Raw genomic sequence first — 288,358 nt, forward strand, 5'->3', positions numbered from 1 at the left:
ACATTTGGCAGGCACCAAGTTTACGTTCGCTACCATAGTAATAAAAAGCCAGTGCATGTGCTTAAATCTCCCCCATTGAAACCAACAGACCTTAAGAGTGCCTGACTTTGGTAATTTTGCATAAAACTTGGGCGACATGATTCAGCCAAACAGTTATTTGTGAACTTTACCATGGTAGGAGCATATGGTGTGCAGCTTAAAAAAAAATAAAATGTATGCATTCTCTGCTGTTGGCTATGATGTGAAGGATACAGATGGCCACATGGAGCACTTGAGATCTAATTTGAGGTCTTTGTGCAATCTAGAACCCTGGAAAAACTGGCGCTCCAAAATTCACAGCCTTCAAGAGCAGAAAAGGCTCTCTGCTTCAGAAGTTACCCAACTCATGGAGGACGATGGGCAGGGCAACATGGTGTAGAGCTAACACACACAACGTCATTGTCTCCCACCCCACTCCCCAAGGATGGGAGACTATACAAAATCCTATAGGTGCGGCTCTGAACTGAGACCTGTGGGTGAAGGGAGGTATATAAATTCAATAAAATAAAAACTTCAGAGGAATATTCGACATCTCCATTAAAAACCAAACAAAAAATGATCAGGTAGTAGGAATTGGAAAAGAATCCTCTCTGCCTGAGACCCTGTACAGCAACTGTGACTGAGGGAAGCCAATACTGGCCTAGAGAGACAAACAGTCTGATTTGATAAGCAGTTTGCTGTGCTCCTCAGAATGGGTGTGTGAGTACAATGACATGAGCATCAACTACGCTTTCAAGGATGCTGAACTCCGAAGGCTGAGCAGCGCAACAGAACCAGAGGGAGGATTGTGTGGGAGATGCAAGCTCCCAAAGGAGAACACAGAGAACCTGATAAAGCTGCCATCCCTCTGAGCTTCCCAGTGGCAATGCCATACGGCCATGTGGCTTGGGACACTTCTGCACGGCACTTGGGCAAAGCACATGTTGCCAAGGTGACTGTGCAACTGCTGCGGAAAAGCCCTTGAGAAAAACATAGGGAATATCTCTGACCAGATTAACAAGCAGTGCCAGCACGGATAATACCCAACACTCATTTTGTGTGCGTGTGCTGAATCCCGGCACTGCTCCATCCCAACAGATGATGTTGTCTCTAAAGTGGACAGCCGACCATTGTCTGGCTGGCAGGGTCAGCGCCATGCAGGCAGCAGCATGTGAGTAGGAGAGAAAAGCGCTGGATTTGCGTAGGTCTTCTTAAAGTGCTCCCTGTGCCTGCGACAACATCCTTTATTTGCATCCTTATTAAAGAACGCGTTGGATCAAGTGAGCAGAGCCCATACGGCATTCTCCTCGACTGCAGACCAGGTCTCTCAGCCTGCTATTTGACACCAATACTAAACTGCCAATAGTAAACTGAATCGTTTACTGATCATTCACATTCTCCAGGGTGGCCATGTGTTAAAAGAGCATGTGGCACATGTGCCAGCAGCGCTCTTTGCAGGCCTGACTGGCCCAGGACCCACCAATGTGTGTGGGGGAGCACATGAGCACATCTGTGCACACCAGCATGCACCAGGCTCCCTTCTCCATCTTACTGACTGTGTAGCTAGTGGGGGGGGGGCTGAGGTCTCCACAAATGCATGGGGCAGGGTGAAGCATGGTCACCAGGCACCGTGCTACTCCCCTCTCAATGCCTGCTGGGTGGGTTTTTTTCCTGAACATCCCTGGCATAAAGTCTTTCAGCTCCTGTGCCAGAATCCCCAGTATGAGTCCCTCATTCCATCTTACCCAGAAGGATGTAAGAGATGCTTGATGAAGAAGGTTTTTCAAACAAGTAGTCTGCCACTCAGCTGAGAGGTGCAATATTTAACTCCCCACCCCACAAGCACATAGGTTTAAATGAGGATGGCCGTGTGCCCTATTACATAGAGGACAGTCCTCTATTTTGAAGGCTGCCCAGTACATGTCTGTGGCTTAAAGACAACCATAAAAGGGGGAGGAAGGAGCTCTGAATCTGCCCCTCAGGCACACATGGCATCTGCTATCACCTCCACTATGGTGAGATGGATTGTATTTCTATTTAATGTATAAATGATTACTTCAAAATCCCCATCAATACGTATTATCGCATGCAAATTTTATAATAATAATAATAATAATAAATTTTATTTATATCCCGCCCTCCCCAGCCGAAGCCGGGCTCAGGGCGGCTAACAACACTAAAATAGTGCAACATTATAAAACATCATAAGAATTAATTAAAATCAAAATTGATGGCAACCATAAACTAAAGTATTGTAAAGATTGCCAAAGGAGGGAGTCAGGCTGTGCCCTAACCAAAGGCCTGGTGGAACAGCTCTGTCTTGCAGGCCCTGCGGAAAGATGTCAAGTCCTGCAGGGCCCTTGTCTCTTGTGACAGAGCGTTCCACCAGGTTGGAGCCGCAGCCGAAAAAGCCCTGGCTCTAGTTGAGGCCAGCCTAACCTCTCTGTGGCCTGGGACCTTCAAGATGTTTTTATTTGAGGACCGTAAGTTCCTCTGTGGGGCATACCAGGAGAGGCGGTCCCGTAGATACGAGGGTCCTAGGCCGTGTAGGGCTTTGAAGGTTAAAACCAGCACCTTAAACCTGATCCTGTACTCCACCGGGAGCCAGTGCAGCTGGTATAGCACCGGATGAATGTGATCCCGCAGCGAAGACCCCGTAAGGAGTCTCGCTGCGGCATTCTGCACCCGCTGGAGTTTCTGGGTCAGTCTCAAGGGCAGCCCCACGTAGAGCGAGTTACAATAATCCAGTCTGGAGGTGACCGTCGCGTGGATCACAGTGGCTAGGTCAGGGCGAGAGAGGTAAGGAGCCAACTGCTTAGCTTGGCGGAGATGAAAGAATGCCGCCTTTGTTATAGCTGCAATCTGCGCCTCCATGGAGAGGGAGGTATCGAAGATTACACCCAAACTCTTAACGGACGGTGCTGGCACTAATTGCACCCCCGCAAGAGATGGGAGTTGCCCCCTCAATCCCATATCGTCCCGTCCCAGCCAGAGGACCTCTGTCTTCGAAGGATTTAACTTCAACCGGCTCCCACGTAACCATCCAGCCACAGCTTCCAAGCATCTGATCAGTGTGTCTGGGGCCGAGTCAGGATGGCCATCCATCAACAGATAGAGTTGGGTGTCATCAGCATACTGATGGCAACCCAGCCCAAAACTCCGGACAAGCTGGGCGAGGGGGCGCATAAAGATGTTAAAAAGCATCGGGGAGAGAATCGCACCCTGAGGCACTCCACACACCAAGGAGTGGCGGGATGACAGTTCCCCCCCAAGCGCCACCCTCTGTCCCCGACCAGAGAGAAACGAGCGCAGCCATTGAAGGACTGTGCCCTGGATCCCCACGTCGGCGAGGCGGTGGTCCAGAAGTTCGTGATCAACCATGTCGAAAGCTGCTGACAGATCTAGAAGAATCAGCAGCCCCGACCCGCCTCGATCCAGCTGTCTACGAAGGTCATCTGTTAGGGCGACCAGAGCCGTCTCGGTCCCATGACCAGCGCGGAAGCCGGACTGGAATGGATCCAGAGCCGATGTTTCATCCAGAAACCTACCAAGCTGTTCAGCAACCGCTCTCTCAATCACCTTACCCAGGAATGGAAGATTCGAAACTGGGCGGTAATTGGATAGGTCTAAGGGGTCTAATGATGTTTTCTTTAAGAGCGGACGCACCACTGCCTCCTTCAGTTCCCCTGGGAATGTCCCGGTGCCAAGGGACAAATTGATGATATCCCCCAGGGGGGCCCGCACCTCGTCTGGACACGCTCTAATCAGCCAAGACGGGCACGGGTCGAGAGGACAAGTGGTGGGCTTTCCAGCTCGGAGGAGTCTGTCCACATCGGCTGGGGATATCCGGTCAAAGTGGTCCAATACTGGACCCGAGGACAGTCGAGGGGCCTCCAGTTCCTTTATTGTATCCAAATTGGCAGGGAGGTCATGGCGGAGCGACAGGACCTTCTCCGCAAAAAAGCTCGCAAATGCCTCACAGCTGTGTGTCGAATTGTTATTTAAATTTGGCTGTCCTTCGAGGGACGTTAAAGACCGAATTATACTAAATAATTGTGCCGGGCGAGAGCTAGCGGATGCAATGGAGGCCGAGAAGTAGGACTTCTTAGCGGCCTTCACTGCCATCTCGTAGGTTTTCATAAAAACCCTATAAGATGTTCTTGAGGCTCCGTCACGGGCACCCCGCCATACTCGCTCTAGCCGTCTGAGGTCCCGCTTCATTTTCCGGAGCTCCTCAGTAAACCAGGGAGCCCGGTTTCTGCGGGGTCGCAGAGGGCGCTTAGGTGCGATCTCATTGATGGCTGCCAGGAGCTGGGTATTCCAGCCCTCAACAAGCTCAGTCAATGAGTCGCCAGGGGGAGAAAGGTCCCGCAAGGCTTGACGGAATCTATCAGGGTCCATCAGCCTCCGCGGGCGAGCCCAAATCGGCTCACCACCTAAGCAGGGTGGGGGTGGAACGTCAATCCTGGCTTTCAGAGCGTAGTGATCAGACCATGGCACCTTCATCGAAGGAAACATGATCACATCTATACCGACGCCAAAGATCAGATCCAGCGTGTGGCCTGCTTGATGTGTGGCGCCCGAAACAAACTGGGAGAGCCCTAGTGTCGCCATGGAAGACACCAGGTCCAGAGCCTGTGAGGAGGGAGTGGCATCGGCATGGATGTTGAAGTCCCCCAATACCAATAGGTTAGGGAACTCCAAGGCCCAGCCGGCCACCGCCTCCAGCAGGCCTGACAGGGTGGCTGCTGGTGCGCTAGGTGGCCGGTACACCAGCCAGACAGCCAAGCTCACCTCGGAGCCCCACACTAGGCCAACACATTCAATGCCAGGGATCGATGGCGGTGGTAGAGCCCTGAAAGAACAATCTTATACTAAGCAGTGTCCTCTCTTTGGGGCAGGAGATGTTAATCCTCTTTTTCGGCAACACAAAACTATCCTGCCTCATTACAGTGGTACCTCAGGTTAAGAACACGATTTCTGTTCTCATCCTGAAGCAAAGTTCTTAACCCGAGGCACTATTTCTGGGTTAGCAGAGTCTGTAACCTGAAGTGTATGGAACCCGAGGTACCGCTGTATTTATATCCACCTTTTTACTCCCAAGGGCTGCTTGCAAATAAACAATGATGCCAAGGAAAAGGGTTCTGCAAGTATTGTCAAGCGATCAAAATCAGCAACGAATGGCTGCTTTAAGGTGAAAAAATAAACTGCCCACATTCTCACTGCAGACCCTTCTTGTCTTGTGCCATTAGGCATTTGCTTGCCATATAGAGAGGTTCCTATTCTGCTTTGATTGCCTGGCAAAACCACAAGACGTTTACTTTAGACATCTTACTTTTTCATACATTGGGGGAGAGGTGGTTCTGTAATGACTTCATTCCCCCTCAGATGAGTTGAGAGCTCAGTCTGATGCCTTGGCAGCCCCCTGAAATATGTGTCGTTTAAAGATTAGTTTTCTTTCCCCTTCCTCTGAAATGTTAGTAAGAGAGAGAGGGGGGTTATTGAGAAATACCAAAGCATTTTCTAGCCAAAGGGTTCTGAGGGCTTTATTTTTATGAACGGATCTATTTTAAGACAAAGCTCAAACAGAGCACATTGTCTGTCCTATTACTTTCCCATGTGCTGGCACGTGGGGGGGGGTTCAGCAGGGAAGCAAAGGATGTTGTTAGGTTAAAAAGCTCACCTTGGCAGACATGTGCAGAGCTTTTCTTCCACAACATCATCCTGTTTAACCCCCCCCCCCCCGAAGGGACTTAGGAGCCATTTGGCATGACAGCAAGGAGTCAGCGCAGTGTTTATCATTGTATTGTGATGTGCAGGCACCACTAATTCTGTGTCACTCTGCATTAGTGTCATATCTAGCAGGTTTTTATTCTCAGCTTAAATCAGAGTAGAAATCAGAGTGCACTTGATCCACGTGCCTTGGCCATATATGAATGAAGCACGAAAGTGGAACAATGTGATGTGCAAGCTGAATGAGCCCAGGAATTCTGCCTCCTGCCTCTTTCCCAACATGCTGCCCTCCCATTTAAGTGAATGGCATAAGTCTCAATGAGTTAGCAAGGCTCTCTGCATTTTACAAGGGATTAAACACGTGCCAATTTTTATGAAAGAGCTGCTCTGGATTTGTGGATGTTTTATGAATGGAAGTCTAGGATCGTCTCAAATGCAGCCATGGGCATATTCTCTTTTGTCCCTGAACTGTGAAGAGCAAGTCAATTTTATGAATAAACAGAAGGATATTCCTTTCCTTCTGATACATTGGCTAACGGACCTGACTTTGAGGGACTTGCCAATGTTTGTCTGAAGATCTGCCATGGATGTCTGTAAGGGTTAGGGTTAGGGTTAGGACTCATGTTTGCGATGCATAGTTTTGCTGGAAACTCATAGACTTCCTACAACAAAACTTAGTTCATGTCTTATGGGAGCAATGTCCGTCCACAGTAAAGTCTGGAATAGTCCATGCTGCATTTGTGGGTTTTCTCAAAGCACTCGCTGTTCCTGTGAATGTAATATGCTTGAACTGTTTTTAATTCTGAACTTCAAAACTGTGGTAACTCACCTTTTGACCTGCTGGTGAATACATTTAATAAAAATAATAAAAATAATACTTTGCACAGAGGCACTTGGAGGGACTTTCACAGATCTCCCCCATCAGTGGAAGATGCAAGGACAGCAGAGAGAGCTTTGCTTGGGGGATCAGGCTTAGGAGCTAGAAGGAACTGAGTGGCTTGCACACACGTTGTGTGGGTGGAGAGGAATGGGCATAGGAATCGTCAGCCTGCACCACCACATTAAAAAGTGGGAGGCTGGGATGGAGACAGAATGCTTTGCGCATTTGTGCCATGCAGAGGGAAAGGAAACCAGACCGCTGGGCTGGGCTGATCAGATGTAAGCGGCGCAGGAACAAGTGAATCACTGCTAACCTCTAGTTTCAAACATTCTGATAATGAAAGGGTTGGGGCTTTTGTGACTGCCATTTAATTCATACATAAACATGAAACTGAAAGAGATCTAATAATAGTAATGAAGGGATGCTACCAGCAGCAGTTTTCGTGGCATAATTGCCCCACTGGCAGAGCAAAAGGCAGCATCTCTCCGGCTTTTTCTTAACTGCATAAAAGGCCCAGTGGAACGGGGATCGGCTATTGCTAACCTAACAGAGAGAGCAGCTGTGGCTTTAGAATCCTGCCATTAAGATACCCGTTTGTAGTATGGAATTGCTTACAGCCATTGCACGTTACTGTAGTTGTCCATTGGCACCAAAAGTGGCGACGGCAGGATTCAGGGGGAAACATTTTAGAACATTTGCAGAGCTTTGAAACTGCCAGCAGGACAAAGTCAGCCTCACAGATTTGAGTCTTTAGTAGGCTTATTATACAGGTACAGGATAAAATTGCACATCCCTGCTACGATGAGGGCTGTGAGCTCTCTATTGAAGACAGGCACCAGCCCTTCAATGTGAGAAGAGGAGGCTGCACGAGATGGGCCTTTGGCCTAATCCAGCACAGCTCTTCTTAAGACACTATACATTTCAAGCAGATGGCTTCCTCCATAATCCTGGGAGCTGTAGTTTGCTACAGGTGCTGGAAACTGCCATTCTGGTAGCAAACTACAGTTCCCAAAATTCTTTCTGGGAAGCCATGAGCTTGAAATTTATGGCATGGATGTGACCAGTGCTGGCAAATGGTACAATTTAGTTTTCAGCCAGGGTCAGGGCCATCCCAGCTCTGCTGACTTCTTTGTTGCTGTGCTTTACTAGATTATCATTTAATCTGTTGCTTGCTACCCAAAAGATCCCCAGCCATTTTACAACCTCTTTGAAACTTGAAAATAAATTTAAAAGTGCATGATGTTATACAAGCACCATCTCACAAAAAGTCATGCATGCAGTTCATGAAACACACACACACACACACACACACACACACACACACACACACACACACACACACACAGCAGCAGAATACTAAACTTCAGCAGTGCACCAACAACAGACAATATCATTGCAGCCCATCAAGAGTCAACATAGTCCATAAATTCATAGAATTGGAAGGGACCCCAAGGGCCATCTGGCCAGCTCCTTGCGATGCAGGAATCACGGCTAAAGAATCCCTGACAGATGGCCAACCAACCTCTGTTTAAAAAGCCTCCAAAGAAGGAGAGTCCCTTCCGCTGTTGAACAGTTCTTGCCATCACTAGGGAGAGCATTCCACAAATGGGGAGCCGCAGCTGAAAAGGGATGGTGCTCAGTTATATAAGGAAAGCTGCAGAGTTGCAGATGTTCTGCAAGAAGTTGTTTATGACAAAAGGCACACCCTGAATAAAAGCATTTACATGAAAAATGGAACGGAGAAAACTGCAAAATGCAGCTGAGAACAACCAGGTGGTGTTTGTTTGTTTCCTTCTTTCTGTCTATCATATTTAAAGCACACATGTGCCCCCAAAGATGCATGGAAACTGTAGTTTACCCCCACAGAGCTACAACTCCCAGCACCCTCCACAAACTAGAGTTCCCAGGATGAGTGCACTTTATATGCGCTTTAAATGTGTGGTGCGTGCACAGCTGAAACAGCCAGCAGAGCTTTGCTTTGACCTTGTTATGTGGTCCAGAAATCTATTTCTTCTTCTCTCACACTCTCCATAAAATCTGCATTATGCGCCTGACTTTGAAAAGGTCAGTTTGATCAAAGGTAATAATGGCAGGTGCCCATGTTGGTACACAGATGCCAAAAGCGATTACTGCCTTCTGCAAGATAATAGGGAGCAGTTTTCCCCCCATCATATGTAGCAGGTTCTTTTAAATTACTGGCTTCTTGTATCTTGTCTCAGCTGGCCTTAAACCCCAAGAGTCTGACTGTGTGGAACTACTTTTTCTCCCCTTGCTTCTGTTCTTGGGCTTCTGCCAGCCTTGTACTTGGAGCTGCTGGGTCACTGAGCAGTTTCCCTGTGGGACAATTGCTGGTAGGTTTCCCAATCATCATTTTGCCCAGATGGGCTGCTGGCAGAGGTTCCCATAGCAGGTCTCCAAGCCTGGGTTTCTCCCCGGTGTGTCATGCTTTGCCAGCTGGTAAAAAGTACAAGCTCGTTATGACTTAGACCCCCTCCAACCTGACCCTTTGCTGGTTTGTTTGAAAGTAAGATGAGTTCCGGACTGCCACTGTTTTGCAGGAATGATTGCAAGCACGTGCCAGAAATTTAGGTGTGTTCAATTCAAGCGGAATATGACAAACCTAGACAGCATCTTAAAAAGCAGAGACATCACCTTGCCAACAAAGGTCCGTATAGTTAAAGCTATGGTTTTCCCAGCAGTGATGTATGGAAGTGAGAGCTGGACCATAAAGAAGGCTGATCGCCGAATATTTGATGCTTTTGAATTATGGTGCTGGAGGAGACTCTTGAGAGTCCCATGGACTGCAAGAAGATCAAACCTCTCCATTCTTAAGGAAATCAGCCCTGAGTGCTCACTGGAAGGACAGGTCCTGAAGCTGAGACTCCAATATTTTGGCCACCTCATGAGAAGAGAAGACTCCCTGGAAAAGACCCTGATGTTGGGAAAGATGGAGGGCACAAGGAGAAAGGGACGACAGAGGTTGGATAGTGTTCTCGAAGCTACCAGCATGAGTTTGACCAAACTGCGGGAGGCAGTGGAAGACAGGAGTGCCTGGAGTGCTCTGGTCCATGGGGTCACGAAGAGTTGGGCACGACTAAATGACGAAGTGCAACAAATCCACTTGAAAAAAAGATAAAAGCATGGATTTTTGCAGTTAGGGAAGTGACAGAGAAATGCATTGAAAAGTGTGGGATTAATGGGAAGACATATAAACATCCCACAAGAAATTCATTGATATATTGCAAACAGATCAGAATGAATATTCATTAAAGGCTGGAGATGATCTAAACTCTGCATAAGCTTTGTGCAAGTAAATCAAGACGAATGCTCAATAAACAGGCTGTCTGGAGGAGCCCATCGTCTCACCAAGTTCACTCCCATTTAAGCAAACGCAATAGGGCTGCAGCCTGCAACGAATTTTCCTTCCCAATATAATAGCACGAACGTAATGTTCTGATGGGAGAAGCACCTTCTGATGGGAGAAGTGCTGTAGCCTTGACTACAGTGATCAAATGCAAAAGGGGCGAAGAATCCTGCATCTTTAATAATGACACAGAATCATGCATAGCTTTCCTCACTTGCGTATGGTCAAAATTCCAAAGAAGATGCAACAAATGCATTCTCAACATGCTCAGATGCAAGTGCTCTTTCAGATCTATATGCTAACCACATTAGGTCATGGAACTCAAGGCCAAACCATAATGTGGCCAAACCATATTTTTTAGGCTGAAAACACCTCCATTTCCTAGCTGCCTTTGTGAACTGAAATCTGTCTCCCTGCCGCCTCCTTTCACCCTGCTGGCATGTTTTCTTCCTTAGCAAATTCTGCTGGTTAAAAGGCATCTGTGGTGCAGTTAAGTCATTTAAGGCTCTGGTCTGAAGGAGGCGAGGGTGGGGGCTCCTTGGACGGCCTTGTGTGTTGCTTCAGCACGGGAGGCCAACCCTGTTGCATCAGGGCGTCCCTTTGGACCTTGTCCTGAATGCAGCCTCAGATTTCTGCCCCAAACTTGCTCCTTGACAGCACCACTCCAACACTCCCAACTACAGTACAATAACTGCACTGGCCAGGGATGCCAACTTGAATTGGGGGGCCCCAGGTAAGCCCTGCCATACATAATCACTCACAAGATATGCCCCCCATTTGAATGGCAATGCCCATCAACTTTGGGGGAGGGCAGCCCCTCACATATTTTATGGAGGGGCACAAAGGGACCTCAGTCACTTTGAGTTTGCTACTATGACACAGGCTATTGTGTTGTTGTAAACCACAGAGCCTAGGACTTGCTGATCAGAAGGTCGGCGGTTCGAATCCCCGCGACGGGGTGAGCTCCTGTTGCCCGGTCCCTGCTCCTGCCAACCTAGCAGTTCAAAAGCGTGTCAAAGTGCAAGTAGATAAATAGGTACTGCTCCGGCGGGAAGGTAAACAGTGTTTCCATGTGCTGCTCTGGTTCGCCAGAAACGGCTTAGTCATGCTGGCCACATGACCCAGAATCTCTACGCCGGCTCTCAGAGTCCCTTTACCTTTTTACTCTTAAAATACATCACACACCCCAAGCCCTTTGGCACTGAAGGTTTACAAATTAAAGGGAATCAAGGAATGGAGAGGGGAGGGGAGGAAACACAGGCACTGATGTAAGAGCCCCCAAACCCACTTCATCAGACTTGCACCCAGTCCATCCATCCCTCGCACAAATGAGCCTGCTTCGATCGCCCTTCAGATTCTTGCCCGCCACTCCACATGCAAATTGTTGTATTTCTAAATCCCCTAAGTACAGGGCAAGGCCTCATGCCTACTTCAAACAAATCACTGGGTTTAAAAGCAGGAATGGGGGTGGGGGTGGGGTTCATTGTAAATATAGCCAATCAATCCGAAAGTGTGAACTGCCTGTCACAATGCCTGCACAATAACGGTGGTGAATCAGTCTCTCTCTCTCTCTCCCCCCCCCTCCTTCATGCGCATCTTCAAGCTGAAGGGGGGGGGGGGATTGTGTGATCTTCCAGCTTTGTCTTTGATGACAAAGGCAGAGCAAAGGATGCTTTTTAGATCTTCGCAACCTACGCTGCACTGGGGATTCTTGAAAAGGAGATGAGATCTTTGGGGAGATGAAAATAAAATTTAAAAGAAGGAGGAGGAGGAGGAGGAGGAGAGCCCCTCCTTCCTCCCCCCCCCCATGATTATTTGGAACAGCTAAACTAGGCAGAGCGTGCCAAGAATCAAGGGGAAATGGAGAAGAGGCTTTTTTGCCCTAAAATTCAGGGCCAGAGGAGAAACATCTTCATTAAACAAGGATGAGGATTAAGGGATCAGGGAGCAAGGTATCTGAGCTGCCCCACTGGTGCCAGTCACCGTGGACTTTCCACAGACCACTGTGCTGAACCACATTCACCCCCAATCTGGGCCAGGTATAATGCTACTTCTAACTTGATTGCAACCTAATACATGTATAATCTCACTTTCCCGCCATTTCTGGAAGTTTACAACCTGTTGAACTGAGCTAAACCTCAAGGTTTCAGCTGCCATGGGGCCGCCTACAGGCCCACAAAATAAGCTGGAATTACCGGTATGTTAATTGCTACCAGTATAACTTTGCCAAGAAATTGGAAATCAGTCCCTCCTGATACCTAGTATCAGTGACTGGCGGAACAAAACCCAGAACATTCTGTTACATGAATAAAGTGACTAATTAGAGACAAATCTTGTCCAAAGGTAAAATGAGGCTGCTGGAAAACTACTTCCCAGATGCTGGGATTTAATGTGCATGGAATACAAGACTGCAATCCTGTGCACACCGCTACAGGAGTAAGCCCCTGTTGAACACCATAGGACTTCTCTAATGCATATAATTCCACCCCAGGGTACTTGAGATTGTGTTGTCCTTGTGGTGCACTGCAAATACATTCATAATATCACAGCTTCAACATCATATATACCAGGGGTTGCCAACCTTTTCCAGCCGCTGGGCATATTTCTTGTGGGCACCGCATACTTCACAGCCAAGCACACACCACAACCTATTCTATTGACTACAATAGAATGCTTATTCTGAGCCTGATTCCAGCAAGGGAGACCACTGAGGGTCAGGGAAGGCCTCTCTGCACACATGTGTGCCCATGGGCACCAGGTTGCCGATCCTGGCATATACTAATAACAAATTCTAGTGGCCAAGTGCCCAAGTGAAGAGTTCCTTTGAAACACACTAAAAACTATATCGACCTTTGCACCCGTCTTTTGGATGTCCTAGGAATGCAGAAGAATAGGTAAAGGTAAAGCGACCCCTGACCATTAGGTCCAGTCGTGACCAACTCTGGGGTTGCGGTGCTCATCTCACTTTATTGGCCGAGGGAGCTGCCGTTTGTCCGCAGACAGCTTCCGGGTCATGTGGCCAGCATGACTAAGCTGCTTCTGGCAAAAACAGAGCAGTGCATGGAAACGTCATTTACCTTCCCGCCAGAGCAGTACCTATTTATCTACTTGCACTTTGACGTGCTTTCGAACTGCTAGGTTGGCAGGAGCAGGGACCGAGCAACGGGAGCTCACCCCATCATGGGGATTCGAACTGCCGACCTTCTGATTGGCAAGTCCTAGGCTCTGTGGTTTAACCCACAGCGCCACCCGCGTCCCTCATGCAGAAGAACATGAGTCTGTAAATTAAAACGAAAAGGAAAACCAAACTGACAAGGACCCGAGAGCTTCCACGATGTGAAATATTGAGAGAGATGGAAGGAAGGAGGCTCCCTTTTCAACACAGCTATTGAAGGGGCTGGAACCCATTCCTCTTTTTGACCACCTTATCCGAAACAAAGATGAACTTCTTTGGGCAGGAAACCCTGCAGAAGTGGAGCCATCTGGTTCCACTTCTTGTTTCCACGGAACTCAGCCAGCCCAGCTATCTGTAGCAAAGCCCACATCCCTTCTCCCATCACTCAGGCCAACATTTGAAGAGGTCTTGCTGCATCATCCAGACACCAAATCCTGCCTTTCTCATCTTCATAGTGCTGCCTGAACCGGTCAGCTGCTGCTCCCTTCTACAGATGAAACAGTGAAGAATCCCAGAGACAGACTTGGAGAAAAGCCATACAGAATGGCAATGCTCTACAGCAATTTTTTCTACGGGTCACATTCTCCTCACCGCTGTCTTCAAGCACCTCTGTCAAAATAACTCATTCATTCCAATCATGGTTTTCCAGCAACAAAGGGGGAAATACAGTGGTACCTCAGGTTACATACGCTTCAGGTTACAGACTCCGCTAACCCAGAAATAGTGCTTCAGGTTAAGAACTTTGCTTCAGGATAAGAACAAAAATTGGGCTCTGGTGGCACGGCGGCAGCAGGAGGCCCCATTAGCTAAAGTGGTGCTTCAGGTTAAGAACAGTTTCAGGTTAAGAACGGACGTCCGGAACGAATTAAGTACTTAACCCGAGGTACCACTGTACCCTTTGTTTTTCCTAACTGAACCACTGAACCAGAGCCTGAGACAGGGGCAAGCTTAAGTGGTACATTAATCAAAGCTAGATTGATCGGCCCCAGATGGATGAGAATGGGTGCCCCTGGCTGCACCCAATGCATGTGTCCACATACACAAAAGCGCAAGCGCAAGCGCAAGCGCACACACACACACACACACACACACTCCATACAGCAGAAGACAAGAGTGCTCAATAAACTAGTACACTCAAAACCCTTTCACTGAGGCTGTATAAAAAGAGTAAGAAGAGCTGTGCCAGGTTGCTTTCTGCCCAAAATATTGCAGACATCAGCTGCCATCACTCCTAATGCAATCACCTTTCCAGTGACATTCTCATTGCCACCTTCTGCGTTTTCTGTTCAGGTGCAATTCTAACAAGAAGCAGAACCAATAGCTCCTCTCTAGGTGAGCTGCACAGATGACCTTTGAAGAGATAATGAGGAAGATCCCCGGTTTCCACAGAACTATAAAAACAAATTTTGTTCTTCTGCTGAAGGCTATAATCCCTTAAGGACTTATTTGGTCATGGATTGAAATTTGTGAGCTGTGACAGTTCTCTGCTTGCACAGCTCATCAAACTTCAGCAAACTTCTGGCTGACACAGTACTTATGAGAAGTGTAAGTACTGAGTCAACAAGATATATGTATGTAGGCCTGATCTCCTTTATTGGTTTTGAGGCCTTCATAGTGGTTTCTCATCTTTTCTCATATCTTGTGGGATTTGCATTCATACTGTAACTGATGAAGTATTGAAAGAAATGGAGACGATTTATTTTATTCATTACTAGTAAAGAAACAAATGCCAGAGACAGAACATGAGATCATCGTAAGAGCCTGATGGATCTGATGGGGACCTAGTTTGGCATCTTGTTCTCGCAGTGGACAGACAGATGCCTGTGGAAGACCTGCAAGCAGGATTTCAGCACAATATCATTCTTCACTTCCTATGGTTTCCAGCAACTGGTATTCAGAAGCTTTATTGCTTCTGACCATAGAGGCAGAGCATAGCCATCACGGCTAGCAGCCACTGATAAAACTTATCCTCCATGAATTTGTTCAATCCTCTTTTCATGCCATCTAATCTGGCGGCCATCGCTGCCTCTTGTGGGAGTGAGTTCCATAGCTTAACTATGTGCTGTGCGAACTTACAATCCACAACATCTGGCAAGCACCACATTGTCTACCTGTGGATGCATCAGTTCAGCTAATCAGCAAAACAATGGAGCCCTACAAAGGAATCAAAAGCTTGTGCAGTCAAATACCCCTATGCGTTAAAAACAAAAAAGCTGGGGTAGGGGAAGCCTGCGAAAAATATGAGAGCACACTTTGCGACATGTGAATTTTACCTCATAAAAATGATATAAAAAGAAAAGGAGGAGTTGGGGGGGGGGATGTAAAATGAAAGAATCCGTGTTTTTATCAATAATTGCTCAATTGTGGCTCTGGCAATAGTGGGCTGAGTTATCATTCCCAGAAACACGCCGTTAGTAAAATGTTTTGATTGAATCCAAGTCACAGTTTGGGGTTCTAAGAATCCACAGCGGTTCCAACATGCAGGAATAGAATCCAGGGGGAAATGATTCAGAAGGTTTCTTTGGGACCTTGTCAAGGGTTTGTTGTTTTTTTTTTACATGCCGTGGAAAGTGCTTTGCTGAGCAGCAGGTGAATCATAAGTGCCTGTTTTAAATGTAAGTTCTTGCTAGCCTGTCACATATAAATGAGAAAGTGTGAATTAAGAGGTGAGAGGAAGGGAATGGCAAGGAGAGATGGAGGGATCAACACTCTTGAAAAAACAACAGATGACTTGTTGGAGCAGAGAGAGGGAGAGCAAGAGAAAAGGGGGCTTGGAGGGAAATGCTTCAAGAGCTCAGTATTGTTCAGAGTTTGGGGAAGTAGTCTGTATGCAAGATCTAATCCCCGGATCCAGCAAGTGTTAACATATTAGTCAGGTTAGTTTCCTGACGAGGTGATCGCCTAGGTGATGGGTCATTAAGAGAACGAAGGAAATGGGCTCTGTGTGAGACGACAAATGGCTGGTGGTCCTCCCTCAGCTTATGGTTGGTTAGAAGGAAAAGCCAGAGTTGAGTTGCAGTGATGTGGGTCTGAAGAAAAGCAGCAAGCTGGAGAGAGACAGAGCTACGTTTCATTTCTGTTTGAATCAAAGGCCATGAGAGAAACAAGACCCTTTCGGGGTGTTAATGCTGTGAACCCCTCCATCATAGGCTCAGGTTGTATGTGTAAATAAACCATGTACAGTCATACCTCGGGTTACAGATGCTTTGGGTTGTGCGATTTCAGGTTGCGCACCGCGCCGAACCCGGAAGTACCAGAACGGGCTACTTCTGGGTTTCGGAGCATGCGCAGAAGTGCCGATTGCGACCCACGCATGTGCAGACACGGCACTGCGGGTTGCAAACGTGCTTCCCGCACGGATCACGTTCTCAACCCGAGCATCCACTATATCATGAAGATACCACAGTCTCTGCTGTATCTCATTCCAACAGGAAACACGAACTCTAGGTAACAGCCTGGAATTCTGGAATCTTGCACCATTGGGGCGGAAAGCAATAGTATTCAGAAGCGTCCCTAAAATCCCCAAAGCTGGTAGTTGGACAGCCAATGGCCTGCATACAGGTGCAAGGGCTGTGACTTAGGGGCAAAACATCTGCTTTGCACACAGAGAAGGTCCCAGATTCAATCCCAGTCCTCTCCAGATAGACACGGAAGAGATCCCAGTCTGAAACCCTGGAGAGGCATGTGACCAACCCAAAGTCAGGTGAGCAGCACAGTTCTGCCAAACCATCTGCTACTACCAGGTTCAATGCCTTGTAGCTTTAGCTAAAAGGTCTGGTAGCATATGGTAGAGGAAATTCTGGTGTAATGCTACCTGTTAAAGAGGGGCGGCGGTGGCGGCAGCAGCAAACAGTCTGACCTGGTATATTGCAGCTTTGAGAACATAAGAAGAGCCCTGCTGGAACAAGGCAAAAGCCTGGAGACCAGATGCCTACAAGAGGCCTGCAGACAGGACCCGGGTGCAACACCACTCTCCCCACCTGCGATTCCCAGCAAAAGGCGTTCAAAGGCATACTGCCTCCAACAGTGGAGACAGAATATGACCATTGTGGCTGGTAGCTGTTGGTGGCCTGACCTTTTCTATGCTCCTAAGACATGTGGGCAAACCATAGGCATATGGGGAAGGACGGCGACATGATTCATGAGGGATCAGACTCACTGCTTCCTGGATGAGCTCATCCTTTTTTCATCTTGTGCTAAATAACTCCCAACAGCTTGTTCTCTACACCTCTATTTATACACATCATATTCTTTTCCCTGCTTCGGATCCTTTGCCTTTATCTGCCCAACATCTTACAGGAGCTAATAATATTCTGCATTGTTCCTTCAGTTCATTTCTGCTCTTAAAAAAGGGCAAAACAATAGCTGCATTTAAAAATAAAAAACTTACAGAACGCCAACATGGTTTGTACTTTTTCTCTTTCTTTTCTTTTGTCAATAAACGATTTTAACAAGAACATTTCAATGGAAATGTCATTCTAAAACCCTTTTAAAAAATATTGGGAATTTACTAGACTTACAGTGCAATCCTATACATGTCTACTCAGAAGCAAATATTAAGAAGACATATATCTATCTACTTGGAAGTAAGTTGTTTTCAGTGGGGCTAACTTCCAAGAGACCAGCTTCCACATACACATTTAAGCCTCGTTTAATTCAATGGGGCTTACATCCAAATGTGGAGGTACAAGATTGTGCTCTTATAGAATCTAAAGTTAGAAGAATGCTATTGCCCATCAAGCCCAGAATTGCTTTCTGCCCCCAACAACTGTGACCTGGAAGAAGCCGTTGAATCAGAGGGAGGGGGTGAGTTCTACTCTATTGGCTCAACTGAAAGACCTGAACCGTTTGGCTCCTCCTCTTTTTTAACCATTTCCATTCCAGGGGTTAATTATAAGAACTTTGCAAATAAAAACTTAAGTGCTTGAGTCTGCTTCACCCCCTCCTGCTTCCTATCTCTTTAAGAAATTTTAAAATATTCCTGTTTACCCAGGCATTTCGACACTGTTCCTGGCAAACCTGAGTTCACTGGTTGAGAATTTTTTTAACCATTATTTTTAAAGGCTGTCTAAAAACTGGTTTTAGTTGTTGCTGCTGTTTTACCATTGCTGTATCTGCTGCCCTGGGCTCCTTCAGGAGGAAGGACAGGATATAAATCAAATAAACAAAAATAAAATGAATACATGCTGCCTCTACAGTCTCCTAATCCACAGCACTGTAGCTTCTGAGCTGCTCTTAAGACCCAACCCGTCTCCCAAATTCATCTATAATAGCTCAGAGTTAGATGCAGCAGAGCTCCAGGCCCCTCATAGCCTGGCACTGATGACGGGGCTTATTTTTGGCTTCTACGAGATGAAGAGTTCCACAGCTCCTAAGCTTTTAGCAGGAAATAGTTCCAATTGCCCAAACAACACCTCCCATTTTCTGAAATAATACTTCTACGAGGAACAAGGGAGCATTCTTGACAGCTCTGGAAGAACAATGTTCTCCAATTTCTCCCTCATCGTTTCTCAATTACACTTTATTGGCGGTATGTGTAGCATAATCGTGACAGGTAGCATCTCTAGGAGAGGTCAGGCTCTGAGCAAAAGAAATTGGATGGGCCCTGGAAACTGTGTACAATTATCCACTTCAGCTTTTCCTCCTTTTTTGACACTTAGAACTGAGTGGCTGCAAACTTTCACATCCTGCTCTGTACCTGACACTTTCTGCTTCTCACACACCTCTCCCTCACCAGGAGTGCTGGGTAAGCGAAGCTGTCTGCTGACTACTCCCTTCGGACACTTCGATGAAGGTCGGGGGTTTCTCTGAGTATTTGGTCTCAGCCTTTCTGGCAAGGCCTCTCAGTCTGGGTGCACTTGCCCCCCAAATCCTGACATCCTCTGGACAGGCAAAGGATTGCCTCTAGAATCACAGAATTCAAAGATAAAGTGCGAGACTGGCTTCACTATTATCAGATAATGGAGGCATATAACTTGGATAAGAAAATTGGCTTCCAGGTGGAAAAATCAAAATTAGAAACAGAACTGTTAGAACCTAAAACTAAGACTTTGTCAAAGATGTATAACTTGCTGTTGAAATGGAATACTCAGGATGAAACGGTGAAATTTGCTATGATTAAATGGGCACAAGATGTTGGACATAACATTATGTTTGCTGACTGGGAACAGTTGTGGACCACAGGTATGAAGTTCACGGCATGTAATGCCCTAAGAGAGAATATTATGAAAATGATATACAGGTGGTACATGACACCAGTCAAGCTTGCAAAAATCTATCCTTTTCCCCATAACAAATGTTGGAAATGTAAAGAAACTGAAGGTACATTCTTTCACCTCTGGTGGACGTGCCCAAGGATTAAGGCTTTCTGGGAGATGATTTATAATGAAATGAAAAAGGTATTTAAATATACCTTCCTGAAGAAACCAGAGGCCTTTCTCCTGGGCATGGTCAGCCAATTGGTGCCAAAGAACTTTCTTTATGTATGCCACAACAGCAGCAAGAATACTCGTCGCAAAGTACTGGAAGACACAAGATTTACCCACCCTGGAAGAGTGGCAGATGAAGGTGATGGAGTATATGGAATTAGCAGAAATGACTGGCAGTATCCGAGTACAGGGAGAAGAATCGGTGGAAGAAGATTGGAAAAAGTTTAAAGATCATTTACAGAAACACTGTAAAATTAATGAATGTTAGAATGATGTTGGATAGAAACTAAGTGGTCTTTTGCTGTAATGCTATAAGGGAATATGAGAAAATGGTTATAAATAGGTAAAAAAATTAATGTTATAATATTTAAAAATTGAAGATTAAGATGAATGAAGAGGGGAGGGATTTTCTGAATTAACAATGGGAACTGGAATACAGAAAAGGAAGGCGTGAGGAGGTCTGGGAAATAAGCAAATGAAAAATATGTGATAGAAAGATTGAACTGGTTTTTTTAACTATTTTTATTTTTGTATTTTCCTTTTTTCTTTTCTCTTTTCTTTTTATTCTGGAATTTTTTTTGAAAATCTTAATAAATATCTTATAAAAATAGAATCACAGAATTCTAAAATTGGAAAGGCTCCCAAGGGCATCTAGTCGAACCCCCTGCAATGCAAGAATCACAGCTAAATCATTCCCTGGAGGTGGCCACCCAACCTCTCCAATGAAGGAGAATCTACCACCTTCAGAAGCAGTCTGTTCCACTGTTGAACAGCTATTACTGGCAGAAAACTTTTCCTAAGCTGGAATCTCCTTTCTTGTAATTGGAATCCATTGGTTTGGGTGAGGCACCCCCAAACTCCAGATATTTTGGGACTACAATTCCCGTTACAGTGGTGCCTCGCAAGACGAAATTAATTCGTTCTGTGAATTTTTTCGTCTAGCGAATTTTTCATCTTGCGAAGCACGGTTTCCCATAGGAATGCATTGAAAATCAATTAATGCATTCCTATGGTCAAAAAAAGTCCAAACAAAGCCAAATTTGGTACAACAAGAGTTTATTAAGTGCTCTTTAAAGTCACTCATACTGTAAAGAGCATTTCAAAATTCAAACCCAGATTTTTTTAAAAAAAACAGCAGAGTGGCCCAATGGTCACAGAAAATCATAAAAATGCAGAGAGAAAAAACAAGCTTCCAGATTCTTGCAAACCCCTCCCCAACTGTTCCCCCAGCCACCCAGCACACAGAAATTCAAATCCAGATTTTTTTTTTTAAAAAAACAGCAGAGTGGCCCAATGGTCACAGAAAATCATAAAAATGCAGGGGGGGGGGGAAACAAGCTTCCAGATTCTTGCAAACCCCTTCCCAACACCAAGTCCTTGAATTCCAAACACCCCAACCCAAAATCCAAACCCCCCCAAAAAAGTTTTAAAAGCTTAACTTACCAAATGGCTGCAAAAGAAGTTTTGGAAAAGCTTCAAAAATCACCAAAGTCTTTAAAAACCTCAAAAAAGGCTACTATGTGCACTGCGTTCTATGAGTTGCTCCTCGAAGTCAAGTCGCAACTGTATTAACGGTGTTAAGAAAAAGGAAACAAACTTGCAAGACGTTTTCGTCTTGCGAAGCAAGCCCATAGGGAAAATTGTCATGCGAAGCAGCTCAAAAACGGAAAACTCTTTCGTCTAGCGAGTTTTCCGTCTTGCGGGGCACCACTGTATCTCTGACCATTGGTCCTGTTATCTAGGGATGGTGGGAGTTGTAGTCCCAAAACATCTGGAGGGCCAAGTTTGGGGGTGCCTGGTTTGAGTCCTACCCTCTGGAGCAGCAGAAAACAAGCTTGCTCCATCTTTCATGTGACAGCCCTTTGGCTGTGGCTATCCTATCTCCTCTCAGTCTCCTCTTTACAAGGCTAAACATACCCAATTCCCTCAATTGTTCCTCATAAGGCTTGGTTTCCAGACCTTTGATCATCTTAGTTGCCCTCCATCTGCACATCTTCCAGCTTGTCAATATCTTTCTTAAATTGTGGCACCCAGAAGTGGACACAGTACTCCATGTGTGTTCTGAGCAAGGCAGAATAGAAGAGTACTACAGACTCAGTGTTTTTTTCTGTTGGTACTCACCAGTACATACTACCAGCACCTTCCCCCCGCCCCTTTCCCTCAGAGATGCTTCCTGAGGCCTTCGGAGGCTTCGGAACCTGACTTCCGATGCCACCAGAAGTAGGTTCCGAGGTGGGGGGGGGGAGGCGTGTGACATCATGACATCATGCTGCATGTGACATCACACGCACTGGGCATCCATAACCTGGGGCCCAAGTTGGCTCCCCTGATAGGAACTCAGGTGTGGCTGGTGAGAGCCATGTGGTTGAGCTGGAGCATTGAGGGGAAACAATGGGCTTGATTGCCAATTTCCTCTCAAGGTAAGGGGAAGTGACATAGCTAAGCCTGGCAGGGCAGCTTGCTCTATGGTTTTAAATTAGGCTTAAGGACGTCGGTTATATGAGGCTGGTTATCCTACAAATGGTAAGGAATATTAGTTGCCTGTGTGGCCTCGTTCACCCAGGAAATATAAATGCTCTGTATGAGTGCATAGGCGCCGACTCCATGGGGCCTGAGGGGGCCCGAGCCCCCTCAAAAATTCGTTTGGGGGGGCTCTGCCCCCCCAATAATCTCGGGCGCCCCTCCAGCAGAGCGCCACCGCCGCCCCTCCCCCAGCCCAAAATGCACAGGGTCGGGCTGCATGCCTCCTGCCCTCCCTCCCGAGCAAAAGCTCCACCCAATTTCCTTCGGAGCTGATTAATAGGCGCAGCACGCTCTCCCCTATTCGCTCACGAGGAGGCGGCGCCACTTTATCTGCATATTCATGAGCTTATTTATTATTCATGAGCTTTCCCGGGCCCCCCCAATATTTTTTATAAGTCCGCGCCCCTGTATGAGTGCTTGCCACTAAGCAAGGTGGGATGATTACGTACACTGGAGCCCTTCTCCGCTTAAAAGCCCTGGGGGAGGTGGAATCACATGTTGTTCCAGCAAGTCTGGAATAGCATAAAATCAGGCATTCTGCAACATATTAGCCTTTAAAAATGAGATCTTTTAATTTAAACCACAGTGAGTCTTCTACCATGCGTATATCATTTCTGAGAAATACTTTTACACGTTTGGGGCGGGGGAGGGAGGTTAAAAAGGGACAAAATAAACTCCTGCGTCAACAGATTAGATTAGATTTCCCCCAGGGAGCCATCTGGTGGTGATCCTTAGCCAATGCTTAGTATATGTTTCTCTCAATGGAAAAGGTGTTTTTTTTTAAGGCAATCATATTCATGATGCCTCTCTATAAGCATTTAGACTATGCTGCCTGTACAGTGTCAAGTCAACAGGAAGATGTAAATTAAGCTTCTCTTGTACTAATGTGTGATATAGTTATTAGCCAGGTAGTGCAGAAAGCATAATACCTAAGCGATGAAGGGATTTATTTTTGTTGCTGCTGCTTCTGCTGGCTGGCTCAGTTTTTCATCTCCTGCTGTGATCTGACTCAGGGTCTCTCTATGGTTTGCTTTAATGGACACACAATGTACTCCGGCAAATAGCTCAGAGCAAGGTCATCTACAAAAATAGGAGCCCGATTCCTGGGATGTAGGGAAACTAAATTGCAGCAGTTCAATTCCCATTGGAGCGCTGCTTTTAGGAACAAAACTGAACACTAGTTTTTTAGGGTTTGAAGAGAAATTCTGCTATGATTCTGAACACTAACTTATTCAATTAATTATGCAATTATTATTTTTTATTAAAAGTTTTAAAATGTATTAGTTGCTTTTTTCTGCCACAGCGACTCAAAGCAACTTGCAATATTTTAAGCAAAACAAAAACATACATACAAACCATTGTAAAAAAATATATCTAAAATATAATTCCATTCAAAGGGAAATATAGAGAGCTCCAGGTGAAAAGTGAGGCTGTATGTAATGCATTTCATGAGTGGATTTCTTTTGTAAGCTACATTCTGGGCAAGCAGAACAACAGTTTCTGAAGGAGTAGCTAATTTGGTGCCCTCCAGAATGTGTTGGACTCCAGTGCCCATCAGGCCCAGTGAGCAGGGCTAGTGGTCAAAACTGGCAGGAGCTGGAGTCTGGCAACACCTGGAGATTATCACACTGGCTATTCCTGCTGTAGAGTGTTCCCTGTGATCCATGTACATTGCTTTATTTATTTATCTAGGCATTTTTTAAATACCACCCAGGAAACTGCGTCCACTGAGCAGTTCACAATTGTAAATCAATGAAGTTCAAATACAAATAGTACCAAAAAATACCAGGCAACGTACAAAAGCAACAGTAACACAGAATTCACAAAGTGCAGCCTAGAACCATACATCAGCATAACATCAGTAAAGGAGGTAAAGGAGATATATACCCCACCCCATCGCTCTGCAAATGTAGGATGCTTATAAGTCTTGGCCTTAATTTGCAAGCAGGCAGGTCATTGAGATATCACAGGTGAGTCATTGGGAACAGGTTGGTTGGTTTTTAAAACAGCTTTTCAGATTTCCCTCCAGTGTAAATCTGGATTCCAGATGGTGGGGGGGGGGGGGTATGGACTGTGATTTTGGGTCAGAAGAAACCAATCTCATCAATCCCACTATAAACACCCTGTCTGGAAATATCTCCCCCCCTGCACATGTTGTTCTGGGGGTACTTTCCCACCCCCCAGCCAATGGGGAGGGGCATAGAAGGAAGAAGGGGGAAGCCCCTTTGCGCTCACAGAAGTATTTTAATAGACTTCCATTAGTGGGACTGGTTAGTTGAATCTGGCCCCTAGTGAACAGTAATGTGGGGTTTTATTTCTGGTGTTGCCAATTGACTTTTGTTTGTACTTTTAAAATCTGACTGTACTTTAAAAATATGTGTACTTTTATAATTTGATGCTATGATGCTTTCGTCTATTTTTATATTTCTTGTGCAATGAACTGTTTCAAAGACTTACACCTTTTATTTTTACAAAATGAAAAATAGCAACGACAATTTGCCCACACCCACCCCTTCCTTTGCTAAACAAAGAATGTGAAACTCCCAACCTAACACTGTAGCTACTGGCCATTATTCCCACCCCTCATCCAGCAAACTTTTTATGCTTGATGGACAATATCACACATTACATAAAGGCTAAACCAGGTTTGCCACAGAAGGTGGACTTGCCTGCAACACTTAGCATGGTTGGTCCATAGCTTACAGTTTGTTCTTGGGCTGTGTACACACTATCAGCTGAAAACACCACTATTTTTCTCAATTCAGACAAACTGGTTGGGGCGGGGGGGGGGGGTGTGTGCATCAAAACACAGCATGCCATTGGGAAAGACAGGGTAGATACAGGATAGATCTGTGGCTAGTGTCATGGGTATACTGCTTCTGAAATCAGCAGTGGGAGCATTCTGGATGCAGTACACATCTATTGTCTGGAAGAACTAAAGCAGAGGCTAAACCACCAGGTTCAGACAAGAGACTAGGCCAAGGCATAAGCTCAGCTCAGTGCAACAGCAGAATGACCGGTGAGGAGGAAAGCCATGATTTCCTGCCCAGAAGCCCACTCATTTGCACTAAGCCAATGGTTTCACTTAGCGTTAAATGTGAAACAAGGAGAAAGTGTACATTCAACAGGATGCAGCAGCCAGTCACATAGGAATTCCTCCTTCCCCATACTGAGACACGGTCAAACATACACCAGTTTCCAGATGCAAAGATAGTCTTGACCTAGTTAGCTTGTGCTGGCAGCTGTATCAGCCAACTGCATTGTCTTCAGCGAAAGGGTAAATCTATTCCTGACAAATCTCAGTAAGATGTATGAAAGCCAAATTTGTTTCTTTCCCTGGAAACAAACCACCAGCAATGTTTTTGCACAACAGATGTTTCTTAGCAAGTATGTTAAAATAACTTCCCACCCCTCAATAAAGAATATATTGACATCCTGCGTCAGCAACCTCCAAAAAAACAACAAAAAAACCCACAGCATTGCCAAAATCAGACAATACTTAGTGAGGTGAACCAAGGATCCTAGTATATGGCTGCTTCCTATGATGGTGAGTGGGGTGTGTGTGTCCTTCTAGGTAGCTTTTTCCAAAGTCAATGTGCAGGTGGCAGGGACATGGCTAGGAGATGTGGTGGCAGTAGGGCTTGCTCAGGGGGTCGTGTGTCACAAACTGGCAGAACAACGAGGAAGGGGAGGCCCATGATTGATATGCACTGGGGCAAACTGAAGATGGGGAAGGGAAGGTTGGGGGCTTAGAAGGTACTCACAGGATATTGGAGGACATCAGGAGGGCAGCAGACAGTTCACAGGCGCCAGGGGAAGGAGACACAGAACCAGAGGTGCCCCCATCTCTGCAGACATGGTAGGATGTGAGGCATCGGAAACAGCAGGAAGTGCACTGCAGGAGACTGAGGGAGGCAAGGAAACACAGCCCAGCTTGCTAATGGTCCAGGTGGAGATCATGGAACTCATTAGATCTGGGAGGAGGCTGTGGTCATGCAGCTGAATTAGGCTCAGGGCAGGTGAGGGTCATCTGCCTCATCAAGTGGAGAAGACAGTTGCTCAACTGGAGCAAACTCAGGTGCAGGAATCAAAATTGTAAAGGATAGAAGGGAAGCAGGGCAGAGACTCTGTGTCTGCTCAGCTTTCTCTGTTGATAGACCATGGCTTGGCTGTTTTGGGAATGCCACTGGACTATGACTTTGGGGCTGACCCTGTGTGTTTCAACCCTGGATCTTCTGCAGAGGCAGAAACCTGACCTTGCAGATTGACTTTGGACCTTGCTTGTTTTATTGGACCATTTGGACTGTCTGACTGCTCTCTAATGTTACACTTGGGACTGTGTGCACAGTCAGGACTTAGCTCCAGGCACACTGGGGTTCAGGATCTCCTGTAACACACCCTTGAACATGTGTGTGTGTGGGGGGGAGAGGGTTATTTAACTAGAGGGTCCTTTCATGCATCCTTTTTATTGTGCATCATGATAATTTTGCTCATGATGGTATTGGGGTGGTTATACACAATCCCACTATCTATGCTGTTTGCCCCTGAAATGTTGGACATACTGCTTTGTTTCCAGTTTGCGCTTGTCCAGGGCTATAATTTCCCCTTCATGCAGTCAATTACTCAGTTGTCGCATGCCAAGGCCCTGTGACCCTGTTGCTCCCTAAGAGATGAATACCGAACCAGAAAGCAACATATAAGTTGGGTTCAAATAGGCCTCAACTTTATTGATTACAGATGTGAATGGTTTGGCATAGGAATCAGGTAAAGCCATTTATTCCACTCCAGCCTGTCTGCTTGGGAGTGTATATAAGGGTACACCACAAGGGGGGCCCCAATGACTTACATCAAATAGGGGTACCTCCCAAGGGGACCCCGTTGGAGAAGTGCTATGGCCCTAGCCCCTGCCTGGGCATCTGGACAGAAGCAGTTCCTTGTGGATCCCTTTAACGGGATACCCTTATCAAGGAGGGGCAGGCAGGGGCTACAACCTCCCCTCCAGCCAAGACCCTATGCTTACCCTATGCCTAACCAAAACAAAGTTGTGATGATTGCTATGAGGTAGGTGAAAACCAAATGGCTGGTGCCAATTTGCTAAGTGAGAATATGGCAGCCAACAAAGTCCAGAACAAGGTCCTAAAAGGTAAAGGTAAAATGACCCTGACCATTAGGTCTAGTCATGGCTAACTCTGGGGTTGCGGCGCTCATCTCGCTTTATTGGCCGAGGGAGCCGGCGTACAGCTTCTAGGTCATGTGGTCAGCATGACTAAGCCACTTCTGGCGAACCAGAGCAGCGCACGGAAACGCCGTTTACCTTCCCACTGGAGAGGTACCTATTTATCTACTTGCACTTTGCTAGGTTGGCAGGAGCAGGGACCGAGCAACGGGAGCTCACCCCGTCGCGGGGATTCAAACTGACGACCTTCTGATCAGCAAGTCCTAGGCTCTGTGGTTTAGCCCACAGTGCCACCCGCATCCCTTGAAAATATGGCAGCCAACAAAGTCCAGAACAAGGTCCTAGTATGATAGTAAAACACAGGGAAAAGGGAGGCATCTGAAGGCAGCCCTGTTTAGGGAAACTTTTAATATTTCATAGAATAGAATCATAGAATCATAGAGTTGGAATAGACCACAAGGGCCATCGAGTCCAACCCCCTGCCAAGCAGGAATAGACTATTGTATTCTGTTGGAAGTATTCTGTTGGAAGCCGCCCAGAGTGGCTGGGGAAACCCAGCCAGTTGGGCGCATAGTCAACCTTCCCCTTTTTTGTGGGAAATTCCCTTATTCCAGCACTGTTTCCCACTGCTTCTCGCTGCTATCCCAGATTGTTAGATATCCAGTAGAGTGTCCCCAGGACAGGTGAGGCTGCTGATCCCTTATTTTCAAATCTGAAAGTCTACAGCTATGGATGGGCGGGATAATAATAATAATAATAATAATAATAATAATAATAATAATAATAATATATTGGCAGGGTGGGAGGTCCGGCAACGATCTGGGGAGGAGGGCTGAGCAGGCTGCAATTAATTCCCCTGTGAGCTAACCCAAGCTACAGTCAGGGGCAGGCCCAACCGGCCAGTCCTCCCCAGCTGGCTGCCAGTTTGTGGGCAAGGCCATGGCCAGGCTGCAACACCTCCTGACTGCTAAAGGTAAGTGGACTTAGGAAGATAGTCCAACACAAGACACTAGAATGACAGAACGGCTTGGAAACTAACTACACCTGCAAGAACTGTTGGCATAAAACTCCCCCTGGGTACATAAGACAGCGATGATGGATTAACTCATCAGCTACGCACTTCGTTGATTGAATTCCCCTTTGCTTGTGTGTGTCTCTAAACTGAAGCAGCAGTCCTGAAGTATTACCCAAAGGCACCCTCTGGCGTTCACTTAAAGCAATTACCATCAAACAACTTGCCAGGTACACTATATATCCTGAACAATAGGGCTTGCTTCAAAAATATTCCCTGACATATGCTGCTCCTTGTTTATGATGATATTTAGAGAGTTATGCTTTAACAGTATTGTCTTCTGCCTATCCATTCGGCTGCCTTTCTTGAGACTTTTTTTCATGCACAGCTATTGTTGTCCACATTGTTTGGGCGTCGAAGGCTTGGAATACTATACAGCTATCTTCCCCAACCTGGTGCCTGTTGGATGTTTCAGACTGCAGTTCCCATCAGCCACAGACAGTGTGCCCAATGGTCATGGAAGATGAGAATTGTAGTCCAAACCACCTGGAGAGGCGTGGGGTTTTATAAGAGGATTAGAGGCTGAGGGAACATTTCAGCCTTAGCACTGATGAGAAGAAGGGCCATTAGGATAGCGGAGTTGTTCTTCGATGAAAAGGAACGTGCTGGGTGATCATACCTTTCTGTGCAATTAAGGATTTAATGCTACCCGGGAACAATGTGTATAGGTATCCTCCCACTTACTGTACATATGATTGAATCATGAGTGACTGCATATACGTGTGGTGCCAGTAGATCAATTCAAGCCTGGAAATGGTGGGAGAGAGCTGGAAAGTCCTTGTGGCTCATGAGAAGACCCCCCACAGACCCCCAAAGAGATTTTAAAGGTGTTATGCACTGAAGTTCTCACCCTGGGCCAGCAGGGGGATACTGTAGATAGTTATGCAAATAAGGGATCAAAAGTGACGTTCAGTGATTGGATAGTTTTAGAAAATTGTTACAGTTACATTGTACTGGAGCTCTATATAAGCAGGCTGGCTGAACCCTTCAGTTCAGTTCTGTTCTGGCCTGTGAATAAACAAGAGCTGTTTGAAGAATTGCTGTGTCGTCTGATATGTTCATCCACAACTTAACAAAAGGCTTAAAAAAAAAGAATTTATGGACTCCAAAATGGCACACAGGAGCTCTCATCCCCCACTCAACAGCTGTTGGGCAGGAAGCTGCATTGCAGTGGGCTTGGACATGCTGCTCCCTGCCCTTTCTGGCAATCTGGAAACAAAGGTACTGTTTAAAAGAAAAGAAAAAACAGGTGTTTAGAAGCTTTTGAGAGGGTGCCCTGCACTTTACACCATTTAACTCATGCGTGCAGGAGCCTAGAACGTAACCCCCACATAAACGGGGAGTTGCCTGTACTTTCCCTAGCATTTAGTACTTTCAATAAAACAGAGAGAGAGCTAGCAAAGCCGATTCTGGAATTAGGTTGGGAAAGTTGACTCCAGAAGCCCCAGCAACACCTCTAATACTTGTCTCCGAATCAAGATGGACAGATTATTTGTAAACATCCTGAATTCAGCAGAAGTGTTTGCGGGGAGACGGTGGTTGCAGGATTAGACTTCATGGGCACAAACTCTGGCAGTTATGCTGGTGCAAAATACTGTGCCATATTGAAATAAGCTGCAATTGCTACGGATGTGCATTAGAGGGCAGCCTACTGCAAATACAGAAAGTCCACTACCGTACTTCACTGAAAACACACAGCTTATTTTGCTATTCCTTTTTTTTTAAAAAAAAATCATATTTATTAAGGTTTCAAAGAAAAGAATTACATGAATTAAAAAGAAGAAGAAAAAGAAAGACAAAAGTAAAAATAAAAGAAAAAATAGAAAATACAAAAAAGATAAAAAACACTTTAAAAAATACACCAGTCTTTCCATACCTTACATTCATTTCCTTGTTTCCCTGACCTCCTCACACCTCCCTTTTTTGTATTCCAATTCAGTTAGTTAATTCAGTTAGTTATTTTGCTATTCCACTTAGTAGCTTAAATGAAGAGTGATGCGGAAGCCCATCTCCCCTTGCTGAACAATCCCAAATCAAGACAGGGTTTCCAAGAAAAGTTGTGCAGTTTTCTGCACTTAAGAAAAGTGCAATGGAGACGATTGGGAGAGTTAAATGGCTCAGGAAAGACAATGTAATTTTGCCCAATACCAGCTGAATGAATATGAATGTTGATCTGCCAACACACTTCATTTTCAACTCTCTACAAAAGGAGCAGCAGGGAAACAACTTGACCTGCGTGGAGGTGTGTACAAAACATCAATGCCCTTTTTGCGCAGGAACCTATAAATGGGTCTGAATTGTATATTGAATGCCCCTTATAGCAGCAGGAAAATAAAAATATGAGTTAGGACAGGGGTCAGCAGACTCTTTCAGCAGGGGGCCGGTCCACTGTCCCTCAGACCTTGTGGGGGGCCGGACTATATGTTGCCATGATTATGACCCACATTTTTGGCAAAAACACTTATTGGTACCAACCCCAACGTTGCCCAAATGTGATTTTTTTTTGTGGGGGAGGGTGTTCCGTCACACACCCATGCTGCTTCCATTGCGTTTTACACATTGACAATTATTATTTCTCTCATAAGGCGGGGTGGGGTGCTGAGGTAAGTGTGCCATTCCTGTCAGCCCTGGAGAGCGTGTACGCATGTGTGGGTGAAGGGAAAAGCCGCTGGCCACACTAAGTCAGGCCGGCGCTGCTCAAGCAAAAACATTATTTTCCCCATTTGACGGAAGAGGAGGCAGCAGCGGCCATTTACCTCTACATGGCTCACACTGTGTAGCTAATGAGCGGACTCCCCAGCAGAGCACAGAACTGCTTTGGAGTGCAGCCACCCAGGCGCTCCCCGCTTCCTCTGGTGGGGAGCACTGCCGCCACAGACACCGGTAGGCATCACTCCCGAGGCGCCTCTGAGCCCCTGCCACTGCAACTGCCCTTCCTGAGGTCAGTCACTGGCAGCTCCACAGTGGAAATCCAAACTGTGGCTCCTTTTCCCTCTTCCCTAACCCCCACCCTGGCAGAAAGGATTGCTGTGCGCGCACGACGGACGGAGAAGGGGCTTGTCTCCAGCAGTCGGCCGCCTCACTTTTGACCCCCAAGCCTGGCTGAGTCGCCAAAACCATCGCATGCGCACACGCACACACTATGGCAGCTGCCTGGATTCCCGGACCATCCACCAGCCAGACCTTGAAGGCAATTGGGCCTGATCCAGCCCACGGGCCTTAGTTTGCTAACCCATGAGTTAGGACCTGCTCATTAAGTGTCATGGCTTTTTGCAGTTTTATTTGATTTGATTTTCATATATGGGAACATCCTCTTATTATTGTTGCTGGATTAGGAGCATTGCACAGGGCACGTGCCTCTTTGTAGATCTTTGCTACTACAGAGCCTGCGGTCACCTGCAGCTAGGTGATCACAGAATTCTGTGCCTCCCAGGGCACCATAGTAATCCATCGTACGTGCATTTGATGTGCAGGATTTCAGCCATATGTGGTTGAAGGCGGACTGCTTGAAAGTGTGCACGTCCCAAGCAAGGCAGAGAACTTAACAGCTCTTTTCATGCCAGGTAACCCAAGTGGAAGCAGCACGAAAAGAGCCTTGAAGCTCTGCGCCTTGCTTGTGGCGGCAAGGACTGCTCAGTGCAGAGGCTCTGGAAGCTCTGAGGACGCTCCCTCTACCCCCTTCTAACCATGGGGCTGCTCCAAGCATTTGATATACAATATTTTCACATATAAGACGTAACCCTAGAAGCCAAACCCCCATGTAAGTGGATGGGTTACTGTACCATTATCATTGGTGCCTTTGGGCAGCTGCCTCAGACTCATACCTTGTTTTTAAGGAAGTCTATGGCCCTCCTAGAAAGAAAGTTATGGGGCAAAATGTGTAGGTGTCTTCTAAGCAACTTCTGTGAAATTAAGAGTAAATGTGATGTGTCCACCTTGTTTATATTTCCTGGTAGGGTTGTTCTTACACAGCAACAGCATCTCTCTCTCTGTGTGTAATCAATGTGGTGCAATCTCCTCAAATGGGAGCAGCAGGACTATAGTTGACTTCCCATGGTAACAATAAAGTTGCCAGGGCTTGTTGTCTCTTCAATTATATGTCCTGTGGCACTCCCCATGGCAGCCATTTTATGTTATACCAAGCCCTGTAGCAGCCATTTTGTGCTATGCCACCACCACCACCACCACCACCCGCCCTCTGGCAGCCATTTTGTGCTATGCGACCCCCACTGCCCTGTGGCAGCCATTTTGTGCCTGGCACCCCCCAGCGCTCTCTCAGAATTTGAAATGTGCCTGCTGGTTCCAAAAAATTGGTACCCCTTAGTGTAGCAGTTATGCTGAACAATGCTAAAAATGAGCAGCAAGCTTTTAGGCAACCTAAATGAACCTGGAAAACATTTAAGTGCTTTGTTTTGTCTTTTAGAAACTTAAAAACACAAGGTGGGGCGTAAACCAAAGGCGATTAGCCCCTTTCTGAAGTAGGGAAAAAACAAACACTTCTTGCCTTTAACAAAGAACAGACACATGTTAACAGAACCAGAAGAAACTTTTCGTGATGGAGAGGCAGCCAAATGGATGCCTGATCTTTAAATTCCACTGGGGATCTATGGTGGGGGGTGAATTGGTTGCAGATGGGCAGTTTTCTGTAACAGAAGTAAACAGGCTTTGAGTAAATGCAGATTTTATTGGGTGTGCATGCATATATCATAAGCCCTTATTGTGCTTTTTTCCCCTTTCCTTTTTTTTTTTACATTAAAAACCTAGGTAAGCATACCAGTGAGGAATGTTGATTAAGATTTCCATTTAGCAATATTAAAGCCTCAATGATTTTTTTTTAAAAAAACACCTCATAAATACCAAACCAAATCCCCTTGTCAGAATGAAGAAAATAAAGGTTTCTTTCTTTTGCCCAGCCCTCCCCAATCTCATGCCCTCCAGGTGTTTTGGACTATAATTCCCATCATCCCTAAACTTTGGTCATGCTGGCTGTGGCTGATGGAATTATAGTCCAAAACACCTGGAAAGTACCAGGTTGGGGGAAGGCTGCTTTAGCCAGAGTGGATAGGAAGCAAAAATCATAAGGACTGACACTTTGGTGGTGGTGGGTAGTTTTCATAAGCATTTAACCGGTGCAATTTTTCTAGAAAAAGAGGTGTCAGAACTCACAGTGAATGCCTCATAATGGCAATTGCACCCACCTGAGAGGTGCCAGAACTGAGTTCTGGCAGAAAAAGCCCTGCATTTACCAGTTTCATGGTGGGCAGAAATGCAGCCGGTGTTTCTGCCCCTCACAGTAAACCTGCATGCCTGCTGAATTTCCCGAGAAACAGTTGTGCAGCCAAGCGCACACCACAACCTACTCTGTTGCCTACAACTTAATGTTTCTTTCAAGGGTAATTTCAGTGGGGAGGGACCCTGTGAGCAACAGGGAAGACGTCTGAGGGAGCTTATGTGCCTGAGAGCGGCACATTGGTCACCCCTGGAATAATCAGAAATGAAGTTAAGGAAGGACAGGGGGTGTTTTACCTGGCATGTTGACATGCAGCCTGCAAGGAAAGACATGGAACTTTCCCAAATATAATTGAATGTTAGGAAGTCATGGCTTTTTTTTCTCAGACAGAAATTTCCAGAACTCAGTTCCGTCACTTCTCAGGTGGGCGCCATTGCTACTCTAAGAGAGCGAGGGAGGTGTTTATGGCGAGTTCCAGCACCTCTTCCTCTGGAAAAATAGCACTGGAGGAAGTTATGATTTGTAGGCTCTTGGGTGCATTCAGAACATCACAGCTTGACAGAAAATGTTGCTGTTGTTTTACAACCACAGTTGTGTGCTCCTTATTTTTGGATGTTTGATAAGCTGACATCTTTTGAGAATATAACTTGTTTGCAGGGAGAAAAGGCATCTTAAAAGAAGAAGCTGTTAACTGCTCGTTTCGACTTGAGGGCAGCACCTTCCTATTTGCTGCGGGAGTTGCATGGCCTAGCCACAAACAGGCCAGCTGTTCCCTTGACCCACAGGGTGACATGATGGTCCAGGTGAACTTCAGATGTGTTAAGAAAAATACGTAAAGCATGCACCAGCAATGCTGTTTGCTGACCTAGCTGTCCCAGGATTGGAGGAGCACCTCAAAACACACTGGCATGCATCAGTCTGCACACTCTTTCCTCTCCTCATTGGGTTGCAGTGTGTCAGTTTGCTTGCAGTGTTTCATTGCTTGCAGGGATTAGTAGAAAATTACCTCAATGCGTCTTTAATTCATGAGTAAAGTCTCTGAAATATTTATTATGTTTACAGATTTGACAAAATAAGACAAGTGCACTCGTTATACAGAACGTGCATCAATGAAAATGTCCAATGGCTGACATGTAGGGTTTACTTCCACATAGAATTAAGAAGTCTGCACATGGGTAATACTGGCACATCACACACCTGAACACGAAGTCCTGTGGGCATAATAAAGGAGATTTGCCACAACACAGATCACCCAGCAGCACAAGAAACTTTTTTTTAAGAAGTGCAATCAATACAGGGTGAGATGAATGGGCTTCCAGCAATTTCCCTGGATGTTTGCTAAGTTTATCCAGGATCAGCCCATCTAGTTCAATAAAGTTACCCTAACTGGCATTTGTTCTCCAGGCAGGAGTCTTTTTCTGGAATCATAGAATTGTAGAGTTGGAAGGGACCACGGGGGTCATCTAGTCCAACCCCCTGCAAGCCCAACATAGGGCTTGAACTCACAACCCTGAGATGAAGAGTCTGTTGCTTTACCAACTGAGCTATGGAGATGCCAGGGATCTCCTTTTGCGCGCAAAGCATGAGCTCTGCCACTGAGCGACATACCTACTGTTCAGTTTACAAGTTGACTGAGGAAAAGTCACGCATTCGTTTTTGGTATTTGACTAACATTTTATGTGCCTCTCTGTAAGTGTTGAAGGACTGCAGCCTTAAATTATGCACGGCTTATTCATTGGTTTCAATGGGATTCATGTCCAAAGTAACTGTAGCATGGCATGGGGAAGTCCTCGGATTACTTTGATGATAGCCATATTTGGGTGTTTGTTTTATGGATTTGTAAAACCTTGATTTAAAAGGGTTCATCACTCAGTGCCCCACTCCTCAATGTTTTGGACCCCATTTTCCAGCAGCGCCTGCTGGCACAGCCCTGTCCCCCCCCCCCACCATGTGACTGTGTAGAAGTGAACACTTGAAGAGTCAACACAAGTTTCATATCTCTTTAGTAAAGCAGGGTTTATAAGGGGAGTTCCACAGCATTTAAAGCACATGACTTCCCCCCAAAGTATCCTGGGAACTGTAGTTACTCCACAGAGACTTAATAATTCCTAATACCCATATCACACTACAGGTCCCAGGGTTATTTGGGGGAAGTCATGTGCTTTAAATGTGAGTTGGATATGCTTTAGTATGGTACAAATCTGCCCATAGACCCTCTTCTCTCCTTTCTAGTGTAGTTCATTCTCCTGTGATTCCTAACAATTTAGTACAATGGGCCTGTGTCTTCTAGGTTATGACGAGATACTTCCGCCACCCTATTCCAGACAAGTGTGTGTGTTAGGAAAGGTGAAAACAATGGGGGAAAACTCCCTGTATCATTCAGTTTTCTAGTAACCATGCCCTACTTTTTCCAAACATCAGAAGTGCCAAATCATTTTCTGGACTGGACCACCTGATAGTGCAGTCTGTTTCCCCTAAATCCCCACATATGGAAAACTAGATTCCACACAGAATGGTTCTCATTTAGATTTCTTCTTGACAATCTACTTTGCAATTTGCAGGGAATTTGCATGTGTGTGGAGGTGCATTCTGTCATGAAAAACCTGCTATCTAAAGGTCCAGAAACAGGGTTGCAAAGTCTCCGAGTCAAACTAGATGTTAAGTGGGAGATCCATGACTGAGTTGGCTGATGTTTTCTGTTCTTTGGGAGGTAGGGAACAAACCCCCACATTTAAAATAGGTGCAGGCAGTTGCATGTTTGTATGCAGCATGGGTGTGCTGGAGGGGGAGGTGTTGAACTGTTTTCACCCTGTGCAATTTTCCCAATCTGAATAGCTCTTCTAACTAACTCTATTCACCCTCAGGAGAGGGAATACTGTCACCAGCTGCTGGATCAATGTTCTCCCCACTCCTAGAACTAACAGCAGCTGTGCAGGGAGGGGCAATTTAGAGCTGGGAAACAGCAGTGGAGAAAGTGTTAAACATCCCCTCCCCTGGGTGGAATTTTCTGATCAAATTCAGACCCCCCCATCTGTTTTAAAATGAATTAAATAGAACCACCCTCCCACAACCAGTGATTTGTTCCCCAGTCTGTGAAATGCCTCTACATAGATCCTTCTAATCAGTGTTCTATAGCCTACCTGAATCCAAAGGAATCCCTTGCCCCTAGGCTAGACAGTGAACAATCTCCTATCGGTGTTGTTGTTTTTTTTGTAACACATGAACCAGACCTCAAACTACTGGAAAATGACTGCATTTTTAGATACTTCCCTGCAGTTGCTTAGAAGCTGGTATCATGGCCATTAGCAGGACACAATGAGGCAGCAAATATTGTGGGTCGGGGGGGGGTATGGGGTCATATGGCTTGCTCAAGTTCCCCACCCTCAGGTGTGGAGGGCGATGCTGCCCTGCTAACTGTCAGTCTGGTTTGCTTTTGTCTCTAGCACCAAAATGTATTGGGCCAGCCCTGTAAACAAGTAGATTAGGCAGCAATCCTATGCAAACTTACTGGGGACTAAGTCCCCTTAAGTACCATGGGAATCACTTCTGAGGAAACATGCACAGGCTCACACTGTGGGGCTCTCATAAAAATGCAGGTTTACTAGGGAGTAAATCCTATGGAGCTCAGTGCCACTTATTTCTGAGGAAGGCATGCTTAGGCTCCCATTGCTAAACCTCTGTGTGCTTTCCAGAGGCTCACATTTCATGTGCAAGACCACCCTTCCAATAGGGTGACGCAGTTAAGCATTGCTAAAAATGAGGCTTTGTGTCACCAAAGAAAAAAAAGGGGTGGTGGGAAGAGGGCACCTTTGCATTTAAAAAGTGCATGTGGTATATGTATATATGTAAATTTAGAAATAATGACTATAATTTAGAAATACAGTACAGTGGTGCCCCGCAAGACGAATGCCTCGCAAGACGGAAAACTCACTAGACGAAAGAGTTTTCCGTTTTGGAGGTGCTTCGCAAAACGAATCTCCTATGGGCTTGCTTCGCAAGACGACAATGTCTTGCGAGTTCCTGCGGGTTTCCCCCCCCTTTTTCTAAGCCGCTAAGCCGCTTATCAGCTGATCCGATAAGCTGATAAGCCGCTAAAAGCCGCTAATAGCGCTAATCCGCTAATCTGTCAATGGGCTTGCTTCGCAAGACGAAAAAACCGCTAGACGAAGAGAATCACAGAACGGATTCTTTTTGTCTTGCGAGGCACCACTGTACTGTACATCACACTATAGTGGAGAAGACACCCTGTGAATTGTGTATTTGCTGCAGTATTAGCAGTTGAAGGACAACTTCATGGCTCCTGCTCTCCCTCCTCTGTGGTTCTTTATCTTTAAACTAGATCTGGACCTCTAAGAGATGACAGCGTCAAACAGAAGACTGTTTTTGGACAGCCCTCCAGAACAGAGAACCAAAGGAGGCGCAACGTACTTTCCTATACCCACCGATGAACGTTGTCATGTTTGAGGGGGGAGATGTATTTGCACACATGTGTAAAGCATGTGCCAGGAGCCCACAAGGACCTATGTTCCCAACTGCATATCCTTGTAGATTTACAAACAATTATCTGTCTCGTGAAAGAGCCATCAGATGTACCGGCCCTCTTTTCTGCAGTGGTCTTGTATAGCTGCCCAATTTAGGCCCCCAATGCAGGAGGTTGCACCCTTCTCTGCCCCCCACCCCAGCACACACTGATGTTGAAGCAAGGGAAACATTGCCATGTGTCTCCTTAGCATTAAAGTTATTACTGTGGTCTGAGCTATGATGCCTGTATTCTAGAATGTAGAGATATCTAGAACATACATTCCATTATGGTGACCTAACCTGGCAGAGTCTACAACTAATGACCACTGAGAAGACATGGGAGTCAGTCTACTACATGATGCATTTTTATAGAACATGCCTCTGAAATGTGCACAAACTGAGAAACACCTAAGATCTTTTGACTGAAAATAAGTTTCTTCATTGTTTTATTTATAGCATAATCTTTTGGTGTTTTTGTTTTTTTTTAAAGACACAGTTCTAGAAGTAAAATTGACATGCACTTGCAAGGAAACATATGGATATGTTGTTTTTTTATAATCATCTCATATAGGAAAAATAATTAATTTAACAGAATCAGGAATAGAATATTCTTGTACGACACTGTTAAAAGCATTTATACGATATAAACGTGACTATCGGACACTTAAAACAGCTACTAGAAATTGTTTAAATAAGCCACACAGTCTTCAACTAGCAGCAGGAATTTCACACATCCACAACACTTCTCTCTTCCACACAAGTTTATATACACTGAATAAGTCGTTAAATATTGCACTTATTGGCCCATGATCCCTCCGGTTAGAGGTGTTCAAAAATAGAAAACAAATCTATTTTTTTAAATAACATTTTCATGCCACATTTAAGACACTTCAGTTCCACAAACACTATTAAATAGTATACACATTCTGACAGTTCCAACTGAATCACAACACAGTGGACATTTACCAACAATATATTGAACAGGAATTACAGCACGGTTTCCATTTAACACTAGTTTGCAAGGTACATGTCAGAATTACCCATTTCTGTCAATTTAATCCTGGTAAGTCCTAGTATCTCTTTCCTATGTTCAGGGAGGGATGTAGGATAGCTGGGAGGTCTGGGTGTGTTCTCTCCCCCTTAAAATGCCAGGGGGCTGTGTCCATCTGTTCCACTGCAAAACTAAATATGAGCTCTATAGCTTGTGAAATTACCACAGGCACTTCCTAGCGATAAGGTGAATTTCTTGGCAAATCCCACAAAGTGGGGTATGAGGATGGGGGGAGAGATATAAGGAAAAGGATTGTAAATGATTTAGATTTTGTCGTGGCTAAACCAGTGTATGGAATGAGTTGGCATGAGACGTGCAAGATATATTTGGTCAAGTAAGGCGAAAGATTTACACGATCTGAAGAGAAACCAGAGTATTGATTGATTGATTGATTGATTGATTTGGTCAAGTGACTTATTAAGAAGTTTGATAGAATAAGTGTTAACAGAGACTTTAAAAACAAACAAACGACAACACCACCACCACACTATATACCTGACTTGTGAAGAAAAATAATTTATAAATATTAAAGCTGACTTGTATTTTGAACTCAACAGAACCAAGTTCTAGTTGGGTATGCAAGAAACAGAAAATCCTGCAATTGACCTAATTATCTGACAGGCGTAAATTAGCAAGGATTGGTCTGCGGTAGTTATGGGGATTCTGCTATGAATCCAGCTCTGTCATAACTTTTCTGATTCCCAGAAGAGTTAGTCCAAAGGTACTTGGTCCACTCTAATCTGTGTATTGATGTAGACCAACTGGTAGTTTGTTAAAGAAAACGATCTATACTTTGAATGATGCCTCAAAGCTACCTGAGATACGCTTTTTGGACTTTCTAACATAAAAAAAAACATGTATGACAATCTGCCCGTATCTCAGGGAATCACTTCCCTTAAGAAGACCCTTCATTTCCTGTCACTCATAACTGTACTGGCTTGACAAAATGAATAAGGATGGCACAGGCTTCTGTGGAAAACAAACAAACAAACAAACAAACAAAAAACAAGCATCTTCATAATCCAGTATTAACTGCAGATTTCTCCAACATAATCTGGGTGGAATATATGCAAACTTTGCCATGGAAGGAACAGTTACAGTGTTTTGATTCAGGAAAAGTGGATGTGCATCAGTACCCTCAGGAAAAAGGACCCCCTATTCAACAAGAACCCCATTTACACGGTGTCATCACAAAACATGCTCATTGAAAACTAGCTCTAGCAACTGTCTGTGACTGACAAAACTGCTATCAACAGACATAAATCTTGCACCACTGTTAAGTCTCCTAGAAAACACAACATTCCGACAATTCCACACATTAGGATCAAACTCCAATGAACATAGTGCACCATTAAATAGCACTTCATTCTTAAAATAAATAAGGTGCAGGCAGTACAGCTGGACATAGCAGAGCTGAGCTGACTGGGAAGAAACTCTATAATCCTTCAGACTCAAGCTCTGGAAAGGCCACACAGATTGAGCTGCTCAGGTCGTTTCTCTATGCAATATACTAAGGGCTTATTCCAGTTCACCAGCAATAGTGCAATGACCAATACGTATAGAATGGAGGAGAATAAATATGGACAGTTCAGGGTTATGGTTTTTTGTTTTTTGTTTAATGACGGGATGATATACTCCAGCACAAACTGGAGAGGAATGCTCAAACTGCAAAGAGGGTCTATCAAGAAGAGATGAAACTGATTTGTTGCACAGGCCAAAGAATTCCCTAGTCAATTAAGCTTGTCAATGACCCCCATGAGTCTCAAAGCAAATTCTGAATGGGAGAGTGGGAGAGTTTGAGCTTAAGACAGCTATACTTCCTCTCTCAAAGTTGAGCATTCATGTCAGGGTGACCAAATGGGGCAACAGGACAACGCTGTTGCTGTCATTTGTGGCGTCACATTCTCTAGCCCAGGCATAGGCAAACTCGGCCCTCCAGATGTTTTTGGGACTACAACTCCCATCATCCCTAGCTAACAGGACCAGTGGTCAGGGATGATGGGAATTGTAGTCCCCAAAAATGTCTTGAGGGCCAAGTTTGCCTATGCCTGCTCTAGCCAATTGGAGTTGGTGACACTCAAACAGAAGAACTCCAAAAGGAAACAGTCTTTCTAGATGGGGGAGGCATCTTTTATTTCACCAGCAACAATATATTGCTCTGAGCGCTGGGAAAATACAATATCGGAAACGCTTTCATGAGTAAAAATGTTTGCATCTTGCACAAGACATTGAACAACTGTACCTCCGTTGCATTATCAGCTGATCGCTTGGGAAAGCCCTGAGTATAAGCACAAAGGAACAAATGGTTCCAGTTAACAGTCACATATATTTGCAGCTGAGAGAGAAGGGGAAAAAGCCATTTCGACAGAAAGGACAGGCCAGCTATTTCATATCTCAGACACCAAACAACCAGATTTGAAAATAAGCGAGGGTGGGGAATGCCATTTTGAATTAATGGCATAAAAGGGATAGGCACATTTGCTGCTATTGTAGAGCAGGTTGTTATACACAAATTGAAACACAAGCTTGCTGCTCCACTGCTTGTATGCGCTTGCAGGCATTGTAACACTCAGCTCATGCCTCTGCGTTCCAGTTGCCAATATGCAAAACTTCATTAGAAATATTTTGCCCATGTGCAAAGGAAAGAACTGCTTGAGCAAGAAGGCAATTCACCCATGCAAGGAGTTGTTCAACTAGCAGCCCGGCTATTTTTGTATATGGTGTGATGTAGTGGTTAAAGTGTCAGACTAGGACCTGGGAGACCAGGGTTCAAGTCTCCACTCGGCCATGAAGCTCACTGAGTGACCTTGGGTCTGTCACTGCCTCTCAGCCTAACCTACCTCAGAGGGTTGTCATGGGGAATCAGTGAGGATGGGGAGACCCATGTATGCCACCTTCAGAAGGTGGGCTATAAAGGAAAAAAATAAAATAAATTCAAAAATATCCCTGTGTGGTTACAGTTCAGCTGGGCTCTCAGGAATCAGGCTAGCCTCTAGAAAGTATTTTTATTCATTCAAGAATAGCAGAGAATAAAGCTTACATTGGTAACAGGCAATAACCCAGAATAATAAAACAGTGCAATAAATTAGGATTGCCTAATTTGAGGGGGAGTTTTTAGGCTTTTACAAGGATTTTTGAAGCATTTTTTTAACGCCCTATTTGCCATATGTCCAGATTTTCCTGGACATTTTGCCAATTCGGCAAAAACCCACCCGGAAGCCATTTGCAGAGTCTGATTTCCAGATATGTCTGGGAAAACCCGGACATATGGCAGCCCTACAATAAACAAACCTCTCTTATTTGAACATGTGCATTAATTGAACTTGCACACTACAGGGATGCTAGAATTTCTTCAGTATTTTTCTTCTATGTTTTTTGCATCAAAATGCTCCCCCCCCCACCTAAGAGGGGCAGTTATAGCCAGTGAAGTTGTCAAGTTAGCAGAAGGACTTCCACCTGTGCAATGGGAATTCATTTCCCTCTCCTTGTGCACCTCTGCACCCCCCTCATCGGCTCTAGAGGGTTGGGGAACCCCCCAAAATATTCTTGTGGGTGAGGAGCAGGAAGACAAGAGAACAGGGAGTCCCACTGCACAAACAGAAGTCATTGAGCTGATGGGACGTCGTTAAGATACAACCCAGAATTTCCTTGATCGGATTTCTATCAAATTCTTTTTGCCTGGCGGTATATATTGACTTCAACCCTTTTCTTTTTTTGCTGTTCCCCACCTCTGCCCTGCTTTTTTGGGGTTAGTGACAAGAAAAGACTGACTGCCTCATATCCTCCTCTGCAAATTGGCAACTTTTATTGGGGGGGGGGTGTTAATTCAGCAAAAATAAAGGAACAAAATTAAACCTTTGTGTGTGCGCGCTGCTAGCTCATTTATATTGTGAGGCATTTGGGTGTGGGGAGATGAGTGCCACAAAAGCTCTTAAAATATGTCCCGTTTTGTGCATTATACCCAGGCCTCCCCCCCCCCCAGCTGGAGCTCACTAGAGCTCAGCTCCAGCACCTCTCAGTGGGAGCCATTGCCATTCTAAGAGAACATGGGAGGCGTTCATGGTGAACTCTGGCACCCCAATTTTATCCAAGCGTAGGTTTTAGCTTATTTTTGCTCTCCTCAGCTCCCACACATCTGAAAAGGTGTCTTAGGAGTACATTTCAACACCTATCTAAAACATTTTTCTTTAGGTGAGCCTATCTAGACACGCAGGTGTTATTATCTTTTAGCTTCTTTCACTATTAATTTTAATTGTTTCTATAATGTTTTAAACTGCTTTTTACTGATAACTTTAATATTTCTTTCAGCTGCTTAGAGGTTTTACCAGTCAAGCGGTATATAAATTTTGTGAAGGAAAATAAAATAATTATGGCTCACAGTTGGAGTGAGGCCTTAGCTTCCCTATGTGGTAATTACAGTGAAACGCAGTAACCCTGTGGTCAGGGGTGCCTTTTAACAATTCTCTAGACACCCACCTTTCACCCTTCTTCCTTCCATCATTTCTGCCGCAACCCTGCTGCAAAACATCTACCTGGTATTAAAAGATGATGCAAATAAGAGCTATGAACATTTTATACTTCTCTGTTAATTAGAAGAACTTCGTTGCTGGGACCCAGCTAGAGCAGTCGAGATGGAATACTGCAGGGTGAAGAGGTGAGAAATTGCCTCCAATTATCAGAGAGGGAATTTACTGAGAAACAAATATCTCTATGTGGGGAAATACAGTGGCTAAAACACTTGACATGCTGCTTCCTTATTTTTCACAGTCTTTCTGAGAGTTTATAATCAATTTGCATGGTTTGTTTCCTGAAACCGTAGAAGTTCTTCTTTTAAAAATTAATGTAGCTATATTTTCCTGTGGGGCTTCCAGAAACACCATCAAATTCTGACTTTTTTGTGAAAAGCTATAAGAAGGTCATCATCAGTTAGAAAGTCTGGGGCAAGATGTCTTTCAGAAGTAATGACCCAGATCTGTCCTCACGGGCAATTCTCCCTGTTATTAATGAGAGTGGCACTGGAGAGGAGAAATAAAAGTTTCATAGCAAAGAAAGAAGAAAAAATTATCTGATGGTATATAACAGGGGTGGGGAACCCTTCATTCTGCCAAGGTGAATTTGTTAAGGGTCACATGCTGGAAGTGGGTGGGGCTAAAATAAGTGTGGGTGGGGCCAGAGCTAAAATAGGTGGAGTCACACCTTTTCTCTTTCTACCACTCCTTTCTCTCCCCCTTCTGACACTCTCTTCTCTCTGTCTCTCTCCCACTCAATCTAGCAAGCTGCTTGTGGACAGAAAGATTGCTCTTCTTGCCAGAGGACGGAACTGATCACTCTAAGAAGACTTATGAAATTTCAGTCAAGGGTTGCTGTATGAAATTGCACCAAAAGACCACATGAGAACACGTGTGGCCCATGCCAGGTATAGAATAACATTCACACTTAACCATCCTTTGTAGGTATCAGAGGTTCAATTCTTCAAAAACGGAGTTTCTAGAATAACCTGGCACTTAAAAAGAACAAACCGAAATGTGTTTCATAAAACGGTAAGGCTGGTTCATATATGCATGCAGATCAGTTGATTTCTTGATCTTGATCTGCAGGTGTATGCTGCTTCCGTTGAAAAATATTCTACTTGAGTTGATGAAGGGATAAATCTGCAATGTCCCATTCATTCATGCAAGTCATCGCCTGGTCCGACCGTCAGCCAGTGTAGAGTACACCTGTATAAACTAGCCTCAGTGATTTCAGAGAGCTGCTGTTCCATGCAAAGGGTACCTACAAAGCTATGCAGATCTTCACGGCATCATACAGACACCCATGGGTGAAAGGGCACCCTTTTCATGTATATATGTAGTAGAATGCCTGGCACATGTAATGGGAAGCTTCACTGAGCACCTACAGGGTTCCCATTCTGTCCAGGAGGAGGAGGAAACTCCTGTGAAGATAGAGCTATGCATATGCAACTGAAGCACTGGAAGTCAACCTTTTGGGGGTGCTGCAGTGGGACTCCTGCACCACTGGGGGGTGGGCCAGATGACCTTTGAGGTCTCTTCCAACCTGTCTATATTGAGGATCAGGGTGCCACTAAATTTTGGCTAAGAATAACTTGATCAAAATTTATATATTTTCACTGGTGTTACTATCAGGAGTTTAGTACATCCGATAAGGACAGCAAGAGTAATGCACTTTGGATATCAGCGTCCCCATGCATGTAGAACTGAGAACAGGCCTGCAACCCAATTACTCTTGTTATATTTCTTACTGTTTCATGTTGCCTCTCTTTGTCCTTCTTCATTATGTAACGTTTCTTCACTCATTTCTTGTACATGCTTTTGACAATTAGAGAAGAATAAATTTCTTTCCATTGGCCTCCAATGACTTCACTAATGTATCTATCTATATTCAGAGCTCTGAATCCTTGGAACTTCCATCTGTGTCCGTATCAAAAGTGTGTTAGTTGTAGTGGGAGTTATTTTTGGCTCTACTTTCTGTAGTGCAAGTAACTGTATTGTCTGTGGTGCACTGAGATATCCTGGGAAGGACAAATCCTACACCTTGGCTGCTTACACCATAAACAATTGAAGTGTGTTGCTCCACTTTAAAAAAACAGCCAGTCCCTTCCTCATTTTTAACTGCCCACTGAGTATGACCGATAGTGAAACTGTTAAGAATTTACAGTGGTTTTATTATTATTATTATTATTAAACTGAAATTAAAGTTTGCGTGAATATGGTCTGAAGTTTGGACAAGTATCCCTCAAGATAAGCAATGCTCGAGTGAAGGAAAACCAAAAACCCAGAAATATTTGGTAAACAATCTGACTCTGCAAGGCCTATGGCTGAAAGCCAGGGAACTGTTGTGTCTTGGTTTTGAATGTAAGACGCCCTTCCCAATGAAGGCTGTCTGAGAGGCAGGTAGCCCTGATCTGGGAGATCTAAATTCTCCATACCTGTCGCTGGTTAGCAGGACACCTGCGGTTTTGCTAATGGGCCCCAGCCACCTTGAAGCATGGACCTCTCTGGAGAATGCAGACTGGCAAGTTACCTGGAAGGTACAGCTGTGCTGGCGTGATTAGATTGCTACCTTTCTGCAGTGCTAGTATTGATTTGGAGTGCCAAGGAGCGGGAGTCCTATTTCTGACTTGCTGGATCATCAACCTAGAAGAGTCAATAGCATTAACCGGAAATGGGATGAAGGAAGAGAAAAATCCAGACAAAATGTGGACCTGAGGTCACAGCACCAGCTAAAGGTGGAACGGGCATAAAGGTGAACATAAAGAGCGCAGACGAACAGTCATCTACGTGCAGAGGCCAAATGCTGAGAAATCGGAGGGCCCTGTCCTTACACACTTGCGATCTGTTTCGCAAAGCAACTCTATGCACATACTGTACCAGCAGTGGGCGTTAAAGAAGATATATTTTCCCCAAAATGAACCGGTAAGACATTATAAATAAAGGCATATAGACCCTATGTAAATACTCTATTGGCAAAAGAACACGCTGGAGCCGCCTCTGTCGACAATGACTCTATTAACAGCCACAGTTGGGTTGCTGTGGAGGAGGGCTGTCCTTTAGTCTTGTGTTCTGTTTACCGGCAGCAATGGCAGGATCTGCCTCCAGGCTTTCTGACATTTTGTCGCAGATGATATCCACAAGCCGTTCAAAGGTCTGCTTGACGTTGACGTTGTCCTTGGCACTTGTTTCAAAGAATTCAAAACCTGGTAGAAACAGACAGACTTGCAATCATTCAGAAACAGCACTTGCAACCATTCAACATTATATTTACCTTCTTCAGGCACTGACTAGACGACGCTTTGGGGTAGATGCAAAGACAAGCAAAGGAGCAACTGGGCTCAGGAACCTTCAGCCCTTCAGATGTTGTAGGACCCCCCCCCCCAACTCCCATCATCCTTGGCAAGTGGCCATGCTCTCTGGGGCCAATGGGAGTTGGGAGTCCAAGAACATCTTGATGGGTGAAAGATTGCTGGCCTTGCTTTAGGGGATAGAGTGATAGCTCAGCGATAGAGTACATGCTTAGCATACAAAAAGGTGTCTTCGTGTAGGACTGGGAAAGACTCTTGCCTGAAACCCTGGAGAGCCGCAGCCAATCAGTTTCAATGGTACTGAGTTAGATGGCCCAAAGGCCTGACTTGGTATAAGGCAGCTTCTTATCTTCTCATGACTCTAACGCCCATTAGCCCATGATGGGAGCTGTAGTCTAACAAGATTTGGTTAACCACAGATTCTCCATGGCTGCAGTATGAATTTAGGGCTTAAGTTTAAACTGGACTAATCCTAGTGCAAATGCTTCTGCGCCACCATTGCACAGGAAAGAGAGAAGAGTGACTGTTCTAGGAGCGATGAACCAGATGGCCAAAGGTATTCATCTCCATCTGTTAGGGACGTTAGCCTGTTTGTGCCTTTTGTTAAAACAGATTACTGCCTAATGGAGGGATCAGCAAGGTTTACCTTGCCTGGGCCGGTTCACTCCAGTGGAGATCCCTCTGTGGGCTGGATCGCCCGCCAGCAAGGTTTACCTTGCCTGGGCCGGTTCACTCCAGTGGAGATCCCTCTGTGGGCTGGATCGCCCGCCCGCTGTTTTCAGCGTCTGTGCAGACGCAATTTCTGGCGCCATGGAAGTGAGTCCCTGTGCTGCGCCGGTTTAGCGCAGCGTGCGGGGACTCGCTGAGCGGGCAGCTCAATTCAGGGGCAGCTTGTGGGCTGGCTAAATGACCCCCGTGGGCCGCTTGTGGCCCACAGGCCTTAGGTTGCTGACCCCTGGCCTAATGGCTCAGGGCCAGACAAATGTCTCTTAATGGGAGCCAACAGCCATGACATGGCAGGCATTTCCCAGAAATTTGAAGCCCACCAGAACTGGGGTGGGAAGGGATAGGTAGCATATCTTTTCCCTTCCTAGCTAAGGGTGATGATTAGGTGTAATCTTTTTCTAAAGGAAAAACAGGACAGGAAGTGCTGTTTGAGCAAGACAGAGAAAGAAACGTAGAGGAGGGAGTTCTGGAAAGCTAAAAGTGCGGACTTATGTAACAATATGCTAGTATTATTTTGGACATATAGATTGTGTATTGCGTGTATGCAATAAGTAAGTTTAATTTAACAAAAACAAAACAAGGAAGCTGGAGGCAAGGTGCTGTGTTTTTGCACTGTAGCTAAGAGGGACGATGTCTGCTTATTAAGAACAGAAGACTTGTAAATGCTAACTCAGACCACAGAGCTCATCTGGTCCTCATTCTGTCTCTAATAGTGGCCAGCAGAGGACAGGTATGCAGAAGTTCCTTTAGATGTTGCTGGACTGCTGCTCCCATCATCCTTGACCACTGGGCCATGCTAGTCAGGGATGAAAGTTGGACTCCAACATCATCTGGAGGGTACCAGTGCCCCATCCTAGTGCTAAGGACATCTGACAAGACAAGTTGGGCCATTGGCCTGATCCAACAGGCACTTATTATGTTCTTATGACACTATTAGAGAACAGAGAACTGATATTCCTTCCCAAGGAGACTCAAAAGCTGAATATGATGAAAACAGCACCCCACTGTTGTTTGTGACATTTTGGTCTTCCTAACAAAGGTATTGCCTTAATAAGCTTTTTGGGATGTTTTTACATAGTGGAAACAGAAATATTTCAATAATCATCATCATAACAAAATCATCAGACTTCTGGCCTATTTTCTTTCCAGCCATGTTAACTGGATATCTTTGAAGGCTAGACAGGAAGCCTGGATAAGTCTATATGCATCAATTTCCCCCCAGATAGCCACTTAATGGAAATGTGTCTAAACTACTAGAAACAGAATCCTTTGGGGGCTGTGATTATACTGGCTATTAACACAGGTGTTTGGGAGTGCTTGCTCCACTGGGAAAGGGGCTCAAACATTTGGTGTAAAAAAATAATAATTACAGTATGGATTTTCCAAGCTTTGAAGATTATTATATGAGGTTCTGTTTGACACAGAGTAAACAGCTACTGTCTGTGAAGCTACACCAGCCAAAATTTGCAACTGATTTGATTTGGGCATAAGAAGTAACTGTGCTGATAATGGTGAGCATGGTTTCTATGTAAACTCAGGGCATTTTTACACCTGTGGCTTCAACTGCCTTTTTGTATATTCTATAATGCAAACGTACAATATATTTTATTGGCTTAAATTAATCTTCTATTTTAAAATGGATCCCTTCCATGTTTTGTCCTGCATTCCCAGTTTCGCACAAAGCTGATGAGAGAGAGAGAGAGAGAGAGAGAGAGAGAGAGAGAGAGAAAGAAGGAAGGAAGCTAAAAGGCACTGATGCCACATATGAAAATGGTCTTTGTGGGTTATGATCCACTCCAATTGACTTACAAAGGCCCTAAGTGTAAATTATAAAACACACAGCAACCTGGACATTTTTTAAGAGGCAGGGAGAGAGGATCCAAACACATCTGTGCCTATTCAGTTCTCAAAAAATTAAAACTCTGCATGCAGACAATCAAAGTGTGCCTGCATATAAGTTTTTAAACACAAATTTGTTGCATTGGCACATTTATTATTTTTTAAAAAAACTTCATAGGGGCATGCAAAAAAAAGAAAAGAAGGAAAAATGCAGTGTGAATCCCAAGATGCAAGAGGATTTATTTAAGCTGCAGGCTTTTTGATGAATGGAACAGGCTCTCTCTGCCCCGTTCTATAACTACCATTTGGCTAGAGCTACCGTAGATTCGCAACAGGGACACCTCTTAATATGTTGTTAAAGTACTGTTGATAGCTCTGATAAAAAAGAAAGAGCCACTTATAGAAAGCAGAACCTGCAAATGCTCTGAACAGATTTCCAACCCAACTTCTTTAATGAGTTATTTCGCAGAGCTGTCTTTCCCAGCTACGCGGCGTTTTTTTTTCCAGGTTGCCCAAGAGATTTTGCCGTCTCGTTTTCTAATCCTCTGCTCATGCTTGTTTCCTTGGTTTACTGGAGAAGAAAAGGGCTCGGCATCCATGCCCACTCCCCTAGTCCTGCTCACAAAAATAGCAAAGACTCAGGAAACAGTCACTTCTGATGTTCTTTTAGGGCTTAACAAGATGCTGTGCGCATACGTGTGTGTATTAAAATGCTGAGGGCTGCTTCTAATAAGGAAACACAGCTTCAGGAAAAGGGCAGTTTTCAAGGGTGCTTAACCATTTCTTCACCTGCTCTTTCTATCTCCTCTTTAGGTCCATGATGGAGGAAGAGAGAGGAGGGGGGAAAATGGATGATCCCAAGGCTCGTCATTTAACATTATGTCTTAAGCCACTCAATGTGCAATTAAGCTCTTAGAGGAAGAGATGCAGAGCACAGAATCATAAAACTCCCTAATCAAACTAAGATTAGTGGGTGTGAAGGAGTTGAGACAGCAGCTGGCGATATGAAAAGTAGGTAGAAACCCTAGTTAGCCTTTTTCTCCAGTTATGTTTTATTTCCTGTGTTTATCAGAAGCTACATTCCCACTGTAGGTTCGTTAAGAAATAAAGGTGGAATCTCCCTGCCTGCTACTAGGAATCGGGGAAGAAATTCAGTTTGGTTTGCATTTTTATGTGACTCTACCTAATTTGCACTCCCTGAAACAATATGCGAATCCAAACACTTTTTTAAAAAAAACCACACTCCTTCAAATTTTGCGATGCAATTCTCCAAGCAAAACATGTGTTCAAAAATGTGTACGTTAGGCAAAAGTGTGCATAAAAATACATATATTCCTGAAAATAACAGCCCCCAAAATGGATTATATTAGGGGGAATTGCATTCAAACATGACTATATTAGGAGAACTGTGTGCCAGGATGCCGATGAATTTCTGAGAGGATTGGGCAAATTCATGGAGGATAAGACTATCATTGGGTCCTAAGCCACAATAGTCTCTGGAAACTGCTGGAGGGGAGAGTCCTCTTGTGTTTGGCCCTGTTTGCATCTGGTTGGTCTCCGTACAAAGAGGATGCTGGACAACATGGGCCGTCAGTCTGGTCCAGCAGGCTCTTCTTGTGTTCTTATGGGACAACTCAAAAAAACAGAAGCAACAACTTTGCAAACAGATGCAGAATTGTTGCAAACTGAATTTGAAATGGGGAAAGAAATTCGAAACTGAGAAAAAGCAAAACTGATAGATTCGCTCATCCCTACTGGCCACTAACTGCATTTGCTGGAGAAACCACTTGAGAAAGGAGAATCTGCCTTGCCAGTTGAGCATGTTTCTCATTTCACACTATGCATTGGTACCTCGGGTTAAGAACTTAATTCGTTCTGGAGGTCTGTTCTTAACCTGAAGCACCACTTTAGCTAATGGGGCCTCCTGCTGCTGCTTCACGATTTCTATTCTCATCCTGAAGCAAAGTTCTTAACCCGAGGTACTATTTCTGGGTTAGGGGAGTCTGTAACCTGAAGTGTATGTAACCTGAAGCATATATAACCCGAGATACCACTATACTCCTTTTGTGCTGAGCAACTGGGAGAGTGATGGGCAGTCAATATGCGCAAGCCCCTGTCAGAAGTTCCTGTGGCATGCAAACAGATGGAATGGACCACAACAAACAACAAAGGCCCCTTCTGCACTCTACATTTAAATAAGTCCCATGCCACTTTAAACCATCATAGCTTCCTCCAAGGAATTCTGGGAAGTTCACTTTGTTAAGGGTGCTGAGAGTTGTTAGGAAAGCCCTGCTCCCCTCAAAGAGCTGTAATTCCCACAGTGGCTTAATAACCAGTCCCTCTCTGCAGCTCTGTGAGATGAATGGTGGTCTCTCAAGATCTCTCAGCATCCTTAACAAACCACAGCTCCCTGGATTCTTTAAGGGAAACCATGACGATTTCAAGTGGTCGGACAACTGCTTTAAATGTACAGGGCAGATGGAGCTCAAATTATTTTTTTTGTATATAAATTCTCTTCTTACCAAGTTGTTCTGCTAAATGTTTCCCTCTGTCGGTGGAGATTACCCGTTCTTCTTCCATGTCACATTTATTACCGACCAAAATAACCTGGGCATTATCCCAGGAATAAGTTTTTATTTGGGTTGACCTTAGGAGAGAGAGAGAGAAAGAAAGAAAGAGAGAGAGATCAGTCAAAAGAACAAGGTAATTAGACTGGCACTACCTGTAGGCAGTATGAGCTGGCTTGCCTCAAGAGAGCAGGTTTTTGCATATAATTAAACAGCAGTGTTGGGTTGGGTGTTTGTTCTTTTAATTCAGTCAAGGGATTTCTATTACAGCAACCAATTTATACAGTAATGTGGATCATGAAGGAATATTTTTGGCTTCGCATTGCTATTTGTGCATTCAACCGGATATCAGATTGCACTCCCCATTTTTCTTCTTTACAAAAGCAGCCGCTAAAATGTCTGCTTCACGCAGGTTGCCCTCCAGCACGGTGACATAACTAAAGGCTTATCCACACGTACCTTTCCTCTGCTCTTTCCAGGGACGCTCCACAATTTAAAGCTTCAAGTCTGTTGCTCTGGAGCTTTCTCCATGAAAACCTGCTCTTTTGAGCTCAATCAGAGCAAACACTAATCCACGGGAAACCCGAATTGACATTTGCTCCGATTCAGCTTTAAAGAGCAGGGAAAGCTCAGGGCAAAATAAAAAAAAATTAAAAGTGCTCGGACATGGAGCATTAAAGTGCAGGCCTCTGCCTGGAAAAAGCAGAGCAAAAGGTAAGTGTGGCTAAGCCCTAAGATAAGACACAGAGACTGGAATTTCATTAATATTAAAGGGAAGGGAAGAAAGTGCCAGTGCTTTTGAAGTCCAGGGTCACAGAGATGTGGGTTTTTTTTTGCGGGGAGGGGAGCAGAGGGAAGCATGCTGAGTTCTTTAGGAATGTGTAGTTTATCAGAATATGATAAACGGCTTTCATAAAAGATGCGCCAGTTACCATGGCAACCTTGCAAATGGCAGTAACTCAGACTTCTTACCGTGCCAACCCATTAGCGACTCAAAAAGATTTCATTTTTTGATCAGCTGTTAGTCAGGGCCCATTGACATAACTATATTTCATTAACAAATGGAAGCTGTTTTAAAACCTGTAAAACAGCTAGAGGAAGAAGTATGATTTTTCTACCTAATAGCCATACACATAGGGAAATGGTTACTTTGCAATAAGAAAAATGCTTCTGTTATCAAAGTTCTTATGTGTCTCACATATAGCCTTAGGGAGATGCATGCATTCTAATTCCCCTTCCCAACTTTTTAAAAATTACAATTTTATAAAAGTAATATTACTACAATGTTAGCCAAAATCATTATACATCAAATATCTTTGCTTCTCATCCCCAGCTTTTAAGAAGGGGTTGTTGAGAAATTAAATCTTTGCAAATTCCAGTAAGAATGACCTGATCTGTATCTTCGGGACTAATGTGTGGATTGAAATGTAAGATGCAATCCTATACACACTCATCAGGGAATAAACCTTAAAGGATGCAATGGGACTTTCTTCCAAGAACTAGAACTGATCTGTTAGTTACCCAATGGCTTTTGCTCTTCCTGAATGTTCCGACACAGTTCTTGGTGAAAAAATAAAATGAAAATTTAAAAATGACCAAAATACATTTTAACACACATATTTTGAGGAGAAATGACGTTTGTATTTCAATAAGATTTGTGGTGCTGATTGTGGTATTTGCAGATTAACGCAGAAAACGGCAGAAAAAGTGACATGGCGCAATGAGTCGGCACACCAATCTCTTCTCAGTTGTAAACTGCCTTGTGATCCTTGGAAGGATGAGTACAGAAAAATAACAAGCAAACAAACAAACATCTCCAGAAATGATATACAATGATATAGCTTTTTATAAAAACAACAACCCCAGAAGCTTTTCTTTTGGGAATTATAGGGACAGAACTACCTAAATGACCGCTCCCCACATCAAATGGGGGGCGCCTTTTGTGGGGTTGCACGCAGCCCCCTCGGATCCCTGTGTGACTCCTGGTAGTTTGGGCTGGCTTCATCCTCCCCAGGCTGGATACCTTTAGGTCTCCGCCTACCTCAGCCAATCACCCAATCCCGCCTGGGGAGGTGTTCTCATGGGATCGGCCAGGTAAGGGGAGGGACGGCCCTGCCCGCATAACAGAAGGTGAATCTTACCTGCAAAGCGTCAGTTGGTTTCAGAGCTTCTCCCACCCTGCCCTCCCTCAGTTAAGTCTTCTTTTGCAAGTTAACCTCTTCTCCACAGGTACGTAGGCGCTGCTACGTCAGGATCGCTGTTGAAGAGCTGGAAAGGAATTTTCCTGCATTGGCAGGTTTTGCCTTTCCCGTAGCAAAACATCACAACTTTGGTGGTTTCAGGCCTTAGGCGGAATCCTTTAGTCTATCTTCCTAAATGGGGGGGGGGGTGAAGCGGTGACCCACGCCCCCCCTTGCGGCAGTGAGCCCAGGGTTCCGCATTAAAGGGGTTTTGAGGGGAGAGGCATTGGCCATACACCGAGAGGTTGTCATTGCTTTCCCCTGCGATGGCGGTGAAATGGGGGGCAGGCTCTCTGCTTGAACATACCATATTTCTTCTCTATAAGACTCACTTTTCCCCTCCTAAAAAGTAAGGGGAAATGTGTGTGCGTCTTATGGAGTGAATGCAGGCTGCACAGCTATCCCAGAAGCCAGAACAGCAAGAGGGATTGCTGCTTTCACTGCGCAGCGATCCCTCTTGCTGTTCTGGCTTCTGAGATTCAGAATATTTTTTTTCTTGTTTTCCTCCTCCAAAAACTAGGTGCGTCTTGTGGTCTGGTGCGTCTTATAGAGCAAAAAATATGGTTCTCTAGAGCCAGCCCGATCCCCACACATTCTGGATAACCCTGATGTCTCCCAGATCCCCAGCTGGGGACTGGGAAGGATAAATGCCCAGTGCCTGAGCCAAGGTCTTCCTACATCTGAAACTTAATAAAGTTGTGGCCAATTTTAATCCCATAACACGTTGTCATGAGTCATTATTCTGCTCGGGGGTCGCCTGGAGTTGGGGGGACTCAGCCTGTCCACGCAATTGTATAGAAATTTATTTATGTATGCTACGGAATGCCAGACGGAATGGTTACTGCCAGGTGTAGGAGAGAAACCTGAAGCGAGTTGGCTTCTCAGTACAACTGTGGGTGACTTTGCCTGCTTCTCCCCTTGAGACTTCAGCAATTTCTCTGTAACAGCCAGCTTTCACACAGGTTTTTTCTTCTCAGCTTAAAACCATGGGGTGAGGGACACAAATGAATAGGGCTTAACACTGAGAGAAAAGCTTGCAGATCAACTTTCTCTGTGTAAATCGGAGGAAGAGCATTTGAACGGATGTTTCCCCAATGACAAAGATGTGTTTCACTTACTCGATAAATTTGAGTTAGCTTGTAATATATAGCATAGGAAAGCTTCCTTCCCTGTGGGTTGATGACGTCTTCAGGCAAGTCTCAAATTCCTTATGTGACAACTGTCGTCAGTGAGGATGAGTTGGGAATTCTCAAATATCCTCCCATCTTTGCAGGAGGCATTGGTGTTTCGATGCAGGTGCCATTGATCAAATCACCCTAATTCTTTCCCAAGAAATGTTTGTTTGTTTCAAATTCCATTGCCCCCCCTACCTTCTCTCTGCCAGCGAGAAAGAGAGACTCTCAACCGAAGTATTAAAGCATTTTATCCTGGAAAGGGCATCCCTGGCTTCCGCACAATTGAACCACAAAGACTTAAACAGGAGGCTGAGGCTGTCTGAAAATTATATTGCTGCAGATATAGCCGGTACTAACTGGAGTGCAGAATGCAGGAGCTGAACAATATTACTGCAGTAGTTGGTGCAGAGAAGGTGTTCCACAGCCCTCCAAGATGGCTGCCGAGAAGGGAAATGGAAGCCTGCATTGTTCTGTGCTTCCACCTTCTGCAAGATTTACAGGGCAGGATTCTATTGACCCAGGGCAGGTCAGGCAGAGTGCTGTCATCAATCTGCTGAGAACAACAGCTCTGCCTTTGCAAAGCTTTCGTCTAAGGTTGATCCCCCTTGCAGGAAAAAAGGAAAACTCAGGCACCATTTCTTAGTTACACAGTCTTTCTGAATGACCACCTGGAATGGTCTAAAAATTGTATGTCAGAACATAATCAGACCACCAACAGGGGGCAAGTGAAGCCCTTTACCCTTCTCGGCTTGCTCTGGCAAGAGAGAAGTTGTTTCTAGACAGACTCATAATTCAGCTGTTGATCTGCCAAAGATCACACTAGACCAGTCTTTCCCAAACTTGGGTCCAGCTGTTTCTGACCTACAACTCCCATCATCCCTAGTTAGCAGGACCAGCGGTCAGGGATAATGGGAACTGTAGTTCGAAAACAGCTGGAGACCCAAGCTTGGAAAACACTGGACTAGACCAAAGGGGATTGCGTTGTCAAAAAAACAGATACTACTTTAAAACTTTAAACATTTAATTTTTATTTTTACAATTAGTAGCCTGAATGATGATCTGAATCTTTATTTTTTAAGATGGTGCTCTGTGTTTTCACATTGTACACTGCCCTGATTTTCTATGATATGATGGTATAGAAATACTTTCATAAGTAAGTAAGTAAGTAAGTAAGTAAGTAAGTAAGTGAAGCAGGGCCACTTCATTGGCTTTTCCTCTCCCTTACCAGTCAGCAGCCATTCCATTTGAGCGCAGCAGAGGGTGAGAAGGGAATCAAGGCTGCTCTATCAACTGAGACGCCAGCAACTTTCTTCTTTTCCTCTCCTTAAACTGTTTCTATTCCATGTGGTCATGTAACTAAGTGCCTGAGTTTTCTTTTTCCTGCCTTCACTCCCATTCTTCCCACCTTTCTCATGCCACCTTTTCTAGATTACAAACCTGAGGGCAGAGACTGTCTTACTACTGAAAAAAAGGTAAAGGACCCTGGAAGGATAAGTCCAGTCAAAGGCGACTATGGGGTTGTGGCGCTCATCTCGCTTTCAGGCCAAGGGAGCTGGCGTTTGTCCACAGACAGCTTTCCGGGTCATGTGGCCAACATGACTAAACCGCTTCTGGCACAATGGGACACCGTGACGGAAACCAGAGCAGTGCACGGAAACACCGTTTACCTTCCTGCCCCAGCGATACCAATTTATCTACTTGCACTGGCATGCTTTTGAACTGCTAGGTTGGCAGAAGTTGAGACAGAGCAATGGGAGCTCACTCCGTCGTGGGGATTCGAACCACTGACCTTCCAATCGGTAAGCCCAAGAGGCTCAGTGGTTTAGACTACAGCGCCACCCATGTCTCATCATCTTGTAAAACATGTTTGGCTGGAGTGTGAGGTAAAAATGCTTCAACTAAAGAAAAAACCATCAAGATTCGGATTTCTCATCCCACCCCACCCCCAATAGGAAAATGTTAAAAGAGAAGTGGCGGTTCCAAATGAAAAACATGGGGAACTGCCTTCTTTCAAATCACAGCCCACTGGCCCATCTAGCTCAGTGCTGTCTATACTGATTGGCAGCAGCTTTCCATGGCTTCAGGCTAGGGAGATGCCAGGGCTTGAACCTGGGACCTTCTGCCCCCAAAACAGTTGCTCTACCACGGAGGTGTGGCACTTCCCCAAAGGAATGCAGCTGGCTTTCCCAGGATGTAGCCAAGAAGAATGGTGCAAGAGTTACATGAAAAATAATGACCAAAACACTTTATTTAGAACAAACACAAACACACATTAGTCATGACAAAAGCCCACCGAACATCTACAGTCCTCAGCTGCTTCAGGGCCTAGTCCCCTGAGCTTTGTGTAAAACCAGGACTGGAACAGCTGCAGACTGTGGTGCACTGGAACCCATCAAACCCAAACCGGATCTCCTTAACATTAAAATTGGCCGTTTGTCAAGTAGAGAAGCCCAGAAAGTTCCATCTGAATCTATGAACGTCATCCTAAAATGGGGAAAGCATTCCCAGAAGTGAAGTTTTTGGCTGCTGGAAGCTGTATTCCTATGAGCTCACAAAACCCATTACTACAATGCTCTCAACTAGCTGCAAACGTCCTCCAAGATAATGGCAAACGTCCTCCAAGATAATGGCAAAATTAAACCCAACACTAACCTCACAATATCTTTCTGTTCTCTCTGTATCAACAATGTCTGTGTACACACCATGCATTTAAAGCACACTGCTTCCTCCAAAGGGGGTGGGTGGCTTATTGGGTTTTTATTTTGATTATGCATTTTCTGGTTTTATGTTTTGATTTTATTCTGTGGAACCGCCCTGAGACCTGTGGGTATAGGGCGGCATATAAATTCTATAAATAAAATAAATCCAGGGAGTTTACTCACACAGAGCAAATATTCCCAGCACCCTTTACATACTACAGTTACTGGGATTATTGGGCGGGGGAAGCGTGTGCTTTAAATGTATGGTGTGTACACACCTGATACCTCTATATCCTCAGAACTGTTTATTTCTCCCTGCCTTCCTTATGACTCTAAAGTGCAAATGCTCTACACTAAGAGGAGAACATCTAAAATCAAAATCAATCTCCATTGCTGTTGTGGTAAACTTGAGCCCATGTCTTTCCCTTTTCTCTTTCCCTTTGGAAACTGCCAATTTCTGTCTGTCTGTGCTCCCCCCCCCCCCGCCCCCAGCATGATGTTCCAAGGAAATTAAATCAAGGCTGCTCCTGTTTCAGATTAGTCATGTTTATACTAAGTCAGATACAGAACTCTTGCCAGATGAACACACTCTCCCATTAACAGATCTGTTGAGAATCTGAGAGTACATTTTATGGAGAACAGATCTGTGTGCGTGTGTGAGTTTGTGTATAGATATATCTATAGGCCAATATATTCTAAAAGCATCTGGATTTTGCTGTTTAAGAGATGAACTATCTCGCAAATCACATGCACTCTAGCTAAAGTCCCCCTACAGACCATGTTCTTGTGGGTGGCGGTAGGTTCATGCTTCCTCGTCTACTCCACACATTTCTGGGAACATGCTGTACTCTCGGTGTGCTAGATCAAGGCAGGAGCAGGCAATTAACTAGAGTGCCGTTTCCTGCCATTGCTGCTAACTCCTAATGATTCACCCTATTCCATTCTAAAATGCCATCCTTTAAGTGGGACTTCTAGCCACTTCCCAGTCCCATGAATCATGCAAGACATGTCAAGTTGTTTCTCATGTGAACTGTGGAGTGAGGATGGACGCTGTAGAAACAGCTACAAATTTGCAGGTAGTAAGCCATCTGATCACTCTTTCCTTAGATAAAGGCAGGTGTGGGGAAGAAGAACAACAGGAAATGAAAAAAGAGGTAGCTGCTGGCAAGGACAGATTACAAGTTGTTTTTCCCCCCTGGAAAACCCAAGTACATCCATTTTTTGGGTTAAAAGGGGAGGGCTTTTTTTTATTTGTGGCAATCAACACTTTTCACTGCAGAGGCAATGTCAAGCTCTACAAACAACCCTGCCACACACAATTGCCTCCTTAAGCAGGTATAAACTTTGAAATGCAGCAAGCAAGTGACCACCCCAATTTTGGATTATGCTCCTAGACAGAAGAAAAAATGGTTTTAACTGTTACCGCAACCAATTAGCATGCATACAGTGGTACCTCGGCTTAAGAACTTAATTCGTTCTGGAGGTCCATTCTTAACCTGAAACTGTTCTTAACCTGAAGCACCACTTTAGCTAATGGGGCCTCCCACTGCTGCTACGCCGCTGCTGCGCGATTTCTGTTCTCATCCTGAAGCCAAGTTCTTAACCCAAGGTACTATTTCTGGGTTAGTGGAGTCTGTAACCTGAAGTGTCTGTAACCTGAGGTACCACTGTACTTGCCTGGCGGCAATGTGGCCTTGACCTCCAATAACGCCTTTTGCTTCCTTGGAAGGTGGGTGGAGGGGTGTGTCCATATGGAGAAAGGTCACATGGTTGGCATGTAACCTACTGTACATGGGTACAATTCACATCCATTGCTCTGGCCACTTTTGCACCCGTCCCTACCCACAACTGGCGCACAATTTGGACCCTGGAAGGATGCACATGGGAGAATGCAGCCACTGGGCTACAAAATATTCCCCACACCTGGGTGGAAAGAATAATTGGGGGGGTGCAAATGACTGTGTGTCACAACTGCTTTGAATCTGAAAAATCTGGGATGAAATGGAGGTAAGAATTTCCTCATCATGGGACGGCAGTCAGCTAGCTGACTAAGCTCCCATTTCCTGGTTTCAAGAACACATTATCATGAGAACGTGAACCTAGCTGCTAACCTCTCATTTCACAGAGATTTTAATTTAGTGCCTCGAAAAGCAGTTAAAAAGGTTTAAAGGGAAAGAATGTCATCGTCGTGGAGGTTTCATGACAAATTAACGCACTTCTGTGCGATAATTGCACTCCATTATCACAATAAAATGTGTGCTCATGCTAGTGTGGTAGAGCTGACTATTACTGTTGGGAGTGTTCAATTAATGTAGCACACTGAGAACAGGTATTGGCACAGCACTATGCTTTAAGTACACAGATCCTGTTGCTATAGTTATCAAGCACCCTCAAAATCTTTGTAACAGTCATTTCCTCCCTCTTCTAGCTCATTCTCATCAACCTATAAATACAGTTGTGTGTGTGTGTGTGTGTGTAGCCATGTATCCTTAGCCTAAGCCCCACATTTACCATATGGGATATCATCACTAGTTTACCTTGGGGGGGTGATATGAATGCTACTGAGAGCCAAACTACACATTGCATGAAGTGTGTGATTCCACTGAATGTGGCTTCTTTTTCTTTTAAACAGCAGTCCTATGGGAGATAAACGTCACATCCACACTATACATTTAAAGCACTATGGTCAGGGTGGTTTAGCAATCAATCTCTCTTTCCAGAGAACACTGCCCACTTCTAGGAACATAAGAAGAGCCTGATGGATCAAGGCCAATGCGCCATCTAGTCCAGCATCCTGTCCAGCACACTGGTCCTGAAAGATCTTCATTGGCTTCCAGTACGTTTCTGAGCACAATTCAAAGTGTTGGTGCTGACCTTTAAAGCCCTAAACGGCCTCGGTCCTGTATACATGAAGGAGCGTCTCCATCCCCATCATCTAGCCCGGACACTGAGGTCCAGCGCCGAGGGCCTTCTGGCAGTTCCCTTGCTGCGAGAAGTGAGGTTACAAGGAACCAGGCAGAGGGCCTTCTCGGTAGTGGCGCCCGCCCTGTGGAATGCCCTCCCAGCAGATGTCAAGGCAATAAACAACTATTTTACTTTTAAAAGACAACTGAAAGCGGCTCTGTTTAGGGATGTTTTTAATGTCTGATGCTGATGTTTTTAATATTCAGTTGGAAGCTGCCCAGAGTGGCTGGGGAAACCCAGTCAGATGGGCGGGGTATAGATTAATAATAATAATAATAATAATAATAATAATAATAATAATAATTACAGTGGCCAACCAGACGCCTGTGGAAAACCTGCAAGCAGGACCTGAGCACAAGAGCCCTCTTCCCTCCAGATGTTTCCAGCATCTGGAATTCAGAAGCATCACTGCCTCCAACCATAGAGGCAGAGAATCATGGCTAGAAGCTACTGATAGCCTTTAACCTCTACTGATCCTCTTTTAAAGCCATCCAAATTGGTGGCCATCCCTGCCTCCTGTGGGTGCGAATTCTGCAGTTTAACTATATGCTGCATGAAGAATTACTTCTTAAAGATTCTGTCCTGAATCTTCCATCACTGAGCTTCATCAGATATACGCAAGTTCTATTGTTATGAGACAAAAAACTTTTCTTTATCCACTTTCTTCGTTCCATAATTGTGACAGACTGTACAAAACACAAGAAAGCCCTCACATCCCTGCTGGATTCAACCTGCATGGTGGTTTTTGTAGTTAAAGTTACTTTATTCAGAATTTAAGTTTTTATTTAGCTCAAGGAGAGTAAGGACAGCGTGTTGTGCCCTGGGCCTCCTGTCCTTGCTGCCAAGCTTGCATGTCTGTTTTCTCTCTGGAACAACTTGGGAGAGTTTCTCATTTTTCCAGTCTTAAATTCAGTTCTTCACATTAGGTTGCATTAAAAAGGAAGAGGTCCTTGTGAGGATTTATCAGTGAATTTCTCCCAATATGCACAACTGTATGCATTTTCCCTAATATACATATTTTTGCAAAGCAGTTTCCCCATACCTAACAGACTGTTAACGTTATTTTCACTAACATATGCATTTTATGCATCCTTTATCACGGTATATGAATTTTTGTTCAAATTACTTGGCTGGAGAACCACATTGCAAAATTCGGACAAGTGCAAATTTCAAATGACGGTTGTGATTTTTGCTCATGTATTGTTCCAGAAAGGATGAATTAGGCAGATTCACCTTTAAAAGCGAACTGAATTTCTCCCCCTTCCTTATTCCACACCCACCCACACCCACCAGCTCCATTGAAGTCAACAGGACTTTCCTACCATGTAACTAATTGCAACTTTACACCTCTAGGTTATGCTGCCTGGGAGCATAAGGGCCAAAGGAGGGTGACATATGAATAGCCTCATTTAAACACATTTGCCACCATGGGGTATAACAAAAATGCATGTTAATTGAGAGTTCATATGTCACACACAATGCTGCTTGCTATGCCCAACTGTGAAAAGTGATTTAATGGCTCGTGGTTAGAAGAAGTCTGTACACTTTAATCTTCTCCCTGTAGAGATACCTGCCATTAAATTATGAGCCTTCAAGGTTTCCAGTACAAAAGCACAGCATGACCCATCACCAAAGATTAGGGTTTTAAAGGAGAAAATAGGTATTGGGGGGCAGGGGAAACCTACCATAATGTTCAAGAAGGACCATTTGCAACTAAACAATAATTTCTTGTTGTGCTGTTTGATTACCTTGTTTCTTACGCTTTCAGTTCAGTCTTTATTGATCTGCGTATAAACAAAACTCCCTTAATTTCACATTTCCAGGTGTGCTCCCAAAAGCTAAGAATGAATTGTAGGTTGTCCCTCTAACATCCTTCCCAGTGCAACTGGAAACACTGCATTTTTAAAGCCGTAGTTCGATCACATATCTGCAAATTCAGGTTGCGCAATGAACTCACTTCCCCAAAAGATCAATCTTTTTTTGTGACTGGGGAAGTGATGGGAAAATGCAGGGGAAAGTGTGAGTTAATACTCACTTTGGGCTCAACATCATCTAACCTCCCCACAAACAGAGTGAATGCTCAGTAAATCTGGATGCACCCTTGATGTGAAAAGGTAGCAGAGAAATGACTTTGAAAAATAATAAAGTAAAAATACTCATTTGCCACCTCTGCAAGTAGAGAATCCCGGAGAGCTGCTGCCAGTTGGTGCAAACATTATTGAACTATAATGGACCAATGGTCTGACTCAGTTTAATGCAGCTTCCCAAGTTCCTATGATCTTTCCTGTATTCCTTCAGGAACTGCTGTCTTCTCTTGGGGCCAAATCAAGACCCATGTGTACACTAAACATGCATGTGCTTAATCATTTCTCCAGGTGTCTTTCCCCTTTTCCAATTGAATCCCAAGCAACTTTCCTCACCCTGCCCGCCCACTCAAAGTTGGCCCACACATGGCTGAGGAGCTAAGGATGTGGACCACTAGCTAAATCCAGTTCCCTGCTCTAACCACTACACCATGCTGCTTTCTTTGCTATCATGATCCTGGGCATCAGTTGCTCTCCTGGTGCACAGTGTTAAAACACAAGAAAGAGGAGATAAACAAATGTCTGAAATGCCCCAATCTCACAGCACCACTGACATGCGGTGAGGGGGGCAATTGGGAAAGGGGTGGGGGATACATACTCGCTGATGCTCTTCCAGTCGGCACTGAGCTGGGAGGCCCAGCCTTTTCCAAACGCCCTTTAGAATGACACTTCACATCACAGTGCAGCATTATTCCAGAGCTCTTTCTTTTGGGGAGATGGGGGGGGTAATACAGTGGAATCATAGATGAATGCAGTCCAAGGAAGAGTCAGTGCACGTCACTCCATCCCTCAAATTCATCCTCCAGCCTTCTGAAAATGTGAAAGAAGGGAAGGAGTTCTGCCCTATGCCACCCCAACCCTCAATTTCAACACTAGATTTTATGCTCTTTGACACTTGGCAGATTAGAACAGGAACATTCTGATGTAATTATTATACCTATACACCAAGAGGACCAGAAAGTCACAACTATCTCTGGTAAACAGGGACAACTGGTGACTCTGCAATGTAAATAATAATAATAATAATAGTATTTATTAAAGTTTTTTGTGTTACACAAAATGCGTTGCACACAGTGGCGTAGCGTGGGGGTGCAGGGGGGCCCGGCCGCACCGGGCGCAACATCTGGGAGTTAGGGTTAGGGGGCGCAAATCCATGGGTTAGGGGGCGCAAATCCACGGGTTAGGGGGCGCAAATTACTTGCCTTGCCCCGGGTGCTGACAACCCACGCTACGCCACTGGTTGCACAAAAACAAACAGCTAAAGAGGGAAAAGTACACCTATCTTATGCAATGTCTGCAAGAAGAGGAGATCATCATTATTTGATTTACAGCACAATCCTATCTGCATTTTTTACTCAGAAGTAAATTTCCCTAAATCCAACAGGACTCTTTCACTAGTTAGTGGTAAGAGTGCTGGATTTGGACCTGGGAGAGAGCTGGGTTCAAATCCCTGCTGAGCCATGAAACTCACTGGGTGACCTTGGGCCGATCACTGTCTCTCAGCCTAACCTACCTCGCAGGGTTGTGGTTTGGGAGACCCATGAAGGCCACCTTGAGCTCCTTGGTGGAAAAGACGAATATAAATGCAACAAATACATAAATACATAGTGTATTTAGGACTGCAGCCCGAGAGAGCTAAAAACAATACAAAATATTTGATTCAAAGACAGAACTGCTGCATTGCGCACTTCCTTTCTGTGATTCCAGCTTACACTTGTTTGTTTGTGAGGATTTCTTCTCCTTGGCCTTATTTTTTTCAATATAAAGATAAACACTGCTGTACCAGGCTTCACTGGGAACCAGGCAGCCATTTTTTAAAGAGAAACCCTCCCTCACCAAATGCTGCCTTGTCTGTTTAATTGGCAGTCCTGATTGTGAAGTCTGATAATGACAAATGAAGTCCAAAAGGCTGAATGACTGACCCCTCACACTGTGCCATTATTTGTCAGGAGCCCGTAATGAGATTTGCCAAACCGTAATTACATTAACTGCACTTGTGATATTGATGAGTCAGTGTGGCACTCAAAAGACAGGGGGAGTGAAACAATGAAAAATAACAATATATTCCCCCCAAAAGTGTTTGCTTGATCTCAAAGGCCATTTTGCTTTGATAACTGCATGAATAGGCAAACTTCAAAAGCAGGGGTGGCAGATTATTAATTAATAATAGGAAACAAGATGGTTCTATTGCATTTACATATCAATCCATGTATGTACTCTGCAGGAAGTTGCATCAAGGGCCTCTTTGTAAATGGCACATAGCGGTTTAGTGCAGTGTGTGTGTGTGTGTAGAAATCAGTAGGAGCTGCAACTAAATGTTGCAGTACTGTACTCCTGTTTCAGCCCTTCAGCTCTCTTCAAAGATACCCTTTCCTCCAATAGGATTTCTTTTTTCCTGATTTTTTTTTGTTCTGCTACACATCTTGGAGTTAGTAGTGGCATCTAGGCCAGAGTGTAGGGCACAGGTTAGGGGCTTAAATCCCAGGGCCCCCCTCCCAGAGGCAGGAGCAAGCAGCACTGGCCCACACTAGAACAGCAACGCTGTGCTGACATATGAGGCAACAGTGAAGTGCCTACCTTTTAAATTTCAATCCTTTTCCTATGGGTAGAGTCTGGTAGGGAGCTCAGCCAATCAGATGCTGCCTTTGAGGTCGTGGGGCACCAGAGCAGTAGAGGGCTGAGCTGAGCCCCTCTGCTGCCCCGTCTGTCCTCTCCCTCCCCATCTCTAAACCAAAGAGGGTCCCACTCTGTGCTCTGCAGTTTATGAGCAACCTTAAACCTTTCAACTGCACGCTCCACCCTGAGCGGCGTGAATCGTTGTCCACAAGCATCCGCAGCAAAAACCTCTCACCCTCTTTTGACAACAGCAACAGAGTATAAAACATACCAAAAAGAAAAAAGAAAGAGATGGGGGGACACCCCTCCCCTGCTGGAGACTCCAAAGGAGTGACCTCAAAGAAGCAACACCTTCCCTCTCCCTCTGGAAGCCCATCATACTGGGGCAGTGCTCCTTAAATATTATAGCTCCCTCTCAATCACCAAATAACTAGGCCAATTAAAAAAGGAAAGATCTTTACAGAGCTCAAGAGGAAGGGAGCTGCTTTAGTTAGTATTGTTAATATAACTTGCTAACACAAGGTGAACATATAACGGAAATATTTTTTTGAAATTCAGTGCAATTACCTGACCTAAAGTAAAGCGTTTTGAACCAGAGTAGTAGTAGTAGTAATCCTACTACTAGTAATAATAATAATAATAATAATAATAATAATAATAATAATAATAATAGTAATTTATACCCTGCACATCTGGTTGGGTTTCTTCAGCCACTCTGGGTGGCTCCCAACAGAATCAAAAGCACAATAAAACATCAAACATTAAAAACTTCCCTAAACAGAGTATGTTAGGTTTTATGAGGACTTTTCTCTCAATGAATTTGATTCGTATTTAATGTCCATATAATGCTTGTCAGGACCCAAATGTTACTTTCTTTAAGGGTAATATCACACAGTTTGGTAAACACAAGCAGCATGTAGTTTGCTTAGCCACTAGAGTGTGAGAACTCTGTAAGAAGCAAACGGCAACATTATGGCATGTTATGGTTTTAAAGTTGTTATTGATTTTACACTGTGGATTCCTAAGTTGGGGGCTACCTTGGAAGGCTTTGACTCTAGAATGCGGCCTATAATTTAACAGCGAAGAAACAATAGAAGGCATTTCCATTAAGAGCATGCAATTATTTGGGTAGGTTTTAAGGTTGTGGATAGAACTATAGAATTGTATAGTTGGAAGAGACGCTGAGGTTCATCTAGTCTAACCTCCTGCAATGGTGGAATCTCAAGGGCCAGAAATGAATAGCAGAGGCCCCAGGAAGAAAGCAGATAAGCTGTCCACATGGAACACATCCAGACTGTTAAAGATTTAGGATGGTATCCAACGAATAGGGTTTGATAATGGTTGTATCATCAACCCTTCTTCTCAAGAATTCTGGGAATTGTAGCTCTGTGAGAGGAGAAAAAGGGGTCTCCTAAGAACTCTCAGCACCCTGAACAAACTACAGTTCCCAATAGTCTTTGGGAGAAGTCATGACTGTTTAAAATGGTATGATGCTGCTTTAAACGTATAATGTAGATGCACCGCTCCCCCTGTCAAAGACATATGCACAACAAATGAACTTTGCAATAAGGAGAGACTTGGAATCTCCTCCCCCTCTTGTTTTTAAAGGCATGGGTGAAGCCAGGAAGCCCAGCCCCCTGTTTCTCCCTTGCTTGCCTAGGCTCTGTCCTGCCCTGCCCTGCCTCCCCGCCTCCACCCCAATTTTGGGTGTTTGAAACTTAGCAGGCTTGGCAACCTTAAAGCAGAGCCAATGAGGCAATCCTGGGCTATCTCCACACCGCATAAGCTGGGGGGTGTGGTGGGGAGGGAAAGCAGTATTCTGTGCTCCTGTTATTAACATGAGCATGAGCAGCACAGCTTCCCAAATAGCCTCTCTTCAAGCATCTAGCTGTATTTGTTTCCATTCATACAAATACAGCTCTAGTCCATGGCCATTTTGAACGGATAAGGTGAAGGCATAAAAACACAGAGGAATAGCATGCTCGGGTGAAAGTAACACAAAAGGTGCCATTGAAAGATTGCACATTATGCCGTCTATCTGCACACAATGCACAAGCATGCATGAACCCACACACTGAGCCCTCCACAGCAGAAATGCTCATGAAAACTGCAACAAAGGTAGAGATCTCCTTTTACACTGCAAATGCCGGGCAAAGCATAGTTTCTATATTCCCACAAATTCACATAATCCTGAGTGTTAGCATAGAAGTCTGAAAAACCACACCAAGAATTCACCTTAGGATTCACCTACGATGCATGCTGAAGCAGAAATTCAAGCAGCATTTTCTCTCTCTCTCTCTCTCTCTCTCTCTCTCTCTCTCTCTCTCACACACACACACACACACTTTTAAGGAAAAGACATTTGTCCCTGTTATATATCTATCCATATTTTAAAATAGCCAAGCAAAGCAGAACTCCACTGATTGACTTCCTCCCTTCACCTAGGGAGGGGAAACCCAGCCCACCCCCTCCATCAGTAACCACAGGCACATTAAATAAAGAGAATCCTCCGGAGATATGCAGAGAGAACCTGAATATAACTTACCTGAAGGGAGATGCACATGAAGGGAAGCAGCTGGCAAGCTGCAAGCCGGGAAGGAGTGAGGCCTACAGCACAGAGATGGAATATGCAACAAAGCCATCTTTGGCTGTTTTCAGAGGAGGCTGCGGGAAGATGCCACAGAATCCTTATATGGCAAGGAGAGGATAGCGTGGAGCAGCATGCAAAGCAGGGTGAATTAAGTGTGCAGATTAAAACGAACAGCTTGTTTTTTGCACCTCGGTGAAGTCTGAAGCCTCTCAGCCAGCTACTCTCTGGACAGACCAGGTACTACTGGAAATAAAACAATGACTTTCGCTACAAAGCTGTCATGCAGCGAAAGGAAATGGTGTTTAATATAACATTAATCTTTTTATTCGCATTGCTCTTCTTTTGTTATGGCCCAGAGAGAGAGAGAGAGAGAGAGAGGAGGAATCGATATTATCTGCACATGCTACCAATGTGGAAAATCAGTTTAAGGGCATCATCGTGTGTTGCTACTGGCTTGTTGCTTTTTAAGAAGTGATGCTCAGTGCCAAAAAATGCAACAAGGCAAGGCTTGCTAACATAAAGCATTAGAGAGAAAATTTAGCACTTAACCACTAATCAGCTCCCCTTTTATATTAATCCGCTTGGACAGCAGGTTGTCTGCTCCCAAACGTGTGTAAAAATACATTAGCCTTGTGATATGGTCACTTCTAAACCTTTACTATGTTACAGGGATGGGGGATTTTTTTCCATGCCAATGGATGCATTCCCCTATGGGGAACCTTCTGGAGACCACACGGCAGTGGTGGGCGGGGCCAGAGACAAAAGTGGGTGGGGCAACAGATATGATTTTTTTTAGAGTGGGCTACATTGCAGCCATGCAGTAGTCTGTAGGCTACATTCTAGCCCATCACACACACAACTCTGCCTTTCTCTATCCAGGCAAGCAAGGGGGCATTAAAGTGGTGCCTCGCAAGATGAAAAGAATCCGTTCTGTGATTCTCTTCGTCTAGTGGTTTTTTCATCTTGCGAAGCAAGCCCATTGACGGATTAGCGGATTAGCGCTATTAGTGGCTTTTAGCGGCTTATCTGCTGATCGGATCAGCTGATAAGCGGCTTAGCGGCTTAGAAAAAGGGGGGGAAGGAAAAAAAACCCGCAGGAACTCGCAAGGCATTGTCGTCTTGCGAAGCAAGCCCATAGGAGATTCGTTTTGCGAAGCACCTCCAAAACGGAAAACTCTTTCGTCTAGCGAGTTTTCCGTCTTGCGAGGCATTCGTCTTGCGGGGCACCACTGTACTGCCTTTGAAGGACACATTTCAGCCAGGCAAAAACAGTCAAGGAGCTTGTGGAACATGGTTAATGAGGGGAGCTCCTGAGGATTGGACAGAGAGGTCTGGAGAGCTACAATTGTCTCTGGACCTGAAGTTCCCACCCACAGCTATATAACCACAGGAAGCCTCTTTAAATACTATTCAGACTTCTGGGGTGCCTGATGCCCTGACCCAGAGGTCAGCAACCTAAGGCCCATGGGCCAGAAGCAGCCCACGGAGGTCGTTTGACCGGCCCACAAGCCGCCCCCGAACTGAGCCACTCACTCGCTCGCTGCGCTAAACTGGCACAGCGCAGCACAGGGACTTACTTCCACGGTGCCGAAAATCACGTCTGTGCAGATGCCCACGGAGGGATCTCTGTGGAACCTGTTAAGTCGTGGGTTGACATAGCAGCCGGCACAGCGATTTCTTCAAGTAGCTCTTTATTATGGTAAGCTGGAATAGAACTAACCGCGAACAGCTCAGCCGGCCTGTATTTATAGGCAGCCGGCTGTCAACATTGTAACCACAACAGCCCAGAGTTCCCGCCTAAAATAACTGCCGCGGACCTGAGTGAAAACTATCTACAGACCTGAGTGAAAACTATATACAGTATCCCCCTGTTGGCCCAGGGTGAAACTACACTACATAACACCCCTCCCCACCGAGATAAGGCGTTAGTTACAATCGTAATGGTTTCCTTATATACAGCACTACGCGTAATGGTTCAATTAAGCACAAAAGCATATCGGTTACATTTCCCATACTTAGACCAACAGTGATACCTGTCCAACAACATAGTCCTTTAAATAAGTTGGGCGCTTGGAAACTCTGCCAGACCGCCGGGGACTGGTAGCCAAGTCCGGAGGGCCACACAGTTCTCGCTGAGGCTGTGGTGCGACCCTAGGTGGCGTTGGATCCGCTGCTGTGGGTGGAGCCTCCGCAAGTGGAGTGGTCTGAGTCTGTTCTGAAACGGCTTGGTTTGGCTCCACGCTGGCAGTTTGCGAGGGAGGTGTAGGTGGGGCCTCGCCATCTGTACGTGTCTCTTCTGGAGCCGCAAGCGCAGTTGGGGGCACCTCGGTAGTGTCCAAATCCCCAACCCTGCGCCTAAGCTGGTCTATGTGCCGTCGCCACAAGCGTCCGTCTTCGAGTGCCACCTGGTACGAGCGAGGTCCAGTGACTCCCACTACTGTGGCTGGCACCCAAGGGATGTCCCCCACATATTTCCGGGCAAAGACCTGGTTTCCTGGGACAAATGACCGTGGTGCGTTGGCACAGCCTGGGGGTTCAGCCACGGCAAAGTCTGGGTGTAGCCGGTCGAGCGGTGACCTGAGGCGGCGGCCCATAAGCAGTTCAGCAGGACTCCTCCCTGTGGCCGCATGAGGGGTGATGTGTTGCACGAACAAGTATTCGGCGACCCGCTCATGCCAGTCTCCCCGGTCCAGGCGCGCCAGTGCCTCTTTTGTCGAGCGCACCATTCTTTCCGCTTGCCCGTTGCTGGATGGATGAAAGGGTGCCGTTAAGGCATGGCGGATGCCCAGTCCCAAAAGATACCGCTCAAACGTGCCTGACATGAACTGCGGTCCGTTGTCAGAGACAAGGACATCAGGACACCCATGCGTTGCAAACAGGCCTCGCAGCACCCGGATGACAGCTTCGGTAGTGGTGGAGGGCATCAGGGCGACCTCCAGCCATTTGGAATAGGCGTCCACCACTACCATAAAGGTCCGGCCGTGAAAGGGGCCAGCCAGATCGATGTGCACCCTCGACCAGGGTGTCTTTGGCGTCTCCCAGGTGTGTCCCTTAGCTGCCGGTGGTGCAGGCCTCGACTCCTGGCACGCTTGACAGGCGGACACCCAGGCAGTGATGGCATCGTCCATATTAGGCCACCAGACGTAACACCGAGCCAACGCCTTCATTTTGACAATTCCCGGGTGGCCAACGTGCAGAGCCTCCAGGACACGCTGACGGAGTCCCTGGGGAATCACGACGCGGTCTCCCCACAGCAGGCAGCCGCGATGAGCTGAGAGTTCATGTTGTCTGGTTGCGAAGGGCTGGAACTCCGATGCAAAAGGCCCTTGTGGCCACCCCCTCCACACCCAGTTGAGCACCCGGCTGATGGTGCGATCCTGGGCAGATGCGGAGGCCACAGTGGCAGCCGATACAGGCGCTGCCGGAAGATCCTCAATCAGAAGGAGCGATGAAGCTGGAGCCGGGTCTTCCACAAATGCTGGAAGAGGGCAACGGCTGAGGGCGTCGGCATGGCCCATCGATTTCCCCGGGCGATGGATGAGCTGGTAGTGGTAGGCAGCCAGGAAAACAGTCCATCGCAGCATGCGTGGTGTGAGGACCGGTGGAGTTGGACGATCACCGGCGAGGAGGCCCAGGAGTGGCTTGTGGTCAGTGATGAGGTCAAAAGTCCTGCCATAGAGGTATTCATGGAACCTCTTCACTCCAGCCACAAGTGCCAATGCCTCCTTGTTGAGCTGGCTGTAATTCCGTTCCGTCGGAGATAGTGTCCTGGAAAAGTAGGCGAGCGGTGCTTCTCTTCCATCTGGAAAACGGTGACTAAGGACAGCACCGATGCCAAAAGGTGAGGCGTCGCAGGCAAGGACCAGCGGCCTGGATTCACTGTACTGTACCAGCACACTGTCTGAAGAAAGGAGAGCCTTGACCGCGTTGAAGGCCGCCGTCTCCCGATGACCCCAGGCCCAAGGCGTCTTAGTGCTAAGGAGTCGGTGAAGAGGCTCAGCCACTGTGGCTTTGTGGGGCAGGAACATGTTATAAAAGTTCAGCAGCCCCAGGAATGCCTGCAACTCCGTTTTGTTCTTTGGGGTGGGGGCCTGCTGGATAGCGCGGATCTTGGATGTGGTTGGATGAAGACCGGAGGCATCGATAAGATAGCCCAGGAACTCTACCTGTGGAACAGCGATCTGGCACTTCTCCCTCTTTACCTTGAGCCCGGCCTCCTGGAACCTGGTCAGCACGGCACGGAGGCGCTCGAACAGCTGCTGGTGTGAGTCTGCAGACACCAAGACGTCATCAAAATATGGTACCACGCCCGGAAGCCCTTGCAGGAGACGCTCCATAAGGCTTTGGAAGATGCCAGGAGCCACACTCACCCCGAACTGCAACTGGCGGCAACGGAATGCCCCCCGGTGGGTGACGATCGTCTGGGCTTCAGCAGTGGCATCATCGACTGGCAGTTGTTGATAGGCTTGGGCAAGGTCCAGCTTAGCGAAGACCTTACCCTCACCCAGGGAATGCAGCAGGTGTTGGACAACAGGAACCGGATAAGCGTGCTGCTGAAGTGCCTTGTTGATCGTGCACTTGTAGTCAGCGCAGATTCTCACCGACCCATCTGGCTTGACAGGCGTGACGATGGGGGTTTCCCACTTTGCGTGGTCAACCGGCTCCAAAACTCCTTGGGCGATCAGTTTGTCCAGTTGTTCGTCCACCTTAGCCTTGAGAGCAAAGGGAACCCGGCGTGGCTTTAGCTTGATGGGGGCGACTTGTGGATCAAGGCTAAAGGAGATGGGCGTACCTGTATATTGGCCCAAGGTGCCGTCAAAAACCTCGGCAAAGTCTTTGACCAGACCCTCAGTCTCTGCGTTAGAGATGCAGTTGATGCCGGTGACTTCCAGGCCGAGGGCATCAAACCAGTCTAGCCCTAGGAGGCTTGGCCGCTGACCTTCGACCACCACCAACCGGAGCAGGCCCGAAAAATCCTTGAAGGCGATCCGGAACCGGCCAACGCCTACCACGGGAATGTCGTTTCCCTGGTAGTCTCTCAGGTGTACGCGGTGAGAGTCGAGTTGCCTTTTGGACACTCTGGGTACCAGTCTTTTGATGGTGCTCCATGACACGATGGACAGGGCAGACCCGGTGTCGATCTCCATGTCACATGGAGCTCCTTCAATGAGCACCGTAACGTTCAGCTTGCGTCGCGTAGGCGAGTCGGTTTGGCCAATCGTGGTTCCAGACGGGCAGCGGCAGTTGGTGAGAGCGAAACAACTTTCCTTGGCAGACTGGAGTGAAGACTTGGACTTGCGAGTCGATGAAGGGGGGGTGTCAGACGGAGCCGATCGGCAGACCTTAGCGATGTGGCCCCTTCTGGAACACTTCCTACAGATGGTGTCTCTGAATCGACACTTGGCATGGGAATGGTTGCCTCCGCAGCCAGCACATTCCGGTTGGCCCTTGGACTTCTGTTGGAACTTCCTGCGCTCCCGCTTTGTCTGGTGCATGTCATCGTCTTCACTGGAGGATGCCTCCTCACTGCTGGCCTCTTCATGATGCACCGGAACTGGCTCCCTAGCAAGACGCGGGCTGCTGGACTTGCGGATCTCCTGGGCGGAGCGTTCAGCAGCTTCTGAGGCCACAGCCTCCTCAATGGCTTTCTGTAGCGTGAGGTCTGGCTTGGCTAGGAGGCGCCGTTGCAGATGGATGTCCCGGACCCCGCAGACGATTCGATCCATCAGGGCATCGTCTAAGTCTCGGAACTCACAGTGCATTGCAGCCTGTCGCAGGGCGGTGGTGTAGTTGTTGATTGACTCCCCCTCTGCCTGGTTCCGGTGGTAGAACGCATGGCGGGCAGCAATCTTGGATGGCTTTGGTGCGTAGTGGTTGCGGAGCTTCTCTTGGATCGTGTCCCATGGTGTTGCCTGGACTGCTTCAGGCGCAACCAACGCTCGGGCCGTCTCAAACACCTCAGGCCCACAGAGGCTGAGGAATAGGCCCCGCTTCCGCTCCTGTGATACTTCTGTCAGCTCGTTGGCTTGGAGGTAGCAGTCGAACCGAGCGAGGTAGGAGTCCCATGATTCAGAGGCTGGCGCAAACGGCGGTAGAGGCACAAGTGAAGCCATGATTCCGATGCCGGCGTGAAGGGCGATGGATGGAACACAGTGCTCTAGCCAGAACAGTCAGCTCTGAATTGGTTCTGCCCAGTGATTTCGCTCAGTGATTTCGCTCTGTGATTCAGCTCAGTGATTCAGCTCAGTTCAGAGGCTGGCCGCATCTGGCTGTGCTCTGATGTCCATCAATCCCACCTTCGTCGCCAGTGTTAAGTCGTGGGTTGACATAGCAGCCGGCACAGCGATTTCTTCAAGTAGCTCTTTATTATGGTAAGCTGGAATAGAACTAACCGCGAACAGCTCAGCCGGCCTGTATTTATAGGCAGCCGGCTGTCAACATTGTAACCACAACAGCCCAGAGTTCCCGCCTAAAATAACTGCCGCGGACCTGAGTGAAAACTATCTACAGACCTGAGTGAAAACTATATACAGTATCCCCCTGTTGGCCCAGGGTGAAACTACACTACATAACAGAACCGATCCGCCCAGGCAAGATAAACCTTGCTGATCCCTGCCTGACCTATGGAGACTGATACTCTGAGCACTGTTTTCTTCAACAGTGCCCTTCCCTATGGCCAAGATAATTCTATAATGTTTAGCCATAAACTGACCCCATTCAAAACAGTCTTTTCAATGTTAAAAGTTTTCTGCCTGTTTATCCTGGTGGTGAATTTATTTATTACATTTATATCCTGCTTTTCCTGGAAGGAGTTCAATTCTCCTGCTTCAATTTTATACCGACAATGTTCCTGTTAGGTAGATTAGGCTAAGAGCCCAAAAATCACCCAGAAAGATGATTCAAGGCTCAGTGAGGAATCTGGGTCTTCCTAATTTTAGCAACCCTCTAGCAGCAGCAAGACTGATGAATGGCTCCTTAACTGTCCCTTGAATTAGTTCTCTCAATTGCTTCACCATCTGTTTCCCTTTCTTTTAATCTGTATTGTGAAAGAGTACTGCTTCACTATTAAAAGGTGAAAAGGGAAATAAAAATAAAAATTAGAAGGAAACTGTAAATTAAATAGCGGAACTGCCATTAAGGCAATAATACCCAGCCTCAATCAACCAGAAGCAATAAAACAGTAAGGAACTGCTAGCAGGAAACTTTTAATTAAAGGTACAGGAGCCCTGAATAGCTTTAACAGATTTTGCCCTTTGACACTTGGTAGGCTGCATTTTATTTTATTTGCATTTTATTGCTGGGGTGTGTGTGTACAGAAATCAGGTCTGAAAAAACACAGGATGACAACCCAGAAAACACTGGATAAAGACTATTTCTTAACGAGGATGTTTGGATTTTCTGTAAACAGAGAGTGAACAAAGGGTGGCAGTTCTAGAGAAAAGAGTGTGTTTGGGAGCAACCTCTGTTGTTTACAATGTTTGAAATTATTTTTGCCATACACAGAGATATTCCTCCCCCCCCCCCAACTCTGCCCTTTTCAGTTGATCCCCAGGAGCCTCAATCTCTGCTAATTTCTCTATAAACCATTCGTATGGCTGGTCATGGTGGCTGTTTCTGACTCCCAAACACTGCCCCTGTTGCTCTGGGGCAATCACATTGCCCAGCTTGCAAAACCAGCAAATATGGTACTGTCAAGGTGGGAGTCAGACGCAGGTCAGCTCAAAGAGGCAGAGGCGGTTGTCAGTGAAACTAACACTTTATTCAAGGAAACAGCATGCAACTCAGCAACACTTCCCAGTAGAACAGTTGCCAGGACTGAAGGTCCCTGCCTTTAACCCCTTCTAAGGCTCCTCCTCTTCTATATGTTTCTCAAGCAGGCTCTAACTGCGTTTGCACACCTCTGGTCTCTGTTCTGCTCTCTTCATTATTCTGTGCATTCTTGTAGATTGGGGAGCGAGGGAGGAGAGGGGCTTGTCTCAGCAGGAGAGGGAGACTCCCTGGATTCTTCAGCAGTCTCTTGACTCCCTTCTTTTGCTTTATCCTTGGAGTCTGAACTGCTCCCTGTCACAGGTTCCTCCTGCTCACTAAACCCTGTTGTCCTTTCAGTATCTAGCATCTCTTCCCAAGCTCCCCCCTCTGACTTCTCCTTAGTGTCCTACCACCAATCCCTGGGCCTTGAACCTTCTACCTCTGGGATCTCCCTTGGGCAGGCATAGGCAAACTCGGACCTCCAGGTGTTTTGGGACTACAACTCCCATCATCCCTAGCTAACAGGACCAGTGGTCAGGGATGATGGGAGTTGTAGTCCCAAAACATCTGGAGGGCTGAGTTTACCTATGTCTGCCCTTGGGGGTTCCCCGGCTGGCTTTCATCATCCAGGTAGCCAGTCCCTGACAGGGAAGCATGGTAGTGATTGAAAGCACAAAGTACAAATAAATACATGGTTAGGATGGGGCAGAGCAGGCTGTGATGGTTGTTTTTTTTATAAAAAGCTGTGCTTACACTGAATGTACACGTACCATTTGAGCATTATTTGAGCAATATTTGAGCATTATTTTCCCTTCCCCAAACCAAACTGGGTTAGCAATGCCCCACTAGGGGTCTGGATATAGTTGCATCGACATTAGTTAATTTTTATGTGCAAAAAATAAAATAAAAATTCTTGTTTGGAATAATGAGACAGATTATGCCTTAGGAGTTCATGACATGTTTGAGGCAAAATAAAACCACGAGAGCCAGACTCCCAAGGAGATGAAAGGCTTAATGTCCTTGGTTTTGAAAAGGAAACACGAAATGAAAGAAAGGATGGTTAATCTCGGTCTTTTATGTTCATGCTTGCTATGTTCTAAAGCAGGTGGCATTATGCTACATCTTCAGGGGGAGGAAAACAGAAACACTGTGCATATAATAATAACAAGAGCCGAGATCTCAAATTAGATTGTTTTCTGAAAAACACAACCTTGAAAAAGTCAAGTTTACTTTCCATTTCTAAAAAAATCAGATGGGTAACATAATTCACATAAGAAGCAGTAATTAAAGGTTTTTTAAAATCTATGTTGTTGTGAGGTGAGAGGCAAAGTGTCACAGAAAGATGCCAAATGTAGCAAAACCACATCAATATTTACAGTTGCTAAGCAGTAATGAATTAAGGCAATAAATGTTCCCAGTGGTGCAGATCACTGTTGGGAGTGTGAACTGACTTGTTCTTATCTCATAAACAGCTGTATTGTGGTGGCCATGCTTCTCCTGCTCTGGGTCCTAGAGGTCACCAAGTGTAGCAGGTGAAAGGTATGGCTGTAATGACAAAAGACCGGGGTGCCGCAAGAAGGAAATTCCATGTGGTAGCCTACTCCCAACACCATCCTGGGGCCAATCCTTTCAAAAGGGTCACTACACTTCCTTCAGATTTCATTCACTGATTATCTTCTATCTCATAGAATTTATCCACAATTTATAAAAGAAAACACCTCAAAGCTCTGGGTTGGATTACAACAATGCGTTATACTTGGGGCTGCCTCAGAAGACAGTTTGGGAAACTTCAGCTGGGGCAGAATTCAGTGGCCAGGTTGCTCATGGGGGTACGATGGTTTGAGCTATAGTGCCAGTCTTGCCCTGGCCCAATTCAGGTGCTGGTTTTGACCTAGAAAGCCTTAAGCGGCTCAGGACCACAATACCTAATGACATCATAGAAATAATGATTGGAAGAGAGGAAAATAACAAGAATACCAAACACCTCATTTACATCAAAAACAAGGGTCCACGGGCCCTACCAGTTTGCCAAGACTTCCCTACCCACAGCTGATGTGGTCCCAGGCTCCAACAGTTTTGGAGGTGGGGAGATAACGTTTGGTGGGTGGGACCCGACTGGTGGACCACATATTGCCTCACCTTACTTTAAAGCTGGGATGGGAGAAGCTGTGGCCTTCCAGATGTTGGTGGCCCACAAAGAGAGCCAGTGTGGTGTAGGGTTTAGAGTACTGGGCTAGGACCTGGGAGACCCACGTTCAAATCCCCACTCAGCCGTGAAGCTTCCTGGGTGACCTTGGGCCGGTCACTATCTCTCAGCCTAACCTACCTCACAAAGCTGTTGTGAGGATAAAATCATAGAATCACAGATTTGGTTTTTTAAAGCGTTTATTAATTTTCCAATAAAAACATCCAATTAACATATCAAATCCAATCCAATAAAAATAAAAAAATTAAATAAAAAAGGTCCAATTGTCTTCCAAATTGTAATAATTTTGTTTTGACTTCCCACGGTCTGAATTTCGAAGCACATTCAACATCATAGTCCTGCCTCTCATCATCCTCAATGTTATTCATAATTCCATGTCCGATTTTCCCCTTCCACATTTTGACTCTGGTTCTACGTTCCTCATTCATGTCAGAAAACAGATACTTTTTTCCCCTATGGAGTGCAGATTTGTCCGTATATTGTACTCCTTCAGCTGTTTTTTCATCGCACCGCTTCATTTAATTGCATCCAATTTCAAAGTTCTGTCCAGCTCTTTGAGAGTTGTTATTTTGGCAGCTCCCAGATCGTTAATCTTTCCCGTCCAGGTGTTATCAAAGAAACAGAGAGAAATTTCATTCTGTAACCTCCTTGTTGATTTCTCTTAAACAGACTGTTTGCAGTGTAGCCATATATCAGACAATTAGCAATTGGCCTTTGGAATCCTCCCAGTCCCCCCTCCGGGCCCTAGAGGGGGCTGCCAGACATCCATTTAGCCCTCTCTCTTGCTCGTAATAAAAAAAACATCTTTTTGCAAACAGTTGTATATGTAATATTGTTTCCAGTCTTTATAACCAACCATCCGTTAGCTCCTATTTCTCTTAATCAGGGAAGTATTTCAGATATTCAATAACGACATGGTGGGTAGAAGCCATTTTGTCCTTTGCCCTTTGTTTTCATCTTTAACAGACATTTCCGGTCTTAGAAGAGAAGTGGCTGCAAGTAGATCCCAATTATATATGAAAGTCCATCTGAACTCACTTTTTGAAGAGCAATTTAAGTTCTTAATGAGGCTTGGCATGCATTACGGATTGTTGATGTTAAGGATAAAAGAATGTTTTTTTACATACCAAGCCCCTCCACATTCCAAACGTCATGATGAGGATCTCTTTGAAGTTCAATCTTTTGCACCAGGGACTGTACATAGTGCAGGTTTTCCCCAGCTTCTTCAATTCAGAGCGTGTCTGTTTGTTTTCCAAATCTTTATATTTCCCAAACAGATGCGTCCGGCTATGGGGTGGCGTCGCAGGAGTGTCAGCCGTCCCTAGCTCCGTGACCTAGTGCCCCTGCCGTCTGCCACATCGGCAATCTGGGGCAGACCGCGGGTCATTGAGACAGTCCTCCCCTGCCCTGGGGAGGCTGCCAGGGCTAATTACCCCCATATCAGCCCTGAATTATCAGAACGGCTGAGGTCCAATTGTGTGGGATCAGCCATTTTCCACCGCCGGAAACAGGAAGTGATAGAATCATAGACTTGGAAAGGGATTCTTGAGAAAGGGATTCTTGAGTCCTCTAGTCCAACAGCCTTCAATGCAGGAACCTCAGCCAAAGCATCCATGACAGATGACCATCCAACTTCTGCTTAAAAAATCTCCAAGGAAGGAGTGTCCACAGCCTCCTGAGGGAGACCATTCCACTGTCAAACAAATGGGGATGGGAAGAATAATAGATGCCACATTGAGCTTCTTGGAGGAAAAGAGGTGTATAAATGTAATAATAAATAAATGAGCACCCATTATCCCTGACGATTGGTCATGTTGGCTGGGGCTGTTGGAGTTCAATGTCTGGAGGTCCACAGATTCTCCATCTGTTATTGGAGTCACAGAAAACTAACTTCAATGTTTGGGGTGGGGAGGAAGCTTAAATATGTACCACTAACCTGTGGTATTGAATGCCATTCATTCTTTATTGATAGAACCTCATTATTCCTCCTGAAATGCTACTGCTTTCTCCTCCAGCCACAGAAAAGCAGAACAAAGGAAGCCATTGTAAGCCAGAGAGTAGACAGGAATACAGCCAGCATTAATCTACCTTTCCTAGAAGAGCAATTTGTTTAAGTGCTAGTCATCATCGCCAACAATGGCCTGTGAGAACGCTGCACTGTGGCGGCTGCATTTAACCGTTTAAATATTAACTACCTCATGTTTACTTTTGTCTTGGAACAGGACAAGCAAAGTTAGAAATGTAAATTGTTTTATTTCTTTCTCTTTTTTAACGGTGAAACGTTTCCAAGAGGTCGGGAAAGGAGGCCTTAAGTGAAAACAGGTGGAACCAAGGCAGGGGTTTCTAAAAGATGAGATTGGTTACCTTGGAAACAGGCTTGGAATCTTTCATCAAATAACAATATGCAGGATGTAGGCCTATTTCAAACCCCCACACGCATGCTGTAGTCTTACAAAGATTTAAGGCGGCACTTTTGCAGGGCGGAGGGACTTTGTGTGAAAAGCTTTTGCATTTATTTTTCCTTCCATCCCCTTACTGTCTTAATTACTCAGATTGCTTTGGAGTGAGAAATGCATGCTGCCAAAAGTGTGGAAGTTCGCTATCTTGTTCTCTGCAAATAACCAGTTACAAATATGCAAATATTAAAGATCCAAGACCCTGAGTCCCAGAAATAACCTAGATCTAGATCCAGAGGGCAAGCAGACAGTGGTGCGGACTGAGGAGACCCTGAACCCCAGGCCAACTGCCCTGAGCAATGGCCTCAGCAATACAGGGCTCTCACCCAAGGCAGGAGTTCAGGTTTGGGCAAACAAAGTGAGGTATTATGCTACAAAGTAGGGTGAGGTCAAGGTAAAGCAAAGATTTCAGGAACCAGAGACACCCTGGACAGCTGCATTTCGGAGCTCAGGCTGGAAGTTTTGCATGGATATCTTTCTTCAAGAGCAGGACTGGATCATGACCTGAAACTGGGGTATGCCCAGATCTGATTGGTTCAATGCACCAGCACCATTTTCTTTTTTATTTTAGATTCTGGTTGAATCTCTATGACCTGGGCCTGTTCATATTTGCTCAAAAGAAGGAGAGAGACTGAAGGGAGAGTAGGAAACAGGGAAAAACCCAAAGAAAGATAAAGTGTCCATGCAAAGGAGGTGTCGTCTGCCCCAAGTAGAGAGGCACAGCATGAGTTAGGAAGCAGCCAGCAGCAGGAAAGCTTTCATTTCTCTCAGGCAGCTAGGAGCAGTCAGCTGTCTACTTCCCCTCCCCCTGACACTGAAAGGAATGCAGATAAGACGCTAGTAGAGGGCGGGATGGAGACAAGAGGAGGCAATTCATCCTATGAGCCCAAGGAGTAGACGTATGGGAAAGGTATTAGACAGGAAACAAAACCAGAAATGTAAGGGTCATAGGTTCAGGATCTTCTGCAGAAGCAGGAAGAACTCCTCAGAAGGGTCAACTAAATTGTAAGGTACGGAAGCTCCGATAGAGCGTCCGAGGCCAACTGTTTTGCAATACATCTTCAATTATGACTTGTGTGCTGTGTTGTCAAGACGGCAGCCTGGGCTCCTGATAGGAGGACATGTGATTAAAGAGAGAGATGTGTCCCATACTCTAAGCTAAAGTCTAAAGGTCTGGAGTCTTAAGGAGGATGAGGATTATGGGTCTCAGAGATACCAGTATGCGTTTTTATATTTTTCTAACCCATCAATCATTCCTAACAAACCAACAAACACCATTTAGATACACGGGAAAATAAGAATACCACAATCAAGAAAGGAATAGACTTGATTTGGGTCTGCTAAGAATACCTATTTTTACACAAACATTTGACCCGTCCATATAAAAGCCATCGTTTTCCCTCCCCTTTCCTTTGGGAAGTCACAGTTTTCTCCTTCTAACGATGTTCTTGCCAGGCTATTCTTCCAGACCTGGCAGTGACTCACCCGGATTGTGTGACTGGGTTTGCTGCATCCGGAGGGCAGCTTCGCACAATCTAAGTCACACTTTGTGATATTTGATGAGATCTAAGTCGGAAATGAACAGCTGGAGTTGAAGGCGGGATGGATGATATATCCATCAGTAGCCATGATATACTGACATGGTTTTTGTCCCACTGTCATCTCCAGGCAAAATGGTTTTGCAGTGCTTCAAAAACCTGCCAACTCTGTCTTATTAGAGACAATTGTGGAATAAAAGAAATGTCTGTACATACTATGGGCAACGCCAATGGTTCTTTCAAGCCCTTTCATCTCTCTTACAAATTATTGTCTGTCTAAAGCTAAAGAATTCCTCATTTCCCAAAGTTCTCCCTTTTTACTCACCTTTCCTTACTGTTTTTTTCCTTTAAAAAATAAGAGTTAAACACTGCTGTAAAGCAGGAAATGCTCGTCAGCAACGTGTTAGAAAATGCTGCTAATTGGAAAATGCTCGATAAGCTTCCTCCAAAACATGTAGAGCTTTTTCAGCTGCTTAATTGGAAGCCATTTTCTGAAATCATCTATGATGAACATCAACCCATTATGTAGCCAAAAAAAGAAGAGGAGGAGGAAGCCAAAGCTATGGAAGCTATATTTTACGAGACACTTATTCAAGACACTCAACATGGATTTGCATCCATAGATGCCTGGTTTGCATCTCATAGGGGCTACAGGCACAAAACCAGAATTTATACTTTTAAACTAAAGTTCCCTCAGGAAAACTAAGCATCCTGGCCAATGCAGAATTTACATTTCCACAACGGAATGAACATAATGATGATAATGGTAATGATGATGAGGAAGTGGTTTAAAGCTCATATGTAAAAACATTCTCACTGTTCAATCCAGAGTCCTGTGTTATGAGGCAGCCGTTAGAAATTCCAGTTATCAACAGAAACAATAACATCAGAAACAGCAGTAATGCATGTCTGCTCAAAAGTAAGTTCCATTGAATTCAGTGGGCTTACTCTGAAGTAAAAGACTGTGGCCTTAATATCTCTGTCTGTATACATCGGAAAAGGAAAGAAAGCAAAAGTCTTATACTACCCTTCACACATTCAGTGTCCATGTCCGTTCCAGAAATGAAACCTGTGAAATGGCCTTCATACCTTTCCTTTGTCTTTAAGGTGCAGTTATGTGGTTCAATTATTTTCTCCAGGTTTACCCTGATCCCTTTCAGCAAACCGCTCTGACTACAGACCAGTCCTTTAAAATCCCCATTTAAATTTGTCTTTTAACGCTGTTCCTAGGATAACCTTGACTGTCGGGGGGAAAATCGCTCCGAGCAGCCGTTTATGCTTGTGGTCACAACTGCTGTTTATGATGACAGCTTTATGTGGGTCTGAAAATCTTCTCAGAGACCCATGAAATATTTCAAAACATAGCTCCTGTTTCATCTAACAGTTTCCAGAAGTGCACCACTTTTATTGGGAAGCGATTTTGGAAGAATGTAAAAAAATGCTCTGATTTCAAAAACCTCTTCAGTAACACAGGCTTAGCACTAATCTCAAAATCACGCTTGGCCACTCCCTACAGGGTTCTCCAACACCACAGCATTGGAGTTTGCAAGGACTGGAGGGCCACATTTGGTTCCTGGGTCTGAGGAATACCAAATAAGGGGAGGAGCAACATTTTGGTGATGTTAATGTATGACTGCAGCCCCCAATCTTTTAATGGTTCTTGGGACATCACCATACTGCTTTAACAGCACCTACTTGACATGCCGCACCATCAACCGACCTAGCCCCAGGGCCTGGACAGAACTGCCTGTTCCATGCAGCTTTATTCAAGACATTCAGTGGTAGAGCACAATATGGAGCAGGACAGAGAACCTATCTCCAACTCCGATCAGCCCCAGCCAACGTGGCCAATGGCCAGAGAGGATAGTCTAACAATATCTGGTATGCTATAGGTTCCCCATCCCTGATATAAATAATATAAAGTGTCATAAGACTTGTGTCATAACTGGACCTGAAAAGAAATCCAGCTAAAGGTTTTTTGCTCTGTAGGTCAATGGACATATATTTAAAATTAGAGAGCAACAGATGGCACATCTGTGCCAGCCCAACTTTCAGGGGTCTTAAATAATGTTTAATATTAAATTTCTTCTTCCTCTGAGGTCTGATCCTTTTACGTTGCTGAATTTGCTGTCTTCCCTTCTCTTTGTTAGGTTGACTATTAAAGTTAAAACCTTAAAGACACCTGCCATTTTCCAACACTCCATTTTCTGCCTCCCCCCCCAAATATTTTTGTACTTCCACAAATCTTGGGGTTTCCTGAGCACACCAATACCACTCATTTGGCCATGTGGCTACATAAGGACTGACACTCAGAGAACAGAGACCATTGTTTATGTGTAGCAGGGATAACCAATGTCCTTCCTTCCAGGTGTGGTTAAGACTACAGTTCCCATTGCCCCTATTGACCACACTGGCTGTGGCTGATGGGAATTGTAGTCTACAATATCTGGAAAGTGTCATGTTGAGTAGTTCTATGATAAGCCCTGAGCATTAGACCTTTGAGTGCTAGCAACTCATAGAGGGTCCTTGAGGAAAGACAGGAGACTTAAATGAATTAAACTAATAAAAATAAGCTGCCCCTGTTATGTACTGAAGTTTTCGCCCTGGGCCAGCAGGGGGATACTGTAGATAGTTTTCACTCAGGTCCACATATGCAAATAAGGGATTGAAAGTGACATTCAGTGATTGGATAGTTACAGAAAATGGTTACTGTTGCGTTGTAGTGGAGCTCTATATAAGCAGGCTGGCTGAACCCTTCAGTTCAGTTCTGTTCTGGCCTGTGAATAAACAAGAGCTGTTTGAAGAATCGCTGTGTCGTCTGATACCCACAACTTAACAGCCCCTCCCCGTGTTCTCTTTAGTTCTGCTATAGCCCACAGGGTACCTACCTACTCTTCAGACATTCAGCAGCCAAATGTGTAGAAAGCAGATAAAGCACATTCTTACCCTCTTTTATATGTTTTGAGATAAACTCCGTGGTGTTTTTTTTTAAAATAAAAAATGGTAACTTTATTGTGAAATAATACAGTTGAAATGTTCCCTGGAGACACACTGTAATCTGTAACGAGAAAGATGTGTGGTACGGAAGGGAGAGGAAATGTGTGGTGAGGGGATCACCTAAACAAAACTGCACAACCCAAATATACTGCACAACTTCTCATGTTTATATTTAGACTAACTGCAGTGGCAGCCTGACAGAAAGGGTCTCCATGGTGACCAAAGAGCCATTTTAAGGATTTCTGAGTGACAGCCTCCTGAAAATGTACAGTTCTGTGAGAAAAGCTGTAGGTGTATGCTGTGCTCATTCTTTGCTAATATTTATTATAGTACGTTACTCACTTTACGTTACTCACTTCCATCATACTAATGAATCGAGACTATACACCAGTCACTGTATAATTAGGAAAAATTTAACCCGGGGGAATTATCCTATTTTTCATTGAAATACAGGGTTTAAAAGAAGATACAAGATTTTCCTGTGTTCCAGCTATGCCAAACTGGGGAGCTTTAGGATTCTGATTAAATCCCCTGCCCTTGCGGGTTATGGAGGTGAACTTCTGCCAGGGCTCCACACCAGCTAATTGCCAGGGATTCATTTGGCTCAGGGGTAGAAACAGTCTGGGTCAGGTTAGGGGAGAAGTCAGTATAGAGCCAAAACCCACTGACTCCACTTCCTCCTTTCTCTGCAAAATCACGATGAGGCATGGGATTCTAACTAACTCTGCAGCCAAAGGTGATGATAGGTGGGCAGAGCTGTCTACCTGCCAGGTCACCTGGCATAGGTATGATAGGCAAATGCTTCCCTTTGAAGCCCTGATGCATGGAACTTCACTGTGAACCACAGGGCTTTCAAACAGGTTTGATATTGAAAGCTGTCCACAGAGATAAGGCTAGTGCTTTTTTCTGGGGTGGGGGTGGGACGCAGGGGTACACATACCCCCAAAAACTTGTGAATCTAGGTTTGGCCTCAGTGAGGGGCAGTATTTCAATAGGAAATATTGAATACTGAGTAGGAAAATGAGAATACCCTTAAACATTTTTTAAGAAAAAAAGAGCACTGGATTAGGCTATCAATGTCAAATACTCTTGACATTGCACGTTCCAAGCGAGGATAGAGGTATGGCATTCAGGTCCTGTTTGCAGGCGGATTCCCAAAGGCATCTAGTTGGCCACTATTGTCAGGTCGCAGAGGAATCAACCCCCACAGCAGGTTGCCAGGAACGGATAAGACAAGGAAAAGTTCTTACCATCTGCTTTTTATGCAATATTTACAGAGAGAGGCTTGAGAATGCAGCTTCTTGGAATAATGGTGTTGTCCCGAGTAAATCTCCACCCTGCTTTTCTCCCACTACCTCATTTGTCAGCAGCAGCACCCTCTTTACAGTTGCTGCTTCTGGCTATCTGCCTCCAGGCTCTTTGCTCTCCTACTTTTAAGGCTCGCCGGGTTCTGGGAGATGGTGGGTCTGGAATGCTTTCTAGTGATAACGTGTCAGCCAGCTGCTCCAGCTCTGCCTCCTCTCCCTCTCCCATTATTTCCCAACTTTCTCCCTCACCTTGCTCAGAAATGTGACTTCTCTCAAACCCCTGTTGTAATTCTGAACTTTCTTCTTCTCTGGAAGAGTCAGGCTGGGGAATAATTCTCCACCATTCATCCTCTGCCCAGTCCCTGACATCTATGATAACAGGATGTTGGGTGGCCCTTTGGCCTGATCTATCAGGGCTTGTCTTATGCTCCTATGTTCTCACAGAGACAAGAAAAAGTGTAAACAATTTAAATAATTCCATTAAAAGTAACCCCCGTTCTCTGAAAAGAATAGGCCAACTAGTAAAGAGTTACAGGCGATTCAGTGGTTCATGGGGAAATCCAGTATGGTTAAACTGATTTCAGACCCCTTTCGAACTGATTTAAATAAAGACGTACCCTTGAATCCAAGGAACAACCACTGGTAGCCAGATTACATCCACTGCATTATTAACTTTTCATTTCAAAACAATGTATTTAATTATCATATGTTACAGTGCTCTGTTATATTAACTCATTTTCTGTGCTGCAAAGGCTTCCTCTTCTATATTTATAGAGTCTAAGGAGCAAAAGTGATTTTTAGCTGTAAAATGACCTACGAGCCATTATCGTAGCATTTCCATCATTTAAGTGTACTAGTTATTAATATAATTCAGTCAGTAGCAAAGCTGCATTCAATTTCCTGAAGGCGGAGGTTTCATTCAGGAATGCCTAATGATAATGTTACCTTTGTCATCACACAAAGACAGCAGAATATGAAGAGAAAGCCCTGGCCACTGCTCACCCCCCCCCATGTCATTTGGCAATATTGCTATTGATAGCAACGTTTTGTGGCTGGGTAATAAAACAACACCTTTGAATACGCCAGCCATTATCTGTACCCTATGGCAAATAACAGGGAGAGTTAAAACCCACACATTTTGTACATTTGCTTCATAGGAGGGGGTATCACATAGGGATGGGTGAATCTAATGGTTTTGGTTTTTCACAATTTCTTATCTGTGCAATTGTAAGTGGAGTTTTCTACATTTCCATACAAGTTTAAAAAAGAAAATATTCCTCATGAAAATCCACCAGCATTTTAGTGTTGATTTTTTAGAATATACACATTCTTAAATGCAATTTTGCCTAATATACATATTTTTGGAAATATTATTTCCCATAATATAAATGCATTTCTGTAGGCTATTTTCACTGTTATATGCAATTTTATGCACATGTCGTCCTGGCACATGCAGGAGAACTTTACTGCAAAATTCAAAGAAGTGCAATTTCCAAAGAGCAGATGTGCTTTGATTTGCATATTGTTTCCAAAAGTGTGGGTGTGGCAGGTTCATCTTTAAACATGAACTGAATCAAAGTTTGTACTCATCCCTAGTCAGGAAGCACAGCTCATTCATTCATTAGCCACTAACTGCATTCTATCAAAGAGCCTTTACCCATAGGCATAGCTGGGGCCAGTTGCGCCCCACCTAAATACAGTGGTACCTCTGGTTGCAAACGGGATCCATTCTGGAGGCCCATTCACAACATGAAAGGAAAGCAACCCATGTCTGCGCACGCGCGGGTTGCAATTCACCGCTTTTGCGCATGCGTGTGCCGTTATTTTGCGTGTCTGCGCATGCGGCAAAACCCGGAAATAATGCTTTCCTGTACTTCCGGGTCGCCACAGGACGCAACCTGAAAAAATGTAAGGTGAAGCAAACATAACAAGAGGTATGACTGCAAAGTAAATAAATAAAAATACTTAGCTAAAAGTAGAAATTGTAGAAAGATTTTGAAAGCTTTTCCTGAGCACTTGGGGTCAAAAGAAAGTCCTGCCTCTCTCCCCCCTCCCCCAACACAACATAAAGCCTGGCTACACCCATGTTTATACCCCATACATGTGAATGCCTAACTCACTGACAGATGCCAGTGTTGCTATGATGAGACCGTCTGAAAACAAACCAGATTGTTCCTGCCCAGATTATGGCATCTCCTGGGAATACAAAAGCTGGTCGCCTCTGATGAATGTAGGCTTTTTCTGTTAGCATTAGTGTACAGCTGAAAATCCCAATCACTACTGTCACCTTTGTTGTACCATATTTTGTGTGTGTACCTTCTGCCACTTTGGAGAGAGGGAGGGAAATTCAGCACATTTTCAAGGGCAAATGCAGTGGAAACAGTTCCTTTAAGGTGAAGGGGGGGGGGACCGTCCCACCAACCTAAGTCTGGCCTAAGCCAGCCCTCGCCCACTGGCCTCCTTAATTAAAACACTGCCTGTCAGCTTCCTCCGCCTTAGTCTCCATGTTGCCACCAGGAAGGAGGATGGGGAGAAAACTAGAGTTAGTCGGCTTTGGCTGTCACGGGCTCCGGCTCCACCTGCTTAAGGCTTCCCTGCTTTCTGAACCCACCAGGCTCAATGGCCACCAGCCACTCCTGGGCAAATGGGCTTACCTATAATGATACAAGACAGTTTCCTTAAGGCATTATTCCTTTTAGACAACCGCACAAGAAACATTAGCCACTGCTTGAGCCTTTTATCCTACAAAAAGCCCCAATTGTAATGATGCTATGTCCAGACACAGTCTTGTTTCTAGGGAGACTGGTGTTTTCGTTTTTTTAAAAAGAAGATTCTTCCCTCTGCCTCCATTGGCACAATGGCTGTTTCTACCAGTACTGCAAATGGCCAGTGCCAGCCTAAGGCATGCTGCTGTCTGTAATGAACCAGACGCCATCCATTTCACATTCTACTTGTGGAATCTAACTGAACTGACAATTGAATCTTACTTCAACACTGTTGATGGGATGGCACCCTCCAATGTACCAGAATCAGGGGACCTAGGACAGGCTGTGTGGCAACAATGGTGAACGGCTCAGGAGGAACAGCTGAGGGCTGGTACAGCTGCCCCAACCTCAGAGGCTTGAGGCAGTTGCCTCACTTTGTCTAACGGTTGGACTGGCCCTGAAGATTACTGATTGGCCTTCCTGTGACAAACCTTTTTTGCCGTTAAGGAAGAAAAACTTATGGATTAACCTCTGCTTCCTAGTACAGTGGTACCTTAATTCATTCTGGAGGTTTGTTCTTAACCTGAAACTGTTCTTAACCTGAGGTACTACTTTAGCTAATGGGGCCTCCCACTGCCGTGCAATTTCTGTTCTCATCCTGAAGCAAAGTTCTTAACCCGAAGTACTATTTCTGGGTTAGCGGAGTCTGTAACCTGAAGCATCTGTAACCTGAAGCGTCTGTAACCCGAGGTACCACTGTATCATACTGACTAAGCTTTGACTAGTCTGAAAATGATCTGAATTGCCTCCTCATCCAGAAACTACAACAACAAGGCTTTAGATACATTTCCCTCCCCCTGCATTGCAAAAAAAAAACCACCACCCTGATCTGGATACTTCTAGTTTGTGAATGGAACTGTACAAGTGGTACACTCCCCCCTCCTACTCACCCTCCTCAATATTGCAGTCAATTCCCTCTACAATTGATCTGTGATATTTCCTAATATGAAATCATAAATATCAAGGCACAGAAGCTTTCAGTGCACTGTGCTGAGCATACAAATCAAGCCTACATGCTGCTGTGCACAACGGCTCGATAAATAAAAGGATCACATTCAATATCCACAACTTGGAACAGATACGCATTAGCCAAGAGTCAAAGCACACAGCCATTCCTGCAAAGTGGCATTTTCCCTTCTGGCATAGTTGTGGTTGTACGAACTTCCATAAATTGTCATTTTGTGGGGAATAGCAAGAGTTAAGTTAGAGGTGAAGAAAGGGATGCGGGTGGCGCTGTGGGTTAAACAACTGAGCCTAGGGCTTGCCGATCAGAAGGTCGGCGGTTCGAATCCCTGCAACGGGGTGAGCTCCCGTTGCTCGGTCCCTGCTCCTGCCAACCTAGCAGTTTGAAAGCACGTCAAAGTGCAAGTAGATAAATAGGTACCACTCCGGCGGGAAGGTAAACGGTGTTTCCGTGCACTGCTCTGGTTCGCCAGAAGTGGCTTAGTCATGCTGGCCACTTGACCCGGAAGTTGTACGCCGGCTCCCTTGGCCAGTAAAGCGAGATGAGCGCCGCAACCCCAGAGTCGGTCATGACTGGACCTAATGGTCAGGGGTCCCTTTACCTTTAAGTTAGAGGTGAAAGCAAATGGACGAGAGCTTTCAAGGTTAGAACGTAAGCAGGCTTTTAAATAACTGTGTAGCAGTGTGCAAAACCTTGAATGGATCAGGACCCAAGCACTTAAAGAAGGACCTCTCCTAATGGCAACTGTTCCATGCTCTGAGACTGGCTGGGGAGTCATGGCTTGTGATCATGCCAATAGACATGGCCCAGGGGTGTGGTGACATGAGACAGGGTCTTCTCAGTGGCGGCACCCTGGCAATGGAACTCCTTTTTGGGTAAAGTGGGATCATGAGGAAATAGGATGAGCCTGCTGGATCAGACCAATGGCCCACCTAGTCTAGCATCCTATTTTTACAGGGAACACCCAGATGTCTGTGGGAAACACTCAAGCAGGACAAGAGCACATGATCATTCTCGCCCTCTGTGCTTTTCAGCGACTGGATCATCCTCTATATTGCTGCATTTCAGTTGTCAACTAAAAAACAGGTTTTGTTTGCCTGGTCTTATGGAACATGATTTTTGCCATGCAAAGCTATTATTTTAGCTGTACTTCTTTGAAAATATACTTAATTAGTCAATACAATTCCTGTTCTTGTTAATATATACCACCCTGGACCTCATCAAGAGGGAAAGAAGTCTATACATATAATAAGTAACAGCAAGTCACAGAGAAGTATATAAGTCTGGGGTTGCACTGTCAAAGATGTGAAAGGTTTGTACTACTCTACAGTGGTGCCCCGCAAGACGAATGCCTCGCAAGATGGAAAACTCGCTGGACAAAAGAGTTTTCTGTTTTGGAGGTGCTTCGCAAAACGAATCTCCTATGGGCTTGCTTCGCAAGATGAAAATGTCTTGCGAGTCCCTGCGGGTTTGTCCCCCTCCCCCCCCTTTTTCTAAGCCGCTAAGCTGCTTATCAGCTGATCCGATAAGCTGATAAGACACTAAAAGCCGCTAATAGCGCTAATCCGCTAATCCGTCAATGGGCTTGCTTCGCAAGACGAAAAAACCGCTAGACGAAGAGAATCACAGAACGGGTTCTTTTCGTCTTGCGAGGCACCACTGTATTTGGACAGAGGCAGCCTAACATTTGTTGTCTATGCACTGGCAACTTCTAGGTTAGATTATTGCAATCAGTTGTATGCCGGGCTTCCTCTGGAGATGGTTCAGAAACTTCAGCTGCTGCAGAATTTGGTGGCTAGGTTGCTCACCAGGGCAAGAAGGTTTGAACATATAATGCCAATCCTGGCCTGACTGCACTGCGGGCCAATTAGCTTTTGGGCCCAATTTAAAGTGCTGGTTTTGACCTATAAAGCCTTAAAATGGCTCAAGATCCAGCCTTTGGCTCTTCATTACCTCTGACCTTCTTGAGTGGGTAGGCCTTTGAAAGAGTGGATTGTCTTTTAAATTTTTATTTTATGCTAGCTTTAAGGTATACATTTGTTTGTTTGTATATTGTAAGTTTCTCTGGGTTACTTTGGTTTTTAAGAAAAGCAACCAATAAATTTAATAAATAATAAATAGTAAATAGTAAATTATTATTTATTATTAATAAATAAATAATAAATAATAAAATTTGCAGGAACCAGCTTCTGATGTGCCACTTCACAATTCTCTTTTGGAGATTTTGCATTAGTACCCTAAAAGCAGAATCCTGCACACTGCAATAAATAACACACAGCTGGGTTGTTACAGGCTGAGAACCAGCACTGGTATATTTTCTCCCCTTGGCTATCACATGTTCAACGGTTTATTTTTTTATTCATTTATTCCCTTATATTTATATTCCACATTTATTCCATCAGAGAACCCGAGGCACCATACACAGCTGATGACCCATCCAGGAACTGACCAGACCCTGTCCTGCTTTAACAAGGTGCTGGCTTCATATGCCTTGAGGCCAAGCCCTGGGGCAGGCCCATGACTCAGAGTTGCTACTTCAAATATGCTGAGTTGCCCTGTTTTCCCACAAAAGCCATAGGCTAGATTTTCTTCAAGATGGCACAAATGGCAGGCAAGTACACACAGCACTGGGGCCATATAATAGAAGAGTGAACAGCGACCACTGTAATCTTTTTCAGAACTAATTCAATAACATGCACAAAAGCAGCATGAAACGGCTCTTGGCATTCATTTATTTCTTGTTTGAATTTGGTAAAGGTAATTAGTTACAATAAATTAAATCCAGCAGCCTCAATTATATGGTTCTCGTAGATGCTGCGTGCAGGATCTAGCGGTATGACACTCTGCAGTTTGAATTGTGAGCTGAGCCACAGTCTGCAAGAAGTCTGTTAAGCCATTCTCATTCTCCACAGTCACTCGAGTGACAAATAAATAAATAAAGGGAGGAAGGGATGGATGGATGGAAAATATTCCTCTTTCAACATGCCTTCCAAAACCTTTATCCCAGTTGCTATGCATCTTGGATTTGAATTGATTTCAAATAGCTATGTTGTTTGAAACTGTTCTTATATTTACAGCTTTTTTTAAAAAATAGATCTTATATATGTAATAGTTTTAACTGTTTTATATATGTAACTATTTTTGCACTCCAAAACATGCATTTTGGGGTGCCGTGCCCGAAAGAAGTTTTTCGAAGGGAGAAAACACGTTGTGAATTCATGTGAGACCATGGCAACCAAAATGGCTGCCATGCTCTCATGGTTAAAAAACGGGAAGATGGCGTCTAGGAAGACGGTGTGTCAGATTTTGGCTTCAAAGTGTTGGAGGAGATGGTTACAGTTCCCAGAGTGGTTTAACCACCAGTTAATTCCTCTTCTAATGGAGCTCTGGAAATTGCAGCTCTGTGAGGGGACTAGGGGCCTCCTAACAACCCTCAGCACACATAACAAACTACAGTTCCCAGGATTCTTTGGGGGAAGTCGTGACTGCTAAAGTGGTATCACAGTGCTTTGGACATAAGGTGCAGATTTGGCCTGATGTAAACCAGTATAATAGCAATTCCTTCCTCCAAAGGAATCCTGGAAAACATACTTTTGTGAGAGAGGTTGGGGATCTCTAAAAGAACTCAGCAGATCATCAGCATATTACAATCCTCGGGATTCTTTGGAGGGAACCATGATTGTTAAACCGCTATATAACTGGTATATAAGTCTGCAGTGTGGCTATGATCTATGAGGGCAGAATGGGGAAGAAGTTCAGTGTCTTCAAGGGATACATCTGATAATCAGCCCTGCAAATCTCTCCCGGAACCTTGGAGCCTAGTTGTGATTTATATTACGGCAAGCTCTGCTGTGACTGTTCTCAGATTGGCTCTGTTTAACTTCACTTGGGAAAAGAACATGGGGAAATAAATATTTTATTGCAAGAAGTTCTGCTCTGCCTGAATTCTGTCAATGTTAGGAGGTTTGAAAGCAGGCAAGTTCCAATAAGCTCTGCTGAAGCACTGGAGGGCATTGCTGTCATGTGCTTTGGTAAACAAGATTTTGGAAGTCATATCAGCTGTGAAGAGAAGTCTCTCTGTAAAGCAATGCGGTTAGATCTCTTTGGAATTGTGTTGTCATTTATTTATTTATTTTTGCAGAATGGTTATGTACTAAGAAGAAGAGTTTTCGAGAGAGATTTCATTTAGAGAGAGGTTGAGGCAGGGGGAGAAGTAGTTTGTTTTCCTGAACTGAAATAACCTTAGTAGTAATAGGGAACTGGTCTTGTATCATTTCCACATCTACCGTACTTCTCCGCCTACAAGACGCCCCCTTGTATAAGACACCCCCCCCATTTTGGGGGGCTCAATTTTAAGAAAATGAGGGGAGATGGCCCAAAGTTGTTGAGCCTCTCCCTCCACACAACTGTGGGCTAGAAACACTGCCTAGATCATTTGTGGCACGCAGCGGCATCGGGTGAATTTGCGCTCCCACCAGCCATTTGGTTTGAGGGAGCGCAACCTCCCCTGGAAGGACAGATCCTAAAGCTGAGACTCCAATACTTTGGCCACCTTATGAGAAGAGAAGATTCCCTGGAAAAGACCCTGATGTTGGGAAAGATGGAGGGCACAAGGAGAAGGGGACGACAGAGGACGAGATGGTTGGACAGTGTTCTCGAAGCTACCAGCATGAGTTTGACCAAACTGCAGGAGGCAGTGGAAGACAGGAGTGCCTGGCGTGCTCTGGTCCATGGGGTCACGAAGAGTCGGACACGACTAAACAACAACCTCCCCTGATGCTACCGCGTGCAGGAAATGATCCAGGGAGCACTTCCTGCGTGCAGTGGCATCCGGGGAAGCTGTGCTCCCACCACACGAATGGCTGGCGCCACGCCGCTTAACCCCCCACGCCACTATTCATGTATTGGACGACCCCAGTTTTTTGACGTGATTTTTGAGTCAAAAAACCTCGTCCAATACACGGAAAAATACAGTATTTGGCTTGTATTTGTTGATATTAAAGCCTATGTGGCTTTTTGACATGGCTGCCCAAAATCTGACCTAGGAATATATGAACCTTTCTCAAACCAGTCTGACATTCATTTGCACTTTCATCTGGTATTTTCTTTTCCTCTGTGACTGGTTCATCTTGCACCAGTCTTTTCTTTGTTTCATCAGCCTAACTGATAAATTGAGGGCTCTAAACTGGCCTCCCCAACTTTAAACAGAGCATTTTTCACAAATAGCTACGTAATTGCAACAATCGACGGACATAATCCAGCCAAATTTACATCAAAAGGGCTTAACTACGGGCGGATCGTCCCCATTTTCTTCTTCCTGCACATAGCGGCACAGGGTGAACAGGCATGTGTGGTGCACATGTTGGATGTGATCCACTGGGTACACAGAGGAAGTGGCAAAATAATCCCTCTGCGCTTTGGATGAATGCATTTTAAAGCTCTGGCAGAGATTTATTTGCACTTTCTGCACTTCGGCAGTGCAGCGTTGCCATTGGGAGGCTTCGTTAACTTTAAAGATTGTCAGAGATATCAGCAGCAGTTGTACGTCTTCCAGTGTGGGAGCCTCGGCTCATTGAAAACAATTACTGGCAGTGAAATGGAAGCAATAAAGTGAAGAAGCACAGAAGCAGTGTGCGTATGTGTGTGTGTAATTAACTTCTCCTGACATGTGGCATCAAGCCAGCTACGTTATCACTCAGAGTATTGATCAGTTCCATATTTGCCCCATGTGTCCACTAAACCATCCTCTATCATTTCCAAAAGTGAGCCCAGACATGGCAGTAATGGCCAGTTCTGATGTAACCAACTAAGCTTACAATGATTCCTGTTATGAATTCTGGGCTGTGCCATTTAAACTGGTGCAGAATGCAGCTGGGGGTGGGATGACAGTGATCATATTTTTAATGGTTCTTGCACGTGTAGCAAATTAGAAGAAGTACTTCCTTTTGCCTATCTTCCAGCATTCAGTTTCATTAGATAACCCTTGGTTCTAGTCAGTGCTTTTTTCTGGGGGGAACAGGGGTACGCATACCCCTAAACATTTTGTGAATCTAAGTTTGGCCTAATTGAGGGGCAGTATTTCAATATGAGTAGGAAAATAAGAATACCCCTAAACATATTTTAAGAAAAAAAGCACTGGTTCTAGTAATATGACAGAGGGAGCAAAGCCTCTACTACTTTCTCCACAACTTGCATCTCTATCATGTATGCCCCTTATTTATCTTTTTTTCTAAATTAAGAAATCCAAATTAAAATATGAAATCCAATTAGAATTATTATTTTGCTTGCTTGACCTGGATTTACAATATTTGTTTTGAGGTGCAGCAACAAGAGCTGAGCACAATATCCTGTGTGTGCTTGAACCACAGATTTCTGTACTTTGATATTATGATACTGACCGCTTTTAAAAACCTAAGTGCACAGCATGAAATGGATCTACCATAGCCACATGCTTATTGACACTCTCAAATGAGAAGTGGAGCCTCTCTACGTGTGATACGTCTCCCTTCTGAGAGGGGAAAAGGTGGTGGTTTAAAACAAGCAGGAAAGGTTTGGTAAAGCAGGAATGGAAAGATACTGAGAGGAAGATCCCTATTTTAAACAATGACAGAGGTTTGAAGAAAGCAGGAGCGGAAGGACACTGAGGTTTTTAAACAAGCAAGCAAGCAAGGAAACAAACAAACAAACTCCAGTTTTAACAATGAGAAATAGCAGAGACAGCTGCAACACAAAAGCTAATACAGTGGTACCTCTGGTTAAGAACTTAATTCATTCTGCAGGTTTGATCTTAACCTGAAACTGTTCTTAACCTGAGGTACCACTTTAGCTAATGGGGCCTCCCACTGCCACTGTGCTGCCGTGGCGCGGTTTCTGTTCTCATCCTGAAGCAAAGTTCTTAACCTGAGGTACTATTTCTGGGTTAGCGGAGTCTGTAACCTGAAGCGTCTGTAACCTGAGGTACCACTGTACCAGAAAGCTAACAACAGAGCTCTTCCCAACCCCCTTCCTTTTGTACTCAAACCTTGCTTTAAACCACCACTTTCCCTCAGTGCTCCTCTGCTAGCTCTATTCAAACTTCTGCAACTATTTACACTGCCATTTCCTCTCAGTGTTTCTTCATTCCTGCTTAATTCAAACTTTTGCATTGTTTAAAACCAGCACAAGCAAAAGCGCGCTCTCCTCTCCTATGGTTACAGCAACTGATATTCAGAGGTATTACTGCCTCAACCATGAAAGAAGACCATAGCCATCATGGATTGTTATTAGCCACTGATAGCCTTATTCTCTGTGTATTTGCCCAATCCTCTTTTCAATTCATCCAAGTTGGTGGCCATCTCTGCTACCTATGGGAGCAAGTTCCGAATTTGTAAAATGGCTGCAAAATCCATTCTGCAGGGCAGCTTTTGAGCAAACTACAGTGGTGCCTCGCAAGATGAAATTAATCCGTTCCACGAGTCTCTTCGTCTTGCGGTTTTTTCGTCTTGCGAAGCACAGCTATTAGCGGCTATTAGCGGCTTAGCGGCTATTAACGGCTTAGCAGCTTTAAGAAAAAGGAAACAAACTCGCAAGAACTCGCAAGACGTTTCGTCTTGCGAAGCAAGGCCATAGGGAAACTCGTCTTGCAGAACGACTCAAAAAACGGAAAACTCTTTCGTCTAGCGAGTTTTTCGTTTTGCGAGGCATTCGTCTTGCGAGGTACCACTGTACACACATGAAATGTCCATGAAACTATATCATGTATTTTGCTGAAATGCTTTCACAGGTTTTCACATTCACAGGAAAAAGTGGCTAAAGCTAGCCCACAAACTAATACAACTGGGCTCTCAAAACAACAGGAAAAGTGTATTGCAACTGGTTCTCTCAATGCTTTGCAAATTATGTATTTTTCATCTTTACTCTGCAAGGTTCTCTCTCACAGCAGGTAGCACAGATATTGTTAAGTGGGGCATGCAAAACTGACAAACGTACCAGGGAAAAGCAATTGGGCAAGGAAGCATAAACAATAAAACAATAATATTGTTATAGTTTTGCACCTAACTGTTAAAATGCCTTTCGTGCAAAGAAGTTGAGCACTGCAGAACGGGAAATGGCTTGCATCTGATACCACCCTTGGGGACAGACAATTACCATTTCCATTTTATAAACATGGGCAATTTGTTGCGTTTGCATTCCTTTGTAAATGTTCAAATATCCAGGTATGCACCAGACATTTTCCTACAAAGAAATATAAAAAAAGGGTCTTTGACCTCATAATTACGTCCCTGCACTGAATCTTTGTGTTGGTGTTGTATTTTTAACGGCTAGTTAGTGGGTGGAAGTACTCCTCCGCTTATTGTTTATGTGCATTTAATGTTTTCTATCACTGTTATGGGGGAGAGTGTTTTGTTTTTGGCCATCACTCATCTGAAGTCAGAGGTGGTACAGGCTAGAATTAACGTAAGAGACATAAGAAGAGCCTGCTGGATCAGGCCAATGGACCATCTTGTCTAACATGCTGTCCTCACAGCAGTTAACCAGATGCCTATGAGAATCCCACCAGAAGGACCAGAGAGGATCAGAGAGCCGGAAGTCAAGAAGCCAGGGGTCCGAGGGTCAAGAAGTAAGGAGTCACAAAGCCAAGGGTCTGAGGATCAAGAAGCAAGGAGTCACAAAGTCAGGGGTCCGAGGATCACGAAGCAGGGAGTCAAGAAGTCAGGGGTCCAAGGATCACGAAGCAGGGAGTCAAGAAGCCGAGGTTCAAGGATCAGGAAGCAAGAAGCCAAACGCAGCAACGCAGGAAGCGTGTTGCTGTGGCAAAGAGCCGAAGGGCAATGCTGACCTTATATCCCTTCCCAGCTCTTGCCACCAGGTGCTGTGAGTTACCAATCGGCCTCAACTGTGAGGCCGCGCCTTGCCTCTTCAAAACAAACTTAGGAAGGCCCCAGCCCTGCAAAGTCCTATTGGTCACAGGGCCTGGCTCCTGCACGCACACCTGACACTGGTATTCAGAGGCATACTGCCTTCGGCCGTGATGCAGAGTACAGCCATCACAGTTAGTAGCCTCCATTAATTTGTATAATCCTCTTTTAAAATCATTCATGTCGGTAGCCATCACTACCTCTCATGGGAGTGAATTCCATAGCTTAACTATAGTTTAACGAAGGTGAAGTGGAACTATCTCCTTTTTCAGCCAGGCTCATCCTGTCAGAACAAGCTCGCTGAAAGTCTTCAGGCAGTGGACACTGAACAGCCACCTGTTGCTCTAGCTATGGAACTTCAGCATTGACTAGAGCATTGGGCTAGATAACCTACAAGGCTTCCTCCAACTCTTAGGTGATGTGTGATTGTGCAAAACATGCAAAACTGAGAAAGAAGCCCATGCTCAGAACGGACAGGGTAGTTTTAATCAGAGCTTCCGCATCGCAACAAGCTTTGGTGTAGGAGTCATGGATAGGCAAACTAAGGCCCAGGGGCCAGATCCAGCCCAATTGCCTTCTAAATCCGGCCCGCGGATGGTCCGGGAATCAGCGTGTTTTTACATGAGTAGAATGTGTGCTTTTATTTAAAATGCATCTCTGGGTTATTTGTGGGGCATAGAAATTCATTCATCCCCCCCCCCAAAATAATATAGTCCGGCCCCCCACAAGGTCTGAGGGACAGTGGACCGGCCCCCTGCTGGAAAAGTTTGCTGACCCCTGGTGTAGCTCCTCTCAGCCTTTGCTCTGTGCTAGCAGAGAACTGGATTTAATTCTATAAATAATCGATGGGAAGCAAAAGTGCAAACGTTGAAACATTAATGAGACAGAGTGCCCAATGAATGATAGGTAGCAGAGCTGAAAAGCACATCTTTTCCCAGCATTGGAATGATGCCACTGGGGACACAGGAGGATGTGATAAAATGGGAGGAGAAGCCTTCATTGAATCAAGGCACAATGCCCCCAGCGCAGCTCGCCTGCAATTGACCAAGGTTGCTTGGGTAGCCAAGCGGGCAAGAGTGAGCTGCGACTGAAGAGGTTCCTGGTTCAAATTCTGCCTTTGCCACAAGCTCTCTGAATGGCAATTGTTAAGCCATTTATAGGTGAGCCTGGTGACCATCTGTGGTGCCTGTCACAAGCGGTCACCTGTCACGGGTTTTTCTACTCAGCTATCCACACAATAGCTGAAGCAAATAATGCAAGCCATTCATATTGAATGAAAGTACAGATTAAGGAACCTAGCACTTATTAGGCTATACGACGTGGATAAAATGTACATGCAAAACATACACCGAAGTCTGATAATGCAGGGTTCCTGATCACGCAGAGACTTCTAGCTGATTTCAGGTGATCATGATTAGAAGGACTCTTCAGACCTTCAGACTAAACTAGTGAAGGTCTGAGGAGGAGGGAACATAGCTGGCACACAGGAGGTATTGTGGCAGAACCAGCATACACACTGGGCTGTCTACACTCGCATTTAATCCTCCATGATAAAGCTGAATGTCTGAAGAGGCTAGAGAGACAACCCCTCTCCATAATTGTTCAAGCATCTGTTTAACTAAGTTTTGAGATTCTTGACTTGATTTATTTTCTTGCCCACTCTGAATCCCTAATTCTAGAGAATTCCAGGAAATGGTTTTGCCATGATAAACTTAAGTCTGACATAGGCTGCATTTATTCTGTTCTCCCAATGTTTCTCTAACTGCTAATTGCCACATTATACATTATACCGCGTACAGAAATATAACGGAATATAGTGTACGTTTAGCATTCTTTTCTGCGTTGTTTGCTTCTGGAAAGGTATCTGTTTGCAAATAACATGGAAAGGAATGCTCCACAATACCCAGCTATATTTCTGGAATGGACTTTTACAAATTAACAGAGAAACATCAGGAAAATGCAACAAACTGCCATGAGAATACAGCCTTAGACTGGAATCCTTGCTTTGAGCACTCTTTTTCTTCATTCTGACTCTCACTGGACTCCACCTTAATAAAGCCTTCCTTTCTATTTATCTTTTTTGTTGGATTTATATTGACAGTAAGGATCTCCATGCCTACCTCTGATATTTGGACAAAGCATAAAGAAGGAAATGTATAAATCTTCATTCTGTCTTCTCTCCCTCACACACACACCACCTTTTTAATTACACCTACAATTCCCACACCTCTGCCCTTCTCAGAGTCTGAAGTCTCTCCCTCGTCTCTAGAGCTGCCTTTGCAATCATCCACTAATTTTCCATTTGTTATATTTTCTTAAGAAATATAAATTTCTGGGAAAGCGCTGACTGTGTCTCTGTTGCCCCAAGAACAAATTATACCGTATTTTGTGCCCCATAGGACGCTCCGGCCCATAGGACGCACCTAGTTTTTTGGGGGGGAAATAAAGAAAAAAATTTTTATTTCCCCCCCAGGTGCGGGGCTGGAAGAACCAGGTCGGGGAACAGTGGGAAGGCACGCTCTGCCTCCCCGCTGTCCCCCGAGCTTGTGGGGCTGGCGATGGGACTTTGCGCCCCGCTCCGGAGCAGAGCTGCGCTGGTCCCAGGACTGCAGGCAGCTCTGCACGGCCACCGGGAGCGGGGCGGAGCTTCGCCCCCGGCTCCTGGTGGCCGCGCAGAGCTGCGCTGATCCCGGGATGGCAGGCAGCTCTGCGCGGCCACCGGGAGTGGGGCGGAGCTTAGCGCCCCGCTCCGGGTGGCGGCGCAGAGCTGCGCTGGTCCCAGGACTGCAGGCAGCTCTGCGCGGTCACCGGGAGCGGGGCGGAGCTTCGCCCCGGCTCCTGGTGGCCGCGCAGAGCTGCGCTGATCCCGGGAGGGCAGGCAGCTCTGCGTGGCCACCGGGAGCGGGGCGGAGCTTAGCACCCCGCTCCGGATGGCGGCGCAGAGCTGCGCTGATCCCAGGACGGCAGGCAGCTCTGCGCGGCCACCGGGAGCGGGGCGGAGCTTCGCCCCCGGCTCCCGGTGGCCGCGCAGAGCTGCGCTGGTCCCAGGACTGCAGGCAGCTCTGCGCCGCCATCCGGAGCGGGGCGGGACTTAGCTCCGCGCTCCGGATGGTGGCGCAGAGCTGCGCTGATCCCGGGACTGCAGGCAGCTCTGCGCAACCCTCGGAGCCGGTCTCCCGAGGGTTGCGCAGAGCTTCCTGAAGCCTGGAGAGCGAGAGGGGTCGGTGCGCACCGACCCCTCTCGCTCTCCAGGCTTCAGCGAAAGCCTGCATTCGCCCCATAGGATGCAGGCACATTTCCCCTTCATTTTTGGAGGGGAAAAAGTGTGTCCTATGGGGCGAAAAATACGGTAAGAGCACTCGGCTACCTAGATTAAACAACCTGAAGTTAAATCGTGTCATTCTGTTTTGTATTTGGAAAACATGCTTTTTTAACGGGCAACCTCTACTAGACTGACAGCAGTCTGTCCTGTGCTGCCAACTAACAGAATAGAGCTAAGATTACATTGGGAAATGGTTCTCATAGCTAGCACATTTCAGCAAAATTCTCCAATCTCCTTTGTGTTTCAGAAGGCCTTATTCCCTGACGATGGAGAAGAGACAGTGTTCAGATGTGCACAGTCCCAAACAAACCCCATCCGTTGCTCAAAGAAGATGCATCTACTGGGAGCTTGTTTCCCCCTTTCCTACCAGAAAGAGTATTCAACTTCCAGTTGCCCTGGAACTGCAGAAGCAAGGGGAAAGGGGACTCTCTGGCCTCATCCATCAGCCAAGAGCCACCAATTGTGATCCAAGCAAGAATACCAACAAGGGAAGACCAGCCTGGCCTGAACTTGATTAAATTGCTTGTAGCTCATCACTTTGTTTTGGCCCTGAAGACTTGATCCTTCATTCCCTTTTGTGTCATTTCATTTTAGCTTGTAAGTCTGCTGGCAGGGCCTGTCTCTCTCTCTAATTGATGTGAGTCACTTAGGGAGACCATAACTGTCTGAAGTGCATGAGAGAAATATAGAAAATAAAAAAGATAAATAAAAATCTGCACAAGAGGGATATTAAATCACACTGCTTTGTCATACAATGGCATTGCAAGAAATTGAGAACATGTAATGAGGAGCCTTCTCAAATCAGAGTGCAATGGAAATTTCCCCTGATGAAGAGTCGGATTTTGCTTGAAAAGTGTTTGGCATTAAAACAGCACTTTCTAGAATAAATATGCTCTGTGAACTCTGCTTCTGACTGCTGGTATTCTGCCCTGCGTTGATTGAGTGTGACAACTGCATCACTGACAAGTAAAATCCTTCCTTGTTTCACACTTTTCATGATAATTTCAGAAATGCAAGATTGTGGCAACTATCCTCATTTAGGAATGATGCATTACCCAGAGTGCAATGTCCTGTACAGAACATAAAATTGTTCCATCCCTACCCAGAAGACTTATAAACTGGCATTAGACAGGGATGAAAGGAGAGGAAGAGATTAGGGAGAATCCGATAGGAGGGGAGCATCAGCAAGCAAGGGGAGACAGGAGAGGTTGAGATCAAAACTTTGCTGAAGAAATCAATTTTGGGAAGGTCAGTGAAGCAGAAGGGGGGGGGTGTCCTACAATTTGTATAAAATCAGTGGCCATTCCAGATATAGGAAGAAGCAGAACCATCAGACTAGAGAGGAGATTGGGAAAGGTACAAAGGTCCCTTCTGAAAATTCAGCTTTTCCAGGAAGCTTTTCAATCATCTCTCTAGTGCCTGTTGTACTAAGCAGAAACACTGTGATTGAATCCACCACATGTTCTTCCCTTGGCTACCCAGGTCTCCATTTCACTCCTCCTTCTGTTGTTTCTGAATTTCGATTTTAGATTTCAAGTCCCTTGGTGCTGCTTTCTACCTGCTCTTTGTGCATAGGTGGTGCCCTCTAAATAAATAATAACAATGACACAAGTTTTCTGTGTGGCACGCAGAAGAAAGGCAGCAATTAAAATGCAGTATAGAACAATAAAATTATTAAAACTTTAAAAATATGATTCAAACACTGGCTATTTTTTGCTGCTACCAAAATATTCTTAACACAGTCTCTGTTCTGAATACGAATTACACCATCAAGGTATCTCAGTAAACCAACCTTAGAATTACACAACATTCAATGCCTGGTTATCTCAAATATAGTCAGAAGTCAAGTACTTCTTGCCAACTTCATTTGTACCCCACAGGAATTACGAAATAATATACTGACACATTCCCAAACATTCTTAAGCTTAATCACATCAAACCTGGCAATTTATAACGGATTCATTATGTGACCACAGCACAGAGACGGTCACTCAAGTTGGACTGTAGTGAGTGGGGTTGAAGCTTTTAATGTGAGAACTAGAAACCTGACACTGATGTCAACAGAAAAATGCAAAATTTCTCAAAATCAAATTCATGATGGCAAGACAGAATTTGTTAGGAAAGCTGCATCTGTTCCTACAGACCAAGTCTCTGAGATATTTCATAATCACAACAGGAATCTGGTTGCCAAATTCACTATCCATATTTCCCATTTGTTTCTATCCCAAATTTGACTTACCAGTCTTGCACAGCGTTGAAGGATTCCTCATTGGTGATGTCATACATTAAAATGAAGCCCATTGCACCCCGATAGTAGGCTGTCGTAATTGTCCTATATCTCTCTTGACCGGCTGTGTCCTAAAACAATTAAATATAGACAGTTGTGGCTACAAGTTGTCAAAAGTCTTGTGTTTTGTTTTGTTTTTTAAAAAACAGCAATCATACTTCCCGCTTAGAAGCACCATTTTGGCAAGTAAGCAGTATAGAAATTATATTTTATATAAATCAGGCACCTGATTTCATAATGACAGTGAAAATTGGAGATTCAAAGAGTGGTGTGGGCCTATTTAAAAAGGGCTTTCAAACAGCCCCACCACTGCTGTTTGAACTTCTGGTTTTCAGCACTTCAAAGAGCCACAATGGGAAGGAGACATGGTTTCTACTGAATGGAAACCGCCTCATTGAGCACGTGGGAGCTCACTTTAAGCTTCCAAATGTTCTTTTGAAGTCCCACTTACCTGCCCCATGTATGACCTCAGTTGTAGGGCAGTGGGTGTGGCTCCCCCAAAATGGCCTCCCTGGGCAAATGAGGAGGTTTGGCCCACAAGTTCAAGGTCTCTGCACCTCATGTCAGTTTACATATACTGTGAACAAACAGCTTTGTGAACCATATGCCTTTATATCAAACCCATTCTCCCTCCCTCCATTACTTGTGTTCACTCTCAGAAATTGTTACATGGGTATAATCAAGGAAGGAAATTCTCAGCATTACCCATAGTTCTGCAGCTCACATCAAAAAGAAAATTTTCTTTCATTTCAGTTGGTTGTTGGCACAGGAAATCTTCCTGGTGGATTTTACCCATATGCAGTGATCCAGAGAATGTTAACAGGGTGCTTAAGCTTCATTTATTGTGACAGTTGTTGAATAAACCTCAATTCTCTTTGGATTGTTTCCAAACACATTCAAACTCTATAATATTTTGTTTCAGGAAGGTTCGCCATGTTAGTCTGTTGCTGCAAATACCACAGTCTTGTGGCAGCTTAAAAACTAATTTAAGCACAAATTTTATAAGCGAGAGCTACTGTGGCTTTAGTCTTTATGGTGCCACAAGACTCTCTAAAGTATTTAATATCACTAAAGATGACTTCAGTTAATAATGTGCTAATATTTCCCTGAACCATCTTTCTGCACAGTTTTTATCCCTTCTGTTGCTTTCATTATGCCTGACTTTTATGCAAATGAAAAGCATGGGATAATCCATTTCCATATTTCATTTACATTTCTTGCTGTAAAACAATGCTGGCGTTCCTCATTAAACTGCAATTTGAGCCTCTATGTAAAAACCAGTTCGTTTATCAATTCAATCTTGCTTGCTCACTGGTCCTAATTTACCCACTGATCAGATTAGCTTTAAATCCAAAATGTAATGGTCTGTCTTTTAGCCCAGAGTCACTTTCTAAGCAAAATCTAACAGAACAAGCCTGACGAATATTGATAAAAACTTGACCTATTGTTCCATGATGGTGTTACCATGGCAATCCATCTTCTTCCTGGATGAACAGGGGGAAATACATAAAGATTTTCGATGGAGCCTTTTCATTTGCTCTAGTACCAGCTAGAAATATATGAAATAGTTTCAAATATGCTTGCACTATGGTGGCTGTTTGACAGATATCCTTTAGTAATGATCCATGCACATACAGGGTAGTAACAAACACATATTTATAGTCAGACATAATAGTGTTTACTCAAAAGCAAGTCCCACTGTGTTCGGTGGTGATCACTTCCTTCTACAGTGGACGTTCGGGTTGCGATCGTGATCCGTGCAGGAGGCACGTTCACAACCCACAGCGCTGCGTCTGCGCATGTGTGGGTTGCGATTCGGCGCTTCTGCACATGCGCAAAGGGTGATTTAGTGCTTCTGCACATGCACGAGCATCAAAAACCGGAAGTAACCTGTTCTGGTACTTCCGGGTTCAGCACGGTGTGCAACCCGAAAACGCGCAACCTGAAGGGTCTGTAACCCGAGGTATGACTGTATATGTGCATTGGATTACGGTCCGGAAAGCCGATCCCATGAATGCTTACTTAGGAGCAAGTTGTCCAAGTTTAATAAACATCACAACCCACCTACGGTACTTTCAGCAAACAGAAACAGCACAACCAGACACTGGAGAGACCTGTCAGGAGTAAGCATGGACCAATGGTACCAAATAGTATGGGAAACAGCCTCACTAGAAAAATTAACCAATAAACTGAAACTGACACAGGGACAAATAGAAGATGCCTTCACCCAAGTATGGCTCCCCTTTATCACATACACAGCCCAACAAGAATCCACCAACAGTATATGAATCAATACGGCTAACCTGATTCAAAAACACCCACCCACGCCACTCACACATGTTAGTCTGTTGCTGCAAATACCACAGTCTTGTGGCAGCTTAAAGACTAATTTAAGCACAAGTTTTATAAGCGAGAGCTATTGTGGCTTTAGTCTTTATGTGCCTGGAGGCGGTTGGAGGATGGATGGCGGCTAACAGATTGAGGTTGAATCCTGACAAGACAGAATTACTGTTTTGGGGGGACAGGGAGCGGGTTGGTGTGGGGGATTCCCTGGTCTTGAATGGGGTAACTGTGCCCCTGAAGGACCAGGTGCGCAGCCTGGGAGTCATTTTGGACTCACAGCTGTCTATGGAGGCACAGGTTAACTCTGTGTCCAGGGCAGCTGTCTACGCAGGCTAAGACCCTACCTGCCCGCGGACTGTCTCGCCAGAGTGGTGCATGCTCTAGTTATCTCACGCTTGGACTACTGCAACGCGCTCTACGTGGGGCTACCTTTGAAGATGACCCGGAAACTGCAATTAATCCAGAATGCGGCAGCTAGACTGGTGACTGGGAGTGGCCGCCGGGACCACATAACATTGGTTCTGAGAGATCTGCATTGGCTCCCAGTACGTTTCCGAGCACGATTCAAAGTGTTGGTGCTGACCTTTAAAACCCTAAACGGCCTCGGTCCTGTATATCTGAAGGAGCGTCTCCACCCCCATTGTTCAGCCCGGACACTGAGATCCAGCACCGAGGGCCTTCTGGCGGTTCCCTCATTGCGAGAAGTGAGGCTACAGGTGAGGCATCAGGCATAAGCCTGCATTTTATTAATGTTTGATCAGGGCTTGTATATTAAAGAGGGCTTAGATTTTTAAAAGTTTCATGCCAGGCAAGAAGGCTAGCTGCTTAAGAAAACACTGACAGTGTTTTCTTCCTAGACAAGGGGCCCCTTGATTGATAGCAGAAAACAATTCTCAAAGTCGTAAAAGCTGAAAATACAGACTGAGTAAGGACATTGACCCTACATGTTACAGAAGATAACAAAGGCAGAGATAAATATAATTAGGAATGGGCAAATAGTAAAATGATACCATGGGCCTCTCTTAAACCTTGAGCTGTATTTTCTAAGGCCAGAGGCAAATGGGGAGAAGCATCTAGCTGACAGAAAAAGAAAGCATTTTTAGGAAATCTTCTAAAAACTGTTTCTTTCTTAAACTGAGAGAGTTTGAGGAAGAGCTAATGGAAACAAAGCAGCTGGCTGAAGCAGCTGGCTGAAGGGGGGGGGATGTAAACTAAAGAGGTTTCTTCTGAAACTGTTTTTTACTGAGTTCCCTTTTCTACTTCTACTTTACAAAGGCCTTATTCCTTTTAAAAAAGGCTACCTATGTTATGTATTGTCTTAAATGTAATTATGCAAAGGATTTAACAAATGCTAGAAGAGTTGTATTTATCTTGAAATTAAGTCAGCCACCAGCCCAGCCCTCTTGCCAGACAAGAAGACGCCATCCAGGCAGTCTTGATATATGGCTGTCAGACATTTGTTTAGAAACCTTCAAATGAAGTAGATCTTTCAATGTTGATGTGAAACTCAAGATCCTTGACATATGTTTAAGATAAAAATTTAAGATTAACCATTTGTTTTAGAAGGCAATAGGGCAAGGAGGGTAAGAGGTGAGCTGGTAATTAAGATTCCATGTAAGATATATTACTACTTATTTGTCATTTATAGATGTAACAATATATAGCTCTTTGTCCTCCATATAAGGACAGGAGGATATGGGTGTATCTTTTTGTGATTGGTTCTAGCAATCAGCCAATAGGAAATCCAACCAGGCTGATTGGACAGAGGCAGCCCAAGGAGGAGCAAAGGGGGCTGGATTAAGGGAATATAAGGGCTGGCCATAATGGCAGGAGGCCGGGCCAGAGCTTGGTAACCATATACCACTGTGCCTCTCATTTATTTGTCTGACAAATAAATAATTATTTTAAATTCTCTATTGCTGCGTTGAATATTTCATTCCAGCTAAGCGTTAACCACAAGCAGGGTGCTACACAGGGAACCAGACAGAGGGCCTTCTTGGTAGTGGCGCCCGCCCTGTGGAACGCCCTCCCATCAGATGTCAAAGAGATAAATAATTACCTGACATTCAGAAGACATCTTAAGGCAGCCCTGTTCAGGGAAGTTTTTAATATGTAACGCTGTACTGTTTTTAACACTGACTGGGAGCCGCACAGAGTGGCTGCGGAAAATCAGCCAGATGGGGGGTATAAATAAATTATTATTATTATTATTATTATTATTATTATTATTATTATTATTATTATTATTATGACACATGAAAACAAAGTTCACCACAGCCAATCACAAACGAACAACCACACCCTAGGCCACCCCAACCTCTCTCACCACCAAAGGAACACAAGTGAATAGCACAGAACCTGCACAAGCAACGCTGACACAAAACCCCACATATATTAAGTATAATAGAAACATCGCCACCCAACTCCACCCCACCCCCCTCTTCCCCCCTTTCCTTCCTAATGTAACACTAATGTCTCAACAAATGAAGCTGATCTGCAGAAAATGTAACTTGAAAAAAGAGACATTGCACATTTCTGTAAACCAAGAAATCTTTAATAAAAAATACTTTTTTTAAAAAAAGAGTGTAAACTAGATGACCCTTGGGTCCCTTCAAACTCTATGATTCCATGAAATGTGCACAGGACTGTTGCCTTGGTGGGGCTGTAAATTCACCTGATTTGCACAGGCTGCCAGATTTGAATCAGCCTGCAATTTCCATGTTTTCTCATGACATTCTCCTAAAATCAGAGCTGGAGGGGGCTGCATTCACATGGCAGTTTATTCTGTTTCCCTGACATTTCCCCATTGATTTCCATATTGTATTTGAGTGATCATGTGACATAAATGGATTTCTCAAGAAACAAGAGGATAGATGTGTATTGTGGCTAGTGTTGTGTGTACATGCCGGTGGTGGGAATGTACTGGATACAGAGTGAAGGGGTGCGTGTACAGATGGGGATTCCTGTGCCAATGTTCCTACATGCTAAAAGAAAGATCCACAGAGAACTAGCTTGTCCATAAGAAGGGCATCCTAAATCCCTTCTCCTGGATAAAGTACTTTCACCTGTTTTGTATGGAGGAATAGCCAATCGTGTGAACCCCCAGCAGTTGGTAGTAGTACATGTAAAATACAGTGGTGCCTCGCAAGACGAAAAGAATCCATTCTGAGAGTCTCTTCGTCTAGTGGTTTTTTCGTCTTGCGAAGCAAGCCCATTGACGGATTAGCGGATTAGCGCTATTAGCAGCTTTTAGCGGCTTATCGGATCAGCTGATAAGCGGTTTAGCGGCTTAGAAAAAGGGGGGGGGGACCCGCAGGAGCTCGCAAGACATTTTCATCTTGCGAAGCAAGCCCATAGGAGATTCATTTTGCGAAGCACCTCCAAAACGGAAAACTCTTTCGTCTAGCGAGTTTTCCATCTTGCGAGGCATTCGTCTTGCGGGGCACCACTGTACAGGTTCATTTACTGTACTAGCCTTTAGCACCATGGTGCATCTGCTCCATGAAGTGCCTGCAAAATAAAAATAAATGAGTAGTCTTTCTTCTCTGCTCCTCCGATCATGCCAGCAACAGCACAAATCCAGCAAAAAACCCAAAGACCACAAAATCCCATTATTTCAACACACAGCATGTTTTGAAGTGAAAAGCATAAGGAAAAAAATGGGTTTAATAAAGGAAACAAGATTAGCAAACGCTAGAACTGGCAGTTCTGTATTTTATATTGTTGGGTGCCAGCCCCACTCTCTGCCAAGCAATAGCGATATTCCAGGGGGTTCCAGGCACTCACCCAGAGTCTGTGCTCCTTGGGAGCACTGAAGTTGCAGTGGAGGCTGTCGTAGCTTTAAGAAATATGCTATTTACACCTTCAGCCTGCATGAAGGGAATCCAGATCTTACAGCAGGCTTCCTCAACCTCGGTTTGAGACTACAATTCCCACCATCCCTGACCACTGGTCCTGCTAGCTAGGCATCATGGGATTTGTAGGCCAAAAAATCCGGAGGGCCGAGGTTGAGGAAGCCGGTCTTACAGCATGGTCACCTCAAGTTGGGCTTGTTCCCCATAGCAATGCAGAACTGGAGCCGAAGGCATCTCTCCCAGCCAGCCTGCTCAATATGAATCTCTCTCTCTTTTTTTACTCCCTTCTTCTTCCCTGCACACCTTGCTAAAGACTCTCTTCTCCTGCCACTTCACACACAGTTACCATGGCAACCTTCTGTCTGCTTGGCCCTAGGCCCAAGATTCCTCTCGGATGAGCCATCAACACTGTTGGTCATGTCAATGCCTCTACCCTAGACAGGCCCTCCGGCTTGCCCTCAGGGCTGTGGGTGTCTGAGTCTGTGTTTGCTGGCGTGTATGCCTGACATCACATGCGCTTGTCAGTGGGTGTGCAGTGGCCCCAGGCACATTTTTGAGAGGGGGGCGCAACCAGGTGCCTCCCTCCCACAGGCTCCCTCATTGGAGCCTGGCTCCTCGTTCCTGCAGCAGCTGCGCTCTCGGATCAGGCCTGACCTGGGGTCGGAGTGGAGGAGAGGCGTCAACAGCAGGGTTGCCACCCCTCTCCTGCACTGGGCTACGCACCCAAGGGAGCAGCCAGCTCCCTCACACGCAGCCTCAGCTCTGCTCAGATGGAGAGGAGAGTCGGGGCGGCAGCAGAGAGGAGGAGGAGGAGAGGCAGAGCCAGCTGCATTGCCACAGTGCCGCCTCACTCCTTTACAGTGGTTCCCCGCAAGACGAATGCCTCGCAAGACAGAAAACCCGCTAGACGAGAGGGTTTTCTGTTTTTCAATGCGCTTCACAGGACGAATTTCCCTATGGGCTTGCTTCACAAGACGAAAATGTCTTGCGAGTCTTGAGATTTTTTCCCGCTCCCCCCCTTTTCTAAGCCGCTAAGCCTTTAATAGCCTTTTAGCAGCTAAGCCGCTAAGCCTTTAATAGCCGTTAAACCGCTAATAGCGCTAATCCGCTAATAGGGTTGCTTTGCAAGACGAAAAAACCGCTAGACAAAGATACTCGTGGAACGGATTCATTTCGTCTTGCGAGGCACCACTGTACAGGGCTGTGTGCGCAAGGAAGCTGCCAGCTCCCTTGTTCCCAGCTGCAGCTCCACTCCCGGGTCAGGTCTGACCTGGGAGGGGGAGAGGAGGAGAGCCACAGTAGCATGTGTGCACAGCCCCGGCACAAAAATCTTTGGGTGCCTGGCCCCTCCATGGGGAATGTTGTGGGGGCTGGAGCACCCATGGGCCTCCGTACCAGCACCTATAATCCCAGGTGAGGCCCTGGCTTGGAAAGGAAGCATAGCTTGTCCTTTGCCATGGGGCTGCAATCTTCCCTTCACTACTCTAAATAATCAAAATCCTACCGTTTGTTAATTTCTAGGGTTTAGCTCCCGTCCCTCAATATATAATGGCTTCAAGTCATTGGTTCACCTTGCTTCAGTGATGCCAACTCTGGGACTATGCTGTTTTAAGTCTCAATGCCATGGGTAGGAAAAGGAGGTTGCAATTATTTTGCATACTTGACTAGTATTGCCTGTCCTTTTTGCATTCCAATGCTATTTAATCCCACTCTTTATAACACTTGTAATTTCTTCCTCTATACCAAATTATATATAAAGCTGCCAACTGGGGAATAGTCTTTCAAGCATCTTGTGAAGTGTACACTAGTCCATGAAAGCTTTTGCCATAAAAAAAACCAATGCAATTATTATTACAGAAATTCATAACCCCTTTTTAACTTGCAGTGTATTTAAAAACTCTAGAAGGACAATAGCTGCATCTTAACTCAGATATTCTCAATAATCTCCAGAATGATAACTATGGTAGGTCACATCCACACCGTGGATAAGGGGCACTCTTAGACTATTTACTGCCATGCCCCCCACAAAACATCCTGGGAACTGTATCTAAGGGTGCTGGGAATTATAGCTCTGTGATGGGGTCTCGTAACAGGCCTCACAGCACCTTTCACAAACTAGTTTCCAGGATTCTTTGTGGGAAGCCAGGACTGCTCAAGTGGCATAAGAGTGCTTTATAATGCATAATGTGGATGTGTGACCCTATTGTAGGAAAAATATTTAAAAGTTTAATGGCATTTTAAAGACGGATGAGTTTATTCCAGAATGGAATAAGAACTCATAGTTTCAAAAGTATATACCCTGTGGCTCATTGGCTCATTCCACAATAAATTTATTAATCTTTAGGATCACAGAATCAGAGAATTGTAGAGTTGGAAGGGACCATCTAGTCCACGGGTGTCAAACACAAGGCCCGCGGGCCGAATCCTGCCTGCCAGACCTCGTCATGTGGCCCGTGTAACCGCCGGCCGCCAGCCTTCACCTTTTATTCTCGCTTTTTTTCCCCCCACAAGAAAGCCGCCTCTTCAGCGCATGCGCGGCAGCCTACAAGCCAGAGAACATCTGCCCTCTAGCGGCGCCGGCCGTTCTACACAGGAAACCTCCACTTTACATGTCCTTTACATAGTCCTACAGATATAACCGGCCCTTTGAGGGTGACCAAACTGCGGATGCGGCCCCCAATGAATTTGAGTTTGACACCCCTGATCTAGTTTATGGGTTGGCAAACTAAGGTCCGGGGGCCAAATCTGGCCCAATCGCCTTTTAAATCCGGCCCATGAATGGTCCGGGAATCAGCATGTTTTTACATGAGTAGAATGTGTCCTTTTATTTAAAACGTGTCTCTGGGTTATTTGTGGGGCATAGGAATTCATTGATTTTTTTAAAAAAAAATATAGTCCAGCCCCCCACAAGGTCTGAGGGACAGTGGACTGGCCCCCTGCTGAAAAAGTTTGCTGACCCCTGATTCTAGTCCAACCCCCTTGCAATGCAGAAATCTTTTTGTCTACCATGGGGCTTGGACCCACAACCCTGAGGTCCTTATTAGACTTGAGAATAAAAATGTTATCATCTGTGAAATGTGAAGTTGGTCCTGGAAGGTCATGCTTAAAATGTTGCTTTGCTCAGTTTTAACTGTAGAACTCTCTCTCTCTCCCTCCCTCCCTCCCTTCTTTTTTACCTCCTCCCCGCAAAGGTTATTATGTCCTATAAGAGAGCCAACATCCAATGAGCGCACTGCTCTTGTTGTTTGGCTTTGGTGACCTCAAAAGGTTCTTGCAATTTGATGGGAGCTTCTAATATTGGCTCTTCCGCCCGCAGAACACTTGATAACCCAAAAATAGATGTGTTCCTGCCATACAGGAGGGCTGGGGTTTTATTTTCCTTCACAGATGTGCTGAATGCCTTTGGTTTTCTCGCCTGATCTCTCACCTTCTCCTCAAAGTAAGTCTGGCAGGGGCTCAGCTTCCCTTCCGTGAGGCAATTTTAGCAGCTGCTCCAGACTTTGTGTTAAGAAAATAAAATAAAAGAGGATGGGCATAATTAATGATATAATTGCATGGGGGCACCAGGAAGCAATATAATGAGGATGGCCAGGGGTATTCAGGCACAATGGTCAAGGGTGCTGATACTGTTACCTTCTCTCCCTCTGCCTAATGATACAGCCAAACCAGAATGTTGTCTAGAAATTCTTGATTTACAAAGGTCAATGGAAAGGATCAAAGTGGATCCAAGAGACAGTCTTAACTAGGTATTATCCAATTGCTGGATCTCTCTGAAGTCAATGCCACAGCTTCTGTTAATTTCTAAAGAACTGGCATTCGGAGTGTGTGAAAATTGAGAAAGGATGAAAATTCATAATGTGACTCGACCGAATACTGAATGGGGTAAGTGGCCATGATAGCAGTCCTAAAATATCTGAAGGACTGTCATGGGGAAGATGGATCAGACTTGTTCTCTGTTGATCCAGAGGGCAGGAGGCCAGGACTGAAACAAATGGGCAGAAATTCCAATGGAGGTGCTTTGGGCTAATCATTTTGCAACACTTCCTATTCAACATGGTAAGAGCGATTAAATCATTGTTTCTCAAACTCAGGTCTCCAGCTGTTGTTGGACTACAACTCCCATCCTCCCTGACCACTGGTCCTGCTAGCTAGGAATGATGGGAATTGTAGTCCAACAGCAGCTAGAGACCCAAGTTTGAGAAACACTGTATTGAACAAACTGCCTCAGAATACAGGATGGGGAGAAAGTATCTCAGTTTTCTTTTTAATATGAACTTCCTTAATTCCCACTTCAAAACTGTACATGGTAACATGAGCACAAAATGTCTACTGATCTATTTATTTTAAGCTACAAATGAATGAGGAAATGGGGCAAACTGAATTTAAGAATGGATAAATGAGGAAATGGAGAAAAACTGAAATTGATAGATTCATCTATCCCAAGAGAGAAGGTGGTTGGCTGTCCTTCTCAGGAGGAACTTAACCAGAATTTGAGTGGCCATCTGTCAGGGATGTTGAGTTTGAATCCTGAACTGGTTTGGACTAGATAACCTCCAAGATCTCTTCCAATTTAACCCCCCTCCCTGATACTAGGTTATTTGGAGAAGCTACAAGCTCTGAAAGTATTTTTATCCAAGCCAGAAATGACACAAACGTTTGATTATATTTTTTCAGATAATTGCTAGTATTATTTGAATTTTGATGAAAGGTTAGCTATGGACATGCCGACATTTTTGTCACATGCATTATATTTCAGTTATCTTAGCTGTAATGTTCCTATTTTCTGCCTCATTTTGTGAGTCAGAAAAGCAGAAAACCTCACTGAATCATTCCCTTAAAATTTTTCCGACACTGCAGCAAATACATGGAATATTGAAGAAGTTGTTAGTGTATAGTAAGTTATAAATCATTCAATCATTGGTTATTATGATTCATCCAATAATGATGCTCTGGTGGTTTAAGCAACGTGTTTTGAGAAACGAACTTGGTTTGTCAGGTACAGATATTAACTTTGGCAGGGACACCTCTTCCTCCTTAAGTCTAAGTCCTTACTAATAATCAAATGATGTAGATATGACTCCTGGTGTGTCGCTGTGTCAAGAAGACAATCCATTCGTCCAGATTTGCCTTACCGATCTATTCTCAAAAGATTCATTGGCCTGTATGCATGTGTAATCTGTGCATCTTCCATTACTCTTCTGGCCTCAAATATTTCACACCATGTCACCTTCAGGATCAATGAAGATGTGTGCCATCATTAATGGCTGGGTAGGCTGGTGTTGTGGTTTTGGCTTGTAACATAGGAACACTCTTGCGGTGCAGAAAAACAGAAATGGCATCCATGTATAGCAGCTAGTTCTGTCCTTATACTCGTACACAAGAACAGGATGGAGCGCAAGTCGCTGGAGGCTCCATTTATGTCTGAGAATGGATATGGAAGGAGGTCCAGGCAGGGTGTCAGATGAAAGCAGCATTCAAAGATGGATCTCCTTTATCTGCCTCCAACCCACTGCTACCTACTGTTGCCTTCAGTAAACTATCACTTCCAATCTGTTTCCAGGCCCAACTGAAAATGCTAGTCTCGGGTCATTTATAAAAAGGTAAAGGGACCCCTGACCATCAGGTCCAGTCGTGGCCGACTCTGGGGTTGCGGCGCTCATCTCGCTTTATTGGCCGAGGGAGCCAGAGTACAGCTTCTGGGTCATGTGGCCAGCATGACTAAGCCGCTTCTGGCGAACCAGAGCTAGGTTGGCAGGAGCAGGGACCAAGCAACGGGAGCTCACCCCATTGTGGGGATTCGAACCGCCAACCTTCTGATCGGCAAGTCCTAGGCTCTGTGGTTTAACCCACAGTGCCACCCGCGTCCCACGGGTCATTAATAGTCCTAAATTAAACAATTTCCTCTTCCTAATGTACCTATCTAGACCAAGTTAATATTGTCAGAGGCTCTTCTCTGGGAGCTCCCACCAAAGGAGATGCAATGGGTGGCTATCTTCTTTCTTAGTGGTTGTTCTCAGTTATGGAAAATCATCTTCAGACAGGTTCACCTGACTTTTGGTCACCTGATTTGTAGTCTTTTGGGTGGCAGTTTTTTTTAAATTAAAAAAAAAAGGATTCCAGGCTTTTGAATTATGAATGTTCAAATCCACTGAAGTTTTAGATTTGTGGCATAATTTTATTCCTGCAGCATATTTAAAATAAATGTAATTTCTGAAATAAATATTTCTCTGTTCCTTTCTACTCCCTGCTACTTGCTACTGAAATTTTTATGCTGAAATGTAATGTTGAACTTCGTTTACTGATTTTTATTTTGCTTTGCAGCAATTATTGTATTATACGGTATTGTGATGCTTTATTGTTTATAAGTCTCCCAGACAACAGTGTCATCAGACAGCATAATAAATGCTGTTAAATAATGAACTAATTAAAATAAAGATCCTCCTCACTGGAGGAAGCACCGTTACAATTTTCAGAAGGGAGGAAGCAGCTAAATTCACCACACAATTCATTCAGAAATCTACTTTTAGATTATGCAAAGCTAAATCTTCATCATCCAGCAAAAGACGTATTTTAAAAGCAGATATTGTGGTTACATATAATAGCAATATTCCAATTTCTTTCTTACCTTTCATTATAAGGTCCTAAGGTAAAGGTAAAGGGACCCCTGACCATTAGGTCCAGTGGCGGGCGACTCTGGGGTTGTGGCGCTCATCTCACTTTAGTGGCCGAGGGAGCTTTTGGGTCATGTGGCCAGCATGACGAAGCCACTTCTGGCAAAGCAGAGCAGCACACGGAAACACCGTTTACCTTCCCGCCAGAGCAGTACCTATTTATCTACTTGCACTTTGACGTGCTTTCGAACTGCTAGGTTGGCAGGAGCTAGGACCGAGCAATAGGAGCTCACCCGGTCACGGGGATTTGAACTGCCAACCTTCTGATTAGGAAGCCCTAGGCTCAGTGATTTAACCTAGGGCAGGTTAAAACCACTTAAAGTTACAATATTCACAGTTTAAAAGAAATCAGTTGCAAGATTATGGTGGGTCCTAAAAACATGTATTTTAGATGTCAAAGGCCAGGGTACAGAGACATGTCTTCAGTATAAAGCCATACAATGAAGATGCCAGAAGCATCTCTATGGGGAGGGAATCCTGCTACTCAGAGGCTGCTAGAGATAATTCCTTCTCCCGGGCTGCCACTCTCCCCTCCCAAAGTGAGGGTGGTAGAATTACCAACAGGTAGTTTGTACGGCTTAATAACAAAACCATAGGCTGCTACCAACCCCAGAAAAATAGTCACATGCGGATTGAGATCACAGATCCCATTCTAACCTCCCTAAATATCACAACTGAATGTGGGTTTTGGCACACACAGTAAGGGGAGACGCCTCCAGTGTGTCAATCGCCTTTCCTGCTCAAGTAGGAGGGTGTCTCCCCCCACCATTTTCTCATGTTCATTTGCTCACTGAAATCTCGGCGTTGACACTTCTGTATGAATGAATGTGGAACTGACAGAAACCACCATTTCATGAATGAGTAGCAGACTTCTCCAAGGCCCAAATATTTCTTTTCAGAGGGCACCGTAACTGGCGAGGTGACAAATTTTCTCTCAGGAATTCAGGTGTGCCGAGTTGGCACACGGGTCTGCCAAACTGGCATGACACCAAACAGATGTGTTTTATTGAAATACGTTGATAACATTTCCCCTTGTCTGACTACAAACATGCTTCTTTTGACAGCAAGCAGGCATATTTCTCAAGCCTAGTTTTCTCTGATAAGAGAAAAGGTTGTGCATTTACAGTACTGATGTTCTTCTTATCAGTCTAAAGCAGCAGGTGCAGCAATGGATTGTGGGATATGAATTATAAGTTTGCTATTTTTAAAAAAGGAAGCAGAAGCCTGTTAAAGGGATATTTTATGGTTCTCTTGCTCAGGTAATTGCATTATAACCAAACCTGTTCCTTCCGACTTTTTTTTGCACAGAAATGAGTTCTCTGGATTGTCTCCCCATTGTGAATTGTGAGGCAGATATACTTTGTGCAGTAGTTAATTCTGAAACATGTAAAGAAAATTGTGCATGGAATTGAAAAATAGGAAAATGTGGGGGAGGGGACTAATAATGGAGAACGTTGTGCTTACATTTGGTACTGATATTAAAGACCAAGCTAGGCATTTGATGGGATGGAAGGTCTAGATCACAAATGAAAATCTGAAAAGTGGTGAGAAGAGGGTGTGATTTAGAGCAGGGCTGGCTAATCTGTGACCCTAGATGTTGTTGGATGACAATTTACATCACTCTGACCATTGGCCATGCTGGCTAGGGCAGAAGGGATATAGTTAAGGATGGGTTAACCTCACGTTCTCTCCTTTTATCATTTTTACAATCTTAAATTCAATTCTCCACATCAGATTGGGATTTAAAAAGCACACACACAACAAAACATCATTAAAAATATCAGCATTTTAGTTCACATTCCTCCTAACGTACACAGCTTTGTTCGCAATTCTGCCCAATAGGCATTTTGCAAAGCAATTTGCTCTAACTTAATGCAATTGTCCCTAGTATGTGCATTTTTGTACACATTGCTTAGCTGGAGAACGGTATCGCAAAATTTGGAGAATGTGAAATCTTGAAGGGCGGCTATGTGTTAGCTCAGATAGAGTTTTTAAAAATGCAATTTAAGTAGCCTCTCTTTTAAATGTGAACTGAATTGATTTCACCCTATCTGTTGTAGTTCAGCAGCATCTGAAGGGCCACAGGGTAGAGTCACCCCTGCTTTAGAAGGTAAGTGAACAGGCTAGGAGAGCTCAGCCCTTCCTCACCTGCCGCTTCTTAATTACTGTATTTTTCGCTCTATAAGACGCACCAGACCACAAGGCGCACCTAGTTTTTGGAGGAGGAAAACAAGAAAAAAAATATTCTGAATCTCAGAAGCCAGAACAGCAAGAGGGATCGCTGTGCAGTAAAAGCAGCAATCCCTCTTGCTGTTCTGGCATCTGTGATAGCTGCGCAGCCTGCATTCGCTCCATAAGATGCACACACATTTCCCCTTACTTTTTAGGAGGGAAAAAGTGAGTCTTATAGAGCAAAAAATACGGCAATTCCCTTTTCCTAAGCATGTTTGCAGCAGCTGGGAGAAGAATGGGTAAGGAGAAGCAGAGGAGGATTAAGAATCCCTTCCTATCTTCATTGCTCTCAAAATCGTGACAGTGGAGACTTGGGTTCCCAGACATCAGTCTATGGTTGCAGGGAATGGCGCTGGAAATGGCATGAGGTGAAAACTGCACAAAGTATGAGTAGGATATACCAGAAAGAGAAACATGGAGATGGTTCTATGAGGACATATGTTTAGAAATGGAGCTTGGAATTCAAAGCTGACACTCTTCTCACGACAGTTTTCGAAGACACCAGGCCTTGATGAGTTGAACATTTGTCTGCAGTCAACTTGTGGGTGAAATTCATCTATCTAAGGTTAGCCGTAAGCATATGCTTGTGTGTTTGGCTACAGCTTCATCCCCGAACTGGGCTTCTGTTTCCTACAAAGCTGTCCAGATGTTGTTTCTTTGGATATAATGCGTTATCTAGAAACACATTGAAGTAAAATTGCATTATCACTCCTTTGGTCTTAGGGTTTTATTTTTTATTGTGTTGTGTGTTTTTTAAAGGAAGGATCATTTTGTTCATGATCTGATTGTGGCATATGTTCTCTTGCTCAGGAAATTAATGTGAATTATGGACCTACTAGTCAGATTTATGAGGTAGGTCAGTTGGTTATTCAGCTTATCTCTTTGATTTAGTTTAAGGGTGAGTTACGGGACAAAGTCCTGTGTTCACAGAACGTTCAGACACATGACTGGTGGTGGGAATGCTGTGCATGTGAGGAAACTCAAATGGAGGGCTTTGCATGCAACCAGCTGGACTTTCATCTCTCCTTCCCTCTCCCTCCTGCAGCCCACTTCTAAAAGTTCCTCATATTTAAGGAACATGTATGATGGATGTGGGGTGGAGTGTTTGTCAGCACACGATTCCTATTGAGAAGAGATGACTTAAAACAAAGGCAGATGGAGAGTGATCTGTAGCTAGCAAGGGCTAGCAAGAGCCGATTCTCCTAGTTTTTCAGACCATTGTGGAGGTCTAACATAGAAGCCTTTACAAGTATCAGGTACTAGCTCCTCAGACCTATTGGTGCAATACAGGGCTCAACCAAATTGATCATTTGTCAGCCTTTTCACCCACTTCAGAATCAACTGTTCTGTTTCAGCTGACAGTAAGAGCTGTTCGACAGTGGAATTTGCTGCCAAGGAGTGTGGTGGAGTCTCCTTCTTTGGAGATCTTTAAGCAGAGGCTTGACAACCATATGTCAGGAGTGCTCTGATGGTGTTTCCTGCTTGGCAGGGGGTTGGACTCGATGGCCCTTGTGGTCTCTTCCAACTCTATGATTCTATGATTCAGCTATATTTCAGGGCTTAGGTGAAATTCTTATAGGGAAAGGGTATTGGAATGACCACCATTTTGTTTTTCTTAGAAAGCCCTGTTCTAAGTTGCCTTTTGAATCTTGGGAAATTCAGTTTAAAAAAGGGGCTGCCTCTTTGCCATTCACCAGCGACTGCCATTATACTGGATGGCAGCTGAATATATAAAGAGTGTGAACAATATTTCTCACGTAGCTCATTTTATCAGTGAAGACTTAAATCCCCCCTCCAAATAGAGGGCAGTGATTGAAAGGGGTTTCTGAAACGCACAGTCACAGCAGAACATTCTAGGCAACCTTATTTTTAAATGTGGTGAACGAGGTAAGATTCCTTTTCACATTTGGATTTCCTTTCTTTTTAAAATGAGAATGTCTTGCAAAAACCTAAAGGAGATGCTTTATTTGAAAGCAGGCTCAAAGGTTTAAAAGGCGGGCCATGGCATCTTTATTGGTGGTGGAGGAGGAAATCAGATGTTAAACGTGGAGTCCTGTAATCAGGAGAAAGAAGTACTGAGTCTAATGGGCCTTCATCTTAAGTAAACTTGGTGATGATTCAGCAAAAGAGGGAAGTGAGGAACAATTTTATGAAAAGGTATCTCCTCGAATTACTGGGTGTGCTTCAAGAACTGTTTGCCAAATAAGCTGTTTCTCACCAACTCTAGTACAACGAAGCTTTATTGATGGCTGGACTCCTGGTAGTTCCCTTCTTTGGCCAGGGCTGGGTGGCAGTTCAGGGGCAGAATCCCCATTTGAAATCCCACAGGGTTTTCTCTTTATGACCTAATGAAGGCTCAAGTCCATTAAGGAATGGGCAACATCTTCTCCCAACTGGTGGAGCTGGTTACATGATTCTCTTGACTGTGATCAGAAGCCAGGATGAAAGGAATTGTTAGTTTTGATTCTATCAGTTCCTCATTTTTCCAATCTTAAATTCAGCTCCCCACATTTCCAATGCAATTTGAGAATCCTTTTTTAAAAAAAATGATCCTCATGGAAATTCAGCAGCATTTTAGTGCAAATTTTCCCTGATAAACAAGTTTTTGTATGCAATTTTTCACTAAGGTGCATAATTTTGCCCACAATTTCTTCAACTAGAATACATTTTTGTATGTTTGTTTTTACGAGTACATTAATGTTTATGCAAACTTTCACTTGATATATGCTTTTTTTGGGGGGGGGGAAGAGCATTTAGTTAGAGAAGTGAATCACAAAATTCAGCTAATTGCAAATTTCAAAGGGTAGCTGTGCTTTGATTCTCATATAATTTCAGAAAGTGCAGATTTGAAAGATTTGGTTTTAAGTGCATACTGAATTGGATTTCTCTCCCACTACTAACCAGGAGGCTTCCCAAATCCAGAATACAGGGAACATTATGGAACAACCTGGCGAAGGGTAGATAAGAAAGGGAAATAACGACAGCTGCAGCCATTAAACCTAAGCTTCCAATTGCCCATCAACATTTGCTGTCATTTTATATGGCACCATCAGCAAGGGAGACTCACAATGATGGACCATATGCAGCCAGTGAATGAAAACATGCCCTCGCAAAATATAGGCAAATTATTAATGGATTGCTTTATGCTTTGCAAATGAATATAATAAACAGCTCTTTCCCTTCAAAGTCCTTTTAATGTATGCAGGCAATTTCGCCTCCTAATAAAATGGAACAGAAAATTATTCTAGCTACAGTCTTTATCAAAGCAACACTTTCATTGCCATCGAAAAGAATTTATCTGACGTTAAGAACGGTAATCAATTCAATAGTCCGTTTCAGTGATGATGAAGACAATTGTATTCTCTCTTCTTGCATTCAGTCTTTTTAAATTTACATTTTTTTTCAAATTAATTCCACTAGAAAGCTACCATTCAATAAATTCCATGTTAAAGATACCTAAGCTCTCAGGGACGCGGGTGGCGCTGTGAGTTAAACCACAGAATCTAGGACTTGCTGATCAGAAGGTTGGCGGTTCGAATCCCCGTGATGGGGTGAGCTCCTGTTGCTCGGTCCCTGCTCCTGCCAACCTAGCAGTTTGAAAGCACATCAAAGTGCAAGTAGATAAATAGGTACCGCTCCGGCGGGAAGGTAAACGGCATTTCCATGCGCTGCTCTGGTTCGCTAGAAGCGGCTTAGTCATGCTGGTCACATGACCCGGAAGCTGTACTCTGGCTCCCTCGGCCAATAAAGCGAGATGAGCGCCGCAACCCGAAAGTCGGCCACAACTGGACCTAATGGTCAGGGATCCCTTTACCCTTTACCTTTAAGCTCTCAGGAGCCTCCTCAGGCAGGTGGATAAGGGCAACAATCACAATTTTAGCGAAAGACTGTAGTGGCAGAGTACATGCTTTGTATACAAAACTCCCCTGCTTAAATCCCTAACATCTACAGGTGCCACATAATACCTGCTCAACACTTGTAAGAACTCAGTTGTTAAGTGCGGCAGAGCTTGCCCTTTGGAACTCTCTGCCTATTGAGATCAAGCAGGTCCCTTCACTGTACTCTTTTCGGCACCTGTTAAAAACGTTCTTGTTTAGACAAGGCTATCCAGGTGCTTATAGAGACGAGGCAGTTTAAATCTGTTTTAGTATTTTAACTTTTGTATGTTTTAAAGTATAGCTGTGATCTAAGAGATATGAAAAAAAAGGTTTACAAACGGGTAAAAGCTTGATGGTAAGGATTTGCTGAACTAACAATTTGAACTGGAATACAAAAAAGGGAGGTATGAGGAGGTCTGGGGAAATAAGCGTATGGAAGTTATGTAATGAAAATTAATGTGTTTTTAACTGTTTTTATTTTGTATGTTTCTTTTTATTTTTCATTTTTCCTGTTATATTTAAAAAAAACTTTAATAAAATATCTTAAAAAAATAAAAAATAAAGTATAGCTGTGATCTCCCCCTCCCAATTTTTTTTTACTGTTGTATCTTTTTTTTATAAATCGCTTTGAGCTTGTTGGTTTCATTTTCACAATAAATCAGTGCATACATTACATGAAATAATTAATTAAAATACATAAATAACACCTGCGAGTAGGGACTTGGGAAAATACTTCTATCTGAAACTCTGGGGACCTGCTGCCAAGTTAGTAGACTGCAGATTGGGCTAAAAGAATGAATGGTCTAAGGCAGCCTCCCCTGGTGCACCCATAATTACTGTAAGTACAAGAAAGCATGGGTAATTCGCAGCCTACGTGCATTTAACGTTTGCGGATTCAGCTTTACATGCTCAGCAACTTTTTTAAAAAATGAAAAGGAAGTGGGAAGGCGGCAGTAAACCAAGAAAAAAGACTTTGGGAATCCCATCCCCCCCTTGAATCCAATGTCTTTTGACTATATGTGATTTTGGCTTTACACACCCTGGAACGAAAACCCGACATAAGTTGAGAGTCGCCTGTATCCATACCCCACAAGTACGCCGGAAAAAGGGGCATCCCATTTTCTTGTACAAGAGCACGGTGGCCCTTTTGGGTGCCATGATCTTGCATCATTTTGCACTGAGATCTCACCTTGCGGGGGGGGAGCATTTGTGGGGAGGTCGCAACCCCCCCCCCAAAAGCGCATCTTTTGGGCTCCATGATCTTGCACAGGTCATGTGACTCACACAGGAGGATGGGCAGGAAGACACATATCCCAGATTTGGGACTCCAGATGTTGGTGTGCCTGCTGTTATCTGCATCAATCAGGATCTCAGTCACCTCCTCCATTTCAGTGCTGTTTACACTCTAGGATAGGGTTACCAGACATCCCTGGATTTGCAAATCTGTCCCTGGGAAATGTGGCAGTGGCAGCCTCAGCAGCCCAGAGCCAGCTTGGTAGCGTAGTTGGCTCTGGCTGGCTTCAGGAGCTGCTTGCGGCCATGGCGCCCGTCATTTTTCCTTGCTGGAAGTCCCCATATGATGTGTCTTGTGCGATCTCCTGCCCCCTTCCCCCTTTGTTTTGACTGATCAGGGGAGGCTTGGGAGTCATGCCCAGCTAGCCGTTGCCCAGTTTTTTAAAAACTCTGTGCATTTATGTCTCACAGGGTGCGAAAGAAGGGCTTTGCGCCTTTATGCAATATGCATGGATGCTTGGGCCCAGGGTCTTTTGCCTCACCATCTCCACTACTAACTCCCTGTTGCTACTCAGCTTTAAAAAAAAAGTGTCCCCGGATTCACTCAAAAAACAACAACTGGTAACTATACTCTAGTATGAGAAGTACATAAATGATGCTTTGGTGATAATTCTAATGGAAGAAGCCCATGGCTTCCCGCCTTTGCAAAACACCTCCAGGATCCACCTTGCAAATCACATTAGCATGGAGGAGGTCATTTAAATGGCACTGATAACAAGCTGCATTCTATTTAGATTCAAGCTGGTCCATGATGTAGCCAGCTCCGTTCAGTCAACCCTGACTAACAGCAGCTTGCTGAGATCTTTGGCAGATGTTGGACCCTGAAGGCCTGTTTGCACTTGCAGAAAGGGCCAGCAAGCAGATGCTTAAGTTGCTCGCATCCCCACTTCTGGGGCACTTGGGGGTGATGTGCGAAAACGGAATTTACACTTTTGCTCTATGGCGAGAGACTTGTGATTAGGGATGGGGAGAAATTTGTTGACTTCCCGTTTTAATGCAAAAGTATCGATTTCACACTTTGACTGGAGCAAACCGAAGTACAATTTTTTTGTGATGCAGTGAAAATAACGTACAAAACTACATTATATTAGAAAACATTTCTTGCAAAAATACATATATTATTATTATTACAGTGGTACCTTGGTTTACAGGCACTTCAGGTTACAGACTCCACTAACCCAGAAACAGTACCTCGGGTTAAGAACTTCGCTTCAGGATGAGAACAGAAATTGTGCTCCGGCAGCAACGGGAGGCCCCATTAGCTAAAGTGGTGCTTCAGGTTAAGAACAGTTTCCAGTTAAGAACAGACCTCCAGAACGAACTAAGTTCTTAACCCAAGGTACCACTGTATTTGATTTCTTATCCACCCAGAAAATCAAGGCTACCTTAAGCTTAAGAATCTGAGTCATGTAAAGCTTACCGTATTTTTCGCTCTATAACACGCACCAGACCATAACACGCACGTAGTTTTTAGAGGAGGAAAACAAGAAAAAAAATATTCTAAACAAAATAGTGGATATATGATTTTTGTGGTTCATGCTGTGGCCACAGACATGTGATCTGACAGTGAGTTTGGAGTAGCCCAATGCAAAAATCCTGAGGATCCATGTGGATCCATGCTTTGTAACCACGGAGGAGGGAAGGAAGGGGAACCATGGATCCTCTGCTCACGACTGCAGCAGATCCCCCCCCCCACCCGCAGGCATTCGCTCCATAACACGCAGAGACATTTCCCCTTACTTTCTAGGAGGAAAAAAGTGAGTGTTATGGTGCAAAAAATACGGTATATCCTACCAGCGTGCTCTTAATAAAACCATGCAAATGGGTTGTGTAGTGTTGTCAGCTGCATCTAGCTCCAGATAAGATGGATGGAGATGCAACTGCTGCCTCATGTGGCTAACCCCGATGGCTATGAGGAAGCATGCTTCTGAACACCAGTTGTTGGCCACCATAGGAAGGTGGAATGCTGTTGCACTCAGGCCTGGTTTACAGGCTTCCCACTGCCATCCAGCTGGCCGCTGTGAGAACAGGATGCCGAACTAGATGGGCACTGATCCAGCAGCCTCATCTTATGTTCTTATGTGCTTGTTTCTTCCATTTTAGTTCACCTGTCTCTAGCCCTGGGGAAAAGGAATGCTGCTGTCTCCAAACTATCCCTCTTCCATTTGCCTTTCTTTAATTCAAGAAGTCTTGAGAAATGTCACTCCATTCCCCATGCCACTCAATTTGGCCAAGCTCAAATAGCTGCTTTCCTCTTTAGTTCAAAACATTGCATCCAATTTGTTGGTGCATTTTTTTGCACCTAATTTAAAAACTCGTGGATGTGAAAACGACTCAATCAATCAAAGCCTTAAAAATAAGCAGCGTTTTGATTAAGAACACGAAAATACTTTCAGCATAATCCACAAAACCAGAATGAGTAATTGAACTGGGGACTTTCCTTTGACCTTGTTTAAGCAGAGACTAATGTTGTCATTTGCCGCGGAGAATGTCAGGACTGCAAAATTCAGAGAGTGCTGCTCAAAATATTCCGGATGTTGGTTCAGAGTGATCATGCTGCCTTTCTTTTGATGATCTAGTCATTTCAATGCTCTTGGATTGTAAAGTAAATTAGAAAGGGTAATTCCCTGGTGAAATACTCCCCCCCACCCCGTCTTGAGCAAATAATAATAATAATAATAATAATAATAATAATAATAATAATAATAAATTTTATTTATATCCCGCCCTCCCCAGCTGAAGCCGGGCTCAGGGCGGCTAACAACAATAAAACAGTACAAAAGTACAACACAAACAACACTCTAAAATCATTCATTATAAAATTAATTCAAATCAAGCCACTGGCAACCATTGGGCCAGAGCTCCGCGAAGATTGCCGAGGGAGGGAGTCAGGCTGTGCCCTGGCCAAAGGCCTGGTGGAACAGCTCTGTCTTGCAGGCCCTGCAGAAAGATGTCAAGTCCCGCAGGGCCCTAGTCTCTTGTGACAGAGTGTTCCACCAGATTGGAGCCGCAGCCGAAAAAGCCCTGGCTCTAGTTGAGGCCAGCCTAACCTCTCTGTGGCCTGGGACCTTCAAGATGTTTTTATTTGAAGACTGTAAGTTTCTCTGTGGGACATACCAGGAGAGGCAGTCCTGTAGGTACGAGGGTCCTAGGCCGTATAGGGCTTTAAAGGTTAAAACCAGCACTTGGCTTTCCTTCCATACTACTTTGATGAGAGTTCTGCTTGTTTGCCAGCTCGGACGAAAATCTTTTAAGAAAATATTTGAACCAAACTCTGAAAGAAATGCAAAACTGCCAAGCTCCACCTCGTCCTGAAACAATCTTTCTTGAGGTATTTTCCAGTGGGGAAATTTCCAATTGATGACTGTAAGCTAGAAAGCTAACTCATACGTGACCTGGATTTTACCATTCCATTCACACAACTGACCCAGCTTTCTATGGCCCTTGGAATGTGGAAGAAATATTGGGAGAGGAACTCTCAGAAGAAGATGATCATTTCCCCTGTGTTTCTTCAGGACAGATATCCCTGTCATAATGTGTGTATCTGGGTCTGAAAAGACAGTCAAAAGATCTACTACTGTGGAACCTTTGGAAAACTTACAAAGTTTCCCCCTGAATTGTTGCTAGAAGCTGGGGAAGAACAGCCCCCCCCCCACTTCAGAGCTCCAATTCCTCTAAAAAGCAATAGTTAGGAAGCTGCTTGTTCCACATCAGACCACTGGTCCAATTAGCTCAGGACTGTCAAAAGCAGGATGTGGTGCCCACGGTCTCAGTGGCTCCATTGAGGTCTTTTTCTGGTGTTCATGATTCTTCCAAGGCACACTCACTGACCCCTTAGTCTTGAGGGTGGAGTTATCTTTTCTCTCAAGATGTACAGAGGGCTTATGGGGGAAGCAGGAAGTTTCTCTGTTCTAAGCCCACTCATACCCCAGCAGATTTCTAAGAATGGTTTAGGGTCTGAGATCATTTTAAGTGGAGATGCCCAGCCGAGCTTTGATCTTCTCCACGCCAAGCATGAACTCTACGCACTCCCATTTATTCTGCATCCAGTGTGTTCCCATGGATGGTTTGGAAAGTGGTGTGCACATGGCATTTGCCACAATCCACATCTAGCCTGTCATTTCTTAGGACATGCTGCGCTTCCCCCTAAACCAGCTTCGATCCAAGATTAGAAACAGAATGACCTAGTTGTGTTCTAAACTGGGAATGTGTCAGTCTTCATCATCATTTAGTCTTGGGAAGTATTCACATTTAACTTAAGACAAAAACATTGCTATTATTTATTGATGCTATCTTTAAATGCTCAAGAATGAATCTGTCAAAAATCCCTTTCCAAAGCTTTCTTCAAAAAGAAGCACACATCATTGCTCGGGATGGGAAGCCTCGCCACAAAATGGGATTACTATTAGATTTCGCCACCAAGGAAATTTAGCCATCTGCAGGTAAGACTAGGAGAGTGCCTGGCCTGGAGAGCTGCTGGCAGACAATGTTGACAATTCTCAGCTGGACAGGCCAGCGCCGGTCTGACTCTGTATAAGCCAGCTTCCTATTCTGTTCTTATGTACAGAATAGTGGGAGTTTCTGAGAGGGAAGGCGGGGAGCAAGAAGGCTGTGACTATTGTCATAAGCAATACTAAAATTCAATAAAATGTCAGCATGAATATTTTTCCTTTATAAAGCCACCTTCGTATATGGTCAATTAACCGATGGCATCGTTTGTAGGACACTGCACTGCTTGGGACCAGCTGCAACAATTATTTTCAAGGGTAAGCAGGGTAAACAATTGATTTCGCGATGGTGTGACACAGTAAGTAGTTTCATGTTTTCCACGGGTAGAGTGGAAACTGTGTCCTAGATTACTCACTATTGAACACTTGCAGATCTACCCAAATCCAGCATGTTTGCAATAACTCTTAATTAGAAAGAAAGAAACTCTGAATCAACCAATGCAGCTTTCCTTGTGAGAGTCAAAGCTACGGTATTAAAAGCAGGAATTGTTTCTTAGGTTTCTAGGGCCCTTGAGCGCTGAATCTGTTCCGTCTACTTGTGTGCCCTGATCATCAAGAAATGCTGAACGCAATGGGACTTACTTCTGAGTAAGCATGCCTAGGATTGCACAGTTAGCTGCCGACGCGTATGTCATTATTTGCACAGCAGAAGTTTCAAAGGACCAAGGTGGAAAGCGTCCAAGTCTCAAAGCTATAAAAGGCAAGCATGTAGCAACTCACAATATCTATCCTGTTCACTAAAAAGAACAAACCCTAAAACTGTGGTGTTGTGATGGGCTGACATCTCCCATTGGCGTGCTACCCAGATCGGGGGGAAAGCTTGGAAGGAAATGATCCAGAGAAGACCTGCATAATTTATCAGTGTTTAATCTGAAATGGGGTTTCTCCTGCAGACTTGCTCCAGTTTCAGCTTGTTCCGTTTGTAGTTCTTTTAGCTTCCTTTGATTTCCAAAATCTACCCCTTAGAGACAGCAGGGATTTCCTAATGCTAACTAAGCAGCAGCATTGCAGAGTGCATTACTGATAGGGCAAACTAGCACAGCATGCCAGCTGCCAATTCAAATGGAGAAAAACAACACGGCTGATTGAAAAAGTAGCTGGCTGAGGATACAACACACTCTGGCCTTTTTCTTGATTTCCCCAACTTTTAAGTAGGGGGGGGACCCACAGATTTCCAATGCAAGAGTCAAATGTCCTTGATACATACTACATCAGCCTTTCCCAACCTGAGGTGCATCCAGACATGAGCAGCGCTGGCCTGCCCATGAGGTGGACTGCAGTGGTGGCAGAATCCCACCTGGAGGTGCTGCCATGGGGGCCCTGCCTGCCCCTGCTGCCGCCTCAGTCACATGATGACAATGGCTTCTGGCAAAGTGGCGATCACACAGGGTCCCCGGATGTCTGTTGATCCCTGAGCCACCACTTTATTTCTCGCTGCCAACACCCAGGCCCTATGTGGTACAATACTGAGTCCAGTCAGGGTTAAATTCGAACATAAACTTCTGTTTATTTATTGCAGTTTAACAAGTGTGTGGTTTCATAAACGGTATCGGTCAATTACAATCATGGGCTACCTATCCAGACCTATAACTTCCGCTACCTGCTCTCACTCACTAAACCACCTCTCAGATATTTACTTGTCTTCCTAGCCCCTAACTGCTCCTGACTCAGCTTATTTCGCTACACTAACTTAACCTACCCACAGACTCTATCCCAGTTCACTCCCACTCCAACCAACCACCCAACTCCCAATGAACTCTTCCAACTCTTCCCAGAGCTGGTTTTATAGTCCCTCTGACTCCACCCCCGAGTTCTGATTGGGTAACTTGTTTAACTATTTCACCTCCAGCACTCTCATATGTTAATGTCACACCTTGTAAGTGAGTCTTTGGCCTGGGGGTGAAAAGCGACACGTTCACATTTCGCCTTGGGTGGCAAAACAGAATGGGCCACCCCTGAATGTGGGAAATATTTCATTAGCTTTACATATTACCTGTACCGTTGTTTTGTGGAACAGATGCTTTTGGAGTGATATACCAGCATGCCACCACACCAGTGGCTGCAGTAGGACGCAATGACTGTCACTGGACAATATTACTACTCCTGCCACCCCTGACCGTTGGCCATGTTGGCTAGGACTGGTGAGAGTTGGACTCCCAACAACACCTGGACCTTTTGTCAGCCTGTGCATGGTCACCAGTGGGCTGACAACCCAGGGGGTTTGTGTGTGTCTTCTCCCATCTGTATGAATGGGTGCATCATACTTGGCACAGGCTGTTGGTCCCACAGCTGTTACACTTTATGAAATCACAGCAGCTTCAAAAATAGCTGCCTTTATATAGATAGATAGATAGATATAATGTTTTTAAAAATCCTATTTCATTTATAAATGTACTTGCACTTTGTTCTACAGGAAAGACATCCCACTTAAGTCTGATATCCAAGCATTATTGTGAATTCTCCTGTCACTATTTTAACATACAGAATTTAGACGGAATGCATTTACCGCTAAGGAAATGCCATACCATTGGGTCAAAATCACGCTGGTGAGATGCCATCCATATTGTTATTACTTGTATTTGTTCTGAACTCATGGTGGGGTCATCCTCTGTTGCAGAATATTTCATTATTCCCTCATTCACCTGCTTATCTATGAGGGATTCAACTCTATGCATTCACATGGCTTCATAGGGGAAATTCCAAGAGCCCTGCTTCTCTGAAACCCTGAAGAGCTCCTGCCTGCCAGTTCAAAACATACTGACCTAGACAGATTAATGCTCTGACTTGATATAAGCAACTATCTGTGATGTTTCTGCTGCAGCCACAGTCCTGAGTGCCCTCCTCCAGCCTGAAGCTCCTCCTCTCCAGCCTGCAGATCACACCCTCTCCATCCCAGTCTGCCCAGAAAAGCAGTGGCTGGGCTTCGGAGATGGGAAGTTCAGGCAGTTTTCTTTCTCCTCTAGAATCAAAGGGTGCAATTTGTGCACGTGAGAACACACACACATCGAAAGTCGGCACCCAACAACATTTTGGGAACAGCCGCTCCTCACTAGAATAGGATTTCATCACTTCCTCTCAAATGGAATTAGCAATTTTTAGCAGAGTCAGTCACTTGCTGTGGATAAGCCTAGCAGCCGTGCTCCATCAAGAAAATAAAAGTAATTATTCCCATTGCAGCAAGTGGGCAGAACAAAGAGAGAACAGCGGATATTGGAAGCTGCCAGCTAAAGGCCTGAGTCATATCCGTGCATTGTCATCTGTCTCAAATGCACTTGTGTGAGGAGTGACTAAGCGAATACTGGAAGGGTAACTGCTCTAGTGATTCTGGCAAGGGCCGGCCCTATCATAAGGCAGGGTGAGGAAACCGATTCTGGAGAGTGTGAGCCTCCTTGGGCATTTCTCCTGAGCCTCTCTGGTCGTTCACTTCAGCTGTCCCAGCTATTCCCAACCTCCTGAGCTGGCACATGAACAGTAGTAGTAGAAGAAGAAGAATTTGATATCCCGCTTTCTCACTACCCGAAGGAGTCTCAAAGCGGCTAACATTCTCCTTTCCCTTCCTCCCCCCACAACAAACACTCTGTGAGGTGAGTGGGGCTGAGAGACTTCAAAGAAGTGTGACTAGCCCAAGGTCACCCAGCAGCTGCATGTGGAGGAGCGGAGACACGAACCCGGTTCACCAGATTACGAGTCTACCGCTCTTAACCACTACACCACACTGACTTGCTTGCTGCTGGTCTGGCTTGGCTTACTATCTCACCAAGACACATTCTCCCAAACTAGCACAGTGCCATTAGGAAAGGCGCCTGATAGAGCAAGCAGGCAAAAGAGACAGCCAGCTCAAGCCATGTACTACAGTGGGCGCCATACCTGTGGATGTGTTAGTCGTGTGATGCATGCTGGCAGTGTCAATGCTGCATTGAAGGACTTTGGAGTGGCATGAGCAGGTGCCTGGCAGAGGAGTGAGGTTAAGAACAGAGTTGTGGGTGTCATGTAGGCTGCCCTGCACCTCCTAAGTCAGGCTGCTGCCCTCAGGCGTAGTAGAGATAGTGTTGCACCAAAATCTGCCCTCCAATTTCATGAAGCTTTCTCTCCCTGAGAAAACAGGCTGCAAATAACATACATGGAATGTATTGCATTGCCATTGACAATGCAAGCCTATACATGTCTACTCAAAAGCAAGCCCAATTGAGTTCAATGAGATTTACTCTCAGGTAAATGTGTACAGGATTGCAGCCTCAAACAGTCTTATGGGGCAGCCACTTTTAGAATGCTCTGTCCTGTTCTCAGTAGGGCTGGGCAATATCTGGTTTTCAACATTGTGATTTATCACCAGCTAAACATCACAATATACTGATATATCACAATGTCTGAAATAAGGATGGAGCTATGTAGAAGCATAGGTTGGCTTCATGGTTTCCCCTACATTGTGATTTTTGCATAGCACACACACATCGTGATTCACAATATATTGTCAGGTCAAAAATTATGAAATCAATATCACAATTGAACTTCAAACCAGTTTTGATATATCACCCAGCTCTACTTCTCTGCAGGCTTTGTAGAGTTGGAAACATACAGGTGGTTGACACTAATTCTGGGAACTGGATCATTTTCCCGACACCTAGTTCTCTTTTGGGATTGTAGTTCCATTTGTGTTTCATAAGCTGATCTCCGACCGTAAAAAATAAATTCAATTCAATAATATGAAAAATCCTAAGGAGTGGGGGCATAAGAAGCTTATAACACTACAATATTGGGAAAATGGAGAAAACCTGACTTGAAACTTTTTTTTAATGAGGTGAGAAGGCTAGTTCCTGTTTCCAAAAAACCCTGTCAAGATCGTGAAGCTTTCTCGCTTGCCTTTTTACAAAGTCTCCATAAAGCATCCTTTTGAGCTCCTGTAATTCTTTGGCATCTGCAATAGATCTTAATTAGCTCTCCAAACTGCTGACAGTGACTTAACTGTTGGTTTTATTTTTCTTCCACAATATTTATATCTAAAGTAGCAAGTGGTTAATTTGAAACCTTTACACATTGCTAAGCCAAGATGGATGTACTTGCTATAGAAAAGATTTATGACTGCCGGAACACAGCATGGATGCATTGCCATCTAGACTCGTGTCACAGAAGGGAACGTTGAACATTGCCTTGAACCAGGTGAAGGCCTTTGCTGACAGATACTGACCTGGCGGGAAAATACTCCCCCCCCCCCCACAACAGTAAAATTAAAAAGAAAGAAATGTCAGACTCCTCTCATACTCTTTGCTCACAGGGATGGGGACTTCCCTTCCCATGAGACCCAGTCGGGAATTTGTAACCCAGCAATACCTGCAGGGCCACAGGTATCACCATCCCATCTTTGTTGGAAAGGCAGACATCCGGGGAGCTGCAGGTAGGGTGATCTCCAACTAAGCCATACTCATTGTGCATAAAGGTAAAGGGACCCCTGACCATTAGGTTCAGTTGTGGCTGACTTTGGGGTTGTGGCGCTCATCTCGCTTTATTGGCTGAGGGAGCCAGAGTACAGCTTCCGGGTCATGTGGCCAGCATGACTAAGCCGCTTCTGGCGAACCAGAGCAGCGCACGGAAATGCCATTTACCTTGCTGCCGGAGTGGTACCTACCGTATTTTTCGCTCTATAAGACGCACCAGACCACAAGACACACCTTGTTTTTGGAGGAGGAAAACAAGAAAAAAAATATTCTGAATCTCAGAAGCCAGAACAGCAAGAGGGATCACTGCGCAGCGAAAGCAGCAATCCCTCTTCCTGTTCTGGCTTCTGGGATAGCTGCACAGCCTGCATTCGCTCCATAAGACGCACACACATTTCCCCTTACTTTTTAGGAGGGAAAAAGTGAGTCTTATAGAGCAAAAAATACGGTATTAATCTACTTAAACTTTGACGTGCTTTCGAACTGCTAGGTTGGCAGGAGCAGGGACCGAGCAACAGGAGCTCACCCCGTTGTGGGGATTCAAACCGCCGACCTTCTGATCAGCAAGTCCTAGGCTCTGTGGTTTAACCCACAGCGCCACCCGTGTCCCACTCATCGTGCATACACCCACTGAAATCTGTGGCCTTAAGTAACAAATCCCTTGATTTCAGGGGGTCTGCTCTGAGTATAACTAACACTGGATATCAGCCATAATAAGTAGAGCAGCAAGTTTAAATCACTGTATTCTTTTCAGCCTCAGCCCTTTTTATTGCACTGTATTGCGGTGGGTTGGTCTACATGGCCTTTGGGGGACCCTTCCGACTCTAGAAGTCTACAATTCAGTTTGTCCAGGTGTTTTAGATTGGTTTTATTGCTCTTAATTTTATTGTATGGTTGGCTGCATTAACGTGTGTGGGGTTTGTTTGCAATTTAAAACTTATCTTTGTATAAAGCGCTGAATAAAGGGATTATTATACAAATGCTGGGATAGGTCTGTCGGTAGAATACGAGTCTCTTAATCTCAGGGTCTTGGGTTCGAGACCCATGCCGGGCAAAAAATTTGCAGGGGGTCAGACTAGATGACCGGCGTGGTCCTTTCCTAAACCACTCTCTTTCACTCCTTCACCCCGCACCTTAAGAGATTAGCTTACAAGGCAAGGTCAGGCCTTTTCCTCCTGCCTTTCTGTTGGAGGCAGACTGGACTCGTTCCACTTCAGAGCCATGATTGTTCTGAACCTAGAGCCAGCCAAAGACTGTCCTGTGAACCTGCAGCCTTTCTAGCCTCAACCAAGCATTGCCCATTTGCACTCTAGACCATGTAATCATTATGATACAATATGATAATTATTGTCATTGTCCCATACATAACAACGAAATTGAAAAAATCTACATCAGACATTCAAAAACCCACAAGCCTGCTATCCTAGCTATCCCAGCCTGGTTAGCCCCTAAAAACTCTGATACCCGATAACTGAATACAATATACTCAAATAAAGACTACCTTACACTGCATTTAAAACCAAAATCGCATTTGGATAGAAACTGTTTCTCAGGCGGCTAGTCCTAGTCTTTATAACCCTGTACCTTCTTCCAGAAGGCAGAAGCTGAAAGAGATCATTTCCGGGGTGCACACTATCTCTGCAACTTTCTTATGGCACCTGGAAGCATAGATTTGATCCAAGGTGGGAAGAGTGCACCCAATTATTCTCTCCGCAGTCTTTACAACCCTGGACAGAATTATTTCCCCCCCTGACCTAATCGTACTCCATCAGAAACAACTGGCAAAACTCCGGTCAATATTAATGCAGCAGTTTTATTATGTCTTTCCAAACTGTGTATGAACAGACTTGACATGGTATAATTTGTTCCCCTTTTTCCCTTCCTAGGAAACGGCCAGTGTGAATGCCACCCACAGTTTGTAGTGGGCAAGGTCCGGTTCTAAACGTTTTGTTTTCTGATCTGTATTTGTCCCTCCCTCTCCCCACCCCCACCCTGCCATGGAAACCAACTTCTGAATCTCATAATGAGTCATTGCGGCTCCAGACAATCGCAGCTTCCAAAGGCCAGGCTCTCTGAGGTTCATTAGAAATTTCCTAATGAATGCGGCAGATCTTAATGAGTCAGCGTGCACTAAGAGTGTTAGGATACTGGCAAGTCAGTGATAGGCAGCACTTCCAATATTAATCTGCCTGCTCATGACTTGCATCACTGGATTCTCCATGGGACTCTGTCAGGTTCATATGCATCTTCTGAAAGACCCAAAGGCATTATGGGATGCAGCACATTGGAGCAGGCAGAGTTAAGCATACAGCATGCGGGCCAGAGATAACAATCCTCAGCTCCTCTGAACAGACAACTAAAAATGTTGACAATCTATTTTTAGGTTGCTTAATACTTCCAGCCTAAAGGCAGCACGTGGTAAAGTTTTTTTAAGTCACCCAAGAGACATAAAACCCTTTGTTATGGTAGACAATAAACAGTACAGTGGTACCTCGGGTTAATAACTTAATTCGTTCTGGAGGTCTGTTCTTAACCTGAAACTGTTCTTAACCTGAAGCACCACTTTAGCTAATGGGGCCTCCCACCGCCGCTGCGTGATTTCTGTTCTCATCCTGAAGCAAAGTTCTTAACCCAAGGTCCTATTTCTGGGTTAGCGGAGTCTGTAACCTGAAGCGTATGTAACTCGAGGTACCACTGTACTATCAGAATATGAATGTCAGTCATCTCTGGCTTAATCACATTCCTGAACATGATTTGAACTGTGTAATTACTACTTACACTAGGTGGAAGAATGGATAAATTTGTCACTTTCTAGGTTTTCCAGGTTCTTGGTTTTCCAACATTAAGCTGAGTTCACCCCATTTCTGTATCAGTTCATGAACACATGTTTATGTGTCTTCATGAAAAAATTCAGTCCTGCTTCTGTGCCTTCCTAACATACAGATCTATGAAGGCAATTTCCTCTTCTAGAATGCATTTCAGTACACTATTTCCACCAATATGCACATTTGCATAGACACATTTTCCTAATATTAGGGTTGCCATACATCTGGGAAATCCCGGACATATCCGTAATACTGCAGTCAGCATGTATGGCAGCCCATGTTGGCAGTGGCGTTTTTGCCAATTTGCCATAAAAATAGCTCAAAAATGGCATATTTTTTTGCGATTTTGCAAAAAAAAATAGTTTAACAACTTTGGGCAGAACTAAAAAAACCCTCTCAACAATTTTTCTGTTGAAATTTGGCAACCCTGCCTAATATACCTATTTATTTAGCTTGGAGAACTATATCCCAAAATTTGGAGAGGTCTGAATTTCAAAGAAAAGCTGCTTTTTGGTTCATTCAGGAGTTGTGAATTAGGCCAGTTCATGTTAAAATTTACAAAAAGAGCAAACTTCTCCATTCCTGGGTTTGTCGGTTTCTCCTTGCTTTAGAACCTGCTATGCCACCTGGAACACAGAGAGTTAGTTGTCTTAGAAGAGGCCAGACAAATACCGTATTTTTTGCTCTATAAGACTCACTTTTTCCCTCCTAAAAAGTAAGGGGAAATGTGTGTGCGTCTTATGGAGCGAATGCAGGCTGTGCAGCTATCCCAGAAGCCAGAACAGCAAGAGGGATTGCTGCTTTCGCTGCGCAGTGATCCCTCTTGCTGTTCTGGCTTCTGAGATTCAGAATATTTTTTTTCTTGTTTTCCTCCTCCAAAAACTAGGTGTGTCTTGTGGTCTGGTGTGTCTTATAGAGTGAAAAATACGGTAATCTCGCTAGAGCAATATTGCCTATTCTGACTGGCAGCAGCTCTTCAGCAACTCTGCAAAATATGTTTCCCATCACCTGGTCCTTTTTTTAAATGCCAAGGCTTGAACCTGGGATCATCTGCATGTAAAGCATGTTTGTTACTATGACACTATGGTCTCTCCCCAATGCAAACACAGTCTTGTCAATGTGCAACTGTTGTGATGCTACAAAGAGTAACTTTGTGCCAACACAAGGAATTCACCTTTTGCAAAGCTCTGGAGATAGGTTTGCCCTGCAATACAGTTAGTTAGCTTTTGGCTGCAATGCCATCAGAAGAAACGTTAAATGTATCAAGTCTGTGGGCCTACTGTCAGGATTCAAGCCTGCCTTCAGGAGAAACTGGCCACTCTCCAGGCACCCGGCTTGATCTCCCGGTTGACCTCCCTGTCTGCATTCCCGGCAAGATCCAGGCAAGGTCGCGATCGGCGATCCTCCTCAGCGTGAAGAGGTCACACCACTCTTTCCTGCCCCCCGCCCCGGGGCAGGGGAAAGAGATAGACAGAAACGTATTTACATGCCTTTATTTCTGTCTTTGCAGCGTTACAGAAAAACATGTCTGCTCTCTTCAAACTCCAACAGCAGAGAAACAAACTCCTCCTGTACTTCCTGTACAGCTCATATTACACTCTGAGCTAATTCTGGTGCTTCGCACTGTGAATAGACTGTCCCTTTGTTTCCCACGGGAACAGTCCCAACATTCCCATTATGTTTTGCTTCCAAGCTGCCAGCTCGCGGTTGCATTGCTTCTATATCGTAACACCTACAACGGAGGAGGCAATCAGGAGACTGAAAGACTTTTGAGGATGGAGCATGGAAAATTAACTCCAGGCTTCCACATGCCCCAATCCTACTACAAGAGCTTTTTTCCAGTTGCTTACTAACTTTGGGCATGTTGTGGGTGTACACACACACACACACACACACACACACACCCCGTAGACACATCTGTTTTACATCCGTTCAGTGGTGATGGCTTCTTGCAAAGAAGCATGGGAAGTGTAGTTTCATGAAGATGATGATAATTACCTGATACGGACACCACCTCCAGAACTGTTGTTCCCAGTATAATTAGTCTGTGGCACGAAACGCCCTCAGAGGCCTACCCTCAGGAGCCTTCAGAGGGGAGTGGAAACAGTTCCTAGCTGGTTCTACATACTGTTCATTAGGCAGCTCAAAACCACAGCTGGCAGAGAAGGTAATTGGAGAGCAATCTGGTGACTGGGGAATGCTTCTAACACAGGGAAGATTTATGGTTGTGTACAGGAGCCGGGCAGTCATCCCCACTGCTTCTTCCCAGCTGGCAAGAAGAACTTACTCCCACATGAGTGAGTGTAGCAACGGAGCTTGAATCGTCCTTTGCAAGAGACTTGACAGAATCATAGAGGTGGCGACAGCAGCGCAGATACTTTTGGCCCAGAGATGGAACGAAGATAAAGTCCCAACCAGAGAAGAGTGGTTGACAAAGATGGACTACGGCGAAATAGCGAAAATGACCGGGAAGATTAGAAACCAAGAAGATAGAAAATTTAATGGGGGAAAAATTATAAGTTACTGTCAGGGAACTGCCATCAGAGGCAAGGGAGAAGGAGAGGGTCTCTGATTCTGCAGGGGAAGGTCCAAGCGCCAGAGGGAGACTCAGCCGGGAAGAAGGGGAAGAGAATGAGTGTAACACCAGGGATCCAGGAGAGGAACGGGACAGGGAGGTGCAGGGGCTCCAGGACTCTTCGTTGGAAGTTAGCGAGGAGAGCCCAAGCACCCCGCTGCCCACGCCCACCCTGCGCAGGAGACTCCCGCGCAGTGAGAGGCGGAAACGATTGGGCGTCAAACAACTATTATGTTGGCAACGCTTTAAGAAACACCCACAGACAGATTCTACGAGTGACTAAGAGCAGCCACGCTAAGATGGGCTGCGCAGTCCGGAGGGTTTAACCAGGCAATCCGATGCTCAAACGGAGCAGGATTACGCACGAGTAACTCCCAACCACTACAGTTACCTTGGAGAACACTGCAAACAACTGAATACTTTGGCAGGAACGTAGAAACACTTGTAATGTAACAGGAACTATGGTTAAAAAAAAGGGAATTTTAAGAAAGAATGGAGAATATTATAAGATGCAGGTGAAAACAGATTAGTAACAGAAGCCATGGAATCCTATATGTGTAAGGTTATGATTACTAATTGAATACAAATGTAAATTGTAAAGCTGGAAAAAAAGTATCATAGAGGTGGAAGGGACACCATGAATCATGAATCCTGCAATGCAGGAATATGCATCAATGCAGGGATCAAACCCATGACATTGGCATTGTCAGCACCACACTCTAACCAACTGAGCTAACCAGCAAGGCTGACCTGCTCTTCTCCTACTGCACACTTTCAACAACATGAAATTGCTACAGTGTGAAATCCAGCCCAGAACCAGCGGTCAGCCAGGCCAGGCACTGGTCAGGGGCCTCTGGGACTTAGAAGGGCCCCTCACTAGCTTGACCCGGCCGTGATACCACTCTTCACCCCCCCCCCGCTGAACACCCCAGCAGCATCTTGGCAATGGGTGGGTGCTGCTGTCAGTGGTGTAGGAAGGGGGGCAGCAGAGGTGGACCGCCCTGGGTGCCCTCACTGAAGGGGGTGACATTCAGCGTGCCGTCCGCCCACGACTCCCAAGCCTACCCCAAGCTGTCGGGGGTAAGGGGAGAGCTGAGCAGCTTTGTAGGTGGCATTCCCCCCTTCCTCTTTTGTTTTGACACCTTGGGGGAGGCTTGAAAGTTGCAGGCGGGCCGTGCACCAAATGTCCACCATGGGCAGCTTGCTCCGACCCCGGCGACGGGGCGCACGCACCACTCTGGGCACCCGAGCGGCTATCCCACGCCTGGGAGGGCACCCTCTGGGCCATGCCCCCCTTGAGAGAGCGCCCGTCCTGGGCAGTGCAGCATATGTTCCACTGCTGGCCATTGATGCTTTGAATGGGCCCTAAAGCTCTCTTATATTGCTCTATAGAAATCTATAGATTCCTCAGATCTGTTGTATTGGGGTAAACTAAGATGCTGAGAGCCAAGGCTCAGGGCTAGATTAACCATTAAGCAAAATAAGCATATGTTTAGGGCAGGGGTCTGCAACCCGCGGCTCCGGAGCCGCATGTGGCTCTTTTACATCTTTGCTGCGGCTCCGGGGCAGATACTAGCGAGGGGAGGAGGCGCATTGTGCGCCCCGACACTCCTCACTGTGGCGGGCGCTGTACTGGCTGTGACGTCGCATGGGGGCGGTGTGTGCGTTAGTCACGCACCGTCTCGACGTCACCTTCCCGCCCGCTGTCAGATCGTGGCTCCGGAGATATATTTGTTTTAAATGTCACAATGGTTTTGCGGCTCCCAGTTGTTTTTTCTTCGGAAACGGGTCCAAGTGGCTCTTTTTGTCTTAAAGGTTGCAGACCCCTGGTTTAGGGTATCAAGGGAAGGGGGGCACCACAGAAATTTTCCATTGCTGGATTTTTAACATTAATGGTCGCAAACTGCTCAAGCTGAGAATTCATTTTCTCAGTTGAAGTATATTAAAAATCCCAAGAGAACAACTATTCAACATGGCAGGCTGGATTGCCTTATCTCTACTAAGTATAGAGGCAGATGTCTCATGAAAGATTAGTTTCAAGGATCTGATCAAAGACTCTGCAATTAGAAAAAAAGCAGGAGAACTTATTTCAAATATAAATAAAATGGGACTTTACAAAAATAAGCATTCTTTTCCATCTTACTGTAGTTTTTGTTTCATTTCGAAAAATATAATTTTAACTTACGGTTTATTATTCTTTATATATTGAAGTACGGGACGCGGGTGGCGCTGTGGGTTAAACCACAGAGCCTAGGACTTGCCGATCAGAAGGTCGGTGGTTCGAATCCCCGCGACAGGGTGAGCTCCCGTTGCTCGGTCCCAGCTCCTGCCAACCTAGCAGTTCGAAAGCACCTCAAAGTGCAAGTAGATAAATAGGTACCACTCCGGTGGGAAGGTAAACGGCGTTTCCGTGTGCTGCTCTGGTTCGCCAGAAGCGGCTCAGTCATGCTGGCCTGAAGCTGTACGCCGGTTCCCTCGGCCAATAAAGCAAGATGAGCGCCGCAACCCCAGAGTTGGCCACGACTGGACCTAATGGTCAGGGGTCCCTTTACCTTTACCTATATATTGAAGTAGATATATATGGGGACACTAAAATCATTTAAGTGCTTGGGGCCTCTAAAGGTCTTAATCTAGCCCTGCCAAGTCTGGCTCCTACACAGAAGTGGCACTACCCCACCTGGATGGCAGGTAATGATCGCGGTAAGAGGGGGTTGCCTTTTACCCATGCTGAGTGGTTGCATGCAGGAGATGGGTGTTGGGTGGGCATCAGTGCCACTATACCAGGAGCCCCCTGAGGTCCAGCACCGGCCATGCATTAGATGCACCAATTCTGTTGCTGCTGTTTCTGTGTTGACTCTCTCCAGAACTGATAAGAATGTGATAAAAGACCCAAGAAAATTTGTTCCAAGAATATCCTGTGGATACTGAATTTGTGTTGAGTCATTTGGCCCTCTATGAAGACTTGTGGGGGAAAATGGCAATTGGACGACGCCTCGGATAATTAACAAGAGAAAAACAACAGCAGGTATTGCACAAGCTACTTTGAAAATTAACACAAATTGGACAGAAAGGAAACCAGAGAAGACCAGGAAAGAGAATTCGCCACAGGGGAATTAACTACCAGACCCTTTGCTCTTAATCTGCAGTTATGAAATTCCATTTTGGGTTTGTGCTTTACTTGTGGAGAAAAAGAGAGAGAGGAAAAACAGGAAGTTACTGTCAGTTCTTTCCCCCACTTTCACTCCCCTAGTAATTGATTCTGGGTACCTATCTAGCAGGTAAGATTTAAGTGATCCAATGCTTCATGACCAGGTGAGGGGATAAGGAACACCTGAATGAAGAACCCAAAGAGTTTAAAGGACACCCCTGCTATAGCGGTTATCTTTTTTAAAAAGAATTAAAAAAACAGCAACCCGAAATATAATTAAATTTCACTCAATATAATGTTGAAATATAATTAACTCACAACCAAACCAGTTGTGATGGTGCAGGAAATCTGCCATTGGGATCTCCTGCTGTTTTTGTTTTGCTAATTAGAAGGCCTTCTGGGTTGGTTTGAAGACCAGGAAATGGTGCAGGTTAACCCTCTCCTTCCACCGCCAAACTATTAATTCTGCAGTATTTGTGTGGGGGAGGAAGGGAGTCAAAAACACAGTACCTATCTTTTCATCCACACACCCTGCCAATGCTATTATTAGCATGGGGGGGGGGGGAAGTTACATTGGAGAAAAGACATGTGATGAAAGACCACCCCCTTCTCCCCACTCATCAAAGCAGTCCCACAAGGCTGCCGGTTACCAAAGCAATACCTAAGGGCTATGTATGGGCAGTTCTGTCCATTGCAGTTTCCCACAGCTTCTCATTTTCCCAATCATGGGTTCAGTTTCCCACTTTTCCCACATCATTTTTTTTTTAAATATAAAAGTAATCATACAAAAACTGAATTTCTCCAATCCACACATTTTATGCAGTTCTATATGAAGCAATTTCTTCTTATATAATGCATTCTTAAAATGTTGTTTTCATTAATATATGCAATTTAGTGCACAGCTTTAGTGCATAACGTTTATACAGACTTCCTGGCTGGATAACTGCATTGCACAATTTGGAGGTGTGCAAGTTTTGATTGACATTAGTTCACTTGGCCACTTGCCAGCTCAGAGGGGGTTGGGGGGCAAGCAAGTGGGAAATAAAATGCCCCTTCCCCGTCTTACATTATGTATTTACTTACTACCCTTCAACGCCACCTTTTTGCCAAAGAACTCAAGGCAGTTCAAGTTAATGGCTTATCATCGAAGCCATGATACAAATGTGGAGGGAGAGGAATGAGTCTGAGACAACAAGAGGAAAATAAGCAAAGCCAGGTATCAACTCTAGGGGGCTTCCAGATGCAGATGATTTAGCAGCACTCAAACAGTGCTGTTCTACTTAAAGCTGGAAGTGGAAGAGCAACTCTGGTTGCTTCCAGATGACCTGTTTATTGAGCATTTTGTTTGCAGAGCGGTTTAAGATGGTGATTGCTATTTATTGAGCATTTGTTCCAAGCTGTTTAGGTAACATTTAGAGGGCGCACTCATTACACTATAGTACCCCTCCAGACAGCAATAATGCCATAACATTAGGGGAACATTGTAGAACAACTAACAAAGCAGGATGCTACATGGATAAAAAAGTAAAGGGACCCCTGACCATTAGGTCCACTTGTTGACGACTCTGGGGTTGCGGTGCTCATCTCGCTTTATTGGCCGTACAGCTTCCGGGCCAGCATGACTAAGCCACTTCTGGCGAACCAGAGCAACGCACGGAAATGCCATTTACCTTCCCACTGGAGCAGTACCTATTTATCTACTTGCACTTTGACATGCTTTCGAACTGCTAGGTTGGCAGGAGCTGGGACCGAGCAACGGGAGCTCACCCCGTCACGGGAATTCGAACCACCGACCTTCTGACCGGCAAGTCCTAGGCTCTGTGGTTTAACCCACAGCGCCACCCGCGTCCCTTGCTACGTGGATAGTGAAGTATAAATCCACCACCACACTATTATTGCATCAATGAAAAGTTGCATAATACACCTCCCCAAAAAACCCCCTCTAGTCTGGAAGAGCCCCAATGCAGCTCAGTGAGCTCAGATTGTTGATTTACTCTTGGAGCAGGGAATGGCATAGCCTGGGAAAGAATATGGCTGGCTGGCCACACGTTGTTACACATGCTATAAAGAAATAATGTCTATGCTTTCCAGAGTGCAAAGATTGTCAAGTGTGACATTCATCTTGCTACACCATGCAAGGCACCTATCACCTCTCATCAGTCTCTGCCCGCACTGTCTGAAGGAATTCTTTCTTCCCTCCTCAAAAAAGTTTGGGCTTTCTTAACCAAATCAAAAGCTGAGGAATCCTCTGGCAAAGGATGTTGAGAAAGGACTCCAGTGGCAACTGGCCTTTATCCACTCCTGTTTTTTAAAGAAACAATTTTGTATTGGTGCTTTATTTTCCATTTCTCTCTATTATAAGGCATGCAAAGAGCCATGCTGATATTTAAATGTCATTACTGGCTTAAATAGGAATGCTCAATTATCAAAGCTGAGAGTCTCCGCAGAGTTATTTCAAAGTAGCAAGCATAGCACTGCTTGCAAAAGAGTCTTCCATATCTTCAAATTAAGACCCAGAAACTGAGAGCTGTGTGTCAACTCAATTCCTGGGTTAACTCATTCCAAAATGGCTCACCCAAGTGATCAAAGAGAGTCCACCCCAGAGCCTTTGATCATTTTTTTAAACTCCCTCCTGAGAAGTTGATGAGTTTTATGCCAGGGATTAGAGGGGCCAATGCAAATCAAGGAGCAGAGGCAATTGTAACATGTTTCCCACTGCAATGGAAAATGAGTAAGGACGTCTGCAGGAGTTACAAAACACTGTAAACCCCAATGTATGGTGTTTTCTGGTGGAGTTGCTTAACAGTGCATTTGTACCAGGGGTGGGGGACAGGATGCAGCCAAATAACTAGACCCAAAACCCTCTGCAAGTGGACCACCTGCCAATCACCTGGTGTCATAGGTAATCAGGTTATTCAAATTGCAAACCATATTTATTTATTTATACAAACCCTGGCCATCTGGCTGGGTTTCCCCAGCCACTCTGGGTGGCTCCCAACAGAATTAAAAGCGCAATAGAACATCAAACATTAAAAACTTCCCTAAACAGGGCTGCATGCTAAGTGCACTTCCAGTTCATCCTTTCACAGAGAGCGGTCCCACACCAATACAGACCATTGATCCATCTACCTCAGTACTGCCTGCACTGACTAGCTGTCAGGGATTGGGCAGAGGAGGAATGGTGGAGACCGCCTCCCCATCCTGACCCTTCCAGGGAGAAGGAAGAGGAAGACAGTATAGATTTACAACAGGGGGTTGAGGGAGGTAGCAGCTCAGAGGCAGATGAGGGGGAAAGCTGGGAAATCATGGGACAGCCGGAACAACACCCAGCTGACAAGCATCCCAGACCCTCCATCTCCTGGTACCCGGCAAGACTTAAAAGTCGGAGAGCAAAGAGCTCAAAGACAAAGAACACGTAGCAGCACCCGTAGAGGAGACTGACGAATGAGGAAGTGGGAGAGACAGGGAGTGGAGATTCACTCAGGGCGACACCATTATCCAAGAGGCTGGGTTCTATAGCCTCGCTTTGTAAAGATTGAAATAAAAAAAGGACAGTAAGAAACTTTTCCTTGTTTTTATACTTTCCAGGGCAATCAGCCGCTGACAGCATCCTGACCCTAGCAGCAGGGAACTTTCCCATGCCTACCTGGCTAGGGTTGAATCTGGAACCTTCTGCATGCACAACTGATGCTCCATGCCTGAGCTACCACCCTTTCGAGACAGGGAACTTTCCCATGCCTACCTGGCTAGGGTTGAATCTGGAACCTTCTGCATGCACAACTGATGCTCCATGCCTGAGCTACCACCCTTTCCTCCTTTGCAGCCCTGGTTTGAATTCAAGCCGCAGCTGCAAAGGAACACCCTCTCATTACATTCCCAACCCTTCATTTCCAGCTTGAATACAGCGCTTTCAAAACTGGGTGCATTTTCCTGTCACCATGCAGAGTGAGGGAAAAGGTGTCTATTTCCAAATCTCCCCCCACCAGCTGTGCGTCAAGGTAAATAAGTACCTTAGGTCAACTCAGTTATTTGGCACCTGGAGCAGAAAAACAACACCAGAACCTCTCCTCCTTGCTGGCATTAAAAACACAAGAATATATTTTTTAATAATCTAACAGTTTACTGCCCTTTCATGGCATACAGAATCCTTGAGATGGCCACCTCACTAAGTAGCTGGTAGGCCTTGCCCTTCAGAGCTAGGAGAGCTAAGAGATGAAATTTCACTGTGAATGTACCATCATTTCTGATAAAGAAGATAACAGGGAAGCCTCTGCTCAGGTAGAGCTCATGGATGTGTCCCTAGGCTAGGCCTTAAGAGTGTAACAACCGATGTATTGGATCACATCTGCAGTACTTCTGACCAGGGCCAACCTCAGACATTTTGCTGCCTGAGGCAAAGGACAAACTGATGCATCTTTTCCATCCAACAGCCAAATGCTAATAAGAATTGCAGTTGAATTTACACCAGCGATGGCAGCAGGCTAGTTTAGGGAGCCCAGGAATTCACAGGTCTCCCAACAGACAGGAAAGGAAAGGGATGTTAAGTGGAACTGCTTGGTAGGTAAACTGCTGCTGTCCCTTCAGCTTCTGCTGCCAGAGGTGGTTGCCTGCTCAATGGTAGGGCTGGCCCTGAGTCCACCAGATACGCCAGCCAGAAGCTCACAACCAGAAAATCAGGGAGAGAGTCTTCCCCGTTGGTTTGCTCCTAGCATCTGGCAGTCCAGGCCATGCTTGTCTCTAAGTTGGCCACTTACGCATCACCACAAAAGGGGAAATGAATGCATTGTCAAAACAGAGGCTATGGGTTTGCATAAAAGCTGCAGATTTAGAAATAATGACTGTAATTTAAACAGAAAAGCAACACATCTCACCATAGCAGGGAAAATTATGTCCAGCTGAGCTGTGTGCCAGCTACAGCTTGCTGCTCAGGTGCTGCTGATGGGCAATGCTAAAAATCCTTGCTCTCTCCCTCCTATGCTTCTTTATCTTTACACTGAACTAGATAGTCCTCCCAACAGAGGACACCTTTCAACAGAGGATGCCTGATAGCCTTTCAAAGAGCCTGAATAGTAGAACGGATGGCCACCAAAGCTGTCTCTGTTCCAACTTCACCTTCTCCCATAAATACAGTGGAACCTCGGTTGTCAAACCTAATCCATTCCGGAAGACTCTTTGACTTCCGAAACATTTGACAACTGAGGTGGAATGGGCTGTCAGCAATTTCAATCGACAAAATAGAGAAACGCACCTCAGAAGCCGTTTGATTTCCGAGGCACATTCAAAAATGGAAGCATTCATTTCTGTGTTTTCGGCGTTCGGGTTCTGAATCGTTCAGCTTCCAAGACAATTGAAAAGAGAGGTTCCACTGTACATCCTAAAGCATCTCTATACCCCCTGTATGCTTGCAATTATTTAAACCTAGGAACACAGAAGAACAGGGAAAGCTGCCTTCCTCTAAGTTGGACCACTGGTGCAACCATCTCAGGACACACTCTGGCAGTGGTTCTCTGAGGTGCAAGGCAGGGGTCTCTCATAGCCCTATCTGGAGATGCCAGGGATTGAACCTGGGACCTTTGGGATACAAAGCATATGCTCTCTCACTGTATTATGGCCCTTCTCCTATACAGCTGTGATGGATGGATGGATGAATGAATGAATGAATGAATGAAAAGAAGGTATGTCCCTCCTTATAGTGGGCTATCACATGATCACATCCAACAATTCTGCAAATCTTAATTTCAGCATTAACTTGTACAAATAGTGGGGAACGGGAACATATACTGTACTTTGAATAAACACACTTGCATGGTATGCCAAGGAAATTACAGACCCTGAATTGTATCCAGTGCTACTCAGAGTAAACCCACCAAAAGGAATGAAGTTGTTAGTCATGTCCATTAATTTCAGTGGATCTACTCTGGGTAGGACAAAACATTGGATACAGTCCCCTTTCACTTACTAGTCCACACTTAGAACACAATTGCAAAATCATCACCATCATCATCAAACATCCAAAACAGTTGGATGAAAGCAATACAATGGAAGGATACTATGATCTTGCAGACATGGGGCCTACCCACATAATAATGCAGCTGTCACTGCAAGTTATGCAATGAGGGGAACACGTTCAATTGATTTAAAATCAATTCACAGAGCAACTTCCCCAAGATTCATATCTTATTTCATTAGCAGCCCTGGGGGTACTGCAGTCATATCATTTTACTTTAGCCTTAAGTGCAGCACAAAGTACGGAATGCAAAAACACTAAATCAAATGCAGCAGTCAGAAGGGAAATTCATTTTGCAATGGCAAGACTTCTTGGGGAGGCAGTCATGAAAGCATTCACCAAGCCTTGTCCCCAAAGACGGTGAGGTTTAGCATGTATAGGAGGACACTGGGGATCAGTTGACCTTCACTCACCACTAGTGCAAAGTTGACCCTCACTAGTTGTGCAAAGATTCATCTGTGCAAAGTCTCTTACCTCCCTCCCTCCCCCTCACTTGCTCCCAATGGCCATTGTTAGGAAGCTTTTCTGGTGGCTTGCATGTTTCCCTTGGGAAGAGTGGTTTACTACTGGTGCCTTACCTTGCAGGTGCACAAAATTGCATAACAGCACTTTGGCGGGTGCAGAGAATAAGCCCTCCCTTTTCCTGGGTCTGGGGCCTTTCAAGGGCCACTCCTCCCATTAGATGAGGTGAGGCAGTCAATTTTAGAGAGCCATTAGAACGTAAGAAACACCCTGCTGGATCAGATCAAAGTTCTACCTAGTCCAGCCTCCGGTTTCCCACAGTGGCCAGGGACCCACACAGGTGATAAAGTTAGTTTGGCTTTGCTTGGCTCAATGCTGTCTTTTTGTCCTCTTGTCACCCATCTGCATCCCTGGCTGCTGTACCAAAATGTTTGGCAGCTTCTGCCTGAAGAGCTAGGCAGCTCAGCTGGAGAAGGAAATGTGCAGGTAAAGGAACCTGTTGCCAGCAGCTGGGGGGAGGAGAGAGAGAGAGAGAGAAGGAAAGAAGGAAAGAAGGAAGGAAGGAAGGAAGGAAGGAAGGAAGGAAGGAAGGAAAGAAGGAAAGGACAGAAAGAAAGAAAGAAAGAAAGAAAGAAAGAAAGAGCAGCAGGAGAAGGGCATGGCAGCACACTACAATTAAGCCAAGGTACCCACTTCAGATTTAACAATAAACCACAAACCAATCTTTTTAAGAGTGCAAATATAGAGACCTGTCTATGATGGTCATTACACAAGCTTCTAAAGAAGAAAAAGATTTGTGCTCCTCTCCCCATTTTTCTTACCCAAATCTGCAGCTTAATTCTTTTTTCATTTTTGAAAACCGTCTTGACTTTGAAATCGATCCCAACGGTGCTGACAAAAGCCGAGGTAAAAGAATCGTCGGCATAACGGAACAAAAAAGAGGTTTTCCCAACGCTGCTGTTTCCAATGATGAGCAGTTTGAACATGTAATCAAAGTTCTGGTCTGATGTGTCCTTCTGGCCAAACCTGGCATCTTGCGTAGAGGCCATCTGTAATAATTTTCAGAAAGATGGTGTGGGGGAAGGGGAAGAAAGAGGGTTATTTTTTGTGATTTATCCTTTAGGTTCACATCATGTAAGTCCAAAGTGCTTGCATTTAATTGAGCTCCTCAGTGTTGCATACCATAATATTAGAGGACAAATTTAATGAGGTCCTAAACTATTCCCCAACCCTCCTGGTAATCCAGCCATAAACTTAAGTGCTGACCAGTGCTGAAAATGTCTCCAAAAGAGCACCATCATGACTCACTTAGCACAGTATGAAACTAGCTCCCCATTCACGGAAATGTTAAAGAACCTTCCTCAAGTGGCAGCACTGCAGTCAAAATTAATAGCTGTGGAAAGTGGTACAGGCCCTCGTAATTCAAGTCAGGGGAGGATGAAATGGAAAAGCACTTCAGGGGTTAAAATAAATAAGTAGGGTGGAAGGTAGGAAGCAAAATGGTTTTTTCTCATTAGGTTTGTGTTGCAAACCTAATCCAGTTTCAGGTCTGTGGGTTAACTACTGGCGCTGCTTTTTAATAACACAGTGTTCTACAACATTTGTATCCTGTCCTTCCTCCAAGGATCCTGGGGACAGCTTACAATGGTTTTCCTCCATGACCACCGTGAAGTAGGTTAGTCTGAGGGGGTTGTGAGTGGCTGAAGCTCACCCAGTGGACTTTGTGGGTGAAAGAGGATTTGAATCCAAGATTTCCCCAGTCCTAGTCCAACATTCTGATGATTAGAAAGTTAGAATACTACCTTCCAACCACTACACAATAACGCAATTATTTCAAATAATTTGCTGGTATCCTTTTTATTACCAAATCGTTTCTCTGCAGCTCTATGTAGAACGAACATTGCAAAGGCTCAGGCTGCATGGTGGCTACAGTCCTGAGCACAATTACTTGGGGGGGGGGGGAGTCCCACTGAACTCACTGAAGCTGACTTTCAAGTAGATGTGTACAAGGTCAGGCCACCAGAAAAATTCTTGACCTGGTCTCATGCTGTTTGGTATCTTCTTGTCTCATCCTCTGGAGCCAGTATAGTGGCTGGAGTGATGGATTTGGACATGGGAGACTTTTCTGTCTAATTTAAAACTAATTATTTCAGTGACAACAGCACAGCATTAGTTCTAATGTTGTCAGCAGGAAATTAAACTTGGTTCGGACCCAGACTAAGTTGCACTTCTGCTGTAGTCCTAACCCCACTTACCCGGGGCTTAAGTTACGGTACATCAAGATTTAACTTGTTCCATCTATTTCAATGGAAACAATCAAGGCTGAGAATGTATTTCATCACAGCACACACTGTCTTTTCTTGCAATACACTAAAATACAAATTATACAGGCTAAGCTAGAACAGGTACCAAGTGGTCTGGAGGGCACTTGCGGAGATGTTTTTTCAAGTGTTCTCTCCAGCCTTTCAATTCTGCTAAAATGCATAATGGGTCTTATCCTCCTTTTAAAAGTACAGCTTGTCTGATAATATTTCATACTGAGGGTGGGGAGTTTGGATCACTGGCTGGTGTTACGAGACAAATGAATTGAAGAGCACTTCAAAGAATGGAGTTGCAGTGTATGTGTGTGTATAACAAAAATATTCATGACAGTCTCTGATTCAGGAATTCCTGCTGCTATCACTACACGGAAGCAGACTCCCACTCATCTCTTTGATTAAACATAACCACTCCCATCTGAAGGCTTGCTATGCTTCCTTTTTACTTTTCCTCAATTACGAAGAGCCTGGTGTGTTCAGAGGCATCATAAAGGCATCCCAGTCCCGTCACTTGGCAGTAACTGCCAATTTCATTTCCTTGTGCTATTCTTCTCACTAAAGTCCTCCGCACATTATGGTCAGATGGAGAGGCAGAACTGAGTAGCCCCAATGAGTGGTTGAGATGGTGGAAGGTGTGGTTTTAAAGGACAGCACAAAATTAGAGGGTGGAATGTAGAGAATGAGTGGAATGTGGTTATCTCTGAGTATAAATTCTATAAGGAGGACTGGGAGAGATGTACTAGATGCAGTATTACTCAGCAAGTGAATGAGAACATTCCTGTAATGCCGAATGAGACAGGCAGGCTCCTCCACAGAATCATTCTAGGCTCCAAAAGTAATTTAGTGCTGGGGACATACTATTCCCAGCTCTCCTGAACAAAATGCCCAGGGTGATCTTGAGGTCGAGAATGAAAAAAAAATAGCAGCATCCAAAGGAGAGGATCTTGTGGCAAATGGTAGCTTCAATTACCCTCACATTGACTGGGTAAATATTCTGGTCACTACAAAAGGGTGACATTTCTAGATACCCTAAAATGACCGTGCCCAAGAACAGTTGGTCATGGAACCAATCAAAGGGGAGATGGACTTGAGCTCAATTCTAAGAAGGCACCCCAATTGTGTGTGAGATGTACATGTGAACCAAATAATGTCCAGTTCTGGGCACCACAGTTTAAGAAGGGTATTGACAAGTTGGAGTGTGTGCAGAGGAGGGTGACCATGATGACCAAGAGTCAGAACACCAAGCTTTATGAGGGAGCTGGGTATGTTTAGTCTGGATAAGAGGAGACTGAGAGAAGATATGATAGCCATCTTCAAATATCTGGAAGATGGAGCAACCAACAGATTCAGGTTAAAAGAAGGGAGATGCCGACTGAACATATATAAATTTCTGGCAATAAGAGCTGTTTGACAGTGGAATGACTGCCTTGGAAGGTGATGGAATCCCTTTCACTGGAGGTTTTAGAACAGAGGTTGGATGGCCATCTGTCAGAGATTCTTTAGCTGGGATTCCCACATTGCAGGGAGCTGGACTAGTTGACACTTGGGGTCCCTTCCAAGTCTACAATTCCATGATTCTATGACAAAAAAGTCAGAGCATTCTGAATTATGCTGAACACTGGACACATTGATTTTCCTTGCTCCATAAAAGGAATGACCAAGAGCCTGCTTTAAGCCGCTAATTTTTCCTTTGAAGCCCCACTCCTACCTGCCCCATCACACCTGGCATCATGTTTGGTGTAAAGTGTGGGGTGGTGGGGGTGGTGGGGGTGGCTTCCTCAAAACAGCCTGGTGTGCAAAGTTTGAGTTGTTCCCGTCCCTGATACTGAAGAACAAGACTTTGCTGAAGAGGAATCATTGCTGCAAAGGTAAGTCATAGCTAATAACCTTTTAAGAGTCCTTTAACAATGTCATTAAGTATGTGGATAAGCTGATCAAGTAAATATTGTGTACTTAGATTTTCAGAAAGCTTTTGAAAAAGTCTGCCACCAAAGACTCATAAGCTTAGCAGTCATGAGATAAGAAAACAAGGTCAGTAACCTGGTAAAGAATAGGAAGCATAGTAGGAAGAAATGGATAGTTCTAGCAATGCCAGGATGAATTGAATTGAATTTTTTATTACTACAGTCACAGACCAGTTCTGGCTCACTTACAATATCAGGAAAATCATAAAACACAACAGGAATACATTGGGGATATATTAAAGGGGTTTGCCAAAGATCTGCATTGAGACAAGCACTTTTTAACTTGTTCTCAAGTGGCCTGGAGCTAGAAGTGAACAGTGTGGTGGCCAAGTTTGCTGATGATACCAAATTGTTCAGGGTGATTAAAACAAAAAGCTCCAGAAAGAACTCTCCCAGCCTGGTGAATGGGCGTTAAAATGGAAAATATGATTCAATGTCAGCAAGTTGAAAGGGATGCACTTTGGGGGTGATGAATCCTAATCACATTTGCACTAATCAGGTCTGAATTGGTAGTGACTGACCGGGAAAGCCATCTTGGGATCACGCTGGATAGCTGGATGGAAATGTTGACTCAGTCTTTTGGATGCCACAAATAAGAAAGAGTATATGCTCTGTATCACACCATTAGTGATAGCTCTGTTGGATTCAGTTTTTCCCCCTCCTCTGGATTTTAATGTGTGCAGGGTCCATGTCAGATGTTTCATCTCCAAACAAAGAATCCCCAACTATCCTCTAGGTAAACTTGGTTATGTGAGAGCAGTTAAGATGAGGGAATCTTTCTGATTCCAGGGATTCTTTTATGACATCACAGATGGTTCTTTCTACCAACTACCATCCCTTGGATGCCAGCCACCACATTTCAGCTCCCAGTAAATGAGCAATCTATTTCTGAATGACGACTCACCCCGCCCCTTTTCTGGGCGTGGGATGGACACAAGGGGGTGGGGTAGAAATCCTAAGCTCAATTTACCATTGATGGCCTGCATGTGCAAATGGACTGCATGTGCAAATGGACTGTCAAACATCAAACACTGTTCAGCTGCTCTGTCCCACACACAATGGTTTCCATGAAGGAAACTCACATGTTCATCTGAAAGTTGTCAAGCCCAGTAAACACATGTATATGTAAATAGGCCTGCCATCAACCAATGTCCTGGGAAAATAAGATCATATTCTCACTTTTCATTTAAAGCACAATGATATCACTTTCTCAGTTATGGCTTCTCCCAAAGCATCCTGGAAACTGTAGTTTAAGGGTACTGAGAGTTGTTAGGAGATTCCCCTTGCAGAGCTACAATTCCCTGAGTTCCCTGAAAAGAAATATTGGCTGTTCAACCACTCCGAGAACTGCAACTCAGTGAGAAGAGGGATCTTCTAACAACTCTCAGCATCCTGGGTTCCCAGGATTCTTTGGGGGAAACTATTACTGTTAAAGTGGTATAACAGTGTATTAAATGTATGGTGTGGTTGTGACCTAAGACAGATTGTTTTCTATCTCTAGGATTCCCAGGTGATTTGAACAGCCCATGTCATGTCCTACCTATGGTGACACATTGCTGAGACAAGCGAAAGGGCTTTCTCAGTGGCCACACCTAAATTGTGGCATACTTGCCCCATGAAGCTGAAGTAGTTTGTTGCCTTCTGCCAAATAGCAAATAGGCTTTTTATTATTAATCTGGCAGGCATTTGCCTTGCTGTGCAGAATACTGTGTTCATCTGTTATGCCTCCCTTTATAGAATTTTGTTTGACGTGGTTGTTTTATTGCAAATTTAATTGTCGCAAGCCAACCTGAGTGATGTGTGTGCAATCAAAGGTGGGGTAAAATTCCTTCTGCTGAGGAAAAGAAAGGAAATGTTGCTTCCAGAGAAAACGAGGGCAGGCAAAGGATCAGTTCAGTCTGAGTCAGCTAATAAGGCCAGAAGTGCAGGAATCTGAAACAATGGGAAATAGAACCCAGCCAATCTTTGGGATTTGGGCACTTCCTGACATTGACTTTCCCCATCTGACTGCACTGCTTTGGCAGGTGTGTAACACTAACTGTGTGGTTGCTGTTCGTGGGGAATGTGATGTGTGGCACTACCTCAAATCCACTAGCATGTACATTGGTTGTGAAATCCACTGTAGTGTAGTGGTTAGAGTGTGAGGCTAGGAACTGGAAGGCCTGGGTTCAAATCCCCACTGAGCCACAAAGCTTACTGGGTGACCTTGGACCAGTCACTCACTCTCAATCTCTTACACCACAGGATTCTTGAGAGGATAAAATGCAGGAGAGGAAAGATGCCACCCTGAGCTTCTTGGAGGAAAGGTGGGGAATAACTGATATAAACAGGTATTTTCAATTTAATTCCACAAGCCATATACATCTATGGAACAGAGAATTAATTGTCTCTGTAACAAAAAGCATTTTGGGGGGGGTGGGATAGTAGGCAACTAAGGTTGCAGTCTTATACTCACTTACCTGGAAATAAGCCCCAGTGAAATAAATTGTGCTTATATCTGAGTAGACACGCATAGGATTCCACAGTCAAAGCTTTTTTTCACTAACAAATTAAAATGAGTCTAAGGAGATAACTAGTTTAACTAACCCTACAGCCTCTTCTGCAAAGACTGCAACACTCAGTCAGAAAAGAAAATCCATCAGAAACTTCCAAACCACCAGAGAACAAAAGACTGGAACCTGGAATTGCTCAAAGGTTTATTCAGAATTATTCTAGACATATTCAGCAGGAGGGAGGGGGAGGAGGAAGCATTTTTATTTGTGGACTTTAAATGCTAATCTGAAGTACTCTGCTTGATTGCATTTTCATATCTCAGAGAATCCTTGATGCTCTGTAATTATAATTATGGAGGAGACATGGGAAAAAATACATTATTAGTCCACCTCAATGCTGCCGCCCCTCACAGCTTTGTTTTTGACAGCTTTGCTGCTACCTTTACATATATATAATTAGCTCTTTTGCTGCTTAGGGAAGGGGTGGGCAGATCTTTCCATCTTGAAATGTCAGATTAAGATTATAACATCCATACATAATATCCAAACAGAATATATGCTAAGGCAATGCAAAATAAAATATTTCAGCCCAATTTTCTTTATCTGTACTACCTTACAACCACAGTTCTGTTTCTACAAACCTACGCAGCCCAATCTTATATTTTTTTTACTCACAAGTAAGTTCAGTTGAGTTCCATATGACCTACATTCAAGTAACAGTGTATGGTTGCAGTCCTGCTGCCCTATCCTATGCCTGATTCCCAAAATAAGTCCAACTGAGTTCATTGAGTCTTATTCCTAAGTAAGTTTTCTCAACAGACAAAACCTGCATAACTAACCCTACAGCAAACTCACCTTTAATTCTGATTAAAAACATCTTTATTCTTTCAACAAATAAGCAAGGTTTCTAGTGTCTAGTGTCAGGACACAGCATGAAATGTTTAAAATACAATGATGTAGCAGAGATAATGGGATGTCAGCATGTAGCATAATATGGGCTAGTGATTCGGACGAGATGGTTATTCACCTTTCATAATCAAGCGCGCCCAACCATTTACAGAGGTGCTGTATAAGGGAACACTGAGGTTTTGATTTTGATTTTTTTTAAAGATTTCACTTTATTTTGCAATTGGAAAGAATAAATGTTAAAACCTGCATTACAGAAGGGGAAAAACCACTTGCTAAATCAATGTATTGCAAAAACCCAACAGCTCAGAATGAAAGTGTAAAGATTTGGTGGCCACATTTCTAATACCAAGATGATGGATGTTTATCAGTGTGAGTATTGTAGAGTCGCCATTCAAATGACAGTTGTAATAATGGTCTTTAGTATAACACAACAAATGGGAGTAAATTATTGTGACTCAATAAAAAATGCATACCTTTGTACATTACAAACCCCTGAACTTTATTTTGTTTCTTCAGTCTGGATAGTAAGAGCTTCCACATAAAAGCATTTTCAAGAGTGATACTCTCAGTTTCTTTTGAGCTACATATAATTCTTTGTTCCAGAATGACAATATTCCCATAACTGCTATTTTCCCCTTCTTAGACTCATTACATATTAACTTATGGTTATTACTACTATTTTCTTACCTTGATGTGCCTATGATCAGAGACTCATTGCTTTCAAAACTTACACTATGCAAAAGAATTTAGGGATCACAGGTTTACATGATCCCTCAGGCAAAATATATATCACATCATCAAAAGCAACTTAACAGAAGATCTAACATTAAGGCTTCAATTGGATACCTAACTTTTGAGTAAACCTGCACAGGACTGCACTGTTAGCTAGCAGGAAGAACAAACCTGTGTATCTTTACTCATGAATAAGTCCTGCTATGCTCAGTGTGTGGGGAGAGTAAGGATTACTCCCTAGTAAATGTGTTTAGGATTGCATTCCTAATGCTGGAGATTTAGTGCGCTCTTAAAAAAATAACCCGTCATACAAAACTGCAGTAACAGAAACCCATTTCCCCCGGGTGTTATTATGCTAATACCAGGGGGGAATGGGCTTATGTTGGGTTGCTGCTTCTTCTTTTCTTTTCAGTGCACACGAAACCTCCAACATTAAGGCTGCAATCCTTAACATGCTGTCGCCCTGGATCTTTAACACTCACCCTCTTGGAAGAGGAAATGGTGTTGTCAGGGGAAAGGCGTTTGCTAGCTGGCTTGGATACACTCAGTAAGCGATGCTTGAGTTGACGCCTCGCCTTTCCTCCCTGCCCAGTGAAGGAACAACCAAGATCCGTGTGACCAGAGATTTATTTTAGGGTGTGTGTCTGAGAGTGTGTTAAATAACAACATATGACAATCTGTGCCTAGTGCAGCACCCCTCCCTCTTCGAAAGAAACAACCACCCATCTAAAGACGACCAGCAGCAATCGCACAACAACCGAGTGACTTTAGGAGAGGGGCGCGCGCTCTGCCTATCTCTCCTGCGCGTACCCGCCATCTCAACCCTCGTCCCTCGGTAGCCACTACCCTTTCCCTGAGCGCGCGCGCGCAGAGTTCGGCCAGGCTTGCTCGCGGTTCCCCTTCGGTCTGTTGTCACTCACCTGCACAGGAGCTTCGTGCCTCATGGTTCAGCCGCGCGCCCTGTCCTTTCCCCTCGGCCGCTGGGGTCTCACAGGCAAGCGGGAGAAGCAGCAGCAGCAGACGAAGCAGCAGCAACAGCCGTGGCCAACCCCGTCTACACGCCACGCACACAGGCACAGAGAGACACGCGCGCCCGGCGCGTCAGCAGCAGCAGCAACAACACGCTCGCCTCGCAGCCCAGCAGACAATTCAGCACCGCGGAGCTGTCCACCCGGCCTCCCCTGCCGCGCCTTGGCCCAGCGCCCCTCGCGGCGGCCGGTGGGAGCTGTAGTGCCAGCCGCCGCGCGTCCCAGGCCCGGGTCCAATGGAAAGCGGAGGGAGCCAGGACTACAAGTCCCAGGGAGCCTCGTTTCCACCGCCGCCGCCCGGAGCTCCACCCCCTCCCTCGAGGAGGCGGCTCCATGGAAACGAGGCGCGGGGAGGGGGCAGCTCTGCGGCCACGAGTTCGCGCGCTGTTGGGCGAAAGTTTCTGCGCTTTCTCTAGGCGATGCTAGGAGAACCCGACGAAGGCAAATAGGCAAGAAATGCAGTTCCCATCCCACAAACAGAGAGGAGAAAATGCAAAGCCCGCCTCGCCCATTTAAAGACACCTTTCCCTTGTTTTAACTACTGTTTCTCAAAGAAAAGGGAAGCGGGCAGCTCCCAAAATGTTTGCTATATATATATATATATTTTCCTGGCGTCGCGGTTGGAACTCATTTGCTAGGACGGCAGAGAGAGCGAGAGATCAGACCGGTTGGGTGTTTTGCTTCGGACTCCATACTGGCGAGTCCTTTTCGTTAGCGGCGGAGAAGCTCGTCAGCTGCTTTCAAGGAAGTATTTGAAAAGAGGGGCGTGGAGGAGCCCACAGCGCTCTTACCTTGCCGTAGATTTCCATCGCGATCTCGCCCAGGGTACCAGCCGGAGAAAGAGACGCGTCCACACACAGAGAGCGGGAGAGGGAGAGCCTCGTGAGGGAAGCGACGGCCCCTGAGACGGTCGGGAGGCCAGGCGGAGAGCGCGCTTGCTTTGCCTTCTTCCCCCGCCCCACCGCCCGGCAGGTGGAGGAAGCGTTATTAAGCGATGCCCAACGCAGAGCTGAGTTTCCTAGCAGCGCTATTAACGCGCGCGCTCGATCCGCCTGAGCCTCCCTTTGGGCACTTTTGGAAATTTCGCATTAATTAACTCTGATCCAGAAGAACAGCAGGTGAAGGAGGCCGAGGGAGGAGTGGGGCGTCTGTGTGTGTAGCAGAAGCAACCAAGTTATATAAATTGCCTAGCAAAACAAAGCAGTGCAGCAGAGACGAGGCTGGAGAATTAATTAAGCCCGTCTCTGGCTGATCTGGTTGCAAAGCAAGCTTGGAAGTCAGTCTCGTGGGTGGGTGTTTCTGTGACCCGTTAGACAAGCGGTAGGAAGACTTCAGGCATTTGTATTCCTACATTGTAGGGGGTTGGACTAGATGACCCTTGAGGATCTACCAACCCTACGATTCTATTTTTCAATATTCCATGTTGAAAACATTTTTGTGGTGGATACCTATCTAGACAAGGATGCGGGTGGCGCTGTGGGTTAAACACAGAGCCTAGGACTTGCCGATCAGAAGGTCGGCAGTTCGAATCCCTGCAACGGGGTGAGCTCCCGTTGCTCGGTCCCTGCTCCTGCCAACCTAGCAGTTCGAAAGCACATAAAAGTGCAAGTAGATAAATAGGTACCACTCTGGCAGGAAGGTAAACGGCGTTTCTGTGCGCTGCTCTGGTTCGCCAGAAGCGGCTTAGTCATGCTGGCCACATGACCTGGAAGCTGTACGCCGGCTCCCTTGGCCAATAAAGTGAGATGAGCGCCGCAACCCTAGAGTCGGTCACCACTGGACCTAATGGTCAGGGGTCCCTTTACCTTTACCTATCTAGACAGCTGGAGGGCTTATATTTCTTTATCTGGTTAACAAGAGGTATGCATTGATGGTTACTGTATCTGTAATATGAACTGATAGTGGGTATTTTTGTTGTTATTAGTGTTATTTAGATATTTTTTATTTTTGTTTTATTGTCCCCATCATTTTTCTTCCACCTTCCTTTGATAAATTTAATAATGATAATGATAATAATGCACCTGTTTAGACTTGATTGACTGCAGATCCCTAGCATATGTCCTAGCGTATGTTCACTGTTTGTTGAAGGATGCTCACCTGTCACTCACTCTTTGTATGCTGAATGCGTTGGGGTAGAGATGGCATAGAGAAAAGTGTGTGAGTGAATGATACAGGCAGGGGCACAGGTGTATATACTGGTCAACGCTGGCAGAGAAAAAACAAGTTCTGTGTAAAATAGGCAGCAATTCTTCTCCTATGCATGCAAGCTATGCTGGAAGATAAGAGAAACCAAAGCTGGAACAGGAATGTCACCTGGCACTAGGCCGTCTTCCTTTCCCATCATGGGCGGGTGTGCTGCATTTTTAAAAACGAGTTCTTCTTTAATGGGGCTCTGCTTTGTCATTTCTAAGGCTGGTGCTCTCAAAACTGTGATATCATGCTTTCTGATAGTTATGAGCCAGCCAAGGGGAGGGGAGAACCATATGCGTAAGAAATTCTGGAGAACCTTTACCAACCGGGATTGGTGCTAGCAGGTGATATGGGCCAGTGGTGTGACAGCCGTTTCTTCTAATGACAAACTCAAGTTGCTCTGTGCCAATCCGCTTTGGAACAGGTTGTTAGCCTTTTGGAGCGAGAGGGGGAGCTTTTAACTCTTCAAGGTCCACATGCTAGGGATGAGTGTTTGGATCTCATGTCCCCCTACTCAGCTGATCCATGCATATTGAGTTATTGTCCCTACCCTGGCTCATCAAATGATCAATCTGATGAGCAGGGAGGTGGAAACTGGCATCTCCATGCTGCTGGTCTACACGGGTTAAAGGTTTAAACCCAAATCGAACCGTTGGGGGTGGGAATCATGCAGAGCATGGAGAAAATGGAACCCAGGGTCGTGCAACAAAGCTTAGTGGTGGAAGATTGGGGAGAGATTAAAGGAAGGACTTCCTCACACAGAACACAGTTGAACTCTGGGATTTGTTTGCACAAGACATAGCGATAGCCACCTGTTATGTACTGAGTTGAATAGGATCCAAAATGCAGCATTCTGATTGGTCCTAGAACAATGCAGCAGTATGATTGGTCCGCAAGAGCCACGCAATCCAGCTCCAGGTGGAAGTGAATCCACAACCTGATTGGCCTACAGGAGAATCCCGGAATTAGCCAATCACGTGCAGCCCATTGTGTAAAATAATATATACAAAGCAGATATTGTGGGGGAACTTCCATTTCCTCCTCACCACTATGAGCTGAATAAAGAGCATGAAATCCACTCCGAGTATATTTCACCACCAAAAAAACAGCTTAGCTAAAATAGTGGAGGATGAGGCTGTTAGAGAATCACATGGGGAGAGTGTTGTTGTGCTTGCAGGCTTCCGATTGGCAACTGGTTGGCCATCTGAGAAGAAGATACTGCACTAGGTGGGCCTTTGGCCTGATCCAGACTTCAGCATTTTGTCACAGCTTCCATGTGCCACTTCCATTCTGCTCATGGGCTCATCTTCGAAGAGCTATGTGGGATAGCTAACCCACTCCGAGGCAATTTTTTTTTTTTTTGCAAGGAAGATGTTTTTCACAGGATGAAAAGTCACCCCAAAAGTACCAGATGTTAATTCTGGAATCACTCCAGGCTCTACCAGAGCAGCTCCTTCCAGTCCACTGCCCTGGAAAAGGGTGCCAGAATAGGCTGCAAATGTCAAAAATAGATAGATGTTGTGATGTCTGCCTTGTGTTCTTCCGCGCACAGAAACCAGTGTGTTACTTGCGACAGCCTCACTGCAATTCCCCTCCCCTTTTACTCCCTAGCTTAAATTGCATTTCCCTCAGGGAACAAAACTAAAAGGTTTTAGTTGTTGACAAGACCATCATACGGCTTCTTCTTTTTTTACCCCCGTTCAGATGACACTCTATCAGTGTGTTATTATCTGCAGCAATGACATGGAAAATAGCTTGAAAGATGACAGCTGGGATTTGCTAGAGACCAGGACTATGAGCCTAGAGCACAAGGCTTTGAGAGCAAGCAAAATGTTTTCTTCTAGCACCATGTTGAAATGCCTTGCCTTCATATTGTCCGAAGAACTGCATTTGGGGACTGTTTAAGGGGCTGGGGGAAAGTATGAAAAGGTATTGAGGGCATAAATCTTCATTTTGATAGATCAAGCATTGTGTAATTTAACCCATTGTTCACATTACATCAACGTGTAAGAGTCATTCTTATCTGGCCATCTAGTCTCAAGATCAACACATAAATCCTAGTAGGCGTTCCTTATAATCCTGGCTCACTGAAGCAGGAAGTAAGGTGGCAACTCTGTTCTGCAACTGGCTGTAACACTTTGGAATATAGGTGGAAGGTCACATGGGGCAATGCTTCCCCACTGGGGAGAAAAAAAATCCCTAGAACATGCAGGGCTGAGGCAGGTGCCTCGAGGGGTAGAACCCCCAAGGGGAGGAACCCCTACAGGCAACCCACCCACCCTGCTGCCTCCTCAGCTGGCAGAAAAGCGGTTGTGGCAATGGCTTCCAGCAAGATCTCATGAGATCTTGCTGAAATCTCACAAGATCTTGTGCACTCTGTGGCCGCGACCACACAAACCAGGTAAAAGAGGCTGGGGGGGGGGAGGGCAGGGGCTGCTTCAGCAACAAGGCAGCACCTCCCCATTTTACTTCTGATGGTGAAATGTGATATACCACGCCCAGAGTACACGAGACAGAAGAGTAGGCCAGAAAGCTGCAGTTTGAAGTGGTGCAGTCTAGGATTATAAATGATGCGGTCACATACCTGAATGCCTGCCTTACCTGTACAAAAAGTGCACCAAACGCTATTTCCTCATTTAGACCCAAATGTACCTAGATAAATGGTTTGACTAGGGTGGGTTGAGTATATTTGGCCTCCAAACAGGCTAATCAGGAAAATTTTATACAAAGGCTCTATGATTGTGTTGAAATAATCTTTTAGCCTGCCAGAGACCTTGCAGTGCATTAATATGTAAATTGGGGTGAAGTGTTATATCAAGAGTACTCTGCAGTCATCTATTTTTGCGCATCTGATTTATGCCTCTTTTTGAATGAGCCACTTTGTCTTTCAGCCATTTAATGCAAAAGGAGAGCAAATGCCATCTATAATTCCTCCAATAGGCAGCGAGCGATACAAATTGAAAACAAGCTTCCAATGACATGGAAAACCCATATTGTTATATCAAAGGATGGTTAGATAGAAGCCATTACTTAACGTCTGTGTTGATTTCTATCAAACACAAATGACCTGTAAGACAGTTTGTTCTGATCACAGTCTCTATTATATATTTGTTCACAAAAGAAGCCGGATGGATCAAAGATTGATTATACCCTGTCAAAATTATTTTCCAGGTAAATTTCCATGGGGATGTTCAACTGACAAAATCATTGCAAGGAATTTCCTCTCTGACAATGGTCCTAGCTTTAAGTTTTAAACAAAACCAGTCAGATTACTGGAGAGAATATTGAATTTATTATGAAACACTTTCTACAATTGAATTTCATTTTCTATTTGTTCCTGTAAGCTGTGACAGGCAGCCTATCTCAGCCTTCATTCCCTAGAGGCAGATAGCCAACGTAGATCAGCTAAGCCCCTTCCCTACTGCACAAGCTGAGGCAAGATTTGCCATGTTGTAGGGGAGATGGGGAAGCTCTGGAGGTAGCTCACACCTTGATAGGCACATCTCCCATCTTCAAGGTATCAAGATCCCTTCCTTAAAGTACGGGGCCCATCCTGTGATTGCCTGGGCCTGTCGCTCAAAGTCACCTGGGCATGAAAGACCATAAGGTAAAGGGACCCCTGACCATCAGGTCCAGTCGTGACCGACTCTGGGGTTGCAGCGCTCATCTCGTTTTAATGGCCAAGGGAGCCGGCGTACAGCTTCCGGGTCATGTGGCCAGCATGACTAAGCTGCTTCTGGCGAACCAGAGCAGCACACGGAAACGCCGTTTACCTTCCCGCCAGAGCGGTACCTATTTATCTACTTGCACTTTGATGTGCTTTTGAACTGCTAGGTTGGCAGGAGCAGGGACCGAGCAACGGGAGCTCACTCTGTTGCAGGGATTTGAACCGCCGACCTTTCGATCGGCAAGTCCTAGGCTCTGTGGGTTAACCCACAGCGCCACCCGCGTCCCTATGAAAGACCATAAACATCAACAAATGTGGCTCTCTGGACCATTCTCTCTCTGAACTCTGCCCACTTTCACCCATGACAACACCCACCTTTGTATGCGGCCCCTGGAAGGTTGCCCCAAAGAAACGTGGCTCTTGGGCTGGAATGGTTCCCTGTCTCTGTTTTAGTGGGAGGATGGTATAAAATATTTCAAACCCATCAATACTTGGGGCCCTCCTCTGCCCTCCCCAATGCTAGGCAAGCAGCTGCTTTGCAGGGAAGATGCACCTGAGTGTCTCTGTATCTGTCAGTCAAGCTATTCTACCTGCCATCTGCAGTGCTCTGTGCGCAGCTCAGGGAGCAGGGACTTCGCGTAGCTTTTCCCTTGGATTCCGTATCTCTCTGAACAGGGACATGGCAGAATAATGTAAATTATCAGCATCCTGTTTCTGACTGGGAAAAGCATTCAAAGAACTTATCGTCACAGCACTGTGGTTGCCATGGCTACTAGGTCACCATGCTAGAAATTCACCCAGTCTAACCATATGTAATGATCTGCCATGACCGCCCAGTGTGGTGGTGATGGTGGCTGTTCGATATTGTCTTTTACTTTGCCGCTGTGGTGGATTTCTTTAAAGCTAAACGGTGCCCATTTTTGAGCTTCTTAGGTGCGGTTTGCCAACTGGCCAGCAGAAATGGCCTAGTCTACTCCTGAGCCTTCAAGAGGAGCTGGATCTGTAGAAATGAGCAGGTAAAGCTTGGGTTTTTTTTGTTTTGCTGCATGGAGGTCAGTGTTATTACCTGCTGATCTCAGATCAAGCTGCTGCTGAAATCACACAAACAGGGTAAACCTTGTTCTCATGGTACAGGTCCCTCCTTATAGCAGCCAAGAATAATTCCATCAAATTGCATGAATGACAGGAATCGCTTTTCACCTGAGACTCTCTGCCAGTGGTGGATTTATGGCTGTGCAGCAGTGCACATGAGCTGAGCTGAGGGGGCACAGTCTCAAAGCCGAGTTAGCGCTTTTCCAGCTTTGGGAAGGAGGTGGGAGGGCTCTAGGACCCTGCCAGGGCCCTTGTGCCTCCTTCTCAAAGTTGGGTGCCTCCTTACCTGCCTTTGGGTGAGGCGCCAAATTTTGGCCATGCACAGGGCACCATAGTACTCAAGTCCGCCACTGCTTTCTGCCCTATCTTGGAAGACACTGGAAGATGCCTTAGAGTAGTTTCAGACTATTTGTTTAGCTCTCCAAGTATTGTCTATTCAACTTGGCTGGGCTCTGACTGAGGTCTTCCCTGCTGTCTTCTGTCCAATGCTCTTTCTAAACACACTGTCTACATAAGAACATAAAAAGAGAGTGCTGGATCAGGCCAGTGGCCCATCTAGTCCAACATCCTGTTCTCACAGTGGCCAACCATATACAGTGGTACCTCGGGTTACATACGCTTCAGGTTACATACGCTTCAGGTTACAGACTCTGCTAACCCAGAAATAGTACCTCGGGTTAAGAACTTTGCTTCAGGATGAGAACAGAAATCATGCTCTGGTGGTGCAGCGACAGCTGGAGGCCCCATTAGCTACAGTGGTGCTTCAGGTTAAGAATGGACTTCTGGAACGAATTAATTACTTAACCCAAGGTACTACTGTACATGTCAGGGAATGGGCAGAGGAGGAACGGTGAAGACCTCCTCCCCATCCTGACTCTTCCAGGGAGGAAGAGGAGGAGGAGGAGGAGGAGGAAGACAGTATGGATTTACAACAGGGGTTTGAGGGAGGTAGCAGCTCAGAGGCAGATGAGGGGGAAAGCTGGAAAATCACAGGAACAACACCCAGCTGACACGTTGTCATTAGAAAGCATTCCAGACACTCCATCTCCTAGTACCTGGTGAGCCTTAAAAGTAGGAGAGCAAAGAGCTCAAAGACAAAGAACACGTAGCAGCACCCGTAGAGGAGATGATGAGACTGACGAATGAGGAAGTGGGAGAGACAGGGAGTGGAGATTCACTCAGGGCGACACCATTATCCAAGAGGCTGGGTTCTATAGCCTCGCTCTGTAAAGATTGAAATAAAAAAGGATGGTAGGAAACTTTTCCTTGTCTCTAAACTTTCCTGGGCAACCAGCTGGGAGTTGCTGACAGCATCCTGACAATACCTGAGGGAAACCAGCAAACAGGACATGAGCACAAAAACATTCTCCCCTCTCATGGTTTCCAGCAACTGGTATTCAGAGGCATACTGTCTCTGATAGTGAAGATAGGCCCTAAACTGTAATTTACTCACTTCTTTTGTTAAACTGGCTCTTTCTGCAAAGCTAAAGTTGCCAGAACTTCCCTGCTGTCTTTGGCTCAAGCCTCCTTTAAAAGGAAAAAGGAGCAGGGAAATGGGTGTTGCAGTCTCCTCATCCTTTTCTGTCACGCTGTGGGTTAAACCACTGAGCCTAGGACTTGCTGATCAGAAGGTAGGCGGTTCGAATCCCTGTGACGGGGTGAGCTCCCGTTGCTCGGTCCGTGCTCCTGCCAACCTAGCAGTTCGAAAGCATGTCAAAGTGCAAGTAGATAAATAGGTACCGCTCTGGCGGGAAGGTAAACGGGGTTTCCGTGCGCTGCTCTGGTTTGCCAGAAGCGGCTTAGTCATGCTGGCCACATGACCCGGAAGCTACACGCCGGCTCCCTTGGCCAATAAAGTGAGATGAGCGCTGCAACCCCAGAGTCGGTCACAACTGGACCTAATGGTCAGGGGTCCCTTTACGTAATGAACTACCACAGAACAAAAGGTCCCACTAAGACAGGGGTGGGGAACCTGTGGCCCTCCAGATGTTGGCCTCAAACTCCTCCCACCCAGCCAATATGGCCTATGGCTAGGGAAGTGCATCTAGTTTGCCTCAGACTCCAACAAGAAAGTACTTCTGTACAGAAGTAAAGGATCCTCTCTGAAAGAATCTCAATAAAAGTACCAGGTAATGTTTTGCTTATGTTCATGTGAGTACAGACACTGTCTTCAGTTGCTTTCCTAATGAAGATGCATAGTCTCTCCCCTTCTTCTGTGAAGCATTGTGCAATCTCTCCTGTGAATCAGCCCTATCAGCTCCTCCTGTTTACATTGTCCTTTGAAGCTCTTGCAAGAGGTTTCACAAGGGATTTGCTGTACCCATATACCTCCTGCAGTGGCTTAGCACAAGGGCTGCACAGAAATCCCTACATGCATCAAAAGGAGGAGGGGGAAAAACATCATTCTGTGTTTGGAAGGCTGGTAGACTCAGGCTCAAAGCTCATTATCTAACTTGTTTACTCTGTGAAAAGGAATCACATGTCAAAGCAAAAGCTTATTCTCCCCCCCCCTCTTTCCAGTGCAAGTCTATGCATGTTTACTCAGAAGTAAGTCTTGCTGCGTTCAGGGGGGACTTACTTCCCAGTAAGCATTTTGAGGATTGCCATATGCGAATGTATTTTTCGACCCCATTTTAATTAATTAGGAAATGCATTCTCTTAAGGGCACGGATTCCAGAAATCCATTCCAAACTCAATTTAAGAAGAAAGCATAATTAATTGCCACTCACCCACTGCCAATATCATCTGTAAATCTAGATACATTAATAATCTGAACCTTTCCCCACTGCTGATACCTAGACCACAGCCTAATACTGACAGTCATATACCATGGCCACATTTTTGGTAGCCCTCAAAGAAAATATTGTTTAAATGCTCTGCAAATCCTTGATTGGTAAGATGTTCCAGATGTGGTGTTTATCAGACTTTTGATTTCCCTTTGGGAAAGAGATTGTTTTTAGTGGAGAGATATGTGTTATTTTGCAATGTTTGGTTTAAGCATTATGTTTTGGTTTTAGAAACATTTTTACCCTGCTCTTTAGCTGAAGAAGACTCTTGGAGGGCTGCCCCCCTACCCTCAGGATTACAACACAAAAGACATGACACAAAAGGAAAAGGGCTTGGTAAGGCAAGCGCAAATGCTAGTTATTTGTACCTCACACAACAACCAACTGGAATGGAAACAGTTCAAACCTTTGTTGAGGAACCTGATTGTTATGGGGCATTGTTGCATATTTATTAGCATGAGCCCACTCTGAGCACAGTTACTACAGGAAAAGGGTATATACCGGTAAATAAAACTTTTTTTGACTAGCCCAACATTGTCCATTCCAACTGGCAGCATCTTTTGTCTCCAGTCAATGTTTTTTCTTGGACCAGTAACCTGAGTTCCTTTTACTGGTGATGCTATTAAAAAGGTAAAGGGACCCCTGACCATTAGGTCCAGTCGTGACTGACTCTGGGGTTGCAGAGCTCACCTCGCTTTAATGGCCAAGGGAGCCGGCGTACAGCTTCCGGGTCATGTGGCCAGCATGACTAAGCCGCTTCTGGCGAACCAGAGCAGTGCACAGAAACACCGTTTACCTTCCTGCCGAAGTGGTACCTATTTATCTACTTGCACTTTGACGTGCTTTCGAACTGCTAGGTTGGCAGGAGCAGGGACCGAGCAACGGGAGCTCACCCCGTCGTGGGGATTCAAACCACCGACCTTCTGATTGGCAAGCCCTAGGCTCTGTGGTTTAACCCACAGTGCCACCCGCGTCCCTGTAACCTGAGTTCCTTTTACCGGTGATGCTAGAGATGACCTTATTAATGCAAAGAATGTACCATTGAACTATGGGCCCTCCCTTCAGAAGACAAGAGCTGCTGACTATCTGAGCACAATCAAACCATCTAAACAACCAGTTCGGCAGCAAGTCAGTACTTTTAAGAAAATGGGTAGCTAGCTGGGAGGGACTGTCTTTCTATCCACCGCATGGGCTAGTTCAGGACTGCACATTGCAACATCTATTCTCTCTGACATTGACTCTATGACCAACTCTTCAGTTCCTACTAAATTGGCTCTTTCCTTGTGGACATCTCTCTCTGCACTTCTGATCTCCTGGAAAAAAGTTCGGTGGCATTTAAGTCTCCCACCTTTGTGTTTCTATCTGGAGCAATAAAACAGCACAACCAACACTTGAGAAATAGCTGCTTGGCCTCACCTTCTTTCCCTCCACACTAATCTCTCTGGCTCTTGACAACTAAATCAGCAGCAATTCCAGTCCCAAGTCTCTAAAAGAGACAAACTCTTATCGCAAGCAACTGCAAAACTGGAATGGAAAATCTGGAGAAAGGAATCTGGTGCACAGATAAATTTCTCTGGGCCCCTTCACACATTACATGTTTAGGTATGCTATAAACTGCTGAGAGATTCTCTCCCCTCTCAAAAAGAATTATAAAGTGATGATATATCATCACCATCATCATCTAAATATATGAATATTTCATTGTGGATTGTTTTCTCAAAGGTATTCAGTGTTAATGAAGGCAGCTGTCCATAGACCTAGTTATACTATATGGCAGTCCCACCCTCAGCAGATGGCTGTATCTTCTATACTGTACTAATCACAGGTTTTCTTTTCGTATGTCGCTGGGGAGAAAACCCCACCATTTAATAGGGCCCTCTGGGATAGAACTACCTATCAGGTAACCAACACGCAGAACCTAAGCAACTCTCTTCAGAACATCAGTTTCTAATTGCATCCTCAGATCTCTCTTCCATTTCCAAGTACTAAGGCTGCAATCCTAACTCTACTTACTTGGGAGTAGCCCCATTGAATTGAATAGGACATACTTGAATACACATGGCTTAGGGTTGTGCTGTAGTCAAACATATCCATTTCAAGTCAGTGTAGAACAGCTGGAAGTTACACATTTCCTCATCTGGCAGAACAAAAATATAAGGATTTTGATATTAACATGGGTTGCTATGTATTCAACCTATTTTTTAAAAAGGTCCAGTTGTGGATTGTATTCTTCCATTCATTTTAATACAGCCAGTGTGAGGGGTTCTTGCATTGAAATGAGCAGAAGGTGCATAGAATACTTTGCCTGGTTACTTGCACCCAGGGATAACAGCAAAAGCAATCTGGTGCTTTTGAAAATCACAAACAATTTCTATTTCTTCTGCCCATCTTGTTTCTAAGCAACTGCAAACATGACCCCATTTGCTTGGCAGGTACTGTTGATCATTAGGTATTTTGCCCTTCAATTCATTCTCAATTGCTCATTAACCATAATCGTTAATGGGCCACTCAGTTTCACTCCTACGTTATCCAGGAAGATTAAACACTCTCACATGCAAAATGTTTGTTGTTCAGCAAATTATTTTTACTCACTCTAGATTTCGATGTGTTTGAGAAGGAAGGTAAAAACAACCAAAGAAAAGTGTATATAAAAGTGATTGATTACCCCAATTTTTCATTTTTTATTTTAAAAACCATTAAACAATCTGGAAGATCAGGCAATGACAGGTAAGAGTGATGATCTGTGTTGCTTTCATCTAGCTTAGCAACTTCCCTGGAGATGCAGGTCGGAAGTGTGTAAATAAAGCCTCTGTCTTCCTTTCCCACACAGAATCACATTTGCATAGTCTCCTCAAGAGTTTGGAATTAAACTAAAAAAAATAAAAAAAAAATCGGTCCCTTACATTTTAAGGTTTTGAGAAAAAGGAAATCTGTAAAGCAGATTTTTTTTTAAAAAAAAAACACAATTTATGGGGAAGCTTGTTTTGAGGTAAACAACTTCCCCCTTTTTTGTGTGTATTATGATACAATTTTTATTGTATTTCTATTGCAGAACCAATTGCAAAATATTTTCTTGACTTTAAACACAATACAAAGTTTTAAAAGAAAAACTGATTCTTGGGAGTCTATAACACAAATGAACTGTTCACCAGTACAGAATAATATGACAGACAAGCTGGACCAGGTAAATGGTTCTGATTTAGATTTTCACCAATAACCTAGTTGCGTCTGTGCACTCTTGAGTCATGCCCATTAGTTGCAAGCCACTTGTATTTTGTACAACAAAGCAAAAATAGAGAAAAAGAGAAAGGGGACGGAAAAGAGGGGTTACTTGGTGACAAATGCCAAGCTGCATCATAAACCACTCTTCCATGTGTTGCATCATTTGTATAATCAATAAAGCTATACCTAATGGCAACCTTTAGAATCTATTTGCTAGGCAATTGTGTTCCCTGTGTTGAAATCTAGTGCTCATGTGGTGGGTGGTTTAACCACAAGAGCAAGGAGACATACCGTATTTTTCGCCCTATAGGACGCACCTAGATTTGGGGGGGGGGGAATAAAGGGGAAAAAATTTATTTCCCCCTCCCCGAGGCGCGGGGCCCCCAGAACAGGACCCAGAGCGATGCCGAAGCTGCGTGCAGCTTTGGCATGGCTCTGGGAGCTTGCGGGGCTGGAGGAGGGGGAAGCCCTCCGCCAGCCTTCTAACCAAGTCGGGGGACAGCGGGAAAGGCGCGCTGCGCCTCCCGCTGTCTCCCGAGTTTGCGGGGCTGGCGACGGGGAGGAGCAGGCTTCTCCCCCCGCCAGCCTTCTAACCAAGTCGGGGGACAGCGGGAAAGGCGCGCTGTGCCTCCCCGCTGTCTCCCGAGTTTGTGGGTCTGGTGGTGGGGCTCTCCTGAAGCCTGGAGAACGAGAGGGGTCGGTGCCCTCTTGCTCTCCAGGCTTCAGCGAAAGCCTGCATTCGCCCCATAGGACGCACACACATTTCCCCTTCATTTTTGGAGGGGGAAAAGTGCGTCCTATAGGGCGAAAAATACGGTACATACCAGCAAGTAGTGGGGACTGGGCCATTAGGGTGAAGGAGGCACTGCCCCACCAACCTCAGCAAGCTACAACTTGCTTGCTTTCTTACTTAAAACCAGGGATTGGCACTGCCTGACAGCTTCCTGCTCCTTAATCTTTGTGTTGTCATAAAACACAGCAGGGCTGAGGATGAGAGCAAAACTAGAATTAGTTGGCTGTGCCTGCTTCTGGCTCCACCTGGTGTCGAGCTCCTTGCCTTCCACCCCTTCATAGAATCACAGAATTATAAGAGTTGGAATCTCAACTCAAGCACACAGGACAGAGGACCATTCAACCTCTGCTTTACACCCTCCACGGAAGAAGAGTTCACAACCTCCTGAGGGAGACTGTCCCACTGTCAAACAGCTCTTCCTGTCAGAAAGCTCTTCCTGATGTTTAGATGGAATCTCCTTTCTTGTAACTTGAAGCCATTGGTTCGAGTCCTAGCCTCCATAGAAGGAGAAAACAAGCTCCCTCCATCTTCCATGTGACAGCCCTTCAAATATTTGAAGATGGCTATCACATCTCTGGTGGGACGCGGGTGGCGCTGTGGGTTAAACCACTGAGCCTAGGACTTGCTGATCAGAAGGTCAGCGGTTCAAATCTCCGTGACGGGGTGAGCTCCCATTGCTCGGTCCCTGCTCCTGCCAACCTAGCAGTTCGAAAGCACGTCAAAGTGCAAGTAGATAAATAGGTACCGCTCCAGCGGGAAGGTAAACGGTGTTTCCGTGCGCTGCTCTGGTTCGCCAGAAGCGGCTTAGTCATGCTGGCCACATGACCCAGAAGCTGTAGGCCGGCTCCCTCGGCCAATAAAGCGAGATGAGCGCCGCAACCCCAGAGTCGGCCACGACTGGACCTAATGGTCAGGGGTCCCTTTACCTTTTTATCATATCTCTTCTTAGACTTCCTGGCTAAACATACCCAGCTCCCTCAACCATTCCTCATAAGGCTTGGTTTCCAGACCCTTAATCATCTTGGTCGCTCTCCTCTGCACACGTTCCAGCTTGTCAATATCCTTCTTAAATTGTGGTGCCCAGAAATTGGCACCTTATTCTAGGTGTGGTCTGACCATCAGTCTCAATAGACGCCAGCCACCTCTGCTAGCAAGCTGAACATTGGTTGAGTCTGGCCACACAATTAATGGACCATGCACCATTTTGCTTTAAAAGTGGCATATGTGCACTTATTGATCATTTAAACATTCATCCTCCAGGGTCTCTTTTTTAAAACACTGAAAATATTGAAAAAGACGTAAATTAAAATGGCCACAAAACATTTGAGGGGATTGAAGGAGAGGTGTTAATAATGTCACTACTGGCAATGGTCAGTTGAGGCCTTCCACATCCAACGGGCCCAGTTCTGCTGAACCGTATTGCAAACTTGCAAAGATGGGTTTTCAGAGATTACAAATGGCAGAGCTGGGTTTATACCAGAGGTGAAGAACGTGCTGCACTTTCTCCTTAAACACTTCATCTGTCTTCCTTCCACCCAAAAAAATAGATCAAAAGCTCAATGGCCATACCAAATTAGTTACCAAGTAAGAATTGTTGCTGCTTTCCCCAGTTTTTGCATCAGCACTCCTGGTGTCCAATTAAGCGCTAGTCTGAGGCCACACATCCATTTCTCACAGGTCAGCAAGCAGCTGTGAGATGACAACTTCTGGACATTAAACAACTTGGCTTGGATTTGATCTGACGCCTCCCAGGTAGAAAGCTTTATATGTCCAATTACTGCTGCCAAAGCTCAGTCAAATGAAATGAGGAGAGGGTGTTTTAGGGTGACAGAATATAATGATCTATCACCCAATTTCACCAGCTTCCCCGAAGTTCTGTTTCTGTCTTTCCAGACAGCACAGAGCTTTCTATCTTTTAAAACCAAGGTAGCCATAGCTTTGAATGGTATTTTCTTGGAGAGGCAATATTATTGCTCTATAAATGTGAGATTTGATGAAAGAGACGATGCAATCACAAGAGTGTTTTTCTCATGGGGAGAAGAGGGCTTGTCTACACCTATATTTATGCATATTCTCCAAACCAGGGATGGGGAACCCCTGGCTCATGAACCAGATGAACCCTACAGGACCTCCCCTTCCAATCTGCCCCCTACCCTATTTTCCCAGCTGCTCAGTAGTAACTTCCCTTCAGCACGGGGAGCAAACTCTATTCTCTATGCTACCCAGCTTATCAGAGGTAACAGTTTGCCCACTGCTGAGATGTACTCTCTGATCAGCTCAGCAGTATAGAGAACGAGGCATCACAGGAAGGACAGATTATAGCTCAGCATAGGACTCGCTGTGTTTCCAGGCTACAAAATGTGAAAGAGAGGCTCCTTTCACCGTGCCACATTATTATTATTGATATTAAATACAAAATAAGAATATAAAATACATAATAAAACAAAAACAAACCAATAACCGCCCCCCTCCATACACACATTTTAAAAAGCCATAGAACGTTAATCAGCCAAAGGCCTGGGTAAAGAGAAATGTCTTTGCTTGGCGCCTAAAGATATGCAATGAAGGTGCCTGGTGAGATTCCCTGGGGAGAGCATTCAATAGGCAGGGAGCCACCACAGAAAAGGCCCGTTATCATGTTGCCACCCTCCAGACCTTAAGTGCAGGAGGCACACGAAGAAAGGCAGCAGTTGATGAGCACAGGGGAGAGAATGCTTGAGGCTCTGTGGTCCTGAGCCGTTTCAGGCATGGTGGGAAGCTTCTGTGACCTTTAGCCAAGGTCCATTTCCACTTAGCACAGAGTGTTAACTCCTTGAAGCTCACAACATTCTAAAATCTTATGAGTCTGTTACCTGTTGTATTTTCTGCGGTGGCCCCCCGTGTGTCGAATGTGTTATGTACTGAAGTTCTCACCCTGGGCCAGCAGGGGGATACTGTGGATAGTTTTCACTCAGGTCCACATATGCAAATAAAGAACTGAAAGTGACGTTCAGCGATTGGATAGTTACAGAAAATTGTTACTGTTGCCTTGTAGTCGAGCTCTATATAAGTAGGTTCTATTCTGCCCTGTGAATAAACAAGAGCTGTTTGAAGAACCGCTGTGTCGTCTGATATGTTCACTCACAACTTAACAGAATGCTCTCCCCAGAGAACCCCCCCGGCACCACCATTACATGTCTTTAGGCCCCAGGTGAAAACATTCCTTTTTACCCAGGCCTTTGGCCATTAAGTAATCTATGGCCTGTTAAATGTGTGAGGGGCAGGGATGGACTGTTATTATGATTGTTTTATTATTACACTGTGTCCAGGCAACCCCACCCCCAATGATGTGCGAATATTCAAAATGTGTGTGATCATGCCAAACCTGGAAGTGACCTGAAAATGTGACAAAAACATCACAAAAAGGGATGGAACAGGACAGGGGCGGAACAGGGTGTTTGCAGGACTTTTCACTGGTGTTTCAAATATATGCGATTTCGCTTAAACACGTGGTGCCTTGGAACTTAATCCCCGCGTAAACCGGGAGTTAAGTTTTTGCTATGATGCTGCATTTTTGTTCTTAATGTTGTACACTGCCCTAGGATCTCTGGACAAAGGGGGTATATAAATTGAATAAACAATAATAACAATAATATTACTGTATACCACTTTGGTAGCTGTCATGGGAAATGGGGTTGCTTGTGTGTAAATCTCCAGCCGTTCCAAACTGCTTAGGGGTGGTTGTGTCTTTCCCTGACTGAGCAGCCCTTTGCGCTGCTGCTTAGTCGCTAGCTGAATCCGTGAGTGGGCGTCTCCTAAATTTCCTCCAGCATAAGAATTCCTTAACGGACAACCTTCGCCTCGCCTCTCTGCGCGGAAGCCTTCTGCGCAGAGTGGGCGTGCCGAGTGGTGGTCCTCCACCCTCCTCACTGACTTCACTGGAAGAGTCTCGGAGCCTCACCTCCGAGATGCTCTCTGCCTCTCCCTTCTTCCTGGTGTCACCTGGACTTCCTTCCCCAGATAACGTTCTCTCTCTTCCCTTACTCGTTCCCTCTCCTGCAGAATCTGGGAGCCTCGCCTCTCCCCTCTGCTCTGATGTCAGTTCCCTGACAGTAGCTTTCGGCTGTGGTTTATAAAGCTGCAAAACAGTAACGACATAAGCTCTTTTCTTATCAGATATTCCACTCTTCTTTGTTCTCTGCTTCTGAGCAATTCAAATGCAGCTTTCTACGCATTGTTTCTCATGTTTCCACCTGTGTCTTAACTATTAAACACAATTAGGGGACAACGTTGTCTGCGTTTCAGAATGCGGTGGAAGGCTGATCTATAATAGTCAGTCTGCATCTTTCATTAAGGGCTGCTCAGTCTTTCAAAGAGGCTCAGGAAGATGTATAGGCCTCCCGGTTTTATGATTTTGCTGGTGTTTCAGTTTGCATTACTCTTCCAAGCCCCCCCCCCCTTTTAAAGGCTTTGACGATTACTCTTTTGAGGAGTGGAAAAATCAATTGAGTTCCTTCAAGCTCCAGAGATTTTTCCCTGCCCTAAAAAACTCACTTTAACAAAAGGCATCTCCCAAGCTGCACTGCTGAAGAATCCAGAGTGAAAGATAGGAAGGGAAACCCATCCTTTTCAGGGGGTGATTATAAAACTGGAGCCTAATGCAGCAAAGAGAGAAGAAAAAAAAGTCCCCAGGATTTCAACTAGGGGCATTAAACAGAAGGTTTTTTGGGGGTGTGTGCAAATATATCACTGCCTGTCCCTGACTCATGGGAAACCTCCAAGTGATTTTTTTAAAAAAATAAGGGCCAAAGTTAAGTGCTGCCTGAATGATTTCAATGGGAGCATTAAGCAATTTACTCACATCGATACAAAAGGGACTTAAAAGTGATTAACATTGCTTGGCTTAAAAGAGATCAATAGATGGTTTGCCTAGCACTGTATCTTCATAGGTGCTCTGGTCCTGCACTACTAGGAAATACGATGGAGGGGCTCACAGCATTAACACCCCAAGAGGGTCTTGCTTGTCCCCTAGCCACATAGAGCTGGATTCCAGCAGAAGTCAGGCATGGCTCTGTCTCTCAGCTGCCCAGCCTGCAGCCTGTGTCTCCTAGCTCTCACATATCTCTGCTCCGGCCTTTTGTCTTTCTAACTACCAGTGAGTTGAGGGAGGAGCCCCTACCCATCTGAAATCTGTCTCAGAGCCACTTCCTTTGTTACCTTAATGGCCCGTGCTTAGAGGGCCATTAACTCACCAAGAAGCTAGCCTGGCTGTTCCAGGAACTGAATGTGCTGGATCCAGGAATTAGAAGGGGGCTCAGGCATATAGCCTATCCCCCCACCCAAATTCACAGCAATATAATGTACGGGGAGTTGCATTGTTGCAGGGAGTGCAGATGTCTGCATTCCCTGCTTTAAAACAAAGCACAACAAATGTGTATTCTTCAGTTGGTTGGACAGACTTAAATGAAGTATTTTATATCTATATATATATAAAGCAAAAGGTTAATAAACTGGCATAGCTGGAGGTCTTGTTGCTGTTTTGTTGCTTTTTTTAATTATTAAAGAGTTAGATAATGGATCCCACATTTTCCCAAGGGTGAAATATTGCAATCAGAGTGTTTGAGAGAATGTGATAGCCCTGGGATAGATAGACTCCTTCACTTTGGGAGGACACCTAGACTCTGCAGAAACAAATGATAAACAGCTGCACAGCTGTTGTGTAAAAATCCAACCGTCTGAACTTTGGAGAGCCTTGCCATTTACAAGTCAGGATGAGAATTATTATTTCAGCTGAGAATGTATTTAGAAGGTTTCTTGGATGTCTTTTTAAATGGTCTAATTTTAACAAGACATAACCAGTGTGATAATAGTGCTTAGCGTGTATATACTTTAGCACTTAAATTGTTCACACTTTAAAAAATTGGTTCACCTATATCATCTCTACTTTGCAAGGTACGTATGTGACCCGGCTTCTTCCCAACAGATGCAGACAGAGGCTCTTACTTGTAAGTAACAAAGAGGTACAGATTTAGCAGCAGACTCAGTGCTCACGAGTCGCCATTCAGGAGTTCAAGAGTGAAACAAGACTTTCAGAACTGGATGGAAGCAATCAAAATGTCCCAACAAGTAGCTGGTGTTGGGATTTGTACAGTATTTGTTAGAACATGTATTTTACAAAGAATAAATTGTATTGGTCCCTTCCCCCCGAAAACCTATGTAATGGAATGTAACATCAGCAAAATCTTGTGACTCCAATTAAGGTCACAGAAATGCCGAATCATTGTCTTGTCAGTTTGTTAGCTCCCTTTAAGTGAGCATGTGTGTGCCTTAGGTAGTGATAGCAGGGGGTGGGAGCTGGGGGTTGGCAGTTTCACTGTTGTTTTGCTGAGTGTGAAGAGGAGTTGGTGAGGACAGACAAGCTATCATTTAGGGACTGCTTCAAAGGAGTTTTAGCAGCAAGAACCAAGAAGACCCTCTCTTGGGCTCAAAAGAATGAAAAGCATTGCATTGGACTGGGTATATATGTATGATACTGCTTGTAATAGTTGGCATTCTGCAAGCAAAGAGTCATCTTCAAAGTCTTGTGTGTGGAGTCTACCATATATTTCGCTCTATAGGGCACACCGGACCATAGGGCGCACCTAGTTTTTTTGGGGGGGAAATAAAGGGTCTCCAGGCTTCAGGCTTCAGCGAAAGCCTGCATTCGCTCCATAGGACACACACACATTTCCCCTTCATTTTTGGAGGGAGAAAAGTGCATCCTACAGAGCGAAAAATACGGTACTTCTTCCCTAGGGTTTCAAGGGTGAAAGTGCTGCATGACTCAGGAAAACAGCCAACAGCTGGAATGGAAGGAGGCACCACCGCAGGTGACAAACGGCCAGCCCTGAAGGCTGTGATCCTACACAACAATAGTTGAGAGAGGGCACATATTAAGCTGCTTTTTGCCTGATTAGGAACCCAGGAAGCTGTCTTACTTGAGTCAGACTGTTGGTCCATCTAGCTCCATATTGTTTACACTGACTGGCAACAGCTCTCCAGGATTTTAGAGGGACATCTCTCCCAGCCCTACCTGGAGTTGCCAGGGAGTGAACCTTCTGCAAGCAAACCAGCTGCCTGGCCACTGAGCTATGGCCCTCTGCCTAACTCAGCCAGATACTGATTTTTATCTCTACCTCTAAAATGGCCCCACCTTTTCTGATCCAGTAGGAGTTGCCATTAATAGCATCTTTAGTCTGGAATTCTAAGCACACTGAGTAAAAGTCTATCTAAATTGAGGTTGTTTCTAAGTAAACACAGGAGTGGACTGCAGGTGTATGGATGAAAAACCTTCACTGCTTACTCAACTGATATGAAAATAGGAGGCTTGTGGAAGAAACCAGCTTTTGCTTCTGTCGTCCACTGCATTTGCCTGGGATGGCAAAAAAAATGAAGTCATTATAGTGGTACCTTGGGTTACATACGCTTCAGGTTACAGACTCCGCTAACCCATAAACAGTACCTGGGATTAAGAACTTTGCTTCAGGATGAGAACAGAAATCATGCTCCGGCAGCGCGGCAGCAGCAGGAGGCCCCATTAGCTAAAGTGGTGCTTCAGGTTAAGAACAGACCTCTGGAATGAATTAAGTACTTAACCCGAGGTACCACTGTACTGATTCTTTTCAAAAGTAAAGAAATCATTGATAAGCCCCTCTACTTTCTTTATAGGCTCCATCCCACTTTAATGGGCCTTGTCCTAGGGGAAAAAATACGTTCAATGCAGGTTCTGCCATTCTCTTCATTTTCACTTGCCTCTGTTCTTAACGTTCAATGCGATAAGGAAATTATCTCCCATTTTTCACAGACATGGCAAAGGAGCAGATGGCTGTTTCTTTAACCCTCCCCAGCCCAGTCAAATTGCAAGCAAAGCCAAGGCGACGGAGCATCTGTTGCAGCAGATAAATTCTTTTCATTTAATTGGCTATTCAGGCATCTTTCCAAAGTGCCCCGACACCATCTCCTTGCTGTGCACTTGGCTACTTTATGAATGTTCTCAAAGGAACGTAATGATGTGAAGACACAATGGTCCAGGTTTGGAACTCAGGCAAGATCCTGAGCTCCTTGCTGGGTCTCATGCTATGACACCTGCCACTCATGTGTCTTCCCTGAAGCCTTTGCAGTTCATTCACTGAGGCTTATCCCTTCTAGCGTTTTTCATTCTCACTGCAGTGTTCTGAATAACATGGATTATGCTAACAAAAACTAAAAGGGGGGGAGCCTAAATGTTCCCCCATGCAACAAAATGTGGGACAGTATTCTGGTTGCATGGTTTTCTAGGTTTAACAGGGTTGCGGATTGATTCACCCTCAAGCAATTATTAACAGGGAAATTAAGCACTGAACTCCCACATCCAAATATCTGCAATGTGTGGAAGAGGTCTGACTTGGGTAAGTCATTACATATTATTACCACCATCTGACAAATTGGAATATTATGGATGAACTTTGCAGCATCCTTGGGAATGTAGATTAATGTGCAGGTGGTAAAATGTACTGCCTAGTGAATTGCGCTCCTTGGAGGAAAGGAAGACGGAATATAATCGCGATAAAAATGAATAAAATTAAGTAACTGAGTGTAGCCATTTCTGCTAGAGCTGTGCAAGCAACTCTCAATTTGGCAATGCAGACTGGGCTTTGATCAGGGCCAGACCAACGTACCCTGAACCTGGCCCCTGAACTAAATTGGGGACCTTGCACAGCCCTAATGTTTAATTAGGAATTTAAAGCCTAATTAAAAATTACAAGAGTGGCGATGAGAGGCAGGAAAGAAGTACAGATGAGAATCTCTGCCTGCCTAGTCTCCTTCTCCTCTCCCTTACTGCCCCTCCTTTTGACAGCCCTGAATTGCACAAGGTGGACCCAACCCGAGGTGATCTGGGGCTGCCCTGACACACTCTGGACCAACTCCAAATTGACCTCATTTGGTTCAGGATCAAGGATTTGGCTCAGGCCAGATGTACAGCTCTTAAACTTCTGATGCCTTCTTTTGAGGGGGAAAGAAAGTTGCAGCGTGCTCAGGAATGTTTTGTATTAAAACGTAATTACAAAACTGCATAAGTACAATTTGAAAATATCAGGCAACGTGAACCTTTAAAAAAATCAAATGGCAATATATTTGGAGTGAGGTACGGATGGAACAGTTCAATTTAAATACAGTGTAGTACAGCAGGCTAAAGAGATAGCATTATGTGAGTCGGTCACCAGGGGGAGCTACAAGACAGCTTATTGATAAATATACCTGAAACCAACTGTTCTGAACAAGGAAGGCAAGGATGGTTCCCTTGAATAAGGGCTCCTCCACACTTTGCTTCTCCTGTGCCTAGAAGGCGTGGGTGTGAGTGGTTTTCCGCTTGGCCCACATTTTCTAGGCACGAGTCTGAGTGATTTCCCCCTTGTCTAACAAAAGGTGTCATTTCATTCTCTGTTTATTTCCAACTTTTCACTGTATAGGCACCCTCTTCTCAAAGAACAGGGGCAATGAGACAACGCTAACATATCCGAACCACAGGAAGCTAGGAAAGCATTTATCTGAGCTTCAAAAGAAACTTTTCAGAAAAAGTGTCGGAAAATTCTTTCCCCAAAGAGCGACTTCCCAGCTGTACAAGAGCTCCAAAAAGATGTGCTCAAGAAATAGTAGAACTGTCCAAAGTTGTGCCCACCTGCACAAGAGCTGAATACAGAGGCCTCATGAGCAAAGGAACAGCACACACCGGATCAGGTGGCACAGAAAACGTGTGAAGAAGCTTTGGTGCCAGAGCCGAGAACAGAACGTTGGGGAACTGGCTCAATACCACGTAGCATGGATTAGTTCAGGGGTCAGCAAACTTTTTCAGCAGGGGGCCGGTCCACTGTCCCTCAGACCTTGTGGGGGCCGGACTATATTTTTTTTGGGGGGGGGAATGATGCAAGAGCACCACGAGCCCCAGTGGCTGCTTACCTGTGTCTTGCGAGCGGCAGGGGCTGGCGGCGGGATGATGAGCGGCGCGCGATAGGGCTTAAAGGGGTTGCTTAAAATGGCAGCCGCTTGAGCACTGCTGCTGCTGGCATCAATAAAGCCCAGCCCCCTTCCTCCTCTAGGCAGGGCAGGGAGAAGCCAGGAGGAGGGAGGGAGGAGGCGGCAGCGGCACCATGCAAGGGAGAGGGAGGGAGAAGGAAAGAACATGCACACTGGCGATCCACACGGCGATTCCCGGACCATCTGCGGGCTGGCTCTAGAAGGCAATTGGGCCTGATCCAGCCCATGGGCCTTAGTTTGCCTACCCATGGATTAGTTACTCCTTAATATGTATTAAGCACCTTCTTGCATCTCCAAGCTGGGCAGCAGGCTGTGTTCTACTCCCATGTCAGAGGCAGAAATGCCACTGTATACCCCTTTCTAGAAAACACAGGAGAGGAGACTGCCCGTAGGTATCTGCCTGGCCAATTTGGTAACAGCATACTTGTCTAGATAAGGCACTGGCCTGATCCAGCAGGCTCTTCTTATGTCCCCCTGATTTTAGTCCTTCCTTCCTTCCTTCCTTCCTTCCTTCCTTCCTTCCTTCCTTCCTTCCTTTCTCTTTCGTTCTAGTTTGAACATTGTGGGACATATGATTTGTTACTTATTTGCTTAGGATTGGCAGTCTTAAAATACTCGATGCATGAGGATAGTGCTTTCTTAACTTCAGCATTCTCCTTTCTTATTGCACTTAATGATTTCCCCCCTATGGTGACATTAGCCGGAAACAGAGATCGTCTTCTTGTAAACTGCCACAGTGGGTGAATGGGTCCACTGGAATGGATGGGTATGTAACTTCCAACACACCACTGTACATTCTGGAAAGTCACCCATGTGCCTTAAATACGCTCCAGTACATCAGTCTAAGGACATATGCAAAAATGCCTTCCAGCGTGATTAAAAACTACATGGCACAACAGCATATATGTATCTCCTAGCTAACATGTTTCCGTTCAGGGTTGCTAACTTCCAGCCAGCCATGCCCTCTCCCAGAACACTCCATTACACTTCCTCCTTTTCTCTGCCCCGCCCCTTTTAACCAACTGTCACTCAACATCTCATGTCCTCATTGGCTGTTTAGTTGTGCAAGCAAGGAGGAGGCTGCATCCTTAAGCTTTATTTTTTTTTAAAAAAGATTTTTGTACTTCTGAAAATCCAGGGGTTTCCCCAAACAAGCGAATTAGCCATCAGCACTCGCTGGTTCAGTGCACTATTAGAGGATATTCTGATAAGAGGGCAATGCTATGCAATGTTTGGCTGATATCAGTGAAAAGACATTTAACACTTTCTGTGTTTAAAATGTACAGGCAACTCACCTTATATGGTGGTTACGTTCTAGGAGTAGCACACACAGGCAAAATTATTCATAGCCAAAAAAAATTGGGTTCAATGACGGGTGGGATTGCTTAAGTCATTTTTTCCTGAGCGCTGCTCACCCCCTTTAAACAATTTAAAAAATATTTTTGATGCTGACGTAAAGCTGAAAACACATGTTAAACGTGTGTAAGTTTCAAGTTACCGTACCTCTCTCCATTTAAAAAAACTTATATCTAGAACTTTAATCTTCAACACACATGTGAGGATAAGCCAAACTGATCACACAGAACATATTTCTAAGGAAATCTTAGTAGAACGGCCATATCAGCCATACGAAGTTTCCTGCTGCGTCTTGGATCTAATTTGCATGATGCAGAAGGAATAAGCATCATTGCTTTCATCCCAGTGCTGCTTGTAGGGAACTTGACATGGGGCCAAGATTAGGCAAACCGCACTTACCTTTTTGATCTGCCGATTCTGGTAGTTCAGCTCTGGAACTCAGAGGGATCACTGTGTATTTGGCAAGAAGGATCACATACATCTCTGTTGACATCACAAAGAAAGAGGCATTAGTAATGTCATCATCATTCGGGATGGCCCAATTCTGGAATTCTGAATGGAGTTCACGTCTCTAGTACATGACTCTCATCTTTTAACTCTGAAAATCCAGGGTTTCCCTCATGGGTGTAGAATTCCCAGATGAAAAGGGATTGATTGTTAAACCAGTCTGAGAACTGTAGCTCTGGAAGGGGAGCAGGAGTTTCCAAACAAACTCTCAGCAACCTTAACCAACCACAGAACCCAGGATTCTTTTAGGGAAGTCATGCCTGTATAAAGCAGCATGATGTTGCTTTAATTTTTTAGCACAGGCAGATCCCCATCGATGTAGTTTAAGCTAAGAGATCAGCTACCTACATGTGTTACTTGTGTGCAGGGCCCTCTCATGCATCCACACCACTGGCCATGCCTCCAACCAATGTTGTGTCCCTGAATTAGCCCTTTCACATGTTAAGCATGGAGGTGTGTCTGCAATGGAAACTCTATGCACATGAGCAGGGCTAGCCTAAGGATGCAACATCAGGGACAGCAGTTCCTGCCACAACACGTGAAGGGGCCAAGATCAGCCACTGAAATTCACATCTAAGCCAGAATTGGAACTTGATCAAGTCACAGAATCATAGAATTGTAGAATTTGGAAGGGACCACAAGGGCACAACCCTCTCCAGTCCTAGCCGAACTTCTGCCTCTTTCTTCCTCCTCCCATAGCCACTGTGTCTTTGTCGAAAAGTCCGGCAGCTATTGCTCCTTATCTCAGCGCATATGTATACAGTGGTACCTCGCAAGACGAATGCCTCGCAAGACGAAAAACGCGCAAGATGAAAGAGTTTTCCATTTTTTGAGTCGTTCCGCAAGACGAATTTCCCTATGGGCTTGCTTCGCAAGACGAAACGTCTTGCGAGTTCTTGCGAGTTTGTTTCCTTTTTCTTAAAGCCGCTAAGCCATTAATAGCCGCTAAGCCGTTAATAGCCGCCAAGCCGCTAATAGCCGTGCTTCTCAAGACAAAAAAACCACAAGACGAAGAGACTCGCGGAACAGATTAATTTCGTCTTGCGAGGCACCACTGTACCTGCAACAGATACCCTGGTGCATCACCACTAAAGCAACATGGCGGCCACATTCTGCATGTCACATGAGTTGGGTTGCCAAGTTCCCATGAGAAGTGAGAACCCCAATTTAAGTACTTCGTTAATTGAGCAATGCCGATTTACATAATTCAGGTGTGCAAGCTGGGTTTCCACCTGCTTGGACAAAAGATTTAAAATAAACTTCCATGTTGCCTAGTCATCCAACCTACAGTGTCGGTGGCTGGGAAGCAAGGACAAGGGTTGGGTTTTTGTTTTGTTTTTCCACATGTAGATCCTTGCAAGATCGAGGGCAAATAAGTAGCAATTATCATGCCACAGTTGGTAATTTGGCCTCTTGGCTTTGCCAGGCCATTAGATCATATCATCCAGTTTCCCAGGACGCTGCTGCCCTCACTAGCATGTGTACTAAACAGCATATGCCGCTAGAGGTCACTGCCGGTTTCTTCCAAACCTGAAAGAAGCGCTGGCTTCATCCCAGATCTGCAGCAGGTAACCCACTTAGCAACAGCTAGATCTTTAAGCTCGGGGACTGCTGATTGGCAGAGCTTCTGCAGCCAAGAGACTGAGTCCAGGAGATCTGTCAGTAAGACACAAGACAGAGACAGAGCGCAGAAGGTGATTCCGCTGCACTTGGTCTCTATTAAGCCGCTGCTTTGTCAGGCTGAACCCCTGCTATAGTTTCACACACACCCCTGCAGTTTTAGCACTGCTCCCAGTGACATCCAGTTATATTACCAAGTCCTGAGGAGATGGCTGATTTTGCATGGGGCAATTTTAATGGAAGAACTGTGAGCTGTCTGATTCCAATGAGAAAAGGGATGCTCTTTTTTAAGGAAAGGGCTGAATTTGCTGGGTGTGTGGGGAGCGGGTTACATCTCTCTTAGCATGTGGCATTTCCACCCGTCACCTCCATTTTCATGCTTGAAGGAAAATGTGAATATTACACTTTTGTTTTGTTTTTTAAACCGCCTTTTCGGTGCCACTGCCAATGTCCTTCCTTGTCATCGTAGAAGAGGGAGGCAGTGCCTGGTCCAAGAGGAGGGACCACCGGGCTGTGTTTGTCCTTGAATGACCTTGGCTTGATTAGCGTAGGACATGGATACCACGCTGCTCTTCTCCGTATCCCAAATCGCAATCAGTGCTGCAAGGCTCAGGCACGTTAATTTGGGCCTCATAAGCCTGGCATGTGTTCACCACATGGGCTGTTCATCAGAAAGCCAGATGGAGAGAAAATGAGGGAAGCGAATGAAGGCATCTCGTCTCTCTCTCTCTCTCTCTCTCTCTCTCAGCACCTGGGATGTTAATCCTGGAGTTTATCCCTCGGTGTTGCAGCTGTTGCCCTTCCTTGGTGTGATGAAGGGCACCTTCAGTACACAAACAAGCTCCTGGCCTGCACAGAGTGTATCTTGGCTTAACATCCGCCCTGTCCATTGAAGCCTTGGGACACCATGTGTGCCCCCCTCCCATTAAACGTGTATGCAAGGAGGCCCATTTTAATGGGTTGGCTCACGGACAGGTATCGTTCGAAGGAAGGAATGACATATATACGTAAGGTCAATGGCGCAGTCAGGGCCAGGAGTCCAGGGTCTCCCATTCAGTAGAGACAAGGAAGAAGGGGAGAGCAGGACTGGCTTAACACATTCACCAACCTGGTAACCTCCACTTGATTTGGACTACAGTTCCCATAAGCCCCAGCCACTGTCGCACTCAGGCCCCACTTGCTGGAATAGCTGTCAACTTTTACCTTTTCTTGCGAGGAATCCTATTCGGAATAAGGGAATTACCCTTAAAAAAAGGGAAACGTTGACAGCTATGCTTGCTGGTTTCCCACAGGTGTCTGGTTGGCCACTGTGAGGACGTGTAACTGGGTTACATAGCTGCTACCAGGGCCTTTCTTGTGCTTCTTTGGGAGCTGTATTCTAAAATAAGTGAAGAGAGGAATTGCAAGGAAAACTAATGAGAGAGAGAGAGAGAGAGAGAGAGAGAGGAGCTGTGGGGCGGGGCTCAGGGTAATCCCTCCCCTACCCCTACTGAAACGTCACTCAAACCTACCTAAGCCATTGTTCCATATAGGGAGCTGATGACTTCTCCCCACTGGCCTTGAGGCGGCTTGCAGGGGCCATGGCAGGCAAGGTGCCGGCTTGGACTTTTGCTACGCAGCTTTTCAAAGGAACAAAGGAGCCAGGGGCCGTTGTGGCTGGGGGTCCCCATTTCTCTATCCGGTGGCTGCGTTGTCATTTGCCGGACCAACATTAAAGGGTTATACAGGAGCTGACCGGCCTTGGCGCGGCTGGGTTGTACTGTGGCTCACCCACCGCAGGGAAAACCTGGAGTGTTTCCTCCGAAAGAGGTCCGGCGGGGTGGATTACTCCTAAGGAAGCGCGCGCGTTGACTGGGAAGGGGCGTCGTTCGGGCCAGCGGTTGCAATTACGCGGAGGCCTCTTTTCCCCAGTGGCGTGTCGCTTTGAAGGCTCCGGCGGGCGCGCGTTCCCAAGTGCTGCTTAACGCGCGTCGCTGCCAACGTTACATCGGGTCTCACGCGCGGCCAGCCGGACAACGCGCTGCCCGCCATAGGCCGCTCGGCGTTTCGGAAGGCGGAGCATTGTGACGTCGGGGCTCGCGGGGCGGGGCGCCTGCCCGCGCTATAAAAGGCCGTGGAGGCGGTCGCCGTTTCGCAGAGCGAGCGTTCGGCGCAGCGGCAGCGGAGCTTGGGAGCGGGTTGGGAACTGGAGCGGGGTTTGCTTCGTTGGGTCAAGCCTGCCGACGGGGCTATGGATTTATTGAGGACTATCGCTTACCAGCCGGGCAGTACAGCAGCCGGCGGCAGCGGCAAGATGGGCGAGCAGGCGCTGGGCAAGTCCTGCAATGGGGAATTGCGAAGGAAGAAAGCGGCGGAGTCGGCAGCCGAGCAGCATCACCACCACCACCCGCACTCGGCCACCGAGATCTCTCGGATTATTACCGACCCCACCACGGGAAGGCGATACTGCCGCGGCAAGGTGCTGGGAAAGGTAATTGCCCGGCGGCGGCGGCAGTGGCAGTTTTAGGGACCCGTCTTGTGGATCTGTCACTGGTGTGCAGAGCTGGTTGTAACGTCGGGGTGGGGTCGGGGGGCGCATAGATTCCCACCCAACATCGATTTATTTTGATTTTGTGTGCGGGTTTTTTGCCAGTGCGTTTTGGCATTTCTGGCACGCAGGCGCCCTCCCTAATCTGAGCCTCTCGGTCTGATCTGCCCCCCCCCCCATTCTGTACCTGGGGCAACCCAGCCAGATGGGTGGGGTATAAATAAAATAATAATAATTTATAATTAATAGCATTCCCCCCCTCCGCTCCTCCCGGTCCATCTATCGTGCCTTTTCATTTCCCTTCCTTTGCAAAATTTCAAATATATTTGCTTCTCAGAAAGAGGGCATTTTACACCCAGGGTTCCATTCATCGGGGCTGTGCTGCACTATCTTGAGTCCTTATGTCCTGCTGGCTTGATTTGCAGCCCCCTCTGTTTTTATCGTTTGTGTTTTATCACCTCTGCGGATCACCTGTCGAAGTAGGCTTGTTACCTGTGGAGGCTGGTGCATGCATAAGCTGCCAGCCTTAAAGGGCTGCTAAACAAAAGACGGAAGGCTCCACACGGATAGCTGCACGGAGAGGGAGGGCAGCTATCCTGTGTGATTAATGTACATGTCTGTCAGCTGTTCTTCTCCCAATTACATGCAGCAGAAAACTGTCGGTTGCTGTGCCTTTCATCTTGAGCGCTTGTGGCAAAAATGGATAAATGTGTGTGCATTGGTCACAAAATAATCTGTAGGAGAATTGCCTGCTTCACACATGAGGCAGTTGGGGAGGGTTTTGTTCTCTTGCTACAGGTTTAAGCTGCTAGACCTCAAGCATTTTACAGGCATTTGTCTGTACCTTTGTTGCATATTTTTGACTGCTGGTTGAGAGAGCTTGCCTGGGGGGGGCTCTCTTTAGTATCCAAGGCGCTGCATTAATTTGATTAGCAAAGAGTGAGAATTGAGAGCACACTGCAGACTGTCCTTTGGCTGCAGACTGTCACCGTTTTTTTTTATTTTGCAGTCATGGTCCCTTGGTAGTTCCGATTTTTCCTGCTTGACTTGGGCTCCCTGAAGAGGGAGGTGGAGGGGAGTTTCTCTGCTGTCTCGCCTAATGTGCTTCTTCTGCTCTGCCTTGTCTCTTCAGGGCGGCTTTGCAAAATGCTACGAGATGACGGATCTGACCACAAACAAAGTCTATGCTGCAAAGATCATTCCTCACAGCCGAGTAGCCAAACCTCATCAAAGGGAAAAGGTGTGTATGTGTTGTGACACTCCTTTCAGGAATCTCTTTATGTGCTTGGGTGGCCCTTCCCTTTCGCCCTCTGCAGTGGCTTGCTCGCATCTAAGCCCTGCCTCTTCCCACGGCGGTGGCATGTGGATACCGAGGTGCCAGTAATAACCTGCTTCTTGTTTGTGTGTGCCCTTTTCTCCTCTTCCAGATTGATAAAGAGATCGAGTTGCACAAGATGCTCAATCACAGGCACATTGTGCAGTTCTACCACTACTTTGAGGACAAAGAGAACATTTACATTCTGTTGGAGTATTGCAGCCGAAGGGTGAGCATCCATGGGGAGAAATCCGGTATTCCCTTACATGGAATCGGCCGATAGTGTAAAAATGTTTAATGTGTAAAAGGTATTGTCCATAGTTTCTTGAGGCAGCCCTTAATTCCTTGCCTTTGACCCCCACCCCTCAGCTTTTTCCATAATGCTAATGCTTATTGTGTGGTTTCAGCTGAGTGACCTTGCCTGTGGGTTTTTCCCTTTTTTTCCTCTCACCAGTCTATGGCTCACATATTGAAAGCAAGGAAGGTGTTGACGGCACCAGAAGTGCGATACTACCTCAGGCAGATTGTGTCGGGATTAAAATACCTTCACGAACAGGAGATCTTACACAGAGACCTGAAGCTAGGTATGTTGATCTCCCAAGACACTGTGCTTATAAGATGTTGAAAGAGCAGTTTCCTTTCTCATAGACCAAACTGCTGTTTGAAAACTGCAATTCATGGGGATTAATGAATAGGATCAGCGTGTCTGGCAGTGGAGTCTTGGAGTGCTTGAGTAATAGTGCTAAGCATTCATTCATAAAAACAAAAGCACCAACTATGTGCTGGCCTTCTTTAGACGCGAGTCAGCACTTGTCTAACACGTCATGACAGTGAATTGGACTCACCATGTTTCCTCTTCCTCTCTGCCTTGCGTCTGCAGGTAATTTTTTCATTAACGATTCCATGGACTTGAAAGTGGGTGACTTTGGGTTGGCAGCAAGGCTGGAACCGCTGGAGCACAGGAGAAGGTAAGGACCTGGGAAGGAAAGAGGGCAGCAACCTAAATACAGCAGAACTGCCTTGGGATTTGTAATCTCTAGTTATGTATAGCAGTGAGAGATGCTGGCTCTCATAATGCGTTTAAAGCATTGGCTTGCAAGCCAGGATATCTGACAGCTGATCAATGTTCTTAATGGCCTTTTTTGTAACAGTTTAGTGGGTCAGCTTCTTCTGCCTGTGAGCAACCCCCATTATTTCAGGCCCATGCACATTTGGCAGGGTGAGTCTTATATAGCTAATGGTGGTGAGCTGCCACCATGGGACAGAGGAAGCTTCCTTATACTGAATCAGACCACTGGTCTAAGTAATTCCCTGTTGTCTGCACTGGCTGGCAGCAGCTGTCCAGGGGTTCATGCAGGGGTTTCACACAGCCTCACCTGGAGATGCCAGGGATTAAACTTGGAGCCTTCTTTACGCAAGGCAGATACAGGCTGTTTGCATATAGCAAAGAATTCAGGTGGAACCTGTACAGTATTTAACGAAAACATATAGCTTTGGGGGGCCAAACTAATCCTCTGTTTAAAATGCACTGACTTGGGATTGGATTGCATTGGTTTCACTAAAGTGTATGACACACATTGAATTTTTGAGAGAGTCTTAACTGTTGTTGGACCGGAAGCTAATTGTTTTGACTCCTCATTCAATTGTCTTTTCCAGAACCATCTGTGGCACACCAAATTACCTCTCTCCAGAAGTTCTGAACAAACAAGGGCATGGCTGTGAATCTGACATTTGGGCCTTGGGCTGTGTCATGTGAGTATTTAGCTGGTGTTTGGTCTTGTCTACAACTGTGTAACTAGTGGGTAGGCTTTGCCTTTCTTGAGGTCTTCAAGCAGACCTTCAGCACATCTCTTTGAGCAATTGCACTGAGCAGGAGGTTAGACTATGTAACCTACAAGGACCTCACCCAAGTTGCTCTCCTGCGACCTGTAACTATTCAGATTACGCAGAACTCTGGAGATTTGGCTTATTTTGCACAATAAACTTTGTTTGTGCTAGTTGTACATGGGGGCAAAAAACAATGCAAGGTATTGTGAAGCCTTACCTTCTGACCTCATCCCATTTGAAATCACATTAAACACACTCTCCAGTAATCTCACCAGGAGATATTATTGCATGTGTGGGCAGTCTTCTTAGACTGAGTCAAACCAGTCTAAGGTCCACCTTCAGCCTAGTGATGTCATGCCCATCTTGTTGGCAGGCTCCTCAAAGGCTTTGGATGGGGTGCCTTATGCATGCAGAGTCTTTAACCGTTCCACTGATGAGCTATGGGCCTTTCCAGGACCACTTCCCACTCATTGCAGCCCCATGATATTGGGATGCTTAATCTTCATTGGTTACCAAACCCACACATCCTTGGGTCTTGCACAGACCTGTGGCATGTTCTTGATCTCAGTTCAGCCCCTTCTTACAAAACTTAGCTGACAAAACCTTTTCCAGTACTAGTAATGGTCAGTGGTGGTGATGCTTTTGCTTAAAGACTACTTAAATTGAGGCCCTTCTTATAAACATTTTTATTATTATTATTATTGCCAATGATTCAAATAATGAATTGTATACTTCCTCTTCCAACAGGTATACAATGCTACTCGGAAGGCCTCCATTTGAAACAACCAATCTGAAGGAAACTTACAGGTGTATAAGGGAAGCGAGATATTCCTTGCCATCGTCTTTGTTGCCTCCTGCAAAGCACTTGATTGCAAGCATGTTGTCGAAAAACCCGGAAGACCGCCCCAGCTTAGATGACATTGTTCAACACGACTTCTTCTTGCTGGTTTGTAGCATTCTTGTTCTTGGTTTGTTTCGCTTCTGTTCAGAGCTACAGCTGACAGCCAGCTGACAGCCCGTTTTTGTACATCTTGTTTCCTCAGGGCTTCACTCCAGAGAGGCTTCCAGCTAGTTGTTGTCATACAGTTCCTGACTTCAATTTGTCAAGCCCAGCTAAGAATTTCTTCAAGAAGGCCGCTGCAGCTCTCTTTGGGGGCAAGAAGGAAAAAGCAAGATATTTTGACACACACAGTAAGTAGATATATTCATACCTGGCTACTATCTATGTACTACAGTAGGCAGAGTTTAGGCTGGAAGGATCAATTTTGTTTCTTACTAAGTCATCAGTGCAAAAGAACACATCTTTTCTGAGAGGGAAGTCCTTTTCGTTGTTGCTGTATCATTAAGTAATCCAGAATCCAAAAACTTGCTGATCTATCTTACGAATCAGCCAGAGATCTACGAGTAGATCCCAATCCATCCTCTGCCCATCTGTAACAAATACTTACTGCTGATCTCTTGCCACCTCTAAAAGCTTCACATTTTGTGTATACACACTGCTGAACTTTTTAATGCAGAGCTGCTAAAGCATCACTGTTGGTTTTTGAAGCCAGCCTGTTATTGGCTGCAGTTCCTGGTCTGCCGACTCTTTCTATAAGATCCATGTTCAGCTCTGTGAAATCGGGCACATACAAAGGAAGCAACACTCTAGACTGCATGTCTTGTCAAGGCAGGAAGTATTGTGTACTAGACAGTCATGTGCACTTGGATAGGAAAACCCCCTCTAAATTTTCTGTGGCTTTCTTCTCCCTTCCAGATCGGCTTGCTAAAGAAGATGAAGAAATATACAAGCTTAGACATGACTTGAAAAAGACCTCAATAACCCAGCAACCCCTGAAACACAGACCAGAGGAGGTATGTATTTCAATTGGTTGGGCTTTTTTTTTGTAACAGGGTAGCCTGCATTGCTGAACACAAGTAAAAACGAGCGGCTAGCGAAATCCTTGAGAGCTCAGGAAGCTTAGCGTAATCTTGTGACATGGCTGTCATAGCCTTTGACATCTGTGCAGGGTCTCTATGACTCAGGACTCATTAGTGCAAATCATCCAGCATCTGTGTGTCTCCATACTGCATAATCCTGAGATGCTGTCAGCTGCCCCTCCTCTTCCTTAGGAAGACTCTTAGCTCAGGATAAGCCAGCAGTTCTGAAACTTCAGTTGCATTTGCAATCTCCAGCATGTTTGGGAGCTGAAGCAGGCCTGGTGTGTGTGTGCAGACACAGGCAGAGTGATGAGACATAACCAAATAAAAATGTAGAACAAACAGCATGAGAAGCTCTTCCAAGCCTTGTTAAGAAAACATCTTTCCATTGTTCTGTTCCATTGTTCAAGAAATGGGATCCAGTTTGCAACCAAGAAGAATTTTGATTTTTGGTCGTTCAAGTTGCCAAAAGGCCAGAACAAGTTTGAAATCTTCCCCAGTGGTTTATCACAGCCTCTTCCTAGATACATAAGTGAAGGGAAATCAAAGCTTGCTATCATGGGGGAAATGAATTCAGGTCCTATCTGCCTTCCACCTCCTGATGCTAGGTGACCTTGCCTTCCCTGAAAGGGAACTCGAAGGGAGTTTGTGTGGCATGTATAATGCACACGGCATCATTGTGGGCCGTAGCAAAAGCCCTTTGCATGTATCCTGTTCATCACAGTGATAAGCACCTTGCTAGCGAGGCCTAGCTACCAGGTTACCTGCAAAACGGAATCTGAAACATGATGATGAATTGTGCAAGAATCTGTCCTTGATGGTCCTTGGCAACAACATGGTATTTTCTGCCTTTTCAGGAGATCCAGCCTCCCAGCACCACTGTAGCCAAACCTGGCATGCTAGCAGAAACCAAACAAATCGGAGATGCTATCCGGATGATAGTTCGGGGGACGTTGGGAAGCTGTAGCAGCAGCAGCGAATGTAAGTATGATGCACATGGCGTTAAGTAGGCGGTTCTGTGTTTAGTCTGTACCTCAAGCAAGAATGTAAGATTTAGGGCCTGTAAAGAAACATTCTTCCTCCCGTGTCAAACTGGCCAAGCAAATAATCTAGTGTAAAAACCTATAAATTTGGTTAGTGAGTCTTTGGGACTGTAATGTCTTCCCTCCCCACAAAGAACTGCAAGAATTGATGGGAGTGCAGATAAATCCTCAAGCCCTTTTAAAACCTAGTTTTACAGCTTCTCTTTCTGTTGGGAACTCTCAGAACTTCAGTACAAATTCTGTAGCAGAAATTGCCAAACCGCCTTTTAGGGGCATAATCTGAGACGATAGGCCAATGAATAATGTACAGGAGGTAGGCTCATTGACAACTCTGCATGTGGTTTCTGTAACGTTCCCTCCTCTTTGCCCTCACCCAGGTCTTGAAGATAGTACTATGGGAAGTGTGGCTGACACTGTGGCTAGAGTGTTGCGTGGTTGCCTGGAGAACATGCCAGAATCTGACCACATTCCCAAAGAACAACTGGCTGCGTCTTTCCAGTGGGTCACGAAATGGGTGGACTACTCAAATAAATATGGCTTCGGTTACCAGCTGTCAGACCACACAGTGGGCGTTCTCTTCAACAATGGTGCTCACATGAGTCTTCTTCCAGACAAAAAGTAAGTGGCTGGCCCAATGTACAACGAAGTTGTCACTTGACACTTTCCTCTTCTGTGTCTACTTGAACTTAATATTATTCTTCTTCTTTTTACCTTCAGAACAGTCCATTACTATGCAGAGCTTGGTCAGTGCTCCGTGTTTTCCGCTCCTGATGCCCCTGAACAGTTCATCAGTCAAGTAACTGTTTTGAAGTACTTCTCTCACTACATGGAAGAGAATCTCATGGATGTAAGTGTTGTGGATGAAAAGGCTTGGAATCCGTTGCTGTTAAAAGCCTGTGTGTTGATGAACTCTGCTCTAACCAAGATTGTGTGTTCTCCTTTTCAGGGAGGAGATCTGCCCAGTTTAACAGATGTCCGTAGGCCCAGACTTTACCTCTTACAGTGGTTGAAATCTGACAAGGCATTGATGATGCTCTTCAATGATGGCACCTTCCAGGTAGGCAGAGTTTCTTCTCTCTCTCCTCCCTCCGCCCACCCACACATGCAGCTTGCTCCAAACATGTAGGGGCTTGTCATCTGGAATCAGTGGGGATTAGATCCGAAGATGGCGAGGGTGCTATTTTTACACAGTGTGTTATCAACCTAAGGAGCTTGTCGCAACTTGATGACAATAGTAACTTATCATAAATAGTGTTAATAAGCTATTGTTCAGCTGACTCCGTGAAAGACGAGGAGCCCAATGGCTTGAAGGGCCAAACGTGCTACTTTCACAAATCCCAAGGCCAAAAGTGAAGTGTACACAGATGCAAAATGGGCTTTCTACAAGTTACATGATATTGTATCATCTGTAATGCTTGGTTTATTCTATTATGCGGAGGGGGGGGTCTATTGGGTTTGGCATAACAAGACATCATAGGCACACTATGACAGGCATAGGCAAACTTTTGGGACTATAACTCCCATCATCCCTGACCACTGGTCCTGTTAGCTAGGGATGATGGGAGTTGTAGTCCCAAAACATCTGGAGGGCCGAGTTTGCCTATGCCTGCACTAGGATCCAATAAGTGGTTTGTGAACCTGTGGGCCTCCAGATGTGACTAGACTACAGCAGCAATCCTTTACTATGGACCATCTTAGCTGGGGCTGATGGGCATTTTAGTCAAACACACCTGGATGGCCACAGGTTAACAGCCAGTGGTCTAATAGAGATCTTCCTATACATCACCAGAACCTTCTGTGTTCCTCTGCTCTCAAGCTACCTAAGGTCTGCAGTGATTTTAGTTCTCAAATTCTGGACACAAGCCTCTACCAACTAAAGATGAACAATACCTTTATTCCTTAAGGGGTGTTTTTGGATACATAACTTGCTTCCAGATTATGTTGCCGTTTCAAAAATTAAGGCTTGCAATCTTTGTCTTCAAGCAGGTGATCTTGATTAAGACCCTATTGAGCTTAGAGTCAAAGAGATGCTTTGTCTTTTAGGCATTTAATATTCTGCAGCACATGAGCAAAGGGGTTTTTATTATGCTTCTAATCTAGGCTGTAAAGGAAGGCTCTGTCCACGAAATACTTGCAGAGCACTGCTGAAAACTGAAAGCAGTGCCATGAAATGTGCATTGAGAGGTTGGAACAATTGCATTAAACAGCACCTCTTAATTTCTTGGCAGGTGAACTTCTACCATGACCACACAAAAATCATCATATGCAACCAAAATGAGGAATATTTGCTTACTTATATCAATGAAGATAGGCTATCGACAACGTTTCGCTTGACGACCCTTCTGATGTCTGGGTGTTCCCTGGATCTAAAACAGCGAATGGAATATGCATTGAATATGCTCTTGCAAAGATGCAATTAAATTAAAAAGAACTCTTCTAAAACCAAAAGGACTTCTCTCACTGAAGTCTACAGTGGAGGCAGTTGGAAAAAGCTAGTATGTTGATGGATGAGTGAGGAGTAGGGACTGGTACGAACAAATATCTTATGTGCTGGGCTGGTACCAGACATGGAGCCTACTGCAGCCGTCTTTGGTGGATTAATGGTGTGACAAGGAATTCTTTTGGAGTGTAGCTTTCCTTGGTTCACTCCCTTTTGAAAGATATGAGTTGGACTTGAAGCTCTGCAGAGAACAGTTCTGATGGAGGACTTAAAACTGTGAATAACACTTGAGGAATTGGGAGGGAGGGTGATCTCATTGTTGTCGAATAACTATTTGGGGCAGCTTGTGGCTGCTTAACTGTGAACTATGGCCATACATTTTTTCTTATTTCTTCCAAGAACTGATCACACTTGTGGCTGGCAAAGTGCATTCCTTGTTAATATTTTTTTTTATTTATTACAGCCCAAAGTGAAGTATTTATTACATACATTTTTTTGCAACCGTGATTTTAAATATACATTTGTTGGCAATAAAGAGTGGGGAAAACCTGAAGCACTGGTTTCAGTATATGCCTTTTTTCCCTCTGAGCTCTGCATTTCATTCTAACCAGTAAAAGTCACACGCAAGATAGAAGAGGTTCAAGGTCAATTGATTTCTCATTCTGATGAGGTGGAATGGGCCTCCATCAGCATTTATGGTGCTTTATTTTCTACCTGCAGGAGCCTGCAATCTGCTTGGAGAACAGCCCAGCTTTTGCACAATTTATATAAACCATGGTGGATGTGGCTGGTAGATTGGCCTGATGCTTTTAAAAACTGATGCTGTTCACCACAGACCATGGCTGCAATCCTAATACTAGGTTACATGGAATTTGGTCTATTGTACTCAGTAGGGTCAATTTCTGAGTAGATAATAGGATTGCATTGAATATTATTTAAATGTCTGCCTTAGTGTTACCTTCAGAGTTTAAATTGGCTTTTTTTTTTTAATATACAAGGTTCAAGGGCCTCTAAATTTTCTTATGATATCCAAGTCTACCTTGGTCTCTGCAGCATAAAAACCTCTCTTCTTCCTACTACTTTGGCTTGAAGGATAATCTCTTGCTTGTAAACTCTTGCAGACACCTGACCATTGTACTCAAGCAAGTGTGGTTCTCCCATCAGCCTTCCAACAAAGCAGAGAGGGTGTTGGGTGTTTTGTAATGGCTTTATTCAGCCTTTTTTTTGGGGGGGGGACTGATGTCAGCTGATCTCTAGGTGAACTTTGGTCGGCATGAAAATTAGCCATGTGGCAAAACCTTGAATTCACCTTGCTTCCTGAAAATGCCAGGATGGCCGACGGAGGGTTTAGCCAGACTTCTGCTGAAAGGAAGGCTACAGTGGTGCCTCGCAAGACGAAAAACTCGCTAGACGAAAGGGTTTTGCGGTTTTTGAGCTGCTTCGCAAGACGAATTTCCCTATGGGCTTGCTTCGCAAGACGAAAACGTCTTGCAAGTTTGTTTCCTTTTTCTTAACACCGTTAATACAGTTGCGACTTGACTTCGAGGAGCAACTCATAGAACGCGGTGTGGTAGCCTTTTTTGAGGTTTTTGGTGATTTTTGAAGCTTTTCCAAAACTTTTCCGACACCGTGCTTCGCAAGACGAAAAAATCGCTAGACGAAAAAACTCGCGGAATGAATTAATTTCGTCTTGCGAGGCACCACTGTACTCAGTTTTAGTAGTCTTTGAAGCAGGCACATCGAAAGTGGCAACACTTGGATTCTGTTTGTATATATTCATGATAAGCACTGTTGGAACTACTCTAAAAGTCCACTCCTTTTGCATACTTCCAATAGCTATGAATCGGTACTTTGGGGGCGGGGAGTGTAACTTTATAAAATCTGTGTTTTGTGGATTCCGTGAATGCTGATGGAGAAACTGAAGGCACAATGTTCGTTACTTACCTAGATTCACAAAATCGTGACACACAAAAGATAGAGACATATGATGTTTCTCAAAGGGGCCTTTCAACTGCCTAACGGGATGTAACCAAAATTAGGTCACTGGATTAACCTTAATTGGGGTGTGTGTGCCTCAAACATTCTACTTCCCAGGGGCTACTTGAGAAGGCTGGAAGTTACAAAGCTCACCAGTCACAAAATGACAGCAAATGGAGATGGTTTGACATAAATGGCTGGCAACTGAATCTAATCCCTCTTGGAAATTGCTAAATTCTTTGTCTCAGTGATTTTCTTATGTCAGGGAGTTCCACAGTTAACCTGAAGAAAACGTTATGGATATCAGAGTATCATAAGTCTATTTTAGGTAGAATCTGCTGGAAGCTCACAGCTGGAGATGGCTTTTTATTTGCAATTCTCCCCATGTGCCTTTCAGCATTCTTATTCCGTTGCCTCCCATTTTCCTTTCCTCTATTCTGTTTTTCATCCCAGCTCTTTATATACATTTGCTTCTTTTGTAAAAGCACCACCCTTTTTATCACCTTCCTCTCTATTCCAGTTTATTAGTCATGGCAGTAAAGTACCAACCACTGGCTCTTTCCCTCAAGAGGAAGACGCTAATAAATGTCTCCCATCTCCCAGCCACCTTTCCTAAGCTCCACTTTCTCTGCTCTGCCCCTCCCCCAAAACTGGTGTATGTATGTGCAAACAATCACATAGTCTGCCTGATTTCTGTATGAAGGAATCCCATTCCAAAGAGGACCTCAGTGGGGGCACTGCAAAAACAAAGACTCTTACTTCATCCCACAGACCTCATTTGGCTCCTGTGTTTGCTATTTATTTTTGTGGGGGGAATCGGGCTATTAAAGAAGTTCCATGACAAGAAACATTGCATCTAGCTGGGCCCTACGAGGGCTCCAAAGTCCATCTTGTTGAGCAAGCTTGGAATAAAAGGATCTTGGCCTCTTGGCTGTGTCAGGGCTGCACAAAAATGGCTCCCTCAAAACAGCTAAACCTGCAGGTGGAAATTCTGCCTCTCCCTCCCCAAAGTGGCCATCATTCCTGTGCTCCTCTAAGGCATCAAGATCAGCCTATGATAATGTGCCCACAGAAGAGGGGAAGGACTGGGGAAGGGGTTGATGGTGTGGGTGTCTTGAAGTCGAGTTTGATAGGTTGGTTTACTCCTTTAAGTCTGCAAAGAAGCTTTATTTTGGACCTGAGGGTGGGTGGGTAGGTGGGGGGGTTAGGACCTTGGGCATTCTCTCCCTCAGTGTGGTGTAGTGGTTAAGAGGGGTAGACTCATAATCTGGTGGACCGGGTTCGCATCTCCGCTCCTCCACCTGCAGCTGCTGGGTGACCTTGGGCCAGTCTCACTTCTCTGAAGTCTCTCAGCCCCACTCACCTCACAGAGTATTTGTTGTGGGGGAGGAGGGGAAAGGAGAATGTTAGCTGCTTTGAGACTCCTTCGGGTAGTGATAAAGCAGGATATCAAATCCAAACTCTTCTTCTCCCTCATCCTATCGCTGCCATGCTGGCATAGTGTTGCCCTTTGCCAACAGAATCTGACAACTGTAATTCTTTGGGCTCCTCCAGACGACCCAATTATTCGGCATTTGTCCTGATTTTCTTGCCCAAAGCTTACTTTGTGTCTAGTCGAGCATTCATTCTGATTCGTTTATGAGGCACTTATACAACAATGAGCATTCACCCTGATTTTCTTGCAGGGTGTTTGCACATCTGCCTGTTAATTAACTACTCATTCATCCAACACTTTTGAAGGCATTTCCCCATCAGTTTTCAAACCACAATGTGTTTTTAAAAAATAATATTAAATTGTGGATTTGTTGCTTCAGGATGACAGAACTCGTCAATCCACTTTGAATGCACAAACCTAATGTTCCGGTGTGCACTTGTATCCCTCCTGCCAAATATTGTCAGTTTGGAGGCACCCTTTTTGCCTCACATACTAGGGAAGCTGCTACACCCTGCAAATTTTGTTGTGTCATGGCGACCCAGCTCATTCTACACTGGCAAGGATATATACAGAGGAGGGAGATGGCAAAGGCTATTTTAACAGCTTGTTTTAATGAGGTAAGGCAAACAAAGTTCTCCAAGGGCTCATTCAGACTTCCTTTTGTGTTGGGTTGCCCAAAGTTGTTCAGCTTTCCACCCCCCTCAAAGTCTCGAATGAAAAGTTTTCCAGCTATTTTTAAGGAATAGACTTCCAGCACAGGTTGCCATACATCAATCATACATGTTTTTGCCCTCACATTTTCCTCAAAGTGTGGATGAGCCCTTAGTCTGGAGAAAAAGAGAGCTTTAAGACCTGTGCAGAAAAGAACATACAGTATAGGGTCAGATTCAACTAATGAGTCCCATTAGCAAAAGCCAAAGCAAAATACAGCAACCTCAGCTAGCACAATGGGTCTGCCCCCCAAATTGGCTTGGAGGGTTGGGAGAAACCCCAGAATGGTGCATTGTGGGAGGAGAGGGGAGTTTATATGGCAGTGCTTGCATTGATGGAACAATCTCCTTAGCACAACACTTACTTCCTCCGAAAATGGGTCGGGGGAGGGGAAGCATTCCAAATGATGGGATTGGAACAACTGTACCAAATGACTTGTTATCTGGAAAACCATCTGCCAGTCATTACCTAACTACCAAAACACCCATAATTTCAAACAAAGCTTCTCTGCAACATCCCATCCTTTTCACGAAACGCTTGGCTTTCTAAATTATTTTATTTAACATTCATTTCAGACATTATTATTATTTCATGTAAAAACTATCTTACTTGTGGAGCGTTTGAGATTCTCTGGTGGTGCTTGCAAAGGATCCATTACTGTGAATGGTTGAAGGTTAGACCTATGATTGACATTCAAAGAACACTACATGTTTAATCTGATTCAGTGGTAATTTGTTCTCCCCTGGATACTGAAAAACAATGATTTCTACTGGGTGCCATCCAACACTGTGTGAGTGGACTGCCTCTCGTGCAGTGGAACTTCTGTTTCTTCTCTTCCTCACTGCAGTCTCTCCCACTCATCCCAAATCTACGCCAATGGGCTTCCCAACCCCACAGACCAGACCAGAGAGTGCTGGGGAGCTGTAGGGGGAGAAAGAGAAAGTCCCCTTCCACGCTTGGTCTGAGACTGCTGGATGTTAGCCATTGTGAATGCAGTGCCATAATATCAAAGAAAAGGTGGGATTTGTGTACTTTCTCCTTGGCAAGAACCCCTTGATAGTGTACTCAGTGCTATTCATTTCAGTTCCAAAAATGTCTGTGCTTAATCTGATTTTTATCGAAGACTAAACCTATCAAAGGATGATCTGTACCGCAGTTTACAATACTTCACAATGCTATGAATCTATATTCCAAATATAAGTCTCTGAAATCTGTTGATTCATTTGGTAAATTAAAAATAAGAATTGTTTTAACAAAAGAGAGAGCGAGAGAAAGAGATGTGTATTATTTCAGCTGGGAAGTTCTACCGTCTCCACTAAAGATCCTCAATATATCTCTTCTAGTGAGATAATAGTATATTTTAATTGGTTCATTAATCATTTAGTTTTAAGGAAACATGGTAAATGACAAACAACTTTTATTAGCAGAGAGAGAGTCCTGGACAGGATGCAGCGACCATCAACAAATGTACAGTAAATGCTTGCATCCCAGAGGGAGCTTTGTGCTAAATGACTGCTTATAAAATCCAATTCTAACTTCTCCTGCTTGCTACAGATGTAATCTTGTGCTCGTAATCTGCCGCTTCCTGTGTGCTTTCATGCTTTTTATGCCTTATTAAGTTCTGTGGTGGCAAACATCCCTCTGATTGAATTGCTACTGCTTAATTAGACCGATACATTCAAATTAAGATGTTAAATGCCATTTAAATATATGGTGTTGAAATCTAATATCATGGTTCATCAATGTTTGGAATTTACTTTAATAGAACATAAGGATTTGGCCTTTGGGATTTATTCTTTTTAATTTTGTTTTCAGTGTGAAACTATCCCCCCACCCCTCAATGGCTTTGATGAATTCAGGCATATCAGACATGAGCACTTACAACGATGTTCAACACAGCAAATATATGGTGTCAGGCTTGGTGGGAGGTTGGGGGGGGGGAGAAAGAGCTTCTGTAGAACAGAACTGCTTTGTAGGATCACTTAGAATCATAGAATCATAGAATCATAGAGTTGGATTGTGGTTTGTGTTATGGAACGGAACTAAATGCAGAGAAAGGAAGAATGTGATAGGCTGTGGCTCATGGAGGAATTCTGAGCAAGCAGTTTGCGGATAGGGACTGAGTCATGGTGAATATTTCTTGAGTTCTGGGTCACTGGTTCAAACTGGGCTCGTGCCAGTAATTACTGAGGGCTATTCCTCTTTGCTGATTGCTCAATTTGCCTGTGCAAATAGGACAGTGAATTAGGTATAATATTAAGTGGACCGTCTACTGAGCAACATAGCAACCACCTCTTAGCTAATGACTGTGTTACAGTTCAGTTTGGTCACATAGCAAACCCTGCCTATTTTCCAGGGACAGTCCTGGATTTACAGAAGTTGTCCCAGTTTCTGATTTGATCCCGGAATGTCTCGCTTTTCTTTAGGATGCCCCTATTTTTTATCAGAGAAATGTTAGCGGATATGGTAGGACATCCCTACTTTCTTCAGAGAAATATTGGAGGGTATGGAGTTATGTGACCCCCGAGCCAAAGAGATAAGTAACTATACAACCTTAGAAGACATCTGAAGGCAGCCCTGTGTAGGGAAGTTTTGAAATGTTTAATATTTTATTGTGTGTTTACATATATTGGAAGCCACTCGGAGTGGCTGGGGCAACCCAGTCAGATGACTGGGATATAAATAATAAAGTGATGATGATGATGATGGGTTGCAACAGACTCCCAACCTGAACCCAAAGATTGTAGTATCATGAAAGAATACACAGCCTCTGGAAAGTTGAGTCCTCTCTGTTGCAGCTCATGTCTCAGATTTTGCATCTCCATCAGATGTAAACGCACATCTCCACCTTCAGCAAGAGCCATATTATGCAGCTTGTTAAAGTAAAACATAGTAGATCCAGCTTCTGTCCTTAAGTGAGCCTCTCTCAAAGCGCCCCATATTTCTCTGGCTGAGGTCTTATCACGCAATAGACAGAGCTCTTCTGGGGATACTATCAATGTAAGAGTTCCCCTTGCTTTGGAATCTTTAGCTTCCCATGCATCTGTAACTGGAACTGGGGGGGTGTCTGTAATCACCTCAAACAAACCCTCTTTCCGCAGAATTGCCTCTGCATACAGAACCCAGTCGTGGTAGTTTTTCTTGTTGAGCTTAGGAATCCCACAAGCATCCTGAAGGGCCATCATGACTCTGGCATTAGCCTTCAGCGTCATATATGCTGCTTTAAATCATGCTGCGTCACTGCTGCAGCTGCTTTATTCCAAAAGCGCACTTAAAAGTTACTTTCGATTTCCCCAGCATAGTGACTTGTGCCTGGGAGCCTTTTGCCTGTTCCCGGCAAAACGGCTTTAAAAGTTCAAAGTCCAGCCATAAAGCAATTAACTAGAAGCTGGCAGGCTGCCCGGAGCAGTAGCACATACCTCATCAATCACTTTTACGCGCAGAGCAGATTCCGATCTGATCTGCCCTCTGCTTTCCGATCCTTTGCCGGCACTCCGATTCGACTTCTGGGCCCATAACCACATGTTGATTTAAAGCAGAGTCTCGTGGCCAGCGGAAGGATGAGGAGTACGTGCTGCATACTCTATATTGCTTTAATATTTACATGTTCAAAGCAGGTATATTACAGAAAGACATCTTGCCTCTGCCAGAGCAGAAAAATGCATCCACTCTCCTCAACAGCTCGGAGAGAATCACACAGAGAAAAACAGGAAACCAGTGTACGTCACATCCAGCCTCCCTTTCCCGTGAGAAACTCCAACAGTACAGACTGTGGAATGTAAACACCTGTCTCGTGACAAGCCCTTTCGCTGCACAGTGAAGGAAAGCAGAAACCAACATAGAACGTCCCTATTTTCATAGGAGAAAAGTTGGAGGGTATGATATAGGCCTGAAGTAAATACTGGGAGGCACAATATCTTTCAGCATATAAATGAACAGTCCGGATTAGCTACCCTCTCGCTCAGCCCACATATTTGCTGGACCCATCATGTGATCGCTGAAAGCACTTGTTCGTTGATACCTGTGGAATGTGGTATTGCACCGGGCTCTGGCAGACTCTTTTGATAAATATGCCTCAGCTGCCAAGTCCAGCTGCTGCTCTCTGCTTAACTAGCTAGATAATGCTCAAAGGCACTTTGAAAGGGGTAGAGAGGAAGTATGAGTTCTGTTTGAGAGTACTTTTATTATTCCAAGTCATGATGGTTCAATTGTGTAAACAGGATGCAGCCAATCAGTGCTAGGCCAAATTAAATGTAAATCCACGACGTGCCAAGCATTTAGCTTTGTCGTCTTATCAATCCAGCCTTGCCATTGTGTTCCCAAAGCCTCACAGGCTTTCCCTTGAAGAATATTTCGACTTTCCTCATGCTTTAAATCTTCCACAGTATTTTTGGGTGACTGCTCTGCGGCTTGCTCGAGACAGCTTCTTCTTCACTGCTTCTTCAGTTATTCCAGGCCAGTTTCCCCAGGGGAACCAAGGGTAGGAGGGTGGGGCAGAAAATAGTGCTGAAAACATAGTATTGTGAGACTTTAGTTTCATATGAAGAGCATGTGCAATGAATTAGGGGAGGGGGGGCACATATTTGATAGGACTATGTATGGTTGAGAAAATACAGTGGTACCTCAGGTTAAAAACTTAATTCGTCCTGGAGGTCCATTCTTAACCTCAAACTGTTCTTAACCTGAGGTACCACTTTAGCTAATGGGGCCTCCCGCTGCCGCCATCGCGCGATTTCTGTTCTCATCCTGAAGCAAATTCTTAACCTGGGTTAGCAGAGTCTGTAACCTGAAGCGTCTGTAACCCGAGGTACCACTGTAACCTGCTCTACAGAGAAGCTGAGTTGAAACCAGCCCCTTTGGCTGGGTTGGGCAGCCTCTGTCCCACAGGCTTAATTAAACCCAGCAGGCCTTTCTCTTTGGCCCACTTTGGCCAAGCGATGCCAGTTACCATGCACCTGATGTTATATGTGAGTCTGTGGAGGAGGGTGTCCTTTTTCTGGAGGCTGAAAGAATAACAGCCATGTACAAATAATACTAACAGTAGACCACCATCAGTACCCACTTCAGATTATTTGTATATTACAATTTCCCCCTTTATTTCCCCCTTTTGTCTCTCTCTCTCTTATTTAATTTTATTTCTTCTCTTCTTTTTTCTTCCCTTGTTAAATCTGCAAAGAAAAAGAAAAATTTAAACCAAAACATAGCAAAATAACATTGAGATGAAAGGTAAGTGGCACAGATCACTGAGGTCACTTGCCATAAAATGCTGTGGGAGGGGAAGGGTTAAACGTTGCTTCTTGCCCCAAATTCTTCCAGTGCTGCAGAGCCAGGCTCTGAAACTTTTATTACCCACATCTGAATGTAATGGTAGTACTTCAACACCTCTTTAATATTTGCATGATCAAATGGCAACACACTCACTGTTTTGATTTGCAACGCCACATCCAAACCCACCCTATTCTTTTTGTCCATTTTCTGTGGCTTGGAGCCAAAAGAGAGCGAAAGAAATGGAAATGCCCCGGGCATGCTTTATTGCCGGTAAATGGCAGCGCCTGCAGTGGATACCAACATCTTTAGCGTGACCGGTATTATTGGTGTTAATAACTTCAGCATGTTGCCCTGATTGTATCATCACCTTTGAAGCTGTTTACACGACCCATTTAAGAATAACTAGCACTGGTGATATTTCAGTGTCACTGAAGATATGTTGCTGTACGCTGGAGGTGTGACAGTCACTCTGCTGGCCCGCATGAAAAACTCAAGAACGGTCTGCTTCATCGGTTCACATCTGGAATGATTAACTGTGTCGCCCAAGTGCCCATAAACCTATATAAGTGTGCAACCAATGTTAATAACATAAACCTTTGTCATCGGAGCGTTAAATCTAAACGGCAGATGAAAAGCCTCCCTCGGGGATTATTGCGAGGGTCCATAACTGCAGCCTGTTGGGATAATGTATGTTGGCAGTGTTGAAAGTGAGTGATCATGGCAGGAGCGGAGGCCAGTTTATTTATTTATTCCATTCATATTCTGCCCTTTCCTCCTCAAGGAGTCCAGTGGTGGTGATGATAGGAAAGTACCAGTGTAAGCTGTAAGCTTAAATGCTTCCCCCCTCCAAAATTTATTCAGTGTCGTCTGCATTCAAGGGAAGCGAGTGCAGTGCTTGCTTTTTAAGCAGACATGCTAGGGCTCAGGACTATATATGGGAACTCTGCCATCTTGCCCTAGATGTAGCCCTCCGAGTGCTGTTGGACTACAACTCCCATCATTCCTGGTCGCTGGCCATGCTGGCAGGAGCTGATGGGAGTTGGAAGGGACCCCAAGGATCATTCAATATCCCCATCTCTGCTCCCTCCAGTGATCCATGCTCAGTAAAAAGTGGGCTATACCCTGCTCCTTAGGTGAGAACCTCAGCAAATACATGCTCCCAAGCCTATATCCCCCCATAACATGAATACTGCCAAGGCAGGATACATACTTGCAGGAGAGAATCAATGGGAGACATAGGGGTGCTTAACCCTCTCCCTGCTTACTGAGCTGCATCTACATATTCCTCTAGTTGTTCCTCCTGAGGCAGGTATTCTCCAAATAGCCCAGCTTGGGGGTGGGGATGCAAAATCATATTGGGGAGGGAGACTTGCAAGGGAGACTCAGCAGGTAGATGAAGAGGGTTAAGCATTCCCCTTCTAGCCAACTGATTCTCTAGTAGTGGACTTGCCTCCCTCTTCCTCAATTAGTGTTGTTGTTGTTTAGTTGTTTAGTCGTGTCCGACTCTTCGTGACCCCATGGACCAGAGCACGCCAGGCACTTCTGTCTTCCACTGTCTCCCGCAGTTTGGTCAAACTCATGCTGGTAGCTTCGAGAAAACTATCCAACCATCTCGTCCTCTGTCGTCCCCTTCTCCTTGTGCCCTCCATCTTTCCCAACATCAGGGTCTTTTCCAGGGAGTCTTCTCTTCTCATGAGGTGGCCAAAATATTGGAGCCTCAGCTTCAGGATCTGTCCTTCCAGTGAGCACTCAGGGCTAATTTCCTTCAGAATGGAGAGGTTTGTTCTCCTTGCAGTCCATGGGACTCTCAAGAGTCTCAAGCACCATAATTCAAAAGCATCAATTCTTCGGCAATCAGCCTTCTTTATGGTGCAGCTCTCACTTCCATACATCACTATCCATGAGTGTTACAAAGCGTTATAAAGCAACACAGCTGAGGAACTCGGGTTCCCCCCTCCCTACAGTGGTACAAATCAGCTTTAACATTTGCTGTCCTTTTTAAAACTAGATATAGACAGACACAAATGTGAAATCTCTGACATTTGATGGGTGGAAATTAGTTTTCTACTAGGAGAAGGAACAGGTGACCATGTTGTTTGACAGGGTGTCTATTCTGTGGGGAGGAATGTGACTGGAAGGAGCTAAAGGACCAAGCTGTAAGCAAGCAGACAGCCTGCTTTGTGACTGACAAGGTCAACCGCCTGCTTGCTGCTGCTTTCATGTTGAGTTCTACTGCAAGATATTATTCATTCTCATATCTAAGAAGTGAAGAGGGCTGCCTCCATACAAGCAAAGGTCGCACACTTTTGAAACAAGTCTTTCAGCAGCTGCCACCCGTGATGGCGCTGCTCTGCATCTGTGGCCGGAGAAGCGGAGAGGCCTCTTGTGCTTGGGTCTTGATCGCAAGTTTCCCACAGTAAGAATACGATACTAGACTAGAGGGGCCATGGGCTTGACCCAGCAGGCTTTCCTTATGTCCTTCTGATGTGACATAGGAATCTTTGCAACAGCCATGTATGGTAGGCTAGGCTAGGTTCATATACGTACATAAGCAACCATGTTTGCCATTCGATTGATGGAGGCTTGGCTGAGAATTGGTAGTTCAGACACCAAATTTGCGAAATTGTACTTACGTAGAATATTCTTTTCTTGTTATTTATCAGGGTTGGCAATCCTTTTGCTGTTGTCCTTGGTATTTTGCTGTACGTATCAGGACTATGAAACATTGCCATTACAGCGAGGTGGGTCTGCTTTCGTGACATTCTGCATTTTTCTTTTTCTTTACATGATCTTTGAATGACATTAAATGTTTGCATCCTGATTTTCCTCCCAGGAGCTCAAGGTTGTGTATGTTTTCCTCTCCTTCAGGGTTTTTATCTTTGCAACAATGCTGTGAGATAGGCTAGGCTAAGTTAATATATGTTCATAAGCAGCCATTCTGCCAAGAGATTGGTGGGTGGCAGCAGGGAGAGGCAGGGGCCCTAGGCCACATTGCACCAGGCCCTGTGCTTAAACCTTGCCTCCCTTTCCCTATATGAAATCACACACACACACACACACACACACACACACACACACACATGCTTCATGTCTACACAGTGTTATAGACTTAGTGTAAACCCTAGAAATGAATAAATGTTTGGTTATCTGTGATATGAAGGGAGAATACAAGCTGCAAAGGAGTTCCTGGGCTAGTTTATGCAGAACAATCTGGCTGAGCTACGGCCAGAAAAACTGAGGGACATTAAAAATAGGAGCCAACTCCTTTCCCCTTGCCCCAGGTGACAGTGACTGGGGATTTGGAAGGTTGCCAGGGTAACTGCTCTTTGGGGGGAGTAAGGGTTGCTGGGAGGAAGCAGGGGAAAGAGTGGAGATCCATGTTTGGAGAAGGCTGTCTGCAGCCTGCGCTGCTGCGTCTTGAAATGACCATGCCATAACATCTGGACTCCCTCCATGCAGACTGAAGGTGTAAATAGGTGAATAAACCATATTTCTTAAAGCCACGACAGTATCCACTGCGTCTTAAATTCTCCAAAGGAGCACAGACCCTGTGTGAGTGCCATGGTCTCTTGCCACCGCTTGGCAGAGAGAGGGGCAGGGACCTGACTTTTTTAAAAACAAAATACAGATATAATCCAGACCACTTCCATTCTCTATTCTTCCTACAGTCATACATCGAGTTACAGCCGCTTCAGGTTGCGTTTTTTCGGGTTACGCACCTGCTGAAACCCGGAAGTACTGGAACAGGTTACTTCTGGGTTTCAGCGGTCACGCATTCGCAGAAGCACTAAATCACACTTTGCGCATGCGCATAATCGCCAAATCGCAACCCAACCAACTGTGCACAGATGCGTTGCTGCGGGTTGCGAATGTGTATCCCTCACGGATCACATTCGCAACCTGAGCATCCACTGTACTCCCACTGCCCATCTAACAGAACCTTGCAGAGTTTCCAACATGGCGGTGGGAGCCTGTGGTTAGCGCATGTTGTGTCGCTGAGAGAGCAAGACTCCGCCCAATTTTTCCCCTTGGGAGACTTTCAAATCCCACTGAAAGCAGTGAAGAACCCTCGGTGCTTAGCAGTTAAAGAATGAAGTAAAAGATCTTAGTCTTGCTGGCTAAGGTTGCCATGAAGCTGAAAACATCAAAGGGTCTCATGGCACCTTGAAGCCTAATACATTTGTTACGGAGGGGGGGGGGAGTTTGTGGGCCAGAGATGCATGATGTATTCCCCTAAGTTGGCAGCTGTAAAGATGCATGAGTGTAGAGAGAGAAAATGTAAGCAGTGAGGTCAAGGGGAAATGAGATGAGCAAAAAATAAATAAAAAATCAGACTTTGATTGTTATGCTAAAAGCATAAATGTATGCAAATGAGGCACAGTGTCCATGCGCAAAGCAGTGTTGACAATAACACAAACAGAGAAGAAGGAAACAAATGGAGCTGTAAATTGCTAGGGTTCCCTCCCATGCACACCTTGCAATTGCTTATGGAGAGAAAGAGGTATTTCTAATGATAAGGAGGCATCTATAGATCAATTCAGGGGTAGATTATCTACCACCCTTAATAATCCCTGAGTTCACAACAAATTGAGGTTGTCAAAGAGTGTTGAAAGATTGCAGCCGCTGTGGTCCCCTTTCACATATTGTTGAACTACAGCTCCCATCATTCCTGGTCGGTGACCATGTTTGCTGAGGCTGATGGGAGTTGGAGTCCACAGCATCAGAGGGAACCATGATTGCCACCCCTGCCTGAGTGTGTTTAACAACAGCACTGATGCCAGCTATGTACTTGGCATGTAGGTCTTCAACCCATTCCCGGCACTCTGGTCCGGGGTCCCCTTCCTTCCCAACTGGATATTGCACCATCATACAAATCCTGTCCTCCTCCTGCTAGATCCTGGTTGCCCTGGTAGGGAAGAGGAGATGGAGGAACTGAGAAGAAAGATGTTATGTGGCAAAGCTTTACACTGACCCCCAAGGCAGAATATGGGCTGTGGATGTGGCAGGAGGAAGAACTGGAAAGTCAGAATACTACGTGGGAAGAAAACCCAGAGCTGAGGTGACAGGAAAAAGAAGGACATCAACTGGGAGCTGTGATACCGTAGCATGAATTTCATCCATTGATACAAGCAGCCATGATTTTGGCTCCATGAAGGGCTCCTATTTATTCATTTTTATAAAGGATTTCAGAAGAATATAGCACACCTTAATATGGAAGTAAATGTAATTTGTTGGAATGAACCAGGGAGACATATATGAAATATTTTCACCATGAGAAATAACCCGTTTCCCTCCTCCGTGTGGGTATGATGCAAAATTGGTTCATGCCTTTACCGTGAGTAACAGCCGCCACCTCTGAAAATTGCAAAGCATTTGTACAAACTGGCAGCCTTCCTGGGAATTTTTGGCGCTGGTCCCTCTTACCACCACAGCTTAATTTCTAGAAAAGAGAGGCATTGGCACTCAAGGTCTGTCTCCCTCTGAGGGATCTGATTGAACGAGGTCCTATGCCAGGGGAATCTCTGGCCCCACAGAATAGGCAAAGGGGGATGTTATGTACTGAGTTGAATAGGATCCAAACTGCAGCAGTCTGATTGGTCCTAGAACAATAGGATTCAGAATGCAGCAGTCTGATTGGTCCTAGAACAATGCAGCAGTATGATTGGTTGGCAGGAACCACCCAATCCTGCTCCAGATAGAAGTGAATCCACAACCTGATTGGCTTACAGTAGAATTCCGGAATTAGCCAATCATGTGCAGCCCATTGTGTAAATAATGTATATAAAGCAGATACTGTGAGGGGACTTTCATTCATTCCTCCTCACCACTATGAGCTGAATAAAGAGCATGAAATCACTTTGCGACTCTGAGTATATTTCACGGGAGAAATTAGATTCAGTTTGCATTTAAATGTGAACCTGAAACGACACACAAACCACAACACCACTGTCCTCTAAAGCATTCACTTCTCTGAATTGCACAGTTCAGTTCTATAGCCATGTGTTAAAAATGAATATATTTGGGTAAAATGTGCATATTATTGGGAAAAATACAAAAATGTATTCTATAGGGAACACTGATTTGCAAAATTGTGTACGTATTAAGCAAAATGGCACACAATATTAGGATAAAATTGTTCTAATATGCTGCTAAATTTCCATGAGGAATCCTTAAAAACAAGCACATTTACAACAGAGAAATATGGCACATTTCACATTAACTAGTTCCCATGCAAAACCTGGTTGTTTTTCTGAAGAAAGGCCTATTGATTTTGATGCAAACATCAAAGTTCTCTTCCTCAGCTATTCTATTAACAACAAACATAGGTGAACTGATACACAGGCAGGCAGATAATAAAGACACTCCAAGTATGTGAAAAGTGCCTTTCTTTCAAGGGGATCCAGGAATTGGGGAGAGAGGGGGGGTCAGTTATTTATTAGACAGGCACTGGACCCCATTGCCCATCCCTTCTAGCACCACATAGAATGGACCCTCCATCCTGGAGCTCTGCGACAGAGCTGCATATAACCTTATAAATAAAATCAGTTAAGTAACTAAAACCTGTTGTGCAGAGCCTGAATTCAATCAGCAAGGTTCAAGAGACAACACAGGGAGCCTATTAAGGTTTGGCGTACAAGGGTGATGTCAGCAGATCCACCCTTCCTGCTGGGAAGAATGCCAGGCAGCCCTGAGCAGATAATGAGTCAAGCTCCCTGAAAACCGAGTCTACTTGTGGCATACCTCGCTTTCCTCCAGAGTTGGGATGAGGAATCTGTGGTCCCTCCAGGTGTTGCTCAACCACAACTCCCATAACCCTTGTTGTTAGCAACGCTGGCTGAGGCTGATGGGAGTTGGGAGTCCAAAAGCGTCTAGAGAGCCACAGGTCCCTGCTCCCAACTCTAGAACCTTGGACCAAGCTTACACAATATGCAAGCCACCTCCTCCACACTAGTTCTAAATGACTATTGCCTGCAAAAACAGAGAAGAAATAATAATAATAATAATAATACCTCACCCATCTGGCTGGGTTGCATTGTCCAGCAGAATCACGCTATTTGGTGGATGGACTGGGTTGGATTAAAAAACAACAACACCATCCAGGGGTCCTTTACCTTTTTAAGTTCAGTCAAAGGCGACTATGGAGTTGCAGCACTCATCTTGCTTTCAGGCCGAGGGAGCTTTCTGGGTCATGTGACCAGCATGACTAAACTGCTTCAGGTGCAATGGAACACCAAGACCAGAGCGGACGGGAACACTGTTTAACTTCCCACCGCAGTGGTACCTATTTATCTACTTGCACTGGTATGCTTTCAAACTGTTAGGTTGGCAGGAGCTGGGACAGAGCAACAGGCGCTCACCCCACCGTGGGGATTCAAAGCACCGACCTTCTGATCGGCAAGCCCAAGAGGCTCAGTGGTTTAAACCACAGTGCCACTCGCGTCCCTTCCTTGAGTTGGATTTAGTGGGTCACTAGCTGTGCAGGATTGTGTTACTGTCATAAAGAATGTGTTCCCCACAGAGCTGCTGGAGTAATGCCTGTGTGATCTTCCCTGGGTGGGGCTGTTTAAGAATGTTCTGTGTGTCCTGGGGGACAGGACAGACCAGGGGGATGCACACCAACCAAAACATTATTGACCAAGAGCCACTCCAACAGCCTGGCAGAGATTTAAATTTGAGTCACTCAAACAGGCCTGCCCTGGAGCCTAGTTTTCCTTTCCTTTTCCCAGGGTTTCACTTCATTTCTCTTAAAGGGCCAGTTATTAACAATCCATAAAACAGAGCATAAGGCAGACTCTAAATTAACAGAAGATTAAGGAAGACACTAATTACTTTCCACACCTGCTCTTGTGCTAGCCTGTGTTCTGCTGCTGTGACTTGCTTCCTCGAGGAGAAATCATTCCAAGACCCAGGGTGCCTGTTCTTTGTAGCGTCTATTGCAGTTTTTGTGCAGGTTGAGGAGGATGCTGTCTCTGGAATTCATGCTTTCTGACTCAGCACCACAATCTAAACTTCATACGGACCAGAGCTTAGCCATACCACAAAGTGGCTTAAGCAAGCATTGGAAAAGATCTTCATGCCACTATAACCACCAATAATGGTGAATTGCACAAGGCGGTACATCCTGTACACGTAATAACTCCTGTATGGCCATATCAGAGAATCACAGGATTGTAGAATTGGAAGGGACCACAAGGTTCATCTAGTCCAACCCCTTGCAGTGCAGGAATCTTTTGCCGAATGTGGAGCTTTAACCCATGATCCTGAGATTAAGAGCCTCCTGCTCTACCAGCTGAGCTACCAAAGCTGAAGGTCTGTTGGAATTAAGCATTAGGTGATATTAGGGGACATCAGATAACAGGAAAGTTTTGCCTTTGGTGTTATATCTTTCATAAAAAGTCATAGCTCAGTTGCAGAGCTCTTCAGAATGTTTCAGGCTCAATCCCCATCATCTCCAGTTAGGGCTGAGAGAAACTCCTGTCTGAAAACCTGGAAAGTCAATCAGTGTAGGCAAATTTCAGCTAGATAGACCTATGCCAGGCCCAGTATAAAGTGAGTTTCTATGTTCCTATATGCAAATCACTACCTGATGCTACAAACATCAGGTTTTGGGGCTTCGACCATTCTTTTTTTTAAAAAAATATATATTAAATTTTCCATTTTAACAATCCAATCCAATCACATTAAGTATTCCAAATTATACAAATACATATCATATAGTCCAAATATTCTGCCAAATTATAAATTTTTGTTGGGGCTTCCCATGCTTCAAGTTCAGTGGGGTTCTGATCATCTGATGTTTCTACTGCCTTGAGTTTCCAATAGTTCCTTCTTTAAATCTTCCTGATGTTATCCTTTGGGCTCCGACCATTCTTAATCTGGTTGCCATGTTTACTTGAAAAGTTTTGGTGCAATGGTGCTGTGCTCTCACACGAGTCAGCTGGCTCCTACAAGAGCGCAGCACCAAAAGACGTGTGTTCCTATTTTCAACAGAGGTACGTCGGAAGGAATGCCAGTGGAGGGAGATGTCAGCCATGTTGAGGCCTCAAAGCCTTGGCATTGCACAGCCATGATGTAGTATTGTTAGATAGGAAGGACCTTGCCTTTGCACAAGCTGTTGGCCAAAATGACTTTCAGGTTCCTTCAAGCTCAGCAATGTTTCTTGTAATTCTATTCTCGGTCCCATTCTTATGTGCACGGTCCTAATGTAATCACTTAACAATGCAGGGAGAGAATCAATGGATCCTAAGCCAATTTAGAACATTTCGTTCTTTTCAATTTTTGTAAATCCCATTTCAGTCGCATTGAACTCTCTTGTTCCTTCTAAATCTGTCCAACAAAATCATTTGCTAATGGTGTTTTCTAAACTCTGAGGCTGCAGAAAAAGGAGAAGGAAGCCTTTCTATGGATTTAGGTGATTCTTTCTGTGTTTTCTTTTTTTCAGTTTTGATAGCAACATGTGACAGTCAATGAGGAAACATTCCTGCAATGCCGTTTGTTTGCAATAAGGAAATAGGAGCTGGCCAGAAAAGGAAATGTCCAACTTTCACATAGTTCATTTGTTGACTTTGCATCATGCAGTATCTTTGCAACAAAGTCAGGTGGGAAACTTGTTACATGAATTAATCAAGTGACAGCAAGTTATAGTTAAGGGTCATTCATCACGGCTTCAAGCATTTTCTTGGTGTTTGAGCTTTTGCAATTTAAACATAGTGAAATACATGTTGTCTTATGTGTTGATCACACTTATTATGAGAGAAGGTCACCTGGAGATTATAAGGAAAAGGAGATTTGTTCCAAATGTAAACACACATGTCCTGCATCTGACAGCTACCATACCCGCAGTATGAAACATAATGGTGGCGTTCTTCAGACATGGAGGCAATCACATATTTATTTACCTACAGATTATGTCCACCCAAGACAATAGTCTGTGGACTTCAAGGAGACCTCTGATTTTTGTTTCTATCTCTGCCTGCGTAGGTGCCAGGGATAATTCACACATAAGAAATTTTCTGTACAAAAAAGATATAATCTGTCAGTGAACAGATACAAAATGCTATAAATATATACGGCGATGATTAAGGTTCCTGATTGTTCCTTACTCTGGGATGTTGCTGTGCCACTGGGTTTCACATTGTGTGACTTAATCTCCACATTCAGGGGTTTCATGTGCCGGATGGGAAGCTGCCAGCAATTGCAGTGCCTCAGTATTTATATTTACGTCAATTTTACACATATTGTTGTGAGGCTCGGAGTCTGTATAGAAGAGCGTCAAGTTCTGGTGGAAACTCTCTTAAGGAGTCCTGGCAGAGTTGCCCCCAAATCCATTTTTTTGTTGGGGAGGTGACTGGCTCAATGGCTAGGGAGTACAGTGGTACCTCAGGTTACATACGCTTCAGGTTACAGACTCCGCTAACCCAGAAATAGTGCTTCAGGTTAAGAACTTTGCTTCAGGTTGAGAACAGAAATCGTGCTCCAGCGGTGCGGCCGCAGCAGGAGGCCCCATTAGCTAAAGTGGTGCTTCAGGTTAAGAACAGTTTCAGGTTAAGTACAGACCTCCGGAACGAATTAAGTACTTAACCCGAGGTACCACTGTACGTGCTTCCCCCCACTCCTAGATATGAATCATGAACTCCAAGTGCACAAGATAAACTGGGTATATGCATGGGTATATGCATGTATGGGAGGAGTCTCAAGGGTCTGATAGGTGTTGAGGGCCACATTCATCGCCAGCGCCTGAGGTTCCCCACCCCTGACCTTGTGCGCATGACACACGTGCAAGGATTGACCTTGATGTGCCCGAGCTGTATGGATAAGCCCAATAGATAATGGAAAGAGCCAGACTATCCAGTATTAGCTCAAAGTGAACAGATGTAAAATAATCCTCCAAGCAGCTAAATCTTCTAAATCTCATAGTTTCAAGAATGCTTATAAACATAGATTATATGGCCAGAGAGCAAAAGCAGGGAGGATATATAATAATTATAATCTGGTCGTGACAGTGACAAAACACTCAAAATATATTTAGCAATGATCTGTTCCCTCTTTAGAACCTGGCTATACCCCCCCTTTTTTTAGCCTGTTGTAGTTCCCTGTTTCTGTACAGTTAAAGGCCTTTCTATGCATCACTTGTTCCGTATTATTGCATCTCCTTTTATCGTTAACAATTGTTTGGCATTAACGTAAGAAATCCAAGGAAGGTGAAATATCATCATGTCACCCCTGGCTGGGAGACTTGTGCCCCTTCCAACATTGTTGGACTGCAACTCCCCAGCATGGCCAACTTTTCAGGGACGAGAGGAATTGCAGTCCATCAACATCTGGAGGACCATATGTTCTCTACTGCTGCCCTAGGCACTTTAATCTTACGGCAGGTGACACGACAGTGTCCTGCACTAACCTGAGGGTAACAGGCTTGCTTAGGGGTTGCAGGGCAGGCCATGTGGCATAAACAGCTGCTTTTCCAACTCAGTGCCATTTCCCAGCATACCCTCCGACTGTCCCTATTTTTTTGTTTCCCCTGCCAGCGCCATTGCCAGCAAGCTTGGGGAGGAGATGGCCCTGAGCAGTGGCAACAGTGGCTGCTGCGAGGGAGCATCCTGTGGCTTCTCTATGGCCGTCACCCCTTGGGCAGCTTGTAGTAGCTGCTGGAGAGCGGGCGAGGAGGACGAGAGGCTGCCACTGCTGAGGCCCAGCCTCACATGACACACCAGCCCTGCGGTGCAGGAAGAGGGAAGAGCCAGCCTGGGCAGGAAGAAAGGGGGTGGGGTGGAGTGGAGAGCAAGGAATCTTGATTTTTTTAAATTAAAAAATGCTTTGTGCATCAGCGTCTAATCTTGCTCCTTTCCCCCCCAAAATTTAAAAAAATATTGGTGTATTTTTTTCTTTTTGTAAATATACCAAAGAATAAAATAAAATTGGGATTAAGGGGTTTTCTCAGGATGGTGGAGGGTGTATTTGCTGTAGCACCACTTGCCCTTCTTCTGATAGGAAATGCTTGGGGTGGGGACAAAAATGGGTGGTCAAGGAGAATCAGTTGGGGTGTGTGAGAAATGTCCTTATTGTCATCTGAGGAATGTTGGAGGGTATGCTGCTCCCTGAGGCAGACACCTCACTCTGCCTAACAGTAGGGCCACTGATGTAGTCGTTAAGAGCAGTGGACTCGTAATCTGGTGAACTGGGTTTGCTTCCCCGCTCTTCCACATGCAGCTGCTGGGTGACCTTGGGCTAGTCACACTTCTCTGAAGTCTCCCAGCCTCACTCTCCTCACAGAGTGCTTGTTGTGGGGGAGGAAGGGAAAAGGAGATTGTTAGCCGCTTTGAGACTCCTTAGGGTAGTGATAAAGTGGGATATCAAATCCAAACTACTACTACTACTCTTCTTCTTCTTCTTCTTCTTCTTCTTCTTCTTCTTCTTCTTCTTCTTCTTCTTCTTCTTCTGGCCAACAGAGCAGTTTGTTCTGCATTCTGCACTCCCAGCTAAGGCTACTGTCTTTGGGGACCATGAGTTGGAGAGTAGCTCTTTAGATCAGAATTTAAATGTAGCTGCCCACCGCTTCTGAAAAATGTCAGTAGTTTCCTCTTGTGCTTCATTATGTAACACAGGCTAATAATACCTGGGATTTCATTTACTGAAGTGCTGCATAGAACTTTTGCAACCCACCTTGAGTGGAGACAGGTCCCATACCAACATGTTCCTCTGAGCATGTAATCACACTCAGACCTCCTCATCCCACCCCTGATCAGACCCTCAGATCATCTGTGACCTTAAACTGAAGCAGGCAATGGACAATACCATACTGCATAAAGGTCAGAACAGAGTAATTTGGCAAACCTCAACTGGGCAGACTTTCCAAGGGAATCCAAGCTTGGAAAATCAGAGATAGAATTGTTTCTGTAACTTCCCTACATATATTAGCATATTTTGCACATTGCACACAAGTAACAGTTTGTGTGTGTGTTTCAGTGAAGGAATATTAAGGAGATGCAAAAAGCCTTATGTTATGCCACAGGTTTTTTGAACAGATAACACATTTGACAGTCCCACTGTGTCAAGTTAATGACAGCATGAATAATGTAGCGGATCTCACTGAGGTAATCCTCTCCATTGCAATCAAGATTCTTTTCCCTACCTCTCTCCTGACCCATATATCATTGCTACCCTCCTGTGTTGTGCTCTAATCATGGACCACAGTCAAGCAGGCAATACGTGTCACGCACAGAGACACTGCTTAATATTTCATGCTTTGGGGAAGGGAAAAGTTCCTGTGATCTGGCATGAATGCTGTTGCGTGGTGGGTGCACACCAGCTTTCCACACTTCTTCCTTGATGTGTCATAGTCAGCTTAAAGGACACATCAGTCTGGGAACTTGATGACAACTTCAATGTCTCTCCCTGGCAAGAGCAGAACAGGAAGAAACTTCTGACTACAAAGAGATATGAATAAGTCCAGTGCTACCTAATGGACATAATGACACTATTCACACACTAACTGAAAAGGGTCAACATTTCATGTGCCTGCACAAACTGAAACACACCTAAGAGAAGCTGTATTAAAAGGTAAAAATAGTACATTGGCAGTAAACAGTTCTCGCGTGAAAGCATTTCTGTTAAACCTCAAGTCTGCTGAGCATCCTGACCTTGATTCCTGATGGATATTAGGTTGGAATTCAGCCTATGAACCAGCTCTGAGCAAAAGTGAGGCCAGATAAACAAAGGAATCTCTTAACTGCCATAGGCATGACCCCCTCTTTATAGACCAGCTGATCAGAATCATTTACCTGTGGCTTGGATTTTAGAGGTCAGGCTGGTCTGTAATTTTAAAAAGCTGGTCTGAGCAGCAAGCCAACTGTGAGAGCCCACCATATGTCTCAGCCTTGATTGGGAACAAAGAAAAGTATCAGTACATATTAGACTTGCCCTGCCCCTTAGTCCTGAGAAAGAAGCTGCTTAGCAATGCATTTCTTTGGGGTCCGTTTATTTCTGCTCCATTATTTCTATAGGCCATACTAAAGATGAAAGAAGAGATGGGGAGGTTGTGTTTGGAAATCTGGAAGGGATAGAGAAAGCAAAGCAGCAAGGCAATCTCAGGTATGCCGCGTAAGCTATGATCCCATTTTCACCAATGGCCATTCTTTTCCAGTACATGATGGTATGACCAAGATGCTCCCAGTTGGTCAATAATGTCATAGTGTATCAAAATACAAGGTGTGTGGAGACAAGGAAGCAAGCCCTGAGGCAGGGCAAAGTACCTTAAGTTTTTAAGCATGCTGTTAAAAAAACCTGAAATGGAGAAAGGTATGTAAATTATCTGAAAGAGAGAGAGAGAGAGATGGCGTGCATCAGAAAACATCCAGGACACAACTTGTGCTAAGCTTCTCAATGTGAATGTAACATACCCCAGAATATTTCTGGGTTTATATGCAGAATTTCATCCTTTAGGCCTTAGGAGCATCCAGCTTTTATTTGCAGGTCCTGTTAATACCACACTGATTGTAAATCCCAAGAAGCACAGAGCAGCACTTCTTATCTTGTTAAAAGTGTAATGCACTGTTTACTAAGAACATGATAAGGAGCTTGCTGGATCAGACCCAAGGTCTGTCTAGGCTCCTCCAGAATATTTTTATTTTAAGCATTCCCTCTGATTTGCTTCCACAAAGTTTACACAGAGGCTAGATTATAACAGGCACATGTTTCGGTGCGTTTCCCCATCACTTTTCAAACGACAAGAAGTCCTGTTCCGTAAAAAAACAAACAAAAAACCACCAGCATTTATTTCATTATAGTACAATATGTTTCATTAGTACCATATCTGTTTATGAAGCTGAATCTAGCCCAGATGGGGGGGGGGGGTTAAATGTGATGTGATCTATTCAATAGCAGGGAAGCAGCAGCCTGGGACAAAACTGAGCTGCTCTAAAACATTTACCAGTTGGTACATAGGCATTTTTAAAGCACCAAATTGCACACATGTTTTATCTCCACAGATCACCATGGCGAAAGGTTTTGGTTGAAGTGGCAGAGTCTCACTTTAGGAAAATTGCTGGTGAGGATTTCGTTTCATTTGCATTCATTTATTCCTGGCTAATGAGTCCTCAGTCTTGTTTTAAAGTATAATGATATATATGCTAATACGTTCTTTGTTCTCGCCACAAGTAATTGAACATTTCATTGCTGAGCACCGGGGGCTGATGCAGTGTGCATATCTAATGTGAGGAGATCATACTCCCCCCCCCCCAACTTTTCTAATTTAGCAATGCACAGAACTGATACTGCCCATTAGAAATTCAACTAGGTAACTCAGTCATTGGGCTGTTTGTTTCCTTGCCTGTCCACAGTACTCCCTGTCCTTTGTTTGAAACTGTGCCCAATTTCTGATAGTCAAGTAAATGCTTTGGATCCGAGGAGCCATCCCATCTGAGCAGGCATCAGTTCTGCTTGCGTATACAGGTGAGTGAGAGGTCCATTGATTCCTACACACTGTCTTCAGATTTCATGGCTCCTTCAAGGGAGACATTTTCTGGGCTATGGGGAGTTGCAGATGCGATGAATCAACAACATACGCCCAAGACATGTGAAAACTACTTCACTCTAGTTGCAGGGTAGGTTCTTTGGATCCAATCATTCTAAACTGCTAGCGAAGTCTTGAAATAGATGGTTTCATAGAATCTATAGAAACCTAAAATTGTAGAGATGGAAGAGACCCCTGCAGCCCTCTGCATCCATGGCAGATGGTCATCTAACTTCTACTTAAAAACCTCCAGGGAAGGAGAGTTCACAATCTCCTGAGGGAGTCCATTCCATTGCTGAACTGCTCTCACTGTCAAAAAGTTTTTCCTGATGTTTAGTTGGAATCTCCTTTCTTGTAACTTGACTCCATTGGTTTGGGTCCTACCTCCGGAGCAAGGTCCTACCTCCAGAGCAAGAGAAAACAAGATTGCTCCATCTTCCACGTGACAGCCCATATTTGAAGATGGCTTTCATATCTCCTCTCAGTCTCCCCCCCCCAGGCAAAACAAACCCAGCTCCTTCAACCGTTCCTTATGAAGCTGGGTTTCCAGACCCTTGATCATCTTGGGTCCCCTCCTCTGCACACAGTGGGCTTGCACACAGGGGCAGTGGGTTTGTAAGCAGTGAGGTTAGAGGAAAATTGACTACAACAAGTACTGGAAGTTCCAATTCAATTAGAGCTAGATTGTACGCCAAGCAGCCCTTTACAACAACAGTGGTAGGTAAGGAACAATCAACTTGAGAATGTTGAGTTAATGAACACCAGTAGCGGTGGCGGGACAGGAAGCTATTGTCCCTGTTCAGACCCAAATAAACAGAAATGAATTTCTGAAGACATTCATCTGAAAGGGTTGCATTGCAGTCTTTCCCCCAGGTTCTTGCTTTTTAAAGCATGATGTTTCCATCAGGTTTGAAGGCATGATTTCTAGTGTGATTGGGGAGGTTGTGAGACACTCTTGTTTCTCCAGCATTGCATGTTCTGAAATTTATTTATTTATTTCATAAAACGTATATATTGCCTGATTGTTAAAAAAACAACCGTAGAAGCCGAAATGGAATCCTTTTTCTAGTTTCAACTCTCTCCATTCCCTTCCTTTATGCATTCATGGGCACCGCATGGAATGTTTACACTTTGAAGAGGAGAAGAAATGGTAAGGGGGGAGGAAGTAGATGTTGGTATGGAAGGTTGACACCTTCCTTCCTACTCCTTAAAAATAAATAACTGTCCCATTCCAAACAGTAGCCACCGCCATGGGATTTGGTGAAGGACAGAGCCCTATGTAACCTCAAAAAAGCCTGAAGGCAGGGCTGTCCTAAGACATAATTCTGCCCATAGTGAAGGAGAAGGTGCCACCCCCTGTTTCATGTACAGAACCTGAGAAGACTAGCAGTTGAAACTTATTTCACCACTGGGACCACATCCTCTTAAGGGAAGCAGCCTATTTTAATGGGTGCAGATAGGCTTCTTGATCTATGTAGCTGTCTGGCACCTTGCTGTTGTTCTCTACCATCCAGCTCTGTACTCACTAAAGCCTCACCTTGCCTAACAGAGTGGCCGGCCCTGACACTGTATTATGCTGTGTCTTTTAGAAAGCCACCTGGAATATGTTGTACTATCTGCTTGCCTTCTATTCAGATTAGAGATCAATGCTAAAGGGAATAGGGATGGGTTGCATTGTGACTGACTGGTCAACCATAAGTGACATGTCCACTTCTTACAGCAATTCACTTAGCTCCTAGCCGACTATTGTGAACCTTTCAGTACTCAGTCAGCACTGAGGTAGTTTTTGTGGCTTCCAGCAAGAGGACTCTATCTGTTTCTAGGTCAGCCATACGATCATGTTCCAGTTCATATATCGGAGAGTTTCCAAAGTTGGAAACATTTCTTTGAAGGCTGTAAGGTGAGCATATCTTGCATTAATTATAAATTCTCAATGCTGATACCGTCTGTGGATTTGGAAAGGGAAGACATTGGCATCGTCTCTTAAGTTGTTTTTGCACTTAGCAAAAGGGTATCTACAGGGCTCTAACACCAGAGTTCTATACAACATCAAGAAACCTGCTGAAACAGACTGAAATTTATAGCCTTCGATCTTCAGAAATGAATTCCAATTTTACAACAATCAGTCTATTATGACTCAGGCGCTTTCAGAACATGTTTTATCATGCTGTCATTATAACCGCCCACTGATGACGATTTGAAATGCAAAGTTTCTTATAGCCCAGCCCAGGCTTCCTCAACCTGGTGGCTTTCAGATGTTTTGTACCACATATCCCATCATCCCTGACAATTGCCCATGTTGGCTGAGGCTGGTGGAGGCTGGAGCCAGCTGGGGAAGGCTGCTATTGACACTGTATGTAGAAGCAGCAACCACAGAGTCAGAAGATCTGCTGCGCGCTCTAATATTTTTTAAAATGTATAACAACAGCGGACGAAGAAAAATAAGAAAGACCTGCATAAAATAAATGAGTTGCTATAGAACAGAAAATACCAGACAAATGTGTGAATAAATGTCAGAATGGATTGAGGCACATTCTTACTTCCCTTGAAGGAGACCCCATAACCTTCCAAGGCAATTGGTTCAAAATCCCCTTTGTTGTAATTTGAACCCATTGGTTTGGGTCCTATCCAGATTTCTTCTCCTTTGGGAATTATAGAGCATAGACTCATATAATTGTAGAGTTGGAAGGGACTACAAGGATCATCTAGTCCAACCCCCTGCAAGGCAGGAATCTATTGCACATTGTGGGGTTCGAACCCCTGACCCTGAGGTTAAGAGTCTCATGCTCTACCGACTGAGCATGTATTTATAAATTTCGTGTATCTGTAAAATTTACGTATTGCTTAATATTAAAATAAATCTTTAAGCAGAATGCTTGTTTCTGAGTTCCCTGGCATTTTTGCTCAGCCTCTGTAGAAACCACTAGATTGTGGGCATATTGTAGGCATATTCTCTATGGCAGGTTCTTGTGACTGATCAAGCAGAATCTAAAATCCACCAGTGAATTCCGCGTTGTATGGAACTGGGAAGCATTACAGTCCTTTGGTATGAAGCCTCTCCCCACACTACCTTCACAGACTGTGAGAATCCTTTTTTAATAATATTTTTAAAATTAATTTTTCAACAAAAATAACAAAAATAAAAAACAAACAACAACAAACACAACAACAAACAAAGAAAAAATATACATTAAAAAAATCAAATCCATAAATTGGGATTCTCTAAATTCTGTGACTTCCCTCCCCCCCCCCATTAGTTTTCGACCTAAATTTCTTACATTATTTCTAAAATTACTAGTGTTCTTAAAATCCTGTCAACGTACTAACCTGTTTACAATACTTTTGTAAGTACATAATAAACATTTCCCATTCTTTTAAAAATTTCTTGTAATCTTCATTTCTGAGCTTTCCGGTTAATTTAGCCATTTCAGTGCAGTCCATTAACTTGGTTTGCCGATCTTCTTTGGTCGGGACAGACCGAGAGTCCTAATTGTTTTTGGATGTATCTGATTCCAAAACAAAGTGCCATGAAGATGCCACTTAAAGCTCCAGTGACCGCTTCCTTTGAATATCTATGGCTTCTGTCTTCCCATACAAAGGAAGTTTACTTAATTGCTTGTTCCAGTGTTGAAAGTTACCGCATAGCATAACTATGCTTCAAATGGAGTTCAGCACAGAGGTTGCTTTTCATTAAACGGGGATTGATTTCTGAAGCAGCTGAGAAATTTAGCAAAATCTGCAAGTCTTCATCCTGGCAGTACTGCTGCATGTTCTTCATCCAGGTGGTGCTTTCATGTTTTCTATATACATGTGCAATATGAAATCAGTGTGTTTCCACTCCAACTCCCAATGTTCTGTTTACTACACTGCATTGTCTCCCAGCTTTTGGCCCATTTCCACTGAACCCACATTTAGACCAGGGCACCAAAAGCAAAATTCCAAACTTCCTGGCAGACACACCTTTGATTTAGGCCAATGTGGCTGGGAATCATTATGGGCAGAGGGTTTGTATTTTCCTGTTTGGCCACCATGTGTTTTAACTGGCCGTGAGAATGGGCACTCACTCGAGAAATGGGGAAGGAATGGCAATAGCACAAAAAGAATCCTTCTCTTTCACAGTGCTGCAGTATGGAATTAACACACCTAGCGAGCCCAAGCACAGTCCACTTGGCGCTTGATCAAACACCACCTTAAATGAGGAAATATCCCCTCTTGCCAGAGCTCCAGATCTGATGATGAAGCTCTGGGTAACTAAGCAAGCAAAAGTACAATTGCTCACAGGCTGTTTAAAAAGGGTGCCAAGTTTTCAATAAATGTTTGTCTGTTTGTTTATTTATTTCATAAAATTTAGATACTTGATTGTAGAAAAACCCCTCAAATTGGTTTACAAAAAAGGTCCAGTCTTCTCTGTAACGAAAAGAGTCAGAATGTCAGACTTCAGGGAATCAGATTCCTCCCGCCCTTTGGCAGTAGATAAGCAGAACAAAAGAAAAGGAGTCTTCTTACCAGTTAGAAACTTTAATAACACAGCGAGAGAACAAAGAACATGTCTCCTAGAAATGGCGGTGCTCCCAATTAAGGCTTTCCCCCTCCGTCCCTATTAATCTACATCACTCCTACATCTTGTAATCTGAGTTTGGTGCCTCTTTTTTCTGTTCTGACATATTTTGAGGTCTTCAGGACTTTGGGGGAGGAGGGTGGATACTATCCAGAGACTGGGAATCTGTTAACTCTCTCTCTTCCAGTGTTTCTTCTGCTAGCTGTTCCCCATCCAGTATTTCCCAGCTTCTGCCTTCTGGACTATGCCCCTCTGTAAACCACTGTTCCAAATCTATACTGTCTTCCTGCTCCTGAGAAGATTCAGGATCAGGAGGAGGAGGAAGGGGTGGCTACCACCATTCTTCCTCTGTGCAGCCTTCTTCAGCACGATCCCTGACACAGATATACACCATGCCGACCAGTGTATTGTAGTGTAGTGTAGTGTAGTGTAGTGTAGTGTAGTGTAGTGTAGTGTAGTGTAGTGTAGTGTAGTATAGTGTAGTGTTGTGTGTGTTGGATTTCCACGCAAGCTCCAGCCACATCCCCCCCCCCAACATTTAAAGCACACCAAAGCACATGACTCCCACCAAAGAATCCTGGGAACCATGAGGATTAAGCTACAATTCTCATGAATCTTTGGGGAAAGCCATAACCATTAAAGTAATAAACATGTGCTTTAACTGCATGTTGTGAATGTAACCTATATTGAAAGGAATAGTGATCGTATGGCCATGTTTGTACAACTCAAGTTGCAAGCTGGAAAAAAGAAGGGGGGGAGAGATATGTGCTTATGTCAACAGAGATAAATGTCCTTCCCAAGGAGAGAGGAAAACAGGAAGAGACCTATTTGGTGGTGGGAAGGTTTTCCTGAATTTTCAAAGCAGCATTAGGAGCTGTTCAATGCAATGTAATTACTACTTTTTAATTTGCCTTATTAAAATGTGACTTTATGATAGGGGTTGATTCCCATACAGATTCTGCTTCCAATGCAAAAAAACTATTTCCTGTTCATGCTTATCAGCATTTCATTTGCACATCAAAAGACTCGTGTACTTACAGCAGCTCATACATAGCTTTTTTTTTTTTAATTACCTCATAAGAGCACACTGTAACACTGTGCTAGAAACACTGGCCTCCTGTACCACTTACTTAATCCTGTGAATGTGATCATTATAGACCTAGTTCTCATAAAGAACTGATGAGGAAGCAAACCTGTTTGAGGGCCTTACCTGTAAAGGTAGAAGCTTGCATTAATGGATGAGATGTATAATTTTCTATACATAGAAAACTGTCTCCTCTAGGCCAGACTTCTCCTTGAATACCTCTTTCCTGTGTGCAAGGAACTCAATCATGGTAGAAAGATGCAGCCCACAATAAAATCCACCTTTTCTCCTGCTCTTTTGTGCGCATTAGTCTTGAGCAATATAAGCTTATATTGTTATGGGTTTCCTATCATACCTACCTAGAAATATATATTTTAGCTATCAATATTTCTTTTGTAAAAGTTTTATTGATTGTATCTGTTTTATTTAGAATTATTTTAGGTATACTTGTTTTTATTGATTTTAATCTGCGTTGGTTTTTTTTATAATTTTATTGCATACACTGCTTGGGGAGTATAAAACTAAACAAACAGATAAAATAAATATGAAGGTATTTTGTTATCTGTTAAAATGAATCCATGTAGGGGTGGGGTGAGGGGTTTCACACACCTTACCAGCCCTCCAAGTCTCCAGCCCTTCTAGCTTCACACGGGGTCTTAGATCACAGGAATGCTGCTCATCACACTGATCTGAGCATGCTTAGGCGTCCCCTTCAGACCTTCGTGGGACTAGGAGTTAAGCTGATGGGGATACTGTGTGTGGTTTAGTCCCTGTATCACCATTTCAACACAGTTGACATAACACCTGACCAGGATTCCAGAGAGCTGGAATTCAGCTCTGTAACTGCCTTAGGAGGCTGTCTGTCCCCCTTGAGATCTGATGTGGGAGCAGTGGACTTTGTTCAAGTGTTTAGGCTGTGCCTCCACCTACTCTCAACCTGTATATCTGCAAATAAATACAAACATCACAAAACCCTAATAAGTCTCCAGTGACCTCCTTCCAAAGGGAGCTAATCGCAGGTTAAGCACTGCGCCCCCGGAACTTCTTTGCCAACCAGATAAGTGGGCTGAGTGCAATATGTTAATTCCCTATGGCAGGAGCACAACACGGAGGCAGCTCCCCTGTCTGTCATTGCTCCTCTTCAGCAGACACTGCATATAAGGACATACCTTCTGAAAAAAACAACAACCCTGAAACAATTAGTTTAATTACTTCACACCCTGAGGCTGCCACAGTTGCATTCATTTACAATTAAATGTAAATTTTTGTTACATAATCATTTTTATCTGGGGAAGCTGCTCCTTTTGGCACAAAGCCCTCAAGAAATGTCTTACTTGCAGCTCTCACTGTAATGTTTAAAGGGAAAACTGCTTTGATTTTATTATTACATCTCACCTAGCACTCTGGGCAGAAAAAACCCAATCCAATGCCACATTAGACAAATTTGGTTTGAATGAATAAGGTCAATAATGTAGGATATTCAAACAACCGCTCAGTCAGAAATTACCTCTTGAGGGTCTAGTTAACTAAGCAACGGTTGTTAACAATGCAAGCATGATGCAAAATGGACAGTTTGGCACACCAATTCTAAGCTATATATATCTCCAGTGTTTTGTGTATATATCCACTTCAAAGAGTCATAACATTAGGACATTAAGAAATAGTCCAAGACAAGAAATCAGCCAGGAGAAATCAGCCAATTCTGGTATTGATTTGCTTTTTGCCAGCATTATACTGAATGCCAAGCTAGATGTGATGGCATTCAGGTGTATCAGAGCAGCTGCAAAAAATTGAGTCAGAAATACAGTTTTAAGAGCAAAAGAGGAATATGGAGTGAGGCCACAGGTAGCACCAGAAGGGGAAAATGAGTGGCCCCATTCCTAGGCCCCACTGCGGGTCACATACAAATTAAAACTTTCTGTTGTGACTGATTAATGTATAAGCATGCAGATGCCATCATGTCTAGCTTGCTCCTGGGATCGAATTATCATTAAGGGCAGAAGCAGAGCTCTACACTACACTACCTTCCATGCAGGAAATCACTGTTGCTATCTGGGAAGAAGAGGTGGAGGTGGTAGTGAGGTCATCATGGTGCAAACACAACAACAGAGGCAATCAGGTGCTCCTGTTGGTGTGCTGCCTCAGCAGGGACCTACCTTTTGGGAAGCTACCTTAGCAACTCTACCCCCAACCCAGAGGGCTCCTTCTAGCTTTGGGTGTCGTACATGGTTCCTGTGCTTATTTCTAGAGTTCCTTCCATCTATCCAGACGTCACAGCGTTACTCACGAGATCAGCATAAAGCGCCAAGAAAGCAGTGCAGAGGAAATGACTCAACGAATTCTTCTATAAGGTCATGTGGTGGAAATGGATTCAACACCCTCCCATTCCAGGGGCATACCCTGTAGGCACAAAATGCTTGAATGCATTATTTCCAGGCTCAGTTCCTCATATAGGAAGGAGTGGCATCAGACACCATGGGACACCTCCAGGAAAACAGGAAGTTGTCTCTTCTCCTCACAGACACCAGTCATTCCTCTCTTCTTTCCTCCATTGTGTTTGGGTTGCAATGGAGTAATAGTTTCAAGGGTGACCTCATGCAGTAGGAAAGTCAAATGGAAATTGGGCAGGAGAAGGAAAGGGAATCAGCATTTTATGCAACCAACATTAACAAGTAAGCTACAATGCTAAGGTCTTTGTGACCTACTCAGTTAAGAAGCTATAGACATACTGAAGCTTTTGTGGGGCAAAGTGGTATTACACCATTGAACCTAGGATCAGAAGAGGAGCCTACAGGATCAGGCCACAGATGCCTGTGGGAAGCCACAAGAGCACTCTCCCATTCTGTGATATTCAGAAACATTTCTGTCTCCAGCTGTGAAGGTAGAGCATCGCTTAGCCATCATGCCTAGCAGCGACCGTTAGCTTTATCCTTCATAAATTTGCCTAATTCTCTTTTAAAACCATCTACTTCACTGCTGCCTCCTGTGGGAGTGAGTTCCATAGTTCAACAATACGCTGCATGAAGAACTACCCCATCCCAGACTGATATAAACAGTTGGATTATTAACAGCATCTTGTCTGTTTGTAAAGCACAGCATTTCTATTTATGTGTAGTCATTTTTATTAGTTTTCAATTACAACAACCCAATAAAAGCCTCGTTGTTAATAGCAAATTATAATACCAAATTATAATACAATCAATAATGCCAATTGTTCAGATGCCAAATTATATTATTTTGTTGGCCCCCTGCATGCTAGACTTGATGATTAGATAATTTACTTTCTCTGCATTCCAAAAACTTATAAATTCCAATTGCATACCAGTCAGAATAACAAACCCTTATATCGCAGCTGCAATTTTAACGACTTCCATTCGCATTAACACATCAAATAATTTACAGTCCTACAGGCGAAGCCTTCAAACTCTCTCTTTGTTCTTCTTGTGTGTGGCTATTATTCAGTATTTCTTAGAAGGGTGAATGGGGCCTTTTTGAACAAATTGCAAGTAGCTGGTAGGGAGAGGGGGTCCTGTGTTGTCACACTTCCAACACTAGAGTTGCTCCTTTTTGCTGGTGCAGAGCTGTGTGGGAAGAAGCGATCAAGCAATTCAACTGGTGCGCCCATGCAGCCCCAATCTCACTGCTGCCAAGCCACACCATGCTATTCTAGTGATGCCACTGTTGGGAGGGCAACATGGCGACACCACAGCAGCACACCCACTCCTGGATCAAATGCTCTCTCTTTAACTTCAGAAAGTTTTTTTAGCATTAATGTCGCACCACCAGTTCTTCTCATGTGACCTCTTTCCTTCACTCCTTTTATTGGCACAATTTATGTGTTTGGTTTACCTGCGTATAATTTACAAGTATGCTGGAGAGAGCTGGCTTCATTTCCTGTCTCGTTCCTATATAATGGTACTTAAAATTCAGCAAATTATCTGTGTGGGGGTGTCTCTGGGTGTTTTATTAAAGAAAAGTTTGGACACTCTGAAGTTTGACTAGGCTCAGCAAGAGATATTGGTTCTATAGTTTCCACTTATCTGTTATTTATGCAATCATTTAAAACAGTTCTATTCCACTCTGCAGCTACAAAGCCTCCCTGGGCAGCAGTGGCGTAGCGTGGGTTGTCAGCACCCGGGGCAAGGTAAGTAATTTGCGCCCCCTAACCCGTGGATTTGCGCCCCCTAACCCTAACCCCCAGATGTTGTGCCCGGTGCGGCCGCCCCCCCTGCACCCCCACGCTACACCACTGCTGGGCAGCTTGTGTAAGATCGGTAAAAGCAAGACAGTCCCTGCCTGCAGACATAACCATTTAAAAAGGAGTAACACAAAAGGGAAAAGGGAGGAGGAGGAGGCTTTGCCCATCTTGGCATGTTGAAACAGCTGTAATTTTCAGTTGCTCAGGGGTAAAATTTCAGTATGTCTGGTCCCCTTCCCTATAGCCCAGGTATGTGCCTTCTTCAGCTTGCATTGTTAGGTCCACATGACTAGCAGGAAAAGACAAAAGTAGTAGTTCAGTGGTCAAGCACATGTTTTGCATGAAAATGATCCAAGGTTCAGTTTCTGACATTTCCAAGCAGGACTGGGAAAGACCTCTGTCTGGATTCCTGGAGAGGCTCGGCTCTGCTGTGTCAACAAGACGGAGCCGAAATGGACCTTGCTGTGAGAAAGCTTTCAGAGTTCCACTTCACAGAGAGATTTCGCCACTCTCCTTGTGCAGATGTGCCAGGGCAAAGTGTCTATTTGTGGCTGTGCCGTTTGAGAAATGTTGTACCTAGTCATGACCCTGGAGTTTGTAGCTGAGATCTGCGGGTGAAGCTAAACACTGAAAAAGATGGTTGTTTGAACATCTCCCCACTTGCTAAAATAAAAGGTCTTGTGGAACAGAGGCGGGAAACCATTTTTGGCAAAGTGGCTAAACTTTGACAAGTGTGTTTGGCCAATTCAGCTGTCAGTCACGCAACAGGATTATGAGACCAGATGATTGACAGCAGGGTTGTCCCATCTGCCTGTCAAAATCCCTTATACGGCTAGTCTCCAAGTGCTTTATCAGTGTCATAATATTCTGTGTTTCTCACCTTACCATTGTCAGCTGCTGCTGGAAGGGAAAATGCAGAATATTATCTCAGAACGACAGAAATAAGTTCTGTGAGGCACTGAGGAAGAGGAGGGGGAGAGAAAGCTAAACATGCCAGCTGATTTTGTGGCAGTGGGTGGATATTTAGTTTAACATTAGGATCGTGAGTTCACAGAAATCAGGAGGCCAGACAGATTTATTTCCTTTTTGCATTTAAAAGCTTGAGAAATAGAATTTTGCAGGTGTATGTGTGAGAGATTTGTGCGTGCCTGGGCGCTGCCAAATTTCAGATTGCAGTGTGTTATTATGGCAGGCTGGCCAGGCAATGAAAACAGTGATTTACAATAGAAGCCTGGCAGCCCATCTAATAAAACAATGCTAGAAGAGCAGCAGCCAAAGAGAAGAGAAGGATTGAAACCCTGACCTGGGTACAATCTTTGGGAGCTGTGACAGCTGTGGAAATATTACAGCTGAAATCCTGGTTCCATGATAAGGGCAAGGAGTTTTGGTACTACAATTCCCACCATCCCTGACCACTGGTCCTGTTAGCTAGGGATGATGGGAGTTGTAGTCCCAAAACAGCTGGAGGGCCAAGTTTGGCCATGCCTGCCTTAAAAGATCAAGTCATCTTTGCAATTATAATGGAAAGCATTCTGACTGAAAAGTGGTATGCAAATATTGTGAGTAAATACTTCCTCCACTACCACCCCACTTCACTGGCTTGCGGAAACAGACTAAAGGACACACTACACCAGGCTTCCTTAAACTCAGCCCTCCAGATGTTTTGAGACTACAGTTCCCATCATCCCTGACCACTGGTCCTGCGACTCATGGGAGTTGTAGGCCAAAAACATCTGGAGGGCCGAGTTTGAGGAAGCCTGCACTACACATTATGTGGAGCATTCATGAATGGGTCTGCAGACAGTTCTTCTAAAACAGAAAAGCAGCTACTTGGTGGAGGGGTGCCAGTTGCATCAGAAGAAGGAGAAGGAGAAGGAGAAGGAGAAGGAGAAGGAGAAGGAGAAGGAGAAGGAGAAGGAGAAGGAGGAGTTTGGATTTGATATTCCGCCTTTTACTCCCCTTCAGGAGTCTCAAAGCGGCTAACATTCTCCTTTCCCTTCCTCCCCCACAACAAACACTCTGTGAGGTGAGTGAGGCTGAGAGACTTCAAAGAAGTGTGACTGGCCCAAGGTCACCCAGCAGCTGCATGTGGAGGAGCGGAGACGCGAACCCGGTTCCCCAGATTACGAGACTACTGCTCTTAACCACTACACCACACTGGCTCTCAGAGCTGTGGCGCTGGGGTTTAATTCCTTCCCCCGTCACTTCCCCACTCAAAATTGCCTCCAAAGATACTGGAGGGGAAGGCATATTGTGTACCCAATTAATACTTCTAGGTCTTTTATTTAATTAAAGTTGAGCCATCTGAACATGGATCTGATTGAATAACATGTAGAACGTGCCCCAACATGGCTGTCTCTCTGCAACTTGATATATGCTCTCAATATAGTAGGAAGGTCAGTATGCCATGTGTAGATGTGTTTCGAGCTGAAATCGGGCAGAGTCTTTGCTTGCAGAAAAATGCTGTGAAGTTAGAACAACCTCATACCCTCCAACATTCCTCAGATAAAAACAGGGTCATTTCTCACACTCTCCCCCCCCCCCGGAGCATTTCTACCCCTACTGCACCAACAGGACCTAGCACACCCACCTTTCGCTGAGACAAATTCTTAATCCCCATTTTATTTTATTCTTTGGTCGATTTACAAAAAGAAAAACATGCACTAATAAATAAATTTTAGAAACAGGCAAGATTAAACATGGACACACAAAGCATTTATTTTTTCATGGTGAGATCATGCCCCCCCCCGAGCCCCCCCCCCCGGTGCCTAAAAAATTTGCATTTTTGGGCTTTGTGATCTTGTGTGGGTCATGTGACTTGAGCAGGAGCACTGATGGGAAGACGAGCATCCCAATTTTGGGACTCAACATGTTGGAGGATATGACATTTATATACTTTATGCAAGTCTGTATCATCTGTGGTCCTCTTTCTATCAGGATGCATTTAACCTTTTTGGCAATGCGCAAGTGTAGACCTGATCAGTTTAATGTACAGCAGAACATCTTGACACACACACCCTCTCTCTGTGTGTGTGTGTGTGAGAGAGAGAGAGAGAGAGAGAGAGAGAGAGAGAGAGAGAGAGTATTTGGGGCAGGGAAAGGCAAAGAGACAGAGCAATTGAGGACTACTTCACAGAGAAAGGTGTTCTTTGTGGCCATTCACCTTGTGCAATTTGCACAGGTTCCCAGCTTGGGTGTCAGGATGTTCTGCTGTACATTAAACTGTTCAGGTTTACACGTTCTATTCACTCAAGCGTGGATAGAGATTATGTTGGCTGATACATGCAGCTGAATAATACAACGGATGTTTAGGCACGCCTGCACGCATTGTTATGAAACCGCAGCCCAAGGTGGCAACTTGTGAACAGAGGATCTAACCTTTCCACCAGGGTTCAGTGACGTAAAACCATATCCTAGCCTGGCAAGGGAAGCATGACCCAACAGCAACTTTGAATGCCAATGCCGTTCTCTTTGCCCTTTCTTTCCTTTCCAGCAATCTCCAATTTCATACAAATGATGTGGTTTCCTTTCCGTCATTTACCGAGCATCGGTGTTCATCTTGCAAAATATGATGACCTACATAACTAGGAGCTTGTTCTGCACAGGCAAAATGCAAATCAAAATCCGTCAGTGCTGTAAAGCTGTGCTCATATCCCAAATCCAGCTGTTCTGCTGAGAAAGCTGTATTGGCAATAGCCATGCTAGAGAGTCAGCAACTCATTATGCCTGAAGACTCCAGTGGTTTCCTTTCCTCCTGGAGGTGATACCTTAGGAACTGGTCTGATAGATGCAAAAATTTAAAATAAATAAACCTGGAGCTACAGAACTAATTATGCTCCAGAAAGCCCCCTTTTTAAAGAACTGAGTGGAAGAGCTCATCCATGTATCATGTGTCAGACAAAAGAAACTAGGGATATATCAGTCTATTTCTGGTTTGTCAGTTTCACGTGCTCATACATAATTCTGTTCCATCCTGTTGTTCCATCCATCTTTTTTAAAAAAATGTATTTGCATCAATTTCTGAATGTATTTCACCCCAGAAAATACATTTTTCTATGCATCTCTGTATGCAGGGTACCCTAAAATACATATTTTTGTACCCATTTTAACTTAAAACGATAATTTGCACCTCCATTTTAGTGAGCCACACAAAAGCTGAAGGATAACTGTGCTCCAGGCCAAATATTAGAATGGGATGTCCGAACTGGGAGGGCTTGCTTAAAAATACAGGCCAAACGAAATCCCTGCGCATCTCTAGTGTAACCTGTAAATGGCCATTCTTGGTTGCTGCTGCACAACTAAAAATCTCCTATGTGGCTGAAATGAAATTGTCTTGCCGAAGCATTGCAGCATTTCTTTTTCCTCCTTCTTCTCTGCCCCCTTTTTTATTTTAAAGGTTGTTTCCCTGAACCTGGTACTAAACCATCATGACATGTACATCTTGTTTTGAAAGAATGCCTAAAGCAATACTACGTCAGGGGAATTGCGGGAAATCAAAATGGCGCCGCTCATGTTCTTTGAAGTGTTGGTGGTACGATTTTAAAAAGGAGGGCTTTCAAAGCAGGCATCAGCAGTGATCCTGTAGCTTCCCAGAGATGCTGCGTGCTGATGCCAAACATGGGCATCTCCCATCCAGACACCTTACAAGGCCATACCTGCTTAGCTTTGGCTACTGAACTGTCAGGTGTCTTAAGATACCCAGTGCTTGGCAAGACAACCTTGGTAGTCTGGTTCTTGGTTGTTTTCATTCTCACCTTGAGACCCCCAATTTATGTTTGACATCTTGTTTAGACTGTTACTCAGATCCAGACCTTGGCCTGGAATGACCTCTGCCTGTATATTGATTATAGCCGCCCAAGCACCAGCCTATTATTATCCTGGGCTTTGTGTCTCTTGAACTTCATACTACAGCTTTGACGTCTATGGCAGGTGAAGTGTTACTGACTTGCATCACTTCATATCCAGGCACAATCATTTGAAGGGGTGTGTCCCACCCCATATATCTTAACCTTGAATTTAGGTGAGCTTTGAAGTTTAATAAGGCAACTCAGCATGTTCAGTTACACAACACATTGCAATTTCATTGCAGGCTGAATTAACTTTCAACTGCTAAATTGGCTGCCACTCAATGTAACGATGAACATCAACTTAGATAGCTTTAAGCAGGAATTAGACAGTTCACAGAGGGTAAGGCTAACAACAGCTTCTAGTGATCACGAGGCCTATAAACTACTTCTGGTATCAGAGCTGCCTCTGAATACCAATTTCTTCAACAGAAGAGGGCTGTGTCTTATGTCTTGTTTGTGGTCTTCCTATAATCAACCATCTGGTTGCCTACTGTGGGAAATGGGATGCTAGGCTAGATGGGCCTTTGGCTGGATTCAGCAGAGCTCATCTTGTGTTCTTATCCATTGCCTATTCCCATATAGTGTTTTCTGTGAATTTAAATCCAGTTGCAGCAGCCAGTCCAGTGTAGACTAGCAAAGCACTGCTGACTCACCATGTAGAACAGGCTACCCATAATGCAATTTGCAATGTGGTTGGTGACGATGGTGACATAAGGTGCCCATTTTAGAAGTTCCCCTGAATAGAACTGAGTATAGGACTGCATGCTTGAGCTAGTAATGGCTAGCATATTCCATTTCTTTGCATTCAGCCTAACTTTGGCTGGACTGGGGAATCTATTATACTCTCTCCAAACAGCTCAAAGGAGCTGATGTATGGCTGCCGGTCAATCTCCTATCAAGGCGGTTTTCCACAGGGCCAGATCTGCCTTGCTTCAGCAGTAGACCACAGTTCCATGTAGCTTTCTGTATGCATATCTATTTATACGTTAATATCAGCGGACAAAAATAAAACATTTCCATGTATAAAAATAGCAAGAAAGCTAGCGACACCTTTCTCAATAATCAACTTTATGACGCCAGAAGCTTTTGTGAGCCATCTGATGAAGCAAGCTCTGGCTCATGAAAGCTTCTCCCACAATAAATGTGTTTGTTTTTTTCAAGATGCCGCCTTGATATTTATAGAATTTAGAGATGCACGCAAATGGTCTCTGGAAATTGTCTACCCTATTAGTGGTCAGAGAAATTAGGGGGGGGGGACAATTTCACCACATTTCTCCAGAGGGAAGAGAAATTCTACAACAGTTCTTTGGCTGTGGGGCTCACCGTTAGCTGTGGCAGTAGCATGGCTTCACTCATTCTCCCCCCCCCCAGATGTTGTGTGATATTATCAGCAACTGTGCTGGCAGCCTGGCCGCCATTTTGCATTCTTATATTGTGCATAATATGTTGTTTAAGGGCATTATGGAGGATATGGGAAATTGGTGGCCACCACAAAAAAATGGTGGAGAATTTTCAAAGATAATTCTGTAAAGTGGCCAGCTTTTACTGCGAAGTTACACAGGACTTGATTGCAGAGGTCTAGATCAGTGTGCATTTATTATACAATGACTTTGACCTTATTGTAACCCATGAAATTATATTCCATAAAGAGTTAAGTGTTGGAGTTTCTTCCCTTAGTGACTTTTAGGAGTGATAAGCTCTGACATGCCACCAGACACCTATCTTCCTTAGGAGAGAAAATGGTGCCAAATTCACACACCTGAGCTATACTTTATTCTTCTTACAAGTTGTGCCAAGTGCTATATAACAGGGTGCTGTGCCAAACCCTTTTTAAATTTTTTTATTTACCAAGCTATTAAACTGAAGGCATGTTGAAAAGATACTTTTCAATGTTTAAAGCGTAGCATGAGATATCATCTTAAGAGCTTTCCTGTCATCAAAAATAGATTTAGAAAGCTCTGCTGCCCTCAGCTCAGAAAACTTCCTTCTATTTTTTCCTTAAAGAACAGCCCATCATAATTAACGCTATTAAGCTGCAAGCATCCCTTAACCTTATTTCCCATGCCTTTTGAAAATGAGTTGACACCCAGCTTGCAGAGAATCGTCGTAAATGTTGAGCTCTGAGGCTAACTTGGGTGTCACCAAATTTGTCTCAAGGTTTGAAATTTAGTTTCTGTTTTGAAGAGCTGTGCTGGAGGAATTGTAGCTGAAGAAATCCTGTGGATACACCGTTCCTAATCCAGGGTTTTCAAGAAATAAACATGCAAAGAGAGGCTTTTGAACAACTCAGCCCAAGTGCAATGAGATAAACATGAGCAAATGAACTTGCATGAGGCATGTATCTGCGATTTAGTTTGCTTTTGATTGTTGTGGATTAGGCTAAGGATATAATTTGTGGAACAGCAGGGGTAGCATTGTTTTGATAGTCGGTGCCTTATTCTGGTTTCTGTTTGTATATTTATATTATTTTGTACTGACTCTGCTTGATCTATTATATGCCATTATGGGTTTTCTACTTGAATTGAAAGGCAGGATATAAAATCACTAAATGAATGTTTTCTTAAGAAGCCCAATGACAGCAAAAGCAAGAGCTGGCCAACTTGAAAACGCTGTCAGAGACAGAATATAATGGAGGAGCCTCATCCTTTCTGTGGATTATAGCTGTTTAAGATAGCAAAGCCTTGGGCTAATTCCAGTGCCACTGTCTTCCTGTTTTCTTTCCCACCCATAATGGGTTGCTAGAAATATAAGTGTGAACTTGTCTGTTTTATCTTCTTACACTCTCACGACAAATGCCGTAGCTCAGCCTTCCCCAACCTGCTGCCCTCCTAATGCTTTGGCCTACAACTCCCACCAGCCTCTACTAGCCTGTTCAGAAATCATAGAACTGTAGAGTTGGAAGGGATCCTGAGGATCACCTAGTCCAACCCCCTGCTGTGCAGGAATATGAAACTCTCCCATGCTGGGATCAAAGCTGCAACCTTGGCATTATCAGCACCACACTCTAACCAACTGAGCTATCCAGGTAGGAGAAGGATGCTGTAAGGGAAGTGTGGTGGGCGCAGGCTGCTTCCTTGTGACATCCCAGCCAGTCTGACAAGACATGGGGGTGCCTGGACCAGAAGTGAGGCTGCATGAGATTGATGATACTACAATGCATGCATGGCACCTAGAAACATTACAGGTAGGTTCCAATGGGGAGGAGATGGAGGAGCGGGTGGAAGACATGGGTGTGAATATTGGCCACCAGGGCAACACAAACAGGTGTGCTTCCTCATCTAGCAAAGGGTAGCTTGGATAGTTCCTGTCATGCTCTGACATGCTCTTTGCATATCCTAGAATTCTCTAGAAGAATTCCGTATCCAAAGTGTTTCTCTGGCAGGACTTGTTAGCTGCAGATAACTGTGATTGTGTCATGGGACCAATTTTTGTGGGGGGTTGGGGCAAACGCCTTGATAATGTTCCACATTATACCAGAGCTATAGTTATCTCTACTACTTGATTCAAGCAAGAAAACAGCCCCCCAAAAGTATTAGTAGCAAAGAAAAGAGAAATAAAGTTAATGGATTGAAGGTATGGCCCAGATTTTGCTTGTAACATTCTTTGGGACAAGCTCAGTCATTTGACCCCAAGGACTTCAATTTAACGATAGTTCCTAGATCAACATAGTTGTAGGATATGTTTCTTTCTCTCTCTCTCCCTCTCCTTTTAATGACAATGCACACAAACCCCAGTCTTTTTCATAGCGATGCTAAAAATAAACAGAGGCAAACCTTTTCAGTCAACTTGTTCCACTGGTTTATATGACAATACCCTAGATTAGATAAACTCCGAGATGCTGCACAGCACACTGCAGTTAAAGTTAACAGGGAGTGAAGTAGAGACATAGCAAATACATCTAAAATAGGAGGTCAAATTGTAGGAGCCATTGCTGAAATCATTTTGCTTGGCTTCGCTTGACACGAGACAGTAAGATACTGGGGTGGAATTCAGGCCTCCTTGCTTAGTTATTCCAAGACCAGCATTGGCACACAAAAAATGTACAGTATATTGATAGTAAAGTGTCAAGCACAACATCTGCAATAGCCCTCTTCCCCCAAATTCTTCTATATGTAATCTGAAAGTAACATATGGGATTCACTGTCACTCCCTTAGATGGTTTCAGAGTGGGGTCAACAGCTGTTAGCCATGGTACTTTCCTCAACCTGGTGCCTCCCAGATGGTGTCGGACTCCAACTGCACTAGCCCCCACCCAGCATAACCGGGGGTCACGGATCATGGGAGTGATAGTCCAACAACATCTGGAAGGCATAAGGTTAGGGAAGGCAACGGAACCTCTATAGGCCTTTAAACGTTACCACATGCTATGGACCAACGATGGGAGACTATGCCCTTTTTATGGACTATCTGGAAATATTGGGCTGGCTGGACCAGAGGGACTCTTAGGCCCACCCAGCAGGGCTGTTCTTAGGAGGCCAAAGAGCATCTACTCCAAGCTGCCATCTTAGAACCGTGAGAAATGTCCCATTCATCTAAAGGTCCATCAAGCCTAGCATTTGCCTCTGACAGTGGTCATATTGATGCTTTGTTTATAGTTGTCCTCTGCTGCATGTCTCCTGCTTCTGACAAGGAAAGGTATGCACAAGCAACAATTATAGTTGATTTGAATGTGCAAAAAGTGTATGCAGTTTAATAGTCCTTGCTGAATTGTACCACCTGAGACTGCAGGTGGTTGAGGCACATATTGGGATGCTTCTCTCTTGTCTAAAACGTTTGTCCCTTCTCAAGTCTGTATCAACAGCAAGGTTTAAGAACCTCTGAGTCTCAATGTTCAGGTTTCTGAGGAAAAACCATCACAGTGTTTATCGTGATGAATAAAAGGAGAAGAGTTGGTAATCCTGCCTTTCAAAGAACTAGGACCAATGTTTTACCATTTGGAGAAACCTGAGAATAAGATGGAGATAATAAGGGCAAGAAACTCCAGGTGTTTCTGGCTCCCATCAGCCTCAGCCAGCATGGCCAGTGATCAGGAATGGTGGGAGTTGTGGTCCAACAAGATCTGAAGGCCCAGAGATTCCATACGGATGATGTAGGTGAACAACAGATAAAGACTTATAGCTCTTTCCTTTTAAAAGGTCTAGTTAAATTTGAAAACCTTGGCAATGGATTCACAGATTTAATAACCGCAGATAACCTTTTCAGTATTTGAAGTTGTTATTGCCCAGAACAGCCATGCTAACCTATTTGTGTGCTTTCTCAATTGCATCATCTTTTAAGCTGGGAGGTAAAAATAAATAAAAAAAATTATAAGGGATAGAAGATGAGTCTTCCTAACACTGAGTGATTGTTGAATTGCATTGATTTAAGTAAAGTGTGCTTTAAAAGGGCACAAGATGGGAGCAAGAAAGAATGACTGGATTTGAAGCAGACTCGCTAGAATATTTGACATTAGCTCACCAGTGAAGTGGGCTGTTTCTGTCTTACCCAGCTGTCAGCCTGCATAGCTTAATTTCACAAGTTATTCCTAAACCTTCTCTTCCAAGAGTGCACCACCAGATGAACTTTGATCCTGAGGCAATTACTTAGTCTCAGATCCAACCTGGGTACGACATATCCACTGACACCTTATATTCTGCGTTATCTCCAACATTTACTGCTGGCAGGCTGGTGATTCAGCCACAAAGCTCCTTCAAACCTAGAGGTCAGTGGAACTGAAGGAAATTTAAAGGAGGGAAGAAGAATTCCTGTCACACAGCACTTCCTGTTAATGTGACATGCACATGCCTCTAACAAAAATAACTGCTGTTGGGTTTTGAACAAGTGAAGGCTGTGCATAACCCTTTCCCTGGCAGCATTTGCACAATGCATCCATGTGTCTGGCTGTTAACCAGAAGGTTGGTGGTTCGAGCCCACCCAGGGATGGCTGTATGACCCCTGGCGTCCCTTCCAACTCTACATTTCTATGATTCTATACCTTGCCTATTCCAGTTCCCCTAGTTGAACTAGGAACAAAGGAACACAGGAAGCTGCCTTATTGATACCAAGGCTGCATTCAAGCATGGGGAATATTGCATTGGTTTTCCTGGTTGCAATGGGAAAACCCATTTTCTAATGTTCCTTGAACACTGCAATGCTTGTCAGACCACACAATGTCCCTTCCCCTTATTTCTCTTTCAACATAAAAGCTGCATACGCACCATACAGTTCGAGCACATTTCCTCACCCGCCTGGGAATAGTAATTTGTTGCTGGGAATTGTCGCTACATAAGGGGTAAACTGTAGGTGCACCTGCAGCCTTAGGTGGTTGAGCCTACTGTTTGCCAAGGCTCCATCCCTGCCCACGATCTTCATTCCCCATCAAACCTGGTAGCACTGCTTTCCTCCTCTCCCCTTTTGATACCTTGGCACAGCAAACCCAGCAGGGCTCAGAGGGAAGAACGTGAGCCGCAGGAAAGAATGCTTCGAAATGAAGGCCGTAGCAGGGAAGTGGCGTTCAGTCATCGTGCTGTGCAAAAATCCCTTCTTAAATAATTAGTTCCCGCCCCAAGAACAATGGGGTGCTTTCATGAATGCTAAGCAGAGGACATCCTAGAATCCGCGGTGTATGCCCAAGACATAGCCACAATTTTCTCATGTTAAGCTCTAAATGGAACCCGAACTCTCTTTCCCCGTTGGTTTGTGTGTGTCCCCTCCACCCAGTCACTTGCCAGCATGTTGTACACACATGGAGCCATTATCTGGGCATTGTGAATAACTCTCTGTTCGCGAAGCTGCAGCTAGATCAATGGAGACTTGGAGCAGTAGATTAATCTATCAATGGAACTATTCTGAGAACTTCCCCAAAGGATCAAGGACCATATTTATCGCTGCCCTTGTTCTACAGCCCTTCGTGTAGAAATGCATATGCTAGGGATTCTATTACGCTGATCTAGAAATGGTTGTTCCCCCCTTCTCTCTCTCTCTCTCTCTCTCTCTCTCTCTCTCTCTCTCTCTCTCTCTGCTGTACTTAAAAGTTCAGGTCAGGGTGAGAGCCAGCCGAAGTATGCACTGCACAACATGGAGCATTCATAAGCACAGAGGGAACTTTGCACCCACATGCCTCAATTAAGGGCGACATTGCTTAGATATTATTCTCGCTCCGAGGCAAGTCCAGACACAAATTAAAATATCCGAACTGTGCCAGCTTTTTATTAAGCAGTTCAATCAACAGAGGTCTTTGCACGTCTTTATGTGGCCTCCCAGATCTGAAGGCTTTCTATTGTGTGGCAAGAATGCTGGTGAGTTGCTCTAAGTGCATTGTAACTGTAAACACAGTAATGCTGTTGGCCATGTGCACTCAGTGTCACTTAACTCACAGGTCGTAGGATTCCGAGGTTGGAATGGCAAAGCTCTGCAAGGGAGGGCAGTGTGGAATAGTGGCTAGAGCAGGGGTCAGCAAACTTTTTCAGCAGGAGGCCGGTCCACTGTCCCTCAGACTTTGTGGGGGGGCCAGACGATATTTTGAAAAAAGAAAATGAATGCATTTCTATGCCCCACAAATAACCCAGAGATGCATTTTAAATAAAAGGACACATTCTACTCATGTAAAAACACGCTGATTCCTGGCTCATCTGCGGGCCGGATTGAGAAGGCGATTGGGCCAGATCCGGCCCCCAGGCCTTAGTTTGTCTAGCCATGGGCTAGAGGGTTGATTTCGGATATGGAAGAAGTCAGTTACGGTTAGTTTGTTAGCTGCTTACACTTCTTATTTCTAAAGAAGAAGACGATGACTCAAGGCATATTACAGCAGATTAAAAAGTAAAAACAGTAATATAGAAGTATAAGCAATAACACAAACACTTCACCCCAGCAGACAAACCATCAAGGCTAATCAGTGTTTTCTTATGGCATGGATGCAGCTCTCCCATCGCATAAAATGCCTTGGAGTGGAGGAAGGTCTTGATTTGGTTCTGGGTTCAAATCTCTGCTCACGCAGGAAGCTTGCTGGGCACTCAAGGGTGCAACTAGGCATGACAGAGGCATACTTTACCAGGTCAGAACAAGGGTCATGATGAATCTCCAAAAAGGAGAGAGATGGCAACAAAGGGATCTGCTCAGAAGAAGAACAACTGTATACCACCCTAAATTTTGCTCTGCAATCACATGCATTCTGCTTTTCTTTTTTCCTTTCCTTTTCCTTTCTGGAGTGCTCATTTATTTCCAATTTACTCTTCACCCAGACTGGAGGCAGTTTAGTCCCTTTCGCTGAGGGGTGGTGGACATATTTTGAAAGAAAGATAGCAATTTGCAGCTGCCTCCTAATGAAATGAAATCTGAGCTTCCCACATCTGAGTTTTCATGTACTACTTGCCAAACAAACCACCCTTGCTGAAGAGAGATCCAACAGCTTGAGCCAAACCTCATTCACCATAGTGACTGCGTTTGTGTTTTGTGCTGATTTCTTCTCCAAATCATGGGTATATCTGTCTCCTTCTGGCTGAGCAGCTCCCCCTTCAAATAATACAGTCTGTAAAACCACCAGCAGCAAACTGGTTTGAATAATGAGCTGCTATTAACGCAGGTCAAATGCCAACTTGATAGGATTCCCTTATGTACATAACATAGGAGTTAAAATTCGGAATGCCTTATGCCTGCCTGTAAAGGATTGGGGGGCGGAGAAGAAACCTATTTTTTAAAGGTAGTTTCTGTAGCACTGATTGCCATTTCAAACATGGCATCAATAAAAAGCATTCCCTGATGTAGAAATGCTGGGATTTGGGCAATGGAGCTGGATCAGGGGGAAAGTGAAAGACAAGCAGACCACCAAGGATCCCTCAGGACTGGTGTTTTAATTTTTGTGGCTGTATTCTGCAACAAGCCACTAATGAAAAAATAGTGCATGAGTGCTGGAGTCCTATTGGACCATCCACATATCATTCCACATTATTCCTTGTTCTATGATGCTTCCGCAATCTTGTTGCATTATTGCCATCGGGAGGGGCGTTCTTGCACTATGGCATGACCAAAAACAACCAAATGTGGAGCATTTGTGGTAGTACAAGTTACAAGATTTCAGCAGGAATCTAAAGGACATGCACTGCTTGCAAATGAAGCAATTTTGCATGTGCAAACAGTATTGAAGCCAGTGGCAACTTGAATAAAATATTGGGGGGGGGGGCAGATAAGCCATGCACTGCATAATTGATCACATGACATGGTGCATACACACAATTTGAATGGCAACACCCATCACCTTTGGGGGGGCCTGGCCCCCTTAAATATTTTATGGGGAGGGCAAAGACCTGTCAGCCCCTAGGAGTTGGCTACTATGGTCAGGATCACATACAAACTGCTCCGATCCCATAATGAATGCACAATAAAAAGGCTTCGGGCAAATTTTCCAGGGATAATCAAGGTCCAACAAGTTAAAGGAAGCAAGGCTAAAGAAGACAGTGATGTAGGTGATCTGTGAACTGAAATCCCAGTGTTTAAGTTTTTCTTTTTACGGCTCAGTGATCACTTTTCTTTGTGGCTAACTTTCTGACACACACACACAGACATGCACATCTACATAACTTGCCACAAAACAGACATGTCCATTCTCACACATGATGCCTACAGTCTCATTCATGAATTTCATGCACACAGAGATTATCTCTCTCTTTCTGTGGAGCTTTTCCCATAAGCCTAATCGCCAAAGCAGGCAATCTACATGGGGATCCTTGTTGGAGATGGGAAAGGAATTTGATTCAGCTCACATTTAAAGAGGAACCTCCCTTATTCAGACTTTCTGAAGCAAAGACAATAACTGAACCATCGCTATCCTTCGAGATTCGCACTTCTCCGAATTTTGCAACGCTTTTCTCCAATCAAGTTATGTGCATTTGGATACAGCAGGATAAAGTGTTCACAAAAATAGTGGGAAAGACATTAAAGTCAGTGAAAATAACACTGGAACCTGCATTCTATTTGGAGGAATTGCTTTTCAAAAAATGGACACATTTGGCACAAATGGGTATGTTAGGAAAAAATCATTGCTGAAATTTCATGAGGATTTTATAATGGAAAATTTACAAACTGGTATGAAAAAGTGGGAAACCGAACATAAGAATGGGGAAATTAAAAACTGAAAGAAACTGAAATTTAACAGATTTGACCATCCCTAACAGAGAGGCAAGAATCAGCCATCCCCTTCCTATGGGTTGCAACCTCCTCTGAAAATTCTACCCACCTTTCATGGTAAAGCCAAATTTCTGTGCAGGGGCTTCTCCACCATTACATAAATACTATAACATGTAGTATTATTATCCCCTTAGTTAATGTAGAGCCTTTTTAAGGAAAACCTTAAGAAGATGCATTCCCCATCATAAAAAAGCCACAGAAGAGAAGGCATCTGAGTCACAGCATAAGGATATCTTTGTGGAATCTCCCGTCTCTGAGCTCATTTGACATTCCCCTGTAGACAAACAGCCAGAGAGTCAATGCAAGGTATGCTTTATCTATCCAACACAGTGACGCTTTCCTTTCTGCCTGAGATATTACCTTACACCCCCCTGGTTTCAGTTGGTTCCATTCCTCTCTCAGTGCATTGTAATTACGTTTTCCACAGAATGACCCTTAATGGCAAAAACAGCAAGCTGGAGGCTTTTGTGCTGAGTGTGTTGGCTTGTTGTTCTCCCGGCATGCGGCTCCATTCCTTTCTTACCTGTTATTATTACTCTTAATATTTCTTCTTTTTAACGGTCTGCTCTTCAACATTCCTGGCAGTTGTTCTTCTGCGGCATAGTTTCACCACCGGCATGTGCCAGTTCAGATGGCCCAGATAAAATACCAAGGTCGAGGCAGAGTAGCTTAATTTTTGACATATTTTCAAAGCATTGTCCACTCTCCTCACGTTCCCCCCCACCACCAACGTATTTGAATTGCATGGAATTCAATTGTATTGCATCACACTCCACATGGTATCTTACCAAGGCATCTCACAACCTGATGTCCTTCTAGTGTATGGGACTACAACTCCCATTAGTCCCAGCCAGCTCAGCCATCCAGGTGTAGCTGATAATCATTATTACATTGACACAAAAGTGCCCAGTTCTGTTGACATATCTGAGTTGACTTTTCTCTCTCGTAACTGCATGAATTTAGTAAAAAAAAATTCATTACTATGATCTCCCATATTTTTCTCAACCACTGGTTGATGTCTTCTCAGACTGCTACATCTCAGCTCCCTTAATTTGGGCCCCTATTAACACCCATGAAACCAAACTTTTCAGAAATCTCCATATCTGATACTTTGCATAGCCCCAGAGCGTAGAGACAGAATTCATTTGTAATTCAAATTCCAAAGTTTCTCCAGTTATTTGATTAACCTTTTCTCAATAGTTTTCTATTAAACAGCAATCCCAGAATATGTGACAAAAGTGCCTCAAGCTTTTTTAATATCTCTATCATGGTTGGAAATAATTTAGATAATTCCTAATGGTGTATAATACCATCCTCTATATTATTATTACTTTTTAAAATAAAAAACCCCAACCTCTTAAACTTTACGTGCATATATTTCCAAAAGAACTTAATGAGCAAATTACTTATTATGCATACCCTGTGTTTTTATTTATGACTAAGAAAAGCAGCTTTGGGGTGCTGAGATTTTGAGTGGAGAAGCAGCAGGGGAGCGTGTGCTTAACCCTTTACTGGCTGACTGCATTTCTTTTACTCCAAATTCTTCTTCCAGATGCTTTCCCCTCCGCTGAGTTCATGCTTGCTTGTTTCACTAGCATGCTGCTGGGACTGTTATGGAAAGAAAAAGCAGCTTGGGGAGTTGATGAAAGATTTGGAAGGCAAATCGTATGAAGAAAGCCCGAGAGAGCTCAAAACAAGCATAAACACTTTCTTAAAGGGATTAAGTTCCCTCAGCCTTTCTTCATTTGCATCTTCTCTTGTTGCTCCTTTCTGCCTGGAGGTGCCTTTTAGAAAGCCTTTGCAAGGCCACATCTATTACCTAGTTCTAATCCTTCCTCTTTTCCACCAACCCTTGGGAGGGGAGGGGGGAAACATACTCCGGTCTTCCTACTGTAAGCAAGTATGAAAGAGCAATACTATACCCACATTATACCAAGACTAGAAATGCACTACCTTCTTCTTCTTTGGCGACCATTCGTAGCCGAGTAAGATTGTCTTCCATAAACACGGTTTTAACAATGAGTCCGTAAGTGACTGTGGAGGCCAATTCTGGATCCACACATCCTTCCACAGTGGGGGGGTTGATCACGGTGTGGATTCGCCAAGCGTGCTTTCCTCTTAGCACATTTCTCCCTTGCACCCTGAGTTTGAGTGTCTTCAAAGCCCATGACACCACCGTGCTAGAGGAAGCAGCACCAGATCCAATGCATGCTCATTTCAACTCCTGGAGGATGAAAACACACAACAGAAAATGACAGTCACCTCACAGTTTCCCTGGAAACACCAACCCTACCCACAAGTCAGGGATTGTGGCGGTGACAACACTCAATTGGCACCCATACACAGAGGACTCACAGTGAAGGTACACGACCTCAGCACACACCCTGCCTTGCCAGAACATGGATGAAGATCCCGTCACACTACATCAGCCGCAGAAGCACAGCCAGCAGGGATCTTGCTACTGTTGACCCTCAAGAACATCCCTCCAGATAGGGGTACAACAGATCTATGTATCTGGACTGCTCTATAGATCCAGGTGTCACAGGATCCAATAATCACACAGTTCAGAGTTGGAGTTAATTCTTTAGTGACTATTTCCCACCCCCAATGCAAGGGAAATTCTCCACTCCGGTTCTGCAGCAACAGTTGCTGGGGACAAGGCCATTATTTCAGGAGATTCAGCAGGCACAGTCCATGTTTGGCCCTCCAGATGTTGTTAGATTACAATTTCCCATCAGGCATAGGCAGGGATGAAGGGCATTACAGCCCCATCTGGATGGCAGCATGCAAGCTATTCCCAGGATAGAGGATTTCACAGCATGGTGGAGTTGGGGAGGTTCTTGAGGGTCATGTAGTCTGCCCCACCCCTCAGTGCAGGAAATCCACTGTTACAGTATCCCTGATAGGTGACTAGCTGGCTTCTGCTTAAAAACATCAAAGAAAGGAGTGTTTGCCACTCGAAAGCAGTCTGTTTCATTGCTGAACAGCTTGTCTGTCTTGCTGCTGTTTAGTAGTCTAAATCCTTTTACTTGTAATTAGGTTCAAATCCCGACATCTGGAACAACAGAAAACAAATTTGCTCCATCGTCTATGTGACAGCCCTTCAAATATTCGAAGACAGCTCCCATATTGCTTGGCCATCATCCCTTCTCTGGCAATTGCTAGTATCTTTTCATGGTAATATTGGAACTATTCTCAATTGTATAGACACAACTTAAATTATGCTACCTCTTCAAGAGGAACAAAGGAATCCTTTGATTTCTAGCTTTTTTATTTTCTGTTAGTGTAGCAGAAGCCTTAAGGCAAAGTAAGAACAACCCTAAAAGGCCTATTTTCACAGTCGGCCACAAAAGTCTTTTTGTCTTGCAGCTTAATGGAGATTCTATACAGATGTTAACATAGACAAAGATGCTAGTATTCTGAAGGCAGAGCCCTGTCTCTGCCTGATTGGAGCAGGGAAATATAGAGTACAACATTCTGGGGGGAGTTTTCATTCCTGTTTCCAGTGCCTTTCATAAGACAAGAAGATCCATGTTAAAAATGGCATATACAGTACATATGGATCACATTGATATGTTTCAAGTTTGGGAATGATTGGGCTATCTTGCAGTCTCTGTGAAGCTAGACTGCTTACAAGTGTCTCAGTTTTAAAACCGTTAATAAAACAAGATGAGATCCTAGATTGAAATTCTATATTTATTGTTTACTCTTCATTCGGTGATCTGACAGAGGAAAAGAAACTCTTAGGGCCAGACAAGAAGCAATGTTAAATGTGTTCATAATCAATGTGGCTACTTAGTGGATTGTAGCAGATGCCTTTGGGGCAGATTAACCTTTGCTATCCTGCTGTGGCCCTGTTGAAAATAGCTTATTTGAAGGGGCTGTACGCATTGCAATGAAATTACTCCATTGAAATCAATGGGGGATTTCTTCCGAATGTAAGCAGCAGCTTCAGAAGAGTGGCTTTCACCAAGAGTTAAATTTCTGTTTCCAATGTAAGAACTAAAGACCAATGCTATACATTGAGAAATGAAGCTCTTTCATTTTAGAAGAAAAGGTTGTTTGTACTTCCTTTCAGTCATAGGTTTGCTGGTGTTAAGTGTGTGTGTGTGGGGGGGGGAACCACCTGCCTCAGAGTACAAAGAGAGCCTCTGGGTAAAGGCATACTTCTGGTGCTATTTACAAAATACTTCATTATTATCTATTATCTGCTCTGCTAAAAATAAAGCACAGCTTAGAGAAGTGAACTTTCACAGAAATCTGGAGCTGAGCATTGCAAGAATCCAGAATAGCAGCTTCTAGTATGAAGCTATCCATGGCGTGTGAAACTGGGATTCTATCCTCTCTCTATTTGGGTGGCTTTAGGCCTTGAATACAATGGTCTCCAAGGAGGAGTGATGTGGATGAGGGATGTAAGCATGCCACTGATCTGGCCCGTGCAGGCTCCAAGCATAGGATTGGGATGAGCACCCTTTGTTAGGAGCCAAATGACTTGGCTTGAAGGTCAAATGGAGTTATTATTTATATACTAGTGCTCCAGCAAATACCTTTAGTTACTAGCTTTCCCCCCTCAAGCTTTCCTCTGTATATTCAATCAATACATGGAGGGCAGGAGGATCAAACTGGTCGGCCCAGCCCATATCATCCATCCACTTCCTTCAAAAGTTACCGGAGCAGATGCATCACTCAAGTACAGTGGCGTACCGTGGGTTGCCAGCACCCAGGAGAGAAACGGATGGAGTACCCATGTGCATTCAACTGCCTAACGGTGTCCGCATCACCCAAGAGATCATAGCTGCAAAAATAAGAAAAGAAGAGTCATTCCGTTGTCTGGAGAGGTCACTTCCTGGGTCGCATGGAGGAGCCCAGTGATGGAACAGCAAGCCCAGTGATGGAAGCACACAGCTTTATTGAGGCAGCAGTGGGTGTTGGAATTTTGCATCCCTAACAATTTTGCACCCAGGGCAAATGACCCGTGCTATGCCACACATGCTATGCCACTGCTTTAGTATATATATATGACTAGAACTCCCAATGGAGTGGAAATGTGGGAAGATGCGGGACAGACAGAGGAAAGTACTTTTTTCATGTAGCATGGAATTAAATGATGCAGCTTTCTCCCAGAGGAGGCAGGGATGGCCACCAACTTGGATGGCTTTAAAAGAGAATTAGACAAAATCATGAAGCAAAAATCTACCGATGGCTACTAGCCACAAGGGCTACGCTCTGCCTTCATGGGTGGAATTCTGGAATCTTCAGGAGGGGAGAGTGTTCTTGTTTGTTTCCCTCAGACATCTGCTTGACCACTGTAAGAACAGAATGCTGGAGGAGATGAGCCAATCTTCTTCAAGCATTTTGCACAAATGCTTCACACTCTAGGCCTTGTGAATGAACTAGAAACAGACTCGTCTTCCAAGCCTACCAACTGCTATTGATTTCAAGCCTGCTTTTCCAAAGGCGTGAGTAGCCAGCCTTGCTTTTTTTTATTGTTGTCAACAAAGCTGAAATTTCCCTTCAAACAATTCCGCCAGAAAGAGGAAAGTTGTGGCTTCGGGCTGTCACTGCTCAAAAGAAACTTCAAAGTTTTGTCTGCTACAACTGCTTTAGCTTTCAGAAGTTCAAAGGTAAGGAACATGTTTGAAATAATTTGCCCTCTTTGGGTTTCTTTTCATGTTGTTAAGGAGAAAAAACACCACCCTAAATAGTCCTTTTAAACTGTTGCAGTGATTTATGTAAGGTAATAACAATGCCATGATGTTTGATAACGTTTATAAAAACCCACACAGAGGCCAGGTTAAGTAAGGTTAGAATGCTATGCGGACTATTACAGTGGTACCTCGGGTTACAGAAGCTTCAGGTTACAGACGCTTCAGGTTACAGACTCTGCTAACCCAGAAATAGTACCTCGGGTTAAGAACTTTGCTTCAGGATGAGAACAGAAATCATACTCTGGTGGCACCGGGAGGCCCCATTAGCTAAAGTGGTACCTCAGGTTAAGAACAGTTTCAGGTTAAGAACGGTTAAGTTCTTAACCCGAGGTACCACTGTACTTTGCTTGGAAGACTGAAATGAGCTGCCTTTTGTGTGATGGTTGATCTCAAAGGCAAAACTAACAGAACACATCTAAGTGAACCTCGAAGACAATGCCTCTTTGCAATACTTTCGTGTTAAAGAATGGATTGGAGTTATTAGCAGTTATTTACAAAAAGCAGGGCTGGCATCAGGAATTGATTGATTGATTGACATTACTGAGTATTTCTAAGCATTGTATTCCAGTTAACAGGAACTAAAGCACTTCTTTCAGCCTGACACTTTATTACAGGGGTGCGGAAACGTTCTCTCTCTCTCTCTCTCTCTCTCTCTCTCTCTCTCTCTCTCTCTCTCTTTGTCAAGGGCCACATTCCATCACAGATAATTTGTCAGAGGTTTTTAACTATGATGCAACACCACCAAGCATTAAGCCCTCGTAGACTGCAATTAAACAAGTATACAGTTTTGTTCCAGAAGTACTTCTTCATGCCTTGAACCTCTGAGGCTTCACAAACCTTGCTGCTGTTAAACTTAAACACTACTACAAACAGTTAATTATAGACCGTTGCTATGTGAATACAGGCAGAGGGTGTCCGTCCTGCTAGGATGTCCACTATTGGGCTTTATCTGTGGCCAGCAAGCAAGATACAAAAAAAGGCCCTTCCAGGTAGCCACTGGCAGAGGAAGAGGAGTGTGGGGGGAGCGCACTGCCCCCAGCAGTGCAATCTTGGTGGGGTGCCATCGCGGCTGCCCTCCTGCCTGCGATGGGCACCACGCCCCTGCAGACGGTGTGTCCCGCCCTCAGGAAGCAAGCCACACTGGCAGCACACCACACCCCCAGGATGTGCACCAGCCCCTCCCTCACCGCTCCATGTGCGTCCCTCCCGAAGCTGCGCGCTCGGTGGAAGAGGACGACCATCCCAGATAGAAGGAGTGTACCGTTCTTCGGTCAAGAGTATACGATAGCTGCGCTCCCCTGCTAGAACCTCCAAACAAGCTCAAGGATGTGCACCAGCCCCGCCCCCACCTGCTCTCCGCTCCCTGGTGCCAAAGCATGAAGCTCCGCCACTGCAGGTAGCCAATGATATTGTGGAGATAGAGCGTGCTGCTAATAATGCCAGTGTCATAGGTTCGATCCCCATACGGGACAGCTGGATTCCCCAGTGGTGGCTTATTCCCATTCGGACTAGTAGGGAAGAAGGCAGAGAGGCAACTGTAAGTGGAGCCAGAGCCAATGGCAGGCAGATTCAAATCATTCTAGTCTCCTCCCTGTTCTACAGAGATTAAAGATGAGGAAGGTGCTGGCCTGCCCCATGCCCTGGACTGCTTGTGAGTCAGAAGGCAGGCAGATGGGGGCTGACTGAAGGCAGATTGAGGTAGTGCTCCATTCACTGCAGCAGATCAACAGCCACTGTAACTCCCATCATTCCTTCAGGCAAGTGAGTATGGGTTTGCAGCCTAAGTGACTAAGGCTAGGAGGAGGAGGAGGAGGAGGAGGAGGAGGAGGAGGAGGAAGAAGAAGAAGAAGAAGAAGAAGAAGAAGAAGAAGAAGAAGAAGAAGAAGAAGAAGAAGAAGAAGAGTAGTAGTAGTAGTAGTAGTAGTAGTAGTATGGATTTGATATCCCGCTTTATCACTACCCAAAGGAGTCTCAAAGCAGCTAACATTCTACTTTCCCTTCCTCCCCCAGAACACTCTGTGAGGTGAGTGGGACTGAGAGACTTCAGAGAAGTGTGACTAGCCCAAGGTCACCCAGCAGCTGCATGTGGAGGAGCGGAGACGCAAACCCGGTTCACCAGATTACGAGTCTACCGCTCTTAACCACTACACAACACTGGCTCATTGAAATCAACTGGCCATGCTGACAGGGGCTGATGGGAGTTGTGGTCCACCCCTGCTCTAGATTAACTTCATAAATGATGTAGTTGAAGTTATGAAAACATGTGGAGTATAAGAAATGCTACTATTACCTGCTCCATTTTGTTTCTGAGTTCCTCTTGCAGCACTGATGGGAACTCCCAGTCAGGGCACCTCCGCTAGTGAAAAACAGTGCAATCCTGTGCATGTCTACTCATAGGTAAGCCATTGAGCTCAATGAGACTTATTAAGTGAGTATAGGCTTGCAGGCACGTTTTCTATGCCTGGGAGTTAGCCTCGCTGAGTTGACACATACGTGATTGTTCTGTAAGACTGTGACTTGTGCAGAGTGACTATGGATTCAGGAGTCAAAGTATTGCTCTGGGAGACGTTTCAAAGTTGTGCCTGTTTTGCCGAATCCCAGGTTGCTGCACTCTTTGCCAGTGCTTTTGAAATCCAGGGGAAATAAATCTTTTGCCAATTGAAAAATGATAAAATCAGTAGGAGAAATTAGGAAAGACTTCTAAGCATGCATTATTTAAGAGCATTACCTGTGCCAGGAACTCAGGTATTTGGCATGTTCAGTTTGTGACCTCATTACCAGAATTATTTATTCTGTTTGACGACACTCTTTGGCCACAAATGAATACATAGATCTGTTTTCACCTGCTATAATTCATTTTAAAGAAGTTTCAGGTGTAAAATTGTAGAACACTAACAGTACATTTCTGCACATGCCCACTCAGAAGTTAGTGCCACTGAACTGAATGGGATATTTCTCTCAGGGAAATGTGTTTATTTATTTTTGACAACCCCATAGAATCATACAATTGTAGAGTTGGAAGGGGCCATGAGGGTCATCTAGTCCAACCCCCTGGCATTCCAAGAATCTTTTACCCAACGTAAGGTTCAAACCCACAACCCTGAGATTAAGAATCTCACGCTCTACCAACTGAGCTATGGGCTATAATTCATGCCTCTTATTCTCATGGGGGAATCTTTTCTGTTACTTTATAGCAGGGTCATCTGTGGTCATCCAGATGTTGCTGACTACAGCTCCCATTATCTCTGACCACTATCCCTGCTGGCTGGGATTGATGGGTGTTGGAGTTCAGCAACATCTGGGAAGACACAGGTTCCTTATCCCTGGCTTATAGAAAAGTTCATGAACGAACAACAATACAGTTCATTCCCTTAGTGCCAAACAGGCATTACATCACATGCAGTTTCAGTTAGCTGCCTCTTCTGAAGCTCTTAAGGTTAAGATGTTTCGCCTAGATTGTTATCATCTCATTGCGTCATGGGGTTGGAGAAGGTCAAAGAGGAGGTCACCGTGCCCAATCCTTTGCTGCAAGTCTCCCTCCCCTCCTCCCACAGTCCTTCCCTGCAGAAGAGCTTACACAATTACAGTCACAAGCAGAGAGCAGGAGAGCGAAGAAAGTGAACTGTAGTAAGTTTTCTGCAGAACAAAGAACTCCATGTGGCTCAAGCAAGTGAGTCATGCCATGAACTAAAGGGAAGAGAAAGTGCCAGGGTCAGCTGGACTTAAAAGAGGGATTCTTTCCCAACCTCCATATGACAATCAAACTCTGAGCATAAGCAAAAATCCACCCACAGAGGGCTCGACCACATGTCCACTAGTCCCCTGTCTAGAAAACACAGGTCCAAGCAGCTTACCCCTTGCCTCGCTCCTTCCCCAGTGAAAAAACACTCTTTAGCTCTGAATCAGAACAAATGGCAATCTGTGAAAAACCCTTTTGCCATTTCCTCCAATTGAGTGCTAAAGAGCGGTTTTCCCTGGGAGAAAGCAGCAAGACTAGAGGAAGTGTGAACAAGTCCAGGGTTCTCTTAAGGGGAATTTTATTGGGGCAGAAATTCACCAGCAGGTCCATGGAAGTTCAAAACAGCCCCACCAGCGCCCTTGGAAATTACCAGAACACTTCCAACCATTATCTGTAGCCTGAAAAGGAAGACCTGCAGCTTAGCATGCAAAAAAGTCTTGAGTTCAATCTCTGGCATTTTGAAGCAGCTCTGGGGGGAAACCCCTGCCTGAAACCCAAGACACTCGCTGCCTATTTGTTAGAGCAGAGCAACACTGAGCTGGATGTTAGGCCCATTGCCTGACTGGGATGGCATCTGTTCCTAAAGAGCCAGGAAAGACTAACAGCTAACAGATCTCAGAGAAGCCCTAGAGAGAAACATGTTTTGCAATCCAGAGTGACCTGCATGTTATGTTGAGGGGGGAAAGAGAGCTGCACTGGGGAGTGTGGAGAGACAGAGAAACCATTTATTAAAATTCCTCCACCATTTGAAGGGAGGATGAGGGGATTTCCCTGCTTTTAATGGCATCCATCCATCTCTGGAAACAGTTCAGTCCTCCTTGTCAGATAGACCTTATGCCCAAGGCTTAAAAGAGAGTTTTCTTCTATTCCTCCACCCCTATTCTTACCCCCTTTCTCTCCTGAATTACATTACGCCAGAGGTTCATTTGTTGTTGTAAAATCGACACAGAAGGCGAATACCACCCAGCTGCTGTGAGATTTCTGTCCTCAATCTGTTGTCCTTCCCAGCAGCAGATGGTGGGGGTGGAGAAGGCATTCTTGCACATCCTTCCCCAGCTCCAGCAAGCAGAGCTGATGGGATTTGTAGCCCCAAACATCCAAAGGGCACCAGGCTGGGGAAGTCTGCTTCATTTGTTACAGAAGAGCTTCTGAATTCCCTTGTTGATTTTCAACAAGGTCTCTCTAGCTCAGCATTTTTTCTGATGCCCCAGGAGCAAGTCATGGGTGATGAAGATACACAGGTAGAGCTTTGTGTTTGTCCTTAGGGTCTGCTAATTGGAGGCATGCCGCCTCTGAATGTGGAAGTTTGCTAAATCTCTGTTTGTGAATGGTCTGGATAAAGTGGATAGAGGGGGGAATAAAGTGGATAGAGGGGGGAAATTCACAGCAGAAAGGGACATCCACTTAGTTGACTTATGGAATCTTCTCCCCCCAAAGGGCAGTAATGTACACCATCTCAGATGGGGAACAGAGAAATTCACGGAGGACAATGGCTGCTCACCACGATGGCTACATTCTCCCGCCACTGCTGCAATGCTTCTGAATACAAGTCGCTGGAAACCACAGGAGTGGAAAGTGCTCTTGGGCTCAGGTCCTGTGTTCATGCTTCCCACAGGCATCCAATTGGCCACTGTGAGAACAGGATGCTGGCCTAGATGGGCCATTGGCCTGATCCAGCAGACTATAATTAAGCTCTTAAGTCCAGTTTTGAGTAGCATTGCCAGGGCCGTATTTAGCATATGCAACGCCAGGGTGCAAAGATGCACCCAGCACCCCTTTTTTTAGAGGGGGCAAATGCAAAGTTGTTGAGGTTTTTTTTGTAGGAGGGGGAAGCCAAAGTTGTTGACTTCTTGGGGGGGGGGGTTCCTGTAGCAAGGATATAGTGGGGAAAACTGCTTTTCTTTGATGGGACGCGGGTGGCGCTGTGGGTTAAAAAACCACAGAGCCTAGGACTTGCTGATCAGAAGGTCATGGTTCGAATCCCCGCAACAGGGTGAGCTCCCGTTGCTCGGTCCCTGCTCCTGCCAACCTAGCAGTTCGAAAGCACATCAAAGTGCAAGTAGATAAATAGGTACCGCTCCGGCGGGAAGGTAAATGGTGTTTCCATGCGCTGCTCTGGTTCGCCAGAAGCGGCTTAGTCATGCTGGCCACATGACCCGGAAGCTGTACGCTGGCTCTCTTGGCCAATAAAGCGAGATGAGCGCTGCAACCCCAGAGTCAGTCATGACTGGACCTAATGGTAAGGGGTCCCTTTACCTTTACCTTACAGAGTAACAGCGTGACGGGGGGGACGAGGACTTTTGCTCCATTGCTTTTCACTGCCCCCGATTGAGAGGGACTAGTATGCAGTAGGCAAACATTTGGCACCCCCAGAATTTGGCACCTGGGTGCACCGCACCCCTTGCACCCCCAGGTAAAAACAGCCCTGAGTATTGCTAATAGCCACTGATGGAATTTGCAGTATCTGCCATGAATTTATCAAGTTCATCACCACATCCTTATGCAGATGGGTTGGCCCTGCCGTTAGGCAAGGTGAGGTGGCCACCTCTGGCATGATCTGGGGGATCATGAAAGGGAAGCAAATGCTTGGTATTAAATTTATTCTTGTTGCATGTTATACTGTTGTGGGAAGGGTAGAAAGGTGCTTATGGGGTTTTCTGTTCCAGATGCCAACATAATTTGGCTGTCCTTGAGCACTATGGATTTTGAATTAGGGGAAGCAAAATGTTTTAGGCTGGTCCTGTTGGCTGGGTCACAGGGAATCCCAAAGTGCTTTAACATCACAATTAATCCTTCTGTTTAAACTAAGGCATATCTCCATTTCTCCATGCCTATAAATGGGAAAATATGTGTGGTCTTACTGACAAACTGTAGATTAAAGTTTTGTTAGCTATATGATGCTGCCGCTTTCTTCCTTTGATTACTTTTGGATTTTGTTAACTGAAGTCCTATTGGAAAGATCTGAAGTGTGCCCAGATCTCCATTTTGCTTTTCTGCAAACAAAGGCACCTGGCTTGAGCCACCCAGCACTTTAGGGGATGTTTGTGCCAGTTCCCCTTGAAAATAGTAGCAACATGTTCCTGCAGCAGCGTGTTCCTGCGCTGTCAAAGTACTGTTTGGGAAATTCCCAATGCATGTTTTCCCTAGCCTGAATGGATTCCTTCCTTCTATAGCTTTTGGTTGGTAAGGAATGTGAGGCGATTGTTTTGCAAAAGGAAACACCCACTCAATAAAATTGTATAATGCATGTAGGGGGTCTGTGGAACCAGTATACATGTGTGCATTTACTATGTATCCTTCACGTACACACTTTTACCCTTGTGTCCTTGCAATTAGCCAAGCAGGCTTTGCATAACACCACATTGTGGTACATGCAGTGCTTTTTTTCCTGGGGGGATACAAAGGGACGCATACCCCTAAACATTTTGTGAATCTTTGTACTTTTGTCCAATTACTGTATTTATTTTTCCCAATCTGAACTATAAAATAGTGATTTCCTTGAGTCAAAATGAGAGTACCCCTAAACATTTTTTTTTTAGGGAAAAAAAGCACCGGGTACATGCCACCACTTTCCAATAGGGATGAAGGAAACACTCATTCAATTTTCATTTTAATGCATTCATACCTAATCTGCAGACCATAATATAAAATGGAATTTCCTCAAAACCAGTTTAAAAGAACAACATCCCAGCCAAGGAAGAAGTCACTCTTGCATAGGCCACCTGAAATAGCTAGGCCTTCCAAGTTTGAATGTGGTGTTGTTGTTCTGGGGCTTATTTTGTAAATGAATTCAAGAACCATAGATTTCCAGTCTGAATTATGGACCTGTGAAGCCACCTTTTCTTTTTCCTTTTTTAAAAAAGTGGCTATGGCTAAGCATACGTTTTATATTCTTATGATAATACATAGCTTGGTCCAAAGAGGCCCCTGCTAGAAGGAAGACAAGTGCACAGACACCGTACTTCTTCCCCTCTGAAAAGCCCACAAGGTGGACCAAAAATGACCACGGAAACAGAAATGCCCAGTTGGCTTTATTCAAGCTACCTGCTTTTACAGAAGGTTTTAGTAGCTCATATAGAAACAGACCTCAACCATATAAGGTGCATGTTGACAGCGCTGGGAAACTGGCCGCTTAAATGTACAAGATTCATTGGAGAATCATGGCCTTTGGAGTGTTAAGTTGGTCCTGTGAAGGGGAAAAACACTGGATGTGGGAACTGCAATAGGACATGGGGAAACTGCTGGATGAGCTTCAGAATGTAGAAAGTACGAAATGGAAAAACTATCTTGAACTATGCTACAATAGCAACGGTGCCATGTATGAAATAAGTAGGTCTACATTTTCTGAAACAAGAAGCCCCAATGTATTTGAGTTGTTTTTCCCACTGACCGTTTTTATACTTTTTGTGCACTATTAATAAAGCCCTTAATCACAAAGTGTACTTAATCTTCTGTGACAACCTCCATAGCACAGACTCAATGGGCATAGCAAACACAGTTGACCTGTTCCCTCAGAATTGGGCTAATCCCCATCAATCTCCTTAATTCCCTCCTCATGAACCCCAAATTCTTGTACAATTACAGCCATTGAGCAGATGAGGGCTAGAACAAGCAGAGACATTCTGGTCACAGAGATGATGGATAGATCAACAGACAAACTGTCAGACAAGCAAAAACATAATTCTAAACAAACAAACAAACAAACAAACAAACAAACAAACAAACAAACATGTCTTAATTAGAATTTCAGTCCACTGTAGCCAAGTCAGATTGCAGAATACTGTAAGTCTATGGTTAGAATGTTCTTTTGCTAATAGAACACATCCAAGTCTTCAGACAAATGGCCACCCTGTTTATCACCCCCCAAACTGGTTGGTGAAACAGGGATCACTTGAGATCTAAGCTGGAGAACAAGCACTACAGGGCATGGGTGTGCATATGAATTTCTTTTTTATATATATAAATTTTTTATTAGTTTTTCACAATTTTTATAAACACAAACATAACACAATACAAAACAAACAAACACATAAACAAACATGTATAATTTCAAATCCTTTTTTCTTAAACCTTACTTCACCGACTTCCCCATACCTCCCCTTTCTGCATCCCAATTCCCAGATTTATTTCCACAAATCCTACCCCTTGTTTTTATCGAATTTTCCCTTGTTTTTTTCTTTTACTTAACCTTTTACAGCTGTAATCCCCTTTTGTCTAAAACTTCAACATTTTAACATTCATTAATTTTACAATATTTCTTAAGATAAATTCTAAATTTCTTCCAATCTTCATCCGCCGTCTCTTTCCCCTGGTCACGGATTCTGCCAGTCATTTCAGCCAGTCCCATATAGTCTATCACCTTCATCTGCCATTCTTCCAAGGTGGGTAGATCTTGTGTCTTCCAATACTTTGCGATGAGTATTCTTGCTGCTGTTGTAGCGTGCATAAAAAAAATTCTGTCTTTCTTTAACACCAATTGGCCAACAATGCCCAAGAGAAAGGCCTCTGGTTTCTTAGGGAAAGTACATTTAAGTACCTTTTTCATTTCATTATATATCATTTTACAAAAAGCCTTAATCTTCGGGCACGTCCACCAAAGGTGGTAGAAAGTACCTTCAGTTTCTTTACATTTCCAACACTTATTATCAGGCAAATGGTAGATTTTTGCTAGCTTGACTGGGGTCATGTACCACCTATAGATCATTTTCATAATATTTTCCTTTAAGGCATTACATGCCGTAAATTTTATACCGGTGGTCCACAACTGTTCCCAGTCAGCAAACATAATGTTATGACCTATGTCCTGTGCCCACTTAATCATAGCTGATTTTACTGTTGTGCATATGAATTTCATAGGCTCTTCAAACAATAGAATCTTAGGTTTTATTTTATTTTGTTTTTATTTTTTAAAGTGGAATCTGCAAATTATACCTTACTCTTTTTTCCACCTGCAGACATCCATGCATAAGTGAAAATGCTACGCTAAAACCCTTCGCCATAATATCTAATATTTTATGTGCAATGATTATTTTAAAATAGAATTGTCTAAATGTAATTCTGTTTTTTAAAAAAACTCAAATCTATTAATTTCATAGTGTAAAAATTCATCTTACAAAAATGTGAATATTTCATACATGAATTCACAACCAATATGCATATAAACAGACACTGATAAAACCCAATAAATACTAAATCATTCCTATTTCAAAAACACCACTCTCTGAAATTGACTATTAAATAAGCAAAGATGAACCCCCTCCATTTCTAGTTATTCCTAACTCTTTGTCTAAGGATTTTTTAGGAGCGGTTGGCGTTGTGGTCTAAACCAGTGAGTCTCTTGGGCTTGCTGATTGGAGGGTCAGCAGTTCAAATGCACATGACAGGGTGGGCTCCTGTTGCTCTGTCCTAGCTCCTGCCAACCTAGCAGTTCGAAAGCACACCAGTGCAAGTAGATAAATAGGTACAACTGCAACGGGAAGGTAAACAGCATTTCTGTGCACTCTGGCACTCATCACGGTGTTCCGGTTTAGTCATGCTGGCCACATGACCCGGAAACCTGTCTGTGGACAAACACCGTCTCACTCGGCCTAAAGCGAGATGAGCGCCACACCCCATAGTTGCCTTTGACTGGACTTAACCATCCAGGGGTCCTTTACCTTTTACCCATTCCTGACTCTTTCTCTAAGGATTTTTAAAATGGGGGAACCCCTGCAGTCTGGAGTAGTATTGTCCAGCTACAGGTTTGCCACTCATTTTCTGTTTGTAAGAACTAGGCCAGATTTCCACTTGTGCAACATTGCAGAGTAAGAACATGTGACCTCAATTATGTCACACATTCCTTGATATTGCAGGCTTTTTGGATTTGTATTGTTTACCTTTCTAGATAATTTGTGGCAGGGAAGAAAACATACCGAAATGGTAATGTCATTACTTCATTCAAGGAAGAAGAAAGAAGCATCTGAAGGTCATAAATTATGGCTAGTAGCTTGTTTTCTTTAGATACAGGGCAGCCAGTGCTTAATAAAAGTATATGCTGATGATATGAGACTGAGTACATGACCTGTTATGAATCTGTGACCTGATTGTGATAGCAAACTGAAACTACTCAGAAACATTCAGCTATCAGAGGAGGAAATGGAAAATAGTCAAAACAAACTGTCATGTGTTTCGGTTGTACAAAAATTTTTTTCCTTGCAGTGACTCAGATGACAGGCAAACTTCGCAGCAAAATTTGTGCTCCCCTATGTGTGTTTTGGTTGTTTGGAAGAACATTTGCACTGATGACAAGCTTGAAGTTTTCATTGACTGGACCGGCAAGATGTAAAAGAAAAGTCAGTATTTTACGGAACTACTACTACTATTATGGCCATTGTGGTTATTACTATTCAATGTCAAAATAGGCTTCTAAGCAGTTCACAAGTACAAAAAAAATTATATAAGCAAGAAAATATAAACATCCATAATTAAAATGCACAATCAAAATACAAAATGAAACAATCCCACCGAAACAGCAAAATAATTTAAACAGGTGATTCAGCTTGAGAGATCATGGGAATGCCTGTAGAAACAGATATGTCTTCAAAAGCTGACAAAATGCCAATACAGATGGCATCTCTTGTATTTCAGCAGGGAGTGCATTGCATAATAGGTAAAAGGTAAAGGTAAATGACCCCTGGGCAGTTAATAATAATATCAGTGCATAACACCAGGTTTTTTTTAGTAGTGGTGGGAACTTTCATGGACCAGACTTCAAAAGGGGCAGCCTGTCAGTCTGTCAAAGCAACATGGCTCTTAGGATTCTTATTAGGAAAGCCTACCCAGTTTTTTAGAACTTTGTATGGCTTTTAATTTGTTTTAGTCTATTCTATTGCGGTTTTAATCTTTTGTATATTTTAAATTATGGTTGGGGGGAAATGGTGACAATTTTATTGTTTTCTCATTTTTGTAAACCGGGTCTAGGCTTTTTCAACAATCAAGCAGGACATCATTTTTATGAGATAAAATAAATCTACTCGAACTCAGACCTTGAACTGACTCCACCCACCCTGGCTGGCCCTTGGAACCTTCTAGAAATAAGAGGGCTTCCTGTGCCAGTTGAGCAACAACTTGCTTGAGCAACAAGGTGCTTTTGAGCTCTGGTGTGTTCCTGTATCCTTTGGCCTCGACTTCAAGTTGTCTCCTGGATGCTGCCTCCAGCTTTGTGTTTTTGTTCTGCTTTGTTCCTTACCCACAGCTTCTGGCCCCCAGTTCCTGGTTCACCACAGGACTCTGACCCAGCCCTGACAACACCTAATGAAGCTCTTTAGTCTTCTGCAAAGGAGTTCCTGTGTCAGCCCCCAAAGACAGAACTGGGAAAATCAGCTAGGAGAAGGAAGCGGTGCCACTCCTGATCTAGTCTCATGCAAGAGGAAGCATCCTAGCCTGCTGTGGAACAGGGGTGGAGAGGAAGTGTATTGTAGCATGCTTGCAGACACCAGGGTTTTCCTGATAAAAGAAACGTATTTGATCCTGGTTTCATTTCCTGGTTAGTACACTGGGATTAAACTACAGTTTCCTGGTTTGTATGCAGAAGGAAGCTGTGGGTTAAACAAAACATGATAGATCACTGAAGTTGGTGCATGAGTAGAACAGGGATGTGGAAGGTAAGGGGGAAGTATAGGGCACAACTCTCATTCTCAGCTGGGAATGGTTTACTATGTGGAGATCATTCCATGTGAATCACCTGTATGAGTCTGTGACTTCTAGACATGAAGATGAAACTCCACTATGCTGAGCTCCTTGGAGAAAAGTTACAAACTTTCCCTAGCATTCAAACCACAATTTGAGGTTCTTGGGGAAATGCAATTCATTTCCAGCTACTGTTCTCTCTCACTCTCCTGTGCCTTTTTTCTACATCAACCAAGATAGCTAACTACTATTTGAGCACAAAGCACCCTCTCCTCTTGCAGTTTCCAGCTAATGATATTCAGAAGCATTACTGCCTCTGGCAGTGGAGGAAGAGCATAGCCGTCATGCCTAATAGTTAAAGGTAAGGTAAGGTAAAGGACCCCTGGATGGTTAGGTCCAGTCAAAGGTGACTATGGGGTGCGGCGCTCATCTCGCTTTCAGGCCGAGGGAGCCAGTGTTTGTCCACAGACAACTTTCTGCGTCATGTGGCCGGCATGACTAAACCGCTTCTGGCTCAACGGAACACCGTGACGAGTGCCAGAGCACACAGAAACACCATTCACCTTCCTGCCATAGTGGCCTATTTATCTACTTGCACTGGTGTGCTTTTGAACTGCTAGGTTGGCAGAAGCTGGGATAGAGCAACAGGGGCTCAGCCCATTGTGCAGATTCGAACCACCTACCTTCCAATCAGCAAGCCCAAGAGGCTCAGTGGTTTAGACCACAGCACCACCCACTCCCATTTACCTATCATGGCTAATAGCTAGAAGTCAATCCTTGCACACTGTGCCTGGAAGCTGACAAACTTGCCAGTGCAATTGCAATGACACAGTGCTTATGTAGTTAAGCTAGCCTACTTTTGGCACTAAATGAGCCACAGCATTCTGTACAAAAATGAAGTTAATAAGCTCTCAAGGACATCCCACCCTCCTGCTCCCAACCCATTACAGTAGCTGATCGCTGAGGTTCCCAAAGAACAGGTGATTTTGGCTGGGTCCTTCCATATCCAGGTGCAGAAAGCACCTTTTCAGTTTTCTCCACTGACTTTGGAGACAGCCCTTTGCGCCTCAGTTGTCAAGCGTTTCGGAAGTCGAATGGTCTTATGGAACTGATTACGTTCAACAGCTGAGGTACCACTGTAAATGGTAATTGCATTTAAACCCAATGTATCCTGTATTCTTGATAAGTATACTTGTAAGTATATACTGTACTTCATTGCTCTGCAAATCTATTGTCCGGTTGCATCATTTGCAGAACACAGAAAGGACAAGTCAAAATTCTCTCTCTTATAACCTATATAAAGAACTGATTTGGGGGCATCTGAGATATAGGCTGGTCTAACTGCTGCCTCAACGTGACACATGGCGAAGCTGCATTTCTCATTCTAGGAGAGGGGCAAGACTAGAAACCTCTTGGGTCAGCGATCACAGGGTTAATGGGATCTGCTCACATTTGAAGCAGCTTTCCATTTATTCAGAAATACCCTAGAAGACCCAGAATCCGATTTCATGCCTTTTTTGTATCTGTGGAGCTTTGGCAGAAAAAAAAATCTATTGTATGCCAGTCTCAGAGAATACAATACAGTATCCCTATTACTGGAGGATAACAGAAATAGAACACATGCGTTTTGGACCTCAAACAAAAGGGAAGAGGTGGCAGAGCAGTCTGGGACTTTGTCTCTATACAATGGTACCTTGGGTTACAGACGCTTCAGGTTACAGACGCTTCAGGTTACAGACTCCGCTAACCCAGAAATAGTACCTCGGGTTAAGAACTTTGCTTCAGGATGAGAACAGAAATTGTGCAGCAGCGGCACAGCGGCAGCAGGAGGCCCCATTAGCTAAAGTGGTGCTTCAGGTTAAGAACAGATTCAGGTTAAGAACGGACCTCCGGAACAAATTAAGTTCTTAACCCGAGGTACCACTGTTTAGGATTTGCAGTCAGTCAGTAATACCACACAGAGCTTTGTGCAATCAGCCTCTCAAAATTCTCCATCTTATTTCTGAGCAGGGAAACTGGAGAAATCAATTTCAGAAGGAGGAGAGCATCTCCAAGTATTTCTTGGGAATGGATCTCACCATTATCTGGGCTAGTGTATTACTGTGCTGGACTCAAGGCTTTTTTTCAGCTGGAACTACCCAGAACTCAATTCCGACACCTCCCAGGTGGACACCATTGCCATTATAAGAGAACAATGGAGGTGTTCATGGTGAGTTCCAGCACCTCTTTTTCTAGAAAAATAGCACTGACTACACTTAGGTTATCCTTGACATTGGCCATCCTTGCTGGGGCTATTGGCAGCTGTGTGTGGCGAAACTGGCCACTCAGGTTCCCGGTGCAGTGTGTGCGTCCTGCAGTGGGGGGCAGAGCACGCCACCCATGGGGGCGAGGCAAGCTATCCATGGGGGCAGCATGAACCAAGGCAGGGCGCGCTGCTCGGAGCCTCTCCGCAGCCTCCCCCTCAGCTGTAGGGTAGCTGAGGCGGTGGGCAGACGCAAGCACCGTGCTGTTCAAAAAAGCAGCATGGAGCTTGCAGGAAGTCTGCCCCTCAGGAAAGACGCATGCCTCAGGCATGCTGCAGGCCCTGTAGTGTGGCATCCAGTGCGCCCCGCCTCACCTAGCTACCAGTGGCATAGGAAGTGGGTGCGGGGGAGTGTATGAGTTATTCTTTCTAAAAAAAAAAGTGTTGTGAGCCCAATTTTTAAAAACACACACACATATTTTTGCCATTTTGTCACCCCCCTCAGTGATGACACCCGGGGGGGGGGGGTCCGCGCACAACGCACCCCCCTTCCTACACCACTGGCTTGAGTCCAACCTCTTCCAGAGGGCTCCCGGCTCCCCACCCTTGCACTAAGATATGTGAGTGTTGCATGGACAGTGTAGTTTGTGATGTAGCAACGATGTAGCTCAGCAAATGGTATCTGATGTGCCTTTGTATTTGACAGTAGACAGGCCTGGGCTTTGCAGGGTGGGAGACTGAGATCCCCATATTTGCTACTCTATGTAAGGAGGGTAGGATATGAGGAAAAGGAAGCTTATAGTGCAGTTTTGTGCCAGCATGCCAACAACTTAATCAGCGTTAGTAGAAACGATGTTGCGCCGGTACAGTGGCGTAGCGTGGGGGGTGCAGGGGGGGGCCGGACGCACCGGGCGCAACATCTGGGGGTTAGGGTTAGGGGGCGCAAATCCACGGGTTAGGGGGCGCAAATCCACGGGTTAGGGGGCGCAAATTACTTGCCTTGCCCTGGGTGCTGACAACCCACGCTACGCCACTGCGCCGGTACCATCCACTAGAGATGGTATCTTGTGCATCACAGTGTTTGGAGGAGATTACTGGTAGGACAGGCCCAGGGGTTTATATTTAGACCGAATGTGATTACCTGGAAGCGAGGAAGTTCTCTAAAAGGAAGAACCAGTAGTAACAGTAATAAACCGAGATTTATGAAAGGTACATTCTGCTGCAGTAGTAAATGGCCGATTTCAACAACCTAGTCATTTGCCAGGGTAGCATGAAGTGGGAGGGCCGGATCAATATAGGGCTAAATCAATAAGGACAAAAGGACAGTAGGGGAGAAAATGGAAAGTAAAAAAATCAATAGGTTTCCTCTCCATCATGCCCCCAGAGGTCTGTTGAGTTTCTCTTTTTCAGATAATCTTGTCTCCTTGTTTTACAAGAGAAAGGGGTCAGCTTGTTTCACAAGGGAAGGGGGTCAACTTGTTTGACCCTGGCTCTGCAGGTCTCCTGAGATCTCTTCTGATCTTGAGGGCCATGGCTCAGCCTCACGCTACAGGAGCAGTGTATCGGGGCAAATTTTTCTTCCTCTTCCCGTTATTCTGTTGCAATGTGCAAATTTTTAAAAAAATATTTATTTATTTACTGAAGGCATTTTGCCCTGGAGAAAAAGACTGTCAGAGTTCCTTACAGATATCTCAAATATTAAGACAGTCCCTGCCCTGAAGGCTTACAATCTAAAAGACGTGGCACAAAAGCAGGGGGGAAGGTATTGTGAAGGAGGAGGAAAAATGCAAATCCAGGAGTTCTTGGAGTTCCCCAAAGAACCAGCCGGAATGGTAAAAATTCAAGCAGGCAAAAGGTGCTGGTCTCTCCGCTGAGCCAAAGAAGGCCTGCAGTCCATTTTCTCCTACTGCTACTGCTGGACAACAGCTGAGGGAGCACTGGACATTATGCACCCCCCTCCTTGTAAACATACAAGTTTATTTTCACATTTGAAGCTCGAAAACCTATCTGCCACAGGAAAGACGTGTCAGTTCTCCTTTACAAATTATCACACAAGTGTGAAGAGAGGAAGCGCAAGCCATTCCTGTGCCCCGTGTTGTTGCTTCCTGTAAGGCAAGAGATAACTTTCCAGATTATAATTCAGTTTTGGCGGTGGAGAAGACACACGCCTAGATGCCGAATGTGACCTGCCAACCGTCAGGATGCCCTGCCTCCCATGCCATTATCTCTCTCTAGGTCATGTCACCGGTCCTATGATCATATCTAGGCCCACGCAGAGCTTCTCTGAGGCAAGGCAAGGCTGCCTTCAAATGTCTTCTAAAGGTTGTGCCTATCTCCTTGGCTTGGGGAGTCGCATTATTCCATACGCTCCAACATTTCTCAGATGAAAATAGGGACGTCCTGAGAATAAGCAGGACATTCTGGGTTCAATTCAGAAAAGAGGAAGGCTTCTGAAAATCTAGTACTGTCCCTGGAAAATAGGGAGACTTGGGAGAGTCTGAAAAACCCAGGCAGCTTTGTATGAGAGAATAGCCTGGGCCTAAGCTGTATAGGGCTTTATAGGTCATAACCAACACTTTGAATTGTGCCCACAAACAGAAGGCCGCAGAGTGCAAACCACCAAAGAGATGTTTTACAGAATGAAAGGAAGGGCACTCAAAACCACCCTGCAGCTACCTTGGAAGTAAGCGAAGCTCAACCACAATACCTGCACCTCACCCGTGAGACTGCCACGAAAATTTTTGCTCCCCTTGAACCATTTTCAAATGCAATTTCTTTTTTCATTAATTGGTGGGGAAGGCGAGGCAAAATGCAGGATAAATGTTCAACACAGCACGAAAAAAATGTTATGCTAATTTTCTCTCAGAGCTAGCTACATGAAGTCTCCTCTGAAACAGGAAACAAAATAAAACCCATTTTTTTACCTTTAAGGCATTTGTATAGATGTGTCAGAATTTGTCAATATTCTGTTTCTTTCATCTGGAAACCAATTATTTAGGAAAAATGGCAGAAGACGCAAAGAAAGCTTTTATCTATACAGCGGGGCTTTTCTAGCATGTTGATGGTTGAAGGCATTTGTTGGTACATTTTGAAATAATGTGTGCTATCTCAGAAAATCAATAAACAGACAGCCCTTGAGATGCCATTGCCTGCTTAGGCTGCAGGCGGGAAAGTCCCACTGTGATAATAAAGTACAAAGTGCATTTTCTGGATTGAAGGCTTGTTATATGAGGCAGTGTGATCAAAACTTTGCAAGGTAAAAGGTGACAGAAGATGGTCTGGAATATTTTCTAGAATGCATCTTTTACACAAAGATAGGACGAGTCCTCCCTTCCCTAGTTGTAGAAGCCAAATGTGCAGTTTCAGGAATTTTGGCCAAAATCCTCTTCACTTTCTATGAAATTTTCAGTGTGTTTGGTGCCATTTCCCTCATTTTTTAAAATTCCATTGTAGTTCTCATGACAGAAGGAAGGAGAGTTCTGGGGGGTATGTCGTTCTTCATTCTCCACATGAACCTACCGTAATACCTCATGCCCATTCACGTGAGATGGAGATTTCAGGAACTCTGAGTTTAGAGCTGAGTAAAGAATATTCTGAGAAATTCACTTGAGAAGTCCCTTGATCGGGGCTCCCTCCTGCCTGCAATGCTGTAGGGTAGTGGTTCCCAATTAGCTAAGTTTTTGTTTTTCAAAAGCTAAGACATGGACCCCTTATTTTTGAAAATTTTGATATCTTTATGGTATTTTTGTTATGTGGGTGGTGCCACGGACTCCCTGCGTGGGATATTCGGACCAGCTGGAGTCTGCAGACCACCAATTTGGAACCACTGCTGTAGGAGAATTCTAGTATCCGCTGGATAATATTCAACACCCTTCCACTTTCTCAACCTGTCTATCCAATAGAGGATTTCAAGTATACCCAACCCAGTATAGTTTAATATTGTTGACCTTGGCATCTGCGCCTTCCAGTCTTGCTCTCTTAGCCCTTTGCATCCTTGCATAACTAGTGTGCTTCAGTTAACATTAGGCGAACCAACATTCTCAGAAGATATTTTTCTGAGAATAAATCTCTGAGAACTTCCTTAACAGCTGGAGAATCTCACCTCATTCTCGCTGCCCACAAAGAGGATGGATAATTTTCTGAGGCCATTTTTACTCATACCCACAATATAGGTAGAAAAGTTTCAAAGAGCCATGTGAAACTGTTGGATATTGACCGCTCTCCTCAATTGGGGGTGGGGCAAGCCAGAGCACCTGATGAGGATTATTGTAAGACATCTGTGAATGCCAGAGGTTAGTCACCCATGTGGTACCTACCATTCAAATGTTAGGAGATAGGAATGTGCATTGTCATGGTAAGGTAATCCTTAAACTGCACTGACATGATGAGATCATAAGATCATCACATTCCCTCTGGAATGCAACAGTCCTCGTGAGCTTCTCTCCTGAATAAATACTGTTTGTTGATGTTGCATGAGATGATAGGCTATCTGGATGTACATCTGTAAACTTCCTCTCGGTTTGTACCTTTCAAATGGTTACTGATTCACTTCAGACGGTATTGCAGTTCGTCCCATCATCGCTTGAAAATCATTGACCAACGGTGCGAAAGGTCTCATACATCTTATCACTTCATTTGGCATGTTTGTGTCTATTTTTAAAATGTTTTTGCTAACGGTCAGCGAATGAATAACCAGACTCAGAAAGCGGAAGATTGTTCATTTGCACTGAAAGCAAGTTGCAACATCCAAATGGAATTGGGGGTAGGAATTCATTGCATTTCAAACTCAAAACCGACCGTGCTGGAGGTATTGAATTAATACACTGTGGGCATCCTCTTAAACATGCAGGGGCTTGCTTGGAAATCCTTTGTCTGGAGCCAGAATGAAATGTTCTGTGCTACGGTGTTGAAGAACAAGTAAAAAGCTTATCGCTAGAGAATTGAACTTCAACAAGATCCCAGCGGAAGGACTTTTTGTTAATTTCCCAGAGGGAAGGCGATCAGCTGAAACCTAATTGCTACTCATTTTCTCTCACTTTCACTTTATCCCTTGGATTAAAATCCTGCTGCTTTCAACTTACCTTCAGTCTGTTGGACAAGTACAGTTTCCTGATAGCAGTGCTCAGAAAGACTAAGGGCTCACAGCAAAATTTCCAACTTGGCTTTCTTTAACACAGTTGCATTAGAGAAATGCCGAGGCAGCTTTAAAAGTTAGTCTTTTAAAATAGGTTCTCATGTCTCCTCTTCTTTCTATTCAGCTTTCACCAACTATGACTGTATACACACACTCCATGACTCGATGTGGAACTCCAGATCAGCCCCGTCCTAGAAATCCAGTTTGGATCGGCTGAAGCCTGGTTCTGCCTGAAACAAGCTGGGATGGAGAGACAAAATGATAGCTTCCTGGCAGCAGGGCCACTGCAGTTTAATGGAAGGGCAAAAGGCAACATGGCAGGGAGGGCACCGCAGTGTGGACCCACCAATGGGAGCACAGGATTGGCTCCTCCTTGTAGGTAAGTGGCAGTGTGACCCCACTGGTATGAATCTAGCTTTGTGGCTCAAGCTGGATGAGCTGCTTCTGATCAGGAGCCCAGTGGGACAAAAGAAGCACACCATTGAAATATATTTATAGTATGGAGGAAGGAAGAAAAACAGTTTATCGAAAGCCTGGGTTTGGTATCAGATAGACTGGAAGCAGTTGAAGGGAGACTGTGTGCACATTTACCTATACCAGGATTAGCGAAAGTGTTCCCTGCTTCAGGAGTCTAATTGCTTCTGCCATGTTCTGCTTATATATTTATAATCAAAACAGATATTATGAAGAGGCTATAAGCCCTTCTTATTCTGTCTCATCTGAAGGAAAAGTAAACTAATCCCTACTGTCACTGGAACTCTCTCTGCATGGAGAACTGGGGAGCGCTTAACTTTATAAATAAAAATTTAAAAAATTGAAGGCATCCTTCTGATCTCCTTATTCCCCTCCAAGCGTGTGACTTCAAATTTAGAACCTTAACGACCTGGGCATCTCTTGCTTTCAACCATCTGGACAACTTACGTCAGATGAGGAAATGCAGTGTGGGAGCTAAGGAAATCAGGAAGATCCCGTCCCTGCAGAACGAAAATCCCCTTGGATGATGTTAATTGCTACAAAGCAAGCCTGGCTTTTCCTCTTCCTTTCTTCTCCTTTGGAAGTTTCTGACATGTGCAACACTTCTGACAAGAACAACACTTAGCGCATCTGAAAGCCAATGAATTTCTTAAGAAAACATTAGGGTGGTTTAAGAAAGGCATCTGGATTGATTCCCGAAAGGAGGAGGCGCGGAAGAGTCACCGTTTACATTGCTAAGAGAAATGGAGTCTTGAGGTGTTTAAGCTATAAATGGAAAGGCACACCCTGAGAGCAAGATTAAAGAGCTTTTGGGAAAATCCATTACTCTCATAATTCTAGTTGAAAGGAGACAAATCCAGAGGCCATTAACAATGCATGCAAAGGCTGCATGCACACACCAGACATAAAGCACCTTGAAAACACATGACTTCCCTCTAAAACATCCTGGGAACTGCAGTTTTTAGGGCTGCTGAGAACTGGAGGTCTGAAAGGGCTAAACTACAATTCCCAGGATTCTTTGAGGGAAGCCATGTGCTCCAAATGTATGGCGTTTATGCAGCCAAGGTGTTGGTTATTTGCTAATGAGCTGATGCTACACACAAACACAAGAACTGTAGGAAGGAAGAAGACTGGACCATAGCTGTCAACCATCCCTTATTTGGCGGGAAAGTCCCTTATCCCAGCTCTGTGTCCCACTGCTGTCCCTTGTTGATGATGTCCCTTAAATTTCCCGGGTTTCAAAGGAAGCAGCTCCTCTCCCTCCTTCCCTGCCAGCCAGGGAGGAGGGAGGCTCCAACTGTGTTGCTTGGCTGCGTTGCTCACCCAATAAGGAGTCTAAGAATGACTGGGGGGTGGAGCTTGCATGCCTTGTGCCGATCAAATCGGCCGCGTTGCCTGGGGACTCGCCTTTGCTCAGCGCTTCCCAGCGGAGAGGTGACGGTGATTTCCCTTGCTGCATCCCCTTTGCTGGGTTGCTGCGCTGTGGGAATCACCGCTTGAGGCTTCGTTTGGCTGCTGGCTGGGCTTTCTGCCTTTGGCTCGGAGGGGCTCAGAAGCTGAACATACCTGTGCTTGGAAAATCCCTTATTTTGGCTGCAGATCCCTTATTTTCGAGGCTGCTGGTCCCTTATTGTCAAATCTGTAAGTTGACAGCTATGGACTGGACCAATGCCTGCTGTTTTGCTGTCCAAGGCAAACTGTGTCTTAATATGCGTTCCCACTTTCTCGTTCAGCTCTATGTGCTTTTCAAGGCTCAGATTAATTCTGCTGCGTCCGACTTTTACCCCTGTGCAAAATAAACCAGTTGCGGCAGAATGGAAAATACCAGAGGAAAGTGCAAATCAATATCGTAACAGACTGAGACATGTTCATACATCACTACAGAGACCCAGAGAAGCACTGCCTAGCAGTGGGTGGGATGTCAAATGGTGACTTCATAAGTCCACACGTTTTCTTATTTTCATTGCTGGTGTCTGCTGGCGTATCTGTGCCCAAGGTGGTTGGTGGAGAGCAGAACGTTCTTGCTCATATCTCTTGGGATGCAGGAGATATTCCCCCCTCCCCACAGATGAGTGTTCTCTGTGTACCTCTTCTGGAAGTTCAAGCTGTGACTCACTCTTCAAAAGGCTGGCATAAGGCAGATCCACACCATACATTTACAGCAAATTCAGCACACATTTAAAGCATACAGATTTTCCCCAAGACCCCTGCCAGCTGTGGTTTGTTAAGGGTGCTGCTTTGTGTGGGGGGGACTACAGTTCCCGGAACTCTTTGAGGGAAGTCATGTGCTTTAAATATGCATTGGATATACTTTAAATGTGTAGCGTGGATCTGCTGATAGCTGAAGCAGAAGTTGCTGGCATCGGCTGCCTCTCACCCTCTCTGAGTTATTGGCTTCTTCTGCCCCTTTTGCCAGTTTCATCAAGCACACTCTGTTTTGCAAATCCTTCCTGAGATTAAAAAAAAACCCCAAACAAACCCCCGAAGTGCATGCCTCTGGTCTTGTTGACATCAGATTTCTAAAAGCCAGCTGTGTGGTTGCCATTGTTTGGTTTCAATGCTTTTTATAAAGTGCATAGAAACTAATTTCCTCTTTGCCTGGGTTGAAGGATATACCAAGTGACAAGGCTTCCCTCCTCTTCCCCTCCCCTCCCACAAACCGCACAGATCTCTGTGTTCTGCTAGATGACCTGATAAATAGCCTCCTATCTGTGTGTGAAAGGAAGAGAAGCAGGAATTCCGCTAGGAAGGCAGACAATAATCTTAGCCATCCCAATGCTGGGTCTGGGCAGATGTTGCTGGCACAGATCTGCAGATGCGCCTCTTGGGGCTGGGATGTGTAACACACATAAATGAAAGAGTTTGCTTGTATTTTGGCTCTTTGTTAAATCAAACATTGATTTGGCTTTTTATTTTTTTAAAATAACCTTGTACACAAACATAAAGAGAGTCCTGAACATGCCAAGTGGTGGCATTTCCAAATGGGCGTTTATTGGGGGATGGGTGCTTTTGTGCATGTAATTTTTTTGCACAAACCACCTAAGAAAGTCCAAAAGGGTAAAGGACATCTGGAGGGTTAAGTCCAGTCAAAGGCGACTATGGGGTTGCGATGCTCATCTCACTGAGGGAGCCAGCGTTTGTCCACTGACATATGGCCAGCATGACTAAACTGCTTCTGGTGCAACGGAACACCGTGACGGAAACCAGAGCTCATGGAAATGCCATTTACCTTCCTGCCACAGCGGTACCTATTTATCTACTTGCACTGGTGTGATTTTGAACTGCTAGGTTGGCAGGAGCAGGAACAGAGCAATGGGAGCTCACCCCCTCGTGCAGATTCGAACCACCAACCTTCTGTTCAGCAAGACCAAGGTGCTCAGTGGTTTAGACCATAGTGTCCCCTACCAACTACCTGACATCATGGGCACCAAAATGCCAGCACTCCCCCACCTCCATTTAATCTGGATTTACCCTGTCAAGGGGAATGATGTGATCTGATGTTTAAAAATGCCCCTCTCATCAGTGACCGCTTTTTATGACAACTGAATAAACTGTGTACAATATTAAGACCTTGTCTCAAACCACCACCCTATGAATCAACCTGTCGCCCTCAGCTACGATTAATAGGGTCTTGCATCAAGAGGATGTGATCCCAGTGCTGCTTCTAGCACAGCTCTGCTGGGTTTAAAGCAGCAGGACCCCTCATTAGAAGTCTGCACACACTGGAGTGGGCATGGTACTGTGGGAAAGGGCTGTAGCTCACTGTAGCTGAGTGGCAGAGCATCAGCTGACCATCATGCAGAAGGTCCCAGGTCTAATCCTCGGCAGCTCCCAGTAGGGCTGGGAGAGAGACTGCTTTCCAAAATCCTGGAAAATCGCTGCCAATCTGTGTAAACAAGACGAACTGTTGGCTTGACTGACCCGGTGTAAGGCAGCTTCCAAGGTTCCAATTATTCATTTGAAATCCTTTATTTAATTATTAGATCATTTAGATCCTGCTCTTCATTCTAAGCAATTTCAGGGCAGGTTAAAAGTTAAAACATATTTTTCCTGTTGGCCATCCATCTGTCTTGAGAGACAATGGAGTGCGCCTCCAGGGGTGAAGTCAAACTGCTGGAGAATCACAACGCCTGCTGTGGCTGCAGAGACCAGTAACTTACAACTCCTGCCTCCCACATTGTTTTTGCTGCATTAGCAGCACTGAAGTGGCCTCTCCAGGGAACAAGCCTGAGCAGTGTTTGTGCAGGTCCTGGAATGGCCAGATGACAAGGCCCCCCTCTTAGCCTTGCTGATGTGGTCTAACGGAAAGCAGAGCAATACATTTGGCACCAGCTTGCCTGCAGGAGTTGCCAGAAGGAGACCTACAACTGTCTCAGGGACTCCAGATTTGTGTAGGGTTTATCCCTTAGCCATTCCTTCTCCCGAAGATGTCCTGCAAGGCAGCTGATACAGATTTTTCTCCAGAAGCCTTTCTCACAAATGAGTATAGCCGCAAGGCAGTGGAAATTTAGGATCAAAGTTTACCTTCTCCTAAAGCATCATGCATTCCTGTAAAGCATACAGCAAAGACTAGGGCAAAAAGCAAAATCTTTCACTGGGGCAGAAAGCGCAACAGCCTTTGCACCAGTCAGATTTGAGGCACTACCACTGAGAAGTCTCCCCTCCATGTCACTGCTGAATGGACCACCGTAAATGATGCCTCTCAAAAGTGTACATTTGGGGAAGGATTTTGCATTCCTGGGATAAATTGGGCTGGAGGTTGTGGATGCCTTCCTTTAAATCCTGCATTAAAAACCAGCTTTTTCCATGATGCATTTGGCGTAGTGTCTTAGAACCTCTTTATAGACATTCTATTATCAGTGCAGTTGCTGTTCTTCTCAGTCTTTGCTCCCACACCAGCAACAGAAGACTTCTGCCCACATGGGTTGCTGTGACGACGAGGTTCACAATCACAGTGGCGATGTACCTCCCACTGGGCCAGGTGCTGCCTGTGTGGAGACGCTTTTGATTCATCAATAGCATAAGCTTGCTTCAAGAACAGAATGGAAACGGCAGACATGCAATCTGAGGTGCCAGAAGGAAATAAACAGCAGGTTGTCCCATCATATGATGGCCATCCAGCCTCTGCTTAAAAACCTCCAAAGAAGGAGAGTCCACAACCTCCTAAGGGAGACCATTCCAAACATGGTTTTTAGAGGTGTGAAAGCCACCACAGAAAAGGTCCCTTCTTCTGTTGCCACCCTTAGGACCTCTCATGGAAGAGGCAAGCGAAGAAGGTCCTCAGATGATGATCTCAGGGTCTGGGTCAGTTCATATGGGGGAGGCAGTCCTTGAGTTATTGCAGTCTTGAGCTGCTTAAGGCATTATAGGTCAAAACCAGTACTTTGAATTGGGCACAGAAACTAATTGGCAGCCAGTGCAGTTGGGCCAGGATCGGTGTAATATGCCCAAACTGTCTTGTCCTGATGAGAAACCTAGTCACCAAATTCTGCACCAGCTACAGTTTCTGGGCTGTCTACAGAGGCAGCCCTACATATAACACATTGCAGTAATCTAACCTAGTACAATCTGGCAACCCATGCCATTACCTCCATCACCCCTTGCAGGCTATATATCTTGCAAAATATACTCTATGCTAGCTTTCTCTTTCAATCAAAATATACTCTGTGCTAGCTTTCTCTTTCAATCAAAACATGCTTTATCCACACGTTATGCTAATCATGAATAGGGAACCTGTGACCCACCAGATAGACTACAACTCCCATCACCCCTGACCACTGGACACAGTGGCCTGAAGGGACTGATGGGAGTTGAGTCCAACAACATCTGGAGGGACACAGGTTCCTCAAGCTTGCTCAAAATCAAAATCCTTTCCAATGGGACCATATAGGAAGACCGTAGCTTGGGAAGATATTAGCCCCACTATAAATGTGCAAACAGGAAATAAAGACTTTGTTTCAGACCTATTAGAACCTGGGAGGTGGAGGTCTTGGCACTGTTTGGAGGTAGGGAGTGGGAACTATGGTGCTAGACATAGCCTGAAAATATTCTGTTCAGATTATTATTATTATTATTATTATTATTATTATTATTATTATTATTATTATTTCTCTAGGCATTAAACTTACTGCCTGGGTGGGCAGTCTGTTAAGTGAGTAATAAACGTGCTACCGAGTATCATATGGCGCAAAAGAGACTCTAGGATAGGATATTGCAGTTTCCATGATAGAACAGCTGTAGGCAAAGCACTGAGTCTCCAAAGAAATAGTTTAAGCAAATGCAAGAAATCAGCAGAGATACCAGCAAAAGCTTTACAGTTAATGAGTCTAAACAAACAAATTCACTTGCATGTGTAATTTGATGTGAATATTCTTCTGAACTGTATAGGTCTTCAGTGATTTTGACAAGATGAGAAGCCAAGCTTGGAAATCAAACTGGGGAGTAGGAGAAAGAAATTATCCACAGTATGGGTTTATATAAATTTCACAACACTATTTGCTGCGTGGGATCTCCTGGGGAACAGAATATTATTTATATTTATATAGAATCATCAAACTGTAGAGCTGGAAGGGACCCCGGTGCCATCTAGAAGAAGTAGAAGAGAAGAGTTTGGATTTGATATCCCACTTTATCACTACCCTAAGTAGTCTCAAAGCAGCTAACATTCTCCTTTCCCTTCCTCCCCCACAACCAACACTCTGTGAGGTGAATGAGGCTGAGAAACTTCAAAGAAGTGTGACTAGCCCAAGGTCACCCAGCAGCTGCATGCGGAGGAGCGGGGAAGCGAACCCGGTTCACCAGATTACAAGACTACCACTCTTAACCACTACACCACACTGGCTCTCAATCTAGTCCAACCATCTGCAATGCATGAATCTCAGCTAAAGCATCCAAGACAGGTGGCCACCCAAACACTTCTTAAAAACCTCATAGGAGGGAGAGTCCACCATCTTCTAAGGGAGTCAGCTCTGCTGTTTAACTGCTCTTACCATATACAATCTATCTATAGTAATTGCACAGAAGGTTGGAAGTACGGTTGCATGTACACACACCCATACACATGCTCACAATCAGTTGTGGAATGGACCCAAAGGCTGCTAAATATTGTAAACATGCCTGACCACCAATCCACACATTTGCTCTCAGTCCAGTGCCAATCTCTTGTTTCATTTTGTCCTGGGAATATGCACTCTTCCTTCAGCTCGCTCCACCCTGCTGGCAACACTCCTAGACATTCATGCATTGAAGGGGGTGGGGGTGGCAATGTAGTTAAAAAACCCCCACACAGAGTCAGGGATGTGTTAACCCATCCAGCTGCTGCAGAACTACAGTTCCCACTGCCCCCTGATCATTGCTCATGCTAGCTAGGGCTCATGGGAATTGGAGTCCAACAGCATTCAGAGATGACCCATCCTATGTTTGAGTTCTTTTTAAAATGGCTAAATTCAGTGCTTTTTCTCTAGAAAAATAGAGAAATTTGTTACAGTAAGTTGCTGGGCAACTTAGGGGCAGCCCTGAACAGATGCTCGTTTGACAGCAGCTGCGTTCACCACCCACAGAGATGCTAAAAGCTATGGCAAGCTGTCTCTCTAGCTGCTTTGAGGGTCCCCTCTGGTGCTGCTGCAGGACAAATAAATGCTCCCCTGCCTTCCTCGTTCTCTTAGATTCAGGTGGGTGGCTAGGATAGCTCAGAAGGGCCCTCATCGAAACATGTGCATGTGCAGTGGTAGAGACCAGGCTGGAAAGCCTAAAGCCTGCTGCCACTATGCAGGAGATGGATTGAAGAAAAGGAAATATGAATTGGCCCCACCCCGTAACTTGACCAACCGGCACTAGGAGCAGCTAGGAGTTAGGCAGAAACATAGATCTAAAAAGAAGTGTAGACTTGCATATGCTGTCCAGCTTCTATTTTGACTTGAGATGTTTGTTTTGACTTCTCAGAAGTAAGTACAGTCATACCTCGGATTACAGACGCTTCAGGTTGCATCTTTTCGTGTTGTGGACCGGCGAAACCTGGAAGTACCAGAACGGGTTACTTCCGGGTTTCAGTGGTCATGCATTCACAAAAGCACCGAATTGCAACCCGCACGTGCGCAGACACGGGTTGTGAACCCAGCGGGTTGCAAATGTGCATCCCGCATGGATCACGTTCACAACCCGAGAGTCCACTGTAAAGGCAAAAAGCGGGTGGGGGAGAGCCTGCAATGGTATCCACCTGAGAGGTGCCAGAACTGCACACTGGTGCGCTCCGGCTGGGGGTGGGGGAAAGCACTGGCTAAATTGTATGGTAAGCAAAGTGTCTTTGGGTGTATCATACGGAAGGATTAACGGGGGGCGGGGAAGCTATGCTCATCAAGTTACTAGGTGGAGGGAAAGTGCAAGATTTTTTGCTCATTCTGTAGGGGGTAAAACAGAGGTCACCTTAGCACATTTGTTAAGTGAAAGTGTGAGTGTGAATGATGAGAGGAAGCGGTTATGAGACCCAAGCAACTGCACAAATGAAAGCTTAGCTAAGTTACAGCAGAGAGGCCAAAGTGATCAGGAAACAGACTTGAAGAATGACGCAGAGGAAACTTGGTGGAGTTGCTTCACATATCACTCAGCAAAGGGCCACAGAAGCCGCATGGGATGCTGTTGGTAGGACTCTCTCTTTTACAACTTTTTTACTAGCATGTTGCACAGAGAAGGTCTGCTTCATCTCTCTGAAGTGCACCTTGGCAAATGAGGAAGCGAAGGGAGTTTCGCTGCAAAGCCGATGGATTTTCAGATAATTAACTGTCCACTCTTTACAGTACTCAGCGAAGAAGCTTGTCAGTACGAAACTATTGTGGGAGAGCACTGGAGGACATGACACAGGGCAGCAATGATGTCTGTAAAAATATCTTAGAGGAGAACATGGAAGGCCCTGTAATAAAATGCTGCTTGGGTGCAAGGCATGCTGGGAGGGGAACCTTTGAAATCACAGATTGAGTTGGTTGTTCCCCAGCCTGGTCTGCACCTTCAATGGCCACCCCCCACTGGCAAAGAGGCTGTGTGGAGTGAGAAAACCTCCCCACATGAGAAGGGATGGTTGCACAGCGTGGGTGGTGCTATGGTCTAAACCACTGAGCCTCTTGGGCTTGCCGATCAGAAGGTTGACAATTTGAAACCTGGTGACGGAGTGAGCTCCCATTGCTCTGTCTCAGCCCCTGCCAACCTAGCAGTTTGAAAGCATCCAAGTGCAAGTAGATAAATAGGTGCCGCTGTGATGGGAAGGTAAATGGCATTTCTGTGCGCTCTGGTTTCCGTCACGGTGTTCCATAGCAGCAGAAGCGGTTTAGTCATGCTGGCCACATGATCCAGAAAGCTGTCTGTGGACAAACGCTGGCTCCCTCGGCCTGAAAAGCGAGATGAGTGCCGCACCCCATAGTTGCCTTTGACTGGTCTTAACCGTCCAGGGGTCCTTTACCCTTTACCTTAACAATATACTGTGGTACCTTGGGTTAAGAACTTAATTTGTTCTGGAGGTCCGTTCTTAACGTGAAACTGTTCTTAACCTGAAGCACCACTTTAGCTAATGGGGCCTCCTGCTGCCACTGCGCCACCTACACGATTTTTGTTCTCATCCTGAAGCAAAGTTCTTAACCCGAGGTAATATTTCTGGGTTAGCGGAGTCTGTAACCTGAAGTGTATGTAACCTGAAGCATATGTAACCTGAGGTAGCACTGTACTTTTCCTTCTCTCCTTACAGCCATGTCACTGCATAAATTTCCTTTTCCTTTTGGGAATGTGTATGTGTGCCCCTTACATTTTAAAAAATCTAACACTGTGTACCACTGTGACTGAACCCTGGAAGGGAATGACAGCTAGTTCAGTTCTTTAAAACTCTGTTTCCAAATACCCTTTAGAGAGATACTCGCTGTACATTGTTCCATTGAGCCAGCAAATAAAGCTCTAATAGTCCTCAGCTGCAAGGCAAACCAGCAATTCTAGACACTCAAGCCAAGCTCTTAAGAGTCAAAACGTTCGCTCCTTTCTACCTCGTGGCAGATAAATAAATGTTCTCCAGGCTAAATGAATCCCCGCTGACATCTGGGAGGTGTTGCAGATTTTCAGAGGAGAGTGGCAGCCGTCCTGCTTTTGAGGATGTGCAGGTTCTTCAGCACTACAAATTTGCCATCGTCGGTACAGCCAGCCTTAATGAAGAAGCACCGCTGAGATCTACTTCTCCAGCTTTTTGATGTTGTTCTCAGTGCAAGGCCTAGCCAACTCATTGCGCAACTGGCGGGAGATCAGGCTCCACAAGCAGTGACCACTGCTCCCTCTTTTGCCCATGCCAATAATTTACTCCTGGTTCAGACTCATGAACTCCAAATAACATTTCTGACAAGGAAGACGCTTTTGAAATTAAGCTTACAAAATATCAAATGTTTCCTGATTCTTCCTGATTTATATTTTACCCTGTAGGAAGAATGGTTGTTGTTTTTTTAAATGAACCTTTTTTTTTAAAAAAAAAAAGTTCTATATGAGTTCACAATTGGACTTAAAAATCTCTTGACAGGGAATGGATGGTTTTAATTTTCAATAGCTCTTCACTGATATTACAACATATGCTATTACAGTGGTATCTCAGTTTTCGAACATCTCCATTGATGAACATTTTGGTTTTTGAATGCCGTAAATGCTTTGGTTTTCAAAAGCGCCTCGGATGTCGAACCAGAAACTTGTCTTCCATATTGAGTTTTCTGTTTTGAGGCTTCTGTACTGATTTTTCAGTGTTCGAACGTTTCAAACTCCAACGGTCTTCCGGAACAGATTACGTTCAAAAACCAAGGTACCACTGTACATTGCATCTGTGCTTCAGCACAGGGATGGATAAATCTGTCCATGTTGGTTTCTTTCAGTTTCCTATTTTTCCAGTCTTAAGTTAATTTCTCCATACTTCTACATCATTTTGCATTTTTTTTATTAAAAAAGTCAATGTGAAAATTCACCAGCAGTTTAATGTGCATCTCTCCTAAGACACACATTTTTGTATGCAATTTTGCCTAAATATACACTTTTTGCTAGCAATTCCCCTGTTAGAATGCATTATTGTATGTTGTTGTTACTAATATATTATTTTTTATGCACACACCTTCCTAATACAGTGGTGCCCCGCAAGACGAAATTAATTCGTTCCGTGAGTTTTTTCGTCTAGCGAATTTTTCGTCTTGCGAAGCACGGTGTCGGAAAAGTTTTGGAAAAGCTTCAAAAAATCACCAAAAACCTCAAAAAAGGCTACCACACCGCGTTCTATGAGTTGCTCCTCGAAGTCAAGTCGCAACTGTATTAACGGTGTTAAGAAAAAGGAAACAAACTTGCAAAAAACGCAAGACGTTTTCGGCTTGCAAAGCAAGCCCATAGGGAAATTCGTCTTGCGAAGCAGCTCAAAAACCGCAAAACCCTTTCGTCTAGCGAGTTTTTCGTATTGTGAGGCATTCGTCTTGCGGGGCACCACTGTACGTGCATTTTTGTGCACATATTTTGGTTAGAGAACTGTGTCGCAAAATTGGGAGAAATTCAAATTTCAAAGGATAACTGTATTTTGGTTCCTGCATTGTAAAAATTAGGTAGATTTGCATTAAACAGAATTTCTACACCACTCCTTGCTCAGACATATGGGAACTGGAGCCCTGCAACATCTGGGGAACATTGGGTTCCCCACCCCTGTGACAGAGCTGTGCTCATTTAGTGCAATGCTACCATGCACTTGATTTGCTGATGGCCCATCCTGAAACGGCATTACAAGGATGTTTTGCTGGGAAAACCTACCCTCTTTACAGTATATGTGCATTTCTTTCCATTATAAGAGCTCTTTGTTTTGGGGTGCACATTTAATGCTTTATGTTGGAAATATTGCCAAAGTTGGACATAGCTAGACATGCACCTTTCTATACATTGCTAATTGTGTCCATCTTTTCCTGCAGAAATAAGTGCTGCCCTAGTTGCATCACCAAAACAGTGATGTCAGCATGATACTCATCTGCTCCGCACAATATCTAACTTCTACTGTCTTCCCATGCTCTTTTGACATATATATGACATCTATATATGGGTTGAACTTTGTGTTGGGCAATTGCCTGATTGCTTCACCACAAATTTAACTCAACATAGATCTGCACAAAATGCATGCAACTTTTTTTTTAAAAAAAAAAGGTCAAGGGGTGAACTTTGAAAACATAAGAAAAGCCTGCTAAATCTAGTCTAGCATCCTCTTGCCATGGTGACCACCCAGAGGCAGGTGGGAATTCCACAAGCAGCACCTGGGCTCCAGAGCACTCTCTTGTTCTGCAGTTTCTAGCAACTGGTATTCAGAAGCATTACTGCCTCTGACCGTGGAGACAGAGCAAATGAATTTGACCAGTCCTCTTATTTTATTTTTTTATTGGTTTTCCAAATCGTTACAAATCAGACCCAATTACTTTAATTTAATACAATTTCATAAAATCTGGTTTCCCGTTCCTGTTGCAAACATATGGCCATCACTTCTTCTTGTAGCCACTTCATATCTTCTTTAATATCCATTTAAACCTTCACATGATGTTAGTCCATTCTCACAGCTGGCCATAATTCTTTCCTTACATACAGCTGACCAGTCCTCGTTTAAAGCCATCTGAGTTAGTGACCATCACTGCCTCCTACGGGGGGCAAGTTTCAGTTTAACTATGCATTGCTTCAAGATGTGTTTTCTTCTCTGTTTCCCGCATCTTCCAAGATTAGGCATCATTTGGTGTCCAGGAGTTCTAATGTTATGAGAGAAGAAGAAGAGGAGGAGGAGGAGGAGGAGGAGGAGGAGGAGGAGGAGGAGGAGGAGTTTGGAATTGATATCCCTTTATCACTACCCAAAGGAGTCTCAAAGCGGCTAACATTCTCCTTTCCCTTCCTCCCCCACAACAAACACTCTGTGAGGTGAGTGGGCTGAGAGACTTCAGAGAAGTGTGACTAGTCCAAGGTCACCCAGTAGCTGCATGTGGAGGAGCGGAGACGCGAACCCGGTTCCCCAGATTACGAGTCCACCACTCTTAACCATTACACCACACTGGCTCTCAAGTCTTCTTCTCTATCCCCTTTCTCAATGTCGTGTACAATTTCAGAAACATCTATCATGTTACCTCCTACTTGCCTTTTCTCTAAACTAAAAAGTCCCAACCTTTCCTCATATCTCTGTACAGGATTGCCAAACAGGCAAGTTTATGGTAATGTGAGGAGAGGGGGGAAGGAAGACTGAAACAAGTCTCTTATTACTTATTTGCATGGCACACTGTCTCCAAGGATCTCTCTGAGCAGTAAGTGTAGCCTTACAACAAGTTTGTCAGGCCCTCCAAGTGGGCTTCATTGCTGCACAGCAGGAGTAGTCAACATGGGGCCCCACCAGAGTTTGTTGAACTATAACACCCATCGTCCCCATTGGCCATGCTGGCTGATGGAGGCTGGACTCCCACAACACCTGGTGGGTACCACCCTGGCTGCACAAGGATTTTAAACTGGTTTTCCTACATCTGTGGTCAGCCCTTTAAGCATTGCATGTACGGGGAGGGGGAAATAGATATAGCTCACCCATGTGAGATAATTCATAAAAGAATTGGCTGGATCCCTAGATCCTGAGTGTGGGGCTAAACACACTCTCCAGCAGGAGAGAGCCCCAGCAGAGTTTATAATCACAAGAAACAAGGTGAACAGAATGCAAGGGGTGGCGGTAGAGACGCTTGTTACAGGGCTGCCATATTTAGTGGTAGCTTTGGATTTATTGTAGCATGCTTTTTACACAGAATCTTAGAATTGCAGAGTTGGAAGGGACCTCTGGGGGTCATCTGGTTCAATCTCCTGCAATACAGAGCAATCAAATTTTACCTGGTGGGTAATCAAATTTCCTGCACTGGCATCTCTTGCAGTGTAGCTACCAATTTTGGAAAGATTTTGTGCTGAAATGCTAGAAGGGACTGGTTGAATCTCTATAGGAGATGCCCACGGTAATGAGCCGAACAGTGTCCTCATTATTAAGTGACTTGGTTTTGAAAATTATGTGAGATGTAAGTATGTTGCTGTCATTCAACAAACCTAACTGGTTTTTCAAGCAAAAAAATCCAAAACCCTTTAAAAATAATAATTCTGGAATTTCCTGTGAAGCTAAACAGTTGAGTAAGAAGGCACAGATTTTATAAAATCTCATTTCACACTCAAGCCATGCTTCAAGCAAAGTGGGGACTTTCCTCCCTCTTCTCTGCCTGCTCTCCATTACTCAATCTTCCTCTATTACCTTCTCTCTCTCTCTCTCTCTCTCTCTCTCTCTCTCTCTCTCTTACATGTGTGCTTATATGTGTCTCAAATAGCCCCATTGCTATGGAAACCAGTTTATATGTGTTACAAGAATTCAAACAGCAAAGTTGCCCCCCTCCTCTTCCACATTTGGTTTATTTTTATTCAAAGGATGGAGGAGGGTGGATTATTTCTGATAAAAGTGGAGTCTCGCAGTGCCTCTGCACCACCGAATCCAGTATGCTGGGAAGATGTGAAATACAATTTCCGTTCCAGGCCATTGGTATGCCAAGGGCTGTTCCCCCTATATTCATGCTAGGTGCCTGGGGTACCAGTTTTGGTAGTCAAAATGGGCCCCTTGTATAGCATTTGTTTCTTTGT

General features: G+C 44.8%; 2 protein-coding genes and 4 long non-coding RNA genes across 13 annotated transcripts; 2 read left to right on the plus strand and 4 right to left on the minus strand.

Moving 5' to 3' along the window:
- Nucleotides 1-24,934: 24,934 nt before the first annotated feature.
- On the minus strand, nt 24,935-31,496 carry LOC310688797. Its single transcript, XR_014517192.1, has 3 exons — nt 31,126-31,496; nt 28,418-29,593; nt 24,935-26,026 (listed from the first exon to the last, which is right to left on the minus strand). It is a non-coding gene; the product is annotated as an uncharacterized lncRNA (long non-coding RNA).
- An 8,136-nt stretch (nt 31,497-39,632) lies between these two features.
- RAB3C (RAB3C, member RAS oncogene family) lies at nt 39,633-160,647 on the minus strand. Of its 4 annotated transcripts, none has more exons than XM_083465538.1 (5): nt 160,441-160,647; nt 151,028-151,255; nt 104,931-105,049; nt 52,078-52,202; nt 39,633-46,885 (listed from the first exon to the last, which is right to left on the minus strand). In XM_083465538.1, exons 1-5 carry the CDS (start codon nt 160,456-160,458, stop codon nt 46,698-46,700), a joined length of 678 nt encoding a protein of 225 aa, XP_083321664.1. In that variant the 5' UTR covers nt 160,459-160,647; the 3' UTR covers nt 39,633-46,697. The 4 variants fall into 4 exon arrangements, with proteins under 4 accessions (XP_083321664.1, XP_083321663.1, XP_083321662.1 ...); XM_083465537.1 differs by lacking the exon at nt 160,441-160,647 and adding an exon at nt 159,542-159,882; XM_083465536.1 differs by lacking the exon at nt 160,441-160,647 and adding an exon at nt 155,010-155,259.
- A 6,894-nt stretch (nt 160,648-167,541) lies between these two features.
- On the minus strand, nt 167,542-171,518 carry LOC310688763. The gene is made up of 3 exons (XR_014517156.1): nt 170,368-171,518; nt 168,520-169,980; nt 167,542-168,187 (listed from the first exon to the last, which is right to left on the minus strand). It is a non-coding gene; the product is annotated as an uncharacterized lncRNA (long non-coding RNA).
- A 4,334-nt stretch (nt 171,519-175,852) lies between these two features.
- On the minus strand, nt 175,853-188,566 carry LOC310688742. 5 transcript variants are annotated; one of them, XR_014517121.1, is made up of 4 exons: nt 188,426-188,566; nt 185,187-185,270; nt 184,727-184,831; nt 175,853-176,465 (listed from the first exon to the last, which is right to left on the minus strand). It is a non-coding gene; the product is annotated as an uncharacterized lncRNA (long non-coding RNA). The 5 variants fall into 5 exon arrangements; XR_014517122.1 differs by lacking the exon at nt 184,727-184,831 and having other exon boundaries at nt 175,858-176,465; XR_014517123.1 differs by lacking the exons at nt 175,853-176,465; nt 184,727-184,831 and adding an exon at nt 180,620-180,789.
- Nucleotides 188,479-198,539, plus strand: PLK2 (polo like kinase 2). The gene is made up of 14 exons (XM_083465309.1): nt 188,479-189,384; nt 190,574-190,681; nt 190,869-190,985; nt 191,211-191,340; nt 191,637-191,724; nt 192,413-192,508; nt 193,331-193,529; nt 193,627-193,774; nt 194,340-194,437; nt 195,361-195,484; nt 195,924-196,164; nt 196,264-196,393; nt 196,493-196,603; nt 197,775-198,539. The coding sequence occupies exons 1-14, from the start codon at nt 189,145-189,147 to the stop codon at nt 197,964-197,966; spliced, it is 2,022 nt and encodes a 673-aa protein (XP_083321435.1). The 5' UTR covers nt 188,479-189,144; the 3' UTR covers nt 197,967-198,539.
- A 74,143-nt stretch (nt 198,540-272,682) lies between these two features.
- Nucleotides 272,683-274,049, plus strand: LOC310688761. The gene is made up of 2 exons (XR_014517154.1): nt 272,683-272,854; nt 273,351-274,049. It is a non-coding gene; the product is annotated as an uncharacterized lncRNA (long non-coding RNA).
- Nucleotides 274,050-288,358: the final 14,309 nt, after the last annotated feature.

This window comes from Podarcis liolepis (genome assembly GCF_965112155.1).
Source record: "Podarcis liolepis genome assembly, chromosome: 11".
NCBI lineage: Eukaryota > Metazoa > Chordata > Lepidosauria > Squamata > Lacertidae > Podarcis > Podarcis liolepis.

Excerpts from the sequence above, each read along its gene's own strand:
- RAB3C (XM_083465536.1), bottom strand. The coding sequence starts at position 155,192 with ATGAAACATCTGACATGGACCCTGCACACATTAAAATCCAGAGGAGGG. Across the intron at positions 151,256-155,009 it reads ATCCCAAGATGGCTTTCCCG|ATGGCCTCTACGCAAGATGC; the intron begins GTCAGTCACTAC and ends AAATTATTACAG. Across the intron at positions 52,203-104,930 it reads TTCAACGCTGTGCAAGACTG|GTCAACCCAAATAAAAACTT; the intron begins GTAAGTCAAATT and ends CTCTCTCCTAAG.
- PLK2 (XM_083465309.1), top strand. The coding sequence starts at position 189,145 with ATGGATTTATTGAGGACTATCGCTTACCAGCCGGGCAGTACAGCAGCC. Across the intron at positions 189,385-190,573 it reads GCGGCAAGGTGCTGGGAAAG|GGCGGCTTTGCAAAATGCTA; the intron begins GTAATTGCCCGG and ends TTGTCTCTTCAG. Across the intron at positions 191,725-192,412 it reads CCGCTGGAGCACAGGAGAAG|AACCATCTGTGGCACACCAA; the intron begins GTAAGGACCTGG and ends TGTCTTTTCCAG.